Source organism: Setaria viridis, chromosome 1 (genome assembly GCF_005286985.2).
Source record: "Setaria viridis chromosome 1, Setaria_viridis_v4.0, whole genome shotgun sequence".
NCBI classification, from domain to species: Eukaryota; Viridiplantae; Streptophyta; class Magnoliopsida; order Poales; family Poaceae; genus Setaria; species Setaria viridis.
Genome location: NC_048263.2, coordinates 30,561,381 through 30,849,738, shown reverse-complemented (window position 1 = coordinate 30,849,738; position 288,358 = coordinate 30,561,381). Strand labels below are relative to the sequence as shown.

Below are 288,358 nucleotides of genomic sequence, written 5' to 3'. Positions count from 1 at the left end.
TTCTAGAAAGGCCTAAATGGACCTATTCAATATCAGTTAGTGGCCCACAATTTTCCTAACTTTCAACCACTTGTGGATAAGGTGATACTGGTGGATGACAATTGCCATGAGTTGGTGGAGAAGAAGAGGAAGTTTGAGTCCCAAAAGAAAATTACCAGTAACACTCACCCACATTACACTCAGCGTATGACCAGTCACTTTACTCTAGGGAGAAAGATCTGTTCTAGCACCTCGATCCAGAAGTTCAAGATAATTGCTAGATTCCGCCTAGTAACATCCTGATGGAGACTAGTACCCCTTGCACTTCCAAGGGAAAGGAATGCTTTAGCTGTGGAGAAGTTGGTCACTTTGCCAACAACTGTCCTAGGAAGGATACTCGAAATCTCCAAAGGCAATTCAACAATGGTTCTAAGAGTTGAAACTGGAGAAGATGGAAAGTGCGAAGTGGAAACCCACCTCAACCAAATGAAGGACCAAAAAATTACATATGTGGTAAGGTGAACCATGTGACTTCAGAGAGTGCTCAAAAGGCTCAAGAGGTCATGCTTGACATATTCTTTATCAACTTAGTGCCTGCCACAGTTCTATTTCACTCTGGTGCAACACATTCGTTTGTTACTTCTTAGTATGCACCAATACATAGTTACCCAAGTACAGCATGAAGAAGACTCTGTTAGTAGATTCTCCTAGTGGTGACATAAGAGCAAACTACATTTGTCCAAAGGTCAGCATAAATATAAAGGAGGTAGACTTTCCAGTTGATCTTATAGTTTTGGAATCAACTGGCACTGATGTCATCCTTGGAATGGGATAGTTGAGTACATTTGATGGAGTAATTCAGTATGCCAAGAGATCAGTGCTTCTTACAAGTCCTCAAGGACAAAGGATTGAATTTGTGGCTGGGTTACCATTAGAAATGGCTTGTGTGATTAATCAGCTGAAGGATATTGCCATATAATACATCAAAGTGGTGTGTGAGTTCCCAGACGTCTTCCCCGATGATCTGCCAGGCATGCTACCATAATGAGAAGTGGAGTTTGTTATTGATCTTATACCCGGTATTGCACCTATTTCCAAGAGATCATGTAGGATGTCGAGTGATGAGTTACAGGAGCTTAAGAAATAACTGAAGGAATTATTGGATGAGCATTTCATCCGTCCTAGCTCTTCACCTTGGAGAGCACCAGTTATATTTGTAAAGAAGAAAGATGGTACTCAAATGATGTGTGTGGACTATAGATCACTTAATGAGGTGACCATCAAGAACAAGTATCCACTACCTTGGATTGAAGAGCTATTTGATCAGATGAGATGAGCTAAAGTTTTCTCCAAGATTGATCTACATTCAGGTTATCATCAGATGAAGATCAGACCGTCAAATATTTTCAAGACTACATTTACCACCAGATATGGACTTTATGAGTATACAGCAATGTCCTTTGGTTTGACTAATGCCCCTACTTACTTCATGTGTCTCATGAATAAGGTATTTATGGAGTATCTGGATAAGTTTCTGGTTGTCTTTGTTGATGATATTCTGATATACACCAAGAATTAAGAACATGAGGAACACCTAAGACTTGTGGTATATAGAAGCTTAGAGAACATCAGTAGTATGCTAAGTTTAGCAAGTGCGAGTTCTTGTTGAGTGAATTTTCATTCCTTGGACATGTCATTGCCAATGGAGGTGTTGCAGTTGACCTAGGAAAAGTCAGAGATGTGTTGAAGTGGGAATTGCCTCATACAGTGACAGAGATCAGGAGTTTCCTTCGACTTGCTAGATAGTACTGTAGATTCATAGAAGGAATCTCCAAGATAGTGAAGCCACTCACCTTACTACTTGAGAAAGGGAAAGAGTTCAAATGGACTGATCTTGTCAAGCTAGCTTTGAAGAGTTGAAGAAGAGATTGACTATAGCCCCAGTGCTAGTGAGGCCTAATATTCACAAGAGTTTTGATATTTACTACTGATCCGAATAATTACACACAGTTCCTAATTAATTCTAACAATTTTTATAAAATTTTAAAATACAGGCAAAATTTACTGATCCGAATAATTACACACAGTTCCTAATTAATTCTAACAATTTTTATAAAATTTTAAAATACAAGCAAAATTTAAAACTAGGGTGTTACAAATACTACCCATCCTAACAGGAATCTGATATGATCCCGAGATTCAGAAAAAGGCTAGCAAGAGAAAAAAAAAGGTCAGATTGTTTTTCTTGGATATATTCTTCTTTGTTTGACCCATGATCTGGTGTTGATGTCTTGCATGGAGTTATTCGTAATCCATTCAGTGATTCTTTGTGTGGGGCTGCTTCATTATGACGGCTTCAGCTTCCCTGTTCTTCTAATTTTCATAGCACGAGGGTGATTGGAGACTACCCCTCCTAACAAGGTCCTTCTAAACTTCATGTTGACGTTGATGAAGGTGGAATCTTTGGAAGACTTCATGGATAGCCAAAGAACTATGAAGGAGAAGGGAATAAGAAGATCAAGGATAAAGGGAAAGGAAAACCCAACTACCTATCTATATATACTTATATAATTAGTTGATGTCATTGTGGATGGAAGTCCAACAACACACCAACACTCATACAAAATCTCAGGGATTAGTTAACATGTATACATTTCTTAGAGATCAAGTTGAATTTGTTAACCTTTCATAAAAAGTTGAATCTGCTAGGATGTCTATCTCTAACATTTTTTTTGAACGAATTATCTCTAACATTTGTGTCAATCAATAGAAACCAACCTGGCCTCCTGCCGGAGGTTACATGCTTAATTACCAAACTTTACAATTATTAGTCTCACATGGCCAATGCATGAAACAAATGAAAAGGCATGCTCTCTATAACAAATTTCTTATTTATTGCATTGCCGCGTCACTACAAGCCAGTCTTCAAAGTAACGTGCAAAGGGAGGGAAATTTGTCTAATTAAGTTATGAAGAAAAAATATCGAGACTTCGTAGTCCAAGCTATATGTGACGCTACTTGTATTTCCATCCAAGATGTGACGCCTTGATCGCATGAATTTTGCTTGCTACCTGCTTCATGTTCGACCGTTCAGATGGTAATAAGCGCGTGCAAGAAAGTGCTACTTGCAGCAGAGCCGCCAAGCATTGGTATATCTCATTTTCTGTTACTTTCTTTTCTTGAGTTAATTTCTTGCATTCTTCCACAAGATGGGCATCGATAACCTGAAATATTTGATCCGGAAAGCTGTTCTCCACGAAGCTGATGATATCTAGTCCGTCTGTGAACATAGGATCTGTCGGCCGTTTGCCAGTCAAAATCTCCAACAACAGTACACCAAAACTATAAACATCCCCAGACGTTGACGCGTGGCCACCTCCCCCGTACTCTAATAAATAGAAAAATGTGTAGAAAGTAGATTTATGTAAGTTCTAAATAATATTATATAATACTCCGTAACTAGAAAACATGTGAGAGAGAGACGGGGGGCGAAACCAAATATACCTGGAGGAATGTAGCCAATTGTCCCCTTCACACCGATCGAGCTAATCGAACCTGCCCACGCTGATTGATGATCAACATAGAGACGTGCAATGCCGAAATCTCCCAAGAGAGCATTCATATCATCATCTAGAAGAATATTGCTGGGCTTCAAGTCACAATGGACAGTGGGCCTCCCGCAGTCGTGGTGTAAATAATCCAATGCATCCGCTACATTGACAACTATTCCAATTCTTTGAGTCAAGTTTAGACGTTTTGGAGCTGCTTCGTCGTCTCTGTGGTGTATCCATGTGTCCAGGTTCCCATTAGGCATGAGCTCATAAACTAAAGCCTTGAAAACATTGCCTGCGTTATCTACAGTTGAGCAAGCAGTTATGATGGGAAGAAGATTCCGGTGCTGAATACTTCTGAGTGCTTCACACTCTGCCAAGAAGCTTCTCTCTGCACCTCGCATCTCAAGGTTGAAAACCTTCACAGCCACTTCCATCTTGTTTTCCTTCAATTTCCCACTGTACACCGAACCGTAGCTTCCTCTTCCTATCAGATTGGATTCTGAAAAATCCCTTGTTGCTTGGGCTAGGTCATTGTAACTAACTTTCTCAAAATGCTCACCAAAAGAAAGCTGTGACAAATCTGCCCTTCTAGAAGTCTTCTTCTCAAGGACTAAAAAGTAGACCAACAATAAGAGGGACATGAACCCAAAAATTGGGATCAATATTTTGACCAAATAGTTTACGTGTCTCGCTCTTCTAGAATCAACACGGCATGAAGGCATACGCAAATCCATTGCTCCTCCACACAATCCCGGATTGCCATTGAGTGACACAACTGTAACATTATCAAATATACTATTTCTTGGTATTTCTCCTTGGAAATTATTGTAAGATAGGTCAAGTTTACTGAGAAGCTCTAGATCATTTAGAGAATCTGGCAAGGGGCCTGACAAATTGTTATGGGAAAGATTGAGCATGCTCAAGCTATTTAGATTACTGAAGGTGGTCGGGATGTTTCCTGTAAGAATATTTTGGTCCATTTCAATGGTGGTTAGATGTTTGCATTGGCCCAAATTTTCAGGAATTACCCCACTAAGTTTGTTCGATGAAATATCTAGTACGACTAATTGTTTAAGGTTACCAAACTCGACTGGTATGCTCCCTCGGAAATTGTTGTTACTAAGGCTCAAATTGATCAAAGGTTGAAGGTTTCCCAAGCTAGGTGGTATTGAACCGGTGAAATTATTATTTGCAAATGACAAAAATGACAAACCAATAAGATCGCTAATGGAAGGTGGGATTATCCCTGCAAAGTTGTTGCCACCGAGATTTAGACGTTGTAGGTTTGTTAACTTTCCAATCCATTCATCAATCGTACCGGTAAGATTGTTGCCATCAAGCGCGAGATGAATTAAGCTATTAAGTTTTCCAATGCTCGCGGGGACTGTTCCAGATAGGTGGTTATCACTCATTATTAGAGTTGTGAGGTTGGTAGGCAGGTTACCTACTGAATTTGGTACGACTCCCTGCAGATTATTACCAGCCAATGAAAGCACTGTCAGGGACCTGCAGTTTGTTAGGGCATCGAAGAATTCCCATCCAGTAGTATCGCTTGCTTCAAGCATGTTTTCCTCAAGGTTTAGAGTAGATAGAACTGAAAAGTTCACGAATATGCTTGGGATTTGGCCAGTGAACTTATTAGACGAGAGACTCAGGTCTATGAGACCTGAAGCATTGGCTAGAGAAGCTGGAATGTTTCCTTCAAACATATTGTTTGCCAAGTACAGAAACTGGATATTAGGGAGGGCGTTGCCGAAGTTAGATGGCAATGTGTTGCCCAGCATATTGTACGCCAAGGATAGTTGTCGAAGAGAAGACAAATTAAAAAGAGTTTGCGGGATTCCACCCGACAGATTATTTTCGGGCATGTACAACAACGCTATGTTTGGCATTCGCCAAAACTCAGTGGGAATTGGCCCGTTCAGTTGATTTTGTGAAAGAGCAATTACTGATAAATCGGTGATGTTGCCGAGGCCTGGTGGGATGACCCCGGAGAGAGAATTTTCGTACAAGAGAAGAGATTCTAGTTTGGTAAGAAAGCCTATTCTAGGAGGAATAACACCGGTGAGGTTGTTTTCAGAGAGATCTAGTTTGACTAAGTTGGAACAGTTTGTAAGTGCGTCAGGAATCTCACCTTGCAAAAGGTTGCTTCCCAAGGAAAGGTACTTCAGGTTTAGTAGTTTGTTAAGAAGAGGTATGGGGCCATGGAAACGGTTATTGGATAGATCAAGATAATTAAGGGAGGTCAGATTTCCAAGAGAGGAGGATATTTGGCCAGCTAAGTTCTTGCCGGGGAGGACGAGCTCCGTGACACGATATGGCCGCGTCAAGGTGCAGTTCACACCATTCCACCGGCAGAAGTGGGTGTTGCTGGTCCAATTGCTCAAGGCTGTTGGATCGGTGATGCCCTTCTTGAAGTCGAGCAGCGAGTGAAAATCTTCGCTGTTTTCGTGAATAGTCGAGCAATGGACGTTGCCCGCTGCATAACACAGGAGCAGCAACGGCAGCACTACAAGCATGGCGAGTTTCGGCAGCAGCTTGGATTGCCACATTATTAGGCACTTCACCTGCAAAAATAAAGCATAAACTTTCTGGCGTATTACTAGAGCAACGACGTTGCGTTCATGCGATAATCAGAGTTACTATGAGCAAGCTTATAACCCCATCAAATTCTCTTACAGCGAACAAACATGTGCTAGCAGCTAATATGCAAATTTCGTTGTTTTTTCAATAAGAAAACGCAGGGCGTGGACACCCGTTTAAGACAGAACCCTGACAGAGTTACAGCAAGTAATAACATGCTAAAAGAGCTCAAAAGAGAAGGGTACCTCTGCTCTGCCGGCAGTCCTCCAGGAGAGCTTTGTTCTCTTCTTGGTATTGGGTGTTTGAACTCTGAAATTTACTAGTTGGATGCTCAGCTGGCTGAGGCCCCAGGGGTTTAAAAACAGTTTTACAGCACCATTACATCCACACACTCGCGTTGAGACGCCTTATCTCAGCTTGACCGCCGTTGGGCGAAGACCCTGAGTCCGTCAAACTCGCCAATCACTGCCACCTCTCAGTTTCCATCTTCTTGCCCAGTACCGCCGTCGCTGTCTGAGCTGTACAAGATTGTTGCGGCGTGTCCAGCCTCGAATCCCAGAGTACTTTTCTCCAGGAAACGGACAGAGATATTCCAGGCTGATGTGCGACCTGTCTCGTGTGGTTTCGATGATGATAAAATTCAGCTCGAGGGATGGTCTACGGTGCTGGATTTTCGTTTCCATGACCGATTTGGACCTTTGTGATGATGGCGCTTCCAGAATGTATGTGTGGGCATGATTCGTTCATAGGTTATCTTTGACAGGGTAACGAGCGGGTCAAGTCAACTTGTATCCAATCTGGACAAGAATAGTCTGTACAATGCCGTGCTTTACAGGGTTTTGCAGATGTTGAACACCGTTTCAGTTGGAGAAATATCTAGTGATCAGTATTAGTTGTAGTAGTCCATCAACCCGTGCTCCCGCACGGGATAATATTTTTTAAAACTATCATATTTGAAAATTATTTAAAAATTAAGCTCCTAGTTAATAATCGAAATTGTTTACCTACTACTCTCTTAGTTTTTTCAATATTTCAACATAATACTTATATAGATATATTCTCATCTTTGTCTTATGATTATTTTTAATTATTAATTACTCTATACACTTTTTATCCACATTCACACTTTATTGTTCATTTTGTATTGCATCTCCACACATTGTGTTTAGCATAAAAATCAATACTTTTCATCACTTCCTCACATACATGTACAGATTGTCTACGTGGTGATACTATCAAGCGTATATACCTTTACTTTATATTAACAATGACACTCATCATGTTTACTTTTGGACTTTTATTGAATGATGGATATGAAGATAATTAGATTAAGATTTAAGTGTTTACTTTAGCTATTTTTAATAAGAACATACGTGGGTAACTTGGATACAAATTTAGAATAACATTTTAAGTTATACTTTATAATGATATGCATAAGTAAATTGGATGAAGATTATGGGGGTTATTTTAGATTAGTTTTTTGTAATTGCAGTCGGTAGTTTAGATATAGGTTTAGAGTTTATTTTTGAATAAAACTATTACCATGAGCTACATCTCATTTGTTAAATATTCAAACACTATACGTATATAGATATATACCTATTATCTTCATCCGCTTGTGATAGATTTTAGTTAGTAGTTACTCCATAATATTTTCATCCATATTAATAATCTTTAACTTTTCACTTTGCATCATAAGTATGCGCTTGAATTTGTTTAATGGCACCTAACTTTGCGCTATAATTTTAACATAGAAATCTATATTCTCATCGTTTCCTCTATATCTTTATAAATGGTGACGCACATGATGCGTATATACCTTAGCTATTATATCATATACCAATAGTGTAAGAAATATTCCGGTCAAAAAATAGTGTAACAAATAGACGATTTAGACTCATATTGTTGTATATTTTTAATTAAGGTGACTAGATTCAAATGTTAGGTTACCTCATGTTATTTTTAATTATGGCATATGTGGATAATATAGATGCAAATTGAAGGGATCATTTTAATTTTTTTGAAGTGTTAGTGGTGGGCAATTTAGTTGCAAATTTATGTTGTTATTTTAAATATTGTTTTATAATGGTATGAGTTGGTAATTTTGATGAAGATTAGGTGGGTTACTTTAGTTAATTTTATATAATGGCATAGGTGGGTAATTTAGAAACAGATTTAGGGGGTTACTTTAGGCTATTTTTATAATGGCATAGGTGGGTAATTTTTTAGAAAGCATAATAGATCCAATAGCTATGATGATTTGAGTCTATCGATTGATGGCTAGATGTTTTGCTTTTTTTGAGAATTTTTAGGATTTCTCTCTTTTACTAGAGTTTTCACCTAGGAATCTTAGGTGGCTTCACCTGGAGGTTTCAAAAGGAGTCTCCAATTAGTAATAGTAAGGTGAAGGAGAAAATATGTGAACCTCCCTTTTTGTGTAAAAAATGGTTCATTCGAGGACGAGATAATTGCAGGATATTCTGCAAACCGTCATATATATGATCTTCGTGTGTTTTATTTCCAAGTTTGAAATTTCCAAGTTCAAACTCTGCTAAATCACCATCAGCAAGGTGGTTGGCTGTGCAAGTGCTTGAAAATTAGCCAACACAAGAGATGGGTTAGCTACTTCAGAAGATGAATGTAATGCACTTGAGAGCAGTCCGCACGAAGCCAACACAAACAGCTCGTCCAGTTGTCGCCATTACCGATCCCGCACAAAACCACCCAACCCAACCGAAGGAATTGCAAAATTCCAGCCGCTGCTCGCTGTACTCGTACGTGCACACGTGAGCGTGTCACTCGTCTCAAAAACTGGAGCTAGCGGCCCGATCGACAAAGCTTGCGACACGACTCATCGCCCCACGGGCGTCCGGCCAGCGTGGGATGGAGATCGAACAGCACTGCCATATTGTGCAGGGATGAGCCCCCGATCGACGACGCCAAAGGTGTTTACTGTTTAGCTAGCTGGTTTCGGCACGAAGCGAAGCGATCCAGGAAGGTGTTTGCATGATTGTCACACCCGATTTTAAGGATAAAATCGAGTGCATTAAATACATGTGCGCCAGGATCAAGTTACACATATGTACGACAATAGTGAATAACAAAGACAGTGCTAAAGCGAACAGAGAGAGTATTAAACATTATTACATGACCGAAAGTCTCAATAAAACATAAGCCTAATTTATTACGCAGCGGAACTCCAAAGACGACGACGACGACTCCACAGGCAGCTGACTGAAGAAACGTACGCCTAGAACTCCTTAAAGTCGTGTAGATACTCCTCTTCCCAATTAGCTTGGTCTGAACAGCAGTTTTGCAAGGGTGAGTACACTTATGGTTGGTACTCAACAAGTCGTGGGGAATAGTGTAGTGTAAGGCAAATCAAGGCATGGCTAAGGCATAATTAGCATTCGCTTTTAATTAAGTTGGTCAAGTTTTATTAGCAATTAACTAAGTATAAGTTCATACCACCCGAAATTAAACATGATCATAAATAAAGTAAACAACATATGCATGAAATGACACCAAGTTAAATCCATCTTCCGATATTATTATCATGTGAGGGTCCAGGCCGCTCTTAACCGTGAGCACGGCTGATCGATCAGTTTTACACTTTGCAGAGGTGGCACATCTTTACCCATAAGTCGCGTAAAAGTTCAATAGAACTTTGGACCCAACCATGCGGTGTTTTCAAGGCACCATACCACACTTCCGAGGTGTGATTGCATAGGGACGCTACGAGGCCTTTACAAAGATTCGCTAGCAATGTGGTAACCTGCTAAGGTTTTAGGTCGAAGCGAAACATATCAGTCCCCTAGAGGGTATAGTGTCTTAGCCAAGCCCACTTCCCAAGAGAGCGAGTGCTATATCCCATCAACGCCTCCCCTCTTGCCCTTTCGGTAAGATTACCCCAAACTAGAGTTTCTAATTATTCAGCCAAGACCAGAGCCATTTAGTCTTGTGGTAGCACTGTTTTCCTGGGTGGTCGCTCCATGTTCCGATTAATCATACATGATCTTGTATTAATGAAAGGTATGACGGAAGTAAAGCAAGATTAAGCATTGTGTTTAGTTAAACCACCATACCAAGTAAGCACTAAGCATGAGCTACCCAACATAAAGTAAACCGGTTGGTCAAGGCAAAGGTAATTCAATCTAGGCGAACCTTAATTGGGACCCATCAATTTAATCTTAACATGTGCATAGCATAAATGTTGAGTACGAGAAAGTAAAGGTGTATAGGACGAAAAGGTAGTGATCAAGGACACGACTTGCCTTCTTGGCCTTGCTCCTGTTGTTCGTACTCCTCGAAGGCTTGGTCTTCAACTCCCTCGAACTGCAGGACGTCTACACGCGTCACACGGGCACATACAAGCAAACATGGGCAAACAGTAGGAAAACAGTACACCAATCATAGTTAAACAGAGAAAACAAGCTTGAACAGTTGATCTACGCTTTAAAACAAACACGTGGATATAAAGAACGCGAAAAACGGAGTTAAGATGCAAAAGATATGATTAAAACAAGATCCAGGGGCTTTTCTGTGAGAAAAACAAAACTTTTAGGGCCAAACCGCAAAAACCGAGGGCTTATACGTAATTACGCTATAAACCGAAGGTCTAACACGCAAAAACTCAAATTCCGGACGGCAGGTTGATTCTTGAAAAGTTCAAGGGTTAAACCGAAAAGTGCGAGGGCAGATCTGGAATTATTTTCAACGCGATCTGGACCGCGGGTTGATTCGTGAAAAAGGCGGGGGCTTAAGAGCAAAAGCGGCACGGCGCGGCTCGGTTGACCGTTACGCGGTCTTGTTTGACTCACTATTGGCCATCGGATCAAGATCTGACGGTCGTGGTCATCGATGACTCGCGGCGGCGGCGAGCGGCGGCGCGCGACAGCGAGCGGCGGCGGGTCGCCGGAGTTGGCCGAAAAGGCGCTCCGGGGCATGGTTTGGCGCGCAGATTGCACCAAAAGAAAGAGGGGAACACGGCGAACTTGTTTTGGGGGTCCTCGGCGACCGGAGCTCACCGGAGGCGGCGCTTGATGGCGGGGAAGAAGCGGCGGCACTGGAGCTTTGGGGCGCTAGGGTTTCGGGCGTAGGCGCGGGGTGCTCGAGGCCGGGGAGGGGGCGGTGACTTATATAGGGGCGGCGCGCTTGGAGATAGAGCGGCCCCGGGTTTGAATCGCGGCGGATTCGGAGCGGGGGCCGACGGGATTCCGGAGATGGCGGCGCGGTGGTTGCGGGGAGTCCCGGCCGGATACGGCCGGAGGTAGGCGACGACGGGCGGTAGGCGGGCTGGCGATGCTGTTGGGCCGGCGCGCGCATTCGCGGGCCGCGGGGCGACGAGCGAGCGGCGGACTTCGCAGGCCGGCCAGAGGCGGAGCGGTGGGCCGCTCGGGTGGGGAAGCTGGGCCGGCAAGAAGAAAAGAGGAGGGGGCCGGCGGAGCTGCTGCGGCTGGGCCGCGCGCGGTTCGCGGGCCGCGGAGAAGAGGCGAGTGGCAGGCCGCAGGGGTGTCGGGAGCTGGGCCGGCAAAGGGTGGGGCGGCCGGAGGGGCTGCAGCTCGGCTGGGCCGAAAGAAGAAGAAGAAGGGAAAAGAAGGAGAGATGCGGCCCAGGAGGAGAAGAAGAAAAACAAAAAGAAAGAGGAAAAGGAAATGGTTTTGGAAATTGAATTTAAACTTGAAATTCAAATTTTTGGTTCAAACTCCAACAATCAAAAATTATGCTCCAGCATGAATGCACAAATAACCCTATGATGAATTAATTAAATTAAAGAAAATGAAATTAAATGCCTAGAATCTAAATGACATCCTAATTTGAGCAAGTTTTAATAAATTTGAATTCTCTAAAATTTGGGTGTTACAATGATGTCCTCTTATGCCTGACCTAACTGTTTGGATGGTCTCGAGAATGGCTGAAACGGAGACAACTAATGCTTCACCGAACGGTGGTACCGTGTGTGCCAGGCAGTGGCGGTCTGCCAGGGAGACAGGGAGCTCGGAATCGCTCGGAATCGTTAGTGGATTCAAGAATCAGGCTGGCTGGCTGAGAACATAGATGTCCTTGTAGGTTGTTACTTTGAGAAATCAACTACCAAGTGATTCTATTTTTATTAGAGCTAACCTAGTGATTCTAGTGTTCATTAGTGCTAACCATGTCTTTCTTTGTGAGCACAAACTTTGGTAGCTATTTCTATTTCCAAAAAAAAAACTTTGCTAGCTATTGAACCCACTGTCAGATGACTTGAATTGTATCGATCTATAAAAAAACACTCAATTTGCAAAGGTGAGATAGCCCCCAGACAATTTGCTAAGCGAATACATTCTCACGCACGTCAAGAAAACCTCCAAACCCCAGCCCCATCTTTAAAACCTCCGAAGCCTTACCCACGCCCCCACTCTTACACAGCGGCACCATAGTTGTTATGGGATAGACTGATTTTTTTTAAACGCTAGCCATAAATTCGCTCCAATGGGTAGTCAAACACGGGACCTAAAGAGTCCTACTAGAACCACCTAACCAACTCAGCTATAGAGACCCGTTCGCTTAAAACTCGACTAGGGGGGGTGTTGTTAAGATAGCTCTAGGCATTTTGCTAAGAGAAGACCTTCTCAAGCCTATTGAGCTAGAAAACTCTGAGGGGGTTTTGTTAACTCCAGCCTGGATTCGCTCCTACGGGGAGTCAAACCCAAGACATGAGGAGTGCAACTAGAACCACCTAAGATCATCTTCAGCAGATTGATTTCCCATTTTCCCCTTTATTCCCCTGTAGGGTCGGGATTCCCCTTTCATAGTTTTAGGATTTTGGGGAGAATTGCTTTAGTAGATCCTCTTTCAATCTTTCTTACGCATGGGGCCTACTTGTCAGTGGGTTAATGATTTTTTCCCGCTCCACCCTAGGCGGCGGGCTTGGATGCCTCTGGGCAAAGGACGATGATGATGGCCTGCGGGCTGGAAGTGACAAGGCAGAGCGGTGGCGGGGGTGGAGCAACGATGGCGGGGCGAGCCCACACGGTGGCAGCGGGGGTGGAGCAGCGATGGTGTGGGCAGAAGGAAGCCGACATTGGCGTGCGAGCCCATGCTGGGTAGGGGCGGGCGGCGGCCTCCGGTGGCGCGACCACCGTGCATGGTCGGGACGGCGTTGCGAGGCAGAGGGCGGCCGGCGATGGATAGCGCTACCAGGCCAACTGCACACGTGGAGCTTGCAGATGGCGTTGCTAGGTCAGCGACGCGCATAGGATAGTTGGTGGTGGCGTGAATGCCAAGGTGGCCGGCGAGGCAGATCGGGCAGCCAGGGAATCCTGTGGCTTGCGGATCGTGTGGCATGAGAGGAAGGGAGGAAAGGGAGAAGGAAAGGGAGAGGGGTGAATTAACTTTTGTAAAGGGGAGACGGGGAGTAATAAAGGGGATTGAGAAAAAAATAAAGAGGAATGGGGAATGGAAAGAGGGTCGGCTGGAGCTAGTTTTTCTCCCCCTAACCCCTTTTTTGGCTTAAAAGAGAAAAGGGGAAAGTAGAAAAGGAATCTGCTGAAGATGCTATAACCAACTCAGCTAGAGGCTCGTTTGCTTGTATATGGATCTATATATTGAAGAAGTTCTAGTATGATCTAAAAATTCAAGTTCAAATATATAGATCTATGTTTATCGAAATTCCTTTCGGGAAATTGTGTAACAGTTTTATATAACCAGCATGATTTTTTCATAGGTTCATGAAACGGGCGATGCACTAGCACAGTATGCAGTCTCATAATTCTTTTTTTTAAATAAATAGGTATGAGATTGTACCTATTTCATTTATAAAGAAGGTAGAGTAGAGTCTAGCTAATTGGAAAAGAGAGTGCACATAAAGAAGTTTTTCTCACGCTATAATCACTAGGTCTTTTTGCTCCAGCCAAAGAAGATAGGTCTTTTGGCAAAAATCAAAGAGGAGGCTGCGGCGTGGGCAGTCCGAAAATTCTTATGTGTTCCCGGTAGTACAACACGGCAACAGGCCTTCCTAACCCTACGAGCATTATGCATACGAGCGTGAAGCGTCAGTAGCAATCACTGTGGCTCCTGCCCCAAGCTTCCTATCCGAAAGTTCTCCTTTGGCCGCGCTCCGTTGCCATTGCCCTGCCCTGATGCCCTCACAGCCAGGTTGGTCCACCACGCCCCGTGCAAGTTCCACCGGAGAGCCGCTGTCGCTAACATGCTAGCGACTAAGGCAAGGAAAAAATTAGGCACTTGGAGTATAGGACGTGCGTCCCGAACTGTGAAATCAGTGGTTGTACAAAAGTACCACTGTACAAGGGCCATTCTCCACCCTGGAATGCCGGATACAGCTTGCATCTTGTTGAATGTTTATGGCTAGTTATTTTTGCACCACTTGCAATAAGAGAATCGCGCACACAGAACATCTACTGCACAGAGATCAGAAGCTAGCTCGCCTATGCCAGCATGGCAGCATCTCCAGCATATGAGAAACCGTTGCCCAGACGAAACAAGCGACGTGTACGGTGTACCGGACGAAACACTGAGCGACTACATCAGCCACAGCCGGCAAGGCCGCAAGCGTATACTCACGTGAACACACCCCACGACTAATGTCTAGTAGTGGTCGGTGGTAGCTCGCGACACGGTCCTTCACGAGCATCCCGGCGGCAAGGGAACGAGGTGCAACGATCATTGCACACATGAATGATGAGGCCGCCGCGTCCGCTGGTGCAGTGTCGTCTCGCGCAGGGTGGTCGCTCAACGGAATGTATTTGGCCGGACACAACGCCACCGGAACCACGAGCGAGGGTAGGTATGGATACCAATTCTTACTCGCGGGTGAGAGTATGGGTATGAATTCTCACCCGCAGGTAGTGTGCGGGTATACAAACTTACCCGCAGGCACCCATCTGGTACCCAAAATACAAGTATTATGGAGCGATCCATATATGCTATATGTCCTTTGGTTCCCTCAACTACCTGTTCATAAGGGCTCAAAAAAAGCTCACACCGAAACAAGGTCACTGTATCACCAGTAATGGTTTGCATTCTGGAGCGACGAGTCCAATGGGGGCAGCAGGGTTGCCCGCAGCCCGAAAGTGTAGTCACCACCTCCCCAATCAAATTGAGCGACACTAGATCTGAGAATGTGAGTTACATCCATGCAATATTCGTTCTGTTTGAGGATGTATATTCTTTCATGACATCATGTTCTTTCATGTCTTGAGGAAATACAACCTCGTGATAGAACTAATTAGCTTAGCATTGACTCAAAAACTTAACCAGTGATCAATTGGGGTTCATCTATAGGCTAAAATCAACATGACCTCTAGCTAATTAAGAAAACCGAGAGGCAGAGGGAGAGATACCGACCATCGGGCTTGGAGGAGGAGCTCGTCATGGCGGTGACAGCGGTGTTGATGGTGAGTGTAGGCGGCGGCGGAGCTTCCCGCTGCTTCAGTGCTAGGATGATCGGTCCAGGATTTGTCAAGTGGGTTTGGTGGGCACGATGAACCTTGGCGTGCGTGCCCCTGGCCCCCACCTTCTATTTATAGCACTGCGCGACGGGAGCCCGCCAACCATGTTCGGTTGGGCGTACCCTATCGAGGAGTCCGACTCGGTCATTGGACCGAGTCGGATGAGATCAAAACTAACACCTCGTGTATTATTGTGGTAGTCTGTTAAGGATTGTGCATCTTGATAAATTCTTTGGAGAAAGATCTTTGGGAATTCAAACCACATCCTAGATGTGTAGATCCAAATTTTCTGTTCAGTTTTAGTTTTTTTTACATTTGTACATTTTCTTAGCGTGTAGGGAGCCTTCCTTGGCTGCCCGTTTATTACTTCTTTTATATTAATAGAATAGAAATGGTGCACGGTTTGTGCCCGTTCGTTAAAAAAAATTTATGCAAGCCAAATTAATATTGCGGCTATAGTTGTGTAATTACAGTATGTCAGTATAGTTGTATTGCGTTATCTTTAACTATTTTTTTCGATATTTTGGAAGCTACATTGGCATGTGATGAAGTAATCGATGTTATTGTTTGACTTCACAACAAGTTGCACTCCTGATGTTGTTGTATTCAGATAACATTATTCATATGAGTATATGGTAATGTGTAGAAACTGAATAACCTTACGTGTTCCACCACTACGGGAAAGCTGAAAATTGCCGAGTATATTTTTTGTGCCGAGTGTTTTTTTTCGAGCACTCGGCAAACAAGCTCTTCGCCGAGTGCCAAGCCAAAAACACTCGGCAAAGAAAAAACACTCGGCAAATCGGGGCTTTGCCGAGTGTCAAAAAAAAACACTCGGCAAACCCCCCTCTTTGCCGAGTATTTTTTTTACACTCGGCAAAGAGGGTGGTTTGCCGAGTGTCAAAAAAGACACTCGGCAAAGAGGGGGATTTGCTGAGTGTTTTTTTTTACACTCGGCAAAAAAATAATTTTTTTTCTCTTTTCACCATGAAATTTTTTCTACTCCCCACATACAACATGTGGTACTCCATCTTAAAATTTGGTATATTTTTGGATTTATTTGCTATATTTCTTTAATTAATTGCATTTCAAGGAAATTTTTGGTATAAGTCAAATTTGAACTGCAAGTGATTCAAATTATGGAACAAAATGAGTAGAAAAATGATATTCATATTATTTGGCCATATTTGAGACCTGACCCATGAAATGAAAAGAAATTTTGAACATCTTGTTCAGGAAACACGACCATGAACGTGTGGCAGTAGTATTTTTAAATTGTAAAAAAACAAGCAAAGTCTGAAAATCATGAGATTTGTCATGATGTGATGATATAATACGTGGAGGCTGTGGAAAAAAATTGAGAAGGTTTTGCACATTTCATCATGTACAATGATTACAGACCGAAGCATCTCAGAAGAAGAATACTAACTTTGAGAGGATTCGATAAGATTTAGAGTCGAAGTGACGGTCAAGTTTGGTTTGATTGCCAAACTTTTTGTATAGTCAATAGACAACATATATTGGTTCGTGTGAAAATTTGGTATTTTTTTGAAACTGTTGGATATTTTTTAATTTTTTTTCAAAAAAACTTTGCCGAGTGTCCTACGTTGGACACTCGGCAAAGAAATCCTTTACCGAGTGTCCATGTAGGACACTCGGCGACCAGCTGGCCCCCCCTCAAAAAATACCCGGCCGCAACCCCACCCCCCGGCCCCCTCATCTTCACGCCGCCCACCCCCCTCCTTCACGCCGCACCCCCGGCCCCCTAGCTCCTCCTCACACCGCCCCCTCCTCCCCTGTACGTCGCCGCCCCCCTCCTCCCCTGCACGCCACCGCCCCCCTCCTCCTCCCCTCACGCCGCCGGCCCCCTCCTCCTCCCCTCACGCCGCCACCCCCCCTTCTCCTCCCCTCACGCCGGCCCCTTCCTCCTCCTCCTCACGCTGCCGCCCCCCTCCTCCTCCCCTCCCGCCGGACGCCGCCTCCCCTCTCCCCTTCTCCCCCCAGATCCAGCTCTCCCCTTCTCCCCCGGCGGAGGCCAGATCCGGGCGGCGGGGGCTAGATCCGTGTGAGGATGGGAGGCGGCCCTCCCTCCCCCGGCTGGATCCCCTCCCCGGCGACGCGCGGCCCGCCACCGTCGTCTCCATCGTCCTCGTCGACAAGGTCGGCCGCCGGAAGCTCTGGGTGGCCCGCCCCTCCCCGGCGGATGTGGCGGCGTGGCGGGCGGCGGCCGTGGCGAGGCGGCGTTGCGAGCGGCGGCCGTGGCGAGGCGGCGTGGGGGGCGGCAGCCGTGGCGAGGCGGCGTGGCGGGCGGCGGCCGTGGCGGTGGTGGAGGCCGGTGGGCGGCGGCCGTGGTGAGGCAGCGGTGGTGGAGGCCGGTGGTGGTGGCCGGCAGTGGTGCCGGTGGTGGTGGCGGCTGGCACTTTTGTTTTTTTTTATTTTTTTCGAAAAATATGTTTGCCGAGTGTGTTTGGTCACTCGGCGAAAGCTTCGCCGAGTGCACGACATAAAACACTCGGCAAAGTTAACTTTGCCGAGTCAAAATTTACCGTGTGTCATTTGCCGAGTGTTAATGTTACACTCGGCAAACGTTTCGCCGAGTGTTTTTGGACCTTCGCCGAGTGCCTGCCGAGTGCCCCAGGCACTCGGCGAACTGTCTGTTTCCCGTAGTGCACGGCCTAGAAGGCTGTCCAAAGAAGAAGAGCGGACTATCGTGCCATGGTCCAAAAATAAAAACAGCCCAGCCAACCTAGACTCGTCGGCCTTCTTGCCCAACGACGGCTACAAACGGGCAAAATCTCACCACAGTCGCAAAGCGACGAAGCGGTTCCCACCGCGGCGGCACCGCGCTGTTACGGATGAAATCGGCCACTACGGGAGCGCTAGCGGCGCGCGCCCTTTGGGGCCAGAGCATGGAGCAGTCGCAGTTGCGGGCAGCGGTAGACGGTGAAGCAGGTGGCTGACCAGCGGCCGTACTAATGGTACGCGCAGGATCTCGCTGACCTTAACTTTTTGCGTGACTGTCACTAGTAGAGAATTGGCTTTCCATACGCCCCCTTTTGTCCCGGTTTAAAGTTGGCCCGGGACAAAAGGTTCACCAACCGGGACTAAAACTCGGTCACTGGTGGGGGGCTCACCAACCGGAACCTTTTATCCCGGTTGCAAAGGCTAATACGAAAAAAAGACTCTGAGAGGCCTTTTATCCCGGTTTGAAACACCAACCGGGATAAAAGACCCCCCCTTTTATCCCGGTTGGTAACACCAACCGAGATAAAAGGGTCAAGAGCCTTTTATCCCGGTTTGAAACACCAACCGGGATAAAAGGGGGTCATTTATCCCGGTTGGTGTTTCAAACCGGGATAAAAGGGTCCCCAACGAGGTGACTGGAAGGTGACTGGAAGGGGATTAAATCGTGGGGGACCCTTTTATCCCGGTTGGAAACACCAACCGGGATAAAAGGGGGTCTTTTATCCCGGTTGGTGTTTCCAACCGGGATAAAAGGGTCCCCCACGAGTTAATACAAAAGGATAGTATCCCCTACATAGTCAGATGTGGTGTGTAGGTGGGATGGCAAGGAAGCTACGCGCGAGGCTGGAGGTTGTGGGTTCGAATCCCACGAACCGCGCACGCGCATATTTCGCGTGAAAAATCGCGTGACTTGTGACTTGGGACGTGAAAAATCGCCTGGGAGCTCGGGAATTTATTTTTTTTTGCAGCGTCGGCGGTCTCTACAATTACCAACCGGGATAAAAGGGGGTCTTTTGTCCCGGTTGAGTGACCCGGGATAAAAGACCCCCCCTTCCGACTTTTTTATTTTTTAGCCCTTTTCGTGAAAGATTCTCACAAATAGGCCTCTGGCGGAACCAATTCCAAAAATGGACCCTTAGCTTGGCGCCATCCACGCTGGCGCCAAGCTACAACGTCTCGGCGCCAGCCATCCTGGCGCCAAGGTCTTTGCACAGCTGCTGACGCGGATGCCGACGTGGCGGGGGCTTGGCGCCAGCCATGATGGCGCCAAGCCTTGGCGCCGTGGATCTTGGCGCCAAGCTTGGCGGCGTAGATCTTGGCGCCGAGCTATCTACGCCGTACCTCTTCGCGTTTCGAACTAAATAAGTATAATTATTCCGAGGAGTGTGCAGCGAACTAAGTTGTGGTTCAACTGGTTAGGAGGTGGGTTCCTTAACTTGGAGACCCGAGTTCAAATAAAGTTGCACCGCTTGTTTACCTGTACAACAGAGAAAAAAAAATAAAATGGTTCAACACTGGGGTTTGAACTCGGGTCTCCAAGCTAAGGAACTCACCTCCTAACCAATTGAACCACAACTTAGTTTGTTGCACACTCCTAGAAATAATTATACTTCTTTAGTTCGAAATGCGAAGAGGTATGTCGTAGATAGCTCGGCGCCAAGATCTACGGCGCCAAGCTTGGCGCCAAGATCCATGGCGCCAAGGCTTGGCGCCATCATGGCTGGCGCCAAGCCCCCGCCACGTCGGCATCCGCGTCAGCAGCTGCGCAAAGACCTTGGCGTCAGGATGGCTGGCGCCGAGACGTTGTAGCTTGGCGCCAGCGTGGATGGCGCCAAGCTAAGGGTCCATTTTTGGAATTGGTTCCGCCAGGGGCCTATTTGTGAGAATCTTTCGAAAAAAGGGTTAAAAAACAAAAAAGTCGGCTCCCCTTTTGTCCCGGTTGGTTTGTCCCGGATGCATTTTCGGGATATTTGCACCCTACCAACCGGGATTAAAGTCCAATTCTCTACTAGTGTGTAGTATGAGGTTCGGATAAGGGATCCGAGCAGTTGTTAGCTAGATTGCGGACTTGTGGTCGATTAGCAGCGCCGTTCCATTTATCATAAAGTTGTTTCAAACACCACTCAGTGTTACAGTCACACACTACCATAGAAGCGATCTGAATACTTTCTGAACTTATTGATGCTTTATCAAATCCATTTTTCCAAATGCTCAAAAGCCAAATCTTAATATGATGGCACTATACACTGTTCATCATTCACCGCCTACAGGCTACAGCTTTATAGCAGGGTAGCTCGTTCTTTTTTAACATGCAAACTCATAGGCTGAATTGCCAACTTTGTGCCCATTGCATTCAAAGAGAACCTAAACTGACTACGCAAGATTTCTACCACATTGTAAAATACTCTACTAAGTATGAATTATGACTGCTTTCTCTTGATTGATCCCACATATGCCATTCTGATTGATTGCAACTTACACTGACAACTCTCATGTTTATTCTTTCTCTTGGGAATAGCCGAGCGCAATAAAGAGTGATCTGCACTAGAGATAGCAATCACGAATTCACCATATTATCTGTTTCAGCTTTGCTTGAATAAAACCCTTACATTCTTCTTGGAGATGAGCATTGCATCAATAATGTGCAGCATCTAATCTGAAAAATCCCTGCTGTTGCTTTCTAATTCCATTACTGTTACTCTGCTTGATGATCATATATTGAAAGAGAAAAAAGTTGTCTTTTGGGCAAACAAAATTGGAACGAAAAAAATTTCTTTCTTTTATTAAGAACTACTTGAATTTTTTTCCAGTCTGGTTGCGAGGTCGAAATAGTGAGTATGAATCATAGTTCCATTTTTTTTTCTTGATCCACTCCATGTATTTCATGTTCCAGATACTAGAATAAATAACATCCAACAAATTAGAATCATCTTGATAGAGATAATAGGCCCTTTCTATGTAATATAAATAGGATCAATTCTAACAAGTCACACTTATATTCCAGAGACACCAAATAAAAAAAATCCAAACAGCACCTCAAATCCCAACATCTAAAGCTTCAAAAGGCAAATATTAGTATGGGCTGGTACTACATAGTACATACTACAAACAACTTGGCTTAACACCACATATGATTTCTCTCACTTAATTGCTGCGACATATGATTTTCTGATTGCATGTAAGTTATTAATGGCGACTTCTCTCATGCTCAGTCTTTCCCTTGGGAATGGAAATGTACAAGCAAGCGCAACTTGCACGAGGGACAACACACATCGATAGACCTTGTTTTCTGTTACCACCATTGCTTTAATAAAGTCTTTGCATTCCTCTTGGAGATGAGCATCAATGGTATGTAACACTTGATCTCGATAATTTCTCTCCATAAAGCTGATAATGCTGAGTGCACCCTCAAACATAGAATCAATTGGTCTTTTGCCTATAATCATCTTCAGAAGTACTATGCCAAAACTATAGACATCCCCACAGGTTGATACATGAACACTTTGAGCATACTCTGAAAAATTGAAAAATAAAATTATTATGAGTAAAATGCACCACAGATCCCCGAACTTGTCCCACTGTGTCAATCAGGTCCTGAACTTCTAAAATGCATTTTTGGTACCCAAACTATTTAAACTGTTCATCCCAAGTCCAAACATGCCAGTCGAGCCTCCAACACCGATGTGTCATGCCACCTTGGCGCCACACCGGTGAAAATACGCAACAACGCAACCCCCCCCCCCCCCCGGCAGTCCGCATCTTCTCCATTCGCTCCTCCTGCGTCGCCTCTCCATTCCCCCGTGGCGCTATGTAGCTGCATGCGGGCGGCGGCCGGCAGGGTCTCCACCTCCCTTCCCCTGCCCAACGGCTGCCTGGGGGCGGACAGCGCAGGAGGACGGCGCAGGCGGGCAAGCAATGTGACAGGTGAGCAAACGGCTAGCGCGGGCGGTTGAGCTGCGCGATCTGGATGGGCGATTAAACTTGCTGCTGGCGAGCAGGGTGGCGACAGAGACTGTCCACCACTGTGTGCTAGAAAATTTGTTTTCCCATACACTGATTTGTTACAACATGCTATCCATTCTGCTCCAATACACACGGATCTTGAAAGCACATCCGATTTTTAACTCAAGCAAGCCATCAGAGAGAGGAGCAAACGAATCGGATCCTACTGCTGGCTTCGATCAAATCGAGTGACGGCTGCCAGAGGAGCAAGGAGGATGAGAACATGACACATTAGGAAGACAGAGGAGAAGGGGAGCGGTGGGTGGTCGGGGGACTGGTGGGGTGCGGCGACGAAGGAAGGGCGGTGACAGTGAGTTCCGTGATGCACGGGTGATGCAGTCGGGATATGTGGGATGGTGGGCAGTTGTGCTTGAGCTCGTTGCCGGCCATGTAGCCCAACCCGTGCCGAAGCTCATTGCCAGCCTCGCGGCTGCACCCAGGCAGTCGGCCCGTTCACGCCGCCGGTCCACATCGCCGTAGCTGCTGCCCCCGCTTGCGCCGTGCTGTTTGCCCTGCTCTCGAGCTGCCAGCCGCTTGGCGCTGTCCTTGCCCACATGGGCCCAGTGGCCCTTCCCCGACGAGGGCGGCGGCGGCCGGCGGGAATGGCGCACGGAGATACGAGATGGGAGGGGAGGGAGTTGAGGACCTAGCTAGAACGAAGGTCATGGAAATAAGGGGGTTTCTCTTACATATATTCGCCAACGTGGTGCTACGGTGGCTAGCCACGTCGGGGTCAAAATGCTTTGGTGTGTTGGGGATCTGAATGGACCATTTTAGATAGTTTGGAGACCCAAAAATGCATTTTAGAAGTAGGAGGACCTAAATGACACAACTAAATAAGTTTAGGGACCTATAGTGCATTTTACTCAATTATTATTGTGTGCATAACAGATAGTATACAAATTAGTGGAGGCGATGGCAAAATTCTTCATTTACACCTGGAGCAATATAGCCTATAGTTCCTGTGATAGCGAGAGAACTACTGCAACCTGAATGTCCAACTGCTATTGACCTAGAATCAACAACAATACTTGCTTTGCCGAAGTCTCCCAAATAAGCATTCATGTCATCATCAAGAAGGATATAAGTTGGTTTCAGATCACAGTGGACAATGGGCCTTCCACAGTCATGGTGTAAATAGGCTAATGCATCGGCTATGTCAACACATATGCTTATTCTTTGAGATAAGCCAAAAAGTTTTGGAGAAACACCACCATGTTTTTGATGCAACAATGTATCCAAACTCCCGTTAGACATGAACTCATAAATTAGGGTCTTAAAATTATAACCATTATTGTCTATAGTTGAACATGAAGTTAGTATAGGAAGAATATTCCTATGTAGAATGGTTCTCAAAGCCTCACATTCTGAGGCAAAACTTCTATATGCAAATCTTACCTCAAGGTCAAAAACCTTAATAGCAACTTGGACTTTAGCTTTAGTTAGCTTCCCTCTATATACTGAACTGTAGCTTCCCATTCCAATTAGGTTGGACTCTGAAAAGTTCCCTGTAGCTTGAGCTAGATCCATATAAGAAACCATAGGGAATTTCTTACCAAAAGAAAGTAATGATAAATTTAGCCTTCATGATGTCTTCCCAAGGACTGTAATATAAATTGACATCGCGAGTGACATGAAGCTAAATACTGGAATAAGTAAGATGGTCAAATAATGTTTCCACTCTATTTTCCGAGTAACTGCAGGGCACACAGTCATGCGGAGATCTATCACTCCTCCGCAAAGCCCCCAGTTGTTGTTGTTGAGGGAAACAGCTGTTGCATTTGCAAACACTCCATTGATTGGTATTTCTCCTTGGAGGTGATTGTAAGAAAGATCCAAGTGAGTCAAAAGATTCAGATGATTTAGAGTTGTTGAGATGAAGCCTGACAAATTGTTGTGGGAAAGATTGAGCATGTTCAAAGTTGCCAAATTACCTGAAGGCAATGGAATGCTTCCTGTTAGAATATTCTGGTCTAGTTCAATGACATTCAACTCTTGACATTCAGATAAAGTGGCAGGGATTTCACCAAGAATTCTGTTGGATGACAGACGTAGTTCAGTGAGTTATTTAACATTGCTAAACTCAGGCATAGGACCTTCTAGTTTGTTGTATGAAAGCACACATGTAGTCAATGTTTGGATACTAAAAACCTCTGCAGGTAGGTTACCATGTAAATTGTTGTTGGAAAGGTCCAAATTTGAGAGTTGTTGAAGGTATCCCAAACTGGTAGGTATGGTACCAGTGAAATTGTTTTGTGCGAGAGAGAGAAATTCCAAATGAGTAAGGTCACCAATGGAGGACGGGATTGGTCCAATCAAATTGTTCACCTGGAGAATTATACCCTGTAAGTTTTTCATCTTTCCAATCCACTCTCCAATTGGACCGCTGAGACTGTTGTATTTAGTTGAAGTAATGTTAGACCAGATAGGTTCGATATGCTCATAGGAACAGACCCTGATAACTTGTTTATACCTAACGCGAGCCATTGAAGGCTGGTGTTTGACTTAGTATAAGTGTTTGCAGTATAAGTGTTTATACCTATATAATTTGGTATAGATCCTTGCAACTGATTTTGAATGTCAAACAGGAAGCCTGCCTTTCACCTACTTGGGACTACCTCTAGGAACCACAAAGCCAAGTATTGCAGATTTTCTGCCCCTTATTCAGAAGATTGAGAAACGACTTATCTGCACCTCTACTTTCCTCAGCCAAGGGGGAAAACTTGAAATGGTCAACTCAGTATTCTCATCTGCAGCAGTCTTTTATGCAGGGACCCTAAAACTTCACAAGGGGTAATACAACAGCTTGATAAATATAGGAAACACTGCCTGTGGAGAGGGGCAGACATGCAGTCAAAAAAAACACACAAAGCAGCATGGACTATGGTTACAGTCCCCAAGAAACAAGGTGGCCTTGGTGTTATTAACCTCTCTACACATAATGACGCAATGCTCCTGAAATTTCTCCACAAATTTTTTACTAAAGCTGACATTCCCTGGGTGAACCTTATTTGGGAAAATTACTACAGCCAAGGGAAACTACCTGGACAGCAGCGAAAGGGCTCATTCTGGTGGAGAGACGTCGTCAAACTTCTAGACACCTACAAAGGTATTGCATCCCCAACTATAGCAGATGGCTCCACAGTTCTCTTCTGGAATGATCTTTGGAATGGAACAATTCTGGCACAAACCAGTCCACAACTATTCTCCGTTCGCCAAAAATGCTAACATCTCTTATAAGGAGGCTACTGAGGGGACAAATCTACTACATAACTTCAACATTCCCCTCTCAACACAGGCCTATGAGCAGCTAATCTCGTTAGAACAATCTATAGAACAAATGCCTGTGGCACAAGGAAAGGACAGATGGACTTATATCTGGGGCACCTCAGTGTTCAGCACCTCCAGGACATATAAAACAATTATTGGCTAAAGACATGTTCACCCAATTTTCTCCTGACTATGGAAATCTAGATGCCAGATGAAACATAAGGTATTCTTTTGGTTGCTCCTTAAGGATAGACTCAGCACAAGAGACCTCCTACAGAGGAAACATATGATCCTAGAATCATACACTTGTGATCTCTGCATTCTGCAAAAAAGAGAAACAGTAAGCCACCTCTTTCTCAGATGCAACTTTGCAAAAGCATGTTGGCAGTCGATTGGTGTCTCTGTGATCACAACGAGATCACTTCAGTCCATTTTCAGGCAGATAAAAGACCGATTGGCAGTGCCATTCTATATGGAAATCATGATTCTCATGACCTGGTCAATCTGGACAGTAAGAAACGATTGGATGTTCAACGGAATTGACCCAGCAGTTCAACAATGCAAAAGGAAATTCATCTCCGAGTTCTCTACCCTCCTTCACAGGGCAAGACCGACAATGATCCCTAATATGACAGTTTGGATTCAATCTTTACAATAGCTCTTAGCCCCTCATCTTTGGTCACAAACAACTGGATCTCTGTGAAGTCTTGATGATTCTACTTAGCTCTTTCTGGCTTCTGTAACTCAACTCTTTCCTTATTATATTAATACATATCCAGTAGGGGATTAATTCCCCTCCTGTTCTTTCAAAAAAAAACTGATTTTGACTTAGTATAAGTGTTTGCAGTAGTTTACAATTGCTCAGCGTGTCCAAGAATTCCCAGCCTTGGATGTATTTTGCTTCGAGTTTGTTCTTATGAAAGTTTAGAAAATTTAGTCGGAAGTTTTACCAAAAATTCTAGGAACTTGACCAGTGAAACTGTTAAATGATAGATCTACCAGTTGCAGCCCTGAAGCATCGCCTAATGAAACTGGGACTTGACCCTCTAACCTGTTATTGTACAGGTCTAGTAGTATAAGATCAGGGAAGATGTTACCTATGTTTGCTGGCAATGTATTACCCATGATGTTTGAATTCAAGTCTAGAGTACGAAGAGAAGACCGATTGGAAAGGGCTGGAGTGATGGAACCTGAAAGGATATTTTCACCAAGTAACAACGAGATTATATTGGGCAATTGCCAAAAGCTGGTCGGGAATGCTCCCTTCCAGTTGATTTGCTCCAGGGTAAATCCTCCATAGCTGCCAGCTGGGGGTGGCGTTGATGAGGGTTGGTGGGATGGTCCCATTAAGCTTGTTTTGATAAAGGAGAAGGTTAACTAACGAGATCTTTTAGGAACCAGGAAGGAACCCTATTTTTGGAGGAATTTTGCCCGTTAACTTGTTGCCAGAGAGGTCCAAATGCTTCAAGTTTGAACAATTTGTGAGTGTATCTGGAATACTGCCCTGCAGTGAGTTTCCCAGATCAAGGATTTGAAGTTTCTGGAGGCGATTGAGCTGAGGTAACTCCCCCGAGAAGCTGTTTTGGGACAGATTGAGTACCTTTAAGGAAAGTTAAGTTCCCAAGTGATGGTGAAAAATTTCGCAAAAAAAGTGAGGGTGAAATTGGGCCGGACAAGTCTTGGTCGCTCAGTTCCAACGTCGTGACTCGCCCTGGGTGCCTGAGGCTGCATGTGATGCCCTTCCACTGACAATAGGGGGTGGTGGTGTTCCAGGAGTTCAATGCTCCTTTTGGATCACTGGTGACGTCCCCCCTGAAAACAGATAACAATAGCATGTCTGTGGTGTTCGATATCGTTAAGCAACGGATGCCGCCAACTCCGTAAGACAGAAGCAACAAAGCCAATATCATAAGCATGGTCAGTTTTGCTGGTTGTTGGTAGACAAACATGATGCCCTTGTGGCCTAGCTTGTTACCTGCGAAATATGAAATATTAGCATGGCGGCATTCTGTGTTCACCAGCGGAGCTACTTTACGCGCCAATTAACTGGACAACTGGACAAAAAAAAGATGATCTAAATCAAGTGTGGCAACCGCTACTAATTTAAATTTACAGTCAGGAACAACATGGCAGGCCTAACGGCAAGAGATAATCCAAAAATGCATGTATTGGTAATCAGGAGAGAACAACAGCCTCTGATCGGATCGAGAGGGCGCAACATGACAGCCTTTTCTTCTTGCCTTTGCCGGGTCGTCTTTGATGATGCATGAACCTTGTAATACTTAGGCTATGTCATATGTGTATCCTAACTGTACAGAGGCCAAGTCGCCAGAAGTTATCTTAATATGATTATACCATCAAGGTATTTGGTTAAGATCAATAAAGTTTCCTTCATTGACAAAATGAGCCATGAACTTTGCTGGGGGTACCCATGGGTCCAAGAGAGTTTAACAGCACATCTCACATCCACACACTTTCGTTGCTTGAGGCTATGTGACATCTTACCTTATCTTGATTCTTGACCACCGTTACAGCGAAGACCCTAAGTCAGTCAAACCAACCAGAGTTGCCCTATTTTCAGCCTCCGTGTCTCCATCCATGCGCCACATCGCTATTTGAGCTCGACAAGATTGTTACGGCATGCGCACCTCTAATCCCAGCTTTCTACTGTTTGTCCAGTTATTTTACTTTTCAATAGGAAACGAACAGAGATATTTCGGGCTGATCCCTTTGTACTACTTGTCATTGCGTTTAGCGTTAACCCATCTTTTTAACATTCCTGCAAACTGATCATTGACGATGGACAGCATCAGATGGCAGTTTGTACAAGGCCGGTACAACCACAAAACAGCATGTTCGGTTGCCCCCATGGCCCCATTGCCGATGCCGCACCACAAGAACTCCGCACAAAACCATCGAACCCAACTGAACGCTTTATTTTAGCTTGACCGGTGGTGCAGAGGAGATTCTTGAGGCCATCGAACTCGCCGGTCAGCCGCTTTTCAGCCTGCAACTGACATCGTCCCAAACCCGCAGTCGCTGACAAGCTATGGCGACGAAGACCCTGGCGGGTCTGCGAAACTCGCCAGTTACTGCAGATTTTTCAACGTCCATCTCACTCACCTACGGGTGCTGTCGCTATTTGAGCTGGGCAAGGTTGTTGCGGCATGTCCAGCCTCGAATCCCGCAGCTCTACTGCTAGTCCAGCTCTTTGCTCTGCAGCCGGACTGGGACACGTCGTCTGACCATTCTCGTCCGCCTACGGATGCTGATAAAACTCAGCACGTGTAATGGACTAATGGTTTACTTGTGAAACTTATCGTTTCCAAATCAGCTATGGTACGTTTGTGGTGCTCCCTGAATTGATTGTGCAGACTTGCTTGCTTTGTTCTGCGATCGATTGCGAATTCCTGGACATAAGTGCCGCGTGCTTTATAAAAGTCCAAGTGAGCATTGTAATTTCTACATGTAGGTATCGGATCATGCTCATTGATATCCCCAAGGAAATATGAGGACATGTTAGAATTCTACTACTAGTCTTTTAAGAGCTGTCACTTGAATGCATAATGCATTCTCTGATTACAAACTGTCTTCGGGAAGTCTAAATCATCCCAGGATGCAGTCTCCAGTTTCATTTCAAAATTCAAACCTGAAGATTCTCCAAACCTTGCCTTCTGAAATTGATGATTCTCCAAACCTGAAGAGGTGGCCGGACGGAGTATTTGGCGCACCCAAGGTCCAGGCGCATAGATTACCTTGGAGAAACCGCTTTTCCCCTCATCGTTGCGGATAGACTCCACCGCCGCGCACACAGGCGACGCGCGCGTCATCTGCGGGCGAGCCTGACAGGGCTATCAATTGTCCGGCCGACACCTGCATAAAAGGTATACGAACGATCCCGTCAATCCTTGCTCTTTGAACTAATCGATTGGTGGTAGTTGTAGTTTGGGATTTGGATTTGGATCCAAATCTGACTTTTAGCTAGATCGTGGACAATTTTCCATCGCAATTGTCAAAAAAGAATCACATCACCATCAAAGCAAACTGACATACTATAAAAATCTTTTTATGCCTACGAAGTCCCAATCGCCTGATGTTCAAAATATTACGGACATTGTCTGTCCGTATTCGAATTTGAATCCATTTGGAGGGGCATCCATGTCCGAATCCGTGTATTCAGCATCCAAAGTCAGATAGTATTTAGGATATATATATCTTATCCGACACAACCGACACTATCCGTACCCGAATCCGAGAAGAAAAAACTATCTAAATTCGTATCCTGAGGTATCCATTCGATCCGTTTACACCCCTAAATCTTAGTATGACTAGTACTAGAAGAAAACTCACCGCCCACTGCATGCATACAGTTTCCTTAGCATGATAATTCGTCAATTTCAGCATGCTGATCCAGCTTCTTTATGCCTATATTGTATTAAAAAATGAAACTGAGGTAACCATCCTAGATCGAGCGATGCATAGCTTACTTGCGCTTAATTGCTCCAACATATGACCTTCTGATTGCGTGCAAGTTAACAGCTACTTCTCTCATGTTCATTCGTTCCCTTGGTAATAAACGGGTGCAAGAAAGAGCAACTTGCACCAGGGACAGCAAGCATCGATGGACCTCATTTTCTGCTTCCGCCAATGGTTGAATAAAGCACTTGCATTCTTCTTGGAGATGAGAATCAATGATACTTAAGATCTGATCTGAAAAGTTCCTCTCCATAAAGTTAACAATGCTGAGTTCACCCTCAAACATAAAGTCCGTTGGTCTTTTGCCTATTAGCAACTGCAGAAGAACTGTTCCAAAGCTGTAAACATCCCCAGGGGTCGATGTATGAACACTTTAACCATACTCTAGAAAACACATATAAGATCCACTGGTTAGGTTAATCTAAAGTTAAAATATTCACGTGCAACTGGAGATGGCAATGTTCTTGATTTGTACCTGGAGCTATATATCCTATAGTTCCTGACACAGTAACTGAACTATTACAACCAAATTGCCCAACAGTTTCTGACTTTGAATCAAGAACTAGGCTTGTGATTCCGAAGTCTTCCAAGTAGAGCTCTTTTACGGTACACAATACTAGGCTATACTAGTGTTAAAAGGAACTAGTATACAAACATCCGACGGTCAAGATTAATTGTATACTACTGACACGAATAACAGACACAAAGAAAGAAGATGCCCACCCAGCGCACTCCGCCCTCATCGGCGGCGACCCCAGCCCCGCCACCAGCCAATGCAAACTCCTCCGCCGCATCCACGCCACACCCTGAGCCTCCGCAGCCTCCTGGCCATCTCCACCACCAGCCTTTCACCCAGCACCCAAGTCCCGGGCGGATCGGGAGGGACCCCTAAAGATCCGGACAGCTTTCGCACCCCCCAGATCCCCTTCCGCCGATGCCGTTCCCTGCAAATCCAAGGCTAGTGAAGTATCCCAGGTAAAATCCGTTACGCAGGTCTTGCCGGATTCGCAGCAGGACCACCCCCCAGCTCCGCGGTACCTACGTCCTATGCCCAAGCCGTCAGGGGCTTCACTGCGGCGGATCCGGCTTCGACACAGCGGTTTCAAAATCTGCAGCCCGCCTTTACTGTGTTTGTCCAGAGCAATAACTCCACCCGTCGCCGCGCGCCTCCTCCACCCACCTGCCGCCCCGTCGCCTGTGAAGACGCGCTCGAGGTGACCGGCGGCGCGGCGCAAGAATGGCTCACTCACTCCTCAGGATGGCTGGGTGCCCGTTAGGCAGCCGTACTGGTGGAGGAAAGTGCACCATTCAAGTCCACCCCACCGGCCATCTCCACAACATCACGGCCTTCCTCCACGATGCTTCACCTGCGACCGCCCCCAACCTCAGTCTTCCCCAACCTTGCGAGCGTTCCGTGCCAGAACCAACTGACGTTGCTTCATCTGCTTGGCTTCACACCACCGCGCCACTGCCTGCCATGACCCCATCTGCTGCTTCCTCTACCTCCGCTCCAGCCACCACGCCAAGTCCTGCACTGCCAAGCACCACAATAGGAGGAGCTTGCCGGTTCAGCACCCACGCCGTCACGCAGAGTGCATTGACAACCGGGAGCAGGAACCCCGCCAAGCTCTGCCTCCACCTCGCCAAGCTCTGCGCTCACCTCGTCAACAACTGCCTCCACCGCCAAAGCCCGCACCCTTGACGTCCATGTCAAGACTCGGTGATGCCGCGACAAGGCCGAAGCAGGTGGACTGCCTCATCCAAGCAACCGGGGACAATGACACCGACCTGCGGGAGTGGGAAACGACAGCGGCGGTCACCTGGGCAGTGCACGGCCAGGAACCAATTGACCCGCGCGATGTCGTGCGAGCCATCAGGGAGGACTTCAAGCTGCGCCATGAAGAGGTGACAGTCTCGTGCCATTTTCCTGAGGCTTTTCTAATCAAGTTCAAGCATAGTCATCACTGCACAGAAGCTCTCCAGAAGGGCAAGGCCACAGTGTCCTGTGTGGAAGTCTTCTTCACCAAATGTAGGAGTCTCTGCGATGTCGAGGGTGCCGCCCTCCTCTTCCGGGTCAGACTCTACCTCAACGGGGTGCCAATGCACACCTGGCGAGCTGACATCGCGGAACGCCTCATCAGCAGCAATTGCACCCTCGAAGCCATCGACACCAACCTTGACCAGCCGAAAGAAACGAAGACCATCAACCTGTGGGCTTGGACGGTGAACCCAAGCTCCATCCCCAAGTGTGCTTCGCTCACGTTCACCGACTGAGCGCGCGACGCCAGGCTGGAGTCCATGTTGGTATCCAAGGCTGGAGTGGCAACATGGCATCAAGCATTGCATCATCATCCACCTCGAGGAGGTCCAGGACTACACGCTCACGTCCGTCAACCTCGACGACAGGACGTCGTGCACGCCTGCAATCCGTCGACTTCCTCCCTAGCATCTTGGCTGCATCGATGGGGAGACGAAGCCACGCAGGGCAATGGAACGTGAAGCACGGCCGCGCTCACCCCCATGCTCAGACCAATCACGCCTTGGTCGGAGCAGCGCGGCGGGGGAGGGTGAGCGGCGAGATGATCAAGACCGCCAGCGTAGAGGCTACAACAACGACTGCCACGCAAGCAAGTGGAATGCCTGGCACCGGAGGGACGACGACGACGACGACCGTGATCACCACGGAACGCGGTGACCGTGCTCGCCGCGCCCACAACGCACACAAGGTCACGGGCGGAGAGGCCGGCCGCGAGCGGGAGCGCTTGCCCAGGCGCCGGACTTGGGGTGGCGGAAGCAGGCACGGGGGACGCCAGCACCAACACGCCATCATCAACACCAGCAGGCCTCAGCAGCTCTCGTTGTTTGGTCCTCTGCGTGACAAGAGAGCCATCGAGTTCCAGTTTCTGTTCACTAACCGTGCCTCCACGTTGGAGGAGGCTGCCAGGAATTTTCTATGCAGGAAGGAAGGGAAGATGGATGACATAGCACCTAAGCTGTACACCTCCTACAACTAGATCAACAAAGCGGCTAGCTTGGCAGACGCACTCCGTCTGCCACATGAAGGGAATGAAGTCTAGTCCAAGGAGCGTGGCTGCAAGGACAAAATCAATCCGCCGATGATCAAGGTGTCCCATGTGTACAATCGCATACTGGAGGACTTGGCAGTACCAGGCCACAACCACAAGCACGGCTCCGCTGCTCCTGTCTCCATTCAGGAGGTCGAAGCTGCGTTACAGAACTTCCAGGTGCATCTGCACGGCCTGGACCAGGAGCTCTCGCCGCCATCGCTGCTTCTGGACAGTGCCTTTTGCTCGCCACTCCACCATACCTCCTCTGACCGTCTTCATGATGAACAGATGGCGCCTACTCCCACTGACGGCACAGGCGACACGGTGGGGCTTCACAGTGTCTCTACTGCTCCCGTCTCCGTTCAGGAGGTTGATGCTGCGTTACAGGACCTCCAGGTGCATCTGCACGGCCTGGAGCAGGAGTTCTCGCCGACATCGCCAATTCTGGACAGCGCCCATTGCTCGACACTCCTCCGCTCTGACCCTCTTCATGATGAACAGATGGCGCCCGCTCCCACCGACGGCACATACGGCATGGCTCGGCCACAAGGTGGCGCTGAAGGAGGGGCTACTAACATCAACAGCAGGACCGTGACAACACAAGGAGGACAGGACAACACCGTCGTCAGCACGCTCTTCACCAGGCCGGAGCAAGTGCTCCAGGTTCCACCAACGGAGGTACACGACGAGGACCAGAACCAGCAGCAACAGCAGAAGGTGACCAAAATCCGCCATCCATGATGCGTCTTCGACATGTCGACGGTACGACGTAGCGCAAGATTGTCCAACCGTAGGCCTATGCCTGCGGTCCAACGGGCACAACAGAATCTCTGTCGAAAACTGGGTCTTCTAACTGACGAACTTCAGCCCATCGAGGCTGCTCGCTCTGCAGGAATTCTTAGCCATGTTCCAGGGACCGTTGCCGCAAGACGTGATTGCAGCGCTGACGGCGGCTTTCAACCTCGATGACCCTGTTGCTGAGGAGCTCGACGAAGCAATGGCAAGGGTGGCAGGCGATGCAATCGAAGACATCCAGGGAGAAGCTGTCCACCCAGGCGCAGGTGAAGCCGACAACTCCCAGGAGGAAGCCGTCCAAGCAGCAGCTGCCCAGCTGCCTCTTCAGGCGGCAAACTGACCCAGGCGCAGCAATCCTTCCAGTGTCCTCCAATTATCATGTTATCTGCAATGTTCCAAGTTGTTACCTCTGCAAGAACTTGCTGCACGTTACAGTTCTCCTGTGACTTGCCTGTCTTTTGGTCTGTAACTTTAAAACCAGCACACTGCAATGGTCGTTCAATCATGCTTGCAACTATGCATCGCCACTTCATGTCTAAGATCAGATTCCCTGTATGTCTGCTGCTCAACCTGCTGGTGATGAATCGCCCATGTTTTGCCTGCTTCACCTGCTTTGCCTGTCTTCCTACGGCTAGAGCCTATGAAATCATGCATGAATCTTGAAGTGCTATGCTGGAACGTGAGAGGCTTAAATCAGAGAGCGAGGAGGGACACGGTACAGGAGACGATCTCTAACACGCTATCTCAGAGAGAAACAGATCTTTGGACTTATACTGGGGTCACCAACCTTCTCGGTTAGCAAAGCATACAAGACCTTAACAGGACAAAGGGAAACGCACCCAATTCATCGCTAATTATGGAAATCTAAATGTCAGAAAAACACAAAGTCTCCTTCTGACTTCTGATAATAGACAGACTAAATACAAAAGACATTCTACAGAGAAGGGGAATGCAACTGGACTCCAACGTCTGCGAAATGTGCATCCTTCAAAAGAGAGAAACGGTCACTCATCTCTTCCTGAGATGCAACTTTGCAAAGGCTTGTTGGAGTTCGATTGGGATTTCCTTTGTATCCACAAGATCATCAACCCACATATTCAATCAGATCAGAAGACATCTGAACGTCACCTTCTTCATGGAAATCATACTCCTCATATCTTGGAGTATTTGGACAACAAGAAATGACTGGACCTTCAATAATGTGGATCCGACAGTTGCAGGAACTCGATCCAAATTCTTATCAGAACTTTTGTTGGTAGCTTCGTACAGAATGAACCCCGCTTTGGGTCAGGAATGTTTAGACTGGATTCGCTCGCTCTAGTTTGCCTTTTTTTTGTGTGTTTCTTTTCTTTCCTTCTTTGTTTTCTTTGCTGATTGCTTTGTAACCTCTTTTAGACTCTCGTTTTAATACATCTCAGTAGGGGCAAGCCCCTCCTGTTGCATCAAAAAAAAAAGAAACAAAAGCTAAGCATCATTGACAAATTTACAGCCGCATATATAGGGGGTTACAGGCTTGACAGCTACTCCTACAAATCAGCTGGGGGACTCTCTAGCACCAGGGGTGGTATCCTACTGTTGTGGAATAGCACTCACGTCGACATAATCGTAGGAGAATATCATATAACATCAAGGGTAACAATGCATGAAACGGCAAACGTCTTCACACTGTCAGTGGTTTACGGCCCAACCAGATCCAACAACAAACCGCAATTTCTAGCAGAACTACAAGCGCAAAAGCCTCCTCATGGCTCTCAATGGCTAGTCCTAGGTGACTTCAACCTCATATACAAAGCGAGTGACAAAAATAACAACAGACTGAACTTGAGGCTTATGAACTTGTTCAAACAGGCACTTGACGATAGTGATTTACGTGAGACTCATCTGCAAAATAGAAGATTCACTTGGAGCAATGAAAGACGTAACCTGACCCTTGTTAGGGTTGACAGAGTTTTTGCAAATGTGGAATGGGAAGATGCCTTCAGTCCTCACGTCCTGCACGCCCTATCAACTTCCCTATCTGACCACTGTCCTATCTTGCTTTCCAACTAGAGTGGACCGAGACGCCCCAAATCCTTCAAATTCGAGAATTTCTAGACAATGCTTCCGGAATTCAAGGAAACAGTCCCCGAGCGTGGAACATACAGTCACCACATGTCGAGCATTTCCATAGACTCTATCACAAGCTACATGCCACAGCCATTGCACTGAAGGAGTGGAGCAGCCGCCAGATGCGAAAATGCAGATGCATATGGCCCTAGAAGTGATACTGAGGTTGGACATAGCACAAGAACACCAACCGCTTGCGGAGGCTGAGCAGCTCCTACGCAGCCGACTCAAATTAAGAGCCATGGGACTAGCTGTCATTCAACGTGCGCGTAAGAATCAAGCAAGCAGAATAACGAACCTTAAACTAGGATATGCCAATACGCGTTTCTTTCATCGGCAGATCAACTCCAGGTGACGGAAAAATTACATCCAGAAACTTAAAAAGGAGAATGGATGGGCATGCACACATGATGAAAAATCTGTTGAGATCTAGAACTTTTTCAGAGCAATCATGCAGCAGCCTCAGCCACGTGGCGCGGACTTCAATTGGGACCTTCTTCATCTCAACCAGCATCATCTATCCTTACTGGACTCATCGTTCTCCGAAGAGGAAATCAAACAAGTCATCCACAACATGCTGAATGATATAGCCCCAGGACCAAACGGATTCACGGGATTATTCCTAAAATCATGCTGGAATATCATCAAATAAGATGTAATGGCAGCGGTAAACGTGTTCTAATGTCTCTGGTGCAACAACCTCCAACTAATTAACATGGCTAATATCATCCTAATTCCAAAGAAAGAGGGAGAGACGCCATATAGGACTTCAGGCCAATAAGCCTCATCCACTCCTTCATCAAGATCATCACGAAAGCATTGGCAATTAGATTACAACCACACATTAACTCAATTATCTACAAATGTCAGAGTGCTTTTATTAAGAGACAGAGTATTCATGACAACTTCATGACGGTGCAAAACACGGCTAGACAATATCGCAGAAACAAAGTGCAAGCTGTCTTCCTCAAATTGGATATTGGGAAAGCCTTCGACTCCATTTGATGGGATTACCTATTATTGCTTCTGCGCCACCTAGGCTTCCCCACACGCTGGTGTGACTAGATTGCGACCATACTGTCCACTTCATCCGCACGCATCCTACTAAAAGGTGTCCCAAATCCGCCTGTAAAGCAGAGGCTTACGGCAAGGTGATCTACTGTCCCTGCTGCTCTTCATCATAGCGATCGACCCGGTGCAAAGGCTTTTAGATTTGGCAACCGATATGGGAGTCCTTAGCAGACTATGTGGAAGGGCACCGTCATGCCATATACCAATGTATGTAGACGATGCGGCGATGTTTATAGCGCCAAGGAAAGTGGAAATAGATGTGTTAGTCAACATTTTGGGAATGTTTGGAGAAGTAACGGGGCTCAAAATAAATTTTCGCAAATCAACAGCCGTCCCTATCTGTTATGAAGGCGTACAATTGAGCGAGGTACTGGAGAATCTACCGACAAAGTGTGGTACCTTCCCGATCAAATATCTGGGCCTACCACTGTCCACAGTGCGCCTGAAGGCGGTCGACTTCCAACCACTAGTGGACAAGGTAGTTGGCAAGCTAAGCAGTTGGAGCGGAAGAAATTTGACGGCAGCCAGGAGGCTCACATTGCTTAAATCCGTCCTAACCGCACAACTGGTTTATCTGCTGACGGCTCTCAAAGCACATAAAGAAATAATGAAGACCATTGATGATAAGCGGCAACCATTCCTATGGGTGGGAACGGAGCCAATCACAAGCGGCAAGTGCAAGGTGAATTGGACGTGGTCAGCAAGGCCTAGGAATGGGAGCGGACTTGGAAAACTGCACCTCGAAAAATTTTCCAGAGCTTTACATCTGCGTTGGCTTTGGCAAGATTGGATGAATGAAGGGCCATCTTGGGAGGGACGCGAGATACATTGCTCCCAAGCTGACCATAAGCCTTTTGCTGCGGCAAACCACGATTACAATTGGAGACGATAAGAAAATATCATTCTGGGACAGCGGCTGGGTATGTGGACAAAGGCCCAGGGACATGGCGCCGAACCTGTTTCACATCTCTAGAAGAAAGAACAGGACGCTATACGATGCGGTGACGGGCGACACATGGATACGAGATTTAAACCTTCTACATCGAGGTTTCTCCGTGGCACATTTTATTGATTATCATCGATTATGGATCGAGGTTAAGACCAGGTCTCTCGGACACCATCGCATGGAAGCTCACAACAGACGGGAAGTACAACTCACAGTTGGCCTATCGAGCACAACTCATAGGTCCACGGTGACTAATTTTGAGAACCTAATTTGGAAAACATGGGCGCCTCCAAAGTGCAACAGTTGGCTGGCTATACAAGACAGGATATGGGCAACAAATCGGCTACAGTGTCGGGAATGGACCAGTAACCCAAGGTGTGTGCTATGCAACACGACGTAGGAAACCGGCTATCATCTTTTCGCTGACTGCAACTTTGCAAGAACAATCTGGACTAAGATGAGTACATGGACAAGGTGTCCAAATATTGACCCGAGCCATTAGGACAGGCATGATTCCTAATATAGTTGGTGGACAGCTCTATTGGCCGCTCCGGTGGCCGGCGGAAAAGGGCTGCGTAGTCTAATTATCCTTGTCCTATGGGAAATTTGGTCAAAAAGAAATCAGAGGATTTTCCGGCAAAAGGAGCAATCAGCTAATCGGATAGTCAACGGCATCAAGGACCAGACGGCAATGTGGATCACGGCGGGAGCTAGACACTTACAGTATTTCGTTTACGCGGCATGAGTTTTGTAGTACCCCTAGCGGAGTTTTTTCTTTACCGCTATTGGGATGTAAGCGTACAGTTTGTATAGAACGTTTGTAATTGGCCTGGCGGGCATTCCTTATTTTTAATATAGCAGTACCTGCTGGCTCGTTGCAAAAAAAATTGGATACTACTGAAACCTTCACCTGTGGTATGGGTAATATACATGAGTAGTATAGGTAGTATAACGGTATCATGGTAAAAGAACACAAATGACATCACTAAAATTTTATTTTTGACACTAGCATAAAATTTTAAAAGGCCATTCCGTTTGAAATATCACTTTTTACATGTAATAATTACTAAATCGTCCATAATCATGAACATTTAGATCTTACATATACTATATACTACTAAGTAGTAGTACTATGTACCGTAAAAGAGCTCCCAAGTAAGCATTCATATCATCATCAAGAAGGATGTTTGTTCGTTTCAGATCACAGTGCACAATCGGTCTTCCACAGTCATGGTGTAGATAGGCCAACGCATCGGCTATGTCAACAGCTATGCTTATTCTTCGAGATAAGCCCAACAATTTCGGAGCTATGCCATCATCTTTCTGATGCAACCATCTATCTAAATTTACATTGTGCATGAACTCGTAAATTAGAGCTTTGAAATCATTGCCTCTATTGTCTATTGTTGAACATGCAGTTAGTACAGGAAGAAGGTTTCAATGTCTAATGCTTCTCAGCACCTCACATTCCGATACAAAACTTTTGTCTGCAAATCTCATCTCAAGATCAAAAACCTTGATAGCCACTTGCATTTTAGCTTGAGTTAACTTTCCTCTGTACACTGAACCATAGCTACCCCTCCCAATCAGGTTGAACTCTGAGAAGTTTTCTGTAGCTTGAGCTAGATCCTTGTAAGAAACTCTAGGGAATTTCTTACCAAATCCCGGCATGTCCTGGCAGCAGCTAGCGCATCCCACCGGTGGTCTACTGCTACTCCTGCTCCTGCGTGTGCTTTTCAGCCTGAACAGGACAACGATTTTTACGCACTGACGTGTTACACGTCTCGTCCGCCTGCGATTCTGACAAAACTCGGCTCGTGGAATTGTTTGCGTCTACAGGATTCTCGTTTCCAAATCAATTTTTCAGACTGTATTTTTGTGGATGTGATTTACTCATTGTTTTCCTAGACAACGCAGCGGGTCAAGTAAACTTGTAAGTATTCGATATTCGAATCTGGATGTATCACGGATGCCGTGCTTCTCACGATTTTGCTACTGGTGAGTATTGTACGAAGAATTGGAGACAATATCTAGCGAGTGAGATAAATCGTCTATTCAGAAACCACTTAACTCTACAAGGAAAGGATACCTGAACTCTGAAGTGCCCTGCACCTCTGAATTACTCGTAGATACGAATTGTTACTGCAAAATTTCTCGACACCATTGTACATTAGCATGCCTTACTGGAGTGACCGATGTTCTTTCTGTTTGAGACTCAACACTCAAGGGCCAATTGCTGGCGTACTTCTCTACGGACCACGGCGTTTTGCACATGCACAAGCTTTTGCAGAGACATGAAGGACAGACTCGAGGCCAAATAATCCGTCAACATGTCAGGTGTTTTTCCCCCACTTTTTGTTAGCGTCGCTGGACATGCATGGTTGGTAGTAGCACCATCCAAATACCCAATTCGACAAAAAAAAAACTTTGAACCTTTGTCATGATGGCGCTTCCAGAATGTATGTGTGGGCATGATTCGTTCATAGGTTATCTTTGACAGGGTAGCGAGCAGGTCAAGTCAACTTGTATCCAATCTGGACAAGAATAATCTGTACAATGCCGTGCTTTACAGGGTTTTAAAGTTGTTGCCACGGAGATTTAGACGTTGTAGGTTTGTCAACTTTCCAATCCATTCATCAATCGTACCGGTAAGATTGTTGCCATCAAGCGCGAGATGAATTAAGCTATTGAGTTTTCCAATGCTCGCGGGGACTGTTCCAGATAGGTGGTTATCACTCATTATTAGAGTTGTGAGGTTGGTAGCCAGGTTACCTACTGAATTTGGTACGACTCCCTGCAGATTATTACCAGCCAATGAAAGCCCTGTCAGGGAACTGCAGTTTGTTAGGGCATCAAAGAATTCCCAGCCAGCACTGTCGCTTGCTTCAAGCATGTTTTCCTCAAGGATTAGAGTAGATAGAACTGAAAAGTTCACGAATATGCTTGGGATTTGGCCAGTGAACTTATTAGACGAGAGACTCAGGTCTATGAGACCTGAAGCATTGGCTAGAGAAGCTGGAATGTTTCCTTCAAACATATTGTTTGCCAAGTACAGAAACTGGATATTAGGGAGGGCGTTGCCGAAGTTAGATGGCAATGTGTTGCCCAGCATATTGTACGCCAAGGATAGTTGTCGAAGAGAAGACAAATTAAAAAGAGTTTGCGGGATTCCACCCGACAGATTATTTTCGGGCATGTACAACAACGCTATGTTTGGCATTCGCCAAAACTCAGTGGGAATTGGCCCGTTCAGTTGATTTTGTGAAAGAGCAATTACTGATAAATCGGTGATGTTGCCGAGGCCTGGTGGGATGACCCCGGAGAGAGAATTTTTGTACAGGAGAAAAGATTCTAGTTTGGTAAGAAAGCCTATTCTAGGAGGAATAACACCGGTGAGGTTGTTTTTAGAGAGATCTAGTTTGACTAAGTTGGAACAGTTTGTAAGTGCGTCAGGAATCTCACCTTGCAAAAGGTTGCTTCCCAAGGAAAGGTACTTCAGGTTTAGTAGTTTGTTAAGAAGAGGTATGGGGCCATGGAAGCTGTTATTGGTTAGAACAAGCTTATTAAGATAGGTCAGGTTTCCAAGAGAGGAGGAGATTTGGCCAGCTAAGTTCTTGCCGGGGAGGACGAGCTCCGTGACACGATATGGCCGCGTCAAGGTGCAGTTCACACCATTCCACCGGCAGAAGTGGGTGTTGCTGGTCCAATTGCTCAAGGCTGTTGGATCGGTGATGCCCTTCTTGAAGTCGAGCAGCGAGTGAAAATCTTCGCTGTTTTCGTGAATAGTCGAGCAATGGACGTTGCCCGCTGCATAACACAGGAGCAGCAACGGCAGCACTACAAGCATGGCGAGTTTCGGCAGCAGCTTGGGTTGCCACATTATTAGGCACTTCACCTGCAAAAATAAAGCATAAACTTTCTGGCGTATTACTAGAGCAACGACGTTGCGTTCATGCGATAATCAGAGTTACTATGAGCAAGCTTATAACCCCATCAAATTCTCTTACAGCGAACAAACATGTGCTAGCAGCTAATATGCAAATTTTCGTTGTTTTTTCAAAAAAAAAAAACGCAGGGCGCGGACACCCGTTCAAGACAGAACCCTGACAGAGTTACAGCAAGTAATAACATGCTAAAAGAGCTCAAAAGAGAAGGGTACCTCTGCTCTGCCGGCAGTCCTCCTGATATGCTTTGTTCTCTTCTTGGTATTGGGTATTTGAACTCTGAAATTTATTAGTTGGATGCTCAGCTGGCTGAGGCCCCAGGGGTTTAAAAACAGTTTTACAGCACCATTACATCCACACACTCGCGTTGAGACGCCTTATCTGAGTCCGTCAAACTCGCCAATCACTGCCACTTCTCAGTTTCCATCTTCTTGCCCAGCGCCGCTGTCGCTGTCTGAGCTGTACAAGATTGATGCGGCGTGTCCAGCCTCGAATCCCAGAGTACTTTTCTCCAGGAAACGGACAGAGATATTCCAGGCTGATGGGCGACTTGTCTCGTGTGGTTTCGATGATGATAAAATTCAGCTCGAGGAATGGTCTACGGTGCTGGATTTTCGTTTCCAGGTCCGAGTTGGACCTTTGTGATGATGGCGCTTCCAGAATGTCTGTTTTTGATTTTTTTAGAATTTCTAAAATTTATCTTTTTTTATAGTGTGTCTCGTGAAAATTAATACGGAGTCTCCAATAAAAAAATAAGACCATATTGCTACAAAACTATTACCATGAGCTACATCTCATTTGCTAAATATTTTATATAGATATATACCTATTATCTTCATCCGATTGTGATAGATTTTAGCTAGTAATTACTCTATAATATTTTCATCCATATTAATAATCTTTACCTTTTCACTTTGCATCGTAGGTATACGCTTGAATTTGTTTAATGGAACCTAAGTTTGCGCTATAATTTTAACGTAGAAATCTATATTCTCATCACTTCCTCTATATTTTTATGAATGGTGACACTCATCATGCGTATATACCTTAGTTATTATATCATATACCAATAGTGTAAGAAATATTCCCGACAAAAAATAGTGTAAGAAATAGACGATTTAGACTCGTATTGTTGTATATTTTTAATTAAGGTGATTGGATTCAATTGTTGGGTTACCTTGTGTTATTTTTAATTATGGTATATGTGGATAATACAGATACAAATTTAAGGGACCACTTTAAGTTTTTTAAAGTGTTAGTGGTGGGCAATTTAGTTGCTAATTTGGAGGATTAATTTAAATATTGTTTTATAATGGTATGAGTTGGTAATTTTGACGACGATTAGGGGTTTATTTTAGTTAATTTTATATAATTGCATAGGTGGGTAATTTAGATATAGATTTACAGGGTTAATTTAGGCTATTTTTATAATAGCATAGGTGGGTATTTTTTTTAAAAAAGATGATAGATCTCATGGCTATAATGATTTGAGTCTACCGATTGATGGTAAGATGTTTTGCATTTTTGTGAGAATTTCTAATATTTCTCCACCCCTAGAAATCCTAGGTGGCTTCACGTGGAGGCTTCAAAAGGAGCATCCAATTAGTAATAGTAAGATCATTATGGTATATGTGGATGATACAGGGATCACTTCAAGTTTTTTTAAGTGTTAGTGGTGGGTAATTTAGTTGCAAATTTAGGGAATTATTTTAAATATTGTTTTATAATGGTATGAGTTGGTATTTTGATGAAGATTAGATGTTACTTTAGTTAATTTTATATAATGGCATAGGTGGGTAATTTAGATATAGATTTAGAGAGTTATTTAGGCTATTTTTATAATGGCACAGGTGGGTAATTTTTTAGAAAACATAATAGATCCAATGGCTATGATGATTTGAGTCTACCGATTGATGGTCAGATGTTTTGCTCTTTTGTGAGAATTTCTAGAATTTCTCTCTTTTTCTAGAGTTTCCACATAGAAATCTTAGGTAGCTTCACCTGGAGGCTTTAAAAGAACCCTCCAATTAGTTATAGTAAGATGAAGGAGAAAATATGGACCTCCCTTTAAAAAAATGGTTCATTCGAAGACGAGATAACTGCAGGATATTCTGCAAACAGTCGTATACGTGATCTTCGTGTATTTTTTTTTCCGAGTTTGAAAGTTCCAAGTTCAAACTCTGCTAAATCACCATCAGCAAGGTGGTTGGCAAGTGCTTGAAAATTAGCCAACACAAAAGATGGGTTAGCTACTTCAGAAGATGAATGTAATGCACTTGAGAGCAGTTCGCACGAAGCCAACACAAAGAGATCGTCCAGTTGTCGCCATTGCCGATCCCGCACAAAACCACCCAACCCAACCGAAGGAATTGCAAAATTCCAGCCGCTGCTCGCTGTACTCGTACGTGCACACGTGAGCGTGTGCCACTCGTCTGAAAAACTGGAGCTAGCGGCCCGATCGACGAAGCTTGCGACACGACTCATCGCCGGCTCACGGGCGTCCGGCCAGCGTGGGATGGAGATCGAACAGCACTGCCATATTGTGCAGGGATGAGCCCCCGATCGACGACGCCAAAGGTGTTTACTGTTTAGCTAGCTGGCTTCGGCACGAAGCGAAGCGATCCAGGAAGGCGTTTGCATGATGTCCTCTTATGCCTGACCTAACTGTTTCGATGGTCTCGAGAATGGCTGAAACGGAGACAACTATTGCTTCACCGAACGGTGGTACCGTGCGTGCCAGGCAGTGGCGGTCTGCCAGGGAGACCGACAGGGAGCTCGGAATCGTCAGTGGATTCAGGAATCAGGCTGACTGGCTGAGAAGATAGATGTCCTTGTAGGTTGTTACTTTGAGAAATAAACTACCAAGTGATTCTAGTGTTCATTAGTGCTAACCTAGTGATTCTAGTGTTCATTAGTGCTAACCATGTCTTTCTTTGTGAGCACAAACTTTGGTAGCTATTTCTATTTCCAAAAAAAAACTTTGCTAGCTATTGAAACCACTGTCAGATGACTTGAATTGTATTGATCTATAAAAAAACAATCGACCAGCAAAGGTAAGATAGCCCCAGACATTTTGCTAAGCGCATATATTCTCACGCACGTAAAGAAAACCTCGAAACGCCAGCCTCATCTTTGAAACCTCCGAAGCCTTGCCCCACGCCCCCACCCTTACATAGTGGCACTGTAGTTGGTATGGGATAGATTGATTTTTTTAACCTAGCCATAAATTCGCTCCAATGGGTAGTCAAACACGGGACTTAAGGAGTCCTACTAGAACCACTTAACCAACTCAGCTAGAGACCCGTTCGTTTAAAACTCGACCCCGCGGGGGGGGGGGGGGGGGTTGTTAAGATAGCCCCGAGCATTTTGCTAAGAGTAGACCTTCTCAAGCCTATCGAGAAAACTCCGAGGGGGGTTGTTAACTCCAGCCTGGATTCGCTCCTACGGAGAGTCGATCCCTGGACATGACCACCTAAGATCATCTCAAGCAGATTGATTTCCCTTTTTCCCCTTTATTCCCCTAAAGGGGTTGGGATTCTCCTTTCATAGTTTTAGGATTTTAGGGAGATTTGCTTTAGTAGATCCCTTTCAATCTTTCTTACGCGTGGGCCTACTTGTCAACAGGTTAATGATTTTTTTTCCCACTCCTCCCTGGGCGGCGGGCTTAGATGCCCCTAGGTAGGGTACGACGATGATGACCTGCGGGCTGGAAGCGATAGGGCAAAGCGGTGGTTGGGGTGGAGCAACGACGGGGTGAGCCCACGCGGCGGCGGCCGGGGTGGAGCAGCGATGGTGTGGGCAGAAGGGAGTGGACATCGACGTGCGAGCCCGCGCTGGGTAGGGGCAGGTGGCAGCCTCCGGTGGCGCGACCGCACGTGGTCAGGATGGCGGCAGAGGGCGGCCAGTGATGGATGGCGCTGCCAGGCCGGCTGCACGTGTGGAGCTTGCACAGGGCATCGCTAGGTCGGCGGCGCACATAGGACGGTCGGTGGTGGTGCAAATGCCGAGGTGGTCGACGCGACGGATCGGGCAGCCAGGGAATCCTGTGGCTTGCGGATTGTGTGGCACGAGAGGAAGGGGAGGGGTGAATTAACTTTTGTAAATGGGAGAGGGGGAGTAATAAAGGGGATTGAGAAAAAAATAAAGAGGAATGGGGAATGGAAAGAGGGTCGGGAGCTGGTTTTTCTCCCCCTAACCCCCTCTATATTTATCGAAATTTCTTTCGGGGAAACTGTGTAACCGTTTTATATAACCAGCATGATTTTTCGTAGGTTCGTGAAATGGACGATGCACTAGCACAGTATGCAGTCTCATAACTCTTTTTTTAAAATAAACAGGCACAAGATTCTATATATTTCATTAACAAAGAAGGTAGAGTAGAGTCTAGCTAATTGGAAAAGAGAGTACAGATACAGAAGTTTTTCTCACGCTATAATCACTAGGTTTTTTTGCTCCAGCCAAAGAAGATAGGTCTTTTGGCAAAAATCAAAGAGGAGGCTGCGGCGTGGGCAGTCCGAAAATTCTTATGTGTTCAACAGGCTTATGGCGCATCGCTCTGTTCACTTCAGCTTATCAGCCGACTTATCAGCCACCGAACAGTGTTTTTCTCTCACAACAAATCAGCCGTTTCAACTTTTCAGCTGGTTTATAAGTCCAGCCGAATAGGCCGATGCATACGAGCGTGTAGCGTCAGTAGCAATCACTGTAGCTCCTGCCCCAAGCTTCCTATCCGAAAGTTCTCCTTTGGCCGCGCTGCGTTGCCATTGCCCTGCCCTGATGCCCTCACAACCAGGTTGGTACACCACGCCCTGTGCAAGTTCCACCGGAGAGCCGCTGCCGTTAACTTGCTAGCGACTAAGGCAAGAAAAAAATTAGGCACTTGGAGTATAGGACGTGCGTCCCGAACTGTGAAATCAGTGGTTGTACAAAAGTACGACTGTACAAGGGCCATTCTCCACCCTGGAATGCCGGATACAGCTTGCATCTTGTTGAGTGTTTATGGCTAGTTATTTTTGCACCACTTGCAATAAGAGAATCGCGCACAGAACATCTACTGCACAGAGATCAGAAGCTAGCTCGCCTATGCCAGCATGGCAGCATCTCCAGCATATGAGAAACCGTTGCCCAGACGAAACAAGCGACGTGTACGGTGTACCGGACGAACACTGATCGACTACGTCAGCCACAGCCGGCAAGGCGGCAAGCGTATACTCACGTGAACACGCCCCACGACTGATGTCTAGCACTGGTCGGTGGCGGCTCGCGACACAGTCCTTCACGAGCATCCCGGTGGCAAGGGAACGAGGTGTAACGATCATTGCACGCATGAGTCATGAGGCCGCCGCGTCCGCTAGTGCAGTGTCGTCTCGCGCAGGATGGTTGCGCAACGGAATGGTATTTGGCCGGACACAGCGCCACCAGAACTATGAGCGAGAGTATGGGTACGAATTCTTGGTCGTGGGCGAAGGTATAGGTATGAAATATCACCCGTAGGTAGTGTGCGGGTATACAACCTTACCCGCGGGCATCCATCAGGTACCCAAAATACAAGTATTGTGGAGCGATCATATGTGTTATATGTCCTTTGATTCCCTCACCTACCTGTTCATAAGATCTCAAAAAAAGCTCACACCGAAACCAAGCCACTGTATCACCAATAATGGTTTGCATTCTGGAGCGATGAGTCCAATGGGGGCAGCAGGGTTGCCCGCAGCTTGAAAGTGTAGTCACCACCTCCCATCAAATTGAGCGACACTAGATTTGAGAATGTGAGTTACATGCATGCAACATTCGTTCTGTTCGAGGATGCATATTCTTTCATGACATATGTTCTTTCATGTCTTGAGGAAATACAACCTCGTGTATTATTGTGGTAGTCTGTAAAGGGTTGTGCATCTTGATAAATTCTTTGAAGAAAGATCTTTGGGAATTTAAACCACATCCTAGCTGTGTAGATCCAAATTTTCTGTTCAGTTTTAGTTTTTTTTTACACTTTTACATTTTCTTAGCGTGTAGGGAGCCTTCCATGGCTGCCCGTTTGTTACTTCTTTTATATTTACTAGCAAAATGCCCGTGCGTTGCTACGGTAAAAGATCAATTATGTTTTTTCAAACTAATTACATTTTTTATTTCCATCACTAAATTTTTATTCCACTTATTGGATGTCTACACATTTAATGAAAACCAAAAGAATTTTGACTTAATTATTTCCTTCAACTCAAATACCCATTAAATTAAAATATTTTTTTATTCAAGTAAGAGAGTTAAATCAGCCTCCGATAGCCACGCTATTTGAACACAAACTTCTTCGGAAATGGCATTGCACCAATCCATCTTTTCACTTGGTGGCTTCAGCTGTGATGCACTCATGTTAGCAATAAAACAATTATGAATGCAACACTAAAAATATATGTCATTCATAAGCCATATATAAGCCATATAGCAATGTACAAAATTACACAATCCTCGTTTATATAAAAAATTGGAATTGTTAGGGGCCATATCATTCCTAAACTGTACTTTCTAATCGGTATTAGCAGGGAAGAACAAAAGCGATCGTGGTCTGTAATTATTACTCTATCACAATATGTTCTTCCCACAATTAGCTTGATTGAACTTAAAAAAATTTGCATTCAGCACTCAGCATGAGCTTTCTATATCACTAAAAGAATGTAAATACAGAATGGTAAGGACCTATGTTCATTCAGCAAAATTGCGGTCATATACTGAAGACTTGAGACGCTGCATCACTATTTTTCAATTTTCCTCCACTTAATGCACTGAATACATGCAACTCCAACAATCTTCTGTACTGGCCTTGTTCTATCTCTGCTTCATTTGCACCATGTAGTAGCAGGAGCTCAATAATGCAATCTTCCCAATCAATACCGTCGTAGGAACCTATTTTTCGTCTCTTCTTCCTGCCATCCGGACTATCTGGCATCTCTACCAAATCGTCACCGAGTATGATTCGATCTATGTCATCCATCTTCTTTCCCCCACGTTTCTTCCTGGCCGATTTCTGTGGAGGACAGGCATCTCCATTTCTTACACCAGGCTGTGAATGATTTGCGCTTGCAGCTGGAGCAGCAAGGGCCTTCCTAAGGTTACAATACATAGCAGCTTGTTTCAGACGATAGTTGCTAGCACATAATCAAAGAAGAACTCCATCAAGTAATGCAGAACACCACGCTGAGGATTGCATATTTGCATGCTCACATTTGAGATGAACTAAAAAATTTCAATAGGGCCTGAAGCTTTCATACTTCTGTAGTTATGTTACAATCCATAGTTTTCTATAAAATGATGCAATCGATATGAACACTGTAGTTTTCTCATTGCCCGACAGGTAACAGGTTCCAAGTAGGTTGTGTACAATAATATATCTATGCTTTTACTTTTCAGGCAAAGACATAACCGCTCAACCTGAGAGCTTGAGGCTAGGTTTCTGAAAGAAAAAAAAAACTGTTCCTAATAAAAGAAAAAAAATCTACAAGCCCTTGAAGGAAACATAAAAGATAGTATACTAAATTGACAGCAGCAGCCTAGCCTGTTCTGTTCCACGTGATGATCCATCCAACATTGCTATCCAGAACTGCAACAGCTCCACAATTACAACCTAAGAGAGAAATTGAATGAATACATGCATCCAACAGTTTCATAGTATTAACAGAACTTTCTTTTTTTGTTACCTCTTGCAAGATTACTCAAAACATATTAACAATGTGTGCACTAAATTGACAATTTCGCACCCAAACATCCAAACTTTCCAAAGCAGAGTAAACCTAATTTCAGATCCAACATTTAGCACTGATTTCAGCTATCCCATGGTCGAAGCTGCTAGAGTTCAGCTAACCCAACCATGAATTCTACCCCCAATCACAACATGGTCCAAGGCATCTCATACAGGAGGCAATAGGCTAGACAATATATCATTAAAACACCAATCCTTTGCAGCACCGTTTCGTGGAAGAATCCGGCATTGTTTCATTGCAGAATCAACCAAAAATAAATCAAGCGTGTGTCAAGTGAAAGTATAATTTTTTTATTATCCTAAAAAAGAGTTGCAGGCAGCAAAGTACACAAACCATTGGGCTCCCAGCCGGCCACAAAATTGCCATGATGGCTCATGCCATCTCGTGATATGATGACTGGAAAGGAAAAACTAATCCCATGGCCATTCAATCCTACGACGATTGATACGAATTGGATCAAATTGGATTGGTCGAATGGAATGGACAAAAATCATGGAAGTGATTACCTAAAGGCTTGCACGGGCATCGTGTTGCCAAACTTGCAGGCAGAGACGTCCAGATGCCGCGGCCGGAACAGATGCAGTCGTCGCCGGTTTGTTGCCAGAGAAGATGGTTCGCACGGATCCCCATTCCTACAGCCCATGCACCATCGGCGGGACGGTTGGCGATGGAGTTCCGGCGGGGGATGGGGCGTCACCGGTGGGGGATGGAGTGAGAGAGGAGGCGGAGATCGAGCGAAGGAGGCGCCGCCCTAGGGAGGATGGCGACCTTGCGGCGCTTGTACCTGGGGCGGCGCTGCCCGGGGTCGGCGCCCGCGCCGGCGGCGGAGGGCGAGGTGCGCTCGGCGTTGGCGGCGACGCGGGCGGCCATTCTTGGTTACGTTGCCTGGTCGGTGCCTGCGCCGCCGCAAGCCCCCGCCCCCGCCGCCGTCCCCTTCGCCGGCTCTCCCGACGCCGCCGCCGCCGCTCCACGCCTCCATCGTCGAGGTCGCCGAGGAGGACCGCACCGCCGACCTCCCCGAGGAGCTCCCTCGTCTGGTGCCAGATCCGTCGCCGCCTCCAGCGCTTCCTTCGCCGAGGTGAGGAGGAGAGAGGACCCCCCTTCACACTCTCCCTCCTCCTATTCTTCACGGCCGCGGCCGAGCTCAGGACGCCGGCCGCCGCACCACCGACGCTGCCGGCCGCCCGCGCCCAATCTCCCTCCGCCTCTCTGTTGTGAAGAAAGGAGAAGTGTTTTTCCCGTTAACCCCGTCCCTTCCCTTCTTTTTCTACCCGAGCTCCCCTCTTTTCAACATTTGGACTGCGGGTTGATTACTAAAAAGTCAAGGGACTTTTTTGCAAAATAACCACGACGGACGAAAATCAAGGAGAGACGTTACTTGCTTTAATAATAGGTAGAGATAGAATAGAAATGGTGCACCGTCTGTACCGTTCGTTAAAAAAAATTATGAAGCCAAATTAATATTGTGGCTGTAGTTGTGTATTTACAGGATGTCAGTATAGTTGTATTGCGTTATCTTTAACTATTTTTTTCGATATTTTGGAAGCTACATTAGCATGTGACGAAGTAATCGTTGTTATTATTTGAATTCACAACAAGTTGCACTCCTTACGTTGTTGTATTCAGATAACATTGTTCATATGAGCATATGGTAATGTGTAGAAACTGAATAACCTTGTTCCCCGACCCAGAAGGCTGTCCAAAGAAGAAGAGCGGACTATCGTGTCATGGTCCAAAAATAAAAACGGCCCAGCCAACCAAGACTCTTCGGCCTTCTTGCCCAACGACAGCTACAAACGGGCAAAATCTCACCAGTCGCATAGCGACGAAGCGGTTCCCACCGCGGCGGTACCGCACCGTTGCGGATGAAATTGGCCACTACACGGGCGCAGGCAGCACGCGCCATCTAGGTCCAGAGCGTGGAGCAGTCGCAGTTGCGGGCAGCGGCGGACGACAAAGCAGGTGGCTGACCAGCGGCCGCACTAACGGTACGCGCAGGATCTCGCCGACTTTAACTTTTTGAGTGACTGTAGTTTGAGGTTCGGATTAGGGATCCGAACGGTTGTTAGCTAGATTGCGGACTTGCGGTCGATTAGCAGTGTCGTTCCATTTATCATAAAGTTGTTTAAAACAACACTCAGTGTCGTTCCATTCTTTGATCCTTGCACATCGGCACAAGGTGCATCAACGCACTAGCCAAGATCCTGAAGCAACCGAGTTCAAGTTTACAATGCTGTTGTACAAACTGTGATGTCTTGTGTGTAAATGTCTCGCCTTCAATTTTGGTTCACGCACTCTTGTAACAAATTGTAATGCCATGAATATGAATTAGAAACGTGCTTTGCGATGATGCGAACGAGTGTTTTTTTTTTTTAGGTCGCATGAATTCCCTACGGCTTCGTTTGGCATTTGCGGGAATCAAATCACGTGTGAACTAAACCACACGTGGATTGGATGAATCCCCTCCCACCAACCAATCCCCTCCTGCCAATCCACCCCACCAGAGTTTAGCCTACCTCTAACAAGTGGATATGGATTCGATTGCCAAGGAAAGCTCGCTCGATCGGGGATGCATGCATGTTTCCTGCAGCTCCGGACCAGTTTGGTAGTTGTATATACTAAAAAAAGATTTGAAGGAATCCAAATTCGAAATTCAGCTCTAAAATTCGAAAGAAAATATAAGGAAAAAATGAGTAACATTACATTTTTTGGGGGAAATAAGAAAAGGAGAAATTTTGAAGGGAAGGAAAAGAATGAAGCATTGTACTAAATGCTACTGTACACTGTACATTCTTCACCAAATATAGAAGCAGCTCACGGCTAAGCATTTTCATAGTTGTCTCACAAATACATGCACAGACATGTCTCAGCATATTTTTTGACAGAAATATGTCTCAGCATATTGAACTAGAAATAAAGATTCGCAAATGACTAAACAGGGGTGTCAATCAGAGTGTTGAGAAACAATGAATGTCGAAGATTACAAAACCACTTGGACATGCTGTTGAAACCCAGACAAGTGACAGAGAACTTGAATCAATCATCAACAAACAATCACAAGAAAATAATTATGCAGTTAAACAACATGCAACAAACATTCACTCCACCAGGATACTTTCACTCTTGATAAACAATGTAAAGTGAGCTGAAGTGTAAATATAACTATGCTTCCATTGGCAAAACCAGAAGAAAATGTTAACAAAAACAATATCCGGATTCTATTGGATAAACTACCCACTAGAACCAACACCTGTTCTGCAACTTTGACAGTATCATTCAAAAGGTAATACTATGCTGAAGATGTAGACAACCAAATTGAGTTCAGACCTGTAGAACTAGTGAAAGTAGGACAACTCGTTTCGATACAATGAAGTGAAGAGACATTGGATGATCTTGAAATAAGCGGTCCCATTTTGTCACTAAGCTATCTACACCAGCAAAAGAAAACAAGTTCTATCTATTCAGAACAAATCAGTATCCGGCTCCTATTGGATAAACTACCCACTACAGCCAACACATGTTCTGCAATTTTGACAGCATCATCCAACAGGTATTCTAAGCTGAAGGCATAGACAACCAAATTGAGTTCATACTTGTAGAACTAGTGAAAGTAGGACAACTCATTTGGATACAATGAAGTGAAGCAGACATTGGATGATACTGATTAAGGACATTTAACGAACCTACTAGAGCACGAGCACTACAGACTAGCGGTTCATCAGATCATAGAGAGTGCTAGCCCTGCCACTAATAGATCAAAGTTTAACTTTGAAAATAACATGATCAGGCATCTAACTCCCATATAAAATGGAAAAATAGATTACCTATAAAACTAGTTGAATTCAGACAATCTGTCTATCAGGTCCTACAAAAAAACAGAAGAGATAAAAAAAAAGGGGGGGGGGGGGTGGACCATTGTTGTACTTGTGCCAGCACCAAGTATGGGAATGGATAACACAGCACCAAGTATTGGAATGGATAGCACAGGTCACAATGGTCCAAAAAAGAATATAACTACACAGACATATGTAAAGCTGTACTGAGCAAGAAAATAAACTCATCTTGGCAATAAGTCACACCGTACTACCATATCTACATCAGCAAACATCTCACGGGATTTCTTCCCTTCCCAAATCTCCTATTTCCACCATCAGCTCTAACAATTTGGAGCAAAAGAAGAAGCAGACTTGGGCGGATCTGTGAGAACAAAGGGCTGAAATCAAAACCCTAGGTAGAAACGGAAGAGGCGGAGGATGGACAAGAACCAAAGGCGATTGGGAGGAGGGAGAGTCTCACCAGAAACGCGTGGGAGACAGGCTGCTGTTGTGGTGCAAGCAGGGGAGGAGACGAACCAGCCAACAGTGAAGCCGCCCCCTGGAATCCATGGTGAAGTGACCACCGACCAGGAGAAAGGGAAAGGGAGAGGGAGGAGATGGTGAAAGGAAAGGGGAGAGGCAGGAGATTGGGGGCAGGGCCGGTCTTGAGACTTGGGAGGCCCGGGGCGAAAGTAAAACTTCGGGCTCTTTAATATAAATATTATATAGATATATATGAAATGTTACCCTATCTAAAAATAATATTCATATCGAATTACTTATACATATTATATTAAAATTTCTTCTAACATTTCTCAAAGCAAAGTCATATATGATAGGGTTGATGTCAATCTGGTAAAGTGAATTTCATAATATTTAATTTAGAAATAAGATCATGTACCCCAACATCAGATGAACCATCAAAAGACGACATGATATCGCACAGCGCTGAATTATTATAAATATACAATAGTCAGATGAAATTAAATAACTTGTGATAGTAATTAATAATTAATGGTATGGAGAATTGGGAAATTGACAATCGAGTAGTGTACTCGGGTGCCGGCACAGTTGAATAGGAACCGTCTAATCACGTCTGGTAGAGTTGAATAGTAAATAGAATAACACGCGCACGAGACACAACTTCGGAGGGATCACCGGGCGCAGCCGCGTAGCACGGCATCGGCGGCAGCAGGGCAGCTTTTGGCGGCGCTAGGGCCTATGGCGTGTGCGATCTATTGCCTGTGCGCCTGCCTTTAGGAAATAGCCATGATCATTAGCCTGACACGGGTGGAGCTCGGTATTTTGTTTCGTTTCTTTCTATTAGAGCCTCCGATTGTTTAATTGTTGGGCCTATCACCACCTATGCATCGCGTATTCGCATTCTTGGAGCCTCTGCGCCTGCGGCCTGCCTAGGTGCTACACGCGTCTGACGCCTGGGGATGGGGCCCCTGGGAGTTGGGGCCCCAGGGCAGCCGCCCCCTGCCCCCTCTCCCAGGGCCGGCCCTGATTGGGGGAGAGGAGCGCACCTGAATCCATCGCGGCCACGCGGGAGTGGTGGTGGCGGCGGCACCTTCTTCAGGAGAGGAGCGAGCGAAGAGCGACGCGAGCGCACGAGTCGGGAAGTCGTTCCCAACCTGAGGTGGAGTGGAGCGAGACCCACGCGGTTTGGTAGGGTTTGGGTACCCGCGCCCGCAAATGCAGTCTTAGCGCATGACGTGGTTTCCTTCTCGGCATGGGTCGGATCCCTTGGCTAATGGGGTTACAGTCCCCAATCCATGTTGATACATGCCTATCCAAACAAAGGTCACGTTTAGTTCATTCCAAAATCCCAACTTTGGCACTATGCAAAAAGAAGATTCCACATCACATCAAACTTGCGGTGCATGCATGGAGTACTGAATGTAGACGAAATCAAAAATTAATTGCACAGTTTTGTTGTACTTTGCGAGACGAATCTTTTGAGCCTAATTAGTCAATATTTGGGCAATAATTCACAAATACAAATGAAACGCTACAGTGTTGCTACAGTAATTTTGACACCCCAAATTTGGGCAACTAAACAAGGCCGTAGTCTAAGCGGACCTGCTAGATTTCGGAGACCCGACGGGGTTAATATTTTCCCCAATTCTTAGTTCGGAGCTGAAGCGGGAATTGCAATTCGGAGATCGGGGCGGGGGCAGGGCAACTCCCGGCTCTGCCCCGCCCCGTTGCCACCCATCGATCTCTTGGGTCTAACTCAACTAACCGCGGCCAGATCTATTAAAAAAACTAACCGCGGCTAGATAGAACTCTGTCGCTCATGCAGGTCCAGGCGCATGTCTTGTGACGGTGGACGGTGACGGGCTGGCGGCGCAAAGGGCACGGACCAGCGCGCAGCCGACTGGCAGCCGCTCGAATGGTATGCCAATTGCCAAGCCCTCATTTAGTTCCACCCAAACTCCCAATTTTGACACTATGCAAAAAGAAGATTCCCCGTCACATCAAACTTGCGGTACATGCATGGAATACTAAATGTAGACGAAATCAAAAACTAATTGCACAATTTTGTTGTACTTTGCGAGATGAATCTTTTGAGCCTAATTAGTCAATATTTGAACAATAATTTATAAATACAAACGAAACGCTACAGTGTGCTACAGTACTACAACAGTAATTTTGAACACCCAAATTCAGGGCAACTAAACAAGGCCCAAGTATCTCATTCACCCTTGCACTTCTGCAAAATCTCTCGATTTAAGTTTCATAGCTCTCTGGAGCAGACGAGGAAGTAGAGGTGGGAATGGATTGAAGTCCATGTCTGATGTAGAGAGAAATCCAATTAATATCAAAAAATAATCCAATATCCAATCCAATCTTAATGCAAAATAATTAATGTCCAATCCGATTCAATCCAACTCCATTTTAGTCCAAATCCATCCAAAAGATACAATAACACAAAACTTGGTACAACTACTATATATGGGTTCACACCATAAAATATTATAAATGAAACTGAATAAAATTTGTTGGACAGTGGCGAGATCTACATGTGGGGCCCACCTCAAAAGTCTGGCTTTAGAACTAAAATCTCTCGTTCACACCTTAAAATTTCAGCAAAATTTATTAAAATTTGTTGGAGATGACTCACCGGTGGGAATTGATCTCTCCTCAGGCAGCGGAAGTTTTTAACCTACGAACAAATTCTAAACTCATGATACCGAGTAGGAAGGATTGATTGCCTATAATATAGTATGTGAATGTGTTGCGTTGGGCTATTTGGTCGGTAAGCCAGGTATATATATAGAATACAAGACACTTTCCGACAACATATGACAGTCTACGATACAATACCTAAATTACCAAATATACTTAACATATTCGATCCTAGATCGAGTGTACGAAGCTAGGGCAATTCAAATATGGCCGACGGAATTCTACCTGATAGCCTATTGTCAGCTAGGACCAATATAGTCAATTTTGATAATGTCCCAAACCCTCCAGGATGTTGAAATAATGGGCCTAGCCCATAAGGAATTTCAGAATTTCAAATAAATCTCAAAAGCCCATGTGTGCAAGAGGTGGAGTGGTGCAAGTCTTTAGTCCCACATTGCTAGTGGAGGGGAGGGATGACCAACTTAAATATGAAAGTTGTCTCCACTCCTCCAAGCTATGTGTGTGGGGAGGGAAGAAGAGCTCCACACGCGCGCGCTCGCATGCCACGCCTCGGCGGGGCGAAGGGCAAGGGCGCGCGGCACCTGCGTGAATGGTCCGCGCTCTGCGCGACTGCTCGATCGCTTCCTCCGCTTCGTCAAGTTCTTCGTCGACTCCTTCATCACGGCTCGTCTACCTCTTCGTCGCTCGGGCCTCACTCGCCCTCGCGAACAACGTCAGGCTGCTGATCGTCGTCGGCTGCTGTACCCAGTAGTCGTCCAGGAGCCGGTCTTCATCAAGAAAGAAACGTACGATCTCTTAACTCAAATTATGTCTTCCATACTAGCTATTATGATCTGTTGCAGTCTGATAGCACTGGATAGTGTGGTAGAATGCGTGATTCTATTTGCAATGATAGACTTGTCTAGATCTTGCGTAGACATGTCTAGTTTAATCTGCTGTCTGTTCATCGTATTCATGATTTAGTTCTAGATTAAATTAAAACAAAAAGCGCTTATATATCCAACACAGGAATGCTCCCTTCAAGTTGATTTGTGGCAAGCCCTAGCTGCTGTAGATGGGTAAGGTTTCTGAAAGTCAACGGTATGACCCCGGTAAAACTGTTACGAGAAAGGTCCAGTGCTAATAAATTGTAAAGTGAACCTATTTCCACGGGAATTGGGCCTTCTAGCCTGTTTTCAGAGAGAGGCCTAATACCTTCAGATTTGAAAGATTGGCAAGTGAAGCTGGTATTCCCCCATCAAATAAGTTCCTGCTTAAATCAATTATCCACAGCTCCGGAAGATAGTTGAGGTGAGGCAAGGGTCCAAAAAAACCATTTGAGGAGAGGTTAAATTGCACGATGAACGTAAGGTTCCCGAGAGAGGGTGAGAGGTGGCCCACCAAACCTAGGCCGCTGAGGTCCACACTGGCCACACGTCCTGGGTACCTCGAGCTACATATCAGACCCTTCCAACTACAAAAGGAGGCGGTTTTATTCCACGAATCCACGATATCAAAGCTCCTCTCGGATCGGTGATGGTATGCTTGAAATGGTACAGAGTGAGCATATCGGTGGTGTTTTCATGGATTGTTGAGGATTGGATCTTTCGGGATCCAAAAGATAACATTAAAAATAAGGTTATTGGTAAAAGCATTTTGCGCTTCGCCAGTTCCATGCCACACAAATGCCCTTCCACCTGCAAATAGGAATTAAGAAATATAAACATCTTGACACATACTTGGTTGACATGGGATCTACCATCCACACATTATACTATCATGCTCTTGTCAACTATGGCAAGCTAAAGCGTCCTACTAGTACGTGCAATTGCCATGACTGCTAAATTTATGAAACACAAGAACTTAACTTTGTCAAATGTTCATATTTTTTCTCTTGAACACATAGGAGAGCTATATATCTTTGTATTTAACTTGGCGGAGAGTAAGAAGGCCAAATATGTGTTGTTGCCTGCAAAGCAGAAGAAGAATACGGCACCTCTTAGAGAAGCACGAAACGGCAGCCTTTTTCAACTTGGTTTCGCTGGACGTTGGATTGTGAACTTGGATGCCTGCTGGCTGGCTCAGGGATTCATCGGTTTAAAAGCTGCTTTACAGCACTTCTCAGGCCTTATCAAGCTTCACCAGTAGAGAATTGGCTTTCGATCCGCCCCCTTTTGTCCCGGTTTAAAGTTGGCCCGAGACAAAAGGGGGTGCGCCACGGTAGGCAAAAATGGAGGGGAGATTTACTCCCGGTTGGTAATTGCAACCGGGACTAAAGGCCCCCCTTTAGTCCCGGTTGCAACGGCTAGTGGGGGGATGTCGGTGGCGGGACCCTTTTATCCCGGTTGGAGGCACCAACCGGGATAAAAAGTTTAGTCCCGGTTGGAGGCTCCAACCGGGATAAAAGGGTGTCCCTTTTATCCCGGTTGGAGGTACACCCTTTTATCCCGGTTGGAGGCTCCAACCAGAACTAAACTTCCAACCGGGACAAAAGGTGTTCCTTTTTGTCTCGGTTGGAGTTTTTAACCGGGATAAAAACTCATCCCCATTATATACGGCCAACACAGAGGACTTTCTTCCTCCTCCAGCCCGAGCCAGTCCAGCACATTGACAGAGAGAGCTGAGCTTCACCTACTCTCCAGTGGTGCCGAAGCAAGCAAGGGAGGTGCTGCCCGAAGTTTTTTCCCTCATTTTCGTGGGAATTTCACTCGGCCAACACAAGTGTTGCGAAGGTTTGCTACTTCATCCTCATGTTATGCTTTGATTTATGCTTTGGAGATGGAAAGATTATTTGCTAGAATGTGATGATGAAGTAGAAAAATGGAGAGGTATTTTGAGCTAGAATGTGAGGGAGATTGATGTGTCATATATAGTATGCATTATTGCAGTGGTTTAAAAATGATGCTACCTTGTCTAGACGGTTTATCTTATCAAATTCAATATGGTTTTTTAAATCCATACTTATTGAACTTGCATACCGTATTCATCTCTCCGATGATGTTCTCCGATGAATTACCGTCCACAACATATGAAGCTAAACAAATTATTTGCCCTCTCGGATTGGATGTTCAGAAGATACACGCATGCCCTAATGACTGTATCCTCTATCGTGGTGATGAATACGAGAAATTGGATGCTTGTCCCGTCTGCGAAGCCCTGCGGTATAAGATCAGGCGAGATAATCCTGGTGATGTCGAGGGGCAGTCTCCCAAGAAGAGAGTTCCCGCGAAGGTGATGTGGTATTTCCCTATAATACCACGCTTGAAGCGCTTGTTCAGGAACAAGGCGAATGCTAAGTTGATGCGATGCCACAAAGAAGACTGTAAGGAAGATGAGATGCTAAGACACCCCGCAGATGGGGCACAGTGGAGATCAATTGATAGAACATTCCCAGACTTTGAAAGTGAAGCAAGGAATATAAGGTTTGGTTTAAGCACTGATGGATTCAATCCATTCAGTGAGTTGAGTAGTGGCCATAGTACTTGGCCTGTGACCCTTTGTATGTTCAACCTTCCTCCTTGGCTGTGCATGAAGCGGAAGTTCATTATGATACCGGCGCTTATCCAAGGCCCAAAACAACCCGGCAACGACATTGACGTGTACCTAAGGCCGTTGGTTGACGACCTTTTACAGCTCTGGAAGGAAGAAGGTGTACGTGTGTGGGATGAGGATAGACAAGAGATCTTTAATCTACGAGCATTGTTGTTCGTAACCATCAACGATTGGCCTGCATTGAGTAACCTTTCAGGACAGACAAATAAGGGATATCGGGCATGCACCCACTGTTTAGACGACACAGACAGCATGTACTTGAAGCACTGTAAGAAGGTCGTCTATATGGGTCATCGTCGATTTCTCCCTGCTCACCACCAGCTGAGAAAGAGCAGGATGCATTTCAAAGGGGCGCCAGACCATCGTAAAAAACCTGCACACCGTAATGGAAAGCGTGTGTTCGAGATGATGAAGGATGTAAATGTAGTCTTTGGAAAGGGACTTGGTAGCCAACCTGTTCCGAACGACGATAACGGACATGCACCCATGTGGAAGAAAAAGTCAATATTTTGGGAGCTACCTTATTGGGAAATCCTAGAGGTTCGCAACGCAATAGACGTGATGCATCTGACGAAGAATCTTTGCGTGAACGTGCTAGGCTTCATGGGTGTTTATGGAACCTCAAAAGATACATTGGAAGCACGACAGGACTTGAAAGCCATGGGGCAACGAGATGACCTACATCCGGAAAAAAGAGATAATGGACAGCACTACTTACGTCCTGCCAGTTACACTCCCAGCAAGGAAGAGAAGGATAGCATGTTTGAATGCTTGAATAGTATGAAGGTCCCGTCTGGGTACTCCTCGAATATAATGGGAATAATAAATATGAAACAAAAGAAGTTTACAAATCTCAAGGCTCATGACTGCCACATGTTATACCAGAAAATGTCCGGTTGCCGCTCGTAAAGCTATGCGCGTTTCTCAATGCGATTTCGCAGAAGGCAATCGATCCATCCAAGCTATCAAAGCTACAGAACGATGTGGTGCAATGTCTTGTCAGTTTTGAGTTGTTATTTCCACCATCCTTCTTCAATATTATGACGCACTTACTGGTTCACCTAGTAAAAGAGATTGGTATTCTCGGACCTGTATACCTGCACAATATGTGGCCTTTCGAGAGGTTCATGGCAGTCCTAAAAAACTATGTTCTTAATCGTGCCCGTCCAGAACGAAGCATCGCCAAGGGATATGGAACAGAGGAGGTGATCGAGTTTTGTGTTGATTTTATTGATTCAATTGACTCGATTGGTATTCCAACTTCACGCCACGAGGGGAGGCTCCGAGGAATGGGCACCCTTGGAAGGAAATCAAGTTTGAGCAATGATACTGATTTGTTCGACAAGGCACACTACACTGTTCTACAACAGTCATCCTTTGTGTCTTCGCATATCGAGCAGCACAGGCAGATGGTAGCTTCCAAAAACCTGACCAAATCCGATGCTTGGCTTACTCGTCATCACATGGAAACTTTTCCCTCCTTGTTGCGCCAACAACTTATGGGTAACTCTGAGATTCACCCATAGCTTGCCTGGTTAGCCAGGGGACCTGCTAGCACAATCGTCAAATTCCAAGGCTATGAGATAAATGGTTACACATTTTACACGAGAGCCCAGGACCAGAAAAGCACGAACCAGAATAGTGGTGTCCGCATAGATGCCATGGACAGAAATAATAGCAAGGAGTTGTATTATGGTTTCATACAGGAGATATGGGAACTCGAATACGGACCGCTGTACATCCCTCTATTTCTTTGCAATTGGGTGAAGCTAACTGCCGTCACCAAAGATCAGTACGGAATGACAATAGTAGATCTGAGCAAGACTGGATACAGTGATGACCCATTCGTACTTGCCAATGATGTGCATCAGGTGTTCTATGTGAAGGACATGTGTAGCAAACCCAAGAGGAATCCAGAAGAGACATGGGAGCCAAAGTGCCACATAGTTTTTCCAGATAAAAGAAAAATCGTGGGAGTCGAGGATAAAACAGACCAATCAGATGATTATGATCAGTTTGATGGCATGCCTCCATTCGCCGTTGAAGTTGATCCAAGCATCCTGCTATCCAAAGAAGAGGCTCCGTACTTACGCCGCGATCATGATCAAGGAACTTTCGTGAAGAAGAAATTTTACAACGTTGTATTGTAATGCGTTAAATGTACATGACCTTTGTGTATTAATTGATACAATTTGTAATATACCCTATGTATGATTTCATGTGTTCTTAAATTTGTTAGGTGATGATTTTTTAGATAAAAATGAACAATGTTAACCACATACAAACAAGGATTTTTCTGCGCATTGAAATTATTTAATTGAATAATTTCTTGATCACAGCAATGTAGTAAAATAAATATTTTAGAGGCTAACTGAATTGGTATAGAATTAATGATTAATTCATACTTATTGTCAATTTACTCGTTAATTAAATATATTTTTGCATGTACAAAATCTGTGAAGGTTTTGTTTTTCATCCTGAAATGCAGTGAAAAGATAAAATAAAATCCATTTCCAAAAAACAGGCGGGAGAAGAAAACTAGAAAAAAAGACCTTTTGTCTCGGGTGCTAACAGCAACCGGGACAAAAGGCCCCCCCTTTTATCCCGGTTGCAAACGGTTGCCAACTGCAACCGGGATAAAAGGCCCCCCTTTTATCCCGGTTGGTGGTGGCACCCGGGATAAAAGGGTACGCTCCCAGCCCCACCTGGCGGATGCACCCTTTTGTCCCGGGTCCCGTCACCAACCGGGATAAAAGGGCCGGTGACGGGACCCGGGACAAAAGGCCCTTTTGTCCCGGGTGCCATTACGAACAGGGATAAAAGGGGGGGGTTAAAAGGCACTGTACTCCCCTTCTACCCCCCGCCAGTTACACTTAGCAAAATTTTCGCCAAGTTCCGCGCGTTCTGCTCCGCCGTCGCCACCCGTCCGCCTCCCTCGCCGGCCGCCGCCGTCGTCGTCCCCCATGGCGCCGGCTGTCGTCGTCCCGCCGCCGACCGCGCCCAGACATCGTCGTCCTCCATCGCCCCGGCCGGCCCGCCTCGATCCTCCTCGTCCGTCGCGCCCGGCCCCCACCTCCTCGTCGCCTCCGGCCACCGGCTCCATCCTCGTCGCCGCCTCCATCCTCGTCGCCACCTCGTCGCCCCTCGTCGCCCCTCGTCGCCGCCTCGTCGCCGTCCCGCCGTCCCGCGCGCCTTCTTGGTGGCTCGTCGTCGTCGCCTCGGCCGCCATCCTCGCCGCACCGGCCGCCGCCGTCCCGCCGACCCGGCCACCTCGTCGCCCCGGCCACCGTCGACGACCGCGCGCGAGAGGTTCGCCGCCGCGCCGGCCGGCACTGGCGCTGGGAGGACCTTTTTTTTTAAGTTAGAAAATTAAGTTATATTTTTATGATAGATTTTTAAGTATGATTGTTAAGTTAGAAAATTAAGTTATATTTTTAAGTTAGACTTTTTAGTTAGATTGTTAAGTTAGATTTTTAAGTTATATTTTTAAGTTAGATTTTTAAGTTAGATTTTTTTGAAGTTAGATTTTTTTTAAGTTAGATTTTTGTATATGTGTCCCCTCCGCCGTCCCGCCGCCGTCACAACCCAGTAGGCACCGCCCGTGGTTCCGGGGAACCGTCCCCGCCTACATCGTATCGCCACCCTGACCGCCGCCGTCACAACCTAGGCACCGCCCGTGGTTCCAGGGAACCGTCCCCGCCTCCGCCGCCCTGACCGCCGCCGTCACAACCTAGTAGGCACCGCCTGTGGTTATTGCTAGAAATTCGTAGAAATTCGTATAAATTCGTAGAAATTTGTATAAATATTCCGAACTTTGTAGGATTCATGTTATTTTATGATTTCATTATATACATGTATGACTGTCATGTATGATTCCATGTATGTTTCAATCAATAGTTGAAATGGCAGACGATGAGACCGCAAGGTATATCATGGAGCAGATAATCGCTAGTGATGGTAGTGGCGACAACGTTCCACTATCATACACGGATGAAGAGAGCACTCAGGCGGACATGTTCCTCAACATGTCCGCCGATGGGAATGAAGAGCAACAGTCGCAGCAACAACTTGCAGTGGTGGAAGGTTCCGGCGAGGTATATATAACCATTCTTGTATTGTTTCACGCCACCGTTACTACTACGTACTAATTAACGAATCTTGAACTGTTAGCCCTCCGGATCGACACAAGGGCAGAAGACCCGAGGTCGTACAAAGGTGATGGAAGGGAGGCTTGTCATCACGGAAGTGACAGAAGAGGGCAGGCCGGTTGCTCCCGAGAAAGTAGCAAAGAAGTATGTGAGTCAGATCGGGGCAATCGTCCGGGACAACGTGCCTATCAGCATCAGAGAATGGAAGGGCAGAAGCACTAATCCATACGCCCTCCCGGAGACAGAAAAGAATATGATGTGGGAAGACGTGAAGCGACATTTCACATTCCCCGAAGGATATAGTGAGAAGGATGTCAAAGCGTGGATGCTTAAGAAGATGGCTACTCAATTCCAGACATTCAAGAAGATGCTGGATACCCACTACATTAAGAAGGGCCGAACTCCAGACTTCAACGCGTGGCCAAAGTTGAGGGACCACTGGGATGCATTTGTTGAATATAAGAGGAGTGAAGACGGTGTGAAAAAGATCACGACCAACACAGCAAATGCTAGTCAGAAGGGCTACCACCATCATTTGGGGCGAGGTGGGTATGGCTCAGCAATTCCCAAGTGGAGGAAGATGGAACAAGATCTGATCGAACGGGGAATCGTACCTGCAACTATTGAATGGCCCGAACGATCAAAAAATTGGTACTACGCTCATGGAGGCTCCCTAAGCTAAGAGGATGGGACGTTGATTTTTAATGACACAATACGTGAGAAGGCCGAACATCTTGTGAAGAACATTGAAGATTCTAAGGCTGGGAGGTTGAAGGTGGACCGAGAACATGATGAGCTCACATTGGCCCTCGGTAATCCGGAGCACCCAGGACGTTGCCGAGGGTTCGGGGTGGTTCCGTGGAAGTTTGCTTTCCGAGGCGACAGCGCCTCGTACAGAAGCCGGAAGCGAAGAAAGGAACAGATCGAGGAGAGCTGGCGGCAGATGCTAGAATCTAAAGTGCAGGCACAAGAACAAAGAATGATGGATGAAATCAATCGGCGGGTGGCCCACGCAGTTGCGGAGTTGGCCCAATCTGATGCATTGCCGATTCCTAACACCGCCAGCCCTTCTCAACGCCTCTTGAGCAGTTGTGCTTCTACAGGGGTCCCCGATGCGCAGACACCCAGGTTACCCGTGGAGGAGCAACGGTTCCCCGTGGATGCCATCACACAACGGACCTCATGTGAGCTGCATGCACCGGTCGGCAACCTCACTATTAAGGTATACTTATACATAATACTTATGCAATCTTGTCAATTGATCCAGGCCTCGAGATCGGAGTTCAACTTGTTTACTTCTGCTATATGTACAGGTAGCGTACGGGAGTGCGTTAGCAACCCTGGCGGGGCAGAGCAGTCATGGCATGGAAATTCCACCAGGCTACGCCAACGTCTGCGTAGAGCAAATAGTTGATAGCCAGTATGAAGGTCTAGAGCTCGACTTCCCGGGAGGCGACGGGGAAAAGACATTGGCAGATGCGCTTCATGGGATCATTCTATGGCGAAAACGCTACATCATTATTCCTGGCACGGAGCCATCTCCTTAGCGCTTGGGTTCTGTAAGTGTCCATTTATCTCTATATGTAAATTTTGGCGTGCGTCACCGTACTAACTTCATCTTCCATTTCATGTAGGATGCTAATTCAGACATGCCGCCGAGAGGCGTACCTACATGTAGGCTTCATGGATCCATTTGTAGTTAACCAACAACAGATACAATTAGCGTCGGAAAAAACCTTTGCGGAAGTATACAATTTCCTAGACAAACAAACATTCCAGGATTTCATACTACTTCCATACAACTTCAAGTAAGTGTGTGTATACCGTCTACTTTCGATGTCTTTTTCCTTATCTCTACATGTTAGTTAGCTCTAATATGCATGAACATTTTACGCACGCAGCTTCCACTGGATCCTTATTATAATTGAGCCTGAAAGAAGCCACGTCACTGTCTTCGATTCGTTAAGGAAAGATCCGGTGGACTACCAAGAAGTGCAAGACATGCTAGGCTTGTAATAATTCTGGACCTTTATCTCTATGCAAAAGTTTATTTCCTAAATTTTATCCCTGTTACACTATATCATTCATTATTCTAATCCGCAGCGCATGGAAACAATTCATAAGGACACACAAAGGTCCATTCAAAGAAAAACTTACATGGAACACAGACTTCCCGGTACGTATGAAGTCTGAACAAATTATAGATGTTAAATATTCAACAAGGACTCTTGAAGGAAGAAAGAGTAGCTGCAATATGTGAAGGTCTCATTGGATTCATAATGGACGAGGTGGTAAATCCAAAAGGAGAATTTTATTACATGGACGACAATTAGACACTCCGATCAGCAACACCACGACGGGAAGATTGTAGACATATACTTTGATTTATTTGTATATATAATACGCGCTAATTATGATCGATTTGTACTAAGCTAGCTGAATTGTGTATATGAATTGTGTATAAGGATTGTGTATATATATAGTAATTGTATAATTACAAATCCCATTCGTTTAAATACTAGTTGATTTCGTTCTAAAAAAATCTCAACTACTAAAGGTTAACAAATTAAAAGGGCCGCGGTACTACGTATACGTGATGCATGTATGAAAAATTCAGACGCCACAGTGCCATGGCATTTAGTCCTGGTTGGAATCCAGCCGGGACTAAAGGGTCCCCCTTTAGTCCCGGTTGGTGTCACCAACCGGGACTAAAGGGCCTGTCCCGCGCCTGGCGTGGCAGGTCCTTTAGTCCCGGTTGGTGACACCAACCGGGACTAAAGGTGGACCTTTACTTCCGGTTAAAAGACCCGGGACTAAAGACCCCCCTTTTGTCTCGATTGGTTTATCCCGGATGAATATCCGAGAGATATGCACCCTACCAACCGGGACTAAAGGCCAATTCTCTACTAGTGCTTGACCGCCGTTGGAGGCTGGAGCGAAGACTTTGAGGCTTAAAGTTCTCGCTGCGTACTCATCTCCTCGTCTCCTCGGCCGCCGCTGCCGTCGCGTCGCTGTTTGAGCTAGATAGCATATATTGTTGCGACATGTGAAGCGTAGAATTCCAGATGGACTACTGGATTTCTACGGCTTGTCCATTTCTCTACTTTTCCGCAGCAACCGGACAGAGAAACTTTGCGCTGATGGAACTAGCCTCGTCCATTTCGATGCCCGTCGAACTCAGCCCGTGGGATTGTTTACCTGACAAGTAGATTCTCATTTCCAAACCCCCTTTTGGTTCTTACTTCTTTGTGATAATTTTGCTTCCAGGATGTATTGTGTGGAAACAGTTGTTGATATGGTTTTGTTTTATATGAAAGCGGACCAGCGGGTCAAGTCACCTTGGATGTATCCGATCAGTGCAAGAGTAGGCTGTACAATGCCGTGGTTCACAGGTTCTGCAAATCCTGAATAATATATATCTTCAAATGGAGAAATATCTCGCAGATAATTAGTTCTACGAAGGGTTAAATAATTACAAACTGGCAGGCTTTGTAGCTTTACTAACAGAAATTTGACACTAGAATCCAGGAATGAGGAATTTGGCATTACCAGGTTTTGTGCCGTGGCCGTGGACGAGGGTTTTGTGTCGTGGCCGTGGACGAGAGACAAATCTTGCTTAACTGAGCTAATTCGTAGTTGGTACAAGTTATTAGGTATGGTTGTTCTCCTTATGTTAAAATTCAGTTCTCTTCCCTAAGAACAACTCCAGTAATAACCCTTCAATCAATACCTTCAAAAGTCAACTGAGAGTTCTCTTTATCTTTTAGGACCACAAAAATATCTTCAACTCCAACAATAATCCTAATGGATACGGGGTTCCTAAAATGGAGGGGAGGGGGGATTTGGAGGCTTCCATAAAATAGGGGCATAGTCAAGACCCTGCTGAAATTGGCTTTTTTACTTCACCCTCTAAATTTGGGAGAGATTGTTTAGAAGGTCTACTGATCCAAAAGCTCCCTTAAAATTGCCTCAAAATCTTATTTAGAGGAAAAAATTTACTTCCAACAGATGCCCCATCCTTGCCATAAAAATGCGCGGATGCTAAAAACACCTCCGTCGCCCCACATATACGCGGGGTCTGGTAGTTCCCTAATCTCCTCCGATTCTAGCGCACTGAACCAAAATCCTCCCTTTTTGAGCACGAGCACCGCCAGGAGGAGACGGCGTCGCCGAGCAGACATGGGCCGCGGAGCTGGACATGGCTCAGGGAGAGCTTGGTGAGGCGCACGAAGACACCGGCAGGCGGGACAGTGATACCGAGGCAGTCGAGGTCGAGGGAGACAGTGGTGGCATTCTCAAGGCAGGGGATGTCAAAGGCACCTCTTTCCTCACCAGCATCATTGGCGCTCGTCCCCAGCACCCGGTTGGTGAAGGCGAGGCTGCCGGAGAGGCGGCGCACGGTGGTAGGGAGCCAAGCCGCCACGGACTCGGGGGGCGGCAGCGGCGGCCGCCACGTCGAGGTTAGTGAGGGTCGCTTCATGGGCGGCGAGAGCCGAGGCGATGGTGCAGGGCTCCGAGGAGGAAGGGAAGCGGAGCTCCGAGAGAAGCGTCCATAGGCGGTGCCAGCGAGTGGCGAGGACTCTGGTCTGACCGATGGCAGCGGCGTCCTCGAGGTGGAGGATGATGTGGATCAGCACATCGTTGGGAAGCGCACTGAGGCAGTCCACGCCGGCTTCGTCATCGTCGTCAGGCTTGGTGGCGAGCTGGCCGTCGTTGCTGAGGCTTGGCTCCATCGGGAGGGAAGGGGAGCAACCTCCTCTCCCGTCGATCCATCGTCGACGGCAAGAAGCGAGCTTCCTTCTCACCCCGCTGACCCCAGCCATGTTCCTCCCGAACTGGTACTATGGTGGGTTCGTCGCCGGTGTCCACGCCATGGCGGCGGCCCCCGCCACGCCGAGCCTCGCGGTCACGTCCGTCACCACCAAGAACTTCGAGGCGGAGCTCGACGCCATCGCCACCCTGCTGCAGAGGTACCCCATCGTCGTCATCGACACCGAGCGGTGGTGGTGGGACGCCGGCCATTGGGCGGGAGGGTCCACCTGCTGACGTGGTCAGTTTTGAAGTATTGGGGAGTTTATTATTAGGGATCTGCTGTGGGATGACATGATTTTAGGAGAATAAATTTTTAGTAGAGCCTCAATAGATAGTTTTGGGGAGATTTTTTGCAGACTCTTAGAGTTGCTCTAAGTGGTTGTTTGGATCTATAGAATATAAATTGGTTCCCACAAAATATGTTTTATTTGGAATTTTAGGAAAACCAGTTTTAGGTAGTTGTTCGGTAAAGTAGGCTTACAGAATACTTTGTTTGAATCGTATAGATTGAAAAATATGTTTGCTGCACAATGTTTATCAGAGTTAACTGAGCCATGTATTCTACAAGCGTAATCCACCTCCTCTTCTAGATCAATTATCTTCTTCCTGCCTCTCCTTTCCTCCCAGCGAAGTAATCATGGATATCACATCCAAGCATCACCAGCAACTTCCTTCGCCATCCATGGCTGACCGATTCCCCTTGAAAACATGGCAATCACAAGGTTGTTGGCACATGATACAACAAACTCATTTTGAGAAAAACGAGGAATACTTGTTTTTGAGAAAATCGGGAATTCTGAGTTTGTAGAAAACATATAATACTTATCCTCATGGTAGTTAGGGGAAACAAACAAAGCTCAAAACTAGATTTACCAAAACTAGTTTTCACAAAACTAGAGATCCAAACAACCCCTAAGTCAATTAGTTAGAGTAACTCCAGCAATAGTCCTTATTTTAAAATCCCAAATGTTAAACGGGGACCGTCTCCATATTATGATACTCCAACTCCAATAACAGCCTTTATTTTTAGCTTTTTAGCTATGACAAGTGGAGCCTAATGACATACTTGTCATTAGCTCTTTTTTTTCATTTTCCTTTTTTTCTCCATCCTCCTACCCTCGCCACGAACAACACCACGTGCAATCCAGTCGGATCAAATCCAAACAAGTCGGAGTTTCTCCTCTCCGCAAATCTAGGATGAAAACGGGATTTTCCCGTCCCGACCGGCACCGTATATTGCATTTCCCGTCCATATATTGTTTTCACATGAAAAATAGGAAACCGGGATCGATTTTGAGGGGTTTTCCCGACCGGATTTCCGGTTCCCGTGTTCAACCGGGAAAATTCCGCGGGAATATCCCGCATCTAGGTCTCGTATTCAGCCTACATCTACATTCAGCCCAAGCTCACAGCCAACGTCCCCCGCGCGTGCCTGGCGGCCCGTCACACACCTGCTGGCAGCCGCCTCTAACAAAACCGATTTTTTATATATATATATTTTTTTCCGTTTTTGTAGAAATATATAGTCGGATGAAAAAATTGCAAAATTAGGCTATTATCGCCAGCTGGGGCTGGTGGAAGGGCCTTACCACCAGCCCAAGCGGTGGTTGGGCCGGCGGAAGGGCCTTACCGCCGGTCCAGCTGGCGACAAGGGGTACACCCCTCCGCACCATACTTTCAAAAAATCATAACTAATTCATATCAACTCGGATGGAGATAAATTTTATATAAAACTTGTAGATCTCGACGAGATCTACAACTTTATAGTTAAAACTTTTTTAGATTTGAAACTTGTGTTGATTATTTGAGCACCAATATGACATTAAATGAAAAAAGTTTTGCAATTTTTTTCATCCGACTATATATTTCTACAAAATCGAAAAAAATATATATAAAAATAAAAAAGTTCAACAAAACCGCCCCCACCCGCTTCCTCTCCTAAAACCTAGCTCGCGTCCTCTCCATTCTGCCGCCGCCGCCGGAGAGATTCAGGGGGTGTTTGGATACGAGGTGCTAAACTTTAGCAGTGTCACATCGGATGTTCAGATGCTAATTAGGAGTACTAAACATGAGCTAATTATAAAACTAATTGCAGAACCCCTATGTTATTTCGCGAGACGAATCTATTAAGCCTAATTAATCCATCATTAGCAAATGGTTACTGTAGCACTACATTATCAAAGCATGGACTAATTAGGCTTAATAGATTCGTCTTGTGAATTAGACTCCATCTGTGCACTTAGTTTTGTAATTAGCCTATGTTTAATACTCCTAATTAGCATCCAAACATCCGATGTGACATGTGCTAACCTTTAGCATGAGGTATGCAAACACCCCCTCAGTAACTTACCTTCGGTAAGTCACGGTGTGACTAGCAACCATCTATCCGACGTCCAAATCTGATCCAACGGAAGGGACGGGATTACTCTTTTTTTTTTCAGCAAGAAACACACAGGATTGACTCACTTTAGCGCAGGCACGCGGGAACGGAGGACTTTAGGTGCGTGCGACTCGTCTTTCTCCAGCGCTGCGCCGCCCTTGTCGCCGCCCCGGAGGAGGAGGTGGTCCGCGGCGGAGTCCGTTCCGTGCCACCCCGAAGGACAGGGAGAAGGATCCGAACCCCGCCCTGATGCCGTGGAGGAGAGGGAGGAGCACTGCCGCTGGGACCTGTGTTGACGCCCCTACTACTCCTCGCCTCCGCCGAGGCACGTCGACTGCCACCGCTCCGTCGGCACCACCTGCAGGCATTGGGCATCATGACGCACCGCCTCTTCCCACCTCGTGTGGCACTTCAGCGACGTCGCGTCGCAACCAGCCGGCTCTGCGGGCCCCTGCGCGTCCCCATCCTGTTGCGGCGGCGCCGGCGCTGGCCGCGACATCTTCCCGTGACGCTTCCGCCTCACAGACAAGCCCCGCGTCAGTGCCGCTGTGCAACGGCTAGACCACCGTGGCGGTGAAGTGCGTCGAGGCCGGCGATGATGAGGACCTGGCTGTTGCCGAGCAGCATGTCATTTGTCCGATTGGGAATTGGGAAGGGGACGTTGCTTCCATCTAGCAGCACACCGGCGTGCACGGGGGCTCCAATCGCTCATGGGCGGCGTGGCGCGGGATCGGAGAACTCCTCTCCTCCGTAGAGCCGTGCGGCGTGGAAGGGCAGCGCGGTGCGGGAGGATGCGGCACCAGCTCCACGCCTCCACCTCCTCCCTCTCTGGTGAGCGCCGCTCGGAGCTCCTCAAGGCCGGGGTGGGCCCGCAAGAGGCCAAGGTTGTCGGCGGCGGAGTCTGTTCCGTTTCGGCGCTCGGCAGGTCCGGCAGAACGCTCGGCAAGTCCCGGGTCTGTTTGCCTTCGGATCTCTTAGGGCCGTTAGATGCGAAATGGGTGCACTGGATGAATGGGTAAGTTACAGCGCCCACCAAGCTCCAGGCCCCATCGACTCCTGTCTCCGGCACTCCGCCGCGCCGCCGCGCGCCTCTCCGTCCACTCCGCCACAGGCCGCTCCGTCTCGGCTCTCGGAATCTCGTCGTCTGGGAAAGGCGCGTAGGGAGAAGGGACGGACCTGTGCCTGTCTCTGTATGATATACTGCTGTGTCGATGTGTCATGTGCATGTCGCATGTGTGTGTCTTGATTCTGCTGTTCTGAATTTTGGTTCTCGGTATGCATGTGCATATGTTGATGTGTAGTGCTGTGCGTAGGAGCAATTGGCTCCAAGGTGGCTCATGGATTCGTTCCTCGTTCTGCGTAACTGAGCGGCGTTTGGTTCCTCGAGTTAAAGTTTAGTTCGTGTCGTATAGAATATTCGAAGGCTAATTAGAAGGACTAAATATAAGTTAATTATAAAACTAATTGCACAGATGGAGGCTACACGACGAGACGAATCTATTAAGCCTAATTAATCCATCATTCGCAAATGTTTATTGTAGCAGCACATTGTCAAATCATGGACTAATTAGGCTTAATAGATTCGTCTCGCCGTTTAGCCTCCATATGTGTAATGGATTTTATAAATAGTCTACGTTTAATACTCCTAATTAGTATCTAAACATTCAATGTGACAGGTGCTAAAAATAAGCAGCCGGAACTAAACACCCCCTGACAGTTCCTGTCAACAGTCAGGAGCTTGCGCTGTGGAAGCCAGTTTCCGGTGAACTGCAGGTAAGACTTAGGGGATTCCTATCACATTGAATATTTAGATATTAATTAGGAATATTAAATATAGATTAATTATAAAACTAATTGCACAAATGGAGACTAATTTGCGAGATGAATCTATTAAGTCTAATTAGTCCATGATTTGACAATGTGATGCTACAGTAAACATGTGTTAATGATGGATTAATTAGGCTTAATAGATTCATCTCGTGAATTAGCCTCCATCTGTGTAATTAGTTTTATAATTAGCTCATGTTTAGTCCTCCTAATTAGCCTTCGAATATTCGATTCGATGTGATATTAATTCTAGTCCGGACTAAAGATACAAACACCCCCTTATTTGTGCGTGTGATGATGTGCATCTACTTATCTGTGTATTATTTGCATAAAAATTATGCATGGTTGTAGCTATTGCGCCGAACTAAATGTTTGAAGTGGTAACATGAATCGATGTTCCCGATTTGATTAATCAAATTCCGATCGTAATCGACATGTTCCCGATCGAAATGTTTTGTTCCTGGTATCCTTTAATATCGATTTCATTTTCCATCCGACTTTCCCGTTCCCGCTCCCGTTCCCAGTAAAAAAATTCAGTAGCGGAAGTGGTTAAGGGGTCTTCCCGACCGTTTCCGCTCGTTTTCATCCCTATGCGAATCTAACTTCGGATCATGCTATTGCTAGACTGAAGTACTCCACCCTAAATAAAGGAGTTGTGACTCTCCCAATACGGTAGTTAGATTGGGATAAGATTATTGGGAGACTGTAAAAGTAACTCTCCTAATGATGATAAAAGTGATATCGGGATATTGAGAAACATTTATTAGGGGATTGCTGGAGATGCTCTTACCCCGTAGATTCAACATGGATGCTCTCTCGAGGAATGCTATCCCATGGGTTGTTATAACCAAGGTACAACATTTCAAGCATCGGAATATGTTGTGGTATCAAACTTCTCAGCCTTAAGTCACTTCTGGATACCTTTGTATGACACCTAGTTCAATTTGGTTGGCCTAGTAGTGGCCCATGAGCGCAGGTGCGTATATTTATTACCACCTTGCTAGTTGAGCAAGGGTGGAGCCAACTTATAAGCCTTTGTCTTCCAGCCATAACACTTTTGGGTTAACCCTTTTACACGAAGCAAGAACGAAAGTGTAAGCACGATGCTATATGTACGCGTGCCCGCTCCTTGGAAGGGCTGGGCAGTGCAGCTTTGGAGGACGAGTGTTACACTTTGCCACCTCTACTGGTCTCAAAGTAAACTTTTCGAAGTCGTCTCTAGTTCCTATAAATGTGGAAGGAGGGAAAATTTCAGAACTTGCCAATACTTTTGGTTGTCAGGTGGGAAGTATGCCCTTCACATACCTGGACTTACCCCTTTGTCGTTGTCAAGATTAGCGGATCAAGACTTAGACTAGTAAATTTCTTTTATGCGTGTAAGGCTTCAGATGGTGGCGTGGGAGACACAGGGTTTAGAATAGTTCGGGCAAAGGAACGCCCTACGTCCAGTATCGGGGCTGCTCGTGTTGCCCACGCGGGGTTCTGTAGGAGGGGTTACAGTGGTGCGAGAGAGGGAGCTGATCCCAGGTCTCTTGGGTGTGCACTGATGCTCTAGATGGGTGTCCGTGTGTCCCGTTCGCTTGGGAACGTCTGTTGTGCTTTGAGTTGCTTCCGGAGCCTCTCTTGTCTCAGGCCCCCGATTCTCCTTTTATAGCGCAAGGAGGCCACCGGGGTTACAGGCGAGACCGAGTGTGAGGAGAAGTAAAAAAGATAAACATAGCTAGGTAAAAATACAACACGAGGGGATGGAGGAACCAAATTCCCAGGTCACCGGCGTCCTCGCCGGCCTTCGACTTCTGCCGGCGCGTTTGCCGGAGGAGGGTGGCCGCCGTCGCGTCCTGTCGATGGCTTCCTCGGTGGATGTAGCCGCCAGGCGTGATGTTGGCATTTCGTCGTGACTCTTGTGTCTGTTGGAGGAGGCGGCGGATCCCGCCATCCTGCTGACGGCTCGCAGAGAGCGGACGTCGCATCCCTGCCACCGGGCGCGCGAGGCGCGAGAACGTGCGAGGCTCCCCTTGTCCCGGGCGGCGCAGGCCATGAGTGCCCTGTAGCGAATCGGAGGAGGTCGCAGCCACTGTAGCTCGTACTGTGCGGCCGCGCATCGGTACTTGTGGCGGGTTGCGTCGGGGACGCGGATATCCTTCTTCCTGACAGAACTGTGGCGCATTTATGGTGAGATCGACAGGGGGACCCACGAGATCCGCGCCCGAGGCGGATACTTGTCTGGAGGGCTCGGGCTAGCCCGACCCCTTACGCCTGGAGTCGGGCGAGGCGGAGTCCTGCGGCGGGGGGTCGGGTGTTCCTGACCCCGGATCCGCGGTCGGGCGAGGCGGAGCTTGGTCTTCCGGGGGTCGGGGGCGCCCGACCCCGGGACACGGGGTCGGGCGAGGCGGAGCACGGCTCTCTCCTCCCATGTTGGGCCGACGGCAGTTTTTGTTACCTTAGGCGGGCCTGGGCCTTTATGCTTTATTGTTTCTATGGGCTTCGAGAGGTCGTTAATATTTCCCCTCAACACCCTTGGAACCACCAGACCCTCTATCACTGAATACATGCCTATGCTTAACAGAATTGAAAGGAGGAGGATGGGCATTAGCTCATGTCTGACATATGCTAGGAGACTGATTCTTGTCAGTTAAGTACTCACAGCCCTACCCACCTTTCACTGGTAGAAAACTCACCTTTAGTCCTGGTTGGTAAGCCTCATAGCTCCCGAAAAACCAACCGGGACTAAAAGTCCCTCTCTTTAGTCTCGGGTTATTCACCAGGAACTAAAGACCCCCTTTAGTCCCGGTTGGTATTACCAACCTAGTCCCGGTTGGTATTACCAACCGGGACTAAAAAAGGTTAAAAAAAATAAAAAAAGTGCTGGCCGCGCACGCTGGCCCCGCGCCTACCCCACGCTGGCCCCGTGTCCGCTCGCCCGCCTGGAAGAAAGTGAGAGGAGGAGGAGAGAACGATAAGGAAGAAGAGATAGCGCTGCCTGCACGAGATATGGGAGATGAGGAGAAGATAAGGTGAGAGAGAGGGGGAGGGCGTGGAAAGGGCCTTTTAGTCCCGGTTGGAGCCACCAACCGGGGGGTCCCGGTTGGTGTTATCAACTGGGATTAAATGTCCCACCAGATTCCCTCGTTGTTCCTAGCCATTGCAGCCAGGACCAAAGGTGCTCTTTAGTCCCGGTTGATATTATTGACCAGGACTAAAGAGCCCCTGTCAGAGCTGGTTTTTGGACCCAGGATTAAAACTCCTTAGTCCCAGGTCCAAAAATGACCGGGACTAAAAACGCTGGATGGAAGGTCTATTCTCTACTAGTATTTTACCTCTATACTCTTAAACTTCCTGGGGTTATCAATCAAATTGACATTTACATAAAGCACTGCTTATGGGACAAGGGTGACATTAACAGAAGAGGAGGTTGTATGGTAGCTTGGAAGGATGCTTGCAAGGCAAAGAATCAAGGGGGTCTAGGAATTATTGGCTTGAAAACCCAAAACACTGCACTTCTTTTGAAGTTTTTGCACAAATTCTACAATCATGAAGACATTCGCTGGGTCAAGATCACATGGCAGTGCCTATACTCATCCCCAACTGTTCCACATGTTAAAAGACCTACAGGTTTTTTTTGGTGGAGGGATGTTATATCTCTATCGGATAATTACCTCAAGATAGCTTCTTGCAGAGTCAACCAAGGAACCACTGTGTGCTTCTGGTCAGACCTTTAGAACCTTGGAGTCCTACAATGGCAATTCCCGCAGTTGTTCTCCTTTGTGAGGAACAAGAACATTCCAGTGGCAAAGTTTCTGTCACAAGATGCCTTCATGAATTTCATCACGCCTATCTCTCCGGTTGCTGCTGATCAACTTGTGGAGCTCAGCCAGTTGGTGAATGATTTGATTGTTGATCAAAGTCTGGAAGATGAGTGGAGTTACATCTAGGGCTCCAATTGCTATAGTTCTACAAAAGCATATAAACAACTTATGGGACAGCGAGACACCAGCCCAGCGTTCATATGGATGTGGAGATCATGTAGCCGAGGTCGACACAAGTTCACGTTTTGGCTGCTACTGAGAGATAGATTAAACACCAGAAACATATTACGCAGGAAACGAAGAATTCTAGATGACTACAGCTGTGCTCTTTGCGGTGCTAGTGTTGAGGAGACCTCAAATCACCTCTTCTTCACTTGCTCTTTTAGCCAGTGCTATTGGCGATTGCTCCATGTTCGCTGGAACCTCAACCTCATGTGCTTAGACAGGATTGTTGAAGCTAAAAGGGATTTTGGCTCGAGAATTTTCAGGGAGATACTCATTCTAGCATGCTGGGCCATCTGGAAGCATAGAAACGAGGTCATTTTCGATGGTGTTGCTATATCACTTCAAAGATGGAAGCACATCTTCAAGGAAGAGATGTCGCTTGTGCTATATAGAGCCAAGCCGTCCTTGAAGTTGGAGTTAGAATCTTGGGCCTTATTTAGTTGCCAAAATTGGAAGTGCCAAAGTTACTGTGCTGGCACTGTAGCACACTGTAGCGTTTCGTTTGTATTTGTGAATTATTGTCCAAATATTGACTAATTAGGCTCAAAAGATTCGTCTCGCAAAGTACAACAAAACTGTGCAATTAGTTTTTAATTTCATCTACATTTAGTACTCTATGCATGTACCACAAGTTTGATGTGATGGGGAATCTTCTTTTTGCATAGTGCCAAAGTTAGGAGTTGGGGATGAACTAAACAAGGACTTGGTTATGTAATTTCCGGTAGCCTCCCCCATCTTTTCTCTTTGGACTTGGAGTTCACCCATGTACATACTATTCCTTTTTGCATATAAATAGAAAAAACCGGCAGGGGCCTCCCCTGCTGTTTGGTTCAAAAAAACCAATAAATTTATTTTCTACAAAATATGATAGTATCAAATGAGTAAGATTGCTAATGGAAGACGTGATTGTTCCTACAAATTTGTTAGCACGAAGACTTAGATTTTATAGATTCGTCAACTTTCCGATCTGTTCCTCGTTTGTACCGGTAAGATTGTTGGTATTTATGGGGTGTTTGGTTCCAAGGACTAAATTTTAGTTCTTGTCACATCAAATATTTAGATACTAATTAGTAGTATTAAATATAGGTTAATTACAAAATCAATTGCATAAATGAAGGTTAATTCGGGAGACGAATCTATTAAGCCTAATTAGTTCATGATTTGACCATGTAGTGCTATAGTAAATATGTGCTAATCATGGATTAATTAGGATTAATTAGGCTTAATAGATTCATCTCGCGAATTAGCCACGGCTTATGCAATTAGTTTTATAATTAGTTCACATTTAGTCCTTCTAATTGGTATCCAAATATCCGATGTGACCCGAGCTAAAAGTTAGTCCATGGATCCAAACAGTCCCTTACTGACAGACTACACTAGGTTTCCACTCATTAGTTGTGAGGTCTGTGCCTCTGTGGACAGGTTAGCAATCAATTCGGTAGGACTCCGTGAAGATGATTAATAGCCAATGAAAGCATTTATAGACCTTGTTTGGTTGTTAATTCCGGATGTGTGTGTACGGTTGCCCGGGTGGGCCGTGGGGGATAGTTCCCCTCCCCCAATCCTGTTATGGAGGGGATTAACCGAACAAGCTCATATTGGTGTCGTCTAATAGGCAGTCTCATGCATTGACACGTAATTTTGAGACAACTCAACAGGCAACCCATATAATGGGTTGTCCTGTAAGTTGTCTGGTAAAGCTATATAATCCTTAATTTGTGCATATAAAAAAAGGAAATATTTTGAGTTGCATGGCAACAATAATTGTTGTTGAGTTGTCTTGTAGTGAAACAACGATCTTTTTCTCTCTCGTTCACATCATCAAAAATCTTACGTGATACTACATGAGATGACATATGAGACTGCTGATGTGTAGCAATGTACTTGCTCTTAGGAGAATATAGTCTGCCATGGCATCATTGATCATTCTCGGTCAGCACTATTGCCTGCTTCAAGGATGTTTAGGGTTTAGCTCAAGGTTTAGAAGAGACAACCCCTGAATGTTCTCGAATATGCTTGGTATTTGGCCAGTGAACTTATTGGACAACAGATCCAAATCTATTCTAAAGCATTGCCTAGGGAATCTGGAATGTATCCTACATGGTGATCACTGATCAAAGCGTAGATGGGACTTGGTTCATATCAGTGGTCCGCACGATGAGTTATCTGAAAAGAGTCGCCTAGTATTACAGTCACGCTAACAATCAACAAGGCGATCTGAGACACTTCTTCAAATTCTTAATGCTTCATCGAATAATCAGTTCCTTCTCTACCAGTTGCATTTTATTACTAAGGTTCACAAACCAAATCTTAATTTCAGTTATGTACAAGACGTTGCAAGCAGTGCTGTTCGTCAATTTCAGCATGGTGCTCGTTGCCTCCAAAGACATACTAACTAATTAACTAAGCTCCAGCAAAACATGACTTACTCTTGCTTGATCGCTGCAACATATGACCTCCTGATTGCATGCAAGTTATTAATGGCTACTTCTCTCATGCTCATTCGTTCTCTTGGGCATAGACGCGTGCAAGAAAGAGCTACTTGCACGAGTGATAGTAAGCATTGATAGATCTCCTTTTCTGCTTCTGGCATTGCTTGTATAGAGCGCTTGCATTCTTCTTGGAGATAAGCATCGATCTTATCTAACATTTGATTTGGAAAGTTCCTCTCACTACCGGAAACAGTTCTTTTGCCGAGTACCCCAGGCACTCGGCGAAGGCCCCATTACACTCGGCAAATAGTTTGCCGAGTGTAACACTCGGCGAAGTCTACTCGGCAAAGTTTTTCTCGGCAAACAGGCTGTTTGCCGAGTGTCGATCATCGGGCACTCGGCAAACCTTTTGCCGAGTGCCAAAATACACTCGGCAAAATTAAACACTCGGCACAAAGACGTTAACGGTCTGTGACGGCGACGGAAGCTTTGCCGAGTGTCTGACGGCCGACACTCGGCGAAGTCTACTCGTTTGCCGAGTGTATTCTTAAAGGCACTCGGCGAAGTCTACTCGTTTGCCGAGTGTATTTTGACCAAACACTCGGCAAAAATCCATGGTTCGCCGAGTGCCAGGCACTTGGCGAAGAAGCCCCACCCGCCATTTTTATTTTATCATTTGTCGAGTGCATTTTTTGCCAGACACTCGGCAAAAATCCATAGTTCGCCGAGTGCCACGGGGCAGGCACTCGGCGAAGAAGCCTGGCCCGCCAATTTTTTATGACCCCTTTGCCGAGAGCTTTTTCCAAAACACTCGGCAAAATGACCTTGTTTGCCGAGTGCCTACCCTGTGACACTCGGCAAACAAGCACTCCCGCCAAAATGTATGACCCCTTTGCCGAGTGTTAACACTCGGCAAAGTGTCCTAATACCTACTACAAAATATAAATGTTAGGTATAAAGGACCCTTCTCAAAAAACAACCACAGAAGCACAGGTATATTAATTGCAGCACAAGCATATAAATTGCACCACAGGATTCACAAGCACACAAATAGCATTCATAAGTTCTCGTCTAAAGAAGTAATTCACAAGTTTTGCATCACAAACACAGAAATGACAAGTCACTGAGGAGGATGAGGAGGACGTGCAGGTGGCCACTGCCCCCAGGAAGATTCTGCATTGGACGCCGCCGATTGATTCTGCACAAATTTAGGTAAAGAGATTTCATAGTCTAAACAAGTAATTCTAGTGGAAGTTTGTAGTGCCTGTAGTTTCTAGTTTAAGTCTAGATTGATTGTAAGGTTGAGATTGACTCACAGGAGTAGCTGCAGGAGGTGGTGGAGGTGGCGGGAAGAGGTTCGGTGGCATAGGTGGTGGAGTTTGACCTAAACTGTGGAAAACACTCTGCATGTATTGGAACATCTGCTCCGTCCTCTGCCTTTCAAGCTGTCGATCCGCCTCGATCCTCGCCTCTAGTTCCTCTCGGTGCTTCCGTTCTACCTCCACCTAGGCCTACAATATTTCATCCCAACCACATATTGTCAAGCAAAAGGTAAGTACAAAATGAATGAAAAATTAAAGAAACAGAAATAACCTGCAGAGCCTGCATCTGTAGCTGTGCAGCGGTAGGCCGTGGCCGTATCGCGGGGCTCAAGTCCGTGCTCCTTGCTCGGATCTGGGAGAGAGTGGGAGTACTGGCAGTGTCGATCACGCTATCTCCAATCCAATACCTGCCATGCTTCTTCCCTCCTCCTACCCTCATCACTATTTCAGCATTGATATCCTGAGAGCTCGGATCGAACTCTGGCCCGTGAACCTCCCTCGCCATGGCTGTGTACTCGGTGACGCGGCTGTGGATGCTAGGATGGCTGTACGCCTCGGGCGGGTCCTCCGGGTTGAAGTCGATGTCTGCCGTGGCCTTGCCCTTTTTGGACATAACCCATGCCTTGAACCGGGAGCACTCCTGACCATCATGTGATGAAGTCTGCGGAAAAAATGTAAAATGATTACAAAATATGCAGTATTATGTCTGAGAAAACAGAAATGAATTCACGTACCCATTTTTCCTTGTACTCATCAAGGCTCAGGCTGCCTTGATGGTGTGATGCATATGGCATCTGCAGACGCCGCTCCCGGCAGGCATTGTGGTTCTCCAACCACCCGGGCTGCAACCACACGTCCACCATTTGTTCCCAGCACCGGGTAAAGGATCGGCACCACCACGGAGGCACCTATATGAAGTGTGTGACATTAGACGTGCAATGGCATCCAGTTGAGAGACCTTGGTATGCCCGTGAAGGGGTTGTTGTGCCGCAGACAACATGTGGTAATACGCCTTTGTGGTAGCCTCGGGCTCCTCATCCCTACGAGCTTCATGATAGTCATCTAACATGTCTCCCACCCCGGTGTCATCATCATATTGCTCGATACGTTGTCTGATGACCTCGTCCCTCCCACGATCGACCTCACCATGGTAGATCCATATGGTATAGTCTGACGTAAATCCGTGCCTAACAAGATGTTTACCCATTCCTAACTTGGTTTGCCGACGCATGTTTCCACATTTGCTACACGGACACCAAGTATCTCTTCCTCCTTTGATCCTTGCAAATGCCTGTTCCAAGAAAGCATCGGTCTTGTTTATCCATTCATCGGTCAACGAATTCTGACTAGATCGGCCCGTGTACATCCACTGACGATCCTCCATCCTCTAGCATACCAGCGAGTAATATAAAAACTCAAGTTGCATCTACACGTTCCTATATTGTCTATTAGGTGAAGATAGGTCCTAATCCCACACGAGGATGTGTAGGTGGGATTAGTTTCCATGGTCTACTCCGACCCGAGATAGAATTTCGGTAGCACCTCCCCGCTGTTCTCCAAATACACGTCCTGTGATAGAGATTGTGTATCCGGAGAACAATTGGGAGGTGCTGCCGAAACTCTAACTCGGATCGGAGTAGACTATGGAAACTAAACCCACCTACACATCCTCGTGCTGTCCAAAGTAACATGGACAATTCGAAACAGATACGGTTATAAATATGCAAACATCTGCATATTTCCAAATGTATCTCTTTCGAACGGGAGACGCCTAACTAGGTTACGTGATATACGACCATCATACAGAAATAGATGTGTAGGATGACTCACCTTGCTATCGTACAAAGTGACGACTCGAGGACGGTAACGTAGCCTCTCCTGCAAAAAAAACATACAACTGTCAACTAAAATTTTCGGCAGCACCTCCCCTGCACGTGGAGGTTTCCATAACCTGCATCAAATGAAACGGCACGATGGCCGACAACCACATGTACAGAAGAAGGAATGGCACGATGGCTCACTTCCACAAACATTCTTATAGCTTAAATTCCCAAGCCAACCATCATTTTCTAATTTCAACAACTAAAGCCCTACAATTTCCTAATTTCAACAACTAAAGCCCTACAATTTCCTAATTTCAACAACTAAAGCCCTACAATTTCCTAATTTCAACAACTAAAGCACTACAATTTCTAATTTCTAATATCTAATTTCTAATTTTAACCTACTTTCTAATTCATATTTTCTAAATTCAAAAAGAAAAATTCATTACCGGGTGAGGGACGCCGGGACGCAGGGGTAGGGGGCGCCGGGGCCGGAACGGGGCGGCCGGTGGGCTGGGGCCGCCGGGCAGGGGGTGGCTGGGGCGGTCGGTGGGCCGGGGCCGCCGGGCAAGGGGCGCCGGGCCCGGGCAAGGGGTGCCGGGCCCGGGCAAGGGGCGCCGGGGGCGGCCGGTGGGCCAGGGCCACCGGGCAAGGGGCGCCGGGGGCGGGGCGTGGGCGGCCGGTGGGGCAAGAGGGCGCGTCGGTGGCGGGGAGCCGGGGCCGGGCGCGCCGGTGGCGGGGAGCCGGGGCCGGGGCGTCGGCGGGCGGCGCCGGTGGCGGGGAGCCGGGGCCGGGGCGTCGGCGGGCGGTCGGGCGGCGCGCCGGGCACGGAGCGCAGGCGCCGAGGGAGACGGGCGGCCGGGGCGGCCGGTCGGGCTTCGCGCCGGGTAGGGGGCGCGGGCGGGGACGTGGCAGGCGGGGCGGTGGCCGCCGGCGGGGCGGTGGCGGTGGGCGCCGGCAGGGCGGTGGCGGTGGGCGCCGGCGGGGCGGTGGCGGCCGGCGGGGCGGGACACAGGCGGGCGCGGGGGCCGGCGGGCGGGGCAACAGCGGCGCGGAAATGATTCGACGAAACGCTAAGTGTGGACATAACTTCGAATCTTTGCCGAGTGCCCGCGATCTGGCACTCGGCAAAGGGCCGAAACCGCGCAGGGCAAGGCTTTGCCGAGTGCCAGATCGGGGGCACTCGGCAAAGCCTTAGTGTTTGCCGAGTGCTCAGATCTACGGCACTCGGCAAAGTTAAGTCGGGATTTTTTATTTGAAGCGAGGCCGAAGGGAGTGGGCCCGTGCAACTAGTTTGCCGAGTGCACCCAGAAAACACTCGGCAAACTACCATTTTTGCCGAGTGTTTTCTGGGTGCACTCGGCAAACGTTACATGAAATAACGTATTTTAGTGACCTTTTTTCTAATATACTTGTTCAAAATCGTGTCAAAATCACTCAAAAATTGTTAAATTAGTTTTCTACCGATATTATTCCATTATTTCATGCAGTTATAGCTCAAATTCCATTTATATCTAATAAAAATCTATAATTGCATTTAATCAATAAAAAATATCAAACGTATCCGAAAAATTTCCAAATTTTGACATGAACCAATCTGTGTTGGATGTTGCCTATACAAAAAGATTTGAAGGCACACCTTAATTCAAGTGTCACTTGGACACCAAATCTTATTGGCTCCTTTCTAACTTCTATGAATCCTTCCAGGAGATTAGTCGGTTTCTAAGCATCATATGTCAGAAATTGGGCGAAACGTTCTCAATTTTTTACCACAGCCTACACACATAATATAATGACATCTTGACAAATCTTGTGATTTTCAGATTTCGTTTGGTTTTTTTACAATTTAACAACCATTGAACCACAGGTTCATGGTCGTGTTTTTTAAAAACAATGTTCAAAATTTCTTTTCATTTTCTGGTTGAGACCTCAATCCGGTCTCCATAATATGAATATGATTTTTTCACTGATTTCAATCCATTATTTCAAGTACTTGCAGTTAAAATTTGATTTCAATCAAAAAATTCCTATTAATGCAAACAAAGCATTAAAAATCCCAAACAGACCCGAAAATAGACCAACTTTTAATATGTATAACCAAATGTCCTACGTGGGGAGTAGAAAAAGTGTGGAAGCTGTTGGAGGGAATTTTTTTTTTTGCCGAGTGCCGACAAAAATACTCGGCGAAGTGTTGGGTTTGCCGAGTGCCTTTAGGACGGCACTCGGCAATGTGTTGAGGTGGCCGAGTGTCCGGACGAGGCACTCGGCGAAGTTTTGAGTGTGCCGAGTGCGTGCGGTTGGCACTCGGCGAATCACACTTGGCCGAGTGTCGAACGGCAAGCACTCGGCAAAGGTCTAACGGCCGGCCCAACCTAGTAACGGACGACGCACGTGCGACGCACGCGCTGTTGATTTACCGAGTGTGTCTTCTTTGCCGAGTGTCCAGGAGTTGTTTGCCGAGTGCCTGTTTTTTGGCACTCGGCAAACCTCCTTTTTGCCGAGTGTATTATGTTCGTCGAGTGCCTCATTGTATACACTCGGCAAAGACGGTGTTTGCCGAGTGCCCGAAAAAATGCACTCGGCACACGTTTTACACTCGGCGAATTTACTGTTTCCGGTAGTGTCTCCACAAAGCTAGCAAAGCTGACTTCACCCTCAAACATAGAGTCGGTTGGTCTTTTGCCTGTTAGCATCTCTAGAAGTACTATTCCAAAACTGTAAACATCCTCACATGTTGATGCATGAAATCACTGACCATACTCTGAGAAAAACGTATAAAATCTAATGATTAGTGCAGTCTAAAGTCAAGATATTCATTTGCATAAAAGATTGCCTCATCTTTTCTGAAACAAGAAAATGCCAGATACAAATGCAGGACGTGACAATCTCTGCATACCTGGAGCAATATATCCTATAGTTCCCGTCGCAACCACTGAACTATTAAGCCCAGAATGTCCAACTGGTGCTGACCTAGAATCAAGGACTAGACTTGCAATGCCAAAGCCTCCCAAATGGGCATTCATATCAGCATCAAGAAGGATATTAGTTGGTTTCAAATCACAATGGACAATAGGATTCCCACAGTCGTGGTGTAAATATGCCAAGGCATCAGCTATGCTGACAGCTATGTTTACTCTCTGTATCATGTCCAAATGTTTCAGATCTGCAGTAGGTCTGGGATGCAACCACGTGTCCAGATTCCCATTCTGCATTACTACATAAATTAGAGCTTCGAAATCGTTGCCAGTACTGTCTATTGTTGAGCATGCAGTTAGGATAGGAAGAAGGTTCCGATGACGAATGCTTCTCAACACTTCGCATTCCGATATGAAACTTTTTTCGGCGCATCTCATCTCAGGTCAAAAACCTTAATTGCCATTTCAATTTTAGCTTGAGTTAATTTTCCTTTGTAAACTGAACCATAGCTTCCACTCCCAATTAGGTTCGACTTGGAGAAGTTTTCTGTAGCTTGGGCTAGATCCTTGTAGGAAACTTTAGGGAACCGCTTACCAAAAGAAAGCAACAGTAAGTACGGTCTTCTTGATGTCTTATTCCCATAGATTATAATGTATATCAACACTATAAATGACATGAAGCCAAATATTGGGATCAATATTTCGACCAGATTGTTTGCGAGTCCTACACTTCTAGAATCAAGATGGCAAGAAGGCACATGAAAATCAATGTCTCCTCCACAGAGTCTGGGATTGCCATCGAGTGAAACAACTGAAGCATTGTCGAATACTCCATTTCTTGGTATTTCTCCTTCGAAATTGTTGTAAGATAGATCTAGTTTAGTGAGAAGCTCAAGATCATTTAGACAAGCTGGCATGGGTCCTGACAAGTTGTTATGCAAAATATTAAGCGTGCTCAAGCTATTTAGATTACTGAAGGTGGTCCGGATGTTTCCTGTAAGAATATTTTTGTCCATTTGAATGGTGGTTAGCTGTTGGCGTTGGCCCAAAGTTTCAGGAATTACCCCGCTAAGTTTGTTTGATGAAACATGTAGTGAGATTAGTTGTTTAAGATTGCCAAACTTGACTGGTATGCTCCCTTGGAAATTGTTGTAGCTAAGGTTCAAACTTGTCATATGTTTAAGGTTTCCCAAGCCAGGTGGTATAAAATCAGTGAATTTATTTTCTGCAAAAGACATTGTTGTTAATTGTGTAAGGTTGCTAAGTGAAGGTGGGATTGCCCCTATGAAGTTGTTGTTGTTGAGATTTAATTTTTGTAGCTTCTGCAGCTTTCCAATCCAATCTATTGTACCGGCCGGTAAGATTATTGATTCCCAATGAGAGCCTAACTAAAGCACTAAATTTCCCAATACTTGGCGGAACTGTCACTGGTAGAGAATTGGCCTTTAGTCCCGGTTGATAGGGTGCATATCTCTCGAAAATCCATCCGGGATAAACCAACCGGGACAAAAGGGGGGGTCTTTAGTCCCGGGTCTTTTAACCGGGAGTAAAGGACCCCCTTTAGTCCCGGTTGGTGTCACCAACCGGGACTAAAGGGCCTGCCACGCCAGGACCCTTTAGTCCCTTTAGTCCCGGCTCGATTCCAACCGGGACTAAATGGCGCTTGCATGGCACTGCCGTGACGCCTGAATTTTTCATGCATGCATCACGTATACGTAGTACCGCGGCCCATTTAATTTGTTAACCTTGTAGTTGAGATTTTTTTAGAACCAAATCAACTAGTATTTAAACGAATGGGATTTGTAATTATACAATTACTATATATATACACAATCCTTATACACAATTCATATACACAATTCAACTAGCTTAGTACAAATCGATCATAATTAGCGCGTATTATATATACAAATAAATCAAAGTATCTTCCTACAATTTTCCCGTCGTGGTGTTGCTGATCGGAGTGTCTAATTGTCGTCCATCGTAATAAAATTCTCCTTTTGGATTTACCACCTCGTCCATTATGAATCCAATGAGACCTTCACATATTGCCGCTACTCTTTCTTCCTTCAAGAGTCCTTGTTGAATATTTAACATCTATAATTTGGAAATTTGTGAATGTTACATGAACAAATACATATAAGGAGCTAGAAAATAATTAACTAGTAATATATTTATTTTACGTACTTTAAAGTTGTGCGGCGTCATCTTCGGTCCCTTGGTTCCCAAAAAACTGTGCATGTGCTCACAGATGTAGTAGCCACATAGATTATTCCCGGGTTCCTGTCTTAAGCACTTTAGTGCGGAAAAAAATAAGTTATGAAATATTCGTGTTATACAATGTAATAAATGTGCAGACTGCATACGTATCGGGAAGTCTGTGTTCCATGTAAGATTTTCTTTGAATGGACCTTTGTGTGTCCTTATGAATTGTTTCCATGCGCTGCGGATTAGAATAATGAATGACATAGTGTAACAGGGATAAAATTTAGGAAATAAATTTTTGCATAGAGATAAAGGTCCAGAATTATTACAAGCCTAGCATGTCTTGCACTTCTTGGTAGTCCACCGGATCTTTCCTTAACGAATCAAAGACAGTGACGTGGCTTCTTTCAGGCTCAATTATAATAAGGATCCAGTGGAAGCTGCGTGCGTAAAATGTTCATGCATATTAGAGCTAACTAACATGTAGAGATAAGGAAAAAGATATCGAAAGTAGACGGTATACACACACTTACTTGAAGTTGTATGGAAGTAGTATGAAATCCTTGAATGTTTGTTTGTGTAGGAAATTGTATATTTCCGCAAAGGTTTTTTCCGGCGCTAATTGTATCTGTTGTTGGTTAACTATAGATGGATCCATGAAGCCTATATGTAGGTACGCATCTCGGCGGCATGTCTGAATTAGCATCCTACATGAAATGGAAGATGAAGTTAGTACGGTGACGCACGCCAAAATTTACATGTAGAGATAAACGGACACTTACAGAATCCAAGCGCTAATCAGAGAGACGTCCAGGTCATCATGATGGTACACTTCGTATATATCCTTGAAGTCTAGCCACAGCACTTTCTCCCCTTCACCGTGAAAATCTATCGGTTTTACCTTCATGCCGATCATCTCCCTCGAGTCGGCGGATGCCATCATGTACCATTGATGGAATTCGTACATCTTTGTTGATAGCTTCCGTACCGATGAAGGCTTTACTAGAGGTTTGCCTAGCTCATAAGGCCACTTCGGCTCAGGGGGCGGTGCAGTTGGCGTCTCAACTTGCCCTATGCATTCATCAAGTCCCAGACCTGTTTCTTCCATGAACTTCAATACATTTGCTTGTTGATCCAAGGGCATTGCTTTTACCCGTTGAGCATCTTTTTTTGATAAATGGCTGAGGTCGGGGACTGGACCGCTGGAGGATGATTTTCCTTTCCTTTTATCCTTTTCATCAGCCTTTACTAGAGCCCGTTCATAGTTTGACAAGAGTGGTATCCTTTTCTTGGCTCCTTCTTCCATCCTGATAAAAAAGTTTAAATCTCGCCGACTTACTGGCGGTGGCTCCATCTCCCTTGCCTTTTTTAATTCGGCTTGTTTCTTGAACCACTCACTGGCCTCTATTTGGATTTCTGCCCACTGTTCTTCATGAGACATTGCCTCCCAGCGTTCCTTACGAGTCACTTCAGGGTCCTTTATTTTCTTCTTTCTCTGTCTTTGCTTGGGAGGTGGTGCTCGTGACTTCTTTAGTGGTGCTGCAGGTTCCTTCAAGGGGGCCGCTCTTGGTGCCGGCGACGGTGATCGGGGAGGGGTGTTGTTATTGTCGTCGTCGCTCCCAGCACCAGGATGTGGTGAAGATGGAGACCTTGATATAGATGGAAGGGACGGTCCTGGAGCAGGAGATGCCGGTCTCGAGGTATGAGGAGAAGGTCGCTGCTGGGGATCTATGGGGAGCGGTCTTGAGGTCTGAGGAGATGGCTCCGTGCTGGGAATAATGATGTAGCGTTTCTTCCATAGAATGATCCCATGAAGCGCATCTGCCAATGTCTTTTCCCCGTCGCCTCCCGGGAAGTCAAGCTCTAGACCTTCATACTGGGGATCAACTATTTGCTCGACGCAGACGCTGGCGTAGCCTGTTGGAATGTCCATGCCATGACTGCTCTGCCCTGCCAGGGTTGCTAACGCACTCCCGTACGCTACCTGTACATATAGCAGAAGTAAACAAGTTGAACTCCGATCTCGAGGCCTGGATCAATTGACAAGATTGCATAAATATTATGTATAAGTATACCTTAATAGTGAGGTTGCCGACCGGTGCATGCAACTCACATGAGGTCCGTTGCGTGATGGCATCCACGGGGAACCGTTGCTCCTCCACGGGTAACCTGGGCGTCTGCGCATCGGGGACCCCTGTAGAAGCACAACTGCTCCCGAGGCGTTGAGAAGGGCTGGCGGTGTTAGGATTCGGCAGTGCTCCAGATTGGGCCAACTCCGCAACTGCGTCGGCCACCTGCCGATTGATTTCATCCATCATTCTTTGTTCTAGCATCTGCCGCCAGCTCTCCTCGATCTGTTCCTTTCTTCGCTTCCGGCTTCTGTAAGAGGCGCTGTCGCCTCGGAAAGCGAACTTCCACGGAACCACCCCGAACCCTCGGCAACATCCTGGGTGCTCTGGATTACCGAGGGCCAATGTGAGCTCATCATTTTCTCGGTCCACCTTCAACCTCCCAGCCTTGGAATCTTCAATGTTCTTCATGAGATGTTCGGCCTTCTCACGTATTGTGTCATTGAAAATCAACGTCCCATCCTCTTGGCTTAGGGAGCCTCCATGAGCGTAGTACCAATTTTTTGATCGTTCGGGCCATTCAATAGTTGCAGGTATGATTCCCCGTTCGATCAGATCTTGTTCCATCTTCCTCCACTTGGGAATTGCTGAGCCATACCCACCTCGCCCCAAATGATGGTGGTAGCCCTTCTGACTAGCATTTGCTATGTTGGTCGTGATCTTTTTCACACCTTCTTCACTCCTCTTGTATTCAACAAATGCATCCCAGTGGTCCCTCAACTTTGGCCACGCGTTGAAGTCTGGAGTTTTGCCCTTCTTGATGTAGTGGGTATCCAGCATCTTCTTGAATGTCTGGAATTGAGTAGCCATCTTCTTAAGCGTCCACGCTTTAACATCCTTCTCACTATATCCTTCGGGGAATGTGAAATGTCTCTTCACGTCTTCCCACAGCATATTCTTTTCTGTCTCTGGAAGGGCGTACGGATTAGTGCTTCTGCCCTTCCATTCTCTGATGCTGATAGGCACGTTATCCCGGACGATTGCCCCGATTTGACTCACGTACTTCTTTGCTACTTTCTCGGGAGCAACCGGCCTGCCCTCTTCTGTAACTTCGGTGATGACAAGCCTCCCTTCCATCACCTTTGTACGACCTCGGGTCTTCTGCCCTTGTGTCGATCCGGAGGGCTAACAGTTCAAGATTCGTTAATTAGTACGTAGTAGTAACGGTGGCGTGAAACAATACAAGAATGGTTGTATATACCTCGCCGGAACCTTCCGCCACGGCAAGTTGTTGTTGCGGCTGTTGCTCTTCATTCCCATCGGCGGACATGTTGAGGAACATGTCCGCCTGGGTGCCCTCTTCATCCGTGTATGATAGTGGAACGTTGTCGCCACTACCATCACCAGTGATTATCTGCTCCATGATATACCTTGCGGTCTCATCGTCTGCCATTTCAACTATTGATGGAAACATACATGGAATCATACATGACAGTCATAGAAATCGTCTTACTACAAATTTGTACAAAGTCCTACAAAGTCCGGAATCATACATGTATATAATGAAATCATAAAATAACATGAATCGTACAAAGTACGGAATATTTATACAAATTTCTATGAATTTTGACGAATTTCTACAAATTTCTATGAATTTCTATGAATTTCTATGAATTTCTACGAATTTGTACGAATTTCTACAAATTTCTACGAATTTGTATGAATTTCTACTAATTTCTATGAATTTCTATGAATTTCTACAAATTTCTACGAATTTCTAGGAATTTCTACAAATTTCCACGAATTTCTACGAATTTTGATGAATTTCTACGAATTTCTACGAATTTTGATGAATTTCTACGAATTTGTAACAATATCCACGTGCGGTGCCTAGGTTGTGACGGCGGCGATCAGGGCGGCGGAGGCGGGACGGCGGCGGTCAGGGCGGCGGTACGGCGGAGGCGGGGACGGTTCACCGGAACCACGGGCGGTGCCTACTAGGTTGTGACGGCGGCGGTCAGGGCGGCGGTACGGCAGAGGCGGGGACGGTTCACTTGAACCACGGGCGGTGCCTACTAGGTTGTGACGGGCGGCGGGACGGCAGCGATCACGGCGGCGGGACAGCGGAGGGGACGGCGGTGCATCCTACGAATTTCTAACTTCATTTTCTAACTTAAAAATCTAACTTAACAAACTAACTAGAAATCTAACTTAACAAACTAACTAGAAATCTAAAAATCTAACTTAACAAAATTAGAAATCTAAAAATCTAACTTAACAAAATTAGAAATCTAAAAATCTAACTTAACAAAATTAGAAATCTATCTAAAAATAAAACTTAATTTTCTAACTTAAAAAAAAACCCTCCCGCGCGCGGGGCGGCGGGACGGCGGCGGCCAGGTCGGCGGGACGGCGGCGGCCAGGTCGGCGGGACGGCGGCGGCCGGGGCGGCGAGGACGGCAGCTGCCGAGGCGACGAGGACGACGGCGGCCGATGCGACGACGACGGCGGCGTAGGCGGGACGGCGACGAGACGGCGACGAGGGACGACGAGGGGCGACGAGGATGGAGCCGGCGATGAGGATGTGGAGCCGGTGGCCGGAGGCGACGAGGTGGCCGGGGGCCGGGCGCGTCGACGGACGAGGAGGGGATCGAGGCGGGCCGGCCGGGGGACGACGACGGCGCAATGGGGGACGTCGACGGCGCAATGGGGGACGACGGCGGCGGCGGCCGGCGAGGGAGGCGGACGGGTGGCGACGGCGGAGAACGCGTGGGACTTGGCGAAAATTTGGCTAAGTGTGTAACTGGCGGGGGGTAGAAGGGAGTACAGTGCCTTTTAACCCCCCCCTTTTATCCCGGTTCGTAATGGCACCCAGGACAAAAGGGCCTTTTGTCCCGGGTCCCGTCACCAACCGGGATAAAAGGGCCTTTTATCCCGGTTGGTGACGGGACCCGGGACAAAAGGGTGCCCCGCCAGGTGGGGCTGGGAGCGCACCCTTTTATCCCGGGTCCCGTCACCAACCGGGATAAAAGGCCCTCCCCTTTTATCCCGGTTGGTGACGAGACCCGGGACAAAAGGGTGCCCCCGCCAGGTGGGGCTGGGAGCGTACCCTTTTATCCCGGGTCCCGTCACCAACCGGAATAAAAGGGGGGGCCTTTTATCCCGGTTGCAGTTGGCAACCGGGATAAAAGGGTACGTTCGGGCGGGAGACGAAGGCAACCGGGATAAAAGGGGGGCCTTTTGTCCCGGTTGCTGTTAGCACCCGAGACAAAAGGTCTTTTTTCCTATTTTTCTTCTCCCGCCTGTTTTTTGGAAATGGATTTTATTTTATCTTTTCACTGCATTTCAGGATGAAAAACAAAACCTTCACAGATTTTGTACATGCAAAAATATATTTAATTAACGAGTAAATTGACAATAAGTATGAATTAATCATTAATTCTATACCAGTTCATTTAGCCTGTAAAATATTTATTTTACTGCATTGCTGTGATCAAGAAATTATTCAATTAAATTATTTCAATGCGCAGAAAAATCCATGTTAGTATGTGGTTAACAATGTTCATGTTTATCTAAAAAATCTTCACCTAACAAATTTAATAACACATGAAATCATACATAGGGTAAATTACAAATTGTATCAATTAATACACAAAGGTCATGTACATTTAACGCATTACAATACAACGTTGTAAAATTTCTTCTTCACGAAAGTTCCTTGATCATGATCGCGGCGTAAGTACGGAGTCTCTTCTTTGGATAGCAGGATGCTTGGATCAACTTCAACGGCGAATGGAGGCATGCCATCAAACTGATCATAATCATCTGATTGGTCTGTTTTATCCTCGACTCCCACGATTTTTCTTTTACCTGGAAGAACTATGTGGCACTTTGGCTCCCATGTCTCTTTTCCGGACGTTCACGCAAAAGGGGGGCCTTTTGTGTAACTAGCAGGACGTAAGTAGTGCTGTCCATTATCTCTCTTTTCCGGATGTAGGTCATCTCGTTGCCCCATGGCTTTCAGGTCCTGTCGTGCTTCCAATGTATCTTTTGAGGTTCCATAAACACCCATGAAGCCTAGCACATTCACGCAAAGATTCTTCGTCAGGTGCATCACGTCTATTGCGTTGCGAACCTCTAGGATTTCCCAATAAGGTAGCTCCCAAAATATTGACTTTTTCTTCCACATGGGTGCATGTCCGTTATCGTCGTTCGGAACAGGTTGGCTACCAAGTCCCTTTCCGAAGACTACATATACATCCTTCATCATCTCGAACACACGCTTTCCATTACGGTGTGCAGGTTTTTTACGATGGTCTGCCGCCCCTTTGAAATGCATCCCGCTCTTTCTCAGCTGGTGGTGAGCAGGGAGAAATCGACGATGACCCATATAAACGACCTTCTTACAGTGCTTCAAGTACATGCTGTCTGTGTCGTCTAAACAGTGGGTGGATGCCCGATATCCCTTATTTGTCTGTCCTGAAAGGTTACTCAATGCAGGCCAATCGTTGATGGTTACGAACAACAGTGCTCGTAGATTAAAGATCTCTTGTCTATCCTCATCCCACACACGTACACCTTCTTCCTTCCAGAGCTGTAAAAGGTCATCAACCAACGGCCTTAGAACACGTCAATGTTGTTGCCGGGTTGTTTTGGGCCTTGGATAAGCGCCGGCATCATAATGAACTTCCGCTTCATGCACAGCCAAGGAGGAAGGTTGAACATACAAAGGGTCACAGGCCAAGTACTATGGCCACTACTCAACTCATCGAATGGATTAAATCCATTAGTGCTTAAACCAAACCTTATGTTCCTTGCTTCACTTTCAAAGTCTGGGAATGTTCTATCAATTGATCTCCACTGTGCCCCATCTGCGGGGTGTCTCAACATCTCATCTTCCTTACGGTCTTCTTTGTGCCATCGCATCAACTTAGCATTCGCCTTGTTCCTGAACAAGCGCTTCAAGCGTGGTATTATAGGGAAATACCACATTACCTTCGCGGGAACTCTCTTCTTGGGAGACTGCCCCTCGACATCACCAGGATCATCTCGCCTGATCTTATACCGCAGGGCTTCGCAGACGGGACAAGCATCCAATTTCTCGTATTCATCACCACGATAGAGGATACAGTCATTAGGGCATGCGTGTATCTTCTGAACGTCCAATCCGAGAGGGCAAATAATCTGTTTAGCTTCATATGTTGTGGACGGTAATTCATTATTCTCGGGGAGAATCTTCTTAACAATGTTCAACATCCCCTGAAATGCCTTATCGGACACACGATTTTTTGCCTTCCATTGTACAAATTCTAGTGTCGTACCTAGTTTTTTATGGCCCTGCTGGCAACCTGGGTACAACAATTTTTGATGATCATCTATCATGCGCTGCAACTTTGCTGCTTCCTTCTCAGTTTCGCAATCTCTGTATGCATCTCGTATCACCTGACCAAGGTCATCAGTAGGGTCATTTTCTGCAAACTGATCTTCATTAGCCTCGCCCATTGTAGTACCTGCAAAAGCTTGGCCTGCAACCCAGTCCGGAATGGTGTCATCTTCCTCCTCCTCCTCGCCATCTTCCATTACAACCCCTAGTTCACCGTGCTTGGTCCAAACCAAATAGTTAGGCATGAAACCGTATTTAAACAAGTGGCTATGAATAGTCCCCCCAGGAATCCTTTGAATACTCCTTCCAGTTATTGCATTGGAAGCATGGACAACATACGAACCCATTCTCTGGCTTGTTCGCTTTTGCCACTTCGAGAAAATAATGCAAGCCATCAATAAACGCCTTGCTCCGCCTGTCTGCATTATACATCCATTGCCGGTCCATCTGCATCGTATTACGCATGAAAATGGATTACACTTGATAATGGATTACGCGTGAAAATCGATTAAAGATCCAAACAACATGGTACAATACAACAACATGAAGATCCAAATACACATATTTAAATTAAAGTCCCAAACAACATGATACAATACAACAAGCCATCCACTGGTTATTATCAAGAAGGACTTCAAGCATCATTGGACGGTGAAGACGAAGGTTCCGCTGACCCAACCTCATCCTTAGGTTTATTTGTGCCGCCTGAAACGGTAGTACTAAGTGGACGTGAAACACCCGGGACTGAGGGTGGAGCATAACGACCACCAAAAGAAGGTTCCTGACCCGCGGCAATAGCTTCTTCATGACGTTGCTGCAAATAACGAAGCATTGCTTTTTCCAGCGCGCTCTTTTTCTTCGGCTTATGCTGAGGGCCAACTATGATTGGAATCTTGCCATAATAGGAACCACGATCGCCCCCACCATCGCCACTTTCTCCAGTAGCAGAAGCCATCTATGTACAAAAATTATTATCTTAACACTGCATAAGTTGTTCAACTTGAAGACCGTGATCATCTCGCGAGGATGTCCTCAACTGGGCGGCACCGGTATTCGTCATGAAAGAGGTTAGATGCTACGGAAAAGGGGACACGGTCACGATGTCCGTATCCACTCTTTCTCGTAGAATCGAACCTCCTTCTTGACATACGTTGCTGCTCGGCGGAAAACATCCTCGGAGAGATGAACACGGTATGCAAGTTCAACAAGTAGCAGAAGTCATCTATGTACAAAAATTGTTTCCTTACCACTACAGAAGTTGTTGAACTTGAAGACCGTGTTCATTTCGCGAGGATGTCCTCAGCTGGGCGGCACCGCACTTCGTCATGAAAGAGGTTAGATGCTACGGAAAAGGGGACACGGTCACGATGTCCGTATCCACTCTTTCTCGTAGAATCGAACCTCCTTCTTGACATACGTTGCTGCTCGGCAGAGAACATTCTCGCCAAAATGAACACGGTATGCAAGTTCAACAAGTATATGGATTTAAAAAACCATATTGAATTTGATAAGATAAACCGTCTAGACAAGGTAGCATCATTTTTAAACCACTGCAATAATGCATACTATATATGACACATCAATCTCCCTCACATTCTAGCTCAAAATACCTCTCCATTTTTCTACTTCATCATCACATTGTAGCAAATAATATTTCCATCTCCAAAGCATAAATCAAAGCATAACACGAGGATGAAGTAGCAAACCTTCGCAACACTTGTGTTGGCCGAGTGAAATTCCCACGAAAATGAGGGAAAAAACTTCGGGCAGCACCTTCCTTGCTTGCTTTGGCACCACTGGAGAGTAGGTGAAGCTCAGCTCTCTCTGTCAATGTGCTGGACTGGCTCGGGCTGGAGGAGGAAGAAAGTCCTCTGTCTTGGCCATATATAATGGGGATGAGTTTTTATCCCGGTTAAAAACTCCAACCGAGACAAAAAGGAACACCTTTTGTCCCGGTTGGAAGTTTAGTCCCGAGACAAAAAGGGACACCCTTTTATCCCGGTTGGAGGCGCCAACCGGGACTAACCTTTTTATCCCGGTTGGTGCCTCCAACCAGGATAAAAGGGCTCCAACCGGGATAAAAGGGTCCCGCCACCGACACCCCCCAGCTAGCCGTTGTAACCGGGACTAAAGGGGGGCCTTTAGTCCCGGTTGCAATTACCAACCGGGAGTAATGCTCCCCTCCAATTTTTCCTACCCCGGTGCACCCCCTTTTGTCCCGGGCCAACTTTAAACCGGGACAAAAGAGGTCGGATCGAAAGCCAATTCTCTACTAATGTATTCCTGATAGGTGGTTTTCGTTCATTAGTAGATCAGGTTAGCAATCGAATATGGTATGACTCCCTGCAGATTGTTATTATTAGCCAATGAAAGCACCTCCAGGGAACTGCAGTTTGTCAGGGCATCAAAGAATTCCCAGCCAGCACTGTCGCTTGCTTCAAGCATGTTTTCCTCAAGGTTTAGAATAGACAGCCCTGAAAGACTACCGAATATGCTTGGGATTTGACCAGTGAACTTATTAGATGACAGGTCCAAATCTATTAGACCTGAAGCTAGCATTGCCTAGGGAAGATGGAATGTATCCTTGAAACATGTCGTTTCCCAAGTACAGAATTTGGAGACTAGGGAGGGCGTTGCCGAAGTTAGATGGCAATGTGTTGCCCAGCATATTGCCCTCCAAGGATAGTTGTCCAAGAGAAGACAAATTAGAGAGAGTTTGCGGGATTCCACCCGACAGATTATTTTTGAACATGTACAACGACAGTTTGCACACGTGCAGGTAGCAGCACCGTAACTTCTTGGGCCTTACATCGTCGATTTCTTGGGCCACTTCAGCACTGCCGAAATCCAGCAGCGCGGCCTACTCTGATGGTCTGCCAACATTGCTTCTGGCCTCTGGCCCTTTGAGGAATCACAGCACACAGCAGCCGGAACCCAGAAGCAATGACTGAACACTTCTAGAAACGAAAAAATCAAAAGCAAAAGTTGAATGAACAATTCCAGGAATGAACGAATTGTGTTGACAGCCATTTGACTGTTTTTTAACAACCAGTGGTTCCGTGGTAATGCTTTCAAAGCTTCAACAAACTGTGTATAGAAAAAAAAAACAAACCAACTGACGGGAGTGAGAACAAGAACATCACAGGAAGCTCGAGAGAATGTGAAGGGCCAACGATCACTTGCAAACCAATTTCTTTTTCCCGTCAGATCAAGCAAAGACCCGGATCCTCCCCCTCGTGAGAACCCGTTCCGCACCACGTGCACTGATTATTGCTCAAGAAGAAAGAGATTAGGAGGGGGTTAGATAAAGATGAAGGGATTCTGAACCGAACAACATGATCAGGCAGGCGTCAGGCCGGCACATCTGACGTGAGCTGCCGCACCGGGTCACCGACTGGCCGACGTTGCAGAAAAAGAACCAATGCTTTTCTTATCATTTGGTATCTGGGAAAAGTCTCTTACGTGTGCTCTGCGTTGCGTCCACCGCTGTTTGTAACGGCTTCAACAAGGTGTAAAGTTCGGAGTTCAGAGATATCTAAACGTTGAAAAGTTTTTTGAGGTCGTACCTATCAATTTATCAGAAAATATGTAATGAATCCCTTCGGCTACCCTATACATGGAATCAATTTTTTTTCCTCTCCAGGATTTGATTTTGCGGTATTTTGCAGCATATTTTAACGGAACAGAAACTCCATTGCATTTCACTAAAATCATTTAAACCATCAATGAAATAAAAAGGAAATGGTTAATATTATATTCCTTTAGCAAGAAAAATCTTGCATATCAAGGATACTGCCTAATGATTCTTAAATACATGAATGAGTTATTGGTAATTACATTTCTAAGTTTCTCATAAAATAAGAGCAGGTGAAGGTTTTATCTCGCGTTCTTCTGTTGGAAAGCTAGAACATTTTGTCTTAGGAGTATTAGCATGATAATAATGATTACAAAAGTGATAGTAACTGATCAACTACATCTAATTCCCACAAATCTAGTGCCGTTCTCTTTCATGCAAATGCTACATGTACAACAGGTATCCTAAAACTTCAATATGAATCATGTAGGTGCAGCCACGATTCACTAGGTTGTTGGGAGTTAGGGGGCTGATCATTTTCTTTGACAAAATAACTTTGTAAAAATTGTCTATTAAGTAGTAAGTCTATGTGATGAAAAATAAGTTATGCAAGTCCTTAAATTCCTTTTTATCTTATTCTTATGTTGACAACTAATTTCATAGACCAGTTTTAAATGTAGGATTAGCCGAATAGGGAATGGCTGGTTGATAGTTTTTCAACGTCTAACTACTTCATGCTCATGATTACTTCTATAACTACAAAGTTTGCTACTCAAGCTTTAGTGCTGAAGATGAGTATTCATTAAAAATTCAATTTTGTAGCTACAATTGTTTTCCCTTTTCAACCAGATAGTGAAATATAAATTTCATCCTATGTGTGGTTAGCTTATACATAAATAGATTTACTGCCCATAAATGCGAAAGTGTAAACATCATTGTGAAAATAAAGATAAAAAAGATTCAAGAAAATATTGAATATTACACAATATATGAAGCGCTGAGCCGAAACATGCTCATGTTGATCCCATTGTTGATCTTAGTTCCGTTCTATCATCACCCTTGATGTAGGATCCTATGGGATCATACATGCTCATGATCGTACTATTAAATTTTACTAATATTTAAGTTATTGTAATATCTATGCTTAATTATGTTTTATAGATTTTATTTTACATATTTTACTCTCTACATCATATGGCGTGTCATGTTTTGTAATGTTATTATGAATATTTTTATGTTTCCTAAAGTTATTATGAATACTTTTACCCTTTTAAATGATTTGAAATATGGTAAAATAATGTTAAATATTACATTAAATTCAAATTGAATGGATTATGTGGACTTAATAAGTATACAAAATTTAATAACTCTATCAAAGTGGCATTATAGACTTCTATCTTTAGAATATGATTAATGTTATACTTCAAATATATCTTCTTTTCTAGAATCTGACGGAATCATGATTCTACAATCTAATTCTGTCAAAGATCCCGATCCTAACATGGGCAGCGTGCTCATATGCTTAACCTCAGTTTAAAAATATCAAATATTCGGTGAATCTCTGCCTTTATGATTGAGAATTCTCAAAATAACCAGCGCATCATGACCTTTCAGTCTTTCACGAACTTTGGAAATATACCACGTTGAAAGCATTCACATGTCACGTCAGCAACCTAACCCACACCGCGCGACGTGCCAGTGTCCCGTTGCAAAATAAACCCACACCCGCAGGCCGCAGCATCACGCCCAGATGGCGTGCCGCTTGCGCGCAATTTAAAACCCCCTCCGGCTCCAACCGCTCGTTGTCTCTATTAAAAATAGACCAAAGTACACACCAATATATGATTTGAGATTATCTATTTATGACATTATTAATGTAGAAAATGTTAACTTAGGGTACCTATTAAGGTATATTGCTTGATGTGTGTCATCATAAAGCAACCAGAATACCGATTTCCATACTATACACATTGTTCAAACTAGTGATTCAATTAAACACATGATACATATGCAGCTGTGGTGCAAAGTGAAGAAAATATGAATACGGAGAAAAAGGTATAATGTATACCTGGAGTAATTGCTAATTAAAGTCTATTAAAACGGGATAAACAATAAGTACATATTCTTATAAGTATTGTGATCTAATATTTAACAGAGAGAGCAATGTAAGTAACTTTTATTATTAGCTACAGGCTCTCACTACTGGAGAAGTGATCTTTGGTACAGGCTCTAAACGCTACCCTTTAGTACCAGTTTGGCAATCCGTATCGCTGTGTCAGTACTAAAGAGAATCCCTTTAGTACTAGGTCATCCACCCGGTACTAAAGGGCCAAATTAGTACCAGTCGGTAACACTAACCGGTACTAAATAGTTTCGCACACACGCACAACGTCATAAGTCGCAAGTCACGCGATTTTCATGCGTAATATGCGTGTGCGCGGTGCGTGAGACTCGAACCCGCGACCTCAAGCCTCACGCGATTCTTCCTTACCATCTCACCGACAAGCACATGAACTAAGAGATGTGTTTCTTTTTAAAGTAACATTTTAGTACCTAGTGGTATTCTAATCCAATACTAAAAGGTCCTTGTGGCTTTACTACCGGGTCATAGCACCACGATTAGTACTGGTGGTGTTATGACCCAGTACTAAAAGGCCTCCAGGGCTATTAAATTTGGACCCGATACTAATGTTAACATTAGTACCAGGTTGAAATGTAGCTGGTACTAAGGTGTGAGATGAGAGATCATTTTTCTAGTAACTATGAATTTATAATTGTTATTTTATAATTTTATGTTTCTTAAATTATTAGCCCATATGGAATCTTGGTCCATTCTAATCACCATCCAACGGATAAGGTCTTCGCGAGAAGAAAATAGAAATTAGAATCAATCGAGAAAGACCCAGATTATTACGTATTATTCCTCGTACACTTGAGCCTTGGCAGCATTGTCCTGTCGTCATAGAGCTCTGGCAGTGTATAATTATTTTGATAGTAACTAGAGTCAACTTGTAGTCAGCCGTTTTTGCACGGCCACCCATTCACTAGTAAAGAATTGGCTTTCGATCCGACCCCTTTTGTCCCGGTTTAAAGTTGGCCCGGGACAAAAGGGGGTGCGCCGGGGTAGGGAAAATTGGAGGGGAGCATTACTCCCGGTTGGTAATTGCAACCGGGACTAAAGGCCCCCCCTTTAGTCCCGGTTGCAACGGCTAGCTGGGGGGCGTCGGTGGCGGGACCCTCCAACCGGGATAAAAGGGTTCACCTTTTATCCCGGTTGGATCCTCCAACCGGGACTAAACTTCCAACCGGGACAAAAGGTGTTCCCTTTTGTCTCGGTTGGAGTTTTTAACCGGGATAAAAACTCATCCCCCACTATATCCCGAGACAGAGACTTTCTTCTTCCTCCAGCCCGAGCTAGTCCAGCACATTGATAGAGAGCTGAGCTTCACCTACTCTCCGGTGGTGCCAAAGCAAGGGAGGTGCTGCCCGAAGTTTTTTCCCTCATTTTCGTGGGAATTTGACTCAGCCAACACAAGTGTTGCGAAGGTTTGCTACTTCATCCTCGTGTTATGCTTTGATTTATGCTTTGGAGATGGAAAGATTATTTGCTACAATGTGATGATGAAGTAGAAAAATGGAGAGGTATTTTGAGCTAGAATGTGAGGGAGATTGATGTCTCATATATAGTATGCATTATTGAAGTGGTTTAAAAATGATGCTACCTTGTCTAGACGGTTTATCTTATCAAATTCAATATGGTTTTTTAAATCCATATACTTGTTGAACTTGCATACCGTGTTCATTTCGGCGAGAATGTTCTCCGCCGAGCAGCAACGTATGTCAAGAAGGAGGTTCGATTCTACGAGAAAGAGTGGATACGGACATCGTGACCGCGTCCCCTTTTCCGTAGCATCTAACCTCTTTCATGACGAAGTGCGGTGCCGCCCAGCTGAGGACATCCTCGCGAAATGAACACGGTCTTCAAGTTCAACAACTTCTGTAGTGGTAAGGAAAGAATTTTTGTACATAGATGACTTCTGCTACTTGTTGAACTTGCATACCGTGTTCATTTCTGCTACGATGTTCTCCGCCGAGTAGCAACGTATGTCAAGAAGGAGGTTCGATTCTACGAGAAAGAGTGGATACGGACATCGTGACCGTGTCCCCTTTTCCGTAGCATCTAACCTCTTTCATGACGAAGTGCAGTGCCGCCCAGCTGAGGACATCCTCGCGAAATGAACACGTCTTCAAGTTCAACAACTTCTGTAGTGGTAAGGAAACAATTTTTGTACATAGATGACTTCTGCTACTTGTTGAACTTGCATACCGTGTTCATCTCTCCGAGGATGTTTTCCGCCGAGCAGCAACGTATGTCAAGAAGGAGGTTCGATTCTACGAGAAAGAGTGGATACGGACATCGTGACCGTGTCCCCTTTTCCGTAGCATCTAACCTCTTTCATGACGAATACCGGTGCCGCCCAGTTGAGGACATCCTCGCGAGATGATCACGGTCTTCAAGTTGAACAACTTATGCAGTGTTAAGATAATAATTTTTGTACATAGATGGCTTCTGCTACTGGAGGAAGTGGCGATGGTGGGGGCGATCGTGGTTCCTATTATGGCAAGGTTCCAATCATAGTTGGCCCTCAGCATAATCCGAAGAAAAAGAGCGCGCTGGAAAAAGCAATGCTTTGTTATTTGCAGCAACGTCGTGAAGAAGCTATTGCCGCGGGTCAGGAACCTCCTTTTGGTGGTCGTTATGCTCCACCCTCAGTCCCGGGTGTTTCACATCCACTTAGTACTACCGTTTCAGGCGGCACAAATAAACCTAAGGATGAGGTTGGGTCAGCGGAACCTTCGTCTTCACCGTCCAAGGATGCTTAAAGTCCTTGATAATAACCAGTGGATGGCTTGTTGTATTGTGTCATGTTGTTTGGGACTTTAATTTAAATATGTGTATTTGGATCTTCATGTTGTTGTATTGTACCATGTTGTTTGGATCTTTAATCGATTTTCATGCGTAATCCATTGTCAAGTGTAATCCATTTTCATGCGTAATACGATGCAGATGGACCGGCAATGGATGTATAATGCAGACAGGCGGAGCAAGGCGTTTATTGATGGCTTGCATTATTTTCTCGAAGTGGCAAAAGCGAACAAGCCAGAGAATGGGTTCGTATGTTGTCCATGCTTCCAATGCAATAACAGGAAGGAGTATTCAAAGGATTCCTGGGGGACTATTCACAGCCACTTGTTTAAATACGGTTTCATGCCTAACTATTTGGTTTGGACCAAGCACGGTGAACTAGGGGTTGTAATGGAAGATGGCGAGGAGGAGGAGGAAGATGACACCATTCCGGACTGGGTTGCAGGCCAAGCTTTTGCAGGTACTACAATGGGCGAGGCTGATGAAGATGAGTTTGCAGAAAATGACCCTACTGATGACCTTGGTCAGGTGATACGAGATGCATACAGAGATTGCGAAACTGAGAAGGAAGCAGCAAAGTTGCAGCGCATGATAGATGATCACCAGAAATTGTTGTACCCAGGTTGCCAGCAGGGCTATAAAAAACTAGGTACGACACTAGAATTTGTGCAATGGAAGGCAAAAAATGGTGTGTCCGATAAGGCATTTCAGGGGATGTTGAACATTGTTAAGAAGATTCTCCCCGAGAATAATGAATTACCGTCCACAACATATGAAGCTAAACAGATTATTTGCCCTCTCGGATTGGATGTTCAGAAGATACACGCATGCCCTAATGACTGTATCCTCTATTGTGGTGATGAATACGAGAAATTGGATGCTTGTCCCGTCTACGAAGCCTTGCGGTATAAGATCAGGCGAGATGATCCTGGTGATGTCGAGGTCCCCCATTGCGACGTCGTCGTCCCCCGGCCGGCCCGCCTCGATCCCCTTCTCATCCGTCGACGCGCCCGGCCCCCGGCCCCCTCGTCGCCTCCGGCCACCGGCTCCACATCCTCGTCGCCGGCTCCATCCTCGTCGCCCCTCGTCGCCGTCTCGTCGCCGTCCCGCCTACGCCGCCGCCGTCGTCGTCGCCTCGGCCGCCGTCGTCCTCGTCGCCTCGGCAGCTGCCGTCCTCACCGCCCCGGCCGCCGCCGTCCCGCCGCCCGGCCGCCGCCGTCCCGCCGACCCGGCCGCCGCCGTCCCGCCGCCCAGGCCGCCGCCCCGCGCGCGAGAGGTTTGCTGCCGCGCTGGCCGGCAGCGCCGCAGGGAGGGTTTTCTTTTTTAGTTAGAAAATTAAGTTTTATTTTTAGATAGATTTCTAATTTTGTTAAGTTAGATTTTTAGATTTCTAATTTTGTTAAGTTAGATTTTTAGATTTCTAGTTAGTTTGTTAAGTTAGATTTCTAGTTAGTTTGTTAAGTTAGAGTTGATACAGAGAAAATGAAGTTAGAAATTCGTAGGATCCACCGTCGTGGAATCCGCCGTCCTGCCGCCGTGATCGCCGCCGTCCCGCCGCCCGTCACAACCTAGTTCCGGTGAACCGTCCCCACCTCCGCCGTACCGTCACCGCCTCCGCCGTCCCGTCACCGCCCGTGGTTCCGGTGAACCGTCCCCGCCTCCGCCGTACCGCCGCCCTGACCGCCGCCGTCCCGCCTCCGCCGCCTTGATCGTCGCCGTCACAACCTAGGCACAGCACGTGGATATTGTTACAAATTCGTAGAAATTCGTCAAAATTCGTAGAAATTCGTCAAAATTCGTAGGAATTTGTAGAAATTCATACAAATTCGTAGAAATTCGTACAAATTCGTACAAATTCATATAAATTCGTAGAAATTTGTAGAAATTCATAGAAATTTGTAGAAATTTGTAGAAATTTGTAGAAATTCATAGAAATTCGTAGAAATTTGTAGAAATTCGTAGAAATTTGTAGAAATTTATAGAAATTTGTAGAAATTTGTAGAAATTCGTCAAAATTCATAGAAATTTGTATAAATATTCCGGACTTTGTACGATTCATGTTATTTTATGATTTCATTATATACATGTATGATTCCGGACTTTGTAGGACTTTGTACAAATTTGTAGTAAGACGATTTCTATGACTGTCATGTATGATTCCATGTATGTTTCCATCAATAGTTGAAATGGCAGATGATGAGACCGCAAGGTATATCATGGAGCAGATAATCGCTGGTGATGGTAGTGGCGACAACGTTCCACTATCATACACGGATGAAGAGGGCACCCAGGCGGACATGTTCCTCAACATGTCCGCCGATGGGAATGAAGAGCAACAGCCGCAGCAACAACTTGCCGTGGCGGAAGGTTCCGGCGAGGTATATACAACCATTCTTGTATTGTTTCACGCCACCGTTACTACTACGTACTAATTAACGAATCTTGAACTGTTAGCCCTCCGGATCGACACAAGGGTAGAAGACCCAAGGTCGTACAAAGGTGATGGAAGGGAGGCTTGTCATCACCGAAGTTACAGAAGAGGGCAGGCCGGTTGCTCCCGAGAAAGTAGCAAAGTACGTGAGTCAAATCGGGGCAATCGTCCGGGACAACGTGCCTATCAGCATCAGAGAATGGAAGGGCAGAAGCACTAATCCGTACGCCCTTCCAGAGACAGAAAAGAATATGCTGTGGGAAGACGTGAAGAGACATTTCACATTCCCCGAAGGATATAGTGAGAAGGATGTCAAAGCGTGGACGCTTAAGAAAATGGCTACTCAATTCCAGACATTCAAGAAGATGCAGGATACCCACTACATCAAGAAGGGCAAAACTCCAGACTTCAACGCGTGGCCAATGTTGAGGGACCACTGGAATGCATTTGTTGAATACAAGAGGAGTGAAGAAGGTGTGAAAAAGATCACGACCAACATAGCAAATGCTAGTCAGAAGGGCTACCACCATCATTTGGGGCGAGGTGGGTATGGCTCAGCAATTCCCAAGTGGAGGAAGATGGAACAAGATCTGATCGAACGGGGAATCGTACCTGCAACTATTGAATGGCCCGAATGATCAAAAAATTGGTACTACGCTCATGGAGGCTCCCTAAGCCAAGAGGATGAGACGTTGATTTTCAATGACACAATACGTGAGAAGGCCGAACATCTCATGAAGAACATTGAAGATTCCAAGGCTGGGAGGTTGAAGGTGGACCGAGAAAATGATGAGCTCACATTGGCCCTCGGTAATCCAGAGCACCCAGGATGTTGCCGAGGGTTCAGGGTGGTTCTGTGGAAGTTCGCTTTCCGAGGCGACAGCGCCTCTTACAGAAGCCGGAAGCGAAGAAAGGAACAGATCGAGGAGAGCTGGCGGCAGATGCTAGAACAAAGAATGATGGATGAAATCAATCGGCGGGTGGCCGACGCAGTTGCGGAGTTGGCCCAATCTGGAGCACTGCCGAATCCTAACACCGCCAGCCCTTCTCAACGCCTCGGGAGCAGTTGTGCTTCTACAGGGGTCCCCGATGCGCAGACGCCCAGGTTACCCGTGGAGGAGCAACGGTTCCCCGTGGATGCCATCACGCAACGGACCTCATGTGAGTTGCATGCACCGGTCGGCAACCTCACTATTAAGATATACTTATACATAATATTTATGCAATCTTGTCAATTGATCCAGGCCTCGAGATCGGAGTTCAACTTGTTTACTTCTGCTATATGTACAGGTAGCGTACGGTAGTGCGTTAGCAACCCTGGCAGGGCAGAGCAGTCATGGCATGGACATTCCAATAGGCTACGCCAGCGTCTGCGTCGAGCAAATAGTTGATCCCCAGTATGAAGGTCTAGAGCTTGACTTCCCGGGAGGCGACAGGGAAAAGACATTGGCAGATGCGCTTCATGGGATCATTCTATGGAAGAAATGCTACATCATTATTCCCAGCACGGAGCCATCTCCTCAGACCTCAAGACCGCTTCCCGTAGATCCCCAGCAGCGACCTTCTCCTCATACCTCGAGACCGACATCTCCTGCTCCAGGACCGTCCCTTCCATCTATATCAAGGTCTCCATCTCCACCACATCCTGGTGCTAAGAGCGACGACGACAATAACAACACCCCTCCCCGATCACCGTCGCCGGCACCAAGAGCGGCCCCCTTGAAGGAACCTGCAGCACCACTAAAGAAGTCACGAGCACCGCCTCCCAAGCAAAGACAGAGAAAGAAGAAAACAAAGGACCCTGAAGTGACTCGTAAGGAACGCTGGGAGGCAATGTCTCATGAAGAACAGTGGGCAGAAATCCAAATAGAGGCCAGTGAGTGGTTCAAGAAACAAGCCGAATTAAAAAAGGCAAGGGAGATGGAGCCACCGCCAGTAAGTCGGCGAGATTTAAACTTTTTTATCAGGATGGAAGAAGGAGCCAAGAAAATGATACCACTCTTATCAAACTATGAATGGGCTCTAGTAAAGGCTGATGAAAAGGATAAAAGGAAAGGAAAATCATCCTCCAGCGGTCCAGTCCCCGACCTCAGCCATTTATCAAAAAAATATGCTCAACGGGTAAAAGCAATGCCCTTGGATCAACAAGCAAATGTATTGAAGTTCATGGAAGAAACAGGTCTGGGACTTGATGAATGCATAGGGCAAGTTGAGACGCCAACTGCACCGCCCCCTGAGCTGAAGTGGCCTTATGAGCTAGGCAAACCTCTAGTAAAGCCTTCATCGGTACGGAAGCTATCAACAAAGATGTACGAATTCCATCAATGGTACATGATGGCATCCGCCGACTCGAGGGAGATGATCGGCATGAAGGTAAAACCGATAGATTTTCATGGTGAAGGGGAGAAAGTGCTGTGGCTAGACTTCAAGGATATATACGAAGTGTACCATCATGATGCCCTGGACGTCTCTCTGATCAGCGCTTGGATTCTGTAAGTGTCCGTTTATCTCTACATGTAAATTTTGGCGTGCGTCACCGTACTAACTTCATCTTCCATTTCATGTAGGATGCTAATTCAGACATGCCGCCGAGATGCGTACCTACATATAGGCTTCATGGATCCATCTGTAGTTAACCAACAACAGATACAATTAGCGCCGGAAAAAACCTTTGCGGAAATATACAATTTCCTACACAAACAAACATTCAAGGATTTCATACTACTTCCATACAACTTCAAGTAAGTGTGTGTATACCGTCTACTTTCGATGTCTTTTTCCTTATCTCTACATGTTAGTTAGCTCTAATATGCATGAACATTTTACGCACGCAGCTTCCACTAGATCCTTATTATAATTGAGCCTGAAAGAAACCATGTCACTGTCTTTGATTCGTTAAGGAAAGATCCGGTGGACTACCAAGAATTGCAAGACATGCTAGGCTTGTAATAATTCTGGACCTTTATCTCTATGCAAAAATTTATTTCCTAAATTTTATCCCTGTTACACTATGTCATTCATTATTCTAATCCGCAGCGCATGGAAACAATTCATAAGGACACACAAAGGTCCATTCAAAGAAAATCTTACATGGAACACAGACTTCCTGGTACGTATGCAGTCTGCACATTTATTACATTGTATAACACGAATATTTCATAACTTATTTTTTTCCGCACTGAAGTGCTTAAGACAGGAACCCGGGAATAATCTATGTGGCTACTACATCTGTGAGCACATGCACAGTTTTTTGGGACCCAAGGGACTGAAGATGACGCCGCACAACTTTAAAGTACGTAAAATAAATATATTACTAGTTAATTATTTTCTAGCTCCTTATATGTATTTGTTCATGTAACATTCACAAATTTCCAAATTATAGATGTTAAATATTCAACAAGGACTCTTGAAGGAAGAAAGAGTAGCGGCAATATGTGAAGGTCTCATTGGATTCATAATGGACGAGGTGGTAAATCCAAAAGGAGAATTTTATTACGATGGACGACAATTAGACACTTCGATCAGCAACACCACGACGGGAAGATCGTAGGAAGATACTTTGATTTATTTGTATATATAATACGCGCTAATTATGATCGATTTGTACTAAGCTAGTTGAATTGTGTATATGAATTGTGTATAAGGATTGTGTATATATATATAATTGTATAATTACAAATCCCATTCGTTTAAATACTAGTTGATTTCGTTCTAAAAAAATCTCAACTACAAGGTTAACAAATTAAAAGGGCCACGGTACTACGTATACGTGATGCATGCATAAAAAATTCAGGCGTCACGGCAGTGCCATGCAAGCGCCATTTAGTCCCGGTTGGAATCGAGCCGGGACTAAAGGGGACCCCTTTAGTCCCGGTTGGGAAATCCAACCGGGACTAAAGGGGGACCTTTACTCCCGGTTAAAAGACCCGGGAGTAAAGACCCCCCCCCTTTGTCCCGGTTGGTTTATCCCGGATGGATATCGGAGAGATATGCACCCTACCAACCGGGACTAAAGGCCAATTCTCTACCAGTGATTGCTCACCCACAAGCTGGAGATCAGAATTGTCTTCCTGTATACACATGTACTCATGCACATACATGCACATTGGTATTAAACGGCTACAACTACAATAAGTCTCGGCAAGAACAAAGTTGAAATCGAAAATGGCGCCAACGACATTGGTATTACTCGGGCTCCTGTGCCTCAGCGCTGTCCTAACATCCAGCGGCGGCTGCGGCACCGCTAGCGCCACAGGAAATTCTCCCCCCGGAGGTGGCACGAGGCTGCTGTTAAGCTGCCAGGCAAGCTCGTCGGTTAACGGCTTGTACGCGTCTTCGACGAGCGACGTGAAGGGGCTGCTGGAGTTGATGATGACCCCGCCCGCCCAGAACGTACCCCTGGTCAAAGCGCCGGAGATCGAACACCGAGCTCTGGATGGGCAGCTTGGTCTTGCCGACGGTGATCCCACCAGAGGGAGGTAGTAGAACAGGCTGTAGGGGTAAGGGTTCTCCGCGAACGGCATGGACGTCATGGGGCCGCCGCCGCCGTCGCTCAGGCTCGCCGTGGCGCCGACGAACAGGAGGCTCGACGCGCCGTTGTTGTGGAAGTAGGGCGTGAGGCAGTAGGAGAAGGTGGCGCCCGTCTGGGAGACAAGCGACAGGCGTCCGCGGCCGAGCTCGATAAGGCCCGACGCGCCGTGGAGCGCTCCTTGCGTGAGCCGCGTGAAGCTCACAACATATGAAGCTAGCGTCGCCACGCCGGACTGGAACGCAAAGGCGTCGGTGCCGAGGAAGCCGATGACGCTGCCGGCGCCGTATAAGACCCGGAACGTGCAGCCAGGGGCGGATCCAGAACGGTGCTGCGCCCCGGGCTGAGCTGTTAAATCACACCTAAAATAGTTTAATTTTGTATCCTAAGCCTCATTTTGTTAGGCTAAACAGCACATAGGTTAAAGGGACTTCATGGTCTCGCCCCGGGCTGCAGCTCGGGCAGCCCGGGCCCTGGATCCGCCCCTGCGTGCAGCTGCCGTCCAGGGCGCAGAAGTACACGCTGTTGGCCGCGCAAGCCCTGTCCCTGCACGGCACGGGCGCGAAGCTGCCGGAGGCCGATGCGTTGAAGTAGGGCAGGTCCTGCCGCTCGCATGACTTCCGGAGGCATGCCGTGGACTGCGTCCAGATGAGGTCGCTGCCGGTGTCTGCGGCGGGTCGCCGATCAGGTACTCCGCGATGTACTGCCGGGTGGCCCAGTGCACGGGCGCACTCACGCCGCCGCCGCCGCTTGCACGCATGGAAGCCAGGCGCTGCTGGGTGACAACGACGACACGCTGCACGCGCTCCTCCGTGGTGTAGCTCCCCTTGGCGTCGACGTGGGTGAGCTTCATGCGGATTCCTGTCAGGGCCGATCATGAGATTTGGAGGAGCCTCCTCGGACCCCTTCATATAAACATTATAACAAATATATATAAAATATTACTAATAATTATAACAAATATATATAAAATATTACTAATAATCATTTAAATATATCTAAAAGCAATATTTATATTAAATTATTTATACAGATTACCTTAAAAGTTTCTTCTAACATTCCTCGATGCAAAGTCACTTATAACAGGGTTGATGTCAATGTCATCTAACAATTTTTTCTCGATGCATAATGTTGCCAAACCATTTAACCTCTCCTGAGTCATTGTTGACCTCAAATAATTCCTCAATAACTTCAACTTTGAAAAGCTTCTTTCAGCCGATGCGACAGTCACAGGCACAGTAAATAATAGTCGGTAAGCAATAGAGACATTAGGATAACAATCCACATCTCTAACATGCTCAAAAATCTCTATAGGAGACATTAGACAATCTTTAATTCAGAAATAAGATCATATACCTCAACATTAGATGAACCATCAAAAGAAAAAGTTTTTGTAAATTTAGTGCAACATTCTTCAAGTTCATTATCATTTAATGACTTCAAAGTGCTTGAACTCATCAAAAATCCGAATATATGTTTAAACACCATGAGTTCTTCAAATCTATTCTTCAAACAAGCGATCGTCATATCAACCAAAACAAAAGAATATTCAACTTCAAAAGCTTTCTCGGCTTCAAGAATTTCTTCTTGGCAATTACTTTCATCAAACTATTTCTTCCTCATAGCACGATATTTTTCTGGAAATGATGCCTCTACACCCATATCTGTTGCAATACGTTTGGCGATGATCAGACTAGAAGAAAACCCTCATTTCTGTAATTCTCAAAGTATTGCATTATACCTTGTATTTGTTTCAAAGTAGAGTCAATGCACATGGCTGGTGATTGCAACTTCTTGCTCAATTTATTTACAGCAAATAAAATATTATGCCAGATAACCATACTAAGTAGAAACTCAAAGCTGCCAAGTGCATCAAATAAATTTTTGCATCACTTCTATCCTTAGGTTCAATGTCAGAAGTATGATGTAACGCAGACAAGGCAGATCTTAACTTAGTAGCTTGATATCTTATTGCTGTAACACTTTTGATTCGACTCACCCAATGAGTATTGGACAATGATTTCACAGTTAGACTAGGAACATGTTTAAGCAAAACATTCCACCTTTTTGTAGAACCAGTAAATAATGCATATATACGTTGAACAATTCCAAAAAATAAAACAGCTTTCCCACTAGATTTTGCCATATCACAAAGAGTAAGATTCAGACTATGGCACGCACATGGCATATACAATGCTCTTGGATTGATATCAAGCAACCGTGTTTTTACCCCCTTTGTATTTTCCTTTCATATTAGAACCATTGTCATAGCCTTGACCCCTTATGTCACTAATATTTAGGCCAAAGGACTCCAGAGATTCAAGCAATACATTAAACAGCCCCAAACCAGATGTGTCATCCACCTTCAAGAATCCCAAAAAGTACTTCCCAATTTTTATCTTGCCATCAGACAAATTAACACATCGAACTAATAAAGTCATTTGTTCTTGATGACTGATATCAGAGGTACAATCTAGGATAACAGAGAAATACTTGGCCTCTTTAACCACCTTTATGATAGAACCTGTGATATCAGAAGCCAAAAGAGATATCAACTCATTCTGAATTTTATGACTGAGATAATGATAATGAATTTCTTTGTTTTGAATGCGTCTAAGGTGGTCTTACATTACCAAGTCAAATTCTACAATAATCTCAACACAAGCTAAGAAATTACCATTAGTATCATTATAAAGCTGCTCGCTGCTTCCTCTGAAAGTCAAATTTCGTTTACCAAGAAATTTCACAATAGCTATTATTCTTAACAAAACTTGCCTCAACCGTTCTTTTTCTTTTGTGATTTGCTGCTGCAATTCTTCATCAATTGTTTCCTTTTTCCGCAGTCTAGCTCTCAATTCATTCCAACTATTCATGTTACTAATATGCTCGACACTATTTTCATGTTCTCTAAGCTTCTCACTGACATGCTTCCAATTTCTTAACCCATCACCTGTTAAGGAACTAGGACTCTTGCTAGTGCTAGACTTGAAGATCTTACAGCAGAAAAAAAACTTTATCAATATGCTTCGAATAAACTAACCATTTTCTATCATATACCTCTCCATTGTTTAATTTTCTAGAATAATGAGCATATGAAAAATATCTTGAGGCAGCATCTAGAGGAAATTTGATATTTTCTTCTCTTATAGGCCCTTTCTAAACTAATATGTCTCTTGCTTTATTATCAAGTTTATCCCAATTTCTTGGATCATAAATATCTAAAGTGTAAACTAGTTCCTCATCACACTAGCAGATTGTGCATGTGCACCTGATGCATTTACTATGTTCTCAGAGTCACTTACATTATTATCATCACCGTTGATATTAACATTTTCTTCGTGATTCCCATTAGTTGGTTCATGCGTAACAATTATTGCCAACTCATCTGGGTTCGTCGAAGCGCCCGTATTACTCTCAGGGTTCTGATAACTCTTGAAAAATTTATCCATAGCTTCTCTCTGTGATTCTATCAACTCATCCACACGTCTTTTCCTTTTCCTTTTCTCGAGCAGCCTGATTCATATTCTCTAGATGACATGATATCCCACTGTGCTGAAATTATTATAAATACACAATAGTTATAAATCAGTTAACATTAAATAACTTGTGATAGTGAATTAATAATTAATGGTATGAAGAATTTGGGAACTGACAATCAAGCAGTGTACCTGGGTGCTGGCGCAGTCGAACGGGACAGCGTAATCTCGTCCGGTGTAGTCGAACGGGAGGATAAGCAACAACATGCGCATGAGGCAGGACTCCGGAGGGATCGCGCGCGCATGCGGTGGTCGGCGGGAGCGGGGGCATAGCACGCGTGCCTCGGCGGCTGCAGCGCTGCGGTACTCATGCCGTCGTGCGTCGTGCGCGCGTGCGGCGGCGGTGGTACTCGAGTGCGTCAATGTGATCTGCGTAGCGTTTTGCCTGGCGATCCGAGTATCTGACATCTCCTTTAGGCCTGGCGCCCTGGCCTGGTGATTAGCTTTAGGCTACTTTAGGCCTAGCGATCGGATGTCTTTAGGAAATAGGTTTTGGGCAATTATGGCCCTTTAAGAATTAGGCTTTAAGCAATTAAATTATGACCTGCAGGCCTGCCGATCAGTCGAGTTGGGCCGTTGACCTTTAGAGTTTAGACCGGCAGCTGCCTGACTATATGATGTACTGCCAACTGATACCTGCGATGGGGCTCCTGGGATTTGGGGGCCTGGGGGAGATGGTGGTGGGATGGCGCTGTGTGTGGCACGGGGCGACCTGGGACAGCTTTGTGCCGACGCTCGTGTTCCACTTCAGCGGCGGCGCGGACATGGCCCTGCCTCCGGAGAACTACTGGGCGCCAATAGACAAGTCGACGGCCTGCATGGCTATCTTCGAAGCGTTCGACATAAGCATTATCGGCAACTTCCAGCAGCAGAACATGCACCTCCTCTTCGACATCGGCAAGGGCCAGCTCTCCTTCCAGACGGCCAACTGCAGCACACTCTGATCAGCAAGTGACAATGATATTCCAAGATATAAACGCATCATCAATGAAATAATTAAGATCAACCGATCTATCTTTATACTCCTCAAAATTTGGTTTACACATGGGGGACCAAACATCACTTTACAATTTATGCTATTATTATATCCTCGCGACCACTGTATGCTAAAAGTATTTCGGGGCACAAGCACAATAGTCTTTATAACACTAATTTGGTAAGAGATTACAATTGGTTCTTGGTTCCCTCCTGTCCTAGCACCTTAATGATGTTTTTCGCCGAAGCCTATTGTGTGCGGTCCTCGCTAATAGACTCATAGCTATGCTCCTAGCAGTACTTAACCGGTTCCACCTTAGTGGGAAAAAAAAATGGTTCCACCTGCCTCGGTTTGTTTGGAACCCATTTCTCAAGGCTTCGCCTTGATCCCATATAGGTTTTCTCGGTCTTCTTGTGGAAGTGAAAATTCACTATTTGATACCGTTAAAATATATGGAGCTTTATAATTTGACATTGAAAATTTCAACTTCCTTATTAAACATTAAGTTAAACTTCTTATTTGACACTTTTGTCTGTTTGTCAGTTAACTCGCACAGTAACCTGTGGATTTGATCTAACCTCTTTTCTCTTAATCAAAACGACCTTCAAATCACGTATAAAATTGATGAAACTTTTGTGGTGATAAAACAGATGCAGATGAACCCATTTTGCACGAAAACACATATGCATCACTTAAACCTTAAAACTAAATTCACCAAACTAGATTACTTTTGAAGGTTATGTGAATTTTTAGTGCAGAAAAAAATTGTGAATTTTTAGTGCAGAAAAAAAATACTTTCCACACCTCCAGCACCTGAGCTAGGCGCGCCGCCGCACGCCCGCACCTGCCACCACGCCGGAGCTGCCCGCCCGCCCACCAACCTCCAGCCTGTGATCGCTCGTCCTTGTTTCCTCTTACATGGGAGTGGAGGAAAACATGGGTGAAAGAGAGGAGGAATGCAGGAGGATCAGCACATGGGAGGATAAGTGACAGAGAAGAGAGGATGTGTGGGTGGAGGAGAGGATAAGGGAGGGGGATCAGATGGTTAAAGGATTATTCCTGATTTTCGAGGATGCATCATGATGTTTTTCAGTGGTGGTTAATTTCTAGGAGCGATGTTCCTTATAAACCGCCCTTGAAAATCGGTCCATCCGCTCCTATTTTAAGGGTGAAAATCACTTTTTAAACCATTTTTAAGGAACAAAACACCCCGGCCTTCATAAAAACAAACCTTCCACATTCACTCTAGCTTCTTCACTCACTACTGGGGATTCCGCTTTATATTGCTGTCTCGGTACTAAGGGTGGCCTTTGGTACCGCGTCAATACTAAAGGGATCGGTTGGTAACACTTGTTTTGCGTTAAAAAACAAAGTCTCGCATCGTGCGCAGTTTGTGGGATTCGAACCCATGACCTTAAGGCTCGTGAGAGGCTTCCTTGCCATCCCACCTACGCAGCACATGTGATGGAGGTAGATATTCTATCCTTTTGAAGTAATCCGTGGAGGGCCTTTCATACCGGGTCATAATACCACCCGGTACTCAAAGTGTCCCTTTAGTACCAAATGGTGTTATGACCCGGTACTAAAAGTTCTAGATCTTTTAGTACCAATTCATAACGCCCTCAGTGCCCCTTTAGTACCGGGTGGTGTTACGTCCCAGTACTAATGCTAACATTAATATTAGTATCGGGTCAAAATGTGATTGATACTAAGGAAGTGGACGAAAGGTCATTTTTCTAGTAGTGATTGTTTAAAAGTATCTCCAACGGATCATCCTCGTTCCCCAATTCACGTATCATATTGGTAGAGTCGTTGAAAAATAGTGCTTCAACAGACTCCTTTAATCTTTGCTTTATTTCCAATAATTATTGGGCAAACCAATAATTCATCCCAAGTCTCCCTAAATAAAGGAGGAGTTGTGCGAGTATCTCCAAGAGTGCCAAAAAAATTAGACTTCCAAAAACCTTTGAGGACCTTTCTAAAAAATATTGGGAGCTAAAAGTTCCTCTCCTCCAACAGTACCTAGAAAAAAGTTGCTAAAAACTTTAAGTGCTAGACATTATCCATTTGTGGGGGCACTGTCCACCGTGAAAGGAAAACCAACGACTTTTTTGTCCGTAAGAAAGAATGTTCGTGTGGGAGAATAAAACTAGCGACGTTTTCATGGTGATGAGAAATAGGAAAACGAGTGACTTTTTCAGGGGGAGAAAAATAACGGCGTGCCACGTCGCCTCTTGCGGAAAAAAAATCACAGATTGTGAGTGCCGAGAGTTGGTGGAAACATGCGGAGCGAGGAAGCCGGGATATGGAGTCGTTGTATGTTTGCGGGTTTTTTTTTGGAGCTGATGGAGGTTATTTTTTCCTCCCTAATTAAGCCCTTGTTTAGTTCACCTCCAAATTCCAACTTTGACACTATGTAAAAAGAAGATTCCCCATCACATCAAACTTACGGTACATGCATGGAGTACTAAATGTAGATGAAATTCAAAACTAATTGCACAGTTTTGTTGTACTTTGCGAGACGAATCTTTTGAGCCTAATTAGTCAATGTTTGGACAATAATTCACAAATACAAACGAAACGCTACAGTGTGCTACGTACTGGCACAGTAATTTTGGCACTCCAAATTTTGGCAACTAAACAAGACCTAAGGTATTAAGGGTAATTTAAGAAAGTTTTTGAAGTTGCTCCGACTCTCCAAAAATAACTCTTCCAATAACAATGAAAGAGATATTAGAATGACTCTATTCACAAAAATTATTAAGTGACTGTTACTACTCCATCTCAGCACACACCGCTGAGATCTCCAGGCCTACTGCTTCTGCCGTGCCCTGCATGTAGTGACCGGCAGGCTTCATCAGAGGACCTCCGAGTGCAGCTCGTCGGCGTGTGAAGGCGTGATGAGTGACCGGCAATAATGATGTGGACGTTTGCGGAGTGCAATTTTTAGCTGCACTGTCCGATGTTCACAGTGAATTCAGTTCGGTTTTCCACATCCACCATTCAATTTTTTTAATACACTGGAACTGCTCTAAATAGAGCTATCCAAATTTGATTCCATAATTCGAACTTATCCCTAGCCTCGTACATGCCATCTGACTATAACTACGAGCTTCGCCTACTATACTGCGAGAGAGCACTAAGCGAAGGAAACGCGGAGCATTGACTTTGTCAAATGCCCCCACATCACTGACAACCAATAAAATATTAGGAAGCCTGAGAGCACTCCTCTTATATGCAAATAAGACACGTAAAAGATGCAAATACTCATAGAGAAGGAACATAACACCTCTGATCGGCAGGATGGAGCGCGCACGAAGCAGCAGCGGTTTTGACGAGCTTGGTCCTGCCGTTTGGCAGTCTGGTGTTTGAACTGTGAACTTTGAGTTGGATGCACAGCTGGCTCAGGGCTCCAGGGTTCAAAAACGATTTTACATCACCATTTCATCCACAAGCAGTGCGTTGGGTGAGCAGCTAGTATTATCAGTTACAGCATCTCACGTCCACACGCCTCCGACGCGGCGATGCCCTGTGGGCTGTGTGGCAGTGGCACTGTCACGCCTTTGCTAAGGTTATTATCGCCCTTGCCCTTGCAGCGACGACCTTGAGTCCGTCAATCTTGGCAGCTGCCGCGGCTTTTCAGCTTTCATCTCCTCAAAGGTACGCCAGTGCGGTCACTGTTTGAGCTGGACGAGCTTGTTGCGGCATGTCCATCGCTTTTAATCCAAGAGCTCTGCGGTCACTGTTCAGCGAATCGAACAGAAATTTTTCTGCGCGGATGTGTGACTTGTGTCAGCCACATACGATGCTGACAAAATTCAACTCGTGGAATGCTACCGCTACAAGATTCTTGTCTCCATAGTCATTTTGGTTCTTTCTAGCTAGTGAAGTAGTAGTGATTGTGGATTTGATCTGTTCACTGGTTTTCCTGGCCAACTAACGCCGCCGGTCAAGTAAACCTGTACCTGTAAGTATTCGATCTGGATCAGATTTTTGGAGGCCGTGCTTCTCACGATTTTGCTAAGAATGCTAACGGTGGGTATTGTACGAATTAGAGAGGATATCTGGTGATTGAAAGTTTGAAACCCAATTCAGTTATAGGCCAAAAGCACTTTCTCTTCGAGGATATTTGATTGAAGTGCCTGTTCTTAGTATGCATTACGGAAGGCATATATGTTTATGGTAAACTGCGAATAGTTTCCACTGTCTTACATTACCATGAATTACTAAAGAAGCCAATGTCTTTATTGGCCGACGATCTTTATTTACGAGATTCGATAGAAATATCGCAACTTAGCAAACTGAGGATACTGCAACTAGTTAGCTTTTACATAGTGGAACTTGCTCACTTAAGGTTTGAGTCTATATAGCTCAAATAAATATCCATGTTCATATTAATTTTGTCAATACTCCGTGTTGAGGCGCCTTAGGATGCCAAGACTTGGAACCCCTTTTGTATAAAAGAGATTCAAATTAGTGGTTCGAGTACCCATTCGCGACATCTAAGAGTTTCTTTGTAAGGTATGTGACTTATTTGCAATGTCCACAGACCTCGTTGTAGAGTTTAGGGAGTTATATGTAATATTTTACCTCATTAATGGAGTAAATATAAATAGTTATGTGCTCCTCCCTCTAAATAGAGCCTAGAGCTTTAGGGGAGAGAAACTTTTTTCCTATTTGATTATATGATTTCTCTCTCTTACGGTTTCTGTTCGGGTCTTTGATCCCAACACTTTGTACTAAGATTTATCGACCACAGTGTGTCGTTCCATGATGAATTATGCAAACTTACTTTTACGGTTGAGTTAGTACATGCACTGTCTATAAGCTTATCCAACTCATATAATAGCACATTGCTCAAAGCATCCTACTCCAACAACCTCTCTTTAATTAATAAAGTATGGAACATACCTTCTCGTTATAAGCTAGTTCTTGGAAAAGAGATACTGCACTTTCTCTCTCTCCTCGCACTCTCTCTTCCTCGTAAAAAATCTGATATGGAAGTGTAAGAGCTAGCTAACTCAGTCTCCTTAGAGGAAGCGCCTAATTTATACAGAGATCTTATTCTAATTTTTTAAGAATACAAATCACAACGTGCATAGTTTATGCATAAATGAAGGACACTAGAGACCAAATAATCTGTGCGTACAACTTTTTTTTCGCATGAGTTGGAGATTTGCAGTGGTGGGCTTCTGAGTGCTTATGAGGCCCATTAGGCCTGTTCAGCCACCATCATTCTGCGTCTTGTACTCTTGTTGCAGCCCGCAACTCTTGGCCACGAACGGATCGATCGGCCCGGCCAACCAACAGAGCGCATTCGGCCTCGCCCAACGAACAGCGCGATTGGGCTAAGCCAACACAGCAGCGACGTCCACCGCGCGCCACTCCACGCGCGACGGGCGGTGAGAGGCGGCGCGATTGAGACTTCGAGGACGAAACGGAGAGGCGGACGGGCCAGCAGCATTAGGCAGCCGACCAGAAGCTACATCAACGGTACGCGGAAGATCTCCTAGCTAGGTCCTCACTGTTTGTTTGATTCAAGTATGTAGCTAGGTGGCGGTTCTAGTTCTAGTCTGGGATTAGGGTCTAAGGAATCTTCCATCTGAGTTCATATGAAAAGTTATATTTTTTTGAAGATGAGCTATCTAGAGAGGAGAGATATCGCCGGTTGAACTGAGCGGTAAGGTTGCTACATTACACCTTCCGCCGCTTCATTTGGCTATAGCCATTTCAAACGACGGTATGCGTCTACATTTGCATTTTTTTATTTGAGCATATATTTTTACAAAATGCTAAAATAAAAATAAAAAAATAAAAAATTCCAAAAACCAATCTGGGATTTCGATTAGGGTCCAGGGAATCTGTCCATCTGAGTTCCTATGAAAAGTTATGGTTTTTTGAAGATGAGCTATCCAGAGAGGAGACATATCGCCGGTTGAACCGACAGTAAGGTTGTTGTAGTACACCTTCCGCTGGTTCATTTAGCTATAGCCGTTTCAAATGACGGTACGCGTCTAGATTTGCAATTTTTTTATTTAAGCATATATTTTTACAAAATGCTAAAATAAAAATAAAAAATAAAAATTTCCAAAATCTCACCACAGTTGCAAAGCGATGAAGCGGTTCCCACCATGGCGGCACTGCGCCGTTACGGATGAAATCGGCCACTATGCGAGCGCAGGCGGCACGCGTCATTTGGGGCCAAAGCGTGGAGAGTTGCAGTTGCGGGCAGGTGGACGACGAAGCAGGCGGCTGAATCCTGGAAAGTGATGAATCACAATTATCCTCTCTCAAGGATCTATTGAATAGCTTTGCCTCGTCATCAGGCCTGAAAGTAAATTACTCAAAGTTAGTGATGGTGCCAATTAACACTCCTGAAGATAAATTATCTCTTCTGACATCCACATTGGGCTGTGCAATTGGGACATAGCCGCCTTTCACATATTTGGGGATGCCCTTGGCCTCACTAAACCCTCTGTAAAGGACATCATGCCTCTAGTCAAGAAGTGTGAAAGCAGAATCCTGGTAACATCAAACCTTCTCTCACAGGGTGGTAAACTTATCCTAGTTAATTCAGTCTTAACATCTCTACCAACATTCATCGTGTCTACTATGAAACTACGTGGCACTGTCATAAAGTAGATTGATAAATATAGAAAGCATCTCCTCTGAAAGGGATCTGATTTAAATGCTAAGAAGCTATCGAAAGCTGCATGGGAAATGGTGTGTTTACAAAGGAGGAAGGAGACCTTGGGTACTAGATATCAAAGCTCAGAATAATGCTCTCATTTTGAAAAACTTGCATAAATTCTTCAACCATGCAGACTTACCATGGGTTCATCTAATATGAGATAATTACTACAGCAATGGTAAGCTTCCAGGCTCAGTGAAAATAGGATCATTCTGGTGGAGAGACATTCAAAAAATCTTACATCTCTACAAAGGTATGGCCATTCCTATCCCCCATAATGGAAATTCAGTTTACCAGTGGAATGATTTTTGGTGTGGCATGGTACCTAGTTTAAACTTCCTAGAATTGTTCTCATTTGCAAAGAACATAAATATCAGCCTAAGGAATGCAATGAACACTGAAGAGCTGCACTCACTTTTCCACCTACCCCTATCCATAGAAGCATATGATCAATTTCTGCATTTACAAAATAGCATTGGAAATATTCAGAATCAGGGAGCCCGTGACATTTGGACATACATATGGGGATCAAACACGTACAGGTCACAAAAAGCATATACAACATTGAAAGGCCATTTAGATATTCATCCAACATTTAAATGGATATGGAACAGCTGCTGTCAAACCAAGCACAAGATCTTCTTTTGGCTACTTCTTAAGGACAGACTCAATACAAGAGATATTTTGCAGAGAAAGAATATGGATCTCCAAAGTTACAGTTTTGTACCGTGCAATGACAACAACCTTGAAACTATGCTTCATCTCTTCCTGTGGTGCCCATTTGCTAAATTGTGTTGGGAACAGATAAGCTTGCACATAGATGACAATCTATCTAGGTATGACAACCTAAATTCCCTTAAAGATCAGATTGCTAGGCTTTTCTTCATGGAGATTATTGTCATCATGACATGGAGTAGATGGACGTGCAGAAATAACTTTATCTTTGAAAACTAGGTGTCTGCAACTCTGCACTGCAAACAATTATTCAGGAAAGAGTTTGGCATGGTTATGCATCAAGCAAAGAAGTACCATCCTAATATAGACATCTGGCTATCTGTGTTGTAATTCTGTTTTCTCTTTTCTTATCTTTGTACATTTATTTTTATTTATTAATATATAATTAGTAGGGGATCTGCCCCTCCTGTTTCATAAAAAAAAAGCAAGCGGCTAACCAGCGGCCGCACTAACGGTACGCTCAGGATCTCGTCGACCTTGACTTTTGGAATGACTGTAGTTTGAGGTTCGGATTAGGGATCCGAGCGGTTGTTAGCTAGGTTGCGGACTTGCGGTCAGATTAGCAGCGTCATTCCATTTATCATAAAGTTTTCTGAAACACCACTCAGTGTTACAGTCACACACTACCATAGAAGCGATCTGAGTACTTTGTCAATTACTGATGCTTTATCAAAACCATTTTTCCAAATGCTCAAAAGCCCAATCTTAATATGATGGCACTATACACTGTTCATCATTCACCACCTACAGGTTACAGCTTTATAGCAGGGTAGCTCATTCTTTTTTAACATGCGAACTATGACTGTTTTCTCTTACATATGTCATTCTGATTGATTGCAACTTACACTGACAAATTCTCTCATATTCATTCTTTCTCTTGGGAATAGACAAGTTCAAGAAAGAGCTATCTGCATTAGAGATAACAATCATGAATTCACCGTAGTATCTGTTTCCAGGGGCGGATCCAGCGTGGGGTCCCAGGAACTCCATGGAAAGAAGAGGGAAGGAGGGAGAAGAGGAGGAAAGAAGGGAGAGAGGAAGAAGAAAGGGGGTGCTAGAGGAAGGGGAAGGGAGATGAGCCCCCCCCCCCCCCCCCCCCCCCCCCCCCGCCAAACCTCCCATCTTGCATCCGCCCTTGTCTGTTTGAGCTTTGCTTGAATAAAACCCTTGCATTCTTCTTGGAGATGAGCATTGCATCAATAATGTGCAGCATCTAATCAGAAAAATCCCTGCAGCTGCTCTCTAATTCCATTACCGTTACTCCGCTTGAAGATCATTTATTGAAGGAGAAAAAAGTTCTCTTTTGGGCAAACAAAATTGGAAGGAAGAATTTTTTTTTATTAAGAACTACTTGAATTTTTTTCCAGTCTAGTTGCGGGGTCTAAATAGTGAGTATGAATCATAGTTCCATTTTTTTCTTGATCCACTCTATGTATTTCGTGTTCCAGATACCATAATAATAATATCCAATGAATTAGAATTATCTTGACAGAGATAACATGCCCTTTCTATGTATTATCAATAGGATCGATTCTAACAAGTCACATACTCATATTACAGAGATACCAAAACAAAAATAAAATTCAAACAGCACCTCAAATCCCAACTTCTAAATGTTCTAGAGACAAATATTAGTATGAGCTGGTACTACATACTACATAGTACATACAACTACATAGTATGAGCTTAACACCACATATGGTTTTCTCTCAATTGCTGCAACATATGATTTTCTGATTGTATGTAAGTTAATGGCGACTTCTCTCATGCTCATTATTTCCCTTGGAAATGGAAGTTTACAAGCAAGCGCAACTTGCATGAGCGACAACAGGCATCCATAGACCTTGTTTTCTGCTGCTGCCATTGCTTTAATAAAGTATTTGCATTCTTCTTGAAGATGAGCATCAATGATTTTTATGTAACACTTGATCTGGATAATTTCTCTCCACAAAGCTGATAATGCTGAGCACACCCTCAAACATAGAATCAACTGGTCTGGCCTATAACATCTCCAGAAGTACTATGCCAAAACTATAGACATCCCCACAGGTTGATGCATAAACACTTTGAGCATACTCTGAAAAATTGAAAAATAAAATTATTATTGTGTGCATAACAGATAGTATACAAATAGTGGAGGCGATGGCAAAATTCTTCATTTATACCTGGAGCAATATGGCCTATAGTTCCTGTGATAGTGAGAGAACTACTGCAACATGAATGTTCAACTGCTATTGACCTAGAATCAACAACAAGACTTGCTATGCCGAAGTCTCCCAAATAAGCATTCATGTCATCATCAAGAAAGATATTAGTTGGTTTCAGATCACAGTGGACAATGGGCCTTCCACAGTCATGGTGTAAATAGGCCAATGCATCGGCTATGTCAACACCTATGCTTATTCTTTAAGATAAGCCCAAAAGTTTTGGAGAAACACCACCATGTTTTTGATGCAACAATATATCCAAACTCCCGTTGGACATGAACTCATAAATTAGGACCTTAAAATCATTACCATAGGGAAGAATATTCCGATGCCGAATGGTTCTCAAAGCCTCACATTCTGAGGCAAAACTTTTATATGCAAATCTAACCTCAAGGTCAAAAACCTTAATAGCATCTTGGACTTCAGCTTGAGTTAGCTTCCCTCTATATAATGAACCGTAGCTTCCCCTTCAAATTAGGTTGGACTCTGAAAAGTTCCCTGTAGCTTGAGCTAGATCCTTATAAGAAACCATAGGGAATTTCTTACCAAAAGAAAGTAATGATAAATTTGGCCTTCTTGATGTCTTCCCAAGGACTGTAATATAAATTGACATCGCGAGTGACATGAAGCTAAATACTGGAATAAGTAAGATGGTCAAATAATGTTTCCACTCTATTTTCCGAGTAACTGCAGGGCACACAAGCATGCGGAGATCTATCAAGCCCCCAGTTGTTGTTGTTGAGGGAAACAGCCGTTGCATTTGCAAACACTCCATTGATTGGTATTTCTCCTTGGAGGTGATTGTAAGAAAGATCCAGGTGAGTCAAAAGATTCAGATGCTTTAGAGTTGTTGGGATGAAGCCTGACAAATTGTTGTGGGAAAGATTGAGCATGTTCAAAGTTGCCAAATTACCTGAAGGCAATGGAATGCTTCCTGTTAGAATATTCTGGTCTAGTTCAATGACATTCAACTCTTGACATTCAGATAAAGTGGCAGGGATTTCACCAAGAATTCTGTTGGATGACAGACGTAGTTCAGTGAGTTGTTTAAGATTGCTAAACTCAGGCATAGGACCTTCTAGTTTGTTGTATGAAAGCACACATCAAGGAATACTGCCCTGCAGTGAGTTTGTGCCCAGATCAAGGATTTGAAGTTTCTGGAGGCGATTGAGGTGAGGTAACTCCCCCGAGAAGCTGTTTTGGGACAGATTGAGTACCTTTAAGGAAAGTTAAGTTCCCAAGTGATGGTGAAAAATTTCGCAAAAAAAAGTGAGGGTGAAATTGGGCCGGACAAGTCTTGGTCGCTCAGTTCCAACGTCGTGACTCGCCCTGGGTGCCTGAGGCTGCATGTGACGCCCTTCCATTGACAACAGGGGGTGGTGGTGTTCCAGGAGCTCAATGCTTCTTTTGGATCACTGGTGACGTCCCCCTTGAAAACAGATAACAATAGCATGTCTGTGGTGTTCGATATCGTTAAGCAACGGATGCCGCCAACTCCGTAAGACAGAAGCAACAAAGCCAATATCATAAGCATGGTGAGTTTTACTAGTTGGTAGACAATAGAAAAAAGATTATCTAAATCAAGTGTGGCAACCGCTACTAATTTAAATTTTCAGTCAGGAACAACATGGCAGGCCTAACGGCAAGAGATAATTCAAAAATGCATGTATTGGTAATCAGGGGAGAACAACAACCTCTGATCGGATCGAGAGGGCGCAACATGACAGCCTTTGCTTCTTGCCTTTGCCGGGTCGTTTTTGGTGATGCATGAACATTGTACTTAGGCTATGTTATATGTGTATCCTAACTGTACAGAGGCCAAGTCGCCAGTAGTTATCTTAATATGATTGTACCATCAAGGTAATTGGTTAAGATCAATAAAGTTTCCTTCATTGAGAAAATGAGCCATGAACTTTGCTTGGGGGTACCCATGGGTCCAAGACAGTTTAACAGCACATCTCACATCCACACACTTTCGTTGCTTGAGGCAATGTGACATGTTACCTTATCTTGATTCTTGACCACCGTTACAGCGAAGACCCTAAGTCAGTCAAACCAACCAGAGTTGCCCTATTTTCAGCCTCCGTGTCTCCATCCATGCGCCGCATCGCTATTTGAGCTCGACAAGATTGTTACGGCATGCGCACCTCTAATCCCAGCTTTCTACTGTTTGTCCAGTTATTTTACTTTTCAGCAGGAAACGAACAGAGGTATTTCGGGCTGATCCCTTTGTACTACTTGTCATTGCGTTTAGCGTTAACCCATCTTTTTAACATTCCTGCAAACTGATCATTGACGATGGACAGCATCAGATGGCAGTTTGTACAAGGCCGGTACAACCACAAAACAGCATGTTCGGTTGCCCCCATGGCCCCATTGCCGATGCCGCACCGCAAGAACGCCGCACAAAACCATCGAACCCAACTGAACGCTTTATTTTAGCTTGACCGGTGGTGCAGAGGAGATTCTTGAGGCCATCGAACTCGCCGGTCAGCCGCTTTTCAGCCTCCACCTGACATCGAACCCAACTTGAGGCAACGAAGACCCTGGCGGGTCTGCGAAACTCGCCAGTTACTGCAGATTTTTCAACGTCCATCTCACTCACCCACGGGTGCTGTCGCTATTTGAGCTGGACAAGGTTGTTGCGGCATGTCCAGCCTCGAATCCCGCAGCTCTACTGCTAGTCCAGCTCTTTGCTTTGCAGCCGTACTGGGACACTTCGTCTGACTTTTCTCGTCCGCCTACGGATGCTGATAAAACTCAGCACGTGTAATGGACTAATGGTTTACTTGTGAAACTTATCGTTTCCAAATCAGCTATGGTACGTTTGTGGTGCTCCCTGAATTGATTGTGCAGGCTTGCTTGCTTTGTTCTGCGATCGATTGCGAATTCCTGGACATAAGTGCCGGGTGCTTTATAAAAGTCCAAGTGAGAATTGTAATTTCTAGATGTAGGTATCAGATCATGCTCATTGATATCTCCAAGGAAATATGAGGACATGTTAGAATTCTACTACTAGTCTTTTAAGAGCTGTCACTTGAATGCATAATGCATTCTCTGATTACAAACTGTCTTCGGGAAGTCTAAATCATCCCAGGATGCAGTCTTCAGTTTCATTTCAAAATTCAAACCTGAAGATTCTCCAAACCTTGCCTTCTGAATTTGATGATTCTCCAAACCTGAAGAGGTGGCCGGACGGAGTATTTGACGCACCCAAGGCCCAGGCGCATAGATTACCTTGGAGAAATCGCTTTTCACCTCATCGTTGCGGATATAGACTCCACCGCCGCGCACACAGGCGACGCGCGCGTCATCTGCGGTTGAGCTTGACAGGGCTATCAATTGTCCGGCCGGCGCCCGCATAAAAGGTATACGAACGATCCCGTTAATCCTTGCTCTTTGAACTAATCGATTGGTGGTAGTTGCAGTTTGGGATTTGGATTTGGGATCCAAATCTGACTTTTAGCTAGATCGTGGACTTCCAGATTGATTAGCACTGCCGCCCGATGTAATTTTCTCATTTTCTCTACGTGTCTTAATTACGATGGAAAATTGTCAAAAAAAAAAGGATCACATCACCGTCAAAGCAAACTGACATACTATAAAAATCTTTTTGGTAATGCTACTACCCGGTGATCCGACCTAACCTACAAAATCGGACCCTCGCTCACAGCTCATAGTGCTTGCTTAATTACAAATCTCGCTGGCCAACTTTCCACCGTGAATATGTGTCTCATCCCTGCCACATGAACTTTTACTAAAAACACCATGAAGTGCGCAGGTAACTCTCGACCACTCATTCTACCTCCCTTTCTTCTTCTGCTCTTGTCCGTTTCCCGTAGAGAAGAACACCATGTCCCTTGAGATCCTGTTGTGAGGCGTTCTGGACTCGGCACTGCTCCTCGACGGCAGGGGCCAGCGGGTTGTGCCACCGGGCGTGCTGCACACAGGGGCTGTTGCAAGGGCGCTCGGCGATGTGGGTGTAGTAGGCCATGGCGGAATAATAGTGGAGGAGCAGCACACCGATTGGCCTACTCCCGCCTTGTGATGATGCTCGATTTCTATGGGACCTCACTTTCATCCTCATCTGTGTCGCCATGCTCATCCTCAACCACAACGAGAGTCTCTTCATGTCGCTACATTTTTGGAGTGTTGGGTATGCATGAATGATGTTGCAGCGGGTAATTTCTGATGTTGCAAGACATATTTTTTTATGTTGCATGATGGATTTAGGGGCAATGGTTTGAGCCGGCATGGTATGCGCACATGTGGATTGGGATGTTGGCATGTTGCAAAAAATTATTTGGGATGTTGCAAGAGATGATTTGTGTTGTTACAACAGTTGATTTGGTCGAGATTGTTTTTATGAGATGTGTGGTTTGGGTTGTTGCAACTAGCCGAGACTGTTTTTATCAGATTTTTCAGTTTGTGTTTTGGGATGTTGCACGAGGTGATTCTAAATGTTTCATTAGATGCATGCAAGGAGGACGTAGTTGGATTCATATTCTTGACGTTGCAAAAGTGATTTTCAGTTGTTGCATATATTGATTCTCAATGTTGTATTGTATATACTACTTTCTTCACGTTACTCTTACTCATCCCAGCGCTAATCTCTCCCTCTTCATCTCTTGTGTAGTCAACTTCATGCGAGGGGAAAGCTCGCTCAAGAGCCACAAAGCAGGGAAGGGTTACAGGTCCTGGAGATCCAGAAAGTGCAGTGTGTCGTGACACGAGGGCGCATGCGGGTCGGGTAGGTGGGTTATATTTGTTTCTAAGTGACGGTAATTACTGTAGATCTATCGTCCGATTGCTAGCGTCGGATCGGACGTTCGGACGTTAGCGGTGTCCAAAATCTTTTCATGCCTACAAACTCCCAATCGCCTGATGTTCGAAATATTACGTATATTGTCTGTCCGTATTCGAATTTGAAGCCATTTGGAGGGGCATCCATGTCCGAATCCGTATATTCAGCATCCAAAGTCAGATATATAGGATGTCGATACCGTACATATCTTATCCGACACAAGTGACACTGTCCGTATAAATTCGTATCCGGAGGTATCCATTCGATCGGTTTACACCCCTAAACCTTAGTATGACTAGTACTAGAAGAAAACTCACCGCCCACTGCGTGCATACAGTTTCCCTAGCATGATAATTCGTCAATTTCAGCATGCTGATCCAGCTTCTTTATGCCTATTGAATTAAAAAATGAAACTGAGGTAACCATCCTAGATCGAGCGATGCATAGCTTGCTTGCGCTTAATTGCTCCAACGTATGACCTTCTGATTGCGTGCAAGTTAACAGCTACTTCTCTCATGTTCATTCGTTCCCTTGGTAATAAACGGGTGCAAGAAAGAGCAACTTGCACCGGGGACAGCAAGCATCAATGGACCTCATTTTCTGCTTGTGCCAATGGTTGAATAAGGGCTTGTTTGTTTCCACCCTCCTAAAACTTTAGCTCCTAAAAAGTGACTAAAATATGACTAAAGTGCCAAACACTCCTCCTAAAAAGTGACTAAAATCTTTTAGGAGGTCCAAATCTTTTAGACCCTGACCCCCTCCTAAAACCGACTAAAATCGGTTCTGGACCCCTCCTACCCCCACACCCACCCCCACCGCACGCCAGACCCCGCCTCCCCCCGCGCACCAGACCCGCCTTGACCCTCAACCCCACCGCCTCCCAAACCTGCCTCCCCCGTCCCCGCTGGCACTAGATTCGCCTACCTCGCCGGCGCCCGTGGTCAAGAAACTCCGTCCGCGCCCTCCCCCTCCGTCCGCCGCCGCTAGTCCAACCTCCCCGGGCTGTAGACCCCGCAATCCTTGACGTCGTTCCCTGCGCTCCCCAACTCGCCTGCCGCTAGATCCGCCATTGAAGCCGCCTTACACCGCCACAAATCGCCGTCCGGGCGCTCCCCCGCCGGATCTCCGCCGCCGCCACCCGCCGTATCCTCGTCGGCTCGTCCTCGTCCTCCTACTCGCGGCGTCTGCCGTCATCTAGTCTGTGACGAACTCCTGGGACTGCGGGGTGAGTTTCTTCCCTCTCCTATTATCGATCTATGATTCTTCCTTCCTATTGCTAATCTAATTTCGTGCGCAGGTGGATTGCACCGTCCCCTCCCCCAATTCGGCCGTGCCTGATCGATAGGTACAATTACAGGGACTTTCTATCTCAAGGCTCCTCCTCCGGTGCCACCAGCTTCCGCAGATCCCCGCCTGATGCGGACGAAGACGACATCGCCCCGTTAGTTTCGCCGGTGGCACCCTCTCTGTCCGCTCCCCGGCAGCACATGGAGCATTTAGATCTCAACTCACAAGCGGACTTCTTCTCCGATATTCAGTCCTACCAAGAGTTCCTTCAGGGTGATGGCGTCGTTTTGGAGCAGGCAGTCCCTCGTCGGGCCCCTGGTGTGAGTGTGGAAGCAGTCGCCGGCAGAGGGCGTGGTCGCGGTACAGGTTTGCTCGGGGGTAAAGTTGGTTTTGGATGAGGCCGGGGCAAACTTTCAGTTGGAGGGAGAGGTGGTAGCCGTGGTGGTCGAGGTTTGAGAGGAGGACGTGCTGAAGCTTTCCCTGCAGGCCACGGCTATCAAAATCCAATGAATGTTGATGCCGGCGAAGAAGAACAGGGCATGCCATCTGAAACTCTCTCTCAGGTAATGTGGCAGAACCACTCGGATTAACTTAGCTAAAGCACAATTACGTCGCCTAACACGCGATCATATGCTTTAATCAAGTTAACTCGGCAATCCATCGGATTTCATCCGATAAACCACTATACAGGACCGAGTTAGCATAGCTCACACGAAGGTGAGTGGTTCCAGAGAATACAACAGATCACCTAAGTTAAACAAGTTCAATTTTATTACAACATAGGTTCGAAAATCAAAGTTTTACAAAGTTCACGAGCAGCGGAAAAGATAAAACAGACAGCGGAAACTAGCGCCGGGTCGGATGTCCCTGATGAGGCCGATCAGGACATTAATGATCCCTCTCCTCGCCGTCCGAGGAGGGATCCCACTCGACCGTCCACCCAGGCGGAAGCTGGGGAGGCCAAGTGCCAACAGCAGCACACTCAGAAGCTTCAACATCACCTGAAAGAGATGCCACAAGCAAGGCTGAGCTACTAAGCTCAACAAGACTTAACCGACCGGTGGGAAACTACTCCACCAACTTCTAGACATGCAAGGCTCTTTGGCTGAGGGGTTTGTTTTGCCAAAAGCGACTACAGTAGGTCCTTATTTTCAATATTTTAGCTCCGGTTCTAAGTTCATTAACCATTCTATATTTGCAACTCATGCTAAGCAAACATAGTTCCAAACAATATAATTAGAACAAGCATCAAGTTCATATCATCATCATGTTCCATCCTTACTCAGTGTAGCATAGCGATCAAGCAGTCTCAAACTGTGAGAGGCAGATGAATCGATTCGAGTTTCTTTACCATGCATGGCGAACCTAATCTCACGACATCCGCGCACCACACAGGGTCGCTTCCTGTGTCAGCCGTCCCCATCAATCCCCTGACCTGTGTCGGGCCCACTTCTCTTGGTGCAATGTTCCACAGACCCGGCCTCTGCCGTTCTGTGACCACACTTGCCACCACATGCGACCGCAGGGGAAAACTCCATTCCAGAGACAGTGGATCGAACCGCTCTCATCCAGGTTCAATCAGGTACTAGGCTTCCCCATTCTATACTAGGTATGAGATTAGTACTTTCAAACACTTGATCACGAACACTATCACATCTCGACCTTAGTCCAATTTCATGTAGACAGACGGGGTAATCCACCGATCACCAAAAAGAGTTCACAAGGCCCTGCCCCGTCCACCATCCTTATAGTTGTAACCAGAAGGAAAACAAGCAACTCCTATAACTCGCGAGTGACAGGGAATCACTCGACTTTTACCGAGTCCTGTTAAGCACTGCAACTACTCGGACTTATCATGCTAGTGTTCAGATCAAGGGAGCTAAGTCATGCATCTATGGTTTCAAGCAACTCCTATAACGTAAATGCACATACATACAATCAAATATGTTGCAAGTAGTTAAAGTTAGGAATTTATACTCCAGGGCTTGCCTTCGATCGGGGTGGAGGCAAACTGGTTTTCTGGATGCTCTGCTTCGGCTCCTGCGGTCGGCAGCTCGGCTACCGCTCCGTCTTCTGGCACCGGGTGCAACTCGTACGTGCCGTCGGCGAGGTTTAGTTCTACACGGAAATGCAAATGCAGGGGTTCAAACACTTAGATGGTTATTTCAACAACACTTGCAAGCTTTAGCTCTAAAACTTGTAGTAAAACTACAGGAAAGGTATGAAATCCCAAGCTTCTGTTGATAGAGAACAAGATAAAAGGGTCGGATTGGGAAAAACTTATGGTCTGACCCTCAGATCCAAGGAATAACTATACCGGAGTCCTCGGACTTAACACAGAGAAGTCTACACAGATACCCTTGGTCAAAAGAAAAAGATACAGCCAAGCCCTCGGGCGAGGCGGACAAGGGTTGGGTGAAACAGATAGGGTCGGGCGAGACGAAAAAGGGGTCGGGCGGAACGGAAAGGGGTCGGGCAAAACGGACAGGGGTCGGCAGCTTACCTTTGGGCCTACTGATGAAAACTTGGGGTCGGGAAGGAGCAAGCTCAGGCGGAACGACTAATACGCTAAGGCTTGGGACGTGGCGAGATCCGGCGATGCTCCGGTGGCGGCGGTGCTTCTTGTGGACAACAAGTAAGCTTCTAGCTCGACGCGGAGGAAGAAAACGGCTGGTGGGTGTGGGAAGGCAGGTGTTGAGCGGAGAGGGGGAGAGTTCCTCAAAGAGCTTATGCAGCAGTGCTTAAGCACAAAATAGAGGAAGATGCGGCAAGGCAACGATGGCGAAGGGAACTTCGGTAGAGACTCTGGCACTCCCTTTTATAGCTGCGTGGAAGAGAAAGAGTTTGGGCAGCGCGAGGATAAGGTCAAAGAGGATAGAGTGCTCTGCCGTGGCAGCGATTGGTCGATGCCTCCATTGGCCGGCGAAGCGGAGCTCCAGGGACAGGGTCTGCGGTTATTGGGTATTGAAGACAGGGCTATGCAGGCGCGGTCTTGCTAGAGGGAAGGACTGATGAGGTCGAGCGCAGGGTCTGGTCGCGTCAAGCGCCAGATTGGGAGCGGCGACTCGGCCAGCGTGTGGCAGGAAGGAAGGAAGGGGCACTGTACGCGAGGACGCTGCAGGCGAGGTGATCGGCCGAGCGGCGACGCTAGCAAGCACTGAACCAGCGGCTTTGCTGTGGCACACTACTGGCGAGGCGGGGGAAAGGAGTTGTCACTGCCAGCGCAGTGGTTGGCGAAGGCGGTATCGTCGCGGGGCACGCGCGTGGGCAGCGCGGCTAAGGGACGACGGAAAAGGCGGAAGGTGTTGGGGCGCGCGACCGGGGATCCAAGTGAGGAGTTGCGTGCGGGAGGCGAGGCGGACTGGCGCAGCAGCGGCCAATCTTTGGTCGCAGCGGCAGCAGGGCGCCTAGCGCGGCTGGCAAGGTTTCGGGCGAGACAAGACGAGGCGGGAAAAGGGCTGCAGGGCGCTTCTGCGCGCGATTGGGGAGGAGGTGCGCTGATCCATCTTGTCACGGCCGATGACTGGGCGAGGTGGCGCTCGTCGGGGAGGTTAAGCCACGCGGCGGCGAGGCTCTGAGACAGGGCGCAGGCTTGCTCTAGCGCGCTTGACCCGAGAGATCCGTGGGATCTGTTTCTGGGTCCATCTTCCAGTCTCTGGCTATCCTAAAATTCGAACTGCACCACTTCTGTTGTCTTAACAAAAGTTGTAAAACTCAGGCCAAGGCCCCAACTCTTGTGATTGGACCGAGTCCAAAAACGTAGTGGATTTGGGGATCCAAAGCTTCCAAAGTTTGGAGGAACACCAGTTTCGGGACTTAGAGAAAAACTGCGGTTTGTTGGTTTTCAGGGGTCGAGGCTGATTGGAACTGCAGATTTGGGAACCTTCGGAGACGAAAAAGGATTAAGAGCCAACTAACAAAGTTGTAGCAGGGACTTATTTCTCCAGCTTTCATAAAGGAATTTCTGGACGTTTAGCTCCACTTACCAAAAATGAATCCGCCCTAAGGCGTGAGATCAGACTGATTTTCCAGACTTAGCCATAATGGCTAAAGGAGTTTGAGTTGACCAGATCAGGGAACTTGTCTTAAGATTAAACTCGGCTGATTTAAACCCAAGTCGTTACAGGTAAATTGCTTCCCCTCTCTGAAATACTCTCTCTGATATGTATGGTTTGCATTTCTCATGTATGAAATGTTGCCTCTGATATGGTAGGAAAATGTGTTGTTGCTATTTTATTTTTGAATTGTGTGTCATTGCAATGCTTAGTGTGACAATTTCTTTTCTGCTATAGAATCTTCATGACAGGGCTGACTGGTCTGAGGAAAACACACACTCTTATTGTGAACTTGCTGTTGAGGAAATTCAGGCAGGGAATTGTTTTAAAGGGGCAATGACACGTAGAGGTTATTGTAACATGAAAAAAGGAATGCTATTAAAGACTGGACTCAACCTTTCTATCAAGCAACTCAAAAACAGGTGGCCACAGTGTAGGGTTTTGTACACATTTTGGAACATGTTACAAACTGATACAGGTCTAGGGAGAAGATCAGATGGCAGTGTAGTAGCATCAGCTTCTTGGTGGGAAAGGCATTAAAGGTAACCTGTTTGTAATGTTGTCAAGCATGTACTGTCTTTGTATATGTAACACTAGGTCTGTTTTTATTGTACTGATAAGATACTTAACTGTTATATAGGGAAGAAGTGAATGTAGAAAGTTCATGTTTGGTGTGCCAACATATATTGGATATCTAGAGGAGATGTTTAAAGGACATTTAGTGGATGGAGCATCTTCTGTCATACCAGGTTCATCAACTCAAGAGAAGGGAGATGAGGAGGTAGACTTGGGTGATGACGAAGCTGAAGAACTACAGGAAGAGGAGTTCCTGGCAAGTCCTTTGAGTAGTGGCAGCCGCAACAGAACAAATAGCACTGCAAGCACAGCCACAAGCCCAAACAAGAAGAGTAAGAGGCCAATGGTCAAGATGTTCCAGGGGCTTCTTGTTGAGTTACAAGTTGCTAGGAGTAAGGAAGAAGCAATAATTCAAGAAATGGTAAAACAGAGACAAGATGAGTTGGAAAAAAAAGCACCAGTACAGGCAGCTTGAGTTGAAAAAGAGGCACTATCTGAGGGAGATGGAGAAACAGAAGAAGTTGGAAAACAAGCAGAAGGAAAAGGATGACATAAAGAGGTGTCTGTTGTTGGTAAAGCAGGCTGGAGCTGGTCCCACATCAACTAAATTTGGCATAGCAACAAGATTGTTTCAGCAGGAGTACTACAGAGATGTGTTTGACATGATTGACGATGATGAGGAGAAATTGATTTGGTTGAGGAAGACATGGAATGACATGGAATGACTCTTATGTCTATCTGAATTGTGTTGTTTCTTTTGTTAAGAACTAGAATTGTCTTTTAATGGCAGAACCTTTTGTTATGTCTCAATTGTGTTGTTTAATTTCTAATGGACATGTATTGAGGTGTTGAATGAATGTGTGGATTCAATGCTGTGAATTGTGTTATTTCAGTGGTGTTTATTTTTTTGTATATTGTTGTTTATATGCTTTGTATATTCCTGTGTATATGTCTTAATTGTATCATTGGTAGCTGCATAATATTGCTGTTTATATGCCTGATATTCTAAGGGACAGTACTGATTTGCTTGTTTTTGTTGTTGCAGGTAGAAGAAGAATGTGATGAGCAATGGGATGAAGAGGACGATGATAGAGAGGACTTTGATCAAAGAATACAGACCTATATCTTGCATTGTAGGAAGAAGAGGAGAAAAATCATAACTATTGCTGCTGCCATGTTGGGTATGTATCACTTTGACACTTATATGAACAAAGCAGCTCACAGAATAGCAACAGAAAGTGGATTTGAATGGGTCATGAGGACACTAGGAAATAGCACATCTTGTTATAATATGTTTAGAATGAGTCAAGATTTGTTTCTGAGGCTACATAGTTTGCTAGTTGAATCTTATGGATTGAAATCAACTAAGAGGATGTCATGACCATATGTGATTTCGATATGAGGTTTACCTTTGTCGTGGCTGGTTGGCCTGGGTCAGTTCATGACATGCGGGTTTTCAAAGATGCAATTGACAAGTTTGGAGACAAGTTTCCGCACACACCTGAAGGTAATGACCTAGGTTGCATGCATTTTATTATTATTACAACACTAGGTCCGTGACTTACATAATTCATGTATTATGAATGCGCAGGCAAGTTCTACCTTGTTGACTCCGGTTACCCAAACCGACCGGGATATCTTGCACCCTACAAAGGAACCAAGTACCATTTGCCGGAGTTTAGACAAGGGCCAATGCCAAGAGGTAAAAAAGAACCCTTTAACTACTCACATTCTTCACTTCGTAATGTCATTGAACGGTCGTTTGGAGTTCTAAAGATGAAGTGGAGGATATTGCTTGACCTTCCTAGCTATCCAATGCAAAAGCAAAGCCGTATAATTATTGCGTGCATGGTACTACACAATTTTATTAGAGAGAGTTTTTCGAGAGATGTGGACTTTGATTTGGTTGATCGTGATGAGAACTATGTTCCATTCGCCGAAGGATCCTCTTCTAACGGTAATGTGTCAAATGTACGTCATGGAGACGAAGATCGAAACATGAACGAGTTCCGTGATTGGATAGCCGATGGTTTGTTTAGTAGAGCATAGATGTCAACTTGTAATGATGATTTTATTGATGTGTTGAATTGTTGTATGGATGAGTGTATATACATTTTTGTGCATTTTTTTACATAATAGAATAAACATGTGGCTTCAAAAAAAATTCCCGCATGCAGCTACCTCACTGTCTTGTGACAGGAACAAGGAAAAATGGCGCCACCAGCTGATCAGCAAAAATGGTGCCAGCAGACCCAACACATTTTGGCGCCAGAAAATGGACAGGGGCATGGTGGGAGGGTAGTGGGAGGGTACCAGGGTCATTTTAACACTTCATTAATAACTTTTAATCACTTTTAGGAGGTGGAACCAAACATACTTTTAGGAGGTGCCTAAAAACTGCCTAAAAACTTTTAGGAGCTAAAACTTTAGGAGGGTGGAAACAAGCAGGCCCTAAAGCACTTGCATTCTTCTTGGAGATGAGAATCAATGATACTTAAGATCTGATCTGAAAAGTTCCTCTCCATAAAGTGAACAATGCTGAGTTCACCCTCAAACATAAAGTCCGTTGGTCTTTTGCCTATTAGCATCTCCAGAAGAACTATTCCAAAGCGGTAAACATCCCCAGGGATCGATGCATGAACACTTTAACCATACTCTAGAAAACACGTATAAGATCCACTGGTTAGGTTAATCTAAAGTTAAAATATTCCTGTGCAACTGGAGATGACAATATTCTTGATTTGTACCTAGAGCTATATATCCTATAGTTCCTGACACAGCAACTGAACTATTATAACCAAACTGTTTCTGACTTTGAATCAAGAACTAGGCTTGCGATTCCGAAGTCTCCCATGTAGAGCTCTTTTACGGTACACAATACTAGGCTATGCTAGTGTTCAAAAAGGAGTATACAAATATCCAACGGTCAAGATTAATTGTATACTAGTGACACGAATAACAGACACAAAGAAAGAAGATGCCCACCCAGCGCACTCCGCCCTCGTCGGCGGCGACCCCAGCCCCGCCACCAGCCAAACTCCTCCGACGCATCCACGCCACACCCAGAGCCTCCGCAGCCTCCTGGCCATCTCCACCGCCGGCCTTTCACCCAGCACCCAGGTCCCAGGCGGATCGGGAGGGACCCCTGAAGATCCAGACAGCGTTCGCACCCCCCAGATCCCCTTCCGCCGGAGCTGTTCCCTGCAAATCCAAGGCTAGTGAAGCATCCCAGGTAAGATCCGTTGCGCAGGTCTTGTCGGATTTGCAGCAGGACCACCCTCCCAGCTCCGTGGTACCTACGCCCAGGTCGTCAAGGGCTTCACTATGGCGGATCCGGCTTCGACATGGTGGTTTCAAAATCTGCAGCCCGCCTTTACTGTGTCTGTTCGGAGCAGTAACTCCACCCGTTGCCACGTGCCTCCTCCACCCACCTGCCACCCCGCCACCTATGAAGACGCGCCCGAGGTGACCGGTGCGCGGCGCAAGAATGGCTCATTCACTCCTCAGGATGGCTGGGTGCCCGTTAGGCAGCTGTACTGGTGGAGGAAAGTGCGCCATTCAAGTCCACCCCGCCGGCCACCTCCACAACGTCATGGCCTCCCTCCACGACGCTCCACCTGCGACCGCCCCTAACCTCAATCTTCCCCAAGCTTGCGAGCGTTCCGTGCCAGAACCAACTGACGCTGCTTCATCTGCTTGGCTTCAGACCACCGCGCCAAGTCCTGCACTACCAAGCACCGCAATAGGAGGAGCTCGCCGGTTCAGCACCCACACCATCATGCAGAGTGCATTGACAACCAGGAGCAAGAACCCCGCCAAGCTCTGCCATCACCTCGCCAAACTCTGCCCCACCTCGTCAACAACTGCCTCCACCGCCAAAGCCCGCACCCTCGATGGCCATGTCAAGACTCGGTGATCCCGCGACAAGGCCAGAGCAGGTGGACTACCTCGTCCAAGCAACCGGGACATCGATGCCGACCTGCGGGAGTGGGAAACAGCGGTGGCGGTCACCTGGGCAGTGCACGGCCAGGAACCAATCGACCCACGCGACGTCAAGCGAGCCATCAGGGAGGACTTCAAGCTGCGCCACGAAGAGGTGACAGTCTCGCGTCATTTTCCTGAGGCTTTTCTAATCAAGTTCAAGCATAGTCATCAATGCACAGAAGCTCTCTAGAAGGGCAAGGCCACAGTGTCCTATGTGGAAGTCTTCTTCACCAAATGGAGGAGTCTCTGCAATGCTGAGGGCGCCGCCCTCCTCTTCCAGGTCAGACTCTGCCTCAACAGGGTGCCAATGCATGCTTGGCGAGCTAACATCGCGGAATGCCTCATCAGCAGCAATTGCACCCTCGAAGCCATCGACACCAACCTTGACCAGCTGGAAGAAACGAAGACCATCAACCTGTGGGCTTGACGGCGAACCCAAGCTCCATCTCCAAGTACACCTGGCTCACGTTCACCGGTCAAGCGCGCAACGCCAGGCTTGAGTCCCTGTTGGTGTCCAAGGCACCGCCCGGGTAGTGGCAACGCGGTGTCAAGCACTGCATCATCATTCACCTCGAGGAGGTCCAGGACTACACGCTCGCGTCCGTCAACCTCGACGATAGGATGTCGTGTGCACGCCTGCGATCTGCCGGCTTCCTCCTTAGCATCTTGGCTACATCGACGGGGAGACGAAGCCACGCAAGGCGATGGAACGTGAAGCACGGCCGCGCTCACCCCCACGCTTGGACCAATCACGCCTTGGTTGGAGCAGTGCGGCGGGGGAGGGCGAGTGGCGAGATGATAGAGAAAACCACCAGCGAAGAGGCTACAACAACGACTACCACACCAGCAAGTGGAATGTCCGGCACTGGAGGAACGATGACGACAACGACCATGATCACCACAGGCACGGTGACCGCGCTCGCCGCACCCACAATGCACACAAGGTCACGGGCGGAGAGGCTGGCCGCGAGTGGGAGCGCTCGCCCAGGTGCCGGACTTGGGGTGGTGGAAGCAGGCACAGGGGACGCCAGCACCAACACGCCATCAACGACACTAGCAGGCCTCAGCATCTCTCGTTGTTTGGTCCTCTGCGCGACAAGAGAGCCATCAAGCTCCAGAATTCTGTTCACTAACCATGCCTCCACGTTGAAGGAGGCTGCCAGGAATTTTCTGTGCAGGAAGCGAAGATGGATGACATAGCACCTAAGCTGTACACCTCCTACGACTAGATCAACAAAGCGGCTAGCTTGGCAGACGCACTCCGTCTGCCACATGAAGGGGATGAAGTCTGGTCCAAGGAGCGTGGGTGCAAGGACAAAATCAATCCGCCGATGATCAAGGTGTCCCATGTGTACAAACGCATACTGGAGGACTTGGCAGTACCAGGCCACAACCACAAGCACGGCCGCTGCTCCTGTCTCTGTTCAGGAGGTCGAAGCTGCGTTACAGAACTTCCAGGTGCATCTGCACGCCTGGACCAGGGGCTCTCGCCACCATCGCCGCTTCTGGACAGTGCCTTTTGCTCGCCACTCCACCATACCTCCTCTGACCGTCTTCATGATGAACAGATGGCGCCTACTCCCACTGACGGCACAGACGACACGGCGGGGCTTCACGGTGTCTCTGCTGCTCCCGTCTCCATTCAGGAGGTTGATGCTGCGTTACAAGACCTCCAGGTGCATCTGCACGGCCTGGACCAGGAGTTCTCACCAACATCGCCAATTCTGGACAGCGCCCATTGCTCACCACTCCTCCGCTCTGACCCTCTTCATGATGAACAGATGGCGCCCGCTCCCACCGACAGCACATACGGCACGGCTGGGCCACACGGTGGCGCTGAAGGAGGGGCTACTGACATCAACAGCAGGGCCGCGACAACACGAGGACAGGACAACACCGTCGTCAGCGCGCTCTTCACCAGGCCGGAGCAAGTGCTCCAGGTTTCACCAACGGAGGTACACGACGAGGACCAGAACCAGCAGCAACAGCAGAAGGTGACCAAAATCTGCCATCCATGACGCGTCTTCGACATGTCGACGGTACAACGTAGCGCAAGATTATCCAACCGTAGGCCTATGCCGGCGGTCCAACAGGCACAACAGAATCTCTATCGAAAACTGGGTCTTCTAACTGACGAACTTCAGCCTATCGAGGCTGCTCTGCAGGAATTCTTAGCCATGTTCTAGGGACCGTTGCCGCAAGACGTGATTGCGGCGCTGACGGCGGCTTTCAACCTCGATGACCCTGTTGCTGAGGAGCTCGACGAAGCAATGGCAAGGGTGGCAGGCGATGCAATCGAAGACATCCAGGGAGAAGCTGTCCACCCAGGGGCAGGTGACGCCGACAACAACTCCCAGGAGGAAGCCGTCCAAGCAGCAGCTGCCCAGCTGCCTCTTCAGGCGGCGAACTGACCCAGGCGCAGCAATCCTTCCAGTGTCCTCCAATTATCATGTTATCTGCAATGTTCCAAGTTGTTACCTCTGCAAGAACTTGCTGCACGTTACAGTTCTCCTGTGACTTGCCTGTCTTTTGGTCTGTAACTTTAAAACCAGCACACTGCAATGGTCGTTCAATCATGCTTGCAACTATGCATCGCCACTTCATGTCTAAGATCAGATTCCCTGTATGTCTGCTGCTCAACCTGCTGGTGATGAATCGCCCATGTTTTGCCTGCTTCACCTGCTTTGCCTGTCTTCCTACGGCTAGAGTCTATCAAATCATGCATGAATCTTGAAGTGCTATGCTGGAACGTGGGAGGCTTAAATCAGAGAGCGAGGAGGTGAGAGGCTTAAATCAGAGAGCAAGGAGGGACACGGTATGGGAGACGATCTCTAACACGCTATGCCACATTGCGTGCCTACAAGAAACAAAGCTAAGCATCATTGACAAATTTACAGCCGCATATATAGGGGGTTACAGGCTTGACAGCTACTCCTACAAACCAGCTGGGGGCCTCTCTAGCACCAGCTGCGGTATCCTACTGTTGTGGAATAGCACTCACGTCGCGCTCACTGACATAATCGTAGGAGAATATCATATAACAGCAAGGGTAACAATGCATGAAACGGCAAACTTCTTCACACTCTCAGTGGTTTACGGCCCAACCGGATCCAACGACAAACCGCAATTTCTAGCAGAACTACAAGCGCAAAAGCCTCCTCATGGCTCTCAATGGCTAGTCCTAGGTGACTTCAACCTCGTATACAAAGCGAGCGACAAAAATAACAACAAACTGAACTTGAGGCTTATGAACTTGTTCAAATAGGCACTTGACGATAGTGATTTACGTGAGATTCATCTGCAAAATAGAAGATTCACTTGGAGCAATGAAAGACGTAATCTGACCCTTGTTAGGCTTGACAGAGTTTTTGCAAATGCGGAATGGGAAGATGCCTTCAGTCCTCATGTCCTGCACGCCCTATCAACTTCCTTATCTAACCACTGTCCTATCTTGCTTTCCAACCAGAGTGGGCCAAGATGCCCCAAATCCTTCAAATTCGAGAATTTCTAGACAATACTTCCAGGATTCAAGGAAACAGTAACCCGAGCATGGAACATGCAGTCACCACACGTCGAGCCTTTCCATAGACTCTATCACAAGCTACATGCCACAGCCGTTGCACTGAAGGAGTGGAGCAGCCGCCTCATACCAAATGTGAAAATGCAGCTGCATATGACCCTAGAAGTGATACTGAGGTTGGACATAGCACAACAACACTGACCGCTTACGGAGGCCAAGCAGCTCCTATGTAGCCGACTCAAATTAAGAGCCATGGGACTAGCTGTCATTGAACGCGCACGTAAGAATCAAGCAAGCAGAATAACGAACCTTAAACTAGAAGATGCCAATACGCGTTTCTTTCATCGGTGGATCAACTCCAGGTGACGGAAAAATTACATCCAGAAACTTAAAAAGGAGAATGGATGGGCATGCACACACGATGAAAAATCCGTTGAGATCCAGAACTTTTTTAGAGCAACCATGTAGCAGCCTCAGCCACATGGCGCGGACTTCAATTGGGACCTTCTTCACCTCAACCCGCATGATCTATCCTCACTGGACTCAACGTTCTCCGAAGAGGAAATCAAGCAAGCCATCCACAACATGCCGAGTGATAGAGCCCTAGGACTAGATGGATTCACAGGATTAGTCCTAAAATCATACTGGGATATCATCAAACAAGATGTAATGGCAGCGGTAAACGTGTTCTACTGTATCCGGTGCAACAAACTCCAACTAATTAACACAGCTAATATCATCCTAATTCCAAAGAAAGAGGGAGCGAACACCATACAGGACTTCAGGCCAATAAGCCTCATCCACTCCTTCATCAAGATCATCACGAAAGCATTGACAATTAGATTACAACCACACATGAACTCAATTATCTACAAATGTCAAAGTGCTTTCATTAAGAGATAGAGTATTCATGACAACTTCATGACGGTGCAAAACACGGCTAGACAATATTGTAGAAACAAAGTGCAGGCCGCCTTCCTCAAATTGGACATTACAAAAGCCTTCGACTCCATTCGATGGGATTACCTTTATCGCTTCTGTGCCACCTAGGCTTCCCCACACGCTACTGTCCACTTCATCCGCACGCATCCTACTAAATGGCATCCAAAATCCGCCTATAAAGCATAGTAGAGGCTTACTGCAACGCGATCCACTGTCCCCGCTGCTCTTTGTCATAGCGATCGACCCGCTGCAAAGGCTTTTAGATTTGGCAACCGATATGGGAGTCCTTAGCAGACTATGTGGAAGGGTACCGTCATGCCGTACATCACGATGCGGTGATGTTTATAGCGCCAAGGAAAGTGGAAATAGATGTGTTAGTCAACATTTTGGGAATGTTTGGAGAAGTAACAGGGCTCAAAACAAATTTCCGCAAATCAACAGCCGTCCCTATCTGTTGTGAAGGCGTACAATTGAGCGAGGTATTGGAGAATCTACCGGCAAAGTGTGGCACCTTCCCGATCAAATATCTAGGCCTACCACTATCCACGGTGCGCCTGAAGGCGGTCGACTTCCAACTGCTAGCGGACAAGGTAGTTGGCAAGCTAAGCAGTTGGAGTAGAAGAAATTTGACGGCAGCCGGGAGGCTCACATTGGTTAAATCCATCCTAACCGCACAACCGGTTTATCTGCTGATAGCTCTCAAAGCACCTAAAGAAATAATGAAGACCATTAATGCTAAGCAGAAACAATTCCTATGGGCAAGAATGAAACCAATCACAGGCGGCAAGTGCAAGGTGAATTGGGCGTGATCAGCAATGCCTAGGAACGGGGGCAGACTCGGAGTACTGCACCTCGGAAAGTTTTCCAGAGCTTTACGTCTGTGTTGGTTTTGGCAGGATTGGATGAATGAAGGGCCATCTTGGGAGGGACGCAAGATACATTGCTCCCAAGCTGACCGTAAGCTTTTTGCTGCGGCAACCACGATTACAATTGGAGACGGCAAGAAAATATCATTCTAGGACAGCGGCTGGGTACATGGACAAAGGCCTAGGGACATGGTGCCGAACCTATTTCACATCTCCAGAAGAAAGAACAAGACGCTATAGATGCGATGACGGGCGACACATGGATACGAGATTTAAACCTTCTACATCAAGGTTTCTCCGTGGCACATTTTATTGAGTATCATCGATTATGGATCAAGGTCAGCCGACTGCAGCTAAGATTGGGTCTCCCGGACACCATCGCATGGAAGCTCACGGCAGACGGGAAGTACAACTCACAGTCGGCCTATCGAGCACAACTCATAGGATCCACGGAGACTAATTTTGAGAACCTAATTTGGAAAACATGAACGCCTCTAAAGTGCAAGTTCTTTAGTTGGCTGGCTATACAAGACAGGATATGGGCATCATCTTTTCGCCGACTGCAACTTTGCAAGAACAATCGATCGAGATGAGTACATGGATAAGATGTCCAAATATTGACCCGAGCCATTGGGACAGGCATGATTCCTAATATAGTTGGTGGACAGCTCTACTGGCCGCTCCAGTGACCCGCGGAACCTAGATAGCCACTTGCATTTTAGCTTGAGTTAACTTTCCTCTGTACACTGAACCATAGCTACCCCTCCCAATCAGGTTGAACTCTGAGAAGTTTTCTGTAGCTTATCCTCGTAAGAAACTCTAGGGAATTTCTTACCAAATCCGGGCATGTCCTGGCAGCAGCTAGCACATCCCGCCGGTGGTCTACTGCTACTCCTGCTCCTGCGTGTGCTTTTCAGCCTGAACAGGACAACGATTTTTACGCACTGACGTGTTACACGTCTCGTCCGCCTGCGATTCTGACAAAACTCGGCTCGTGGAATTGTTTGCGTCTACAGGATTCTCGTTTCCAAATCAATTTTTCAGACTATATTTTGTGGATGTGATTTACTCATTGTTTTCCTAGACAACGCAGCGGGTCAAGTAAACTTGTAAGTATTCGATATTCGAATCTGGATGTATCACGGATGCCGCTCACGATTTTGCTACTGGTGAGTATTGTACGAAGATTATTTTTTTTTTGAAAAGAGAGTATTGTACGAAGAATTGGAGACAATATCTAGCGAGTGAGATAAATCGTCTATTCAGAAACCACTTAACTCTACAAGGAAAGGATACCTGAACTCCGAAGTCCCCTTGACCTCTGAATTACTCGTAGATACGAATTGTTACTGCAAAATTTCTCGACACCATTGTACATTAGCATGCCTTACTGGAGTGACCGATGTTCTTTCTGTTTGAGACTCAACACTCAAGGGCCAATTGCATGCTGGCGTACTTCTCTACGGACCACGGGGTTTTGCACATGCACAAGCTTTTGCAGAGACGTGGAGGACAGACTCGAGGCCAAATAATCCGTCAACATGTCAAGTGTTTTTCCCCCACTTTTTGTTAGCGTCGCTGGACATGCATGGTTGGTAGTAGCACCATCCAAATACCCAATTTGACAAAAAATAAACTTTTTTAAAGAGAAAAAAAATCCATCCTCATGCGATGAAATCCAGGTCTACCAGACTTGAGGGACCACGATGCCCCCCCCCCCCCCCCCACACACACACACAAGCGCTCAACACAAATGGAACCCGCGCCGTCGTCAGGGGTCAGGCTCAAAATGACACACCAGTGGGCAGTGGCCCAAAACACAGAACACATTCGGCCTTGCCCAATGATACCATGACAGCAAGCCAGCCACACAGTAGCGCTAGCGCTGGAGTGCCTCCACCTCGACCGCAGCGGCACCGTGCAATTGCAGGTAAATCTCGGCCGCTCCATGCGCGGAGGCACGGCGGGCGGGTGGGTGGCGACGCATCATCTGCGAGCAGCGCACGTGGCCCGGCACATGTCCGATCTTCGGCTACACACCCGGTATGAAATGATCTCAATAGCCCTTATTCTGTGAAGTGATTGGTGGAAGGACGGATGAATCCTTTCTTGCGACGAGAGGGGATAGCCAAAGTGACGGCACTCTCTGAGCTCGGAGGCTGAGAGCGAGAGCGGACCTCGCCGCCATGGCTATGGCCATGGCCACGGCCTCCGCCTCCCCTAGTCGGCCGGTCGGCTGGTGTCGGTCAGGTAACTCCATGCTGGAGTGCTCTCAGTTGGTGTTTCCTCTGGTCCCGCTGTCCTTTTCCCCAGAGATGTTTGCCAGGCCTCTAGTTTCTCACCATCCCTGGTGACTGATCTCTTTTGTCTGCTGGTCTTTCTCCCTGCTCTTGGTTCTTCTTGGGTTTGTCTTCATGGCCTCTTTCAAGTTCGTCCAGAGTCATGGTTTTGCCTTTGCTGCCAAGGTGAGAGATCTGCTTGGATCCCAAGTGGTCCAACCCCCGTCTGCTCAGCATCAAGGGTTCTCTTTGGTGATAGCGTTCAGCAGGAACAATTTCAGGCTGACTCCGTCTTCCGTGAGCTGTTGTCTCCAAGCGATTCTTGGCGGGCCTGCTTCGGGTTTTCACGTTTCTCATCTGGGCCATCAAGTCTTCAAGTTTCATGTATCCTCTAAGCATGTTGGCTTTCTCTGTATGGACCTCAAGGATTTCTCTTGTGATGGTTTTCATGTTGGGTTTTTCTTCAACAATTCCTCCGGGCTAGCGCAGGCATTCTCCTTTGCCAAGAAAGATTCTGGGCCTGCTTATCACTGGGAGCTTGTGCGCCCCAGAAAAGGAAAAGCGGTTTCTCTTGCTGCTGATCAGGCTATTTTGAAATCCGATGATCCCCGGAACGTTGACTTCAACAAATCGGTTAATTATGATAAGACTTCTCAAGCTCTCTCTGGTTTTCGTTCCTATGGAAGCTCCTCTCAAGCAGCTAAGGGTTTTCATAATGATAGTTCCCCCTCTTTGGCATCAAAAGCCTACTCTTCTTCGGGTTTCTCCCGGTCTTATGCGGAAACTGTCAAGTTGAATTTGAACAATGCTTCTCCCCTCTCGGGTGTCAATTTGGTTCCTCTTGGAGATCGACCTCTTTTTCGCAATTCAGCTTCTCTGGATGGCACCTCCTTGACCTCTGATCGACCCTTGCCGTTGGCTCCGAAGAAAGTCAGACAGTCGGTTTTCCAACCTCTGGTCATCCCAGGTTTGAATCGGTCAAAAGTGCGGGATAATAGGCCGGTTGTAGGGCGTGGGCCTTCAGTTTCTAGGATCTCTAGCTTTGATGTTGCTGGCTCTAGAGATCTCAGGTGTTCCCGATGTCAATCTCCCAACCACCTAAGATCCTCTTGTGTCAGCCGTATCTGCTGCTGGCACTGTAAAAAGAAGGGGCACACCCGTAATGACTGCAAAGCTTACCACGATCTCCAAGGTTTCATTAAGCGCTGTGGTGACTCTTTCGGCTGTACTTTTTCTCCTTGCCTCTCAGCCGGAGATTGGCCCTCCAATTGCCACTTCACTTGGTTCAAGGCCGGCCCATCTCCAGGACAGCGGCCCACCTCACCTGCTCAACCTCATGTTCCTCTGCCCAAAATTGCAACCGTCGCTCCCCCTCTGACCCCTTCGTCTTCGTTGGGTCCCCCCGCTCTGCAACAGTTCCCCCCAACTCCAGAGAACATCGCCACCTGCTGTCCTCCACCTCTCCCCTCAGCACCCATGGCTTTCCTCAACATAGACCCTCAGCCGATGATGCTAGCAGGGTTCAACAGAGTCATTATTCATGGTCGCCAGCAATTTGCTAGGGTCGTCCACCCCAGGGCGACTCCAAGAAATGAGAATCTGGCCATTGTCACTGTGACAAATCTTCCCCCTGGTGAGATTCTCTTTGGTCCTCTGCGCAATGTCATTTTACAATTCCTGGAACATGATTTGGGGCTTGAGGTTCTTGATGTTCAGCGGTGTCCCTTTGGAAGGGGGCAAGCCTATGTTCGGTTGGGTCGTCCGTCAGACAGAGATGCTTTAATCGCTCAAAGCCCTCATTTTCGCAATGGGTTCGCTTTTTCGTTTGTTCAGCACAATAGAGCAGCTAATGCTAGAAGGGTTACTTTTAACAGAGAATGCTGGCTAATGCTCATCGGGTTCCCGCTAGATAGCTGCTCAGTCCACGAAATTGAAGATGCCATCCGATCTTTTGGCCGAATGATTCTCTGGCAAAAGGATAATGTGCTGGCAAGAGTAATTATAAAAGCAAGAGTGACGGAGCTTACGGATATACCGCATTACCTTATCCTTTCTGAAGGAGATGACTTTGAAGGTGTTTCGTTCACGGTCCAATGTGAAATTTTGCAGCAGAACTTGTTGGGGGGATTTCTGCAGGATGAGGATATACCCCCAGGGGGGCTAGATGACAACTTTGTTTTTCCAGGCATCCAGCCTCAAGGCCCACCAAATCAGCTTGATAATTTTCAGAACCCGGACATTCAACAGGATGGGGGTATTCCTGATCTAAATGACAACCCACAGGACGACCAGAACAACCAGAACATGCAGGAAGACGATTTCATGGAGGATATTGGTGACGAGGAAGATCTTGATGATGAAGATATGCTGGATATCCTTTTAGAGGAAGCTCAGGTTATTCATCAGGAGGAGGAGCAGCAAGTGGAATTGGACCTTCACCTCCACCTGTCTCCACTGCCACAGGCTTCTCCATCTCCTGATTTGGAAGCACCTCTGCTGCCTATGGTGGTCTTCAATGAGGGTTCACCTCAAGCCATTGTGCTGGATCCTATTGCACCACCACCCCAAATGGGTCACCCCTTGGATTTTCATGCACAGCAGATGGGGGCTCAACATGGCAACATGGTCCAGATGGGGGCTCAGGAAGGGAATCAAGGTGCCCAGGAAGTTGTCCTTGGGCTGCAGGCTCCTATTCAAGAGGGAGTGGGTCTTGGTCAGAATGTGGCCCAGGAGGGTCATCTGTTTATTAATCTCAATATAAACATGGTCCTCACTCAAGATCAGCAGGTGAACTTTTCCCACTTGCCCAGGAATATCACGGGCAGCATGTCATCGCTCTTACCAGACTGTCTTTCCACTCCCAAGGACTTTAACATGGAAAAGCAAAGGCCTGGGCAGAACCCCAATGTTTATAGACTTTGGGCCCAACACTTCTCTCCTGTTGGATGTCCTGAGCAGGTGACCCAGATACCTTCTGATTGGGCTGCTTTCTTCATTAATATGCTCATGTCTCCAGAACATTTGATTGGGCTAAGCAGTTTCTGGCCTCCAAGACCTGGGAATTTTTGCTCTCGTGCTCCAACCAGACAGCTTTGATGGCTTTTGCTATTCCTCAGAAATGCCCAAGTTCTACTCCCTTCATCTGCTCGCTCTCTCAGGAAGAGGTGGGAACCTCGACTCCTGGACTCTGTAAGACAGCTAAACCTGATTTGAAGGAAGCAAGGTCACCTAAGAAAGCCAGAGTTCGTTTGGGCATCAAAGCGGCACCAGAATGTGAATCCTCGGTCAGAAGGAGCGACCGCATCAAAGCTAAGAGCAAAGGTTTCCGCAGATCTTCTTGTCAGGACAACACATGCTTATCTTGCACTGCTTGCCCACCTACAATCAGCGCTGATGCCATCCAGAGCTTAGGTACAAAGGTGTGTGCGCTCGACAGAACTAAGATTGGCCCGGGAAAGCTGTCCTTCAACTCAGGATCTCAGAAGCCCATAGGGAGGACGACGACCACAAGATTTTCTGAAGCCCACAGCAAGGGGAAGGAGGCCCTGTCAGAAGCTTCGTCCAACAGCTCCAACGGAGTCTAAGGAGATCTGAGGCCGCTTTCATGTCTTTTGTCTTATGTTGGCTATGTGGTTAACTCTTTGGACCTGCTTATCTAGTGACTCTGTGATGAACTCTTTTATGTCGTCCCATAAAACTTGTATGGCCATTCCTCTTTGTGGTCGGTTATCTTTTCTGGAAGTTGCTGGATTTTATGTGCCTCAGTCGTTTGCTCATCAGCCGTGCCTTTTACCCCCCTTTTGTTTCTTGCCTCTTATGTTTCATGAAGATAGGCATAAAGATTCAGTTAGCTCCCCCCTGGTTTAAATGAATACTAGAAGATCATGGAATATTTTGTCTTGGAATGTGAGGGGCATCAATTCGGTGACTAGATGGAATGCCATTAGAAGTAAAATCGCTGAATCTAAGGCTGATATTATCTGCTTACAAGAAACTAAAAGAGACTCCTTCTCTGAAGCCTATCTGAGGAATTTTTGTTGCACAAAGTTCAATCAGTTTGATTTTGTCCCGTCAATTGGGAATTCAGGTGGTTTATTGGTCTTTTGGAATAATGATAAACTCAGAGGAGAACCTCTCTTTCAGAATAGGTTTGCTCAGTCCATAGAATTTCATTGCAAACTCTCTGGGGACTCCTGGATTATAACAAACATCTATGCCCCCTATACCCCAGATGGAAAAGTTGAATTCTTAAGGTGGTTCAAACGAATTGATATGCCTGAGGAGGAACGTTGGCTCGTTGTGGGTGACTTTAATCTCTTAAGAAGGCCGGAAAATAGAAATAAGCCAGGGGTAATCTTCAAGATATGTTTCTCTTCAATGATGCCATCAGCCGTTTAAGTCTAAATGAAATTCAGTTAAAAGGGGGAAAATACACCTGGACCAACAAACAAGTCAGTCCCCTCCTGGAGAAATTAGACTGGTTTTTCTCTTCCTCATCCTGGATATCCAAATACCCCAACACTTGTGCCTCTGTCCTTTCTAGAGATTCATCGGATCATAATCCCTGTGTTATTTCAGCTTCAACCCACATTCCAGCACCTCAGCTGTTCAGGTTTGAAAACTATTGGCTACATCACGAGCAATTCCCAGTACTATTGCAAAGGGGTTGGAACTATGACCCACCTTATAGTGACAAGGCTAGGATCATTGGAGCTAAATTCAAGAATCTACGAAAGGAGCTGAGAGCTTGGAAATCAAATCTGCAGAGTTTAGCCAAAACTATTCAAAACACAAAGGATGTGCTTTTCTTCCTTGATGTCATGGAAGAATTCAGAGATCTAACTCTGGAGGAGTGGAATTTCAGGGATGTAATCTCTTCACATCTGACCTCTCTTTTACAACAACAGAAGATTTACTGGAAGCAGAGAAGCTCCATCAATTGGGTTAAACTGGGAGATGAAAGCACTCACTTCTTCCATGCAAGGGCCTCTATCAGAAACAAGCTCAATCATATCACCTGTCTCCAAGACCAATCCGGCCAGCAATTTAAGGATCATCACGTCAAAGCTACCTTGCTGTGGGAAGCCTTCAGAGACAGGATGGGCAGGAGCAATTTCACTCATATGTACTTTGACCTCCAATCCCTTCTAATCCCCTCAAATCACCTGGAGCGGTTGGAATCACCCTTTTCAAGACAGGAAATTGATAATGTTATTAAGGATTTACCTGCTAACAAATCCCCTGGTCCAGATGGTTTTAATGGTGAGTTTATAAAGAAATGCTGGCATCTGATAGCCCCTGATTTCTACTCCCTTTGTGATGCTTTCTATGATGGAGAAGTATGTGTAAGGAGTATCAACTCTTCATATATTACTCTTATCCCGAAAAAGGACTGTCCTTTGGAGGTGGGGGACTTCAGGCCTATTTCTCTCCTTAACTCATCAATCAAGCTTATCACAAAAATTCTAGCTGAAAGACTTCAGAAGGTCATTCCAGAACTAGTTCATAAAAATCAATATGGTTTCATTAAGACCAGAAGCATCCAGAACTGCTTGGCATGGGCTTTTGAGTTCCTGCACATCTGTAAAGCCTCTAGGAAGGACTTGGTCATTCTTAAACTGGATTTTGAAAAGGCCTTTGACAAAATTGAACATCGGGCAATACTGGAAATCCTAAAGCATAAGGGCTTTGGAAACAGATGGATCAAATGGATTGAAAGCATTCTTACCTCAGGAACATCCTCGGTAATTCTGAATGGGGTCCCGGGGAAAGTTTTTCACTGCAAGAGGGGAGTCAGACAGGGTGATCCTCTTTCGCCACTTCTCTTTGTGTTAGCGGCAGACCTCTTACAGTCCATCATAAATAGAGCCAAAGAGGAAGGCAGAATTCGTTTGCCCATTGAAAATGGAGCGGGCACAGATTTCCCTGTCATTCAATATGCAGATGACACTCTGTTAATCATGGAAGCAGATCAAAGTCAACTTCTACACTTAAAATCCATCCTAGACATGTTTGCTGAATCTACTGGTTTGAAGGTCAACTTTGCCAAAACAGTTATGGTTCCCATAAACACAAGTCCAGAAACCCTGCAGATTCTAGCCAATGTGCTCAATTGTCAAGCTGGTTCCCTCCCCTTTACTTATCTTGGCTTGCCCCTGGGAATGACCAAACCAAAATTTGAAGACTTCCTCCCAGTTATTAAGAAGGTTGAAAGAAAGTTGGGTGGTATTTCTTCTATGTTATCCCAAGGTGGAAAACTACATCTTGTCAATTCGGTTTTAACATCAACAGTAATGTTTCATATGGCCACCTTTAAGCTTCCAAAAGGGGTTATTGCACAGATTGATAAATTCAGAAAGCATTGCCTCTGGAGAGGTTCAGACTTGACATCTAGGAAACCATCTAAAGCGGCTTGGCCTTTGGTGTGTCTGCCCAAGAAACAAGGGGGTTTGGGGGTCATCAACCTCCAGAATCAAAATGAAGCTCTTCTGCTCAAATTCCTGCACAAGTTTTACTCCCAAGAGGACACTCCCTGGGTACACCTTCTATGGGAAAGCTATTATCAACACGGTAATCTCCCTGGAGGACGTAGGAAAGGTTCCTTCTGGTGGCGAGACATAGTGAAACTCATCGCTTTATACAAGGGAATAGCGTCTGCTAGAGTCTCTGATGGTGGCACAGTCCTGTTCTGGAAAGATACTTGGAACAGCCATCTCCTATCTCGTGATCTCCCACAGCTAGCTTCCTATGCAAAAGATGAAAGAATCACGCTCAAGAAGGTCTTGCAAGGCTCTTTGCTGGACACAGTGCAGATACCTTTGTCAGCAGAGGCACATGATCAGCTCACACAATTACAGAGAATCTTACATCAGATAGACAATTCACTGCCCCAAGATATATGGGTGTACACCTGGGGTAATCCTATCTTCTCAACCTCTAAGACATACAAAATCCTTATTGGGGAAAGAGGAGCTCACCCAATATTCAGCTGGTTATGGAGATCAAAATGTCAAAACAAACACAAAATCTTCTTTTGGCTACTCATGAAGGACAGAGTCAACACCAAAGATGTCCTCAGCAGGAGATCCATGGCTTTGGATTCCACAGCGTGTGAAATGTGCATCCTACAAAAACGTGAGACGGCAGCACATCTCTTCCTACGATGCAACTTTGCCAAGGCATGTTGGCGCTCGGTCGGTATCGCTTACCCCTCCACCAGATCGGTCCTCTCCATCTTCCTCAATATTAGAAGGCAGCTACATTTACCCTTCTCTATGGAAATAATAATCCTCATGTCTTGGAGTATCTGGACATCCAGAAATGACTGGACTTTCAATAACGTGGCTCCGGCGATAAGAGACGTCACAAGGAAATTCATTTCGGAGTTTCGTCAGGTAGCGCTTCATAGGGCTAGGCCCCTCTTACAACCACAGATGTTAGAATGGGTGGCCGCTTTGTAACCTACTGTTGGACCCCTTTCTCCTTTCTCCTCCTTTTCTGTTTTATTTGTAGACCTTTTGTTGCTCCTTCCTTCTTTTCTGCCTTGTTTGCTGCTTTGTACCTGTTTTAACTTTTATTTATATAATCAGTAGGGGTCACCCTCCTGTTTCTTCAAAAAAAAAAGTGATTGGTGGATGGTGGAAGGTAATTCCAGTTTGGGATTTCGATGATGGATCTGTACCAATGCAAGGTGGGTTGCAGATTCGCATCTAGATTAGAGTGCAGTCCCAATGTATTCCGGTATGGGACATTACCCATCAAAGCCATATGAGATCACTTCACCAAAATCACTGATGCTTTACCAAATCCATTTTCCAAATGTTCAAATCCCAAGTCCTAGCATGAGCGGTAACACGATGTCTGCCCACCACATATATTAGCTTTCATCAATCTCAGCATGCTACTCATGCCTAATTTGCCATATTTATTCCAATTACATTTAAAGATACCCAATAACCCAAGCTAATTGCAAAAGGTATAGCGAAGCATGGCTTGCCCTCATTTAGTCGCTGCAACATACGACCTCCTGATTGCATGCAAGTTTACGGCTACTTCTCTCATGCTCATTCTTTCTCTTGGCAATGAACGTGTGCAAGCAAGAGCAACTTGCATGAGAGATAACACGCATTGATGGACCTCGTTTTCTGTTGACGCCGTTGCTTTAACAAAGCCCTTGCATTCTTCTTGGAGATGAGCATCAATGAAATGTACCACCTGATCTGGAAAGTTTCTCTCCACAAAGTTGATAATGGTGAGCCCACCCTCAAACATGGAATCAGTTGGTCTTTTGCCTATAATCATCTCCAGGAGTAGTATTCCAAAACTATAAACATCCCCACAGGTTGATGCATGAACAGTTTGAGCATACTCTAAAAATAGAGGAAAATTATTGAGTGAATAACAGATTGTTTTATACAAATACAGGAAGAAATGGCAACATTCTTGATTTATACCTGGAGCAATATACCCAATAGTTCCTCTCACAGCGAGTGAACTACTACAACCAGATGAATAATGTCCGATTGCTATTGATCTGGAATCAACAATGAGACTTGCAATGCCAAAGTCTCCCAAATGAGCATTCATGTCATCATCAAGAAGTATATTAGTTGGTTTCAGATCACAGTGGACAATAGGCCTTCCACAGTCATGGTGTAAATAGGCCAGTGCATCAGCCATGCCAACACCTATGTTTAGTCTCTGAGCTAAGCCCAAATGTGTTGGAGCTACACCACCATGTTTCTGATGCAACCATGTATCCAAATTCCCGTTGGGCATGAACTCATAAATTAGTGCTTTGAAATCGTTGCCATTATTGTCAATCGTTGAGCATGCAGTTAGTATAGGAAGAAGATTCCGATGCCGAATGGTTCTCAAAGACTCACATTCTGAAATAAAACTTTTGTCCGCAAATCTTGTCTCAAGGTCAAAGACCTTAATAGCTACTTCGATTTTAGCTTCAGTTAACTTCCCTCTATATACTGAACTATAGCTTCCTCTCCCAACTAGGTTGGACTCTGAGAAGTTCTCTGTAGCTTGGGCTAAATCCTTGTAAGAAACTCCAGGGAATTTCTTACCAAAAGAAAGCAATAATAAGTATGGCCTTCTTGGTGCCTTCTTCCCAAGGAATATAACGTAAATTGACATCCCGAGTGACATGAAGCTAACTACTAGAATCAGTAAGATGGTCACATAGCGTTTCCATTCTCTTCCCCGAGAAACCGCAGGGCATGCAGGCATATGGAGATCCATCACTCCTCCACAGAGCCCCCAGTTGCCATTGAGTGAAATAGCCGTTGCATTTGCAAAGACTCCATTCATTGGTATTTCTCCTTGGAGACGATTGTATGAAAGATCCAACTTATTGAGAAGCGATAGATCCTCCAAAATAGTTGGAATGGTGCCAGACAAGTTATTGTGAGAAAGATTTAGTGATTTGAGGCTCTGTAGTCCCTTGAAAGATGGCGGGATATTTCCTTTGAGGTAATTCTGGTCCATTAGGAGGTTTTCTAATTGTTGACACTTGCCAAAAGTTTCTGGGATTTCTCCGGTAAGCTTGTTTGATGAAAGACGTAGGTCTGTGAGCTGTTTAAGTTTGCTAATATCTAGAGTTATGTCACCTTGTAGATTGTTGTAGCCAAGGTCAAATAGTATGAGTTGTTCAAGGTTTCGAAAGTTTGGTGGTATGTACCCATTGAAATTGTTGTAGCTAAGGTTCAGCTCCAACAATGATTTAAGGTTTCCAAAGCCAGGTGGTATAAACCCAGTGAATTGATTTTCAGCAAGAAATAAATCTGTCAACCGTGTAAGTTGGCCAATGGAAGGTGGAATTATCCCGAAGAAGCTGTTTGATTGGAGATTTAGACGTTCTAGTTTTGTCATATTTCCGACCCATTCTTCAATTGTACCGGTAAGATTGTTTTGACCTAGTGATAGTTGAATTAAGGAACTAAATTTTCCAATACGTGGGGGAACTGTTCCTGATAGACTGTTTTTAGACATTAGCATACGTGTAAGAGTGCTGGACAGGTTTGCAATAGAATTTGGTATGGCTCCCTGTAGCTTATTCCTAGACAATGAAAGTGCTGTTAGAGAGCTACAATTTCCCAGGGCATGGATGAATTCCCAACCTTCATTGTCTGTTGATTGAAGCATGTTTCGTCCAAGGTTAAGATAAGACAGCAGTGAAAGGTTTCCCAAAGAATTTGGGATTTGGCCGGTGAAATAATTCTCTGAGAGATCTATCTCTCGTAGACCTGGAGGATTTCCTAGGGAAGCTGGAATGTGACCCTCGAAATAGTTCTCACCCAAGTATAGAATCGTGAGATTCGGTAGAGCATCTCCAATGTTAGATGGTAATATGCTGCCTAGCATATTTGATGCCAAGGACCATTCCTGAAGAGAAGATACATTAGATAGAGCTCGTGGGATTCGACCTGAGAGGTTATTTACGCTTAGGTCTAAAATCAATATGTTTGGCATTTGCCAAACCTCAGGAATACTACCTGATAGGTTATTTTGGTCTAGGTGCAACTCCATTAAGTTTGGCATTTGCATAACCTCGTCGGGAATTCTACCATTGAGCTGATTTTTTGAAAAATAGACTAGTTGTAAATTTGTGATGTTTCTGAGGGATGTTGGTATCTCCCCAGTGAGATAATTACTGTCAAGGTAGATATTTGCTAGTTTTGTAAGAAAGCTTACTCTAGGAGGAATGAGACCGTTGAGGTTGTTTCCAGAGAGATCTAGTGCAACTAAATTAGAACAATTTGTAAGTGCGTCGGGAATAACACCTTGCAAATGGTTGCTTCCTAGATAAAGGTACTCTAGGTTTTGGAGTTTGTTAAGAAGAGGTATGGGACCATGAAAGCTATTATTGGATAGATCAAGATAAGTAAGGGAGGTCAGATTTCCAAGAGAGGAGGATATTTCGCCACCCAAGTTTAGCCCGGTGAGCAAGAGCTGTCTGACGCGATATGGTGGCGTAGAAGTGCAGTTAACACCATTCCACCGGCAGAAATGGGTGCTGGTTGTCCAGTTGTTCATCAAGGCTCCATTTGGATCACTGATCCACTTCTTAAAGTCGAGCAGTGAGCGCAGATCTTCTCTGTTCTCATGAATTGTCGAGCAGTGAACCTTGCCCACTCCATAACACAGCAGCAAAAAAGGCAATACGATAAGCACGGCGAGTTTCGCCAGCAACATCGAGTGACACATGAGGAGCATATTAATTGTCACCTGCAAAATTAAAGCATGAATATGGCAGCGTATAAAGTACTACTAGATGGACTACGCAGCGTACGGTCATGCTGTAACCAGAGCTAATTATAAGAAATACTTCCTCCGTTCCAAATTGTATGTTATTTTAACTTTTCTAAGTTTATAAATATTATTATACACCTAGACACCAGCTAAAATCATCTTAAAAAAGTAACAGCACAAATAGGATAGTTAAATAGTAGCACCGAACACAAATGAGGAGGGAGGGAAGGGAGGGAGAGAGTATGAAACCTCTGCTGTGCGGCAGCCTTTCTAATCTGCTTCTATTTGCTTGCTAGTGGGTGTTTGAACTGGAAGTATGAGATGGATGCTCAACTGGCTGAGGCCCCAGGGGTTTAAAAGCAGTTTTACGGTGATGATAAAATTCAGCTCGAGGAATGGTCTACGGTGCTGGATTTTCGTTTCCAGGTCCGATTTGGACCTTTGTGATGATGGTACTTCCAGAATGTATGTGTGGGCATGATTCGTTCATAGGTTATCTTTGACAGGGTAGCGAGTGGGTCAAGTCAACTTGTATCCCATCTGGACAAGAATAGTCTGTACAATGCCGTGCTTTACAGGGTTTTGCAGATGTTGAACACCGTTTCAATTGGAGAAATATCTAGTGATCAGTATTAGTTGTACTAATCCATCAACCCTTGCTCCCGCACAGGATAATATTTTTAAAAACTATCATATTTAAAAATTATTTAAAAATTGAGCTCCTAGTTAATAATCAAAATTGTTTACCTACTACTCTCTTAGTTTTTTTCAATATTTCAACATAATACTTACATAGATGTATACTTATCTTTGTCTTATGATTGTTTTTAATTATTAATTACTCTATACACTTTTATCCATATTCACACTTTTTTGTTCATTTTGTATCGCATCTCCACACATTTTGTTTAGCATAAACATCAATACTTTTCATCACTTTCTCACATACATGTACAGATTGTCTACATGGTGACACTTATCATACGTATATACCTTAACTTTGTATTTCTATATTAACAATGACACTCATCAGGTTTACTTTGGACTTTTTTGAATGATGCACATGAACATAATTAGATTAAGATTGAGGTGTTTACTTTAGGTTATTTTTAACAAGAATCGTATGTGGGTAACTTAGATACAAATTTAAATAACATTTTAAGTTATACTTTATAATGATATGCATAATTAAATTGGACGAAGATTATGGGGGCACTTTAGATTAGTTTTTTATAATTGCGGAGCTCCATAATTTAGATATAGGGTTAGTGTTTATTTTAGAATATGTTCATAATGATAATGGTAGGTAACCTTTTATAAAATATAATAGACCAATGACTATGATTATTAGAGTTTGCACGATTGATGTTTGGTGTTTTTGATTTTTATGAGAATTTCTAGGATTTTTTTCCTAACGTGTCTCGTGAGAAGTAATACGGAATCTCCAATGGAAAAAATGAGGCCCCATTGTTACAAAACTATTATCTTAAGCTACCTCTTATTTGTTAAATATCCTAACATAATACTTATATAGATACATACTTATTATCTTCATCAGATTGTGATAGAGTTTAGTTAGTAATTACTCTATAAAATTTCATCCACATTTATAATCATTAACTTTTTACTTTGCATCGTCGGTATGCGCTTGAATTTATTTAATGGACCATAAATTTGAGCTCTAATTTTAACTCAAGTGCATACTGACGACGCATACCGACCATAAGTTCTCATCACTTCCTCTATATCTTTATAAATGGTGACACACATCATGCATATATACCTTAATTGTTATATCATATACCAATAGTGTAATAAATAAATGATTTAGAATCATATGTTGGTATATATTTTTAATTAAGGTGATTTGGATTCAGAAGTAGGTTAACTCTTGTTATTTTTAATAATGACATATGTGGGTAATATAGATGCAAATTTAGGGGTCACTTTAATTTATTTTGAAATTATTTTTTAAGTATTAGTGGGGGTCAATTTAGTTGCAAATTTAACATAGAAATATATATTCTCATCACTTCTTCTATATCTTTATAAATGGTGACACACATATGTATATATACCTTAATTATTATATCATATACCAATAGCGTAAGAAATAAATAATTTAGAATCATATATTGGTATATATTTTAATTAAGGTGATTGGGATTCAAAAGTAGGGTTCACGTTTTGTTCATATGGATGTGAAGATCATGTAGCCGAGGTCGACACTGTTAGATTGATCTCCTCCCCAATGGGCCCAAAGGTCCATCGGGACCCTGATCCGCGCCCTGATCGCGGGTGCTCACCCTAGCATTGGGTGGTGGGCCCCTGTCGCACTGCACTATATAAACAGGGTGGGGGACCCGGCTCGGCTCACGAGGTTCGCCGCAGCTAGCCGCCCCACCGACACACCTACCGATCTAGGTTTTGCGCAGTAGCGGCGAGAAGTACCACCGCCACCTCACCGGCGACCGGACTCGGCACTGCGTGTCGCTGCCTTGCGCAGACTTCCCCAAGCGAACCCGCAATGGCCAGCAGCTCTGCTGCTTCCACCCCTAGGGGTGAAGGTACCCCTATCTCTCTCACTCCCTCTCGGTTAAGACTAGAACGACATGAACCCTTGTCAATCTCTTGTATCCCGGCTAGATGTGTATCTAGAAGTTCTAGATTCTATCCTAACAATGGTATCAGATGTTCGTCTAGGAGTAGATCTAGACCGGAAAGAAGAATATGAGAAAGGAATCGATGAAGATCGAAAAAGAAATTAAAAAAAAAGTAAAACCCTAACCCTAACCCTAGATCTAAAGAATGACGTGAAGCGGCTTACCTGCCGCCGACCTCACCGCCGCACGTCCACCGACGGCGAGCGGCAAAGGCCGGCCGAGCCTCGGGCTCGCCGGGGAAAAGGTCCACCCAAGCCGCCAGAGCACCCGCTCGGGGCTTGGGGGGCGCAAAAGCACCACCAAAGGACCGCTTGACTGCGGCGCGCCCAACCTCGCGGTGGACGCGCGCGCCGGCGAGGGGACCCGCGGTGGCGCCGGCCCTCCTCCGTGGTCGCCATGGCTCTCTGGATCTCGTTTTTTTCGGGAGGCCCGGAGGGAGAAAGGGGGAGGCAAGAAAGAGAAAGAGGAGGGGGCTGCCGCGGCCGTGCGCCGGCGGGGCCATCCCTCCACCGCTGCCGCCGGCCATCGCCGGGCGCGGGAGAGACAGCCCTGCCGCCGCCGCCACGGCGGGAGCTCGTGGGGAGAGAGGAACAGAATGGTGCTAGGGTTGTGGGGAGCCGGCCGTTCTGCCATTTTTGTTCGGCCGAAAATGTCGCCGGACCGTCTGATCAAACGGACGGATCAGATCGAGCGGGCCAGATATGGCCCAGGCGGGCGGCGACGGCAGGCCGGAATCACAGCCTGGGCCCAGGTTGCGGCCCAATAACCGGCTTGCGGGGCTGCCAGGCGTGGAACGCGGCTGCTGGGCCAAAGGCCAGCAGGTCGCGCTCACGGGCCAGCAGGCCGTGCTCACGTGTGGGCCGGCTGCGTCGCGCGAGCGGGCCGAGCGCGAGAACGGGCTGTGGGCCGTTTTCGCTGCTGGGCCGAAAAGAAAGTTTTGCACAGTAACACCTGATAATTAGTTTTTTCTATTTTCAGAAGCATTTAATTGATGTTTTTTTGCATAGTTTTAGTCTCTAATCTAATTTGAACCAACGGGATAATTTGTATTAGAGATTAATAAAGTTTATACAGTGATTTTGCTTCTGAAAATAGATTTATTTCACAGTTTTCCGCTGGAAAAGTCAAATTTATTGCTCTATTTAAATTTAATTTGAACCAACGAGACAATTAAATTTGTGAGAGCATGATAAAGTTAATTACATTATGCTGCTGTTATTTTCTGACCAACGTTGTTAATAACTGTATCATGATTTAAAAAGTTTTTTTTGATGCTTTTATTTCTATTTCTGTCCAACGGTGATATAGTTTTAAATTGCATAAACAGTTGTATGTTTTATTTTTTGACCAACGTTGGAAATAAATCATGCAATTGTTGTTATGATCTCACTTTGGATTGCAAATTTCAGGATCATTCAACTTAATGGCTTGTCTCAAAGAGATACCCATTCTGAAAGGAAACAACTATACAGAGTGGAGGAAAAAGATTGAATTCTCCTTCGTTTGTGGAGAAGTTGACTGGGTGCTGACTACACCGCAGCCACAAGCTCCAGAGAAGCCAGTGAGGGCTGAAGGTGATGATGATGCTGCATGGCAGCAAAAGGAAAGGGACTATGCTCCACTGGAGTTGGCATACACCCTTGAAAACAAACAGTGGACCACTGCCAACAAGAAATGTATGGTTTTGGTAAAGAATACGATTGAGCCTGCTATTTTGGGCTCGATCACAGAGTGCGACTCCGTCACAGAGTACCTCGAGAAGATAAGGAATCAGTTCACTGGTTCCTCAAAGATATATGCTACCCAGCTGTTCAAGCAGCTGGCCACAGAGAGGTACAATGGAGGAGGGATTGGCATAAGAGATCACATCTTGAGGATGTATAACTTGGCAGCACAGTTGAAGCCAATGGATCTTGAGCTCAAGTCTGGGCACATTATTCATTTGGTTTTTGCTTCTCTGCCAAAAGAGTTTGACACCTTTGTTGTCAATTATAACATGCAGCCAGAACAGTGGGACATGGAAAAAATGATAGCCATGTGCGTGCAGGAAGAGGACAGAATTAGATCCTCATATGGTGATTCATTACACTATGTGAAGGACAACAGGAAAAAGAATGCTAATTCCTCTTTCAAGGCACGAGGAAAAGCTCCCATGCAGCAGAATCACCAAAAGCCTCTCACAGTAGACAAAGATCAATGTCTCCACTGCAAGAAAAAGGGGCACTACAAGAAAGAATGTCCCGACTGGTTAAAGTCAATAATGGAAAAAAGAGGTGAGAACACTATCTCCTTTGTAAATGAATCCTTGTATAGACAGTATTCGAAATCTACTTGGTGGATTGACTCAGGTGCAACTGTTCATGTTGCAAATTCTTTACAGGGATTCCGTTCGACGAGGACTACGCAAAGAAGCAAAAGATGCGTTGAACTCGCAAATGGAGTCCAAGCAGATGTTGAAGCTATTGGCGATGTCTCTCTAGAGCTAGTTGATGGTTTCATGCTTGTACTTAGAGATGTACTTTATGTTCCTTCGTTACACAAAAACTTGATTAGCATTTCACGTATGGACCATGATGGATATGAATGTCATTTTGGGAATGGAAAGTGTGCCATTTGGTTTGATAATGCATGTGTTGGTGTTGCCATCCTTCACAATGAGTTGTATTTATTATCACTACGTGAAAAAGTAAATTCTGTGTGTGATGTGAATATGAATGTATCCTCGTCAGAGCAACAAACAAAGAAAAGAAAGAGAACTCATGAAACATCGTCGAAATTATGGCACTGTCGTTTAGGCCATATTTCGAGGGGGAGAATAGAAAGACTAGTTAAGAATGAAATTCTTCCTCAATTAGAATTCTCAGACTTAGAACAATGCGTTGATTGCATTAAAGGAAAGTTTGTAAAGCAAATTAAAAAAGGCGCTAAATGTAGCACAGGAGTTTTAGAGATAATCCACACTAATATTTGTGGACCATTTCCTGTGAAAAGCGTGGATGGCTATGACTCGTTCATAACATTCACAGACGATTACTCCCGTTATGGTTACATTTATCCAATTAAAGAAAGATCAGAAGCGTTGGATAAATTTAAGATATTTAAAGCTGAAGTTGAAAATCAGCATAACAAAAGAATCAAAATAGTAAGATCCGACCGTGGGGGGGAGTACTATGGTCGACATACCCCATTTGGCCAAGTTCCTGGACCTTTTGCAAGGTTTTTGCAGGAAAATGGCATAGTAGCCCAGTATTCGATGCTGGGCGAGCCTCAGCAAAATGGAGTAGCTGAAGGCGTAACCGTACACTGATGGATATGGTGCGCAGCATGATGAGTTATTCCACCTTACCACTGGGACTGTGGATGGAGGCGTTGAAGACCGCCATTCACATTCTAAATAGAGTGCCAAGTAAGTCGGTGCCCAAAACACCGTATGAACTATGGACAGAAAGAGTACCCTCACTAAACCACCTGCGTGTGTGGGGGAGCCCAGCTGAGGCCAAAGTATTTAACCCAAACATTGGGAAGCTAGATCCCAAAACAGTAAGTTGCCACTTCATTGCCTATCAGGAAAAATCAAAAGGTTTTCGTTTCTACTGTCCAGACAGATATACAAAGTTTGTAGAAACGAGACACGCGATTTTCTTAGAGGATGATATGGTGAGGGGGAGCATGGTGGCTCGAGAGATTGATCTTGAGGAGAAGCGGGGGTGTGCACCTAATCCGATGATTCAGGAACCATTCTTCTCACTACCTGTTATTCCCGCACCAATAGTTCCTGAGGTCGTGGTGCAAGCACCCGCTACAGTCCCTGATATTGTGGTGTAGGCACCTGCTGTGATTCCACCCGTGGAAACGATGAGTGAAGTTTTGGAACCTGTCCTTCAGGAGCCAACTGAACCCATCATTACACACGAGGAAGAGTTGCAGCAGGCACCTCTCAATGATGTGCCACAAGCAGAGGCACAGAATGTGCCCGAAAGTGATGGGCCTAGAAGGTCTCAAAGAGTCAAAAGATCAGCTATCCCTGATTACTATAAAGTTTATAATACAGAAGAAGTTCATATAGAAGGTGATCCCACTTCATATGAGGAAGCCATGAAAAGTGTTCACTCATCGAAGTGGCTAGAGGCCATGGAAGATGAGATGAAATCGATGAGTTCCAACAATGTTTGGGAACTTGAAGAGATTCCTAAAGAAGCCAAAATAGTAGGCTGTAAATGGGTCTACAAGACTAAACGTGACTCCAAAGGGAATATAGAAAGGTATAAGGCGAGACTTGTGGCAAAAGGTTTTACACAAAGAGAAGGAATAGATTACAATGAGACGTTTTCTCCTGTCTCATGTAAAGACTCCTTCAGAATCATAATGGCACTAGTTGCACATTTTGACTTAGAGTTACATCAGATGGATGTAAAGACGGCATTTCTAAATGGGGATTTAGAAGAAAATGTCTACATGAAACAACCCAAGGGTTTTATCATGGAAAGTAAAGAGAATATGGGATGTCGTCTAAAGAAATCCATTTACGGATTAAAGCAAGCCTCTAGACAGTGGTATCTAAAGTTTAATGATATAATCAAGAAATTTGGGTTTCAAGAGAATATAGAGGACAATTGTGTCTATGCAAAGTTCAAAAATGGGAAATACATTTTCCTAATTCTGTATGTGGATGATATCTTACTTGCAAGCAGTGATATCAGTCTACTGCAAGAGACAAAGAAGTTTTTGTCCTCAAACTTCTATATGAAGGATCTTGGTGAAGCATCATATGTTTTGGGCATAGAAATTCACCGAGATAGACTGAATGGGGTTCTTGGATTATCGCAAAAGGCATATTTAGAAAGGTTCTAAAGAAGTATAATATGCATGCGAGTAAGGCCACACCTGCTTCCATAGTCAAGGGCGACAGTTTTGGAAATTTTCAATGTCCCAAGAACCAGTACGAGATCGATCAAATGAAAGCGGTTCCATATGCTTCAGCTGTCGGAAGCTTACAGTATGCTCAAGTGTGCACTCGCCTTGACTTAGCTTTGTCCTCGGGGTTCTTGGTAGATATCAAAGTAATCCAGGTGTAGAACATTGGAAGATGGTAAAGAAAGCATTGCGCTACGCGCAAGGCACAAAAGAACTCATGCTTACATATAAGAGATCTGATTCCCTAGAGATAAAAGGGTATTCAGATGCAGATTTTGCGGGAGACAAAGATGATAGAAAATCCACGTCTGGATACATGTTCACTCTCGCAGGAGGAGCTATCTCGTAAAGAAGCTCAAAACAGAAAGTAACTGCGTCATCAACGATGCATGCGGAATTCATAGCATGTCATGAGGCCACGGGGCAAGCGATGTGGCTAAAGAAATTTATACCCGGATTGAGAGTGGTTGACTGTATTCATAGACCACTAAAGATGTACTGCGACAATGAGCCAGCAGTATTCTATGCTCACAACAACAAATCAAGCAATGCTTCCAAAACCATTGAGATAAAGTTTTATGTTGTGAAAGATAAAATCCAGGATCGCACTATAAGTCTCGAGCATATAAGAACAAAAGATATGCTTGCGGATCTGCTCACGAAAGGCTTACCACCCAATGTGTTCAGAGAACACTTAGCCGGCATGGGTTTAAGGGAAAGCCTATGATTCCTGGATTGGAAAAGGCCCAAAAGAAACAGAATTGTTTCAAAATAGAGAGGTGTGTTGTAGCTGTTGATTCTATCGGCGATTAAGCTGTGACGATGAGGCATGCTCTACATATTAATCTACGATGAAACGAATAAAAGTGAAAAGTGTAAAGTTAAAAGTAAATGATGAGATCAAGGGGGAGAATGTTAGATTGATCTCCTCCCCAATGGGCCCAAAGGTCCATCAGGACCCTGATCCGCGCCCTGATCGGGAGCGCTCACCCTAGCATTGGGTGGTGGGCCCCTATCGCACTGCGCTATATAAATAGGGTGGGGGACCCGGCTCGGCTCACGAAAATATATTATGCAGGAAACAAAGAATCCTAGATGACTACAGTTGTGTCTTTGCAGTGCTAGTGTTGAGGAGACCTCAAATCACCTCTTCTTCACTTGCTCTTTTAGCCAGTAGTGTTGGCGATTGCTCCATGTTCTTCGCTGGAACCTCAACCTCAAGTTCTTAGACAGGATTGTTGAATCTAGAAGGGATTTTGGCTCGAGAATTTTCAGGGAGATACTCATTCTAGCATGCTGGGCCATCTGGAAGCATAGAAACGAGGTCATTTTCGATGGAGTTGCTATATCACTTCAAAGATGGAAACATATAGATGTCGCTTGTAGCCAAGCCGTCCTTGAAGTTGGAGTTAAAATTTTGGTTATGTAATTTCCGGTAGCCTCCCCCATCTTTTGTCTTTGGACTTGGAGTCCACCCATGTACATACTATTCTTTTTTGCATATAAATAGAAAAAGCTAGTAGGGCCTCCCCTACTGTTCGGTTCAAAAAAAACAATGAATTTATTTTCTACAAAATATGAAAGTATCAAATGAGTAAGATTGCTAATGGAAGACGTGATTTTTCCTACAATTTTGTTGGCACCAAGACTTGGATTTTATAGATTCGTCAACTTTCCGATCGGTTCCTCATTTGTACCGGTAAGATTGTTGGTATTTAGTGACAGACTAATTAAGGCAGTAGGTTTCCACTCATTAGTTGTGAGGTCTGTGCCTCTGTGGACAGGTCAGCAATCAATTCGGTAGGACTCCCTGAAGATGATTAATAGGCAATGAAAGCATATTTAGACCTTGTTTGGTTGTTAATTCCGGATATGTGTGTGTACGGTTGGCCGGGTGGGCCGTGGGGGTTAGTTCCCCTCCCTCGATCCTGTCACGGAGGGGATTAACTGAACAAGCCCTTAGAACAAGTACATTAGTGTCACCTACTAATAGGCGGTCTCATGCATTGCCACTTAATTTTGAGATAACTCAACAGGCAACCCATACAATAGGTTGTGTTTGATAGAGCTATATAATTCCTTAATTTGTGCATATGAAAAAATAAAATATTATGAGTTGCATAGCAACAATAACTCGTATAATAGTTATTGAGTAAGGAGGGAGGAGCCACGGGGGCTGGCACCCCCTGATCCTCGGGTGGCGTAGGGAGGTTCAGTGAATAATGTGCGGTACCAACGGTGTACAGGTTCAGTGAAGCTAACCTAAGCCATAACCACGCGGTAACTAAGGTTCCGTTTGGTACGGTTTTGGCTCTTGAAAAAACAGCTCTGGCTCTGGCTCCTATGGAAAAGCAGCTTTTTCTAGCTCTAGCTTATTTTGTACGAAAACGTTTGGCAAAACGGCTTCTCCTAGCTTTTTAGAATGTAAAGAAGATGTCAAATGTCCAAAATACCCTTATATTTTTTTCTCTCTCTTTTCTTTTTCTTTTTTCTCTTTATTTTCTTTTTCTTTTTCTTTCCTTTTTTATTTCTCTTTACTCCCCCCCTCTTTTCTTTCCCCTCCTCTCTCCTCATCCTATCCCGACCGCCCCACCTCTCTCCTTATCCGATCCCAGCCGGACCCTCCTCTCTCCTCCCTCCTCCCTCCCGGCGGTCATGCCCCCACGCCGTGGCCTCGCACGAGCACGTGCACCTGACGGGCGGGGTGCAGGCGGGGCGCGGTGCAGGAAGGCGGCGAGACGCAGCACAGGGAGGCGGTGGGGCGCGGCGCAGGAGGCCGTTGGCGCGGCGCAAGGAGCCGGCGGGGCGCGGCGCAGGGAGGCGGCCGTCGGCACACGTGCGCCGGGGAGGAGAGCAGCTGGGGAGAAGGATGAAAAATCACGTACGTGGATGGGGAGAAGCCAGGGGAAGCCATTTTTTACGGCTCATCCCGTCCAGTTGTTTTGGCCAGCGGCTTTTGCGCGGCTCACGGGTTGAAGCCGTTTTCATTTGAGACGTTTGGTACAGCTTGTGCAAAAGCTGCTGCAAGAGCCGGTGGGAGAGCCGTGCCAAAGGGGGCCTAAATGATCGAGTAGGAGCCCCAGGAAGGAACACGATAGTTCCACGTCGTGCATCAGATGAGCCTACAATGTATCAGCAAACACATATGACCAACAATTGCGTGTGTTTTGCTTATCCAAGGTTAATTATTAATGAGGGTTGTGGTTGCCGTCCTTTGGTTCATTTCATTCAGCAATAAAACTAATGGATGAACTGATATAGCACCTACAGCTACAAGATTAGCGGTGCTGAGCCACGCGATCCTCGGCCTACCTCCTGATCCTCGGGTGGCAGCTAAACCCTAATCCTCTATACTCTGGTATAAATATACATGTACGTATTAGCTGTTCAGCTCATCGCTTCCGCCCATTCATTCCAAACGTTAATTGTTTTTGAGACCCAATAAGAAGCAGTCCATTTAAACCTATCTAGTTGTTGCTGGCCTTCTCCCTTCATTATTGTTTGGAATACGAAGCATCAAGCGTCGTGACTCTGTCCGTTCGACTGTTCATCTTCGGTCTATCGGTCTTCTCCTTCGCCAGTTCGCTGGACACCGCAGCCGTACGGCGCTGGTACTGCTGGACTGGCCACTAGGAGATCGGACGTGAGAGTTGAGACGCTGCGCGATTCCGTCGCAGCCACGCCGCCACCGCTGTCCAAATTGATACCGCCGCAGGTAATCCATAATCACATGGCTATTGGTTCTACTTTGCTTTGTCCATCGCCCCCTCCTTACCTCAAATCCTGGCTCCGCCCCTGATCTTGTAGTACTAGAATTTAGCTCATGAGGCAGTTGTTTCGCAAAACAACAACCTCTTTCTCTCTCCTCGCTCTCTCTCCTCCACATCATAAAAATTTAACGTGGCACTACATGAGACGACCGATGAGACCGCTGACGCAGGGGAATACACTCTGCCATGGCATCATTGATCATTCTCGGTCAGCACTATTGCCTACTTCAAGGATGTTCAGGGTTTAGCTCAAGGTTTAGAAGAGACAACCCCTGAATGTTCTCGAATATGCTTGGTATTTGGCCAGTGAACTTATTGGACGACAGATCCAAATCTATTCTAAAGCATTGCCTAGGGAATCTGGAATGTATCCTACATGGTGATCACTGATCAAAGCGTAGATGGGACTTGGTTCATATGAGTAGTCCGCACGATGAATTATCTGAAAAGAGTCGCCTAGTATTACAGTCACGCTAACAATCAACAAGGCGATCTGTGACACTTCTTCAAATTCTTAATGTTTCATCGAATAATCAGTTCCTTCTCTACCAGTTGCATTTTATTACTAAGGTTCACAAACCAAATCTTAGTTTCAGTTATGTACAAGACGTTGCAAGCAGTGCTGTTCGTCAATTTCAGCATGGTGCTCGTGGCCAGGCTAATTTATAATCTTTATGCATGTTGCCTCCAAAGACATACTAATTAACTAATTAACTAAGCTCCATGGCATGTTGGACATAACTCCAGCAAAACATGACTTACTCTTGCTTGATCGCTGCAACATATGACCTCTGGATTGCATGCAAGTTAATGGCTACTTCTCTCATGCTCATTCGTTCTCTTGGGCATAGACGCGTGCAAGAAAGAGCTACTTGCACGAGTGATAGTAAGCATTGATAGATCTCCTTTTCTGCTTCTGGCATTGCTTGTATAGAGCGCTTGCATTCTTCTTGGAGATAAGCATCGATCTTATCTAACATTTGATTTGGAAAGTTCCTCTCCACAGAGCTAGCAAAGCTGACTTCACCCTCAAACATAGAGTCGGTTGGTCTTTTGCCTGTTAGCATCTCTAGAAGTACTATTCCAAAACTGTAAACATCCCCACATGTTGATGCATGAACACACTGACCATACTCTGAGAAAAACGTATAAAATCTAATGATTAGTGCAGTCTGAAGTCAAGATATTCATTTGCATAAAAAATTGCCTCATCTTTTCTGAAACAAGAAAATGCCAGATACAAATGCAGGACGTGACAATTTGCGTACCTATTAAGCCCAGAATGTCCGACTGGTGCTGACCTAGAATCAAGAACTAGACTTGCAATGCCAAAATCTCCCAAATGGGCATTCATATCATCATCAAGAAGGATATTAGTTGGTTTCAAATCACAATGGACAATAGGATTCCCACAGTCGTGGTGTAAATATGCCAAGGAATCAGCTATGCTGACAGCTATGTTTACTCTGTGTATCAAGTCCAAATGTTTCAGATCTGCAGTAGGTCTGGGATGCAACCACGTGTCCAGATTCCCATTCTGCATTACTACATAAATTAGAGCTTTGAAATCGTTGCCAGTATTGTCTATTGTTGAGTGTTAGCTTCGAACCGGCGTTCCTGACGTCCGGCGAGCTCGCGATGGCAAGTAACACTCAAACTCAAGAACGCTTGAAACTCAGAGGTTTTGGTGCTGCGTAACGACTTGCAGCATTTTCTGTGTATTTTCTTCTATTCTGTGAATACAAAGAACAAGTCCACGCAGTGGTCAGCCGCGCACCGCGCAGCGAGCACGTCGATCCCGTGCCCACGATGCCGCTGAATCACCGGTCATCCTAGGGTCATGTGCGAGCTAATCTCGCCACCCCCTCCTACGCGCACAGCAGCCACAGGTTGGTGTTAAAAAATTCTTGCCCAAAACGAGGTATCAGGAGCTATGCTAAAAAATTTCGTTCCCAAAAATATATCAAGCCACAGCAGAATGTTAAAAAGCTAATCTCCTAATATTTCAAATCAGACCACGTCATCATGTTAGGCAGTCCGTTTTTTCCCCCACCACCGTGACCAGGTCTCCACGTCGTTGATTTTTCCTCCGTCAAAATCAGCAGCCCCCTTGCGAAGCTGCTTTCGTACCCAGGGAAGGCCACTGCATCTCTTCAGCCAATGGACCAGCACAAGCTGAAAGAGCAACAGCCTTCAGGCGGACAAGCAGTCTCGCAAGCACAATTGTCACATACAACAGTTGGGTTTACCCAAAGTCACTTACCCAACGGCTAGGGTATTATTGTCTATTAAGATCGAGATCAGCAACTACTATACTGCTAAATTGCTGTTCGTGTCAAGTTCGTCTTGTCATCAACAAGAATGGCCTTTCTCATCTTCTTCTGCTTTACTGCATCCTTTCTTCCCCTTTCCATCTCTTCTCCATTGTCAATCCACTCCTCAACCACAGGTGGGCAACAGGTCGTGCAAGATTTAGTCAGGTAGCTAAACTGTATTAATTTCTGAGAGTAAATTATACCATCGTCTTACCGTCAGTGAGTTTAATCTTCCTTGTTCTTTACATAAGCGTGAATACGTCACAGCACCGACGGATGATTGACGGCGACTGCGGCACCGGCAATCCGGTGGACGACTGACTGCTGGCGCTGTGACCCGAGCTGGGCCGACAACCGGCAGCGCCTCGCAGACGGCGCCGTTGGGTTCGGCCGCAAGGCCGGCGGCGGCAAGAACGGCAGGAACTACACGGTGCTGCTCGCCCCACCGCCGCCGCCCCTCGCCCCGCCGCCGTCCTCCCTCGCCCCCCGCTCGCCCCGCCGGCGCTGCCGCCCCTTGCCCTGCCGCCGCCGCCCCTCACCCCGCCAGCTCCGCAGCCCCTCCCAAAGCTAGCAGAGAGATCCTTGCAATTGCAAACAAAAAAAAAGGCATCAGTTTGATGGGATCCAGCACCTGCTTGCGCCGATTCACCATGGCGTGGAGAAGAGGGGCGACCTCGATGCGCCCATTGGCGGCGGCGATGTGGAGCGCGGAGAGGCGGTCGTAGAGCGCGGCGAGGGCGTCGAGGTCCCCGAGCTGCGCCGCGCGGAAGTAGTCGTGCTCGTCGCCGGTGCGGGCGCAGCTGACGCCGTGCCCCATGGGGCGGCGGCCGGGGGGCGGCGCACGGCAGGCTTTAATTTTCCTTTTGCAAACTGAACCATAGCTTCCACTCCCAATTAGGTCATGTTTAGTTACCCCCAATTCCCAACTTTGACACTACGTAAAAAGAAGATTCTCCATCACATCAAACTTGCGGTATATGCATTGAGTATTAAATGTAGACGAAATTAAAAACTAATTGCACAATTTTATTGTACTTTGCGAGACGAATCTTTTAAGCCTAATTAGTCAATATTTGGACAATAATTTACAAATACAAACGAAACGCTACATTGTGCTACAGTGTTGGCACAGTAATTTTGCATCTCCCAAATTGGCCAACTAAACAAGACCTTGTTTAGTTGCCCAACTTTGGGGTGTCAAAATTACTGTAGCAACACTGTAGCGTTTCGTTTGTATTTGTGAATTATTGTCCAAATATTGACTAATTAGGCTCAAAAGATTCGTCTCGCAAAGTACAACAAAACTGTGCAATTAGTTTTTGATTTCGTGTACATTCAGTACTCCATACATGTACCGCAAGTTTGATGTGATGGGGAATCTTCTTTTTGCATAGTGCCAAAATTGGGATTTTGGAGTCAACTGCCCTTGTTTACTTCCCTCCAAACTCCCAACTTTGACACTATGCAAAAAGAAGATTCCCCATCACATCAAACTTGCGGTACATGCATGGAGTACTAAATGTAGACGAAATCAAAAACTAATTGCACAGTTTTGTTGTACTTTGCGAGACGAATCTTTTGAGCCTAATTAGTCAATATTTGGACAATAATTCACAAATACAAACGAAACGCTACAGTGTCGTATTTATGGCAAAATGCCAATTTGGCACCTCCCAACTTAGGAAGTAAACAAAATGCCTTAGGTTCCACTTGGAGAAGTTTTCTGTAGCTTGGGCTAGATCCTTGTAGGAAACTTTAGGGAACCGCTTACAAAAAAAAGCAACAGTAAGTACGGTCTTCTTGATGTCTTATTCCCATAGATTATAATGTATATCAACACTATAAGAGACATGAAGCCAAATATTGGAATCAATATTTCGACCAGATTGTTTGCGAGTCCTACACTTCTAGAATCAAGATGGCAAGAAGGCACATGAAAATCAGTGGCTCCTCCACAGAGTCTGGGATTGCCATCGAGTGAAACAACTGAAGCATTGTCGAATACTCCATTTCTTGGTATTTCTCCTTCGAAATTGTTGTAAGATAGATCTAGTTTAGTGAGAAGCTCAAGATCATTTAGACAAGCTGGCATGGGTCCTGACAAGTTGTTATGCGAAATATTAAGCGTGCTCAAGCTATTTAGATTACTGAAGGTGGTCGGGATGTTTCCTGTAAGAATATTCTGGTCCATTTGAATGGTGGTTAGCTGTTGGCATTGGCCCAAAGTTTCAGGAATGACCCCGCTAAGTTTGTTTGATGAAACATGTAGTGAGATTGGTTGTTTAAGATTGCCAAACTTGACTGGTATGCTCCCTTGGAAATTGTTGTAGCTAAGGTTCAAACTTGTCATATGTTTAAGGTTTCCCAAGCCAGGTGGTATAAAACCAGTCAATTTATTTTCTGCAAAAGACATTGTGTTAATTGTGTAAGGTTGCTAATAAGTGAAGGTGGGATTGTCCCTATAAAAGTTGTTGTTGTTGAGATTTAATTTTTGTAGTTTCTGCAGCTTTCCAATCCAATCTATTGTACCGGTAAGATTATTGATTCCCAATGAGAGCCTAACTAAAGCACTAAATTTCCCAATACTTGGCGGAACTATTCCTGATAGGTGGTTTTCGTTCATTAGTAGATCAGGTTAGCAATCGAATATGGTATGACTCCCTGCAGATTATTATTAGCCAATGAAAGCACCTCCAGGGAACTGCAGTTTGTCAGGGCATCAAAGAATTCCCAGCCAGCACTGTCGCTTGCTTCAAGCATGTTTTCCTCAAGGTTTAGCATGCCGTTTGGCAGAGCTAGAAGCCGCTCTGCCAGCGGCTGCAGCACAGCTGCTAGCTGCTGCTTGCGGCTTCAGGCAGTGGATAATGGCCGTTTGGGCCACTCCAGCTCCAAACTTTAGTTACTCACTATTACCTGCAAACAAGTATCTATGGTGTTTCCAAAAGAATTTATCCACCAAATAATTTAGCAAGTCTCATTTGGCTATTCTTTTTATAAAATGAAACTATTGTCAGGCGTGGGACTACAAATCATTCGGAAATTATTGAGAATTAAAAAATGTAAGGTTGTTAAGAATAAAGAAAATAAATTGTTTCCCTACGGATGGGAGCGAGGGAGCGGTGGCAGCTGCTCCTTAGCAATTTTCGGTCTGTTCTCCCTACGGATGCGCTGCTACATTCGAAAATTAAATTTCTAACGGTAAAAGGACCTACAACATTTAAATTTTATCACGCAAACATAACCAACACACTGGAGGGTATGAACGTACACACCAACTACTACAATTTGTTACATACAAATTACAACATGAACGTACACAGCATACACCCATCATTTACATGAAAGAGATTCCCGCCGCAATCCAATCTCGTACGCTGGCCATATCACGAGTAGCATTTGCTGCCACCCATTTGGACACCCCATAGTCCGGAGCTCGCGCCATGGTCGAACCTGCAGTACTTGCATCGGCAAGGTCCAGCAAATAATTATGGAGTGCAAAGCAAGCAATAACAAGCTTCGTTTGCTGATCTCGAGAATATAGTGGAACTTCCCGCAGAATGTGCCACCTGGATTTCAGCACGCCAAATGCGCGTTCGACCACATTGCGAAGACTAGAATGGTGAAAGTTGAATTTCTCCTCCAATGTGTTCGCCGCCCTTCTGCTAAACTCCTCTAGGTGATACCTGGTATTTCGATACGGCCCCAGATACCCTTCTCGAACTGCGTAGCCCGAGTCGACCAAATAATATCGGCCTACAGATAATCAAAAACATTCAACATTAGTGCACCACATTTTGCAATTGCAGCTTCATGTGCGTAATTAGTGAAGTACCATACCTGCAGGTGGATGGGGGTAGGTCCTTGCCGCCATACAGTCATGCAACACCGCCATGTCGTGATAGGATCCTGCCATCCCCGCTCCTACATACGTGAAGCACATGTCCATATCGCATATGGCTAACACATTGAAGCTCGTCCACCCTTTTCTGTTAATAAAATCCACACGGGACTCACGCCCGACCAGTACTGGAATGTGCATACCGTCTAGAGCACCTATGCACCCATCAAAGAACGGTGCATATTGGTTCAGCTTATGATTCACCTTAGAGTACGCAGGATCCTTCGGAGCGATGACTGTCTGGGCAAACGAATACATTACATTTGCCACATGCGCCATCTTCCTACTAACTGTGTCCAAACTCCGATCAAATCTTTCTCTAATTTGACGGCAAGCTTGCTGTGTCGCACACGCCCACACGAACATAGCTAAAGCCTCAACAGATTCTACCCCTTGCGACGTTTTCAATCCATGATTGCTAACCAACATGTCATGCAACTGAAGGAACGTGTCGGGATACATAACAAAAATTATCGAAGCACCGCCGCCTGTCCCGGAGGTTCAGCTCAACCCATTGCCGTCCCGTCATGCATGGCAGATCAACTGGCGGGTTCCGTCTAGGACACTGAATGCTGCGAACCTCCGCATATGCGGCTGCAGCTCCTCCTAAACACTTCAGATCGAACATAGAGCTGTTGTCGCTGCCGGTGTCACTGTTTTGTTCATCTGCACTACTCAACCTTGAGCGAACCTGCGCATGCAAAATAGGAGGGGCATCAGCAAACCCACCTTACACATAGGTACATATTCATTTGTTTCGAACCTGTGCAGTGCCTGTAAAGTTCACTCTCCCCCTTCCTTGAGCTGACGCAGAAGTAAACCAATGCTCCTGCTACTGATGAGCGGAGGGCTACCAATGCCCTACTGAAGTACCTGTCCAAAAGTTAAAAACAACAGACATCAAAATTCCGAATAACTTCAAAGCACTGTAAAATGAGACAAGGTAAAAAAAAGTTCTGATCCAACTTGAAAGGAATTTAACTTGAAAGGAACTTACCTACAAAACTTATAGGTAAAACTTAACAGATAGTGATGAAAGGAACGTAACACAAAGAACTGATCCAATTTAACTTGAAATAAATTGCTGAGCATGGATGGCAACAAACTTCAAAGGAATTGAACTAGCACTAAAAAGAAAGGTTCAACAAATAGGACATGTTACAGAAGCTAACATTACTGTTCCAACACAAGTGCAAACATTATTTTTGAAACCCATCACTACACATCACTATAATAAAACAAAGTCATGGCACAATCACTTCTTGTTGGTCATGTCCTAGTAGAATTGTATCCAGTTCATTCGGCCCTCTTTCGTTGTCATCTCCATCAACGCCGACCGATACTCCGTGCTCTTAGTACATAAATACACAGCCTGGCAGTGAAGCGGAGACCCCTCCTGTATACCATCTTCTTTCAGGAGCTGCATACAACGAACCATTTGTTCATGGGTACGATCTGCACGTTGCAGGCTCCTCTTTGCCACACTCTCAGATAGCTCCCTGATGTAATACTCCAAGTTGTCACTTCTTCTTTTTGTAGGACTGTCCACAGAGAATTCCCGGACCGGCCGTTTGGACATGGCACGAGCACTACTAGCAGGGGGGGTCCTGCTCCAAGTCCGCTGCATTGCCCTCAGTCCTCACGCTAGGTGTCGCCTCACGAATACCTCCTGCCGTCAGCAAGGTGCCCCTATCTTGGGGTTCATGGCCAAACAACTCAAACAATACGTCAAGGAAAGGTGGAGGCTTAACAGAACTCGGCTGGGCATCACCACCAGTGGTGTCCTGCAATGGTGAAGCAACAGTAAATGATCAAGATCACAAACATAAAAGTACAAATAAGATGCCGAGTAACTTAGGGGCCTGGCATAGGACGTACCTCTTGGTCCTGCTCCCAATAGGTGGCATCAGCAGACACACCACCAGTTTGTGTGTCGCGTCCTAAACCAGATTTGTTTTGCAAGGCCAGCCAGGTGAGGAATGCCCTCCTCAAGTTGTTCAGCTTGTTCTGCAGCTGCTTACTGCCCAAATGCAACCCAGTTTGTGCCCTGAAGCCTGAGTACACGTTCCTCCATCCCAACTTAGTGAGGCATTTGTTGCTCCAATTGAACTGGTTCTTTTGAGCAATGCACAAGTCCAGCAAAGTTTTCGTCGTGCCCTCATCCTAGCTGGCACGGTTATTCATCTGAGTACACAGGAGCTGCAATTATATGGCACCGAGCTACAGATAACCAGGAGCTGCGTACAACTAAACAATCTAAAATTACTGGATATGTTACTTGCCTTAGCAGGTGTCTTGGCGCGTTTGTGGCGGAAATTGTATGGGCTCACCGGTGGAGGAGAGCAGGACGAAGTCGATGATGATGCCAGTGTGGGCACCGTTGATACTTCCTCGCGGTTGGCCTCCTAGTAGCCGTGTATCAGTCGCCTGGAAGGTGAGAAAACCAAAAACATACGGTCAACATAATCCAGAAGGTTGAAAGTACAATCACGGGCACAAAAGAAAGCTGGCACGGTTTTGATGTGCAAATTTCATCATTTGAATCAGTTATCCTGAATTTAAATTCATACACTAGTTCCATTTGACAATTACAGTAAGAGTGATATGCAATCAAAATATAGAAATAAGCATGCCATGGTAGAATGTTGCAGTAGGTAGTTTATTATCTAACATAGTGAAAACATAAGCACGTTCATCTACAAACCACAAACAAATAGAGCGAAAACAGAGCCGAAGCAATAACTTAAATGACAACATGACCATTTCCTCAGTCAACAATGCATCCCAAAAGAACTTCTGTATTTTTTGACATAGCTCTGAGCTTCCAACATGAATCAAAGGAATTTCACTTGTGAAGATTTCAATTTTCAGGAATCTCAAACCTTAACTTACAACCTACAAATTTCAACTCAATTCTACAATACAATCACAATTCTAGAGAAGGTTCTACAATTCACATTAACTATGTTGAACAAAATATGCTGCATTTTCGCCCACCAGTACCATTTTCACCCGTGCCAAATACTCTGTAAATAATGAAACTTAGAGTAAGCAGAGGAACGAGTGATGAAAACATATACTACTAGTATTAGAATCACGGCCAGAATCCATGAGCATAATACGTCCTCCAACAAGCCTCACGAAGCTTAATCCGATGGGGGAGCAGCCATACCTGTGAGCGAAGGGGAGGGAGGGGGTGACGGATTGGGAGGAGGTCCTTGCACGCGACGGCCCGCCGGCGGCGGAGGACGGGCGCGACCGAGGGAGCGTTTGAGCGGAGGGAGCGGCGGCGGCGGCTCAGGAGCGACCGCGACCAACAGAGGGGGCGATATCCGCGCGACGGAGCGGGCGAGGCGACGGACGGCCGGCGCCGGAGATCGGGCCCAAGCGCGGGAGCGGGTGCGCCCGGTCGGAGCTGCGGCGGCGGATCCGGAGGGACCGGCGGCGGCGGATCCGGAGCGAGCGACGGAGGGGGCGAGCAACGGGACCGACGGCGGCGTCGCCCGGCCGAGCGCGAGGGAGAGGGCGGTGCGACGGCTCGCCGGCGGCAGAGAGCGCGCGCGAGCGACGGAGCGCCTGAGCGGAAGCTGCGGCGGCGACGGATCCAGAGGGAGTACGAGCGACCGAGGGGGCGAGCTGCGGGTGACGGGAGGGAGCGGGCGACGCGACTCAATGCCGGCGGCGGAGAGCGGCGATAGTGCAGGCGCTTCGGAGCGGCGGAGAGCGGCAATAGCGCAGGCGTTGCGGAGCGGCGGGGGCGACGGCGGCAGAGTAGGGGCGAGAGCACGCGATGGAGGGGGCGAGCTGCGGGAGGCACTGGATAAGCACGGGGGCAGCGTCGGTGCGTCGTTAAGCCGCTCCAACGGCTTCCACGACAGGCTACCAGCGGAAGCCATCCGAACGGCTGGGCTGAAAAGCCCAGCCGGAAAAAACCTAGCGGAAGCCATCCGAACGGGCTGTAGAATAGACAGCCCTGAAAGACTACCGAATATGCTTGGGATTTGACCAGTGAACTTATTAGATGACAGATCCCAATCTATTAGACCTGAAGCATTGCCTAGGGAAGATGGAATATAATGTATCCTTCAAACATGTTGTTTCCCAAGTACAGAATTTGGAGACTAGGGAGGGCGTTGCCGAAGTTAGATGGCAATGTGTTGCCCAGCATATTGCCCTCCAAGGATAGTTGTCCAAGAGAAGACAAATTAGAGAGAGTTCGCGGGATTCCACCCGACAGATTATTTTCGAACATGTACAACGATGCTCTGTTTGGCATTCGCCAAAACTCATTGGGAATTGGCCCGTTCAGTTGATTTTCTGAAAGAACAATTACTGATAAATCGGTGATGTTGCCGAGGCCTGGTGGGATGACCTGGAGAGAGAATTTCTTTGAAAGCTTAGACCTTGTAGCTTGGTAAGAAAGCCTATTCTAGGAGGAATAACACCTTGTAAAAGGTTGCTTCCCAGAAAAAGGGAGTTCAGGTATTGGAGTTTGTTGAGAAGAGGCACGGTACCAGTAAAGCTGTTGTTGGACAGATCAAGAGTATCAACGAAGGTCATGTTTCCAAGAGAAGAACTGATCTGACCACACAAGCTTTGGCCGGTGAGGTTGAGCTTCGTCACGCGCCATGGTCGTGTCGGGCTGCACTTGATGCCACTAAACCAGCAGAAGTGGGTGCTGGTATTCCAATTGCTCAAGGCTCCAAATGGATCGTTGGTGACGCCGTTCTTGAAATCAAGCAGCCAGAGCAGATCGGTGCTGTTGCCATGTACTGCTGAACAATGGACGACGTTGCATGCCAAGTCCATAGCATAGGAGCAACAATGACAACAGTACATGAATGTCCAGTTTCGCCGGTGGCTTGGATAAGGGAAATTTGGTTATATAGCACCGAAAGAACGTCGTTTCTAAAAAATACCATCGAAAGATCTCCATCATCTCCATCAAGTAAAATACCATTGAAAGAATGAACCGTTATCTTGAAATACCATTCCATCAATTTCGACGTTAACGCCGTCCATCTCCTTTCTTCCTCCTCTGTCCGTCCCCAGGTGTGCTCAAATCAGATGCTGCCCTGCTGATTGCTTACCGTGAGGAAGCTCCACAAGCCAGCACGATTCTAATCCTCGCTCACCAGTGCCGCTGATTACCAATCCGTCGACGTCGATGTCCTTCTGCCTGCTACGGACTGCGGTGCAGAACATACATCATGAGAAAACGCGGAGCTTTACCGAGAAAAACAATCCGTAAGTGAGTGGATTTGTTACTTGCAGGAATTTGCGGACGAGCGGATCGGGCATGCAGGGTCGAGCTTGTGCACGCGGCCTCTAGCTTCGCGTGGTTGTGCGTGCGGTGTTTGCATCTAGCTTCTCTCGAACTGCTCAATGCCCACATCATGCCACAACGTCATCCCTTATGGGCAGTAGCTCGCCCGCAGGTCCTGCACTCACAGCACTACTATTCGTGTGCTGCCTCCACGCGGAAGAACGCACTCGCTCACAACAGCAAGCCCCGACGGCCGACGCAACTGCCGCTGCGGGTGCGCCACACCATCCAAAGCCAGCGCGGGCCTCGCCATGCGCCGTCCAGCCCCTGGATGACTCGCCACGAGCCCACGACGGCATGGGCCTCGTTACTGGCTCAGGCTGGCCGCACAGCAGATCACGCGTGGACGGGCGTTGCGGCGCCATGGTGCTGGGAGCCTGGGAGCAGGGCAGGGCAGATGAGCTGCGAGCGTGCGCGGGGCATGGACGAAAGAGGAAAAAGTGGACGGACGGACGGCGTCAACGCCCAAATATAACGGAATGGTAGTTTAAGGTAACGGTTTATTTTTTCAATGGTATTTTACGTGACAGAGATCTTTCAGTGATATTTTTCGGAAGCGACATTCTTTTAATGCTATAGAACCAATTTTTCCCCTGGATAATACACTTATCATCTGCAAGGTATATACATAGCGTAACTGATAGCATCTTCACCCCCACCAATAAATATCGACAGCTTAAGAGAAAAGCTAAAAGAATGTTCAGTAGGGGTACTGCTCAGGACTCAGGAGAGGCCGACGGGCTGAGACCTGAGAGAGCAAATCTAAACAGTGTGGAGGCCAGGAGTACCTGTGTTGCCGGAGTACACGACGCCCTTATAGCACTTTTGATCTGCTTGGTTTTCCGGGTGGCAGTGTGAGAACTGTGAGCTTTCAGTTTGTTTATTTGGAACTTTTGGATGCTCAACAGGCTGAGCCCTTACGGGGGTTTAAGAACAGTTCTTGCAGCTTCGTCACATCCACACACTTGCACTTCATCTGCCACTGTGTCACGGCTTATCTTAGCTTCATTGCTTGACCGCTGTTTCTGCGAAGACCTTGAGTCCGTCCAACTTACCAGTTTGCACACGTGCAGGTAGCAGCACCGTAACTTCTTGGGCCTTACATCGTCGATTTCTTGGGCCACTTCAGTCACTGCCGAAATCCAGCAGCGCGGCCTACTCTGATGGTCTGCCAACATTGCTTCTGGCCTCTGGCCCTTCGAGGCCTTGTTCGGTTGCATAGGTTTCATTCCGGTTCTTTTCCACACCCTGTTCCAAGCCATTTCTTTCATACTGAAATTGAGGGAAGAGGTGTTCAGTTAAATCCACCATGGTTTGAAACTCGATCCATCCCAACCCTTCTACCCAATTTAAACCTGGAATCAATCCATATGTCGAGGGGTGTGGAATCAATCCCGGTCTCTTGTTGTACCTATCATTGTTGCAATTAGTTTAGTTCTTAGATTGAATTCATGCTCTACCAACAAGATTTTTGGTGAAAAGAAAAATCAACCTGAAACCAGCTCTTGATCCATGCCTGGAATCATTCCCGATCCGGCACGAATCTTATGCAACCGAACAAGGCCTGAGGAATCACAGCACACAGCAGCCGGAACCCAGAAGCAATGACTGAACACTTCTAGAAACGAAAAAATCAAAAGCAAAAAGTTGAATGAACAATTCCAGGAATGCACGAATTGCGTTGACTGCCATTTGACTGTTTTTTAACAACCAGTGGTTCCGTGGTAATGCTTTCAAAGCTTCAACAAACTGTGTATCGGAAAAAAAACAAACCAACTGATGGGAGTGAGAACAAGAACATCACAGGAAGCTCGAGAGAATGTGAAGGGCCAAAGATCACTTGCAAACCAATTTCTTTTTCCCGTCAGATCAAGCAAAGACCCGGATCCTCCCCCTCGTGAGAACCCGTTCCGCACCACGTGCACTGATTATTGCTCAAGAAGAAAGAGATTAGGGAGGGGGTTAGATAAAGATGAAGGGATTCTGAACCGAACAACATGATCAGGCAGGCGTCAGGCCGGCACATCTGACGTGAGCTGCCGCACCGGATCACCGACTGGCCGACGTTGCAGAAAAAGAACCATTATCATTTGCTATCTGGGGAAAATCTCTGACATGTGCTCTGCGTTGCGTCCACCGCTGTTTGTAACGGCTTCAACAAGGTGTAAAGTTCAAGAGTTACTTCCCTCCGTTTCCGGTCCAAATTAGATCATTTTAACTTTTTTATTCCTAAATATTGATATATTTATGAATAAAAAAACTAAAATGATCTAATTTGGAATAAATATTGATATATTTATGAATAAAAAATTAAAACGATTTAATTTGGAATGGAGGGAACTTGGAACGGAGGGAACGGAGGGAGTAGATATCAAATGGCAAAAATTATCCTGTCGCGTCACGCGGATTGGCACGAAAAGAATATCACGAGATGAAAATATTCGACTGTGGCGTTATTTTTAAAATATTATTTTAAAAAGTTAAAATTAGAAGGAAAAAATAGTATCCATATTGTTTCCTAGTACTAAAGAACAATACGGAAACAAGAAACGGTTTCCAACTCCACCCCGTATCCGAGCACTACAGAAGGCGGTGCTACAAATTAAGAGGGGGAGGAGCTTCTTTCTTCCCCAATCAATCTCATCTCTAGACTCAAGCACTGTCCCCTGGTTCTTGAGGCAACCATGTCGAGTTCGTCGGACAAGGCCCAGATTGAGAAGGGCAAGGCACTGGCGGCGGATCCACAGGCGGCAACGTAAGACAACAACGAACCTGTTGCCGTGGTGAGTGGAATGGTGAGACCGCGTTGACATCCCATTCTGACCAGTTAGGCGTGGCAGTTGAGTCAAGTGGTTCCCCGCGTTGATGTTCCAATCCAACCGGACGAATCTTTTTTATTTTTTCTTTTCTTTTCCTGCCTGTGACCTCCCAGAATCAATAAAACATGCACTGAAGGCGACGATGAACGTAACCACGCGCGGATGTCGCGGGAGCAGATCAACAGCCTGATCCGCTACAAGACCGTGTACTTTCCCGAGGACGCCATCCCCAAGGTGAGCAAGGAGAGGCTGGCCCAGATGAACCTCGCTGACCAGGGCAACCTCCCGGTGCTCATGGATCAAATGGACGACTACATCACCTGATCGCTAATATATTCAGGGAACTCGACGAGATGGAGGCGCGATTCATGCGGGAGAGGGAACGGATCCTGAACGACTACTACACCAAAGGGTACGCGGTCGAGGAGGTCACCACTGCGACGCCGGCGACGCCTGGCCGGAGTAGGTCCCGGCATGGAGTCACCAAGCAGGCTGCGGGAAAACCAACAAGCTCAATTAGCTGTCTGGCTACTAGTCACTGTGCTCCATCTGCCATTGCTATACTTTGCTGCATCCCTGTGTAATAGGATAGTCGTAATGATAATCGTTCGTTGCCTTGCTGTACCCGTTCGTGTCGATTTGACGTTGAACTTGAGTAATTCCTCTTTTCTTTAAACGAAGTTTGAGTAATTTTCCTCTAAAAATACTGGCCTGATTGAATTTTATGATTCTTGATTGGTTGCTGAAAAGCAGAGGTTTCAAGACTGAAGCCCCGTGTTGCAGTATTAGATTCACTAGTCCATCAACCCGTGCTCCCGCACGGGTTAATATTTTTAGAAGTTATTGTATTTAAAAATTATTTACAAATTAAACTCCTAGCTAATAATCAAAATTGATTACCTACTACTCTCTTATTTTTTTCAATACGTCAACATAATACTTATATAGATATGTACCTATCTTTATCCAATTGTGATTGATTTTTAATTAATAATTACTCTATGCACTTTTTCATCCATATTCATACTTTTTCCATTTTGTATCGCACATCCAATCCTCCATACATTATGTTTAGCATACAAATCAATATTTTTCATCGATTCCTCACGTACATGTATAAATGGTCTAAATGGTGACACTCATCGTGTGTGTATACTTTAACTTAGTATTTTTATATTAATAATGACATAAATAGGTAATTTAGAATCATATATTAGTTTATTTTTGATATTTATGTATGATGCACATGAATATAATTAGATTAAGATTTAGATGTTTAATTTAGGTTATTTTTAAAAACAACTTACGTGGGTAATATAGATAAAATTTTAGAATGACATTTTAATTTATGCTTTATAATGATATGTATTAGTAAATTGGATGAAGATTGTGGGATTACTTTAGATTATTTTTTATAATAGCTGAGCTCGGTAATTTAGATATAGGTTTAGAGCTCATTTTTGAATATTTTCACAATGATAGTGGTGGGTAACTTTTTAGAAAATATAATAGATCAATGGCTATGATTATTAGATTTTACAGGATTGGTGTATGATGTTTTTGATTTTTATGAGAATTTGTCTCTTTTTTTTCTAGCTTGTCTGATGGGAACTAATGCGGAGTCTCCAATGGAAAAAAATGGGACTACATTGCTAAAAAATATTACTCTATAAGCTACCTCTCGTTTGTTAAATATTCAAACACAATAGATATATATACTTATTATCTTCATCCAATTGTGATAGATTTAGTAAGTAATTACTCTATAATATTTTCATCCACATTTATAATCTTTAACTTTTCCCTTTGCATCGCAGGTATGCGCTTGAATTTGTTTAATGAACCCTAAGTTTGTGATACAATTTTAACATAGAAATCTATATTCTCATCACTTTCTCTATATCTTTATAAATGGTGACACATCATGTGTGTAGACCTTAATTATTATATCATATACCAATAGTGCAAGATATAGACGATTTAGAATCATATATTGTTGTATATTTTAATTAAGGTTATTTGATTCAAACATAGGGTTATCATGTTATTTTTAATAATGGTATGTGTGGGTAATATAGATGCAAGTTTTTAAGTAATAGCGGTGGGCAATTTGGTTGCAAATTAGGGGGTTATTTTAAATATTGTTTATAATGGCATAAGTGGGTAATTTTGATGAAGATTAGGGGTTACTTATTTTATTTTATATAATGGCAGAGGTGGGTAATTTATATATAGATTTAGGGGGTTATTTAGGCTATTTTCATAATGGCATAGGTGGGTAATTTTTTAGAAAACACAATAGATTTAATGGCTATGATGATTTGAATCTATCGATCAATGGTCGGATGTTTTGCTTTTTTATGAGAATTTCTAGGATTTTTCTCTTTTTCTAGAGTGTCCACCTAGGAATCCTAGGTGGCTTTACCTGGAGGCTTCAAAAGGAGCCTCCAATTAGTAATAGTAAGATTGGCTTTTGCAACGTAGTGTATTCAATAATTTCTGCTGCCTCATTTTATTCCAGGGAATCCCCACTACATTCCCTCTTTTCTATCAAAAACCTCGTCGTAGCCATTCTCTACATTCTACAAAATAGTACAACACAAATAGGAATATTAGGAAATATAAGAGAATTTGTTGAGATGAAAGTACAAATCATTCTTACAGACCCAACAGAATCTTAATGGACATCTACATCACACCCGGGAGTTCCATGGGCTTTAAAGCCCGATTTTTTTTTATTCACTAGATTTGCAATTGACGGCTAAGAGTTTATTTCCTTTGTAGTTGAGTTAAATTTGGGTTATGTAGGACTCCAACACTCAATTTTTCCTGATCACAACATGACTAGGTGAAAACTACATAAGATTATTGTGCCTGATATAACTCCAACGAGTGTTAACTGTAAATATAGTATAGTTAGGAACACAAAAAAAAATGTGTTGGAGGCCTTAGAAACACATGAATTTCGTTTCCCTCACTCCTGGATGCATGCAGGACAGAAAGAAATAAAGAAGACAAGGAAAATAAAAATAACTATGGAGTAAAAATCCAGTGCACCATGCACCTGGGCACATGATATCGCTTATGAAGTTAAACCCATGCCGATTCATATTAGATAGCGATCAATAGAGAGAATAAGCTAAATGATTTTGACTTTACCTTTTTTATCTTGAAAATTGCATTGTGTAGTAGCTAGCACTCCTGTGAATGATCGTACTGTTGTGTCCCGTGATGGTTTCTATTTTCCTCCTATGCTGCCAGTCAGCTTTGCAGTCGTGTTCACAAATGCGGTAATTCACTACGGGAAAGCTTCAAATTGCCGAGTGTATTTTTTTTTTGCCGAGTGTTTTTTTCGAGCACTCGGCAAACAAGCTCTTCGCCGAGTGCCAAGCTAAAAATACTCGGCAAAAAAAATATACTCGGCAAAACGGGGCTTTGCCGAGTGTCAAATAAAAAACACTCGGCAAACTACCCTCTTTGCCGAGTGTCAAAAAAGACACTCGGCAAAGAGGGGGGTTTGCCGAGTGTTTTTTTTGACACTCGGCAAAAAAATAATTTTTTTTCTCTTTTCACCTTGAAATTTTTTCTACTCCCCACATACAACACGTGGTACTCCATGTTAAAATTTGGTATATTTTTAGATTTATTTGCTATATTTATTTAATTAATTGCATTTCAAGGAAATTTTTGGTATAAGTCAAATTTGAACTGCAAGTGATTCAAATTATGGAACAAAATGAGTAGAAAAATGATATTCATGTTATTTGGCTCAATTTGAGACCTGACCTATGAAATGAAAAGAAATTTCGAACATCTTGTTCAGGAAACACGACAATGAACGTGTGGCGGTAGTATTTTGAAATTGTAAAAAAAACAAGCAAAGTCTGAAAATCATGAGATTTGTCATGATGTGATGATATAATACGTGGAGGCTGTGGAAAAAAATTGAGAAGGTTTTGCACATTTCATCATTTACGATGATTACAAACTGAAGCATCTCAAAAGAATAATAGTAACTTTGAGAAGGATTCGATAAAATTTAGAGTTGAAGTGACGGTCGAGTTCGGTTTGACTACAAAACTTTTTGTATAGTCAATAGAGAACATATATTGTTTCGTGTAAAAATTTGGTATTTTTTTGAAACTGTGAGATTTTTTTAATTTTTTTTTAAAAAAACTTTGCCGAGTGTCCTAATGTGGACACTCGGCAAAGAAACCCTTTACCGAGTGTCCACACCGGACACTCGGCGAATTTTTTTTTTCCAAACCGCGCGGGCGTCCTTATCCCTCCCGGCCCCCTCGATCCCGCACTCGACCTCACCTCTTCCTCTCCCCCACCTCTTCCTCTCTCCCTGCCGCCGCCTCCCGCCGCTCGGCGCCCCCCGCTGCCGCCCGGCGCCCGCCGCCCCCCGCCGCCGCCCGGCGCCCGGCCCCCAGCCCCGCCGCTCGACGCCCGGCCCCCGCCCCCGCCGCTCGACGCCTTCTTCCCCTCCGGATCCGGCCTCTCCTTCCCCGGCTCCCTCCCCTCCGGCCGGATCCGCGCCCCCTTCTTCCCCTCCGGCGCGAATCCGGCGGCCCCCTGCTCTCTCCCCTCCGGATCTGGCGCGGATCCGGCAGCGGGCGAGGCGGCGTGGTGGCGGGAGGCAGCTCGGGTGGCGGCGGGGAGGTGGCCTGGCGGGAAGCAGCTCGGGTGGCGGCGGGGAGGGTGCCTGGCGGGAAGAAGCTCAGGTGGCGGCGGGATGGAGCAACGGCGGCGCACTCCAAGGCGGGCAGCGCACTCCAAGGTGGATGGAGTGGCGGCGGCGCACTCCAAGGCGGGCGGAGCAGGCGGTGGTGGCGGCGGTGGAGCAGCCGGAGCTGGTGGCCCGGGCGTGGTGGCGACGGTCGAGCAGCTGGAACTGCCGTGGATGGCCTGGGCGTGGTGGCGGCGTCGCAATGGTTGAGATGGCGGCGGCGGCGGCGGCCAGCTGGAGCTGCCCCCGGTGGCCGGGGTATGTTTTTTTTATTTTTTCTGAAAATATTGTTTGCCGAGTGTTTTGTGCCACTCGGCACACCCTTTGCCGAGTGCCCGACCAAAGACACTCGGCAAAGTTAACTTTGCCGAGTAAAACTTTGCCGTGTGCTCGTCGCCGAGTGTTACACTCGGCAAACACGTTGCCGAGTGTTTTTAGGGTTTCGCCGAGTGACTGGGGCACTCAGCAATTTGTAGCTTTCCCGTAGTGATTGCTGGTCGGCAGATAACTTGGGTATGATTTTTTGCTTGGCTATCCTCTGCCTCATGTTCGCTTGCCTGCGCAGGTTGCCTGCTTTGTAGCACGCATTAGCTAGCTTGACATCCGGCTACTGAGAAGAGCAAAAACAAAGAGATGGGCATAACATAAAGTTCTCTAATTTTTCACAAGAAAGATGCAGCGAGAATAGACCTGCATTCCAACAGACAAAATGGCTTTAAGCACCAGCAAGTTCACATAACACCACTACACCAGTACCATCGCACAGATAAAGGACTTATCCAAACTAACAAGTCCTCCGAGTTCCAGCGCCTCCAAAACTTCTGCCAACAAACAAGATTACATGTTTAAGACAACCAACAAGATCCTCCAAATCTTCCACCCTAGAAAGAATTCAGGTTTCAAATACCTAACACGAGTTCAAGGATTTCAAAAGGTCATTCAGAGTTTCCAAAACTTTTACTCCATCAAAAGTTGTAGAAGAAGTACTCGGGGGGTGCTGGGGCCTCAACCCCATAGTCCATCAGAACCTTCTCACGAAGGGCCATCGCTGCCGCCAGCAGCCGGTCATGCAGTTTCCAGTACCGCTTCGTCTCAAAAAGGAAGACACCCGAAGTCATCATTACGTCAGCACGAGCATGTAGAAGGCTCCGAACCCTTTCGACCCCACCATACATCATGGACACTCGAGCAAGATCAGCATCTATGGTGGCGTTGCCAGTGGGTGGAGCAGGGTTTACTGGAACAAGAGCAAACTGCAAATGCAAATAGCAGTAAGTAAGATGGAGACAACTCAGATCAGTAATAGAGCTGGAGAAAGATGACTAGGTATCAAGGCTCCTAGGCCCACCCACATCAGGAAATAAAATGAAATAATATGTTTTAGAAATACTAGTTAATCTACAGTCAGATTATTTTTTCCAACTATCCTATTGACAAACTGATGAAAAGAAAAAACAATGAATGCTACCTCTCTCAAAATCAGTGTTTTTCTACACGTTAAACGCTAGACAGTCACTCATCCTCCTTTTTGGCATTTAAACAGTTCGATGAAAACATAAGGTTTAAACAAGTTGCACTGCAGCAGAAAAGTGCAGAGGCAAGTCCCGGATCACGTTGCCGGCCGCCGGTGTCGGGTGTGCATGTCAACACGGCGATCGGACGAAGCGACGACGCCTGGCCAAAATAAAGTCGTACGTGCATGATCATCACCGATCACCTGCTATCTACTACGGACTACGGCAAAGTCCAAACCAACGTACTAGTATGTACTCCAAATACGTAGCCCCGGCGTTGCACCGACGAGGGGCCTGACCGCTTAGTAACTACTCCGCGCGGCTTGCACGCTGCATGCATGGGGCATGCACCGCCTCCGCCACGACTACAACCAACCAAGCCACTCATCAGGCCATCACGGAGTTCATGTCTTTCCAACCCGGTTCAGCTACACTATAAATTAAATCAGGCCACACCGGCGGCAAGGGATCCTCCACACCCTTAAAGCATCAGGTGCTAACCCCCACCGTGTCATACTGTCATCGCTCATCATCTCAAACAAATACGGACTCGTAAACAAGCATCAATACAATGGACGCATCTCCAACAATTTCTTGTACACCCTCTTCCGAGTATATTCCTGTAGTGACAAGTGACATTATATTGAGCGAGGAGCGTCAAGGCCCCGAATCGAGCTCGACTGCTCGAGCACGGTCGGAGTCGGTCCACGCTTTGGTTCCGGCGCGCGCGCAGAGCTGCGGGACATGAATGGTTGACCTGCCGGGTCCAGCTTTTTTATTTGACTCCACACGAGTCGCGTTGGCATTCTTTCTCTCTCTCCTTAATTTTTGACTTTTCCACGCACGTCGACGTCGCAGCAGAGACGCCGGGGAAGGAAGGGAGGACCCGGTGTTGGATCACTCGATGGCAGGGAACGAAGGCAGCCACGACTCACATTTGCTCCCATGCAGGTTGAATCACTCGCTAGGCCATGCGTATAGCATGCCGCGCCGTCCCTCAACTATTGCCTGTTACTACTGAAGTACAAGTGAACTGAGTCATGCAACTCATTACCTGTTACAAGTTCTTGTTCCTGACCTGCCGGTGAAAAATGACCAACAGAGAGTTTTAGCCCTTTTTCCGCAGCTTCTTGAAGTAGATGAAGGACGACGTGCATGCATTTTACATGTTGGATCTGACGAGCCATGCATGACAGCTGAATAACCGGTATACATGCATAACTACTAGACTGACAGACACTCAGAATGGATGGTGTGCATGAATAGCCTTTGACACTGCCTGCTGGGTGCCTCCTTGCAGCCTAGCTAGCAATCGCGGAGCCATGGATCTGAAACGGATGTGGCCACCAATGCAATTTGCAGGTCATTGTTACAATACTTCAAAATCGGTAAATCAAATGTACCTTTCTGTGATCCATCATTCGAAGTGCCTAGTCGACTCCGGCCGGCATGGACCGCCTCCGCAAACCTGTGCAAGCGTTGAAGAGCGGCCTGGCACGGAGGAGCTAGAGGCTAGAGCGAGCTGAGGAGCGGCCTGGCTCGGAGGAGCTACACGCGTCAGAGTCTATTTCTTTGACTTTTCCACGCTGCATGCGTGGGCATGGGCGCGAGCGCGACTCCTCTTTCCATCCCGGTTAAACCAGGAGATCAGGCGGGCCCACCAGCAGCAAGGGCGGCTCCCCCACATCACTGCAATAACTTGAAGCATCACGTGCTAGCCGGCCACCATTACCATCTCCAACAAATACTCGTACACAAGCATCAACAAATACTTTTTATTTGAGGAGATGCCTGTACTTCGTGCGAGCCTGTGCAGTGTGCACCGTTGAGGAGCGGCGGCGCGCGCGGCGGAGAGACGAGAGAGGCAGAGCGCTGCGGTAGCGATGGACATGCATGGTATGGTTGCAAGCCTTTGACTCCACACGTACATGATCTTCCTTCATTCTCTTCCCTGCAGACACGGCTCGGGATCACTCTCTCGACGGCAGATAACCAAAGGCTGCTATGCACGGCTTGTCTTTGCTCGATGCAGATTCAATCACTCGCTACAGAGTAGCTCTGTCTGCAGCTTATGAACGAAGGCTGCTATGTCAAAGAAGGTTCAGGAGGGGCCGACGGGCCGGAGCACACAGCTAGCCCTGATAGCCAGGCCTTTTTATCTGCTTGGTTCTGACGGGTGGTGGTGTGAGAAACTGAGAACTATGAACTTTGAGTTTGTTTATTTGGGACTTTGGTTGCTCAAGAACCTTTAGAGCAACTCCAACAAATCCCTTTTTCTATTTTTATTTTTCAGCTATAAAGGAGATTGAGAGGTAAAAAAAATGCTCCAACATATTCCCTTCTATCCCCTTTCTTTTATCTCAATCCCCTTTATCTTCCTCTTTCGATGAGGATTTGCTCCTCCTCCCTTTCCTTCCTCTTTCCTCCGCCCCACGATCTCAAGGCCACCAAGCATTCCTGGCCGCCCGATGTCATCGCCATGCATGCCCCGCGTGCCACTCGCTTGCCTGCCTGTGAGCTCGCCAGCGGGCCCTGCTTTGGCCACCGCCATGGGCGCTCACCTGCGGGCACCGCACGACGCGCCGCCACTACCCCTACCCGGCGCCCTAGACTTCACCCGTGCGCGGCTAATCGGAGGGCCGCTTTGGGTGCCCAGTGCTCGTGCACCCTTGCGGGCCGGCCGACACGCCCTGCCCTAGTCGCCACGGCGCGCCATACACCAACCCTACCCAGGCTGCTGTCTTGCGCTCGCCACTCGCACCAAGCGAGAAGGAAGGGTGCAAGAAGGAAGAAAGGAGAAGGTAAGTAAGAAGAAGAAAAAAAAAGAAAAAAATTATTATGTCACTGACATGTGGGTTCCATGTGTAAGAGAAGTTGGAAAGAGGAAAGGGAAAATGAGATCTGCTGCAACAACTCTACCTAGTACTTTGGAATTTTGAAAGGTAATTCTCTTATATGGAGATAAAAGGGAAATGGCCAATCTATGGGAGTTGCTTTTGCGGGAGTTTAAGAACAGTTTTCGAAATTTCGTCGCATACACACCCTCTTATCCACCGTTGTCACAGCTTATCTTAACTTCATTGCTTGACCGCTGTTGCTGCGAAGACCTTGAGGCTATCCGCACCATTGAGCAGTAAGCAGGCCTGTACGTGAAATGTGGAGGTTGAGTAGCTGCAGCGCAGGTCTCTATATGAATCTGTATGCCACCGTTCCCTACAGGGATACTGCAAACCCAGCGTCTGCGCGTTCCGACGCTATCCTCTCTCTCCAGCCCAATCTCTCTCCCACACCCGCTGCTGCTGGCGCCGCACACGGGACCCCACGCCCACTCGTCGCTCAGCACGTGGATTTGCAGATGGGCATAGAGATCTCTGCGCGACAGCATTCCGTGGATAGAAATCTGCACAACGTGTGGACCTCACGGTTTTGCGGATGGGCGTACCGCTCACGCGGTGCTGATAGCCTGAGTCCGTCAAACTTACCAGTTTGCACACGTGCAGGTAGCAGCACCGTGACTAGCCACTAGTGAGTCTGATTCCCTTCAACAGGTAACTTCTTGGGCCTTACATCATTGGTTTCTTGGGCCACTTCAGTCACTGCCGAAATCCAGCAGCGCGGCCCGCTCTGATCGTCTGAAGCCTACATTGCTTCTGGGCTCTGGCCCAGGTTTGAGGAATGATTCAGTCTCTCAAAAAAAAAAAAAAGCAGACGGGGTAATGTTTTCAATAATGCTTCAGCAAACTGTGTATCGGAAAAAACAAGCCAACTGATGGGAGTGAGAACAAGAACATCACAGGAAGCTCGAGAGAATGCGAAGGACCAACGATCACTTGCAAACCAATTCCTTTTTCCTGTCAGATCAAGCAAAGACCCGGATCCTCCTCCACGTGAGAACCCATCCCGCACCACGTGCATTGCTTATTGCTCAAGAAGAAAGAGATTAGGGAAGGGATTATATAAAGATGAAGGAATTCTACTACCCGGCTTTCCCTCGAGGAACTACAACATGATCAGGCAGGCGTCAGGCCGGCACATCTGACGTGAGCTGCCGCACCGGGTCACCGACTGGCCGACGTTGCAGAAAAAGAACCAATGCTTTTCTTATCATTTGGTATCCGGGAAAAGTCTCTGTGCTCTGCGTTGCGTCCACCGCTGTTTGTAACGGCTTCAACAAGGTGTAAAGTCCAGAGTTCAAAGGTGTCAAAACGTTGAAAAGTTTTTTGAGGTCGTACCAGCATTAGTATCAATTTAGCAGAAAATATGTAATGAAACCCCTTCGGCTACCCTATACATGGAATCATTTTTTTCTCTCTCCAGGATTTGATTTTTGTGGTATTTTGCAGCAGATTTTAACGGAACAGAAACTCCATTGCATTTCTCTAAAATCATTTAAACCATCAATGAAATAAAAGGAAATGGTTAATATTATATTCCTTTAGCCAGAAAAATCTTGCATATCAAGGATACTGCATAATGATTCTTAAATACATGAATGGGTTATTGGTAATTACATTTCTAAGTTTCTCATAAAATAAGAGAAGCAGGTGAAGGTTTTATCTCGCGTTCTTCTGTTGGAAAGCTAGAACATTTTGTCTTAGGAGTATTAGCATGATAATAGTGATTACGAAAGTGATAGTAACTGATCAACTACATCTAATTTCCAAAAATCTTATCAAGTGCCGTTCTCTTTCATGCAAATGCTACATGTACAACAGGTATCCTAAAACTTCAATATGAATCATGTAGGTGCAGCCACGATTCACTAGGTTGTTGGGAGTTAGGGGGCTGATCATTTTCTTTGACAAAATAACTTTGTAAAATTGTCTATTAAGTAGTAAGTCTATGTGATGAAAAATAAGTTATGCAAGTCCTTAAATTCCTTTTTGTCTTATTCTTATGTTGACAACTAATTTCATAGACCAGTTTTAAATGTAGGATTAGCCGAATAGGGAATGGCTGGTTGATAGTTTTTCAACATCTAACTACTTCATGCTCATGATTACTTCTATAACTACAAAGTTTGTTACTCAAGCTTTAGTGCTGAAGATGAGTATTCATTAAAAATTCAATTTTGTAGCTACAATTGTTTTCCCTTTTCAACCAGATAGTGAAATATAAATACACAAATAGATTTGCTGCCCATAAATGCGAAAGTGTAAACATCGTTGTGAAAATAAAGATAAAAAATATTCAAGAAAATATTGAATATTACACAATATATGAAGCATCGAGCCGAAACATGCTCATGTTGATCCCATTGTTGATCTTAGTTCCGTTCTATCATGACCCTTGATGTAGGATCCTATGGGATCATACATGCTCATGATCCTACTATTAAATTTTACTAACATCTAAGTTATTGTAATATCTATGCTTAATTATGTTTTATGGATTTCATTTTACATATTTTACTCTCTACATCGTATGGCGTGTCATGTTTTGTAATGTTATTATGAATATTTTCATGTTTCCTAATGTTATTATGAATACTTTGACCCTTTTAAATGATTTAAAATATGGTTAAATAATGTTAAATATTACATTAAATTCAAATTGAATGGATTATGTGGACTTAATAAGTATACATAATTTAATAACTCTATCAAAGCGGCATTATAGACTTCTATCTTCATAATATGATTAATGTTATACTTCAAATATATCTTCTTTTCTAGAATCTGACGGAATCATGATTCTACAATCTAATGCTGTCAAAGATCCCGATCCTAACATGGCCTGTGTGCTCATATGCTTAACCTTAATTTAAAGATATGAAAAATGTCAAATATTCGGTGAATCTCCGCCTTTATGATTGAGAATTCTCAAAATAACCCGCGCATCATGACCTTTCAGTCTTTCACGAACTTTGGAAATATGCCACATTGAAAGCATTCACATGTCACGTTAGCAACCTAACCCGCACCGTGCGACGTGCCGGTGTCCCCGTTGCAAAATAAACTCACACCCGCAGGCCACAGCTTGCGCGCAATTTAAAACCCCCTCCGGCTCTAACTGCTCGTTGTCTCTATTAAAAAGTAGACCAAAGTACACATCAATATATGATTTGAGATTATCTATTTATGACATTATTAATGTAGAAAATATTAACTTAGGGTACTTAAGGTATATTGCATGATGTGTGTCATCATAAAGCAACCAGAATACCGATTTCCATACTATACACATTGTTCAAACTAGTGATTCAATTAAACACATGATACATATGCAGCTGTGGTGCAAAGTGAAGAAAATATGAACATGGAGAAAAAGGTATAATGTATACCTGGAGTAATTGCTAATTAAAGTCTATTAAAACTAGATAAACAATAAGTACATATTCTTATAAGTATTGTGATATAATAATTAACAGAGAGAGCAATGTAAGTAACTTTTAGTATTAGCTACAGGCTCTCACTAGAGAAGTGATCTTTGGTATAGGCTCTAAACGCTACCCTTTAGTACTGGTTTGGCAATCGGTATCGCTGTGTTAGTACTAAAGAGGATCCCTTTAGTACTAGTCATCCACCCGGTACTAAAGGGCCAAATTAGTACTAGTTGGTAACACTAACCGGTACTAAATAGTTTCGCACACACGCACAACATCATAAGTCGCAAGTCACGTGATTTTCATGCGTAATATGCGTGCGTGAGATTCGAACCCGCGACCTCAAACCTCACGCGAACCTTCCTTACCATCTCACCGACACAACACATGTGATGGACTAAGAGATATTTTTTCTTTTTAAAGTAACATTTTAGTACCAAGTGGTGTTATGACCTAATACTAAAAGTCCTTATAGTTTTAGTACCGGGTCATAGCACCACGATTAGTACCGGTGGTGTTATGATCCAGTACTAAAAGGCCTCTAGGGCTACTAAATTTGGACCCGGTAGCATTAGTTCCAGGTTGAAATGTGGCCAGTACTAAGGTGTGAGATGAGAGATCATTTTTCTATGAATTTATAATTGTTATTTTATAATTCTATGTTTCTTAAAAGTATTAGCCCATATGGAATCTTGGTCCATTCTAACTATCACCGTCCAACGGATAAGGTCTTCGCGAGAAGAAAATAGAAATTAGAATCAATCGAGAAGGACCCAGATTATTACGTATTATTCCTCTACACTTGAGCCTTGGCAGCATTGTCCTGTCGTCATCAAGCTCTGGCAGTATATAATTATTTTGATAGTAACTAGAGTCAACGTGTAGTCAGCCGTTTTTGCACGGCCACCCATATATTGCTCACCCACAAGCTGGAGATCAGAATTGTCTTCCTGTATACACATTTACTGATGCACATACATGCACATTGGTATTAAACGGCTACAACTACAATAAGTCTCGGCAAGAACAAAGTTGAAATCGAAAATGGCGCCAACGACATTGGTATTACTCGGGCTCCTGTGCCTCAGCGCTGTAATAACATGCAGCGGCGGCGGCGGCACCGCTAGCGCCACAGGAGTCCGCATGAAGCTCACCCACGTCAACGCCAAGGGGAGCTACACCACGGAGGAGCGCGTGCAGCGTGCCGTCGCTGTCACACAGCAGCGCCTGGCTTCCATGCGTGCAAGCGGCGGCGGCGGCGTGAGTGCGCCCGTGCACTGGGCCACCCGGCAGTACATCGCGGAGTACCTGATCGGCGACCCGCCGCAGCGCGTGGAGGCACTCATCGACACCGGCAGCGACCTCATCTGGACGCAGTCCACGGCATGCCTCCGGAAGTCATGCGAGCGGCAGGACCTGCCCTACTTCAACGCATCGGCCTCCGGCAGCTTCGCGCCCGTGCTGTGCAGGGACAGGGCTTGCGCGGCCAACAGCGTGCACTTCTGCGCCCTGGACGGCAGCTGCACGTTCCGGGTCTTATACGGCGCCGGCAGCGTCATCGGCTTCCTCGGCACCGACGCCTTTGCGTTCCAGTCCGGCGTGGCGACGCTCGCCTTCGGGTGCGTGAGCTTCTCGCGGCTCACGCAGGGGGCGCTCCGCGGCGCGTCGAGCCTTATCGGGCTCGGCCGCGGACGCCTGTCGCTTGTCTCCCAGACGGGCGCCACCAAGTTCTCCTACTGCCTCACGCCCTACTTCCACAACAACGGCGCGTCGAGCCTCCTGTTCGTCGGCGCCGCGGCGAGCCTGAGCGGCGGCGGCGGCCCCGTGACGTCCATGCCGTTCGCGGAGAACCCCAAGGACTACCCCTACAGCCTGTTCTACTACCTCCCTTTGGTGGGGATCACCGTCGGCAAGACCAAGCTGCCCATCCAGAGCTCGGTGTTCGATCTCCGGCGCCTTGACCAGGGGTTCTGGGCGGGCGGGGTCATCATCGACTCCGGCAGCCCCTTCACATCGCTCGTCGAAGACGCGTACAAGCCGCTAACCGACGAGCTTGCCCGGCAGCTGAACGGCAGCCTCGTGCCACCTCCGGGGGGAGATGGCGGTGGGATGGCGCTGTGTGTGGCACGGGGCGACTTGGACAGCTTTGTGCCGACGCTCGTGTTCCACTTCAGCGGCGGCGCGGACATGGCCCTGCCTCCGGAGAACTACTGGGCGCCAATAGACAAGTCGACGGCCTGCATGGCTATCTTCGAAGCGTTCGAGATAAGCATTATCGGCAACTTCCAGCAGCAGAACATGCACCTCCTCTTCGACATCGGCAAGGGCCAGCTCTCCTTCCAGACGGCCAACTGCAGCACACTCTGATAGATCAGCAAGTGACAATGATATTCCAAGATATAAACGCATCATCAATGAAATAATTAAGATCAACCGATCTATCTTTATACTCCTCAAAATTTGGTTTACACATGGGGGACCAAACATCACTTTACAATTTACGCTATTATTATATCCTCGCAACCACTGCATGCTAAAAATATTTCGGGGCACAAGCACAATAGTCTTTATAACACTAATGTGGTAAGAGATTACAATTGGTTCTTGGTTCCCTCCTGTCCAAGCACCTTAATGATGTTTTTCGCCGAAGCCTATTGTGTGCGGTCCTTGCTAATAGACTAATAACTATGCTTCTAGCAGTACTTAACCGGTTCCACTTTAGTCGCAAAAAAAAAAAAAACGGTTCCACCTGCCTCGGTTTGTTTGGAAGCCATTTCTCAAGGATTTGATCTAACCTCTTTTCTCTTAATCAAAACGACCTTCAAATCACTTATAAAATTCATGAAACTTTTGTGGTGATAAAACAGATGCAGATGAACCCATTTTGCATGAAAACACATATGCATCGTTTAAACCTTAAAACTAAATTCACCAAACTATATATACTACTTTTGAAGGTTATGTGAATTTTTAGTGCAGAAAAAATTGTGAATTTTTAGTGCAGAAAAAAATACTTTCCACACCTCCGGCACCCAAGCTAGGCGTGCCGCCGCACGCCCGCACCTGCCACAACGTCGGAGCTGCCCGCTCGCCCACCAACCAACCTCCAGCCTGTGATCGCTCGTCCTTGTGTGTTCTTACGTGGGAGTGGAGGAAAACATGGGGGAAATAGAGGAGGAATGTAGGAGGATCAGCGCATGGGAGGATAAGTGAGAGAGAAGGGAGGATGTGTGGGTGGAGAGGATAAGAGAGAGGGGGATCAGATGGTTAAAGGATTATTCCTAATTTTCCAGGGTGCATCATGATGTTTTCCAGTGGTGGTTTAATTTCTAGGAGATGCTCCTTATAAACTGCCTCTAAAAATCGGTCCATCCGCTCCTATTTTAAGGGACGGTTCGCCTCATGACCATTACTAGAAATTCACTTTTTAAAGCTATTTTTAAGGAACAAAACACCCCGGCCTTCATAAAAACAAACCATCCACGTTCACTCCGAACCACCCCAAACAAACATACGTGATCATAGGCCTAGGCGTACATGCCTTCACTCCCCCACCGAGATAGCTTCTTCACTCACTACTGAGGATTCTGCTTTTTAGTACCGGTTCCAAGCACTCTTTAGTACCGATTGTACAGTAGGACTGGGTCAATACTAAAGGGATCCCTTTAGTACTGATTGATAACACTTGTTTTTAGTACTGGTTGGTAACACTTGTTTCGCACCAAAAAACAAAGTCTCGCGTCGTGCGCGATTTGTAGGATTCGAGCCTATGACCTCAAGCCTCACGCGAGCTTTTCTTGACATCCCACCTACGCAGCGCATGTGATGGAGGTAGATATGCTATCCTTTTGAAGTAACCCGTGAAGGGCCTTAAGTACCGGGTCATAACACCACCCGGTACTAAAAGTATCCCTTTAGTACTGGGTGGTGTTAGTACCCGGTACTAAAAGTTCTAGACCTTTTAGTATCAGGTCGTAACACCACCCCGTACTAAAAGACCTTCGGGGGATCTCAAATTTGGACCCGGTACTAATGCTAACATTAGTATCGGGTCAAAATGTGACCGGTACTAAGGGAGTGGATGAAAGGTTATTTTTCTAGTAGTGATTGTTTAAAAGTATCTCAAACAGATCATCCCCATTCCCCGATCCAAGTATCATATTGGTAGAGTTGTTGAAAAATAGTGCTCCGACAAACTCCCTTAATCTTTCCTTTATTTCCAATAACTATTGGACAAACTAATAATTCACCTCAACTCTCCCTCAACTCTCCCCAAATAAAGGAGGAGTTGTGAGAGCATCTCAAGAGTGCCCCAAAAATAGACTTCCAAAAACTGGGGACCTTTCTAAAAAATATTAAGAGCTAAAAAGTTCCTCTCTCCAACAGTACCTAGAAAAAAGTTGCTAAAAACTTTAAGTGCTAGACATTATCCATTTGTGGGGGCACTCTCTACCGTGAAAAGAAAACCAACGACTTTTTTTTTGAAAAAAGGATATTCGTGTGGGAGAATAAAACTAGCAACGTTTTCGTGGGGAGAAAAATTAAAACGAGTGACTTTTTCACGGGGAGAAAAATAACGACGTGCCACGTCGCCTCTTGTGGAAAAAAAAACGTGGATTGGGAGTGCCGAGAGCCGGTGGAAACATGCGAGCGAGGAAGCCGGGATACGGAGTCGTTGTATGTTTGCGGGATCTTTTGGGAGCTGTTGGAGGTTATTCTTTTTCTCCCTAATTAATTTCTCCCTAATTAAGGTATTAAGGGTAATTTAAGGAAGATTTTAGAGTTGCTTTGACTCTTCTAAAATCAACTCTTCCAATAACAACGAAAGGATATTAGGATGTTTGAAAAAAATTTATTAAATGACTGTTGGAGAAGCTCTACTCCATCTCACCGATGAGATCTCCAGGCCTACTGCTTCTGCCGTGCCCTGCATGTAGTGACCGGCAGGCTTCATCAGAGGACCTCCGAGTGCAGCTCGTCGGCGTGTGAAGGCGTGATGAGTGACCGGCAACGGTGATGTGGACGTTTGCGGAGTGCAATTTTTAGCTGCACTTTACGATGTTCGCAAAGTATTTAGCTGGTTCCGCGGACTAAAATTTAGACTCTATCACGTCAAATATTTAAATATTATTAGGAGAATTAAATATGAGCTAATTATAAAATCAATTGCACAGATGGAGGCTAATTCGCGAGACGAATCTATTAAGCCTAATTAGTTCATGATTTGACAATGTGATGCTACAGTAAATATATGCTAATTATGAATTAATTAGGCTTAATAGATTCGTCTTGTGAATTAGTCTCCATAGTTGCAATTGGTTTTAGAATTAGTCTATGTTTAATACTACTAATTAAAATTAGTATCAAACATTCAATGTAACATGGACTAAACTTTAGGCGGTGTTTGGATAGCAGGGGCTAAATTTTAGCCCTATCACATCGGATGTTCGGATGCTAATTAGGAAGACTGAATATAAGCTAATTATAAAACTAATAGTAGAACCCCTAGGCTAAATCGCGAGACGAATCTATTAAGCCTAATTAATCCATCATTAGCGAATGGTTACTATAGCATCATATTGTCAAATCATGGACTAATTAGGCTTAATAGATTCGTCTCGCGATTTAGCCTAGGGGTTGTGCAATTAGTTTTGTAATTAGCCTATGTTTAATACTACTAATTAGTGTCCAAACATCCGATGTGACAGGGGCTAAAGTTTAGCCCATGCCTCCCAAACACCCCTGGTCCGTGATACACACCCGTAGTTCGGTTTTCCACATCCACGATTCAATTTTTTTAATACACTGGAACTGCTCTAAATAGAGCTATCCAAATTTATTTGATTCCATAATTCGAACTTATCCCTAGCCTCGTACATGCCACTGACTATAACTATGAGCTTCGCCTACTATACTGCGAGAGAGCACTAAGCGAAGGAAACGCGGAGCATTGACTTTGTCAAATGCCCCCACATCACTGACAACCAATAAAATATTAGGAAGCCTGAGAGCACTCCTCTTATATGCAAATAAGACACGTAAAAGATGCAAATATTCATAGAGAAGGAACATAACACCTCTGATCGGCAGGATGGAGCGCGAACGAAGCAGCAGCGGTTTTGACGAGCTTGGTCCTGCCGTTTGGCAGTCTGGTGTTTGAACTGTGAACTTTGAGTTGGATGCACAGCTGGCTCAGGGCTCCAGGGTTCAAAAACGATTTTACATCACCATTTCATCCACAAGCAGTGCGTTGGGTGAGTATTATCAGTTACAGCATCTCACGTCCACACGCCTCCGATGCGGCGATGCCCTGTGGGCTGTGGCTGTGGCACTGTCACGCCTTTGCTAAGGTTATTATCGCCCTTGCCCTTGCAGCGACGACCTTGAGTCCGTCAATCTTGGCAGCTACCGCGGCTTTTCAGCTTTCATCTCCTCAAAGGTACGCCACTGCGGTCACTGTTTGAGCTGGACGAGCTTGTTGCGGCATGTCCATCGCTTTTAATCCAAGAGCTCTGCGGTCACTGTTCAGCGAATCGAACAGAAATTTTTCTGCGCGGATGTGTAAGCCACATACGATGCTGACAAAATTCAACTCGTGGAATGGTACCGCTACAAGATTCTTGTCTCCATAATCATTTTGGTTCTTTCTAGTGAAGTAGTAGTGATTGTGGATTTGATCTGTTCACTGGTTTTCCTAGCCAACTAACGCCGCCGGTCAAGTAAACCTGTAACTGTAAGTATTCGATCTGGATCAGATTTATGGAGGCCGTGCTTCTCACGATTTTGCTAAGAATGCTAACGGTGGGTATTGTACGAATTATAGATCAGGATATCTGGTGATTGAAAGTTTGAAACCCAATTCAGTTATATGGCCAAAAGCACTTTCTCTTCGAGGATTTTGATTGAAGTGGCTGCTCTTAGTATGCATTACGGAAGGTATATATGTTTATGGTAAACTGCGAATAGTTTCCACTGTCTTACATTACCATGAATTACTAAAGAAGCCAATGTCTTTATTGACCGACGATCTTTATTTACGAGATTCGATAGAAATATCGCAACTTAGCAAACTGAGCATACTGCAACTAGTTAGCTTTTACATGGTGGAACTTGCTCACTTAAGGTTTGAGTCTATACCTCAAATAAATATCCATGTTCATATTAATTTTTTCAATCCTCGTGTTGGGGCGCCTTAGGATGCCAAGGCTAGGAACCCCTTCGTATAAAAAAGATTGAATTAGTGGTTCGATGACCTATTCGCGACATCTAACGGTTTTTTTTAAAGGTGTATGCCTTATTTCCAATGTTCTCAGACGCCGTTGTAAAGTTTAGAGAGTTATATGTAATATTTTACCTCATCAATGGAATAAATATAAATAGTTATGTGCTCCTCCCTCTAAATAGAGCCTAGAGCTTTGGGGGAGAGTGCCTATTTGATTATATGATTTCTCTCTCTTACGGTTTGTTTCCCTCGTCTGTTCGGGGTCTTTGATCCCAGCACTTTGTACTAAGATCTGTTGACCACGGTGTATCATTCCACGATGAATTATGCAAACTTACTTTTATGGTTGAGTTAGTACATGCATTGTCCATAAGCTTATCCAACTCATATAATAGCACATTGCTCGAAGCATCCTACTCCAACAACCTCTCTTTAATTAATAAAATATGGAACACACCTTCTTGTTATAAGCTATCTCTTGAAAAACTGCACTTTCTCTCCTCGAACTCTCTCTTCTCACCTTCTCTCTTCCTCATAACACTGGTAGAGAATTGGCCTTTAGTCCCGGTTGGTAGGGTGCATCCCCGAAAATCCATCTGGGATAAACCAACCGGGACAAAAGGGGGGTCTTTAGTCCCGGGTCTTTTAACCGGGAGTAAAGGTCCCCCTTTAGTCCCGGTTGGTGACACCAACCGGGACTAAAGGGCCTACCACGCCAGGCGCGGGACAGGCCCTTTAGTCCCGGTTGGTAAAAGCAACCGGGACTAAAGGGTTACCCTTTAGTCCCGGCTGGATTCCAACCGGGACTAAATGGCGCCCTGCATGGCACTGCCTGGCGCCTGAATTTTTCATGCATGCATCACGTATGTAGTACCACGGCCCTTTTGTTAACCTTTAGTAGTTGAGATTTTTTTAGAACAAAATCAACTAGTATTTAAACTAATGGGATTTGTAATTATACAATTACTATATATATACACAATTCTTATACACAATTCATATACACAATTCAACTAGTACAAATCGATCATAATTAGCGCGCATTATATATACAAATAAATCAAAGTATCTATCTACAATCTTCCCGTCATGGTGTTGCTGGTCGGAGTGTCTAATTGTCATCCATCGTAATAAAATTCTCCTTTTGGATCTACCACCTCGTCCATTAGGAATCCAATGAGACCTTCACATATTGCCGCTACTCTTTCTTCCTTCAAGAGTCCTTGTTGAATATTTAACATCTATAATTTGGAAATTTGTGAATGTTACACGAACAAATACATATAAGGAGCTAGAAAATAATTAACTAGTAATAGTTTTATTTTACGTACTTTAAAGTTGTGCGGCGTCATCTTCAGTCCCTTGGGTCCCATAAAACTGTGCATGTGCTCACAGATATAGTAGCCACATAGATTATTCCCGGGTTCCTATCTTAAGCACTTCAGTGCGGAAAAAAAATAAGTTACGAAATATTCTTGTTATACAATGTAATAAATGTGCAGACTTCATACGTACCGGGAAGTCTGTGTTCCATGTAAGTTTTTCTTTGAATGGACCTTTGTGTGTCCTTATGAATTATTTCCATACGCTGCGGATTAGAATAATGAATGATATAGTGTAACAGGGATAAAATTTAGGAAACAAACTTTTGCATAGAGATAAAGGTCCAGAATTATTACAAGCCTAGCATGTCTTGCACTTCTTGGTACTCCACCGGATCTTTCCTCAACGAATCGAAGACAGTGACGTGGCTTCTTTCAGGCTCAATTATAATAAGGATCTAGTGGAAGCTGCGTGCGTAAAATGTTCATGCATATTAGAGCTAACTAACATGTAGAGATAAGGAAAAAGACATCGAAAGTACACGGTATACACACACTTACTTGAAGTTGTATGGAAGTAGTATGAAATCCTTGAATGTTTGTTTGTCTAGGAAATTGTATACTTCCACCAAGGTTTTTTCCAGCACTAATTGTATCTGTTGTTGGTTAACTACAGATGGATCCATGAAGCCTATATGTAGGTACGCCTCTCGGCGGCATGTCTGAATTAGCATCCTACATGAAATGGAAGACGAAGTTAGTACGGTGACGCACGCCAAAATTTACATGTAGAGATAAACGGGCACTTACAGAACCCAAGCGCTGATCAGAGAGACGTCCAGGGCATCATGATGGTACACTTCGTATATATCCTTGAAGTCTAGCCATAGCACTTTCTCCCCTTCGTCGTGAAAATCTATCGGTTTTACCTTCAGGCCGAGCATCTCCCTCGAGTCGGCGGATGCCATCATGTACCATTGATGGAATGCGTACATCTTTGTTGATAGCTTTCGTACCAATAAAGGCTTTACTAGAGGTTTGCCTAGCTCATAAGGCCATCTCGGCTCAGGGGGCGGTGCAGTTGGCGTCTCAACTTGCCCTATGCATTCATCAAGTCCCAGACCTGTTTCTTCCATGAACTTCAATACATTTGCTTGTTGATCCAAGGGCATTGCTTTTACCCGTTGAGCATCTTTTTTTGATAAATGGCTGAGGTCGTGGATAGGACCGCTGGAAGATGACTTTCCTTTCCTTTTATCCTTTTCATCAGCCTTTACTAAAGCCCGTTCATAGTTTGATAAGAGTGGTATCCTTTTCTTGGCTCCTTCTTCCATCCTGATAAAAAAGTTTAAATCTCTTCGACTTACTGGCGGTGGCTCCATCTCCCTTGCTTTTTTGTCTTTGGCTTGTTTCTTGAACCACTCACTGGCCTCTCGTTGGATTTCTTCCCACTGTTCCGCATGAGACATTGCCTCCCAGCGTTCCTTGCGAGTCACTTCAGGCTCCTTTGTTTTCTTCTTTCTCTGTCTTTGCTTGGGAGGCGGTGCTCGTGACTTCTTTAGTGGTGGTGCAGGTTCCTTCAAGGGGGCCGCTCTTGGTGCCGGCGACGGTGATCGGGGAGGGGTGTTGTTATTGTCGTCATCGCTCCCAGCACCAGGATGTGGTGGAGATGGAGACCTTGATACAGATGGAAGGGACGGTCCTGGAGCAGGAGATGACGGTCTCGAGGTATGAGGAGAAGGTCGCTGCTGGGGATCTACGGGGAGCGGTCTTGAGCTCTGAGGAGATGGCTCCGTGCCGGGAATAATGATGTAGCGTTTTCGCCATAGAATGATCCCATGAAGCGCATCTGACAATGTCTTTTCCCCGTCGCCTCCCGGGAGGTCGAGCTCTAGACCTTCATATTGGCTATCAACTATTTGCTCTACGCGGACGCTGGCGTAGCCAGGTGGAATCTCCATGCCATGACTGCTCTGCCCCGCCAGGGTTGCTAACACACTCCCGTACGCTACCTGTACATATAGCAGAAGTAAACAAGTTAAACTCCAATCTCGAGGCCTGGATCAATTGACAAGATTGCATAAATATTATGTATAAGTATACCTTAATAGTGAGGTTGCCGACCGGTGCATGCAGCTCACATGAGGTCCGTTGCGTGATGGCATCCACGGGGAACCGTTGCTCCTCCACGGGTAACCTGGCGTCTGCGCATCGGGGACCCCTGTAGAAGCACAACTGCTCAAGAGGCGTTGAGAAGGGCTGGCGGTGTTAGGATTCGACAATGCTCCAGATTGGGCCAACTCCGCAACTGCGTGGGCCACTCGATGATTGATTTCATTCATCATTCTTTGTTCTTGTGCCTGCACTTTAGATTCTAGCATCTGCCGCCAGCTCTCCTCGATCTGTTCCTTTCTTCGCTTCCGGCTTCTGTACGAGGCGCTGTCACCTCGGAAAGCAAACTTCCACGGAACCACCCCAAACCCTCGGCAACGTCCTGGGTGCTCTGGATTACCGAGGGCCAATATGAGCTCATCATTTTCTCAGTCCACCTTCAACCTCCCAGCCTTAGAATCTTCAATGTTCTTCACAAGATGTTCGGCCTTCTCACGTATTGTGTCATTAAAAATCAACGTCCCATCCTCTTGGCTCAGGGAGCCTCCATGAGCGTAGTACCAATTTTTTGATCGTTCGGGCCATTCAATAGTTGCAGGTACGATTCCCCGTTCGATCAGATCTTGTTCCATCTTCCTCCACTTGGGAATTGCTGAGCCATACCCACCTCGCCCCAGATGATGATGGTAGCCCTTCTGACTAGCATTTGTTGTGTTGGTCATGATCTTTTTCACACCGTCTTGACTCCTCTTATATTCAACAAATGCATCCCAGTGGTCCCTCAACTTTGGCCACGCATTGAAGTCTGGAGTTCGGTCCTTCTTAATGTAGTAGGTATCCAGCATCTTCTTGAATGTCTGGAATTGTGTAGCCATCTTCTTAAGCGTCCACGCTTTCACATCCTTCTCAATATATCCTTCGGGGAATGTGAAATGTCTCTTGACGTCTTCCCACAGCATATTCTTTTCTATCTTCGGGAGGGCGTACGGATTAGTGCTTCTACCCTTCCATTCTCTGATGCTGATAGGCACGTTGTCTCGGACGATTGCCCCGATCTGACTCACGTACTTCTTTGCTACTTTCTCGGGAGCAACCGACCTGCCCTCTCCTGTCACTTCCGTGATGACAAGCCTCCCTTCCATCACCTTTGTACGACCTCGGGTCTTCTGCCCTTGCGTCGATCCGGAGGGCTAACAGTTCAAGATTCGTTAATTAGTACGTAGTAGTAACGGTGGCGTGAAACAATACAAGAATCGTTATATATACCTCGCCGGAACCTTCCGGCCACGGCAAGGTGTTGCTGGGGCTGTTGCTCTTCATTCCCATCGGCGGACATGTTGAGGAACATGTCTGCCTGGGTGCCCTCTTCATCCGTGTACGATAGTGGAAGGTTGTCACCACTACCATCGCCAGTGATTATCTGCTCCATGATATACCTTGCGGTCTCATCGTCTACCATTTCAACTATTGATTGAAACATACATGGAATCATACATGACAGTCATAGAAATCGCCTTACTTATATGTATATAATGAAATCATAAAATAACATGAATCCTACAAAGTTCGGAATATTTATACAAATTTCTACAAATTAGTAGTACTTTGTGACAAATTTCTAGCAATAACATGAATTTTTACAAATTTCTAGAAATAACATGAATTTTTACGAATTTCTAGCAATAACATGAATTTGTACGAATTTCTAGCAATAACATGAATTTGTACGAATTTCTAGCAATAACATGAATTTGCGAAGGCCGGGGCGGCGGGCGGAGGCGGGGACGGAACCACAGGCAGTGCCTAGGTTGTGACGGCGGCGGTCAGGGCGGCGGTACGGCGGAGGCGGGGATGGAACCACGGGCGGTGCCTACTAGGTTGTGACGGCGGCGGTCAGGGCGGCGGGACGGCGGAGGCGGGGACGGAACCACGACGAAACACGATTCATTTCTAACCTAAGAGCGACGAACCTAATTACTACTAATTTACACTAATTTGATTTTTAAACACATATACAAAAATCTAACTTAAAAAATCTAACTTAAAAATCTAACTTAAAAATCTAACTTAAAAATCTAACTTAAAAAAAATCTAACTTAAAAATCTAACTTAAACACATATACAAAAATCTAACTTAATTTTCTAACTTAAAAAAAAGGCCCTTGCTGACGCAAGCCGGTGGGCTTGCATCAGCAAGGCGGTACTCCCGGCGCCAGTGCCGGCCGGCGCGGCGGACCTCGCGCGTGCGGTCATCGACGGTGGCCGGGGCGACGAGGTGGCCGGGTCGGCGGGACGGCGGCGGCCGGGGCGGCGAGGACGGCGGCCGAGGCGACGACGGAGCCAAGGCGCGCGGGACAGCGGGACGACGGAGGCGGGACGGCGACGAGGGGCGACGAGGATGGAGGCCGCGACGAGGCCCGCGATGGAGCTCTGGTGGCCGGCGGCGACGAGGTAGGGGCCGGGCGCGACGGACGAGGAGGATCGAAGCGGGCCGGCCGGGGCGATGGAGGAGGAGGATGTCTGGGCGCGGTCGGCGGCGGGACGACGACAGCCGGGGCAATGGGGGACGGCGGCGGCGGCGGCCGGCGAGGGAGGCGGACGGGCAGCGACGGAGCAGAACGCGCGGGACTTGGCGAAAATTTTTCTAAGTGTAACTGGCGTGGGGGTAGAAGGGAGTACAGTGCCTTTTAACCCCCTCCCCTTTTATCGCGGTTCGTAATGGCACCCGGGACTAACGGGCCTTTTGTCCCGGGTCCCATCACCAACCGGGATAAAAGGCCCCGCCAGGTGGGGCTAGGAGCCTACCCTTTTATCCCGGGTGCCACCACCAACCGGGGTAAAAGGGGGGGCCTTTTATCCCGGTTGCAGTTGGCAACCGGGATAAAAGGGTACGTCCAGGTGGGAGACGAAAAGTACCCTTTTATCCCGGTTGCAGTTTGCAGCCAGGATAAAAGGGGGGCCTCTTGTCCCGGTTGCTGTTGGCACCCGCGACAAAAGGTCTTTTTCCTAGTTTTCTTCTCCCGCCTGTTTTTTGGAAATGGATTTTATTTATCTTTTCACTGCATTTCAGGATGAAAAGTTCACATATTTTGTACATCAAACTATGTGGCCTATTCTTTGGATAGCAGGATGCTTGGATCAACTTCAACGGCGAATGGAGGCATGCCATCAAACTGATCATAATCATCTGATTGGTCTATTTTATCCTCGACTCCCACGATTTTTCTTTTACCTAGAAGAACTATGTGGCACTTTGGCTCCCATGTCTCTTCTGGATTCCTCTTGGGTTTGCTACACATGTCCTTCACATAGAACACCTGATGCACATCATTGGCAAGTACGAATGGGTCATCACTGTATCCAGTCTTGCTTAGATCTACTATTGTCATTCCATACTGATCTTTGGTTACGGCAGTTAGCTTCACCCAATTGCAAAGAAATAGAGGGATGTACAGCGGTCCGTATTCGAGTTCCCATATCTCCTGTATGAAACCATAATACGACTCCTTGCTATTATTTCTGTCCATGGCATCTATGCGGACACCACTATTCTGGTTCGTGCTTTTCTGGTCCTGGGCTCTCGTGTAAAATGTGTAACCATTTATCTCATAGCCTTGGAATTTAACGATTGTGCTAGCAGGTCCCCTGGCTAACCAGGCAAGCTGTGGGTGAATCTCAGAGTTACCCATAAGTTGTTGGCGCAACCAGGAGGGAAAAGTTTCCATGTGATGACGGGTAAGCCAAGCATCGGATTTGGTCGGGTTTTTGGAAGCTACCATCTGCCTGTGTTGCTCGATATACGGAGACACAAAGGATGACTGTTGTAGAACAGTGTAGTGTGCCTTGTCGAACAAATCAGTATCATTGCTCAAACTTGATTTCCTTCCAAGGGTGCCCATTCCTCGGAGCCTCCCCTCATGGCGTGAAGTTGGAACCCCAATCGAGTCAATTGAATCAATAAAATCAACACAAAACTCGATCATCTCCTCTGTTCCATATCCCTTTGCGATGCTTCCTTCTGGACGGGCACGATTAAGAACATAGTTTTTTAGGACTGCCATGAACCTCTCGAAAGGCCACATTGTTGGGATACGAGGTAGGCTACACTAGCGCAAATCAAAATTTCTACCGCGTAAAACCAGGAAGAACTGCCGTATAAGGATCACGGGATTACCACTCGACGCACTACTGGTGCGGAAGATGTAGATTTGCGTCGATGCAGTGAAGACGATCAACGTAGTCGTACATAGTCGATCAACATAGTCGTACGTAGTCGATCACGTCAACGTCCAGCAGCTCCTCAGCAGCTCGTCCACGTGCAGCAAGATCGCCCTCGTGCCGTGGCTCGTCGTCGGCTCGTCGTGGCTCGTTGGCGGCTCGTCCAAGTGCTGCAGGCGCAACACCTCCAAGGTATCCACACGTGCAGGGAGGAAGCGTCGCAAGCCGGACTGCTAGATCCGCGAGTTGCAACAGCGAGGGTGTGGGAGGCGCGACAGATGTGTTTCGCCAAAAAGGTGTAAACCCTAGGGCGCCCCCACCCCTCTATTTATAGAGGTTCCTAACGGGCCTCTGGGTCCGAGGCCCATTAGTACTTCTAAACCTAATCCAACTCGGATCTGATCCGAATTGAGCTTCCAGCCCCTTAAGTGTGTGACCCTATGGGTTCGGATACGTATAGACATGGCCTGAGTACTCCTACTCGGCCCAATAGTCGGTAGCGGCCTCTAGCAAGACGTGCCAACTCCTATACGCACACAAAGATAATATCAGACGAACCATCACAACATAATATACATGCTATTCCCTTTGCCTCACGATATTTGGTCTAGCTTCAAGCCGACCGCTCTTTCTCGATCCTGTGATTCGGAATCCCTTTGTAGGTTAACTCTTAACCGTACGTAGCATGGCCATGCATTTTCGGATCCGATCACTCGAGGGGCCCAGAGATATCACTCTCAATCAGAGAGGGGCAAATCCCATCTTGATTGACCATGTCTCATAGCATGCTTCTTGACAAACCCGAAAGCTACCTTTATAACTACCTTGTTACGGCGTAGCGTTTGATAGCCCCTAAGTAGGTCGATCCACATCTAGAATACATGCGACAATCTCAGGTCTAAGGACAAAGCGTATATGTTGTTTAAAGAGAGAACTACTTCTCGTGTTGGGTCAGTCCTAGCACATGTCTCCACATGTGTCCACATTATTAGTTCAACATCTCCATGTCCATGACTTGTGAAACATAGTCATCAACTAATACATGTGCTAGTCTAATATTCATGTGTGTCCTCACATGAACTCCGACTAGGGACAACTTTAGAATAACCATACAAGTAAAGAGTTTCACATACAATTCACATAATTGCAAATCAATTCAAGTAGCCTTTAATGGATATTCAATGAACACAATATACAAATCATGGATACAAATGGAATATCATCATCTCTATGATTGCCTCTAGGGCATACCTCCAACACACATATTGTGCAGGTATACAGGTCCGAGAATACCAATCTCTTTTACTAGGTGAACCAGTAAGTGCATCATAATATTGAAGAAGGATGGTGGAAATAACAACTCAAAACTGACAAGACATTGCACCACATCGTTCTGTAGCTTTGATAGCTTGGATGGATCGATTGCCTTTTGCGAAATCACATTGAGAAACGCGCATAGCTTTACGAGCGGCAACCGGACATTTTCTGGTAGAACACCCCTCAGTGCAACCGGAAGCAATTGGGTCATCAACATGTGGCAGTCATGAGCCTTGAGATTTGTAAACTTCTTTTGTTTCATATTTATTATTCCCTTTATATTCGAAGAGTACCCAGACGGGACCTTCATACTATTCAAGCATTCAAACATGCTATCCTTCTCTTCCTTGCTGAGAGTGTAACTGGCAGGATGTAAGTAGTGCTGTCCATTATCTCTCTTTTCCGGATGTAGGTCATCTCGTTGCCCCATGGCTTTCAGGTCCTGTCGTGCTTCCAATGTATCTTTTGAGGTTCCATAAACACCCATGAAGCCTAGCACGTTCACGCAAAGATTCTTCGTCAGGTGCATCACGACTATTGCGTTGCGGACCTCTATGATTTCCTAATAAGGTAGCTCCCAAAATATTGACTTTTTCTTCCACATGGGTGCATGTCCGTTATCGTCGTTCAGAACAGGTTGGCTACCAAGTCCCTTTCCAAAGACTACATTTACATCCTTCATCATCTCGAAGACACGCTTTCCATTACGGTGTGCAGGTTTTTTACGATGGTCTGGCGCCCCTTTAAAATGCATCCCGCTCTTTCTCAGCTAGTGGTGAGTAGGGAGAAATCGACGATGACCCATATAGACGACCTTCTTACAATGCTTCAAGTACATGCTGTCTGTGTCGTCTAAACAGTGGGTGCATGCCCGATATCCCTTATTTGTCTGTCCTGAAAGGTTACTCAATGCAGGCCAATCATTGATGGTTACGAACAACAATGCTCATAGATTAAAGATCTCTTGTCTATCCTCATCCCACACACGTACACCTTCTTCCTTCCAGAGTTGTAAAAGGTCATCAACCAACGGCCTTAGGTACACGTCAATATCGTTGCCGGGTTGTTTTGGGCCTTGGATAAGCGCCGGCATCATAATGAACTTCCGCTTCATGCACAGCCAAGGAGGAAGGTTGAACATACAAAGGGTCACAGGCCAAGTACTATGGCCACTACTCAACTCACCGAATGGATTGAATCCATCAGTACTTAAACCAAACCTTATGTTCCTTACTTCACTTTCAAAGTCCGGGAATGTTCTATCAATTGATATCCACTGTGCCCCATCTGCGGGGTGTCTCAGCATCTCATCTTCCTTACGGTCTTCTTTGTGCCATCGCATCAACTTAGCATTCGCCTTGTTCCTGAACAAGCGCTTCAAGCGTGGTATTATAGGGAAATACCACATCACCTTCGCGGGAACTCTCTTCTTGGGAGACTGCCCCTCGACATCACCAGGATCATCTCGCCTGACCTTATACCATAGGGCTTCGCAGACGGGACAAGCATCCAATTTCTCGTATTCATCACCACGATAGAGGATACAGTCATTAGGGCATGCGTGTATCTTCTGAACATCCAATCCGAGAGGGCAAATAATCTGTTTAGCTTCATATGTTGTGGACGGTAATTCATTATTCTCGGGGAGAATCTTCTTGACAATGTTCAACATCCCCTGAAATGCCTTATCGGACACACCATTTTTTGCCTTCCATTGCACAAATTCTAGTGTCGTACCTAGTTTTTTATGGCCCTGCTGGCAACCTGGGTACAACAATTTTTGGTGATCATCTATCATGCGCTGCAACTTTGCTGCTTCCTTCTCAGTTTCGCAATCTCTGTATGCATCTCGTATCACCTGACCAAGGTCATCAGTAGGGCCATTTTCTTGCAAACTCATTTTCATCAGCCTCGCCCATTGTAGTACCTGCAAAAGCTTGGCCTGCAACCCAGTCTGGAATGGTGTCATCTTTCTCCTCCTCCTTCTCGCCATCTTCCATTACGACCCCTAGTTCACCGTGCTTGGTCCAAACCAAATAGTTAGGCATGAAACCGTATTTAAACAAGTGGCTGTGAATAGTCCCCCAGGAATCCTTTGAATACTCCTTCTTGTTATTGCATTGGAAGCATGGACAACATACAAACCCATTCTCTGGCTTGTTCACTTTGGCCACTTCAAGAAAATAATGCAAGCCATCAATAAACGCCTTGCTCCGCCTGTCTGCATTATACATCCATTGCCGGTCCATCTGCATCGTATTACGCATGAAAATGGATTACACTTGACAATGGATTACGCGTGAAAATCGATTAAAAATCCAAACAACATGGTACAATACAACAACATGAAGATCCAAATACACATATTTAAATTAAAGTTCCAAACAACATGATACAATACAACAAGCCATCCACTGGTTATTATCTAGGAGGACTTTAAGCATCATTGGACGATGAAGACGAAGGTTCCGCTGACCCAACCTCATCCTTAGGTTTATTTGTGCCGCCTGAAACGGTAGTACTAAGTGGACGTGAAACACCCGGGACTGAGGGTGGAGCATAACGACCACCAAAAGGAGGTTCCTGACTCACGGCAACAGCTTCTTCATGACGTTGCTGCAAATAACGAAGCATTGCTTTTTCCAGCGCGCTCTTTTTCTTCGGCTTATGCTGAGGGCCAACTATGATTTTCCCCTTGCCGAAATAGGAACCACGATCGCCCCCACCATCGCCACTTCCTCCAGTAGCAGAAGCCATCTATGTACAAAAATTATTACCTTAACACTACATAAGTTGTTGAACTTGAAGACCGTGATCATCTCGCGAGCATGTCCTCAACTGGGCGGCACCGCACTTCGTCATGAAAGAGGTTAGATGCTACGGAAAAGGGGACACGGTCACGATGTCAGTATCCACTCTTTCTCGTAGAATCGAACCTCCTTCTTGACATACGTTGCTGCTCGGCGGAGAACATCCTATGCGAGATGACCACGGTATGCAAGTTCAACAAGTATGGATTTGAAAAACCTTATTGAATTTGATAAGTTCAACAAGTAGCAGAAGCCATCTATGTACAAAAATTATTACCTTAACACTGCATAAGTTGTTGAACTTGAAGACCGTGATCATCTCGCGAGCATGTTCTCAACTGGGTGGCACCGCACTTCGTCATGAAAGAGGTTAGATGCTACGGAAAAGGGGACACGGTCACGATGTCCATATCCACTCTTTCTCGTAGAATCGAACCTCCTTCTTGACAAACGTTGCTGCTCGGCGGAGAACATCCTATGCGAGATGACCACGGTATGCAAGTTCAACAAGTATGGATTTGAAAAACCTTATTGAATTTGATAAGTTCAACAAGTAGAAGAAGCCATCTATGTACAAAAATTATTACCTTAACACTGCATAAGTTGTTGAACTTGAAGACCGTGATCATCTCGCGAGCATGTTCTCAACTGGGCGGCACCGCACTTCGTCATGAAAGAGGTTAGATGCTACGGAAAAGGGGACACGGTCACGATGTTCGTATCCACTCTTTCTCGTAGAATCGAACCTCCTTCTTGACATACGTTGCTGCTCGGCGGAGAACATCATCGCAGAGATGAACACGGTATGCAAGTTCAACAAGTATGGATTTGAAAAACCATATTGAATTTGATAACATAAACCGTCTAGACAAGGTAGCATCATTCTTAAACCACTGCAATAATGCATACTATATATATGACACATCAATCTCCCTCACATTCTAGCTCAAAATACCTCTCCATTTTCTACTTCATCATCACATTCTAGCAAATAATCTTTCCATCTCCAAAGCATAAATCAAAGCATAACACGAGGATGAAGTAGCAAACCTTCACAACACTTATGTTGGCCAAGTGAAATTCCCACGAAAATAAGGGAAAAAACTTCGGGCAGCACCTCCCTTGCTTCGGCACCACCGGAGAGTAGGTGAAGCTCAGCTCTCTCTGTCAATGTGCTGGACTGGCTCGGGCTGGAGGAGGAAGAAAGTCTTCTGTCTTGGCCGTATATAATGGCGATGAGTTTTTATCCCGGTTAAAAACTTCAACTGAGACAAAAAGGAATACCTTTTGTCCCGGTTGAAGGTTTAGTCCCGGTTGGAGCTTCCAACCGGGATAAAAGGGTGTCCCTTTTGTCCCGGTTGGAGCTTCCAACCGGGATAAATGGTGCCGCCACCGACGCCCCCCAGCTAGCCGTTGCAACCGGGACTAAAGGGGGGCCTTTAGTCCCGGTTGCAATTACCAACCGGGACTAACTCTCCCCTCCATTTTTGCCTACCGTGGCGCACCTCCTTTTGTCCCGGGCCAACTTTAAACCGGGACAAAAGGGGGCGCATCGAAAGCCAATTCTCTACTAGTGTAAAAATAAATCTGATAGGGAGATGTAAGAGCTAGCTAACTCAGTCTCCTCAGAGGAAGCGCCTTATTTAGATAGAGATCTTATTCTAATTTTTTAATAATACAAATCACAACGTGCATAGTTTATGCATAAGTGAAGGACACACTAGAGACCAAATAATCTGTGCGTACAGCTTTTTTTTCGTATGAGTTGGAGATTTGCAGCGGTGGGCTTCTGAGTGCTTATGAGGCCCATTAGGCCTGTTCAGCCATCATCATTCTGCGTCTTGTACTCTTGTTGCAGCCCGCAAACTAGCAGTCTTGGCCTGTTGGCCACGAACGGATCGATCGGCCCGGCCCACCAACAGAGCGCATTCGGCCTCGCCCAGCGAACAGCGCGATTGGGCGAAGCCAACACAGCAGCGACGTCCACCGCGCGCCACTCCACGCGCGACGGGCGGTGAGAGGCGGCGCGTTTGAGACTTTGAGGACGAAACAGAGAGGCGGACGGGCCAGCAGCATTAGGCAGCCGACCAGAAGCTGCATCAACGGTACGCGGAAGATCTCCTAGCTAGGTCCTCACTGTTCGTTTGATTCAATTCTGTAGCTAGGTGGCGGTTCTAGTTCTAGTCTGGGATTTCGATTAGGGTCTAAGGAATCTGTTCATATGAGTTCATATGATTATGATTTTTTGAAGATGAGCTATCCAGAGAGGAGAGATATCGCCGGTTCAATCGGCGGTAAGGTTGCTGCAGTACACCTTCCGCCGATTCATTTGGCTATAGCCGTTTCAAATGACAGTATGCATTTAGATTTTGGACATATATTTTCACAAAATGCTCAAATTTCATAAAAATATAAAAATAAAAAATTCCAAAATCTCACCACAGTCGCAAAGCGACAAAGCGGTTCCCACCATGGCGGCACCGTGCCGTTGCGGATGAAACCGGCCACTACACGAGCGTAGGCGGCACGCGTCGTCTGCGGCTAGAGCATGGAGAGTCACATTTGCGGGCAGCGGTGGACGGCCAAGCAAGCGGCTGAATCCTGGAAAGTGATGAATCATAATTAGCTTCTCTCAAGGATCTATTGAATAGCTTTGCCTCATCATCAGGCCTGAAAGTAAATTACTCAAAGTTAGTGATAGTGCCAATTAACACTCCTAAAGATAAATTATCTCTCCTAACATCCACATTGGGTTGTGCAATTGGGACTTTGCCTTTCACATATTTGGGCATGCCTCTTGGCCTCACTAAACCTTCTGTAAAGGATTTCATGCCTCTAGTCAAGAAGTGTGAAAGCAGAATTCTGGTAACATCAAACCTTCTCTCACAGGATGCTAAACTTATCCTAGTCAATTCAGTCTTAACATCTCTACCAACATTCATCGTGTCTACTATGAAGCTACGTGCCACTGTCATAAAGCAGATTGATAAATATAGAAAGCATCTCCTCTGGAGGGGATCTGATTTAAATGCTAAGAAGCCACCGAAATTTGCATGGGAAATGGTGTGTCTACCCAAGGAGGAAGGAGGCCTTGGGGTATTAGATATCAAAGCTCAAAATAATGCTTTCATTTTGAAAAACTTGCATAAATTCTTCAACCATGCAGACTTACCATGGGTTGGGTTCATCTAATCTGGGATAATTACTGCAGCAATGGTAAGCTTCCAGGCTCAGTGAAAAAAGGATCATTCTGGTGGAGAGACATTCTAAAAATCTTGCATCTCCGCAAAGATATGACTATTCCTATCCCCCATAATGGAAATTCAGTTTACCTGTGGAATGATCTTTGGTGTGGCATGGTACCTAGTTTAAACTTCCTAAGAGCTGCACTCACTTTTCCACCTGCCCCTATCCATAGAAGCATATGATCAATTTCTGCATTTACAAAATAGCATTGGAAATATTCAGAATCAAGGAGCCCATGACATTTGGACATACATATGGGGATCAAAGATGTACAGTTCACAAAAAGCATATACAACATTGAAAGGCCATTTAGATATTCATCCAACATTCAAATGGATATGGAACAGCTGCTGTCAAACCAAGCACAAGATCTTCTTTTGCTACTTCTAAAGGACAGACTCAATACAAGAGATATTTTGCAGAGAAAGAATATGGATCTCCAAAGTTACATTTGTGTACTGTGCAATGACAACAACCTTGAAACTGTGCTTCATCTCTTCCTGTGGTGCCCATTTGCTAAATTGTGTTGGGAACAGATAGGCTTGCACATAGATGACAACCTATCTGGGTATGACAACCTAAATTCCCTTAAAGATCAGATTGCTAAGCCTTTCTTCATGGAGATTATTGTCATCATGACATGAAGTATATGGATGTGCAGAAATAACTTTATCTTTGAAAACTAGGTGCCTGCAACTCTGCACTGCAAACAATTATTCAGGAAAGAGTTTGGCATGGTTATGCATCGAGCAAAGAAGTACCATCCTAGTATAGACATCTGGCTATCTCTGTTGTAATTCTGTTTTTTTCTTTTCTTATGTTTGTACATTTATTTTTATTTATTAATATATAACCAGTAGGGATCTCCCCCTCCTAATTCATAAAAAAAAGTAGGTGACTGACCAGCGGCTGCACTAATCTCATCGACCTTGACTTTTGGAATGACTGTAGTTTGAGGTTCAGATTAGGGATCCGAGTGGTTGTTAGCTAGGTTGCGGACTTGCGGTCAGATTAGCAGCGTCGTTCCATTTATCATAAAGTTGTCTGAAACACCATTCATTGTTACTGTCACACACTACCATAGTAGCAATCTGAGTACTTTGTCAATTTATTGATGCTTTATCAAAACTATTTTTTCAAATGCTCAAAAGCCAAATCTTAATATGATGGCACTTTACACTATTCATCATTCACCACCTACATGCCACAGCTTTATAGCAGGGTAGCTCGTTCTTTTTTAACATGCGAACCCATAGGCTGAATTGCCAACTTTGTGCCCATTGCATTCAAAGAGAACCTAAACTGCCTACACAAGATTCCTGCCACATTGTAAAATACTCTACTAAATATGAATTATGACTATTTTCTCTTACGTATGTCATTCTGATTGATTGCAACTTACACGGACAAATTCTCTCATGTTCATTCTTTCTCTTGGGAATAGACAAGTCCAAGAAAGAGCGATCTGCACTAGAGATAGCAATCATGAATTCACATATTATCTGTTTCCAGGGGCGGATCCAGCGTGGGGCAGGGGGCTCAAGCCCCCTACCCTCAGGAACTCCATGGAAAGAATAGGGAAGGAGGAGGGAGAAGAGGAGGAAAGAAGCGAGAGAGGAAGAGGAAAGAAGCGAGAGAGGAAGAAGAAAGTGGGGCTAGAGGAAGGGGAAGGGAGATGAGGCCCCACAAACCTCCCATCCTGCATCCGCCCATGTCTGTTTGAGCTTTGCTTGGATAAAACCCTTGCATTCTTCTTGGAGATGAGCATTGCATCAATAATGTGCAGCATCTAATCAGAAAAATCCCTGCCGCTGCTTTCTAATTCCATTACCATTACTCTGCTTGAAGATCATTTGTTGAAGGAGAAAAAAGTTCTTTTTTGGGCAAACAAAATTGGAAGGAAGAAAAAATTTGTTTTTTTATTAAGAACTAGAATTTTTTTCCAGTCTGGTTGCGGGGTCTAAATAGTGAGTATGAATCATAGTTCCATTTTTTTTCTTGATCCACTCTATGTATTTCGTGTTCCAGATACCAGAATAAATAATATCCAATGAATTAGAATTATCTTGATAGAGATAATAGGCCTTTTCTATGTATTATCAATAGGATCAATTCTAACAAGTCACATACTCAAATTCCAGAGATACCAAAACAAAAATAAAATCCAAACAGCACCTCAAATCCCAACTTCTAAATGTTCTAAAGACAAATATTAGTATGAGCTGGTACTACATACTACATAGTACGTACAACTTGGCTTAACACACCACATATGGTTTTCTCTCACTTAATTGCTGCAACATATGATTTTCTGCTTGTATGTAAGTTAATGGCAACTTCTCTCATGCTCATTCTTTCCCTTGGAAATGGAAGTGTACAAGCAAGCGCAACTTGCATGAGCGACAATAGGCATCGATATACCTTGCTTTCTGTCATCACCATTGCTTTAATAAAGTCTTTGCATTCTTCTGGGAGATGAGCATCAATGATTTTTATGTAACACTTGATCTGGATAATTTCTCTCCACAAAGCTGATAATGCTGAGCACACTCTCAAACATAGAATCAATTGGTCTTTTGCCTATAACATCTCCAGAAGTACTATGCCAAAACTATAGACATCCCCATATGTTGATGCATGAACACTTTGAGCATACTCTGAAAAATTGAAAAATAAAATTATTATTGTGTGCATAACAGATAGTATACAAATAGTGGAGGCGATGGCAAAATTCTTCATTTATACCTGGAGCAATATCGCCTATAGTTCTTGTGATAGTGAGAGAACTACTGCAACATGAATGTCCAACTGCTATTGACCTAGAATCAACAACAAGACTTGCTATGCCGTCTCCCAAATAAGCATTCATGTCATCATCAAGAAAGATAATAGTTGGTTTCATATCACAGTGGACAATGGGCCTTCCACAGTCATGGTGTAAATAGGCCAATGCATCGGCTATGTCAACACGTATGCTTATTCTTTGAGATAAGCCCAAAAGTTTTGGAGAAACACCACCATGTTTTTGATGCAACAATGTATCCAAACTCCCAATGAACATGAACTCATAAATTAGGGCCTTAAAATCATTACCATTATTGTCTATAGTTGAACATGAAGTTAGTATAGGAAGAATATTCTGATGCCGAATGGTTCTCAAAGCCTCACATTCTGAGGCAAAACTTTTATATGCAAATCTTACCTCAAGGTCAAAAACCTTAATAGCAACTTGGACTTTAGCTTGAGTTAGCTTCCCCCTATATACTGAACCGTAGCTTCCCCTTCCAATTAGGTTGGACTCTGAAAAGTTCCCCTGTAGCTTGAGCTAGATCCTTATAAGAAACCATAGGGAATTTCTTACCAAAAGAAAGTAATGATAAATTTGGCCGTCTTGATGTCTTCCCAAGGACTATAATATAAATTGACATCACGAGTGACATGAAGCTAAATATTGGAAATAAGTAAGATGGTCAAATAATGTTTCCACTCTATTTTCCGAGTAACTGCAGGGCACACGGCATGCGGAGATCTATCACTCCTCCGCAAAGCCCCCAGTTGTTGTCTGCAGGTAGGTTACCATGTAAATTGTTGTTGGAAAGGTCCAAATTTGAGAGTTATTGAAGGTATCCCAAACTGGTAGGTATGGTACCAGTGAAATTGTTTTGTGCGAGAGAGAGAAATTCCAAATGAGTAAGGTCACCAATGGAGGACGGGATTGGTCCAATCAAATTGTTCACCTAGAGAATTAAACCCTGTAAGTTTTTCATCTTTCCAATCCACTCTCCAAATGGACCGCTGAGGCTGTTGTATATGCTCAATATGCTCATAGGAACAGACCCTGATAAGTTGTTTATACCTAACGCGAGCCATTGAAGGCTGGTGGACAAATTACCTATATAATTTGGTATAGATCCTTGCAACTGATTTTGACTTAGTATAAGTGTTTGCAGTAGTTTACAATTGCTCAGCGTGTCCAAGAATTCTCAGCCTTGGATGTCTTTTGCTTCGAGTTTGTTGTTATGAAAGTTTAGAAAATTTAGTCCCGGAAGTTTTACCAAAAATTCTAGGATCGGAACTTGACCAGCGAAACTGTTAAATGATAGATCTAACAGTTGCAGCCCTGAAGCATCGCCTAATGAAATTGGGACTTGACCCTCTAATTAACCTGTTATTATACAGGTCTAGTAGTATAAGATCAGGGAACACTATGGGAAACAGTAGCTTTGCCGAGTGCCCCAAAGTACACTCGGCGAAGCCTCAAAAACAATCGGCAAAGTACACTTATATTTCATGTATACTCCTTCAATAACGTGTTTTACTAACTTTTTTCCAATATACTTTGAAAAACCTTGTCAAATTCACTCGACAATGCATATTTGATTTTTCTACTAATATTATTCCATTATTTCATGCAGTTATAGCTCAAATTGAATTTATATCAATTAAATTCTATAATTGTAGTTAATACATAAAAATTATCAAACGGATTCGAAAAATTCCCAAAAATTGACATGAACCAATCAATGTTGTCTATTGCCTATACAAAAAGTTTTGAAGTTAAACCCCAATTCAAGTGTCACTTGGACTCCAAATCTTACCGGATCCTTCTAACTTCTACGAATCTTCTCCGGAGATGTTTTGGTTTGTAAGCATCATACGTCTGAAATTGTGCGAAACCTTCTCAATTTTTTAGCACAGCCTCCATATATAATATCATGACATCTTGACAAATCTTGTGATTTTCAGACTTTGTTTGCTTTTTTTAGAATTTAAAAACCATTCAGCCACACGTTCGTGGTCGTGCTTTCTGAACAAAATGTTCGAAATTTCTTTTCATTTCCTGGATGAGACCTCAATCCGGATTCAATAACATGAATATGATTTTTCCACTGATTTCATTCCATTATATCAATCACTTGCATTTAAAATTTGACTTAAATCAATAAATTCCTCTAAATGAAATTAATTCATTAAATATAGAAAACAGACCAAGAAATAGACCAACTTTTAACATACAGTACCAAATGTCGTATGTGGGGAGTAGAAAAAGTGTGGAGGGCATAGGTGAAAAAATAGTTTTGTGTTTGCCGAGTGCCTCCAAAAACACTCGGCAAACTATTACTTTTGCCAAGTGTCGAGAGAAAACACTCGGCAAACTAGTACATTTGCCGACTGTCGAGAGAAAACACTTGGCAAACTATTAATTTGCTGAGTGTCGATAACGAACACTCGGCAAAGTTCTAACGGCCGGCACGGCCCCCTACGGACGGTGCACGTGCCAGTCACGTGCTGGAGAGTTACCGAGTGTCAAATCTTTGCTGAGTGTCATCGGGATGTTTGCCGAGTGTTTTCTCTGTGACACTCGGCAACTAGGATGTATGCCAAGTGTATTATGAATGCTGAGTGTATAGGCGGAGACACTCGGCAAACGGCGCATTTGCCGAGTGCCCAACAAAAAGCACTCAACAAAGATTTAACACTCGGTATATCTACTGTTTCCGGTAGTGGAAGATGTTACCTATGTTTGCTGGCAATGTATTACCCAGGATGTTTGAATTCAAGTCCAGAGCACGAAGAGAAGACCGATTGGAAAGGGCTGGAGAGATGGAACCTGAAAGGATATTTTCACCAAGTAACAACGAGATTACATTGGGAAATTGCCAGAAGCTGGTCGGGAATGCTCCCTTCCAGTTGATTTGCTCCAAGGTAAATCCTCCATAGCTGGGTGGCGTTGATGAGGGTTGGTGGGATGGTCCCATTAAGCTTGTTTTGATAAAGGAGAAGGTTAACTAAATTAGGAAGGAACCCTATTTTTGGAGGAATTTTGCCCGTTAACTTGTTGCCAGAGAGGTCTAAATGCATCAAGTTTGAACAATTTGTGAGTGTATCTGGAATACTGCCCTGCAGTGAGTTTGTGCCCAGATCAAGGATTTGAAGTTTCTGGAGGCGATTGAGGTGAGGTAACTCCCCCGAGAAGCTGTTTTGGGACAGATTGAGTACCTTTAAAGAAAGTTAAGTTCCCAAGTGATGGTGAAAAATTTCGCAAAAAAAGTGAGGGTGAAATTGGGCCAGGCAAGTCTTGGTCGCTCAGTTCCAACGTCGTGACTCGTCTTGGGTGCCTGAGGCTGCATGTGACGCCCTTCCATTGACAATAGGGGGTGGTGGTGTTCCAGGAGCTGAATGCTCCTTTTGGATCACTGGTGACGTCCCCCCTGAAAACAGATAACAATAGCATGTCTGTGGTGTTCGATATCGTTAAGCAACGGATGCCGCCAACTCCGTAAGACAGAAGCAACAAAGCCAATATCATAAGCATGGTGAGTTTTACTAGTTGGTAGACAAACATGATGCCCTTGTGGCCTTGTTACCTGTGAAATATGTAATATTAGCATGGCGGCATTCTGTGTTCACCAGCGGAGCTACTTTATGCGCCAATTAACTGGATAACTGGACAAGATACCACTAATTCGCCTAGAAAAAAGATGATCTAAATCAAGTGTGGCAACCGCTACTAATTTAATTAATTTTTTAGGCAGCAACAACATGGCAGGCCTAACGGCAAGAGATAATCCAAAAATGCATGTATTGGTAATCAGGAGAGAACAAAAACCTCTGATCGGATCGAGAGGGCGCAACATGACAACCTTTTCTTCTTGCCTTTGCCGGGTCGTCTTTGGTGATGCATGAACCTTGTACTTAGGCTATGTCATATGTGTATCCTACCTGTACAGAGGCCAAGTCGCCAGAAGTTATCTTAATATAATTGTACCATCAAGGTAATTGGTTAAGATCAATAAAGTTTCCTTCATTGAGAAAATGAGCCATGAACTTTGCTTGGGGGTACCCATGGGTCCAAGAGAGTTTAACAGCACATCTCACATCCACACACTTTCGTTGCTTGAGGCAATCTTGTTAGGTGTAAATCTGAAACTCTAGATGCACATCTAGTCAGGATTCAGGATTTGACATTGAGTTCATGGGGTTCCAGTGTTAACCGAGAGAGAGATGGGGTACCTTCACCCCTAGGGGTGGAAGCGGCAGAGCCGCTGGCCATCTCAGGTTCTATCGGTGAAGATCTGTGCTAGTAAGCGATGCGCATTGCCGTGGTTTGGTCGGTGGAGCTCTGCGCTAGGCAGCGACGCGCAGTGCCGTGTTGAGTCGTCGGTGTGGCGGTGGTGGTGCTTCCATCACTGCTGCACTCCCGTGATCGGTCGGTCTAGGGTTTTGTCGATGGGGTGGCTGGTGGCGCGGTGAACCTCGTACCGTGCGCCCTGGCCCCCACCTCTGTTTTTATAGCGCAGGTGACAGGGGCTCACCACCCAATGCTAGGGTGGGCGCCCCCGATCAGGGCGCGAGTCAAGGGCTCAATGGGCCGTTGGACCCATTAGAGAGGAGATCAATCTAACATTCTCCCCCTTGATCTCATCATATACTTTTAACTTTATAATTTTCGTTTTATTCGTTCCATCATAGATTAATGTGTAGAGCATGCCTCATCGTCACAGCTCGCCGATAGAATCAACAGCTACGACACACTTCTCTATTTTGAAACAATTCTATTTCTTTTGGGCCCAAGAATCATAGGCTTTCCCTTAAACCCATACCGGCTAAGTGTTCTCTGAACACATTGGGTGGTAAGCCTTTCGTCAATGGATCTGCAAGCATATCCTTTGTTCTTATATGCTCGAGACTTATAGTGCGATTCTGGATTTTGTCTTTCACAACATAAAACTTTATCTCAATGATTTTGGAAGCATTGCTTGATTTATTGTCGTGAGCATAGAATACTGTTGGCTTATTGTCGCAGTACATCTTTAGTGGTCTATGAATACAATCAACCACTCTCAATCCGAGTATAAATTTCTTTAACCACATCGCCTGCCCCGTGGCCTCATGACATGCTATAAACTCTGCATGCATCGTAGATGACGCAGTTACTTTCTGTTTGGAGCTTCTCCACGAAATAGCTCCTCCTGCGAGAGTGAACACGTAACCAAACGTGGAATTTCTATCATCTCTATCTCCCGCAAAGTCTGCATCTGAATACCCTTTTATCTCTAAGGAATCAGATCTTCTATACGTAAGCATGAGGTCTTTTGTACCTTGCACATAACCCAATGCTTTCTTCACCATCTTCCAATGCTCTATACCTGGATTACTTTGATATCTTCCAAGTACCTCGGTGACAAAAGCTAAGTCAGGGTGAGTACATACTTGAGCATACTGTAGGCTTCCGACAACTGAAGCACATGGAACCACTTTCATTTGATCAAGCTCGTATTGGTTCCTGAGACATTGAAAATTCCTAAAACTGCCGCCCTTGACTATGGGAGCAGGTGTGGCTTTACTCGCATGCATATTATACTTCTTTAGAATCTTTTCTAAATATGCCCTTTGCGATAATTCAAGAATCCCATTCTTTCTATCTCGGTGAATTTCTATGCCCAAAACATATGATGCTTCACCGAGGTCCTTCATATGAAAGTTTGAGGACAAAAACTTCTTTGTCTCCAGTAGCAAACTGACATCACTGCTCGCAAGCAAGGTATCATCCACATACAGGATTAGGAAAGTGTATTTCCCATTTTTAAACTTTGCATAGACGCAATTGTCCTCTATATTCTCTTTAAACCCAAATTTCTTAATCATATCATTAAACTTTAGATACCACTGTCTAGAGGATTGCTTTAATCTATAAATGGATTTCTTTAGACGACATCCCATATTCTCTTTGCCTTCTATGATAAAACCCTTGGGTTGTTTGATGTAGACATTTTCTTCTAAATCTCCATTTAGAAATGCCCTTTTTACATCCATCTGATGTAATTCTAAATCAAAATGTGCCACTAATGCCATTATGATTCTGAAGGAATCTTTACATGAGACAGGAGAAAAAGTCTCATTGTAATCTATTACTTGTCTTTGTGTAAAGCCTTTTGCCACAAGTCGCGCCTTATACCTTTCTATATTCCCTTTGAAGTCACGTTTAGTCTTGTAGACCCATTTATAGCCTACTGTTTTGGCTCCTTTAGAAATTTCTTCAAGTTCCCAAACTTCGTTGGAACTCATCGATTTCATCTCATCTTCCATGGCCTCTAGCCGCTTTGATGAGTGAGTGCTTCTCATGGCTTCTTCATATGAAATGGGATCACCTTCCATATGAACTTCTTCTATATTATAAACTTTATAATCATTAGGAATAGCTGATCTTCTAACTCTTTGAGACCTTCTAGGCCCCTCATTTACAGGCACATTCTGTGCCTCAGCTTGTGGCACATCATCTAGAGGTGGCTGCTGCAACTCTTCCTCATGTGCAACAATGGGTTCAATTGGCTCCTAAAGGATAGGTTCCAAATTTTCACTCATCGTTTCCACGAGTGGAATCACAACAGGTGCTTGCACCACAATGTCAGGAACTGTAACAGGTGCTTGCACCGCGACCTCAGGAACTGTTGGTGCAGGAACAACAGGCAATGAGAAGAATGGCTCCTAAATCATCGGAGTGAGTTCACACACCCGCTTCTCCTCAAGATCAATCTCTCAAGCCACCATGTTCCCCCTCACCAATTCATCCCCTAAGAAAACAGCGTATCTCGTTTCTACAAACTTTGTATATCTGTCTGGATAGTAGAAACGAAAACCTTTTGATTTTTCCGGATAACCAATGAAGTGGCAGCTCACTATTTTGGAATCTATCTTCCCAATGTTTAGGTTAAATACTTTGTCCTCAGCTGGGCTACCCCACACATGCAAGTGGTTTAGTGAGGGTACTCTTCGTGTCCATAGTTCATACGGTGTTTTGGGCACCGACTTACTTGGCACTCTATTTAGAATGTGAATGGCGGTTTTCAATGCCTCCATCCACAGTCCCAATGGTAAGGTGGAATAACTCATCATGCTGCGCACCATATCCATTAGTGTACGGTTACGGCTTTCAGCTACTCCATTTTGCTGAGGCTTGCCCGGCATTGAATACTGGGCTACTATGCCATTTTCCTGCAAGAACCTTGCAATAGGTCCAGGAACTTGGCCAAATGGGGTATGCCGACCATAGTACTCCCCCCATGGTCGAATCTTACTATTTTGATTCTTTTGTTGTGGTGATTTTCAACTTCAGCTTTAAATATCTTAAATTTATCCGGCGCTTCTGATCTTTATTTAATTGGATAAATGTAACCATAACGGGAGTAATCGTCTGTGAATGTTATGAACAAGTCATAGCCATCCATGCTTTTCATAGGAAATGGTCCACAAATATCAGTATGGATTATTTCTAAAACTCTACGTTTAGCGCCTTTTTTCATTTGCTTTACATACTTTCCTTTAATGCAATCTACGCATTGTTCTAAGTCCGAGAACTCTAATTGAGGAAGAATTTCATATTAACTAGTCTTTCTATTCTCCCCCTCAAAATATGGCCTAAAAGACAGTGCCATAATTTCGATGATGTTTCATGAGTTCTCTTTCTTTTCTTTGTTTCTTGTACGAGGATACATTCACATTCACATCACACACAAAATTTACTTTTTCATGCGGCGATAATAAATACAACTCATTGTGAAGGATAGCAACACCAACACATGCATTATCAAACCAAATGGCACACTTGCCATTTCCAAAATGACATTCATATCCATCATGGTCCATACGTGAAATGCTAATCAAGTTTCTGTGTAATGAAGGAACATAAAGAACATCTCTAAGTACAAGCGTGAAACCATCAACTAGCTCTAGAGAGACATCGCCAACAGCTTCAACATCTGCTTGGACTCCATTTGCGACTTCAACGCATCTTTCGCTTAGTCCTCATCAAACAGAAGTCCTGTAAAGAATTTGCAACATGAACAGTTGCACCTGAGTCAATCCACCAAGTAGATTTCGAATACTGTGTATACAAGGATTCATTTACAAATGAGATAATATTCTCACCTCTTTTTACCATTATCGACTTCAACCAGTCGGGGCATTCTTTCTTGTAATGCCCCCTTTTCTTGCAGTGGAGGCACTGATCTTTGTCTATTGTGAGAGGCTTTTGCTGATGCTGTTGCTGCATAGGAGCCTTTCCACGTGCCTTGAAGGAAGAGTTAGCATTTGTGTTCTTTTTCTTGTTATCCTCCACATAGTGCAAAGAACCACCATGTGAAGATCTGATTCTGTCCTCTTCCTGCACACACATGGCTATCATCTTTTCCATGTCCCACTGTTCTGGCTGCATGTTGTAGTTGACAACAAAGGTGTCAAACTCTTTTGGTAGGGAAGCAAAAACCAGATGAATAATGTGCCCAGGCTTGAGCTCAAGATCCATTGGCTTCAACTGTGCTGCCAAGTTGTACATCCTCAGGATGTGCTCTCTTATGCCAGTTCCTCCTCCAGTGTACCTTTTTGTGGCCAACTGCTTGAACAACTGGGTAGCATATAACTTTGAGGAACCAGTGAACTGATTCCTTATCTTGTCTAAGTACTTTGCGACGGAGTCACACTCTACGATCGAGCCCAAAATTGCAAGCTCAATCGTGTTCTTTACCAAAGCCATACACTTCTTGTTGGCAATGGTCCACTGTTTGTTTTCAAGGGTATATGCCAACTCTAGAGGAGCATAATCCCTTTCCTTTTTCTGCCATGCATCATCATCATCATCTTCAGCCCTCACTAGCTTCTCTGGAGCTTTTGGCTGTGGTGTGGTCACCACCCAATCAACTTCTTCACAAACGAAGGAAAAATCAATCTTTTTCCTCCACTCTGCATGGTTGTCTCCTCTCGGAGTAGGTATCTCTTTGAGACAAGCCATTAAGTTGAATCCTCCTGAAATTTGCAATTCAAGGTGAGATCATAACAACAATTGCATAATTTATTTCCAATGTTGGTCAAAAAATAAAACATACAACTGTTTATGCAATTTAAATCTATATCACCGTTGGGCAGAAATAGAAATAAAAGCATGGAAACTTTTTAAATCATGATACAATTATTAACAATGTTGGTCAGATAATAACAACATCATAATCTAACTTTTTAAGAAAAAATTAACTTTATCATTCTCTCAAATTAAATTGTCTTGTTGGTTCAAATTAAATTTAAATAGAGCAATAATTTAAAATTTTGCAGTGGAAACTGTAAAATAATTCTATTTTTAGAATCAAAAACACTGTATAAACTTTATTAATCTCTAAGACAAATATCCTGTTGGTTCAAAACTGATTAAATATCAAAACTATGCAAAAAGCATCAATTAAATGCTTCTGTAAATAGAAAAAAGAAATTGTCAAATGTTACTGTGCAAATCTCTCTTTTCGGTCCAGCAGCGAAAACGGCCCACAGCCCATTTTTGCACTTGGTCCGCTCATTCGGCCCGCTCGCGAGCTTGGCCTGCTGGCCTTTGGCCCAGCAGCCGCGATTCACTCGGCCCATCACGGCCTAGAGGCCCGGCTGGCAACGTGCTCGCTCTTTCGGCCTGCAGTACGAATTTGGCACGGCCTGCCATGCGCGATCCGCGAAGCTGAGCCAACCTGGGCCTGGGCCGCTCAAGCAGCCCGTGACTCTCTCCCACCTGGGCCGTTCGGTCCGACTGATCTCAGCCGTCTGTCTAATCCGACGGCCCCGCGTCGATTTATAGCTACAAAAAGTTACAGCTCCAATTCAATTTATATCAATTAAAATTCTATAATTGCACTTGATACATTAAAATTATCAAACGGTTCCAAAAAATTACCAAAATTTCACATGAAATAATATATGTTCTCTATTGCCTATACAAAAAGTTTTGTAGTCAAACCAAAACATGACCTCACTTTGAGTCCAAATCTTATCGAATCCTTCTCAACTATACTATTCTTCTTCTGAGATGCTTTGGTTTGTAAACATCGTATGTGACGAAATATGCGAAACCTTCTCAATTTTTTACCACAACCTCCATATATGATATCATGACATCATGACAAATCTCATGATTTTCAAACTTTGCTTGCTTTTTTTTACAATTTAAAAATTATTCGGCCACACGTTCGTGGTCGTGTTTCTTGAACAAGATGTTCAAATTTTTTTTTATTTCATGGGTAAGGCCTCAAACTGGGCTAAATAACATGAATATCATTTTTCTACTCATTTTATTCTATAATTTGAATCACTTGTAGTTCAAATTTGACTTATACCAAAAAATTCCTTGAAATGCAATTAATTAATTAAATATAGAAAACAAATCCAAAAATATACCAAATTTGAACATGGAGTACCACATGTTGTATGTGGGGAGTAGAAAAATTTTCAAGGTGAAAAGAGAAAAAAACTTATTATTTTGCCGAGTGTCAAAAAAAAAACACTCGGCAAACCCCCCTCTTTGCCGAATGTTTTTTTTGACCCTCGGCAAACCCCCCTCTTTGCCGAGTGTTTTATTTTTGACACTCGGCGAACCCCCCCTCTTAGCCGAGTGTTTTTAGGTAGACACTCGGCAAAGAGCTTGTTTGCCGAGTGCCCGAAAAAAAACACTCGGCAAATAAAAAACACTCGGTGAATTTCATCTTTCCGGTAGTGCTTGGATATAAGTGCCGCGTGCTTTATAAAAGTCCAAGTGAGAATTGTAATTTCTAGATGTAGGTATCGGATCATGCTCATTGATATCTCCAAGGAAATATGAGGACATGTTAGAATTCTACTACTAGTCTTTTAAGAGCTGTCACTTGAATGCATAATTCATTATCTGATTACAAACTGTCTTGGGGAAGTCTAAATCATCCCAGGATGCAGTCTTCAGTTTCATTTCAAAATTCAAACCGGAAGATTCTCCAAACCTTGCCTTCTGAATTTGATGATTCTCCAAACCTGAAGAGGTGGCCGGATGGAGTATTTGGTGCACCCAAGGCCTAGGCGCATAGATTACTTTGGAGAAATCGCTTTTCACCTCATCGTTGCGAATAGACTCCACCGCCACGCGCACAGGCGACGGGCGCGTCATCTGCGGGCGAGCCTGACAGGGCTATCAATTGTCCAGCCGGCACCCGCATAAAAGGTATACGAACGATCCTGTTAATCCTTGCTCTTTGAACTAATTGATTGGTGGTAATTGCAGTTTGGGATTTGGATTTGGGATCCAAATCTGACTTTTAGCTAGATCATGGACTTCCAGATTGATTAGCACTGCCGCCCGATCTAATTTTCCATCGTATGTGTCTTAATTGCGATGGGAAATTGTCAAAAAAGAATCACATCACCATCAAAGCAAACTGACATACTATAAAAATCTTTTATGCCTACGAAGTCCCAATCGGCTGATGTTCGAAATATTACGGATATTGTCTATCCGTATTCGAATTTGAATCCATTGGAGGGGCATCCATATCCGAATCCGTATATTCAGCACCAAAATCATCCAAAGTCAGATATATAGGATGTCGATATCCATATATATCTTATCCGACACAACTGACACTATCCATACCCAAATCCGAGAAGAAAAAACTATCTAAATTCGTATACGGAGGTATCCATTCGATCCGTTTACACCCTAAATCTTAGTATGACTAATACTAGAAGAAAACTCACCGCCCACTGCATGCATGCATACAGTTTCCCTAGCATGATAATTCGTCAATTTCAGCATGCTGATCCAGCTTCTTCATGCCTATTGAATTAAAAAATGAAACTGAGGTAACCATCCTAGATCGAGCGATGCATATCTTACTTGCGCTTAATTGCTCCAACATATGACCTTCTGATTGCGTGCAAGTTATAACAGCTACTTCTCTCATGTTCATTCGTTCCCTTGGTAATAAACGGGTGCAAGAAAGAGCAACTTGCACCAGGGACAGCAAGCATCGATGGACCTCATTTTCTGCTTCCGCCAATGGTTGAATAAAGCACTTGCATTCTTCTTGGAGATGAGAATCAATGATACTTAAGATCTGATCTGAAAAGTTCCTCTCCATAAAGTTAACAATGCTGAGTTCACCCTCAAACATAAAGTCGGTTGGTCTTTTGCCTATTAGCATCTCCAGAAGAACTATTCCAAAGCTGTAAACATCCCCAGGGGTCGATGCATGAACACTTTGACCATACTCTAGAAAACACATATAAGATCCACTGGTTAGGTTAATCTAAAGTTAAAATGTTCATGTGCAACTGGAGATGACAATATTCTTGATTTGTACCTGGAGCTATATGTCCTATAGTTCCTGACACAGCAACTGAACTATTATAACCAAATTGCCCAACTGTTTCTGACTTTGAATCAAGAACTAGGCTTGCGATTCCAAAGTCTCCCAAGTAAGCATTCATATCATCATCAAGAAGGATGTTTGTTGGTTTCAGATCACAGTGCACAATCGGTCTTCCACAGTCATGGTGTAGATAGGCCAGTGCATCAGCCATGCCAACACCCATGTTTAGTCTCTGAGCTAAGCCCAAATGTGTTGGAGCTACACCACCATGTTTCTGATGCAACCATGTATCCAAATTCCCATCGGGCATGAACTCATAAATTAGTGCTTTGAAATCGTTGCCATTATTGTCAATCATTGAGCATGCCGTTAGTATAGGAAGAAGATTTCGATGCCGAATGGTTCTCAAAGACTCACATTCTGAAATAAAACTTTTGTCCGCAAATCTTGTCTCAAGGTCAAAGACCTTAATAGCTACTTCGATTTTAGCTTCAGTTAACTTCCCTCTGTACACTGAACCATAGCTTCCTCTCCCGACTAGGTTGGACTGTGAGAAGTTCTCTGTAGCTTGGGCTAAATCCTTGTAAAAAACTCTAGGGAATTTCTTACCAAAAGAAAGCAATAATAAGTATGGCCTTCTTGGTGGCTTCTTCCCAAGGAATATAACGTAAATTGACATTCCGAGTGACATGAAGCTAAATACTAGAATCAGTAAGATGGTCACATAGCGTTTCCATTCTATTCCCTGACAAACCGCAGGGCATGCAGACATATGGAGATCCATCACTCCTCCACAGAAACCCCAGTTGCCATTGAGTGAAATAGCCGTTGCATTTGCAAAGACTCCATCCATTGGTGAAATAGCCATTGTGCATGAACTCATAAATTAGAGCTTTGAAATCATTGCCTCTATTGTCTATTGTTGAACATGCAGTTAGGACAGGAAGAAGGTTTCGATGTCTAATGCTTCTCAGCACCTCACATTCTGATACTAAGCTTTTGTCTGCAAATCTCATCTCAAGATCAAAAACCTTGATAGCCACTTGCATTTTAGCTTGAGTTAACTTTCCTCTGTACACTGAACCATAGCTACCCCTCCCAATCAGGTTGAACTCTGAGAAGTTTTCTGTAGCTTGAGCTAGATCCTTGTAAGAAACTCTAGGGAATTTCTTACCAAAAGAAAATAACAATGAATACCTTGTTGTTGACTTCTTTTTCTGTGGGATTATAGCATAGATCAACATTATGGGTGACATGATTCCAAATGCCGGGATGAGTACCCTGATCAGGTAGTAGTATCGTGTTTATTTGCTCCTTGAGACTGTAGGACATGGGCACATATGTAGATCCCGCACTCCTCCGCAAAGTCCCTAGTTGCCAAAAAGTGAGACAAATTTGGCGTTTCCAAATACTCCATTTGGGGGTACTTCGCCTTGCAGATTATTGTAAGATAGATCCAGCTGGGTTAACAGCAACGGGCAATGGTCCGAGATATCAGAAGAGAGCGCCTGTAGGAAGGCGTAGGGGAACCGCATCTCCCAGTCCACAGACACAAGTATCCTGTCCAATTTCGCCATTGTTGGTTTTGATCTCTCGTTGCTCCACGTATAGCGACGGCCGTGGAGATGCACATCTTTGAGCTGCAAGTCGTCAACGAACCTCCTTAAACGGCCCAAATTCCTTCGGTTGATTGTGTGTGTGTTCTTGTCCGACGCGTCGAGGATCAGGTTAAAATCCCCCGCAATCATCCATTGTGGCGTTACGATGCTCTGTAAGGAGCGTAGCTCGTTTAGGAACTCAAGTTTATCAGCATCAGGCTGTGGCCCGTATACTGCTGTGAAACACCAATGTTCATTCGGTGCACCAGTGGAGATGGTGACTGTAATTGAGAATCGGCCGGTGTGCAGCGTGGAGCAACTTAGGTCTGGGCCTCTGCAGGCGATGAGGATGCCACCGCTAGCGCCGATGGACGGCAGATAAGCGAAACTTGCAAACCTGTGGCCAAGCGTCTCACAAACGAGGTACTGTGAAAACACTTGGAGCTTTTGTTTCCTGGAAGCATGCAACAGAAACATTGGCGTCGCCCATAATCTCCCTGAAGGAATCTCTACGGGAGCGCGCGTTCAGTCCACGGACATTCCAAACTAGGATGTTATAAGCGACAGAATCCATTCCAGGTTACAACAGACCGGAGGCCGAGGGGGGGGGGGGGGGGGGGGGGGGGGGGGGGGTGGAGCCGAGCGCGATCACGAAAAAAGATCCAGCTGGGTGAGGTCCTGTAAGTCACCCCAGTTTTGTTGGGATGAAGCCTGACAAATTGTTGTGTAAAAGATTTAGCAAGGTCATGCTCTTTAGACCATTAAAAGTCAACGGAATGCTCCCCTGGAGATAGTTATAATCTATTTCAATGATCTATAACTCTTTGCAATTTCCTAGGGTTGAAGGAATTTCCCCACTAAGCTTATTGGATGAAAGATATAGTTCCGTCAGTCGTCCAAGATTAGAAATCTCTGGAGGAATTGGACCTTCTAACTTATTGTAGGATAACACGCATGTGGTCATTGAGGACTCGGGATGGAATATTTCCTTAGGAATGTTACCCTGCAGGTTGTTATAACTAAGGTTCAAATATGTAAGAAGTGGCAGACTTCCCAGACATGGTGATATTGGACCTTCGAATTCATTTTCCGCCAGAGAGAGCAGAGTCAATTTTGTAAGATTACTCATAGACGACGGAATCAAACCAGTGAAGTAGTTATTTGCATCAAGAACTATAGCTCCAAGATCCTTCATATTTCCAACCCACTCTAAGATTGGACCATTGAGATTGTTGTAACTTAGTTCATGTTTTGTTAAGCCAGTAAGGTTCCCAAAGCTGGTGGGAATTATCCCTGACAAGTTGTTTGTACCTGTTGGCGCTAGAAATCGGTCAACCGAATCCCAGCGTCCGACACACGACCCGGGAGAATCTGCTTAACTCCTGTTCGGGTGATTGCCCTGATGCGGTTCGCGCAGCGTGCCAGCCAATCTGACCTGTTGATTGGCAAGGAAGAATACGTGTCAGGTCCAGAAATCACGATCGGCTAAATTTCCGATCTCGAGAGAGCTTATCAGCGAATCGGCCGATTTGCCGTAATAAAGAAATCGGCTATGAGACAGCCGATCACTGTAGCCTTGTAGACGGAAAACTACTGGAGTAATCGACGCAAAGCTATGATGACAACACTAGGAACAGATCTAATCGGCAATAGATAAATTTAATAGCAGAACGTAAAGAGAGCCGAAACTACCGATTCCTAGCTGGATAACTGGTGATAAAACTAGAAAGACAGGTAAAACCTATGATTCTAGAAAATATCGATAACTAGTGAATAAATCTAAACGAAACAGCAGCGATACGCCCGAAGTTAAAGCTTAGATATTACTCGATAAGCGGAACTTACAGAATCGGCCGGAGATCAAGCTGATGCAGCCCTGCCAACCCGCACGAACTCGTGAAAAAGAGAAAAGTATTGACGAAGTCGCCTGCTTGAAAGTAAGTACGAGGAAAAAGTAGTATATTGTATTGATTTGTTGATGATTACAGATTTACAAAGGTAGCTATTTATAGCCCCGTACAGATGACTTCTTAACCGACTAGAATTCTATCCCTAATTCAAACAGAAAATGAATATTTACAAGCACGATTCGTGCTAGGTTGGTTACTCTACGCTTCATGGGCTGATCTCCCCCTTATCCTTTTATTCCTTTCCAAGCCCATACAGGCCCAATTAAACCAACCTTCTAATCGGCCGATTCCTTATCGGCAAAAGGCAAACGATTGGGACCCCGGCACGTTCGATCCGAAGCGAGACAGAAGTCACCGGCCGATCTCGCACTGTAGCACCATTCGACTGATTCCCAACTGTGCTTCTCCGATTCCCTCTCTTCTTGGCGTCGATTTTACTAGTGACGAAACCTGACGTCAACAGTACCCAACCCTAGCACTTGAAGGTTGTTTGAAAGGTTACCAATAGAATCTGGTATTCTTCCTTCGAAGTGATTATCAGTTAGTGAAAGCAGTAGAAGGTTACTATAGTTACTTAACCTGTCTATGAATTCCCAGCTTTGTCTGTCATTTGCCTCAAGCCTGTTCATCCCAAGGTTGTTGGAGGACAAGTCTAATTGTTGTAGCCCTGAAATATTGCCAAATGAAGCTGGGATATGATCTTCAATGTCTTTGTAGTCGAGTATGAGATATACGAGATTTGGCAGTGTATTTTCAGGTGGCAATTCTTTCCCTAGCTTATTCACACTCAAATCTAATAATTGGAGTGAGGAATGATTGAATAGGTTCCTGGTATTCCACCTGATAGACTATTTCCACCCAGGAACACACCCGTCAGGTTTGTTGATTTGCCCAGCTCATCGGGAATGCTTCCCGTTAGCTGATTATCGGCAAGATCGAGAACTAGTAGCTGGGTCATGTTTTGTACGCTTGGTGGGATGATTCCAGTTAGCTTATCTTACTGCTAATTGGAGGTTTTTTTTGACCTACAGGTGAACCCACCTAGGATTCTTAGGTGGATAATCTAGAAAAAGAGAAAAATTCTAGAAATTCTTAAAAAAAGCAAAACATCTGACCATCAATCGATAAATTGAAATCATCGTAGCCTTTGGATCTATTATGTTTTCTAAACAATTACCCACCTATGCCATTATGTAAATAGCCTAAATTAACCCCCTAAATCTACATATAAATTACCCACCTCTGCCATTATATAAAATAAACTATCTTCATCCAAATTACCCACTTATGCCATTATAAACAATATTTAAAATAACCCCTAATTTGCAATTGAATTGCCTACCACTATTACTTAAAAAACTTAAAGGAACCCTTAAATTTGCATCTATATTACCCACACATGCCATTATTAAAAATAACATGGGGTAACCCTACATTTGAATCAAATAATCTTAATTAAAAATATACAGCAATATATGATTCTAAATCATCTATATCTTTCACTATTGGTATACGATATAATAATTAAGGTCTATACATGCGTGTCACCATTTATAAGGATATAAAGTGATGAGAATATAGATTTTTATGCTAAAATTGTATCTGACACGCATTTATAAGGATATAAAGTGATGAGAATATAGATTTTTATGCTAAAATTGTATCTCAAACTTAAGGTTTATTAAACAAATTCAAGCGCATACCTGCGATGCAAAGTGAAAAGTTAAAGATTATAAACGTGGTTGAAAATATTATAGAGTAATTACTAACTAAAATCTATCACAATTGGATGAATATATTAAGTATATATCTACATAAGTATTGTGTTCGAATATTTAACAAACGAGAGGTAGCTTATGGTAATAGTTTTGTAGCAATGTAGTCTCATTTTTTTTTCCATTGGAGACTCCGCATTAGTTCTCACGAGACAAGCAAGAAAAAAAAGATAAATTCTCATAAAAATTAAAAACATCAAACACCAATCCTATAAACTCTAATAATCATAGCCATTGATCTATTATATTTTCTAAAAAGTTACCCTCCACTGTCATTGTGAAAATATTCAAAAATGAGCTCTAAACCTATATCTAAATTACCGAGCTCAGCTATTATAAAAAATAATCTAAAGTAACCCCATTATCTTCATCCAATTTACTAATACACATCATTATAAAGCATAACTTAAAATGTCATTCTAAAATTTTATCTATATTACCCATGTGTGTCGTTATTAAAAATAATCTAAATTAAACATCTAAATATTAATCTAATTATCTCGTGTGCATCATACAGAAATATCAAAAAGTAAACTAATATATGATTCTAAATTACCTATTTATGTCATTGTTAATATAAAAATATTAAGTTAAAGTATATACACATGATGAGTTCCACCATTTAGATCATTTATACATGTATGTGAGGAATCGATGAAAATTATTGATTTGTATGCTAAACATAATATATGGAGGATTGGAGGTGTGATACAAAATGGAATAAGTACGAACATGGATGAAAACGAGCATAGAGTAATTATTGATTAAAAATCAATCACAATTGAACAAAGATAGGTACATATCTATATAAGTATTATGTTGAAGTATTGGAAAATAAGAGAGTAGTAGGTAAACAATTTTGATTATTAGTTAGGAGTTTAATTTTTAAATAATTTTCAAATACAATAGCTTCTAAAAATATTAGCCCGTACGGGAGCACGGGTTGATGGACTAGTTTCCGTGAATTACTAAAACAACCAAATTGGATAAGAGACTTATATCGAGTGGAATTTCACGTGATAGGGAATTTCCGGATAGGTCTAACGAGTTAAGTTTGGTACAATTTGTAAGTGTATCTGGAATGATCCCATGCAGTGAGTTGTGTGCCAGCACAAGTGTTTGCAGTCTGTGGAAACGGTTGAGAGGGGGTAACTCGCCGGAAAAGCTATTCAGTGTCTCAAGGAACGTTAGATTTCCGGGGAAATTGGACCGGCCAAGCGTAAGCTGCCTAGGCTCAACACCGTGACTCGCCCTGGGTGCTTTAGGCTGCAGGTGACGCCCTCACACTGAATGCTGGAGTTCCAAGACCTTACCTCCAGGATTATTGGTGATGGCCCGCTTGAAATCAAGCAAAGAGAGCATGTCCGTGCTGTTATCAGGGATCGTCGAGCAACTGGCGTTGCAGACTCCGTAAGACAAGAGCAGGAACAGCAGCGTAAGCATGCCGAGTTTCGCCGGGTCATTGGGAGACATAAGGCCCTTGTTACCTGAAAAGCACAAAGAACAAACATCACCCGTCGCGGAGGTACCAACTCCGAGGCATGTCCGGACTGCCATCTTATGATCCGATCAGGTTCTCATATAATAATCCGTCTAAATGCTTGAAGATAAGATTAATGACAGGTTTATAAAAGGGATGTTGAAAGAACTAATCAGGAGGAAAGAGAGTATTGCACCTCTGCTCAGCCGAGCGCGCAACATCACAGCTAGCCAGCGCCGAGAAGTGGTTGTGCCGGGTGCTGCTGTAAGGGTGTGTGAACCGTGAACTGCTGCGTTGGACGAGCTCAGGAGCAGCTAGCTTGCCACACATCTTCCTTGTCACAAATACAGGCCTTTTTTGGCTTAAGTTTACGCTGTTGCGCCGAGATGGAGTCCGTCAAACTAGCAGGTTACTGTCGCCTCTCAGCTTTCATCTCCTCACGCACCGGTGATGTCGTTGTTTGAGCCGGACTAATCGTCGCGGGCTCGCGGCATGTCCTGCTGGCAGCAGCTAGCGCATCCCGCCGGTGGTGTACTGCTACTCCTGCTCCTGCGTGTGCTTTTCAGCCTGAACAGGACAACGATTTTTACGCACTGACGTGTTACACGTCTCGTCCGCCTGCGATTCTGACAAAACTCGGCTCGTGGAATTGTTTGCGTCTACAGGATTCTCGTTTCCAAATCAATTTTTCAGACTGTATTTTTGTGGATGCGATTCGTCTATTCAGAAACCACTTAACTCTACGAGGAAAGGATACCTGAACTCTGAAGTGCCCCGCACCTCTGAATTACTCGTAGATACGAATTGTTTTTTTTTTATGCAACAGAGGGGAATGAGATCCCCTACTGATTATATATAAGAAGGCCAAAGCCCTAAACAATAGAGACTTACATAAGCAAGTTTAAGAAAAAAAAGGGAAATAAAAAAGATAGCTAAAATTACACAAATTGCTCTACCCATAAAGACATGAGTGGTTTCCAAGGGTCTTTTACTCGAAACTGCAGTTGAGCAAAAATGAATCTGAAATAGTGAAAGCAGGCTGCTAAAGATGGGGCAATGCCCTTGAAGATGCAATCATTCCAGACCATCCATGTTGGGGTTCGTCCTCGAGAGAAGCTGGACCACAACACCAAACGAGCAACATTCTTCCTTAGCTTCGGAACAGTGAGAGAGATAGAACCAGGTGAGCCGAGTGATCAAAATAAGCAAATGGCCAAAAGTCCTCTCCTCTCACCCCTTGGTTTCTTTCATAGGGAGGAGGAGGAGGAGGTTGTTTATAATTTTTCCATTGGTGGGGTTGAATATTACAACAAGATTCCTAAAATATTACAATAAGACCCCTGGATGCTGCAACCGAGTCCCTAACCCTTACAAATAAGTCCTTAGACCCTGTTTTGGGCCTCTTTTCCACATAGGGGGTTTATAGCCTTAGTCCACCTAAGGCGTACCCCTAATAGTAGCCCCTCAACTATTTGGTCTTGGCTGGCACAACACGACCTAATAGTTGCTCCTGTTAAAAGAGGCCCAATTACAACCCAGACTCTTGGCTGCGATAAGCTTTGATCTGCATGTGGCTTCACTCGTGAGTCTCAAATCATCGGGACCTGCTTCAGAAGCTGAGGTAGTCGAAGTAGTCGTCGTCGATGGTAGTTGCAACACCTTCGGACTTTCTCTCGCGGGCACCAGGCAACTAGGATAAACCGGCCCCCCAGTACGCCCCCCAGCCCCCTTTGGCTGGTGTTCGCGGGAGAAACTCCGCATGTAGTGGAAGTAGTCGATGCAGTAGCGGTGGCCGAGGTTGAGTTGTACGTGAAGTTGGTGATGACCTCAATGCTGACGGCGATGCCGAGGGTGAGCCCCTCAAGTCGATGTAGTGGAGGCGAAGTCGAGTGTGATGCCAAGGTTGAGCCCTTCGAGCTGACGTAGCAGCAGGACACGAAGTCTCGGACATTGTAGAGGTTGGTCTTCCTCAAGCCGATGTAGCAGATGGTGCCGAGGTTGAGCCCCTTGATAGACCTGATCTTTTCGGAAAACTCAAACCTTTGAGATAGGTTAGTATAGCAGGGATATCAATAATAGCGGGTTGGCTGATCGGTTTCGCATATCATGGTGATAAATTAACATAGCATGTTAGCTGCATCCTGATGCCTTTAGATACCTTCGATCGAGGGTCAAAAAGATTAGCCCAACAGTGCTTGGCAATTGATGGTGTGGAATAGGATTTTAACCATCGAAGGTAACATAATTGCCTATGTACTTGCTTCGGCCGGTTCAGCAGGTTGCTATTGGCTTCGGGAGAGTTAGCTGAATTACTCGGGCAGTGGTAGCTTTAGCTTTGGGAGAGTTAGCTGAATTACTCGAGCAGTGGTAGCTTTAGCGCATGCATGTAGAGTTTCTACAAGTGCGAAAGTTTTTTGCTTTAATGCACGCAAACGTACATTGCCATGCAGTTGAGGAGGCTCGGGTGTTCGGCTGCCTTCGGAAGTTTGAGCCATTTATTGAGGTCCACGATGTCCGCGAGCTTGAGGGATCAGCTCGCGGGCTTCTTAACCCGTTTGTGAATGCGAGGATGCCGTGAAGTTGGCGCGAGAGAGATTGCCGCGAGCTGCGAGGCTGGCCCGAGCAAGGTTGGCTTGATGCAATACCCGGATGCAAATATGTTAAAGGTTAGTAGCAATTGAAACGCTTTAAAGATACATAAAAGTGCAAAGTACCCAAGGTTAGGAGCCTCCAGGTTAACCTCTTTGTCACTTATTTTACTTGTCTTATCCTTGGGCACGCTAGTTTCTTGTTCCATGCGATTGAGTTTCCAGGGAACAGCTTGGCCATGATGCCTAGCTTGGCTTACGCCTGTACGCATGCAAGGGTAACAACACTTGTGGCTGTATGCGAGGGTGACGATGCGAAGGTAAAATATACATGCGCGTATGCATGCCTGCTGATGCATTTTTAGCATACGCATGCGGGTGGCGAGCCTGGGCACTTTGTGTCTCCTGCCTGCACTATTGCTACGCGAAGGTTCGCCAGCTTCGGGAACTCGGATAAGTTGGCTTGTGGTGGATGTCCGCGCTTGCCATGAGGGTCAGCTCTGGCCGCAAGGGTAGAGCTTGCCACGGAGGTTACTGCTAGCTGCCTAGCTGCGAGGGTAACGCTAGTGAGGTTGCTGCGAGGTTACAAGGCTTGGCAGCCGAGGGTTAAGGTGATGGATGGAGCACCGTTTAATTGCTTGGGCATGCGGCAATGCACTCGTAGGTAGAAAGTGAACTGTTTTTTGAAAAAAATGTCACCCCCCTCCTGCGCTTCGCGCGACAGGATGCTCAGCCCGAAGGTTGCTTCGCGCTCGATGCCATCTCCGGTAGTCGAGGCTGACTCTTCTTGTAAACGAGAAAGACGGGTGTGAAAACTATGCCTTCGTGCGCAGATAGTGGGCTTTGGTCTGTAGTATAGTATATATTATTATTACTAGGCTCTCCTGGAGCTGCTATCTTTCCTCCGCGTGAAAACGCAAGGCTATGCAACTTGTTGTTGCACTGAATTTTTGATGGAATCACACTTTTCTCCTCCGCATAAAGGCACGAGGGTACACAACTTATTGTTGCACTTAATCATGGGAATTCACACTCTCCTCCGCATACCAGCGCGAGGTTACGCAACTTGTTGTTGCACTTAATCATGGAAATTCACACTCTCCTCCGCATATGAGCGCGAGGTTACGCAACTTGTTGTTGCACTTAATCATGGAAATTTACACTCTCCTCCGCATACCAGCGCGAGGTTACACAACTTGTTGTTGATGCGATTCATGGATAAAAGTAATGCGTCCATGCAATGCGATGATTTGATGCATGCTTTGATGCGTATGAATGAAATGCTTGCATATGCGAGGGTATATATCGTAGTTATCATATCATCAGCCCTATAAGAGAAGGTAGTTTCGATAGAACTTGAGCACGTGATAGAGTGGTTCTCTAAACTGTCTTGATCAACCTCCAAAGGTTGTGACTTGGTGCTTTGAATACCACTTATGGTGGAAGGTCAATGACTGATGAAAGCCAATAAAGATAATTCCAATAGTTGATGAGAGCCAAATGTCCGTGAGATATGTCGCTTGATGAAAACCAACGCGCCAATGAAACCAATATAGCATGCCCTAATTTTTAACTTCGATTACCAGGTGAAAACCAATGTTCCTATAAAAAGATACAATAGTCTGGTATACAAGGGTTAATTTAAACGGACAAACTATTTACAATGGTGAGAACCTGCATGTTAGACAAAGGGAATTTCAATATATGAGTTGTAACCTATATGATTAAGGTCCGTGAGATAGTAGTAATACAAGTAAACAGATAAGTCAACAAAAGATTGCTCGTGCTCAAGCTTTTGTGGACTTACTTCTCAAGCGTGAAGCTCTAGTCGATATAGCAACTCTTGGTTGCTTCGACTATCAATTTGAACTTAGTCTCATGAGGGATAAGACATTGTATTGAAAATGAGATTAGCGAAGTCCTGCAAGTTAGTGAGAAGGATTTCTAAGGAGAAGAAATGAGTTTCTAATTGTAACCCCTCTAAGAATCTAGGCAGAGTATTGAGAGTTAACATAACTGCAAAAAACTTAACTGCAGCTTGCAGGTTACTGCGAAAGCAGAACTCTTGCAGGCTTAAAGTGGTGCCGAAATACTTATCTGGGGAATAACGGGCAACTTCGTGCTACTAGAGGCGCCGGGCAGCTTTAGGAGAGTTTGCCAATTTTCCCTATTTCGGAGGTTAGAGTTTGCCTACCTGCTAGCAGCTTTGATACTTGCAACCTGGCTCAGCTGGTGTTTTGCAACCTTGCTGAATTGGAGTTTGATTAGAGGTTAATATAAGACTTAGCTTCTGTCAGTTTTTTACCGAGGCTAATTTAAAGGCATCGAAGGTATGGCTTCGCTTGTTTCAAGCAGGCAGGAAAGGCTCAGCTTCGTTGGCCATGCTAGTGGCGACATAATTATAATAAGATGCATGCTATTTTGGCAGTATGACGAGGTTAAAAGGAACCATCACGAGGCTTGCTTCCACGAGGGGCGATTTTGCCGCGAAGGTACCGCAACCTCGCGGGCTCTGTGAGCGAGGGTTCTTTCATACGAGCAACTTCGAGGCTTCAACAATATTTATCACGTAGTGCACAAGCTAAGTAAGAGGTGCATGCATGGGGATGTTACACATTGTAAGGTATTTAGAAAAAGCTCGTTAGTAATTTAAATTTGTGAAACTAGAACCTAGCTCGAGGTTACTTATCTGGCTCATTGGTCGAGGTGCAGCCTGTAGCTCTGTGCTTGTTTCGTGCGCAGCCGGACCTTCGAGGTTCCAAAATTCCGCAACTTGTTTCGCGGAGCTTCCGGGAACAACTTGACTTGCGAGGTTCCGCAGCTTCGGCTCCCGGTGGGGGTTCCAGCAGGTTGGATAGGGTGGCAGCTTACTTAGCGGCTTTGCTGGTGAGACCCGCTGCCTCGGTGCTTGCATGCATGTGCTTGCAACTCTTGGCTTCGGCTGCCTTCACGTGCATGTGCTTGCATGCGTGCCTGGCCTTGCAGCTTGTCGGTAGCTTCGATGCCTGCCCTGGCAGTTTCCAGTTGCGTGCGCTTGTAAGCTAGATTATTAGCTGTTTTCCTAAATAATAGCTTCGCTCGGCAGCTGCGAGGTTAGCTTGACTGGCAAGGGTAAATTAATTTTGCTATATTGAATTTACTTCGTGAAAGAGGTGGCAACATGCAAGCATATTGAGGATGAGATAAGTACTTTGAAGGATACATGCTGCGATAATAGATGTTAGTTTAGAGAGGTTCCGCAGCTTCGATCTGGCAAGCTATATTTACTGCTGAGGTAAGCTATATTATTAGCTGATCACTTGTTTTGCGAACACCCGGACCTTCGATGGTTCATGGTTGAAAGAGTACTCTAGAAGAGGATCGCACTTGCATGCAAGGGTTCGGCAGCTTGGAGTCTGGTAACCTTGCAGTGCTGCCATAACGGCTTCGCTCGGCCAGCAGCTTCGATAGAGTTAGCAACTTCGGCCAGTGGCTGGGAACTCGAGGTTAGCTTCGGGCACTTCACGAGAGCTTAGAGCTTCGGGCACTTCGGGAGAGGTTACAGCCTCGATCGCTCGGGCACTTCGGGAGAGCTTGCTGGGTAGTAGCTTTGCTATCGACTTGAGTTGCTTAGCACCTTCGATGTTGCTCTGAGATGGCACGGGGTGGCCTAAGCGAGGGTTCTGGCTTGCGGAGTTGGCACATTTACCCTGTGGCTGCCATGACAGTGTGGCGGCTTCGTGGCATCTTCGCTGCTACGGTCTTGCCGGCAGCTTCGAGCTGTGCTTGTCTTGGCGGCTTCGTGGTATGTCGGCACATGCTTGTTTGGCACTTGAGAGTTGAGGTGATGGACGGTAGTTGTTTGAGCATGTACTCGCAGGTAACTAGCTGGGCTCTAGCTTCGCGATTGTGGTGCCTTTAAGCTTTGGTGTCGTCTTGTTGTACTCGGCAGCTTCGGAGCCGAGTCGAGGTTGGTGTATCTCGAGCACAAACCATCAAATAGACTTCATTTGGACTGATCAAATCTTGTTGAATAAAATATGAAACATTTTGTCATGGAGGTTTGAGCTGTCACCACGGAGGTTTGAGCCTGCGAGGTTCTGCTTGCTTCTTGCGAGGGTGTGAGTAGAGCTGGTGTTGACTGCTTGCGGTAGTGATCAGTAGTTGATGATGGGCAGCTTCGGGGCTGAGTAGAGGTTAATGCAGCTTTTGGAGGTTGTCGGCCTTTGCTTTCTTGAGGGGGACAGCCAACCTCGCGAATTTTTGAGGGAGACAGCACCCATTTGCAGTTTGACCTTGCCAGGCAGCTTCGATCCTGCATTTTGATGTGTCGCTCGGTACGGGTGCCATGGACGCGATGGCCGGCAGCTGCGAGGGTGACAAGCATGTTCTGTTCTTTATATATCTGCTAAAGACGATCGACGGTGATCGGTGCTTGTCGAGGAAATCGGCGTTTGCTGTGAGGGGTGATGCTCGTTGCATTGCGAGGGTTTCCGCGAGGGTTGCTGCAGATATTCATGCTCGCCGCGCGGGGGGTAATTCACGCTTGCATGTGTAGATACAACATCACTGCATGCGGCTTGTGTGGCCGATGGCCGCTTTGTTGCTTGGTAGCTTCGCTACTGCACGCCAGGTGGCTTTGTGCTCAAGCCTCGCGTCGTTGCTTGATCAGCAGCTTATAGTTATCCTGTCAATATGTCATGATGTCTTGAAGCATGGGGGGTAAAGTTGTAAGCTTTTTCTTTGTTTTGATATCATTGGTGAGCTTCGATTGGATTTGTTGGTTGTCATTAGCCAAAAATTAGCGACGGCATCATAGCTTTATTTCCTCTTGCCAAAGCAAGTGATGTTTTTTTTTTTGCTTGTAATACAAGATGGAAATGAACGAAGGTGACGTGATCAAATAATTTATCTTGGGGGGAAAAAACTGTGCTTCGCTCTATATATTTTTCTCCTTTGGCTTCGGTAGCTGCTGCTGCGAGGGGGAGCAGCCCGGCAGTTTTGGTGAGCAGCTGGCTTCGGGGATGCACATGCATGTGAGTTGTAGTACGGTGTTGTATGCCCGCTGCATGCACATGTTGCCTGCTGTTGCATGCGAAGGTAGGGCCTGTGCGGTGCCGTGTAATTGCATGCGGCCGGTGATGCTTGTGGCCTCGTGACCTCGTGTGATTGACGGGTACCAGCTCTTGACCTCGTGCAGGCTTGCCGCTGAGGTTGTCGTAGGCCGCGAGGTTACGGTGACTTCGTGTTGCATGCAGGATAATAAATAGCTTCGTTTGCCGCTGATCCTTATAATAGGTTTGGGTGCTTCCATGCCATATTGCCATGCGGTTGCATGTTGAGGTAATGAACAGCTTCGGTTGCATGTTGGGGTAACAAATAGCTTCGGTTGCCGCTGGTTAATATAATAGCTTCGTTCGGTAAAGGCACCTAGTAGCTTCGGGAGGGTTTGTAGCTTCGTGTACTTTGGGAGATCGGGGCAGCTTCGGGCAGAACACAAACTGGGCTGCGAACTTCGCTTCGATTGCTTATAACCTCTTTATCTCTCGATCGTGAATTTTATTTCATGCTGAAACATGGTGGGCGCCAAATGTTGGGGTTTGTCCTCGAGAGAAGCTGGACCACAACACCAAACGAGCAACATTCTCCCTTAGTTTCGGAACAGTGAGAGAGATAGAACCAGGTGAGCCGAGTGATCAAAATAAGCAAATGGTCAAAAGTCCTCTCCTCTCACCCCTTGGTTTCTTTTATACGGAGGAGGAGGAGGAGGAGGAGGAGGTTGTTTATAATTTTTTCATTAGTGGGGTTGAATATTACAACAAGATTCTTAAAATATTACAATAAGCCCCCTGGATGCTGCAACCGAGTCCCTAACCCTTACAAATAAGTCCTTAGACCCTTTGGGCCTCTTTTCCACACAGGGGGTTTATAGCCTTAGTCCACCTAAGGCGTACCCCCAACAATCCAAATGCACCATGACATAAGAATGATGATCTCTATGAAGAGGGGGACTTGAAGTTGTGCCTTGAAGCTTTCCAAGACTTCATATGGTTCAAGATCTAAGTTAGGAAAAAGGTCAATATGAATCCAACATTGTTGCGTGAAAGGGCATCCAAGGAACAAATGAAACAAATCCTCCTCAACACTGTTTGTGCATAACACACACTCATACGATGGTAGAAACATATTTTTCCACCTTAAAATGTTTCTTGTAGATAGCCGATCCCTGAGAACTAACCAGAAGAACACTCGATGCTTGTTTTGGCATTTAGACTTCCATAGCCATCTAAAAACTGGGTGAACCTGAGTGATTCCCAAAAGCTGCTTGTATGCTTTTGATGAAGAAAAGATAGTGGAGCCCCAAATATACATCCACGTGTCCTGATTTTGATTAAGATCCAAATTATCCAGAGCTGTGGCTAACTGAAGTAACTGATGAAAAGCTGTTGCTGACAAAGGCAGAGTGAACAACTGGTGTATGTCCCAGGAATGAGCAGCCTGATGAAGTGAGATGTATTTCTTCCTGGTATAAGAGTAAAGTTGCGGATAGTCTTGAGAAAGGATATGCTGTCCCCAAAGGTCATCCCAAAAAGAATAAGTACACCCATCATTGATGTGTACCATTGATAAACCCTTAAAAGTAGTCTGAAGCTTTAATAGGTCACGCCACCAGAAAGACCCTTTCTTAATATGATTTTGGATGCGACCATGAGAATAATATTTTTCCCAAACAAGGTTCACCCATGGGATATCCATCCTATTGTAAAACTTACGCCAATATTTTAAAATCAAAGCTTCATTTTGTGTTCTAATGCTTAAAACACCCGGACCCTCTTGTTGTTTTGGCCTGCAAACCAGAGGCCAAGCTGTAGGTGGAGCCTTGTTATTGATATCTGAGCCTCTCCATAAATAGTGCTTACAATACTTATCAATCTGCTTGTATATCGTTTTTGGAAGAAGAAAAGTACACATATGAAACATGGGTAGAGCCGTAATGACTGAATGGTAAGCTGTAACCTCCCTGCTTGGGATAAGAAAGAGGAAGTGACTAACAGTCGTCTTTCACATTTAGTAACCAAAGGGAGGAATTCCTCAATAGTTGGATTTGTTGAACCCAATGGCAGACCCAAGTAAGTAAAAGGCAGGCTTCCTCTGGAACAACCAAAGAGCTGTGAGAGCTCAAGAAGTCTGTCATCTGAAATATTGATGGGGACCATCATTGATTTTGCATAATTGACTTTGAGCCCAGTGGACAAAGAGAACCTATGAAGGATGTCCTTGAGAGTGTGTAACTGAGTAGGACAAGCTTCCATGATAATCAAGGTATCATCAGCATATTGAAGAATGGGGAAGTCTTGACTGTGCAATAGGGGAATTGGCAGAGTAAGGGAGCCCTGATTCTTAGCATCATTAATCACAGTTTGCAAACGATATGCTGCCAATACAAATAACAAAGGTGATAGGGGGTCTCCCTGCCTGACTCCTCTTTTACAATGAAAAGTTTTCCTAGATACACCATTAAGCAAGACAGCCGAAGTACCTGAGGTAAAGATGTCCTTCATCCAAGTCTGCCAGAGGGAGCCAAAACCTTTATGCCTCATGATATCTAGCATGGCTTGGTGTTCAACTTTATCAAAAGCTTTTTCAAAATCCAGCTTTAGGATGACTATCTCTTTTCTAGATTTGTGGCATAAGTATAAATACTCAAAGGCCCATGCTAAGCAATCCTGTATAATTCTATTTTTGATGAACCCATATTGGTTTTTATGAATGAGACCCATGATAACTCTCTGAAGCCTATTAGCCAACAACTTGGTCAACAACTTCATAGAAATGTTCAACAGAGATATGGGTCTATAATCACCCACTTTACATGCTCCCTCCACTTTAGCCAGAAGAGTCATAAAAGAACCATTTATGCTCTGTAGACAAACTGTTCCAGAATGAAAAGCAGAACACAAGTCATAAAAATCTTGCCGGATAATTGGCCAGCACTTCTTAACAAAGTCTGTGTTAAACCCATCAGGTCCGGGTGATTTATCTGATGGCAAATTCTGAATGACAGCATCAATCTCTTCTTGTGCAAATGGTTCCTCTAGACAATGTAGATTTGTAGCAGCTTGGAAAAGTTGCTCAAGAGGAAACGACATAAGAGAAGGTTCAGAACTACCTAGCCTGTCTTTGTAAGCAGCCCATAAAATCTGTTCTTTAACACTATGACTTGTTTGCTGAATGCCATGTGAATCTTCTAGAACTGTAATTAAATTCCTTCTATGCTTAATAGTAGCATTGGCATGAAAAAATTTGGTCCCTTCATCTCCAAATTTTGCCCATTTAATACAGCCCCTTTGTTTCCAATATATCCTCTGTTGATGAAGCAAAGCAATCAATTTATCTGATAAAATGGATTTGAAATTCCATTCTGGAAGTGTAAGATCTCGAAATTCTTCAAAAAATTCCATAAAGGAAAGAACTAGCTTAACCTTAGTAATATTGGATTTTAAACTGGAGATGCTTCTGCCAACATCTCAAAACTCTCCTTAGATTCTTGAATTTTGCTGTCAGTCTAAGTGCTGGATCAATTTGCTGTACTGGTAAAGACCAAGCATGGGAGACAACATTCATGAATTGCTCATGTTCCAGCCAATGATTTTCAAATCGAAAGATACCACCTCTGGGTATATTTGTTGCAAAAGAGATAATACAAGGAGAATGGTCAGAAGTTTCCATTGTTAGTGAATATGCTGAGTGTGGTGGAACCGCCCAACTTAAGCTGGTTTAAGTGCGCCTAATCGCTGTCGGAACAACAATTATTCGAAACGCACCTAAAACAGCATAAGTCCGGTAGTCCGTCGAGTGTCCCTAGGACTCCTCGAAGGATCCACGATGTGTCTCATAGCCATACATCAGGATAATATCCGCGATGGGATAATATCAACAAACATTACATTTTTACATACATATAAAAGGTACGAGTTATTACAGAACATAGGTTGAAACAAGCTTAACAGTGCAGGGTTAGACAGAGTTCTAAGATTTAAACATAAACAGTTTAGGAGAAGGTGCGTAGGTAAACTTTTCTCTAGGGTATTATGAGACTCAGGTCAATACCCTAGGGCTTCGGGGTCTCCTCCTCTGTAGCCTCCTGCGGAGCTTCTGAAAGATAGCCACAAGGGGAAAACCCTGAGTACGGGGTACTCAGCAAGTCTTACCCGACTAACCAATATAATAGTTTTCTTTGGAATGCATGCTAGCTTTTGGGTGTGTTTGGCTAATATAACTTTTGCCGAAAAAGCTTACTACGAGTAATGCCTTAGTTTTATCTTTTATTTGGGTTAAGTTATTACCTAACCATTCTAAATGATAACAAAAAGTAGAAACAACCATACTGTTAAGTTATACATCAATTGATAACAGAAGGATACATATCCCATGAATTGATACTACGATGCTCAACAGTGATCAAGTGCATTCATAACCGAGAATTGCGGCGATCCGGATCTAATTACATCCTGCAGGAGAGTACCCTGATCACCAGCGTCATACGACTGTCCAGGTCGTATCTAACAACCTCTCGATTAGCAAAATCAATGATTAGGAATACGACTACTCGGACCCAGGGATGCACCCCCACATGGGACCCCACGTCTGGCCCGATCACCATGTGAGTTTCAGGCTACACCCCTGCCAATCTCCAGCACGTCAAGCGCGGGTACGAAGTATTCCTGATCATAGAGTTTACTAATCTACTGGGCTTTACTGGTCCCATACCCAGTAAGTGATCAGATGCTTATCACTTGATCAAAGGTTAAGACAACGAATCGGGCCTTAACCAAATTAATCTAGCAGACAGAACTACATCTCTAGCTTCTGTCCGTTTTCATTTTCCAAGTTATCTTCCATAAGCAACATGTATGACTTAAAAGTTTTCCTTAAGGTTGGTAAACCAAGCATGTAAGCAAGTAAGCAATTCTAGACTTGGGTATCTTCTAAGGTTTGAACAAGTGGCAAAGATGTCCTTAAAACAAGGCATAATCATACACAAGAATAGGGTTCAAGCAACTCCTAGACTTAGTGCATACATAAAGCAAATAACCTATAATAAGTCACATGAAATAACGACTCCAAAATAGATAGGTATACATGCACCGGGGCTTGCCTTGTTCGTTAAAAAGATTAGTATTCTCCGACGGGTGGGCTTCACAGGGGACTAATTCAAAAACTTCTTCGGACTCCGAAGGTCCTTCTGAAAATTCTCAATATTCTCCTTCTGGGGATTCGGGATCTATGGCATAATACATGCAGGGTTAGAAATGCAAAATTTTGAATAACAGACTATACAACTTTCCTTCATGATAAAGTTGCAAGCCAACAAGGACTATACAACTTATCATGATAAAGTTGCAAGCCAACACACAAAAATCCAAAAAGATTAACCCACAATTTTATTTTTCTTATTTAACCCTCCTTATAGCTTTTTCTTTTATCTTTAGAAAAAGTTATAATTATTTTCTAACTCGAAAATCTAATTTCCTATGAGTTAAGAATAATTTGTGATTAAGAAAGTGTTATTCATATTTTATACATTTTTTAAATATTAAGTATTTATTTAATTACCTTAAAAGGAAGGCATTAAATAAATACCCGAATTTTTATTGTTTTTCTAGGGTGTAAAAATTTTAATGCATAAAGGGAAATAAAACAAGCCTAACAAAATTGGTTTCACTAATTTTGGACACTCCTAGAAATTTATGTGATTAAAATGGTGTAAAACGGATTTAAACTAATTACTTTTCTAAAGGAATCTAATTTTTCCCGAAAATCACCCGGAAATACTTTTCTTACACAGCCCCTCTCTACCCTCTCTCACACGCACTGGGCCCCACGGCGCGGACCCCACCTTCCTCCTATTCCTCATACCCGCCGGCCTACCCCCTCCCCTAACGGGCTCTCTGGGCTGATTTCTCCTCTCCTCTTCAATCCGCAACCCAGCATCGGCCCAACGGCCCACTCTTCTTTTTCTCTTTCTCCCGCAACACCGGCCTGCTGGTTGCTCTGGGCCTCCGGCCTTTTTCTTTTCCGGCCACCCGTGCGCACTTTACTGGGCCTCCAGGCCACGGCCCACAGACGGCCGCGCCGCTCCGGCCTCCTTCTCCCCTCTCTTCTCACTGCCGCGCGGGCCCAAGCGCCCAGACGCTTCTTCCTCCTCCCGCCAAAATGCGCCCGCGACAGGGGGCGGCGCGACTCGCCGGCCGGCGCCCCACCGGCGGCGAAGCTAGACAAGGTCGACACCCCTACATCTTCACGCACCCGTGCGCGGCAACAGCTCCTCGGGAGATGGCCGGAGCCATCCCCTCCACGGCGACGGGCGGCGACTCCCTCGGCCGGTCGTGGCTGCTCACGATGACGGCACAACCGACTCAAACAGCTACCCTTACACCATCCTAGGACCCTAAGGACTCGCCTACGACTACTCAAGAAGGAAGAGAAGCAGCGCGAGGTGGTGCTCACCGTGAGCGGGCGGTGCGACGACGGCGGACAGAAATGGCGGTGGTTCAAGGCGTGACGGCGAGGAAGCTGGGCAACAAGTTGCTAAGGTTGCTGGTGGGGTGTAGGCGGAGGTATGGATGGAAGGAATCGACGGGAGCTGTGGTGTGGCGGCGGAATTTTGCTCGGCGGCGGTGTTCAGCAGAGGAGGCGCTGGCGGCGGTAAAAAGGACGGCGGTGAAAACGGTGGCGCGGGAGCGGTAGTTATTCAAGTGTTTCACCGCGCGCATGGGCGACACCGTGGCCTACCCGTAGGCTTATGTGGTGAGGAGGTGGCCTAGCTAGACGCGCTGGCGAGCGACCGACGACGGCGGCGGCGACACGTCCCGCTGCTCTGTCACCGCTCCTCTTTTCTTCTTCTGACGCCCGTGATCTTCAGAGCTTCACCACGGCCGATTCCCAATCCAACGGTGCACATGTGCCTTAATCAAAGTTGCAGATAAACTCAAACTCTCCATCTTTTATTTTGGCTCTACCCCGAGATAAACATCAAACCAGCTGAATTTTGGAGATGTTGCTCGGGTTTGTCTGAATATTGACTGAATCAAAAATTCAGTTCGTCAGTTACTGACAGTGGTGTCGATCTCACTTGGTGCTTCAATTTAGTGGTCCAATTCTTCTTCTTCCAGTCCAACTTCTTCCCAAACGTGTTCTACAACATCCCAAAGTTCCATTTTGCTCATGAACAAGTACCCCTTTTGATCTACATTACTCTGAATTCAAGTCCAAAGTTGATGCTATGCTGCTGTTTCAGACTTAACCATTTTCAGGCTGTCAGTTAACTGTGACAATGTGCTGACTTTGAGCTACAATTCTAAATTGTTCCCTTCCATGTTCCTGGCCAACAACACCCAAATCTTGTAGTCCCAAGTTCATACTTCAATATGGTATAGTTGTCCTGGTGCATTTATTTGGAAAATTCTTCAGAAATCAATTTCCAAAATGGACTCTGAGGCTGTTTTTCTGAAATTCTATTTTCAGACGGGAACAGTAACTTCGGTTTTTCCTTTTTCTTTCTTGATTTCTCTGAGCTATTTAGCACCATTTTTGTTCTAGATTCTTGATCTCTAAGTTCTAATCACTCTCACACTTGCATTCCACATTTTTGCCGAATTTTTCTAAATTTCAAATTCAAAATTCAAATTTTGGTCAAATTTGATCCGAATTTGATTTTTGGCCAATTTCTTTTTCTTTTCTTCTCAATTTGCTTTTAATTCTTCAAAGTCATTTAGATGACTAGATTGGCAGCTATTACACTGAGGTTTGAGGATAAGTTAAAGTCTAAGCATTAGAAGTAAAGAACCAGTCCAATCTCTCCAACAAAGGATTCTGCTGCTTATTTGACCAGGTGAATTGCTTTCCTTTCAAAGGGATTTCTACCAGACCCAGAGCACTTAGAGCATCATTAAATAAAAACATCTCATTATAATCTCCCCCTGGTTTATTTCTGTTTGAAGGATCCCTTATTAGGTCGAAGTCTCCCACAATAATCCATTCTATATCATCAGGCATTTTTATATTTTTGAACCATTGCATGAAATCCCGTTTCCCCTAACTAGTACAAGGTCCATAAACATTTGTAAGCACCCAAGAAGAACCATTGAGTTTGCATGAGAATTGTACTGAAAGAGCATAATGATTACTGAAAATCAGATGGCCCTCAAAAAAAGAGGACTTCCACAATACTGCAAGACCACCCGAAGCACCTTGAGAGGGCAAGAACTCAAACTGATCAAAAGAAGGGGGACAAAATTTTTTAACCAAATTCAGGTCTAGGCTTTCCCTCTTTGTTTCTTGTAGGCATAAGATGTCACATTGGCTCTCAGTTATCTTATCCCTAATTGAATTCCATTTTTTTATCTGAATTAATACCTCTTATGTTCCAACATAAAATCTTCCAACTTCTAAGACCATTCATAGTTAACAAGTAAAGCAAAATAAGAGAGAGGTCAACAGTGATTAACACTGTCACCAATACACCAGAAGAGCAACACAAGTACATGACATAACATAATAGTCATGGTTACATCATGGACCTTGACAAAAGGAGACAGGTAAAAACAAAAACACAAAAGACGACTAAGGACCTGCCTCAGAGAAACAGTGACAAAGTGCCTAGCACTGCTGCTTCTTAGGCTTCTTTTTGGAGATCTTCTCGACTTCACTGTCATCTTTAACAGAATCTGTTTCTTTTTCAGAGGCTTCCTCGCACCAGGAGGAGCTAGTGTCTTCTTCTTGTTTAGAGATTTGGCAATTAACTTGTCAGCATCAACCTTACAGAAGGCTTCCCCCAGGTTATGAATGACCGAAGGAGAGAGAGTTGGTGGATTGACAGAACATCCAATACAATTTTTGTTAACACAACTAGCAGCTCTAAAGCCATTCTTCTGTAATTGGCACCTCTGACTTCTTCTAAGAGCTTCTTCTGAAATGTGTGTGCCAGACATATGGAGCTTTTCAGCTTGCTGTAATAGAGACTGAGACCATGGCCCAGGAGTATCATTCACTTTAGAGATCATTTCCCCTATAGGGGTAACTGGGGATTGTGCAGGATTTGCAGCTGTGAATGCAGGTGTATCAGAATTGGCAGTTGAGAAATCTGAGATTAGAGGAACCTATTCTGAGGAATTAGCAATGTCTTCCTTGTGTGCTCCCTCAAATATTTTACCCTTCATTTTTGCAGAGGAAGCCATACCTGGCAGAGAAGAATCTTTATGTGGCAAGTGATCTGACATTGGACAAGCTTCAGGAAGGGACATAGAGACCACCCCTAGACTGGATGACTGAAGAAATTGTAGAGCTGCAGAGGATAAGAATGTCTTGGCCCACATAGAGGACATTGGGTTGAGAAGTTGTGTTCTGAAAAACTCTAACCATAAAATAGGAACATCCACCCTGTGTGAGGACAAGTCAGGCATGAACAACTATGAACTCTGACTCACTGGGAGCGAACCTGGAGGAAATGGAAAGGATGATTGCAGTTGAATTTTTTATGCTAGAACTGGATCATGATCAGGTTGCAGCATTTGAACCATACCCAAATTAATATTAGCAGATGCGGAAGCATTATGTTGCTGGTCCATATTTACAATATTCTCTCCAAGGAGTTCATGTTCCTGAATCTCATCCTGGATCAACTGCATTGGTTGACCATTATTCTGAGGAATAAAAACTTCCACATGAATTTCTTCTGCCTCCCAATTATTATGTGGCTATATATCTGCTGAGCTATCAGAATCAGTGGCCTCAATCACTTGAACCGGGACAGCCAATTGTTCCTCCTGCACTACTTCTACTTCCTAGGCCAAATTCTCTACATCACCCATATCAGCTCCTGCTGGTATGTTCAAATCAAAAACCAAAGCATTAACATCTGGAGGCTGAACCTGATCCTGTGCTGGTTGCACCTGAGGACCTGGCACTGGGTTAGGCGGCAAAGGAGGCCCAATGAAAGGTGCATCCTACTGAGCTCCTGGCCCATCTGGCCACAGGCCCCAGTGTGGAGCAGGCCCTGGATTTGCATTGAAAGGATGATCATCATCATTAGGATTATGTGTAGGCTGCCCATACCCAAAAAAATCAAAAAGATTAGGCTCCACATCATCAGGAGGATGATACTCATCTGCAGGTGCCCCTCCCAAAAGCCTATAGTGCATAATTTCACATTGTGCCATCCATGAATCCCCTTCAAAATCCTCTCCTTCAGAACAAACAAGAAACCAAGGCACCTTGGATAAATCAACAACTCTAGCCTTGACCAAATCTGAGCCAAATTGTGAGGATCCTCTTCCCAAACCAACAATTTACCAAAAGCAGAAATGGCTTTATCAATGTCAGCTCTAGTCCAGAAATCAATATTAAAATCAATCAACGTAAGCCATACTTCACAGTTCATAGCTACTGTCTTGTTGTTCCACCCCCGATTATGCTCCATAAAAGAAATTCTATATTGACCATACTCGTGCGGACTACCCCCAATCAAGAAATCTCTATCATGCACATAATTAAACCTGACATATGCCTGGCCATAGGGACACGACTGAATAGAACTGAATCCAATACGACACCTATTCCATAGAAAGTCATCAAGCAGCTCACGAATAGACAGAAAAGATACCTATTCCATGGGGAGAGGCTCAATAGTGGCAATGGCGACATTGCAGTTACGTCGCCGGGGACTTCCAAGAACCACCTTAGCCATAGGCTTGCGAAACCCCACTAATCTACGATGAGCTCCCCGCGGGAGGAAAGGTGAGGGTTCCACGAAGTGAGAAGCCATAAACGAGGACGGAGGGATGTGCCTGAGCTCCGAGGCACTGGGGTTTTCAGGTTGTGCGAAAGCAGTGAAATGTGGAGCTAAGCGAAGGTGGACAGTGGGAAGAGAAGGAGGGTCGAGGGAGGTCGCATTGGAGGCAAAAGGAACCTGAAGCACAGAAGGAAAAGACCGCGGCGAGGACGGCGAAGAACACGAAGAACACGACGGTGGTTTGGAAGCTGGAGGGGCGAGGTCCTCGGAGCACACAACGCCTTCCCAAACAACACTAAGAGGTAACATTGAGGGAGAAACACCCAGAACCTTGTCTCCCATGTCATGAAAACCACTGTAAACTAGGGTCGGGCCAAGCATGGGTCCACTCGTCATGGAGGATTTATGTTTAAACCAAGCATCCACATTGAACATGGACCAAGAGACAGAGGAGATCATCAAGGAGAAAGTTGGATGGGCTGACAAACTAGGGAAACGTGGCCAAAATCGACAATGGGCTTGAATATGCCCCAATCTGAAACAAGAAGTGGAATTTTTTTATTTTTATATTTTTTTCGATTTTGCAGCAATATATAGTCAGATGGAAAAATTGCAGATTTGGGCTATTGCCGCCGGCCTAGGCGGCGGAAGGGCGTTACCGCCGCCTCAGCCGGTGGTAAGGCGCCGGCCCATGTCATTACTGTCGGCCCAGCCGGCGGTAAGGCCCTTCCGCCGCCTGGGCCGGCGGTAAGGACCCGGCTCCCTGCTCTGCCATGGTACGGCGCGGTCAGGGTCGTTGGGCCGGCGGTAACGACCCTTACCGCCGCCTGGCCCGGCGGGGTTCCCCCTATTTAACCCCCCCCCCTCCCCCCGCAGGCAGGTCTCCAGGCCAACCACCTCTCCTCATTCAGACATTTTTGAGAGGAGAAACAGAGAGGGAGAGAAGGAAGGGAAGAAGGAAAGAAAGAGAGGAAAGAAGGGGAAGAAATCTCCTAGGATTCAGGTAAGTTTTTCAATATCGTAGTATAGTAAATCTAAAAATACATTGTGCTTTTAGATGCTAAAAATCTAGCTTAGTATGTATAGTAGATTCAGTATTTATTTTGTAGTTTAGTATTTAGATCTACAGATATGTTGTGTGCTTTTATATGTTAAAAATGTAGCTTCGTTAGTATAGTATTACATTCGGTTTTTAGTTCATAGTTTAGTATTTAGATCTAGAAGTATTTACTAGTATAGTTTCATGAATTTTTAATATTTTTATTATACAACTGTAGGATGCCAAGGCGTGGAAAAGCTGGTAAAGCAAGGTAATCTCAGTGCACGTTATTCAACCGTACGTTAACCGGTAGTCGTATGATTTAATCTTAGTTGCTTCCGGTTCTTACAATGAAAATGGTAAAGGTGGAGTGGTGTTCCGTTAACCAGAAATACCTTCGACCGTTTGCCTCTGCCTAGTGGTGTTCCAGTGCCCATGTGCTTTTTTGCGACGATCCTTGCAAGGTAGCAAAGTCCGATGAAGAGGACACGTATAGGCAGAGGTATTGGATGTGTTCCAACTGCATTTTAGCCTACACTTCGTCAGCGCCGCATTAACAAGATGGTGAGGAATTGATGTTGTGCAATAACTATTTTGTGCCATATGACATCTTGCATGCTTTTTTTGTTTTGTAATAAATACATATTTTTGTAGACCCCTCCACCGCTCTGTGATTTTGAGGAGTGGATTGACACTGAGATCAAGCCTGAGGACAAGGAGCACATGTAGTACATGTTGCAGTGGGCGGCAGAGAGCAAGGAGAGGATGGAGAAGAGGCTCAGAGAGGAGGCTGCAGAGAAAGAGCACAAGGAAGAGGAGGAAAGGAGGCGGCTTGCTGCGGAGAGGGAGGAGAGGGAGAGGAAGCTTGAGCGTTCACGCCGAGCCAAAGCAGCAATGGAGGAGAACCCCGATGCCCTGAGGAAGGGAAAGTGATCTCGTTGTACTCAGTAGGCTCTGTTATTCGCTACTACTCCGTTGTGTGCGGTTGTGTCCATGTTTTATTCATGGATAATGTTGTGTACTGTTGGACCTTTGATTGTGTTGTGCTTAGGTAATGTACTCTGTTATTTGCCGCACGATTTTCATTCATAGTTATCGATTATTTCAATTGTGTGCTTCTAATTCTTAATTGGGAAATGTTTAGACTTGTATAGTAAACGCACGTGAACAATGAAAGGCATTTAACTTATTATGTAGATAGAGCAGTCCTCGCACATAAAGATAATCGTACACATCGTAATCGTACAATGAAGTCGCCCTACGCACTAAATGCGTCCTCGCTTGAAACGAGGCTCGCCAGCACCACGACCACGCCTTGCTGCCCGCTGCGCTGCTCTGGTCTGCTGCCGGTCGTACGTCCAGGGCTCCGGCGGGTGAACGTCACGAGTCGAACGTCCTCCTGCTACCTCCCCAGGAGGTGTCGTGAGGTACTGTGATGACACACCCTGTGTGGGACCCTATGGTGTCCCCAGGAACTGGGTCGCACCCTATGTAGGACCCGGGGCGTCTGCCAGCTGGGAGGGACCGAGCAGGTCGGCATCACTCTGAAAAGGTCATCGATCGAAGCACTGCTGCTAGATCTCGCTACCTCGTCATGCGAGTCCTCCGAATGCCATCCCTGGTCTACGTAGCCTATTACAATCACAAAGGAAATGGTTTTGTTAGTTTCGTTGCGTTCTTAAAATGGAGTTACAATAAGTACACATCACGTACCTGTTGGTCCTAGCTCCGGTGCAGCTGAAGAAGGATAAGAGGACCATGCATATTGCATCTGCAGAACGGTGGACGGACCTGCTGTGGCGTGCCAAGACTTTGGCGGCGGTGGTGGTGGTATGATGTAGGAGGTGCCGGCTGCTGCCGGACGAATGGGCTAGTGAGAGGACGTACCAGCCTGCTGAGTAGGAGCTGGAGTGGACGTACGGGGGTATGAAGGTCATGGTGGATGGACGACGTCCTCGTGCCTGCCACGGTAGGTAACGCCACTGAGGAACCTCCTGCAGCCGTCTTTGACCCGCGTAAGCAGCGATCGTTGCTGAACCAAATTCATCACGGGGAAGTTATCGATGCCGTACATCAGCTGCCTGTCCAAATCTGCTATAAGGTCGATCTGTTTGGGAGCGAAAAAATTTCAAGTGAGTCACACCAAATGATGCAAGTTTAGTAAAAAAAATTAAATTAGCCTACCGTGCGGTCGTAGTTGACGTCTCTCGCGCGAGGGTACGTCTGGGTGACTGGAGCGGTCTCCGTCGGTGGCTTCGCCGGAACGTGCTGGACCTGCGTCCTGGTCCTCGGTAAGAACCAGCTAAGGTACGCTACGAAAGCGTCGGCGTCGTGTGGCCGGGCCTCCTGGACCACCTCGTCTAGTGCGGTCGCCCACAGGGCGACCCAGTGAACCATCCTCGGAGCCCATAGGACTCCAGGCCCACTACCACCACCCTGACGGGTAGCCCTAATGGAACCATCGTTACACGAGTTACATAAACGAAATATTGTTAATGTAAGGAGAATGAAAATGATAGACTGTACCTATGAACGGAAGCCGGAACCGCCGACGTTGCCGAAAGCGGGGAGTCCTGGTACAGGCCGAACTGCCTCATGACATGGTGAACCGCGTAGTCCTCGACATGGATGTCGAAGACTAGTGGCCTCCTCATCATCCAGTACGCCATGTCCCAATGGCATAGCGAAGACAGGCCATGCGGGGCACGAGCCTCCACCTCCTCGAAGCTGTAGGGTCTCCACCTCATGTCAGTGTCGACCAAAGCGTCGAACATACCGACGAAGTCCGGGTAAGACTTCTTTGTTTGAAGCCCCGTCCAAACCGCCTGCAAGAAATATAATCACAATTTCTCAGTTAGGACCTCAAAAATTCCAAATTGTAATAAGAATCGAAAAATAGTAGTGGAAGAACCGTACCCTCCTCAGGCACCACAACGACCCCATCGTGGGTCTGTCGACATCGTCCTTGTCAAAACCCCCAGGGTAGGGGGACATGTCCACACGAGGTCTCCCTATCGGGAACCGCTCGTAGGCCCAAAGCTGAAGCAGCAGCGGGCAGCCAAGGAAGATAGGCTCCGTCGAAGTTACCTTCACGCAGCCCATGCAAAGACCCCTGTATGTGGCCGCTAGCACAGCTGAACCCCAGCTGTACTGTGGAACCTCATCGAGCGGGGCCTCCGCAATGGCCCTCGCGTAAGGAAGAAGGTGCTTAGGCACCGAGTTCCCCTGCGACGTGCAGAAGAGGGTCCAGCCGAAGAGCCAAAGCAGGTACGCCTCCAAGTGACGCGCTACTGTGGCGTCGTCTGCGTCCTCTCTCATGTACTCGGCTTGCAAAATAATTTCGTACTTGTGTCAACAATTAAAAAAAATGGCCAAAAAATATTTGTAGTTGCTGATAATTAGAAAATCACACTGAACTGCTAGAGCCAAGCCTTTGTCGGGCCGTGGGAGCTGCTGAAAGTGGTGTACTGGGGGGCACTGTCTACGTGGGCAATGTCCGCGAAGCGACCCAGCAGCTCCTCGCACCAGGAGGAGGGACATCCATCGCGGCTACGGTGGCCCCTGCACAAGGAAGGCCCAGTAGCATCGAGACGTCCTCTAATGTGGGGGTCAATTTACCAACCGGGAGGTGGAAGGTGTGCATCTCCGTCCACCACCGGTCCAGCAAAGCTGCTAGCAGTGACATGTCGAACTGCAACTGTGTGGGTCTCTCGTGGCCACGTCGCGCTGAATGGTCCACCATGTCGTCCTCCACAAGCCTAGCCACAGGAAGAAGGTCCACCGCACGCAACCTGTAGCACAGAACAAATGAATTAGTTTACACAAATTATTCGTTCAACTTAACACAGAAGTATTGTACCTCAGGATCCAACATCGGTCGATCGGCATGGTCGCAAGCGGAATACGAGCCCGAAACGTGCCTAGGTTGGTACCAAGTACGGCTGAGTGGAACGACCTGTGCTGGCCATCCACGGTAGGGTCCAGCAACTCAGGGGTCTCAACCCCCTGTGGACCTGGGTGCAACGCCATACCTGCAACACAAGTATGGAAAGAAATAAGCATTGAACATCTAAAGAAAATATAGTATTGCATTACGTTACATTGCAAATAAACATCATAGCTCTACGGCACATACGAGTCAATACAAATAGAAGGGTCCACGATAAATATTACAATACTTGATGTCCTTGTCCACAGCATCAAATAAACATTATATTACACTACCTAAGGACGACAACTGAAGTTATAATAACACAACTGAAGGTAGACAGTACATTACATTACTAGTTATTAGATGCAGATTGGGTGCTAGCACTTGCATACGTTGTTGCCGGGCAGTTCTTGTAGGTGTGACCGGCTTCGTGGCACTTGGAGCATAGACGGACATCAGGACCAGTTTCAGATTCATCCATGTCACTACGGATACGCCTGTTCCTACGTTGCCCCACTCCTTGGAACATTTCTGGATCAGGATCAGGAATGTAGCGGGTGGCATTACCTAGATTATTGACAAAGTCTCCTAGCAAACGATATCCATAAACCTCGTTCCACCAAGTTTGCCATATGGTTTCTTTGAGGAAATAGTGCGGCACGAAACGACGGGGTTGGAGGCCCCCCGCCTCGAAGCATGCAGCAATAATATGGGTGCAAGGCCTGTGCAGCAACCTTGGCTTGTGGCAAGAGCAAACACAACCTTCATTGCTAATGATGCACTCATGTGTGTGTCTCTCACGACTCCCGCGCATTCGAACTTTGTCCCTGCAAACAACTTCGAACCGGCATTCCACGGCTCCCACTTCTTTCACACGATGCAAATGAGCTTTCTTAGTTGCTTCCTCCATGTACTCTGTCATCTTGTACCCAAATATTACGTGGTTGTCGTGCATGGAGTTATCAGCCAATTGGTACCTTTCCCTTAAATACCTAATGGTGCGGTAAAGGTAAAATTCGACAATACCAACAAGGGGCAGGCCCCGAACACCGCGCAGGACCCAGTTGTAAACCTCAGCTAGGTTTGTCGTCATTATACCCCACCGTGCACATCCTTCATCAAAGAGTAATGCCCACTTTTCCTTCGGTTCATTCTCAATCCACTATGAGAAGGTCTTGATGGATCTTCCGGTCCTCGCCTCACGTTTGGACCGTTGAGCCTGATGTCCTCCAGAGACACAGGTTGGTCGGCCTCACTATTGACCGCCCTCTTCGCTAGTTCCTCGCATTGCTTCTTTGTGAGGTCCTCAAGTTTCTTCCACAGCAGGTTGAACGTCCTCTCCTGATTCTGGTTGCACAGGCGCTTGAACAATTTTGTAAGGGTCTTGTTCTTGAATTGGTTGTGAAAGTTTGCACCCATATGCCTCATGCACCATTGACTCTTCAAGTCCGGCCATATCGGCGCCCTGAAACGCTCTTGACTTCCATTCTGTAGGTCCTCGATTGCTTGTATAATGCCTTTGTGCCGATCATGAATGAGACAGAACCCCTCGACGTCCAACACAATCATGTTCTTCACCCTTTCGAGAAACCAGTACCAGCTATCTCCAGACTCCTTCTCCACAAAAGCGATCGCAAGCGGCAACACCTGATTGTTGCCATCCGTTCCGATAGTTGTTAATATTGTCCCTTTGTACCTTCCAGTTAGAAATGTGCCATCAATGCAAATGACTGGTCGACAATGCCGGAAAGCCTGAATGCAAGGACCCAACGCAAGGAATGACCGCTGAAGGACCTGTTTGCCTGAAAATTGAAGAACTGGATATGATTTCAAGTCGTAGAAGCTTCCAGGATTTCTCTGGCAAATGGTGTGCAACATGGCAGGAAGGTTGTCGTAGGATGCTTCGAATGTACCCGACTTCATCTCAAGCGTCTTCTGCTTAGCATGGTAAGCTTTGTTGTAGCTAATCTTGTACTTGAACTTCTCCTCTATGGCACAGATAATGGATTTGGGCTCGAAGCTTGGATTCTCCACTATCTGAGGGTACATGTGTTGAGCAACAAATTCAGCAGTGAGGTTGCGGTGTGTCCCTTCCAATTCAGCCAGAAAGCATTGGTGCTCAACCACTTTAGTCATCTCCCAGTAATCCTTCCATTTGCCCTTGTATGCATGCACCCTAAATGGGCAATCATTTCGCACAAAACGGACATCATACACCTTCGGGCTACTCTTTTCCACCCTGACCTGACGCTGCAAACACAAAGTGGGCCACCTTCACTTCATCCCCACTTTGGTACATAGACCCACGCATATCTCATTCTCCCTGTACTCCCAAGCAATATTTTCCCCCACATTTACCTGTAGGGCGGAATGGTCGTAATTTGACCAATTTCGCAATACAGGATAATCATCTTCTTCATTCGACGAGTCCTCCTCCATGGTACCATTGGCCTCCCCTCCTTCCATCTCCATCTGCTCTACTAACTCAGGAAATTCTTCCCCCTCATCAGCCTCTGCATTTGGTTCCCGAGGTGCTACATCATGTTCTGCATCTCCACCTTCTTGTTCTTCATCATCAATTTCTTCGTTTCCACCCGCAGTACTCTGCACATTTTCTTCCACTTCAACTTCATCTCCTCCGACTTGATCTTCAATATGAGTGCTAGGTCCACCCTTCATAAAAAATTGGACATACCATATGATTCGTAAACCTCTTCTCGTGAAACCATCTATGTAAGCTCGATACCTCGGAGTTCCTTCAAGCGGAACCAACTCCCAAAAGTTTATGTCCGGCCGTCTTTGCACTACAAACCTCACTTACACATCTGTTTGATCTTTGTCAACACCCCAGTCCCTACAGAGCCACTTGCATATGCCCCCCCAATTTCTCTCTCTTGCTCTTGGAACACACTTGGTAAAACAGGGGAATCCACTCAAATCTACCCCTTCTGGACCATATCTAATCTCCCCCGACCCATAGTACACTTGAATATTGACACTATCCGACATGCCTGGCAACATACATGAAACGGGCAGTACAAATTATTCTCAGCACTATACATAAATTAACTACAATAACGACCTCAATTGAATAAACAAACAACTATGTAACACTAAACTGAGCATACTGACTAACTTTATCATATACATGCACCACAACAAATAAATCTAATAATATTACCGAAAAACTATATTATAATATCTAACCAAAAAGTTATAATTTACTCACTACATTTATCGCAGTGATTTACCAGAACAAACAAATTTAATATTGTTATCGAAAAACTCTATTCGAATACCTACAAAAAAACATAATTTAAAAACTCATTTATTCTAGCCATTTACCATAACAACTAAATCTAATAATACTGACTCTATTTTACTGTATATGCTAAATCAGATATACTAACTAATCTACTTTTTCCTATCTAAAAACAGCTAAAAGTTTCCAAGTCTAAATCTATGTCCACTATTACTTCTAAGTCTAGATATATACTAATATTTCTAAATCTCAGATTACTAATATTTCTAAATCTAGATCTAAACTAAACTAAACTATGAAATTAAAAAAAATTTACCTGCGAAAGACGGAAGAAATTTCTTCCCTCTTCCACCTCCTCCTCCTTTCTTTCTTTTTTTCCTTCCCTCCTTTCCTCTTTCCCTTCCCTCTCCCTTCTCTGGCTTCTGCGGGCGCGCACTGGTGCGGGGAGAGGGGAGGGGCGCGGGCGTCTTATAAAGGGCCGACTGTCGCCGGCCTAGGCGGTGGAAGGGCGTTACCGCTGCCTCAGCCGGTGGTAAGAGCGTTACCGCCGCCCCAGGCGGCGGTAACGCCTCGACTCACGCGCCCGCAGTTACGCCGGCTGCTGAACGTTGGCGGGGGGGCCTTACCGCCGCCTCAAATCTGCAATTTTTCCATCCGACTATATATTTCTGCAAAATAAAAAAATAAAAAAATAAAAAAAATTCCAAGAAGTGCAGCGCACAGGCCGGACACAAAAGGCGCGCGAATGGGCCGTAGACAAGCAACCCTGCCCGAGTTGAAAACAGACGGCTCTTGGTGTGCGGGAAACATTGTCTCTCCATTAATATTTGAGGAGAAACTGCTAGAATTTAGACCCAAATTAAGAGACAAATCAATACCGGTGGCTGGCAAATTCAAATCAGTGAACAAAAGACCTCCCTTGTTCTTAGCATTATTCCGGATTGGCACCAAAGTTTTGCGAGATTGAAGTGAATGTGCCCGAAGATTGGTAAGAGAGACGATCAAACACAGAAGAAGCATTCCTGGAAGGCAGAACCGAACGAATTGTTACTGCAAAATTTCTACATTAGCATGCCTTACTGGAGTGACCGATGTTCTTTCTGTTTGAGACTCAACACTCAAGGGCCAATTGCTGGCGTACTTCTCTACGGACCACAATATGCACATGCACAAGCTTTTGCAGAGACGTGAAGGACAGACTCGAGGCCAAATAATCCGTCAACATGTCAGGTGTTTCCCCCCCACTTTTTGTTAGCGTCGCTGGACATGCATGGTTGGTAGTAGCACCATCCAAATACCCAATTTGACAAAAAATACTTTTCTAAAGAGAGAAAAATCCTCATGCGATGAAATCCGAGTCTACCAGACTTGAAGAAGTGGGCTTTTGAGGGACCACGACGACCCCCCACCCCTACCCCCCACACATGAGCGCTCAACACAAATGGAACCCGCCGTCGTCAGGGTCTCAGGCTCAAAATGACACATCAGTGGGCAGTGGCCCAGAACACAGAACACATTTGGCCTTACCCAATGATGTCATGACGGCCAGCCAGGCACACATTAGCGCTAGCGCCGGAGCGCCCCCACCTCGACCATAGCAGCACCGTGCAATTGCAGGTAAATCTCGGCTGCTCCACGCGCGGAGGCATGGCGCGTCATCTGCGAGCAGCGCGCGTGGCCCATCAGGTGTCCGATCTTCGGCTGCACCAACGGTATCAAATGATCTCAATAGCCCTTACTCTGTGAAGTGATTGGTGGAAGGTAATTCCAGTTTGGGATTTCGATGATGGATCTGAACCAATTCTAGGCAGGTGGCAGATTCGCATCTAGATTAGAGTGCAGTCCCATGTATTCCAGTACGAGACATTACCCATCAAAGCCATGCATACGAGACCACTTCACCAAAATCACTGATGCTTTACCAAATCCATTTTCCAAATGTTCAAATCCCAAGTCCTAGCATGAGCTGGTAACACGATGTCTGCCCACCACATATATTAGCTTTCATCAATTTCAGCATGCTACTCATGCCTAATTTGCCATATTTATTCCAATTACATTTAAAGATACCCAATAACCCAAGCTAATTGCAAAAGTATAGCGACGCATGGCTTGCCCTCATTTAGTCGCTGCAACATACGACCTCCTGATTGCATGCAAGTTTACGGCTACTTCTCTCATGCTCATTCTTTCTCTTGGCAATGAACGCGTGCAAGCAAGAGCAACTTGCACGAGAGATAACACGCATCGATATGATGGACCTCGTTTTCTGTTGACGCCGTTGCTTTAACAAAGCCCTTGCATTCTTCTTGGAGATGAGCATCAATGAACTGTAACACCTGATCTGGAAAGTTTCTCTCCACAAAGTTGATAATGGTGAGCCCACCCTCGAACATGGAATCAGTTGGTCTTTTGCCTAGAATCATCTTCAGGAGTAGTATTCCAAAACTATAAACATCCCCACAGGTTGATGCATGAACAGTTTGAGCATACTCTAAAAATAGAGGAAAATTATTGAGTGAATAACAGATTGTTTTATACAAATACAGAAAGAGATGGCAACATTCTTGATTTATACCTGGAGCAATATACCCAATAGTTCCTCTCACAGCGAGTGAACTACTACAACCAGATGAATAATGTCCGACTGCTATTGATCTGGAATCAATAATGAGACTTGCAATGCCAAAGCCTCCCAAATGAGCATTCATGTCATCATCAAGAAGTATATTAGTTGGTTTCAGATCACAGTGGACAATAGGCCTTCCACAGTCATGGTGTAAATAGGCCAGTGCATCAGCCACGCCAACACCTATGTTTAGTCTCTGAGCTAAGCTCAATGTGTTGGAGCTACGCCACCATGTTTCTGATGCAACCATGTATCTAAATTCCCGTTAGGCATGAACTCATAAATTAGTGCTTTGAAATTATTGCCATTATTGTCAATTGTTGAGCATGCAGTTAGTATAGGAAGAAGATTCCGATGCCGAATGGTTCTCAAAGACTCACATTCTGAAATAAAACTTTTGTCCGCAAATCTTGTCTCAAGGTCAAAGACCTTAATAGCTACTTCGATTTTAGCTTCAGTTAACTTCCCTCTGTATATTGAACCATAGCTTCCTCTCCCAACTAGGTTGGACTCTGAGAAGTTCTCTGTAGCTTGGGCTAAATCCTTGTAAGAAACTCCATGGAATTTCTTACCAAAAGAAAGCAATAATAAGTATGGCTTTCTTGGTGCCTTCTACCCAAGGAATATAATGTAAATTGACATCCCGAGTGACATGAAGCTAAATACTAGAATCAGTAAGATGGTCACATAGCGTTTCCATTCTATTCCCCGAGAAACCGCAGGGCATGCAGGCATATGGAGATCCATCACTCCTCCACAGAACCCCCAGTTGCCATTGAGTGAAATAGCCGTTGCATTTGCAAAGACTCCATTCATTGGTATTTCTCCTTGGAGATGATTGTATGAAAGATCCAGCTTATTGAGAAGCGATAGATCCTCCAAAATAGTTGGAATTGTGCTAGACAAGTTATTGTGAGAAAGATTTAGTGATTTGAGGCTCTATAGTCCCTTGAAAGATGGCGGGATGTTTCCTTTGAGGTAATTTTGGTCCATTAGGATGGTTTCTAATTGTTGACACTTTGCCAAAAGTATCTGGGATTTCTCTGGTAAGCTTGTTTGATGAAAGACGTAGGTCTGTGAGCTGTTTAAGTTTGCTTATATCTCGAGTTATGTCACCTTGTAGATTGTTGTAGCTAAAGTCAAATAGTATGAGTTGTTCAAGGTTTCGAAAGTTTGGTGGTATGTACCCATCGACAGCAACATCAGCAAAGCAGTCTGATAACCAACAGAACACAGACATAAAGGAGTTTCTGGAAAAAAGATCACGGGACAGAAGCTAACTTGGCAGCCTATGGGGCCCAGTAGGTTTGCTTGATTGAAGATGAGTTGTTGAGGGTCTCCTAAGCTATATGTGGTATTGAACCATCAATTTCACTTTCTTGTAGTAAGAGTCTTTCTAACTGAGTAATATGTCGTAGAGAAATAATTGGCCCATCAAAGTTGCTCCAATGGATATAGCTAGATACCTTGTAGTTGTTTAAGAGTTCCAATCCGTTCTTCATTTGTTCAGTAAAATTGTTGTAGCTTAATCCTAGTTGAATTAAACTGGAAAGGTTCCGCCGAAAGGTTGTTCCAACTTAATTGTAATACTGTAAGATTGGTGGTTAGGCTACCAACAAAAGGTGTTCTAACTCCCCATAGTCGGTTGTTGCCTAGAATGAGATGATATTGTAGAAGGCTACAATTTTTCAACGCATCTAAGAATTCCCAGCTTTGGTTGTCGTTTGCTTCAAGCTAGGGTTGTTTCTCCCAAGAGATAGAGTGCGCAAGCTAGTGAGCTTGACAAGAGAAATAGGAATTTGACCTGTGAAGCTGTTTTTGTATAACTCAATCAATTCACTGAAGCATTCAAAAGTCTTCAAATTTGGTCCTACTCGTTCTCTTGGGTTTTGGAGTGTACAAATAAGTGCTACTCGTAGCAAAGACAACAAGCACTGGAAGATCTGAAGATTTTCTATCGCCGCAGTTGCTTCAATGAACGCCTTGGATTCTTCTAGCAAATGAGTATCGACAACATCTAGTTGGGAAAGTACCTTTCCACAAAGCTAATAATGATGAGTCATTCCCGAACATGTGATCTGTTGGTCTTTTGTCTGTCAGCATCTCAAGAAGTACTATTCCAAAACTATAAACATCTCCAAAAGTTGATGTATTACCAGCTCCTGCATGCTCTAATCATAGACATAAAAGTGAAAATCAGTGCATAACAACTCGCAAAATATGGTTCATGTTAATATAATTTGTAAAAATTCTAGATGGATAAAAGTTCTACATGGAGCCATATACCCTATAGTTCCTTTTGCACTCGTTGAACAGACTGAGCTTGAATCGCCAACTGATCTAAACCTTGAATCAATATGTAACCTTGCGATGCCAAAATCACCCAAGCATTAATATGAACATCTAGCAGGATATTACTAGGCTTTAAATCACAATGGACAATGGGCCTTCCAGTGTCATGGTGTAAGTAGGCCAATGCATCGGCTATGTTAATAGCTGTATTTATTCTTTGAGATAAGCCTAAACATTCTGGAGTTCTGCCGTCCCCTTGATGATGCAGCCAAGTGTCCATGTTTCCATTAGGCATAAATTCATAAATTAGAGCTTTGAAGGTATTGCCTTTATTTTCAATCGTTGAGCATGCGGTTATGAGGGGTAGAATATTTGGTGGCGAATACTTCTCCGAAGTTCACACTCTGCTAGAAAGCTTTTCTCCACATCTTGCTCTTCAGTGTAAGAATCTTGATAGCCACCTCCATTTAACTTGGACTAACCTCCCTTTGTAGACTAAACTGCAGCCTCCATATCCAATCAAGTTAGACTCAGAGAACTTCCCTGTGTCCTGAGCTAGACTCCTGTAATAAACATTAGGGAATTTCTTCCCAAAGGTTGGCAGCCATAACTATACCCTTCTTGATCCCTTCTTCTGAAGTAATTCAACAGTAGAGTTGACATGAAGGAAAACATTGGTATCAATGCTCTGACCAAATAGTACCGATTCTCTGTTCTTAGTGAACCAATATGGCACAAAGGCATATGGAGATCCTTTGCTCCTCCACAAAGTCCCCAATTGCTGTCAAGATAAACAGCTGTAGCATTTTCAAATACTCCCTTTCTTGGTACTTCTCCTTCGAGATGATTATATGAAAGGTCTAGCACACTAAGAAACTGTAGATCACTTAGAGCCAAAGGGATGTGATCTGACAAGTTGTTATGGGAATGATTTAGCGTGTCCCTGCACTCTAGAGAGACCAAAATAATAGGAATATCTCCTACAAGAAAGTTTCGGTCCATTTGATGCTTAGTTAAGACTGGATATTGGCCTAAAGTAGCTGGAAATTCACCAGTTAGTTTATTTGATGACAGGAAGGATGTCAAGTTGTTTTGGGTTACCAATCTCCAAAGGTATCCCACCTTGGAGATTGTTATTACTAAGGTCCAAATGTACGAGATTCATATGATTTCCCAAACTCTGTGGTATAGGTATCCCTTTGAAATTGTTGTAGTAAGCTGCAGCTCCAACAATGATTTAAGGTTTCCAAAGCTAGGTGGTAAACCCAGTGAATTGATTTTCAGCAAGATATAAATTCTTCAACCGTGTAAGTTGGCCAATGGAAGGTGGAATTATCCCGACGAAGCTGTTTGATTGGAGATCCAGACGTTGTAAGTTTGTCAACTTTCCAATCCATTCATCAATCGTACCGGTAAGATTGTTGCCATCAAGCGCGAGATGAATTAAGCTATTAAGTTTTCCAATGCTCGCGGGGACTGTTCCAGATAGGTGGTTACCACCCATTATTAGATATGTGAGGTTGGTGGGCAGGTTAGCTACTGAATTTGGTACGACTCCCTGCAGATTATTACCAGCCAATGAAAGCACTTTCAGGGAACTGCAGTTTGTTAGGGCATCGAAGAATTCCCATCCAGTAGTATCGCTTGCTTCAAGCATGTTTTCCTCAAGGTTTAGAGTAGATAGAACTGAGAAGTTCACGAATATGCTTGGGATTTGGCCAGTGAACATATTAGACGACAGATCCAAATCTATTAGACCTGAAGCATTGGCTAGAGAAGCTGGAATGTTTCCTTCAAACATGTTGCCTCCCAAGTACAGAAACTGGATATTAGGGAGCGCGTTGCCAAAGTTAGATGGTAATGTGTTGCCCAACGTATTGCCCTCCAAGGATAGTTGTCGAAGAGAAGACAAATTAAAAAGAGTTTGCGGGATTCCACCCGACAGATTATTTTCGAACATGTACAACAACGCTATGTTTGGCATTCGCCAAAACTTAGTGGGAATTGACCCGTTCAGTTGATTTTGTGAAAGAGCAATTACTGATAAATCGGTGATGTTGCCGAGGCCTGGTGGGATGACCCCGGAGAGAGAATTTCCGTTCAGGAAAAGAGATTCTAGTTTGGTAAGAAAGCCTATTCTAGGAGGAATGACACCGGTGAGGTTGTTTTTAGCGAGATCTAGTGCAACTAAATTAGAACAGTTTGTAAGTGCGTCAGGAATCGCACCTTGCAAAAGGTTGCCTCCCAAGGAGAGGTACGTCAGGTTTAGTAGTTTGTTAAGAAGAGGTATGGGGCCATGGAAGCTGTTATTGGTTAGAACAAGCGTATTAAGATAGGTCAGGTTTCCAAGAGAGGAGGAGATTTGGCCAGTTAAGTTCTTGCCGGGGAGGAGGAGCTCCGTGACACGATATGGCCGCGTCAAGGTGCAGTTCACACCATTCCACCGGCAGAAGTGGGTGTTGCTGGTCCAATTGCTCAAGGCTGTTGTATCGGTGATGCCCTTCTTGAAGTCGAGCAGCGAGTGAAAATCTTCGCTGTTTTCGTGAATAGTCGAGCAATGGACGTTGCCCGCTGCATAACACAGGAGCAGCAACGGCAGCACTATAAGCATGGCGAGTTTCGGCAGCAGCTTGGATTGCCACATTTTGAGGCACTTAATTGTCACCTGCAAAAATAAAGCACAAATTTTCTGGCGTATTACTAGAGCAACGACGTTGCGTTCATGCGATAATCAGAGTTACTATGAGCAAGCTTATAACCCCATCGAATTCTCTTACAGCGAGCAAACATGTGCTAGCAGCTAATATGCAAATTTTCGTTGTTTTTTCAAAAAAAAAACGCATGGCGCGGACACCCGTTCAAGACAGAACCCTGACAGAGTTACAGCAAGTAATAACATGCTAAAAGAGCTCAAAAGAGAAGGGTACCTCTGCTCTGCCGGCAGTCCTCCTGATATGCTTTGTTCTCTTCTTGGTATTGGATGTTTGAACTCTGAAATTTATTAGTTGGATGCTCAGCTGGCTGAGGCCCCAGGGGTTTAAAAACAGTTTTACAGCACCATTACATCCACACACTCGCGTTGAGGCGCCTTATCTCAGCTTGACCGCCGTTGGGCGAAGACCCTGAGTCCGTCATACTCGCCAATCACTGCCACTTCTCAGTTTCCATCTTCTTGCCCAGCGCCGCCGTCGCTGTCTGAGCTGTACAAGATTGTTGCGGCGTGTCCAGCCTCGAATCCAGAGTACTTTTCTCCAGGAAACGGACAGAGATATTCCAGGCTGATGTGCGACCTGTCTCGTGTGGTTTCGATGATGATAAAATTCAGCTCGAGGAATGGTCTACAGTGCTGAATTTTCGTTTCCAAGTCCGAGTTGGACCTCTGTGATGATGGCGCTTCCAGAATGTATGTTTTTGATTTTTTTTTAGAATTTCTAAGATTTGTCTTTTTTCTAGTGTCTCGTGGAAACTAATGCGAAGTCTCCAATGAAAAAAATGAGATCATATTGCTACAAAACTATTACCATGAGCTACATCTCATTTGTTAAATATTCAAACACAATACTTATACAGATATATACCTATTATCTTCGTCCGATTGTGATAGATTTTAGCTAGTAATTACTCTATAATATTTTCATCCATATTAATAATCTTTAACTTTTCACTTTGCATCATAGGTATGCGCTTGAATTTGTTTAATGGAACCTAAGTTTGCGCTATAATTTTAACATAGAAATCTATATTCTCATCACTTTATCTATATTTTTATAAATGATGACACACATCATGCGTATATATCTTAGTTATTATATCATATACCAATAGTGTAAGAAATATTCCCGTCAAAAAATAGTGTAAGAAATAGATTATTTAGACTTATATTGTTGTATATTTTTAATTAAGGTGATTGGATTTAAATGTTGGGTTACCTCATGTTATTTTTAAATATGGCATATGTGGATAATACAGATGAATATTTAAGGGACCACTTTAAGGTTTTTTTAAGTGTTATTGGTGGGCAATTTAGTTCCAAATTTAGAGGTTATTTTAAATATCATTTTATAATGGTATGAGTTGGTAATTTTGATGAAGATTAGGGGGTTATTTTAGTTAATTTTATATAATGGTATAGGTGGGTAATTTAGATATAGATTTAGAGGGTTAATTTAGGCTATTTTTATAATGGCATAGGTGAGTAATTTTTTAGAAAACATAATAGATCCAATGGCTATGATAATTTGAGTCTACCGATTGATAGCGAGATGTTTTGTATTTTTATGAGAATTTCTAAGATTTCTCTCTTTTCCTAGAGTGTCCACCTAGGAATGGCTTCACCTGGAGACTTTAAAAGGAGCATCCAATTAGTAATAGTAAGATCATTATGGCATATGTGGATAATACAGATGGGATCACTTCAAGTTTTTTTAAATGTTAGTGTTGGACAATTTAGTTGCAAATTTAGGGGTGATTTTAAATATTATTTTATAATGGTATGAGTTGGTATTTTGATGAAGATTAGAGGTTACTTTACTTAATTTTATATAATGACATAGGTAGGTAATTTAGATATAGATTTAGAGGGTTACTTTAAGCTATTTTTGTAATGGCATAGGTGAGTAATTTTTTAGAAAACATAATAGATCCAATGGCTATGATGATTTGAGTCTACCGATTGATGGCCAGATGTTTTGCTGTTTTATGAGAATTTCTAGGATTTCTCTTGTTTTTCTAGAGTTTCCACCTAGAAATCCTAGGTGGATTCCCCCAATTAATTATAGTAATTAATTATAGTAAGACGAAGGAGAAAATATGTGGACCTCCCTTTAAAAAAAATGGTTCATTTGAGGACGAGATAACTGCGGGATATTCTACGAACAGTCATAATTCTTCGTGTATTTTTTTTCCAAGTTTGAAATTTCCAAGTTCAAACTCTGCTAAATCACCATCAGCAAGGTGGTTGGCTGTGCAAGTGCTTGAAAATTAGCCAACACAAAAGATGGGTTAGCTACTTCAGGAGATGAATGTAATGCACTTGAGAGCAGTTCGCACGAAGCCAACACAAACAGCTCGTCCAGTTGTCGCCATTGCCCATCCCGCACAAAACCACCCAACCCAACCGAAGGAATTGCAAAATTCCATCCGCTGCTCGCTGTACTCGTACGTGCACACGTGAGCGTGTGCCACTCGTCTGAAAAACTGGAGCTAGCGGCCCGATCGACGAAGCTTGTGACACGACTCATCGCCTCACAGGCGTCCGGCCAGCGTGGGATGGAGATCGAACAGCACTGCCATATTGTGCAGGGATGAGCCCCCGATCGACGACGCCAAGGGTGTTTACTGTTTAGCTAGCTGGCTTCGGCACGAAGCCAAGCGATCCAGGAAGGCGTTTGCTTGATGTCCTCTTATGCCTGACCTAACTGTTTCGATGGTCTCGAGAATGGCTGAAACGGAGACAACTAATGCTTCACCGAACGGTGGTACCTGCGTGCCAGGCAGTGGCGGTCTGCCAGGGAGACAGGGAGCTCGGAATCGTCAGTGGATTCAGGAATCAGGCTGACTGGCTGAGAAGATAGATGTCCTTGTAGGTTGTTACTTTGAGAAATAAACTACCAAGTGATTCTATTTTTATTAGTGCTAACCTAGTGATTCTAGTGTTCATTAGTGCTAACCATGTCTTCCTTTGTGAGCACAAACTTTGGTAGCTATTTCTATTTCCAAAAAAAAAAACTTTGCTAGCTATTGAACCCACTATCAGATGACTTGAATTGTCTTGATCTATAAAAAAACACTCGGCCTGCAAAGGTAAGATAGCCCCAGACATTTTGCTAAGCGAATATATTCTCACGCACGTAAAGAAAATATCAAAACCCCAGCTCCATCTTTGAAACCTCCGAAGCCTTGCCCCACGCCCCCACCCTTATACAGCGGCACCGTAGTTGGTATGTGATAGATTGATTATTTTTAACCCTAGCCATGAATTCGCTCCAATGGGTAGTCGAACACGGGACTTAAGGGGTCCTACTAAAACCACCTAACCAACTCAGCTAGAGACCCGTTCGCTTAAAACTCGATCGGGGGGGAGGGGGGGCAGGGGGGTTGTTAAGATAGCCCCGGGCATTTTGCTAAGAGAAAACTCCGAGGGGGGTTTTGTTAACTCCAGCCTAAATTCGCTCCTACGGGGAGTCAAACCCATGGACATGAGGAGTGCTACTAGAACCACCTAAGATCATCTCTAGCAGATTGATTTCCCTTTTTCCCCTTTATTCCCATACAGGGGCCGGGATTCTCCTTTTATAGTTTTAGGATTTTAGAGAGATTTGCTTTAGTAGATCCCCTTTCAATCTTTCTTACGCATGGGGCCTACTTGTCAACGGGTTAATGATTTTTTTCCCTCTCCTCCCTGGGTGGTGGGCTTGGATGCCCCTGGGCAGGGTACGACGATGATGGCCTACGGGCTGGAAGCGACAGGGTAGAGCGGTGGTTGGGGTAGAGCAATGGCGGGGCGAGCCCATGCAGCGGCAGCCGGGGTGGAGCAACGATGGTGTGGGCAGAAAGGTGCGGACATCAGCGTGTGAGCCCGCGCTGGGCAGGGGCGGGCGGTGGCCTCCAGTGGCGCGACTACGCGTGGTCGGGACGACGTCGCGGGGCAGAGGGCGGCCAGCGATGGATGGCGCTGCCAGGCCGGCTGCACGCGTGGAGCTTGCAGATGGCATCGCTAGGTTGGTGGCGCGCATAGGACAATCGGTGGTGGCGTGAATGCCGAGGCGGCCGGCATGGCGGATCGAGCAGCCAGGGAATCCTGTGGCTTGCGGATCGTGCAGCACGAGAGGAAGTGAGGAAAGGAAGAAGGAAAAGGAGAGGGGTGAATTAACTTTTGTAAAGGGGAGAGGGGGAGTAATAAAGGAGTTGAGAAAAAAAAATAAAGGGGAATGGGGAATGGAAAGAGGGTCAGCTGGAGCTAGTTTTTCTCCCCTTAACCCCCTTTATGGCTTAAAAGAGAAAAGGAGAAAGTAGAAAGGAAATCTGCTGAAGATGCTATAACCAACTCAGCTAGAGGCTCGTTCGCTTGTATATTGATCTATATAATGAAGAAGTTCTATTATGATCTAAAAATTCAAGTTATAGATCTATGTTTATCCAAATCCCTTTTGGGAAATTGTGTAACAGTTTTATACACTACCGGAAACCTTGAATTTGCCGAGTGTTTTTATATTTGCCGAGTGCATTCCTTCGGGCACTCGGCAAACAACACCTTTGCCGAGTGCTGAGCTAAAAACACTCGGCATAAAAATTACACGGCAAAAAAAAGATTTGCCGAGTGTCGAAAATAAAACACTCAGCAAACAGCAACGCGACACTCGGCAAAGAATGGACACTCGACAAAACGCCACCACGTGACCGCCACGTACGACAGTCGTCAGATGGCGTGTCGACCGTTAGCACTTTCCTGAGTGTCCGTTAGTGACACTCGATAAGACACTTGTTTGCCGAGTGTCTTGTAGAAACACTCGGCAAAGTCACATGTTTACCGAGTGTTCCTACAAGGCACTCGGTAAAATAATAAGTTTTTTTGACCTCCTACCATCCAAAATTTTCCTACTCTCCTCACACAACATGTGTTACTATATTTTAAAATTTAGTATATTTTTCGATCTGTTTGCTATATTTAATTAATTTATTGCATTTACAGGAATTTTTTGGTATAAGTCAAATTTGAACTGCAAGTGATTGAAATAATAGAATAAAATGAGTGGGAAAATAATATTCATATTTTTGAGTCTAGTGTGAGGCCTTACTCGGGAAATGAAAGGAAATTTCGATCATCTTGTTCAGGAAACATGACCACGAATGTGTGGCCGAATGGTTTTTAAATTCTATAAAAAGCAAACAAAGTCTGAAAATCATGAGATTTGTCAAGACCTGATGATATCATATGTGGAGGCCATGGTAAAAAATTGAGAAGATTTCGCACATTTTGCCACGTACGATGCTTACAAACGGAAGTATCTCCGAAGAAGAATCATAGCATTGAGAAGGATCCGGTAAGATTTGGAGTCAAAGTGACGGTCGAATTGGGATTTAACTTCAAAAACTTTTGTATAAGCAATATACAACATAGATTAGTTCATGTCAAATTTTGGTAATTTTTCGGATACATTTGATAATTTTAATTTATTAACTGTAATTATAGAATTTTAATTGATACAAATTGAATTTGAGCTATAACTGCATGAAATAATGGAATAATATTTGTAGAAAAATAAAATATGCATTGCTGAGTGAATTTGACAAGGTATTTTCAAAGTACATCGAAACAAATTTAGTAAAACACATTAAGGAAAAGAAGGGAAAATTGTCCATGAAATATAAACTGGGTTTGCCGAGTGTCGCCTATACGACACTCGGCAAAGTCCCACTTTACCGTTTCAAAAAATTGCAAAGAAAAAACAAAAGGGGTTTGCTGAGTGCCCTAGATCTAGCACTCGGCAAACCTTGACTTTGTCGAGTGTTAGATCTAGGGCACTCGGCAAAGTTTTGGCACAACCACCCCACCGGCCACGCACTCACGCACTCACACACACACTCCACTCACACAATCACACACACAGTCGCACCATCCCGCCGGCACCCCTTGCCCCACCGCCGGCCCACACCACCCCCGCCACCACCGTCCGTGCCTGCCCCACGCCGCCGATGCCACCCACGCCTCCGGCCTCCCTTGCCCCCGCGGCCGCCGCCGGCCCCATGAGCGCCCTTGCCAGCCCCCTGGCGTCCCACCCCTGCCGTTGGCTCGCCTTGCCCCCACTCCCGACCGCGCCCCCTCGGGACCCCACCACCGGCTCTCCCTGCGCCACCCCTGCCCCCCGGCAGCCGACGCCCTGCGCCTCGCCTGCCCCCCGGTGGCCGATGCCCTGCGTCCTGCCCCCTGCGCTGCACCTGCTCTCCTGCTGGTAAACATTCTTCAAACAAATTTCTTATAACTAGTAACTGCAACATGTACTTCAAACAAATCATTTTGTTCACTTTGTACATCATTTATGCCTGTACTGATTAACTAATTTCTTATGTCCGTATATGCTGCATGTGTACCACTTGATCATGTTAGCACCATTCATTTATAAAAATAGTTCCCCACTTTCCATTTTCATAACTAATTATTAACTGGTCTGGTCCTATTGCTAATTGATGTGTTAAAATAGGCTCCGCCACTCACTGCCCCGCCCTGGCGCCGCCGTTGGCCTTGCCCTCCTGCTACCCCACATCTTTGACTTGCCGTGGTTTTGCAAGGTATAAGATGTGTATGTGGTTGTTGGTAATCGTGCCATTTGTTTGGTGTGTATGTGGTTGTCGGCCATCATGCCGTTTTATTTGTTGCAGGTTTTGGAAACCTCACCGTGCAGGGGAGGTGCTGCCGAAATTTAGATTTGACACTATAATGTTCCTTGGTTTGCAGGAGGGGCTATTGCACCATCCTCAACTCGTCACTTTGCATATCTTGTAAGGTGAGCAACAAAAGACCCCTCTTGCTGTATCATGTTCGTATATCACGTAACCTAGGCATCTCCCGTTCGAAAGAGATAAGGTTGGCAATATGCAGATCCTTGCATATCTATAACCATATATGTTTCGAATTGTCCATGTTTTTTGGCTAGCCCGAGGATGTGTAGATGGGCTTAGTTTCCATGGTCTACTCCGATCCGAGATAGAGTTTCGGCAGCATCTCTCTGTTGTTCTCCGGATACACAATCTCCTTGCCAGGACGTGTATTTGGAGAACAACGGGAGGTGCTGCCAAAATTCTATCTCGGATACGAGTAGAGCATGGAAACTAACCCCATCTACACATCCTCGGTTAGGATTAGGACCTATCTTCACCTATTAGACAGTATAGGAAACTATAGATGCAATTGATTTTTATTTTACTCGCTGATATGTTAGACGATGGATGACCGTGAGTGGATGTACGCGGGCTGCTCTAGTCAGAGTTCGTTTACCGATGAATGGATTGAGAAGACCAATGCTTTCTTGGAACTAGCATTTGCCAAGGTTAAAGGAGCGAGTCTCACTTGGTGTCCCTGCAGCATTTGTGCAAACATGCGTCAACAAACAAAGGAGGTTATGGGTAAACATCTTTGCAAGAATGGATTTACGGCACACTATACCCGGTGGATATACCATGGTGAAGCCGATCGTGTGAAAGAGGAGGTCGTGAGACAACGCATCGAGGATTATGATGATGATGCCGGGGTAGGAGACATGTTAAATGACTATCATGAAGCACACTTCGATGAAGGACGTAGGGAGGAGGAGCCAGAGGCAACCACAAAGACGTATTACCGCATGTTGTCTACGGCACAACAACCCCTTCACGGGCATACCAAGGTTTCTCAATTGGTTGCCATTGCATGCCTAATGGCCATAAAGTCCCATTTTAGCTGGAGTCGAGAAGCCTTCGATGTTATCCTGATAGTTCTTGGGAGCCTGCTCCCAGATGGTCACATTCTGCCAAAGAGCATGTATGAGGCACAGAAACTCCTTCGTGCACTTAAGATGCCATAGAGCAGATACATGCTTGTCCGAAGGGATGCATCTTATTTAGGAAAGAACATGCGGAAGCAAAGTATTGTGTGAAAGTGTGAATCCTCTAGGTTCTTGGAGGTAGACTCTGGTGATGGTCAGAAGAGGCAGCTCGCAATCCCCGTGAAGATCCTACAGTACCTTCCGTTCATACCGAGGATCCAATGGCTTTACATGACTGAGGAATCCGCGAAACAGATGACATGGCACAAAAATGGACGTCGATATAACCCTGAGAAGCTAGTACATCCATACGATGGTGAAGCCTGGATAAGGTTTGATGTGATTCATCGTGAGAAAGCTCTAGAGGCTCGTAATGTACGTGTTGCACTGGCAACAGATGGGTTCAACCCTTATGGAATGGCGTCTGCCCCGTACACCTGTTGGCCCATGTTCATTATCCCCCTAAGTCTCCCCCTTGGCATCCTCTTTCAACGACAGAACATATTCTTATTGTTGATAATTCCTGAACACCCGGGGAATAATATGAGTGTGTACATGGAGCCTCTGATTGATGATTTGGTCTGTGCTTGGGAGGAAGGGGTATGGACATATGACTGAGCTACAAAGACAAACTTCAAAATGCATGTTTGGTACCAGTACTCCCTGCATGACTTGCCGGCGTATGGGATATTCTACTGTTGGTGTGTTCACGGGAAGTTCCCATGCCCAGTATGCAAGGCGTCTTTGAAGTTCATTTGGTTGACGAAGGGTGGCAAGTTTTCTTCGTTCGACAAACATCGACAATTCCTCCCTCCTAACCATCCATTCAGACGAGACATCAAGAATTTTAGGAAAGATGTCGTAGTTCAAGAACCTGCACCGCAGATGATGACAGGTGCCGCAGTTCATGCTCAGTTAGATGCTCTCGAGGTCAATCAACAAGAAGGTGGTTTTGTAAGATCTGGTGAGCAACATGCCTGGACTCAGAAGTCGTGCTTGTGGAACAACCCCTATTTTGATGATCTTCTTCTTCCACATAACATTGATGTAATGAACACTGAAAAGAATGTCGCCGAGGCAATTTTTGGTACAATCATGGACATTCCTGATAAGACAAAGAATAACGTTAAGGCTAGAGTGGATCAAGTGAGGTTATGCGATAGACCAAAGCTAGTCATGGCGCCTCCCAGAGGCGGCAAGTCATGGAGAAAGCCTAAGGCCGATTTCGTCCTGATGAGGGCCCAAGGGAGGGAAGTACTAGAATAGTTCCAAACATTAATGTTCCCTGATGGGTATGTAGCAAATCTGAAGAGGGGAGTGAACTTAGCTACTATGCGAATCAACGGGCTCAAGAGTCATGATTACCACATATGGCTTGAGCGCCTACTTCCGGTGATGGTTCAAGGCTATGTCCCTAAGTATGTCTGGCAAGTGCTAGCGGAGTTGAGCAATTTCTTCCACCAACTTTGTGCTAAGGAGTTATCTTGTACCGTGGTTACAGAAATGGAAAGAATGGCGCATGTCTTGCTCTGTAAGTTGGAGAAGATCTTTCCACCCGGCTTCTTCAATCCAATGCAGCATATGATTTTGCACCTTCCGTATGAAGCACGAGTGGGGGGGGCTGTGCAGGGCCGTTGGGGCTATTCAATTGAGAGATGTCAAAAGGTTCTTCGAACTAAATGTAAAAATAAATGCAAAATTGAAGCATCCATTGCAAAGGCATACATTCTGGAGGAGGTGTCAAACTTCACAACAAAATACTATGTTCACAACCTTCCTAGCGTGCATAATCCACCCCCTCGTTACAATGCTGGCGAAGATGAATTGAACCTTAGCATTTTCCAAGGGCAACTCGGAAGTGCAAGTGGTGCGACCCACAAGACCTTGAAACATGAAGAGTGACGCACTATCATGCTATATGTGTTGACGAACCTAACCGAAGTGGACCCGTACATCCTATAAGTTCTCAACATACTTGTTCTCAAGTAGTCACTATTTTGTGTCCAATTCCCATTTCTTTTTGGTACAGGGAATTTCATCATCAATTCTGGCGTGAATCAAGGGAACCTACCCCGCGGGAAACTTTGAGAGAAGGGTGCGGGAAATGGAATGCCCGATTTCATTTCTTGGTTCAAACACAAGGTTCTGTCCAATTTAGCTCATACCTACTTTGACATTACAAGTTGCTCGTGGGTGCGAATAATATAACGAACTACCCTGCTTGAACTTGCAGGGCCAAACCGATGCATCAATGAGTGCCGAGTTGAGACAGGTTGCCGATGGCTATACCTATAGGGTCAGGTCATTTACCGGTTATGATGTGAATGGATATCACTTTCACACAACAAGCCACGAGCAGAGTCGGCCCAATCGAAGAACTACAAATACCGGAGTTTTTACGCCAGGTTTTGATGGGGTCGAGTATTATGGAAGAATTGAAGAAATATACGAACTCATGTTTCATGGTTGCAAACCTCTTAATCCCATCATATTCAAATGCCATTGGTTTGATCATGAAGTAGTGAGATGGACCCCTAATCTTGGGCTAGTCGAAATTCGACAATCATCCGTCTTACCAGGAGATGATGTCTATATTTTGGCTCAATAGGCCACGCAAGTTTATTATCTCTCATACCCGTGTTAAACCGTCGAACGTCTTAAGGGTTGGGATATTGTGTACAAGGTATCGCCACACGGTAAAGTACTTATCCCAAACAATGAAGATTACAACATAGACCCCAACACATATGACGGAGAGTTCTTTCAAGAAGATGGGCTCGAAGGGAGTTTTGAGATAGACTTAACCGAAGCGATCGGAATGGAAGTAGGCAATGAAGGGGTTGCTGATGAGGACGCTAGAGACGAGGTTCAGAATGTGAAGGACTTAGAATTACTTTAGCGATTATATTTAGGCAATGAAAATGATGAAAACATTCCTTCTTCGGAGCATGGGCATGATTATATCAACACGCGTGATAGCGATGATGAGACTTATGATTCAGCTAATCCCGATCACGATGATTATTTCTAATACATGTATGTTCTGTACTAATAGATTTATTATTCGTCATACCATGTTATTTTCTAAGTATGTTTTCTTTATTTTACATCTCTTTCTAAGTACATTTTGTTTATCTATGCTAATTGGTTTACTCTTTTTAATTGTAGGTGATTGAACAATGGTGGGCGGTGTGCGGAGGGTAATGTCGCTTTACGCAAGATTGCCCGATGCTTCTCAAGGGTGCGATGCAGCTCAGGAATCCGGGAGGGGTCGAGGGAGGGGTGGAGGCAGGGGTTGAGGGAAGGGTGGAGCCAGGGGTTGAGGAAAGGCTCGAGCGAGGTCACCGTTGCCTATAGCTTTGTCGTCGTCGTCGTCTGAGGAGGAGGTACCTTCCGTGCATGCCTGTGGTGATGAGGAGGAGTACTGGTGGAGCAGGACCAGGTGGAGGAGGAGGCACGAGGCTCCGGTTCCTCTGGTTCATCGGGTGTCTGGTTGCGAGGTCCCTCAACCCTCCTGAGGTGACCGATACCTCTTGAGAGACGTCTAGTTATTTCACCCTCTAGGAAAAGGTAAGTAACTTTAGATGTTATCACTAATTTTTCATTTGATATGTTGAAAAATACAATAGAAACTAATAATTTATCTTAATCACTTGGGCAGGGCTTTTACTAATAATTTATCTTAATCCCAACGGCATCCTTGGTCTTTTGTGCAGGCTACACTTCCCTGGCCTGCTGGAGGTCGGAGGAAGGACAGAGCCGGCCTACACGTGGGAGCACTACATCACTGCCCGTGACGCCCTTGATCGGGATGGCAGGGTATTCCCCAACAAGGCGGAGCAGGTCAAGGCCGAGCTGTGGGTAAGTCTTCCTTGCACTACATTGCTCAATACATCACATTCACTAGACATTCTTGAAATAATGACTGCATACATCGTGTCTATATGCAGGACTTCTTCAGATGCTAGGAGGGATATGAGCCCAGGGTGGCTACTGTGGCTCATGAAGCCACCAAGAAACTCGTGAAGGACATGCACTACAAGGCGCGCGTCCAGGCCATCATTGACTACTACGCTAGCTATAGAAGGATGAGGATCACTAAAATTGAGGCAAGAACTATGAAGCTGACCCGTGATCAATACTTGCATGTAAATATAGAACAATAGTACTTATTTTTTTTATATTAATTACACTTAATTTCATCTTCTTATATGTCATACACTTCATGATGTAGGTGCCTCCGTGGTGGTGCACCCAGCATCGCCAGTGCTGGGAACACTGGGAACACATGGTGGACAAGTGGTGCGACCCCGAGTGGGAGGAGATGCACAACGCTTGCCGGGGCTGGTGGTTGCTGATGCTAGGTGCACCACACCATCAAGGGAGTCTCAGCCTCGACCAATACGCGGCTAGATGGTACGTCAATTCATTTCTTTATTATAACGCTCAATTCTATATAATTTCTACTCATTTTGCTTTTTTTTCCACAATCGTTGTCACATGGTGGCCAGCCTTGCTCCCAGTTCAAGGCATGGGCTTTGTCCCACAAGGGCAAGGCGATGTCCGACATCGACTACAACCCGAAGGACCCACCCTCGTCATATAGCAATGCAACCATCCACAGCTGCCTCAGTGAATACACAACGATGGCAAGGGAGGTCCATGGGCCAGAGTATGATCCGAGCTCCCAGGATCTTGATGGAGAAGTCGTCATGAGGGTGGGAGGAGGCAAGAAGCATGGTCGATACTGGATTGGCGATAGCACAATCGACACGGCCAGTACTCCCACACTCCCAGATTCGTGCAAGGAGCACGAGCTCGACCCCGGCGATACGCCCAAGGCCGGACACTGCACACTTCCAGATGGAGGCACTCGAGGTAATTTCTGTTTTATTCATCGTTCATTGATTTTTACGTACTTTTGCTTTGCAATCTAACATTGGGATGAAATATTATAGGCCCGGGTGGAAGCGGAAATGAAGTGACGGCGGGAGTTGGAGGCGAGGATGGAGCAGATGATTCAGCAGAGGTTGGTGGCCGAGCGGCAAAGGATGGAGGAAGAACAATCGTTGAGGATGGAGCAGATGTTCCAATACATGCAGGGTTTTGCATCGAGTAT

The 288,358-nt window shown here is 45.3% G+C and overlaps 11 protein-coding genes, 4 long non-coding RNA genes, 1 other non-coding gene and 8 pseudogenes across 25 annotated transcripts; 6 read left to right on the top strand and 18 right to left on the bottom strand.

The window, feature by feature from the left end:
* Positions 1–2,854: 2,854 nt before the first annotated feature.
* On the bottom strand, positions 2,855–6,521 carry LOC117862012 (uncharacterized). The gene is made up of 3 exons (XM_034745526.2): positions 6,362–6,521; positions 3,484–6,100; positions 2,855–3,367 (listed from the first exon to the last, which is right to left on the bottom strand). The coding sequence occupies exons 2-3, from the start codon at positions 6,083–6,085 to the stop codon at positions 2,994–2,996; spliced, it is 2,976 nt and encodes a 991-aa protein (XP_034601417.1). The 5' UTR covers positions 6,086–6,100; positions 6,362–6,521; the 3' UTR covers positions 2,855–2,993.
* A 2,596-nt stretch (positions 6,522–9,117) lies between these two features.
* LOC140221458 (uncharacterized) lies at positions 9,118–15,834 on the bottom strand. The gene is made up of 2 exons (XR_011897245.1): positions 15,462–15,834; positions 9,118–10,462 (listed from the first exon to the last, which is right to left on the bottom strand). It is a non-coding gene; the product is annotated as an uncharacterized lncRNA (long non-coding RNA).
* A 5,616-nt stretch (positions 15,835–21,450) lies between these two features.
* Positions 21,451–24,799, bottom strand: LOC140221677 (receptor kinase-like protein Xa21; annotated as a pseudogene).
* Positions 24,800–29,037: 4,238 nt separating this feature from the next.
* On the top strand, positions 29,038–34,460 carry LOC117863062 (uncharacterized). Of its 7 annotated transcripts, none has more exons than XR_004642127.2 (4): positions 29,038–29,466; positions 31,573–33,303; positions 33,415–33,888; positions 33,994–34,460. XR_004642127.2 is itself a non-coding variant. In XM_072294074.1 (4 exons), exons 1-3 carry the CDS (start codon positions 33,175–33,177, stop codon positions 33,865–33,867), a joined length of 450 nt encoding a protein of 149 aa, XP_072150175.1. In that variant the 5' UTR covers positions 29,038–33,174; the 3' UTR covers positions 33,868–33,888; positions 33,994–34,460. The 7 variants fall into 7 exon arrangements, 4 of the variants coding, with proteins under 4 accessions (XP_072150175.1, XP_072150170.1, XP_072150173.1 ...); XM_072294074.1 differs by having other exon boundaries at positions 29,038–33,276; positions 33,415–33,522; positions 33,628–33,888; XR_004642128.2 differs by having other exon boundaries at positions 29,039–29,466; positions 32,465–33,303.
* Positions 34,461–39,057: 4,597 nt separating this feature from the next.
* On the bottom strand, positions 39,058–42,356 carry LOC117863054 (uncharacterized). The gene is made up of 2 exons (XM_034746636.2): positions 42,204–42,356; positions 39,058–41,939 (listed from the first exon to the last, which is right to left on the bottom strand). The coding sequence occupies exon 2, from the start codon at positions 41,922–41,924 to the stop codon at positions 40,611–40,613; it is 1,314 nt and encodes a 437-aa protein (XP_034602527.1). The 5' UTR covers positions 41,925–41,939; positions 42,204–42,356; the 3' UTR covers positions 39,058–40,610.
* Positions 42,357–49,214: 6,858 nt separating this feature from the next.
* On the bottom strand, positions 49,215–54,250 carry LOC117861956 (uncharacterized). Its single transcript, XR_004641863.2, has 3 exons — positions 54,039–54,250; positions 50,249–53,939; positions 49,215–49,606 (listed from the first exon to the last, which is right to left on the bottom strand). It is a non-coding gene; the product is annotated as an uncharacterized lncRNA (long non-coding RNA).
* Positions 54,251–76,738: 22,488 nt separating this feature from the next.
* LOC117855805 (probable LRR receptor-like serine/threonine-protein kinase At3g47570) lies at positions 76,739–86,950 on the bottom strand (annotated as a pseudogene).
* Positions 86,951–110,386: 23,436 nt separating this feature from the next.
* LOC117855797 (aspartic proteinase nepenthesin-1-like) lies at positions 110,387–114,500 on the bottom strand (annotated as a pseudogene).
* A 7,402-nt stretch (positions 114,501–121,902) lies between these two features.
* Positions 121,903–125,809, bottom strand: LOC140221676 (receptor kinase-like protein Xa21; annotated as a pseudogene).
* A 3,174-nt stretch (positions 125,810–128,983) lies between these two features.
* LOC117842483 (uncharacterized) lies at positions 128,984–138,043 on the top strand. Its single transcript, XR_004637523.2, has 6 exons — positions 128,984–129,377; positions 129,833–131,225; positions 131,298–131,850; positions 135,580–135,884; positions 135,983–137,425; positions 137,510–138,043. It is a non-coding gene; the product is annotated as an uncharacterized lncRNA (long non-coding RNA).
* A 2,631-nt stretch (positions 138,044–140,674) lies between these two features.
* On the top strand, positions 140,675–142,580 carry LOC117862124 (uncharacterized). 4 transcript variants are annotated; one of them, XM_034745657.2, is made up of 4 exons: positions 140,683–141,360; positions 141,471–141,578; positions 141,684–141,896; positions 142,047–142,580. In XM_034745657.2, the coding sequence occupies exons 1-4, from the start codon at positions 141,250–141,252 to the stop codon at positions 142,086–142,088; spliced, it is 474 nt and encodes a 157-aa protein (XP_034601548.1). In that variant the 5' UTR covers positions 140,683–141,249; the 3' UTR covers positions 142,089–142,580. The 4 variants fall into 4 exon arrangements, 3 of the variants coding, with proteins under 3 accessions (XP_034601541.1, XP_034601548.1, XP_034601534.1); XM_034745650.2 differs by having other exon boundaries at positions 140,675–141,360; positions 141,471–141,896; XM_034745643.2 differs by having other exon boundaries at positions 140,689–141,578.
* Positions 142,581–155,286: 12,706 nt separating this feature from the next.
* On the bottom strand, positions 155,287–159,202 carry LOC117835244 (uncharacterized). The gene is made up of 3 exons (XM_034714643.2): positions 159,021–159,202; positions 155,963–158,747; positions 155,287–155,878 (listed from the first exon to the last, which is right to left on the bottom strand). The coding sequence occupies exons 2-3, from the start codon at positions 158,733–158,735 to the stop codon at positions 155,508–155,510; spliced, it is 3,144 nt and encodes a 1,047-aa protein (XP_034570534.1). The 5' UTR covers positions 158,736–158,747; positions 159,021–159,202; the 3' UTR covers positions 155,287–155,507.
* Positions 159,203–162,839: 3,637 nt separating this feature from the next.
* On the top strand, positions 162,840–170,147 carry LOC140221675 (uncharacterized; the record flags this gene model as incomplete). Its single annotated transcript, XM_072291408.1, has 2 exons — positions 162,840–163,707; positions 169,930–170,147. Coding segments are annotated over 2 exons (1,086 nt in total), but the record flags the coding sequence as incomplete, so codon positions are not given.
* A 515-nt stretch (positions 170,148–170,662) lies between these two features.
* Positions 170,663–171,712, bottom strand: LOC140222932 (receptor kinase-like protein Xa21; the record flags this gene model as incomplete). Its single annotated transcript, XM_072294063.1, has 2 exons — positions 170,663–171,290; positions 171,383–171,712. Coding segments are annotated over 2 exons (744 nt in total), but the record flags the coding sequence as incomplete, so codon positions are not given.
* A 320-nt stretch (positions 171,713–172,032) lies between these two features.
* LOC117841997 (uncharacterized) lies at positions 172,033–176,325 on the bottom strand. Its single transcript, XM_034722334.2, is given in 7 exon segments — positions 172,033–173,014; positions 173,107–173,333; positions 174,139–174,210; positions 174,213–174,833; positions 175,884–175,999; positions 176,117–176,186; positions 176,271–176,325. Coding segments are annotated over 7 exon segments (1,500 nt in total). The 3' UTR covers positions 172,033–172,675.
* Positions 176,326–177,426: 1,101 nt separating this feature from the next.
* LOC117845578 (uncharacterized) lies at positions 177,427–182,721 on the bottom strand. Its single transcript, XR_004638089.2, has 3 exons — positions 182,446–182,721; positions 178,210–178,758; positions 177,427–178,115 (listed from the first exon to the last, which is right to left on the bottom strand). It is a non-coding gene; the product is annotated as an uncharacterized lncRNA (long non-coding RNA).
* A 15,280-nt stretch (positions 182,722–198,001) lies between these two features.
* Positions 198,002–199,696, top strand: LOC117845937 (aspartic proteinase nepenthesin-1). Its single transcript, XM_034727015.2, has one exon. It carries the CDS (start codon positions 198,092–198,094, stop codon positions 199,412–199,414), a length of 1,323 nt encoding a protein of 440 aa, XP_034582906.1. The 5' UTR covers positions 198,002–198,091; the 3' UTR covers positions 199,415–199,696.
* Positions 199,697–221,577: 21,881 nt separating this feature from the next.
* LOC140221674 (receptor kinase-like protein Xa21) lies at positions 221,578–223,423 on the bottom strand (annotated as a pseudogene).
* Positions 223,424–224,842: 1,419 nt separating this feature from the next.
* LOC117855787 (uncharacterized) lies at positions 224,843–226,348 on the bottom strand (annotated as a pseudogene).
* A 3,745-nt stretch (positions 226,349–230,093) lies between these two features.
* On the bottom strand, positions 230,094–231,115 carry LOC140221673 (uncharacterized; the record flags this gene model as incomplete). The annotated part of the gene is made up of 2 exons (XM_072291406.1): positions 230,094–230,116; positions 230,224–231,115. Coding segments are annotated over 2 exons (915 nt in total), but the record flags the coding sequence as incomplete, so codon positions are not given.
* A 2,849-nt stretch (positions 231,116–233,964) lies between these two features.
* LOC117837094 (probable LRR receptor-like serine/threonine-protein kinase At3g47570) lies at positions 233,965–241,915 on the bottom strand. The gene is made up of 7 exons (XR_011897359.1): positions 241,040–241,915; positions 238,418–238,618; positions 237,044–237,352; positions 236,729–236,968; positions 235,698–235,926; positions 234,435–235,138; positions 233,965–234,343 (listed from the first exon to the last, which is right to left on the bottom strand). It is a non-coding gene; the product is annotated as a probable LRR receptor-like serine/threonine-protein kinase At3g47570 (transcript).
* A 27,780-nt stretch (positions 241,916–269,695) lies between these two features.
* LOC117837063 (uncharacterized) lies at positions 269,696–275,838 on the bottom strand. The gene is given in 8 exon segments (XM_072291405.1): positions 269,696–270,051; positions 270,054–270,292; positions 270,377–270,652; positions 270,655–271,447; positions 271,449–271,703; positions 271,894–271,972; positions 273,973–275,384; positions 275,647–275,838. Coding segments are annotated over 7 exon segments (3,168 nt in total). The 5' UTR covers positions 275,364–275,384; positions 275,647–275,838; the 3' UTR covers positions 269,696–269,916.
* On the bottom strand, positions 272,226–273,961 carry LOC117855774 (LRR receptor-like serine/threonine-protein kinase EFR; annotated as a pseudogene).
* An 11,432-nt stretch (positions 275,839–287,270) lies between the features above and the next one.
* Positions 287,271–288,358, top strand: part of LOC140221672 (uncharacterized) — a 1,502-nt pseudogene continuing 414 nt past the window's right edge.

Coding starts and splice junctions, on each gene's coding strand:
- LOC117862012 (XM_034745526.2), bottom strand. CDS start 6,085: ATGTGGCAATCCAAGCTGCTGCCGAAACTCGCCATGCTTGTAGTGCTG. Junction 3,368..3,483: donor AATTGGCTACATTCCTCCAG/GTATATTTGGTT, acceptor TCTATTTATTAG/AGTACGGGGGAGGTGGCCAC.
- LOC117863062 (XM_072294069.1), top strand. CDS start 33,175: ATGATCAAGGTGTCCCATGTGTACAATCGCATACTGGAGGACTTGGCA. Junction 33,523..33,627: donor CTGCGTTACAGGACCTCCAG/GTGCATCTGCAC, acceptor CATGATGAACAG/ATGGCGCCCGCTCCCACCGA.
- LOC117863054 (XM_034746636.2), bottom strand. CDS start 41,924: ATGTGGCAACCCAAGCTGCTGCCGAAACTCGCCATGCTTGTAGTGCTG.
- LOC117862124 (XM_034745643.2), top strand. CDS start 141,234: ATGATCAAGGTGTCCCATGTGTACAAACGCATACTGGAGGACTTGGCA. Junction 141,579..141,683: donor CTGCGTTACAAGACCTCCAG/GTGCATCTGCAC, acceptor CATGATGAACAG/ATGGCGCCCGCTCCCACCGA. Junction 141,897..142,046: donor ACCAGCAGCAACAGCAGAAG/GTGACCAAAATC, acceptor GACGAACTTCAG/CCTATCGAGGCTGCTCTGCA.
- LOC117835244 (XM_034714643.2), bottom strand. CDS start 158,735: ATGCTCCTCATGTGTCACTCGATGTTGCTGGCGAAACTCGCCGTGCTT. Junction 155,879..155,962: donor TATTGGGTATATTGCTCCAG/GTATAAATCAAG, acceptor CTCTATTTTTAG/AGTATGCTCAAACTGTTCAT.
- LOC117845937 (XM_034727015.2), top strand. CDS start 198,092: ATGGCGCCAACGACATTGGTATTACTCGGGCTCCTGTGCCTCAGCGCT.